The 288,358-nt window shown below is 41.2% G+C and overlaps 4 protein-coding genes across 9 annotated transcripts in view; 2 read left to right on the forward strand and 2 right to left on the reverse strand.

The window, feature by feature from the left end:
- Window positions 1-37,743: 37,743 nt before the first annotated feature.
- On the forward strand, window positions 37,744-109,982 carry TOPAZ1 (testis and ovary specific TOPAZ 1). 4 transcript variants are annotated; one of them, XM_047771446.1, is made up of 21 exons: window positions 37,744-38,102; window positions 38,713-38,774; window positions 39,660-41,179; window positions 51,532-51,593; window positions 52,571-52,695; window positions 61,129-61,193; window positions 63,122-63,267; window positions 65,389-65,474; window positions 66,187-66,312; window positions 68,402-68,465; window positions 80,387-80,538; window positions 80,744-80,836; window positions 82,928-83,043; window positions 86,274-86,340; window positions 87,490-87,664; window positions 88,610-88,710; window positions 91,323-91,488; window positions 100,553-100,717; window positions 102,294-102,497; window positions 105,827-106,010; window positions 109,716-109,982. In XM_047771446.1, exons 1-21 carry the CDS (start codon window positions 37,892-37,894, stop codon window positions 109,933-109,935), a joined length of 4,110 nt encoding a protein of 1,369 aa, XP_047627402.1. In that variant the 5' UTR covers window positions 37,744-37,891; the 3' UTR covers window positions 109,936-109,982. The 4 variants fall into 4 exon arrangements, with proteins under 4 accessions (XP_047627402.1, XP_047627376.1, XP_047627385.1 ...); XM_047771420.1 differs by having other exon boundaries at window positions 38,713-41,179; XM_047771429.1 differs by having other exon boundaries at window positions 38,713-41,179; window positions 63,125-63,267.
- Window positions 109,983-113,570: 3,588 nt separating this feature from the next.
- On the forward strand, window positions 113,571-167,327 carry TCAIM (T cell activation inhibitor, mitochondrial). Its single transcript, XM_047771457.1, is given in 12 exon segments — window positions 113,571-114,026; window positions 130,107-130,179; window positions 135,504-135,639; window positions 138,673-138,712; window positions 138,715-138,825; window positions 142,054-142,306; window positions 154,455-154,577; window positions 157,427-157,524; window positions 157,806-157,897; window positions 161,928-162,160; window positions 162,781-162,912; window positions 166,684-167,327. Coding segments are annotated over 11 exon segments (1,488 nt in total). The 5' UTR covers window positions 113,571-114,026; window positions 130,107-130,150; the 3' UTR covers window positions 166,925-167,327.
- Window positions 167,328-221,470: 54,143 nt separating this feature from the next.
- ZNF445 (zinc finger protein 445) lies at window positions 221,471-243,124 on the reverse strand. The gene is given in 10 exon segments (XM_047771467.1): window positions 221,471-222,617; window positions 222,619-223,232; window positions 223,235-224,093; window positions 224,095-224,396; window positions 225,022-225,132; window positions 227,138-227,264; window positions 227,559-227,635; window positions 227,959-228,127; window positions 230,958-231,529; window positions 242,796-243,124. Coding segments are annotated over 9 exon segments (3,081 nt in total). The 5' UTR covers window positions 231,387-231,529; window positions 242,796-243,124; the 3' UTR covers window positions 221,471-222,224.
- A 44,842-nt stretch (window positions 243,125-287,966) lies between these two features.
- LOC125122755 (zinc finger protein with KRAB and SCAN domains 7-like) overlaps window positions 287,967-288,358 on the reverse strand; it is an 8,871-nt gene continuing 8,479 nt past the window's right edge. For all 3 annotated transcript variants that reach the window (XM_047771486.1, XM_047771477.1, XM_047771496.1), the window contains exon 2: window positions 287,967-288,358. This exon is cut by the window's right edge. The gene's annotated coding sequence lies outside the window, so the exon portion shown is untranslated.

Genomic DNA, 288,358 nt, shown 5'->3' on the forward strand with positions numbered 1-288,358 from the left:
AAATCTCTTCAATCGATACTATAAAGTTCCATACTAAATAGCTAGGGAAAAAAAGTGCAAAGTAAACCCCAAAAAAGTAAAATATAAGTAAGAGAATAATTTTATGAAATTGAGAAAATTAGAGACAAGTAGAGAAAATACAAAGAGAAAATTAAGATGAAATATGGTTCTAATAAAAGATTAAGAAAATTGATATACTAATTAAGAAAATAAAAACACAAACTACCAATATCAGGAACGAAAGACATTAAAAGAATAAGCTAATATTATGATCAACTTTATGGCAAATTAAACAACTTAGATATAACGGACAAAAACTATAAATAAAACAACTTATTAGAGCAGACATGAGAGAAAATAAGAAATCAGAATACCTATATCTATTAAAGAAATTAACTATAAAGTTTCTCAAAAATAAGTCTCTAAGCCCAGATGGTTCTATTAGCATATTCTATCAAACATTTAAGAAAAAAAACTCCAGTCTTACACAAACTCTTTCAAAAATGGAATAGAAAACACTTCATCTAATTTTGTGACGTCAACATTTTCCCAATACCAATACTAGACAAAGGTAATTCAGTAGAAGAGTATTATAGTCCAGTATCTCTGATGAACATACAAGCAAAAATCCTTAGCAAAACCTTAATAAATCAGTATATTGTTAATAAACAGAATTTATGCCCAGAATGCAAAGTTGGTTTAAGATGGAAAACCATTCAATAAAGTTCCCGATATTAACATAATAAACAGGGAAAATCACATGATTATTTCAATAGATGCAGAAAAAACATTTAGCAAAATCCTATACCAATTAATGAGAAAAGAGTCAGCATACTAGAATTAGAAGGGAATTTCCTCAGTCTAAAAATGCATCAACAGGAGCTCCCATCGTGACTCAGCAGAAACAAATTTGATTAGCATGCATGAAGATGCAGGTTTGCTCCCCGGCCTAGCTCAGTGGGTTAAGAATCCAGCATTACTGTGAGCTATGGTGCAGATCACAGATGAGGCTCAGCCCTGGTGTTGCTGTGGCTGTGGCGTAGGCCAGTGGCCACAGCTCCCATTCGAGCCCTAGCCTGGGAACCCCCATATCCCATGGGTGCGGCCCTAAAAAAACAAATTTAAAAATTAAAATAAAAATGCATCAACAAAACACCTACAACTGATCACACTCAATGATGAAATGCTGGATGCTCTCTCCTTATAGTCAGTGACAAAACAAGGATGTCCACTCTTACCATTTCTATTCAACATTGTACTCAAATGTGGCCAGTGCAGTAACATAAGAAAAAGAAAAACCACCATGATCATGAAAGAAAGATCAAACTTTCTCTTTTCAAAGACAACACAATTCTACAGCAAATTTTAAAGAATCTATAAGTCAATTGCTAGAACTGTAGTCAATGTAGTTAGGTCACAAAACACAAGGTCAATGTTGAAAAAAGATCACTTGTATATCTACATACCAATTGAAAAATTGAAATGTAAAAAGCAGCACCAGGTACAATAGCTTTTCAGCCTCCCTGGCACTGGGTATACTCTGTGACTAAGTTGTGGTCAATGAAACTTAATACAGGTGATCTATACTGCTCTAGACATGGTCCAGATAACCCTCCAGGTAGAATCCTCAGTCCTCTCCCCTTCCTTATTACTAGAAAACCTGACAGGCTTGGCATTCTTGGTTTTAAGGTAACAGAGCTGTTAAAATAAGTGCTTGGATCCTCAAAGCCCTGCTTTAGAAAAGAGATGCCTGTTCTCAGGAATAATTGTTCGGGTATTCCTAATAATAAATTTATCATGTCAGGTTCATCAGCTAATATTACCTTAACTGACAGAGTGATGATCACTTGGGTTTCAGATAGGGAAATAGTCTAGAACACAATGCTTACATTGAAAGAGTCATGCACAAATACCTTATGATATCACTTATAACTGGAATCTAATATCAAGCACAAATGAACATCTCCTTAGAAAAGAAAATCATGGACTTGGAGAAGAGACTTGTGGCTGCCTGATGGGAGGGGGAGGGGGAAGGAGTGGGAGGGATCGGGAGCTTGGGCTTATCAGACACAACTTAGAATAGATTTACAAGGAGATCCTGCTGAATAGCATTGAGAACTTTGTCTAGATACTCATGTTGCAACAGAAGAAAGGGTGGGGGAAAAAATGTAATTGTAATGTATACATGTAAGGATAACCTGACCCCCTTGCTGTACAGTGGGAAAATAAAAAAAAATTTTTTTTAAATAATAAAAAAAATGAAAAAAAAAAGAAAGAGTCATGCATATATAAGAACACACTATTAAATGCATCACAAAGGTTTGGGTGGAATACGAGTGGGATTTGAATGAATTTTAGTAACAAGGGGGAGAAGACATTGACCATGAAATGATACTCAATTCAGCAACCACAAGGAGACAACAGATTAGAGGAGTCTGAAAGTAGATGCTATTAAGAGGCTATGGGTACAGGGAACTATATTCGGTATCTTCTAAAAAACTATAATGGAAAAGAATCTGAAATATATATCTATATGAATCACTTTGCTATACATATGAAACATTGTAAATCAACCATACTTCAATAAAATAATTAAATACTATTTTTTTTAAAAAAGAGGTTATGTGTGATCAGCATACAATGCTAAGTATTGTTGTTTTGTTTGGGGTTTTTTTGCCACGGCCACGGCATGGAGATGTTCCCAGGCCAGGGATCAAACCTACACCACAGCTATGACCCCAGCCAGCAGTGACAATGCCAGATCCTTAACCCACCAAGCCACCAAGGAACTTCCAAGGTTTTGTTTGTTTGTTTGCTTGCTTTTTAGGGCCGCACCCTCGGCATATGGAATTTCCAAGGCTAGGAGTCGAATCGGAGCTGCAGCTGCCAGCCTACACCACAGCCACAGCAACGCCAGATCTGAGCCATTTCTGCAACCTACACCACAGCTCATGGCAATGCCAGATCCCTGACCCACTGAGCAAGGCCAGGGATTGAACCGGCATCCTCGTAGATACTAGTCAGATTCATTTCTGCTGTGCCACAATGAGAACTCCCAAGGATTGTTTAATTGCACATTAAAGAGATTTAATGGCACAGTTTGCTTTGCAGAAATAGCAAATATAAATATACTTAGTAAGGGAAAGCACTTTGATATTCATTGCCACATTTGCAAAATGTGTATATTTTCTGATAGATGCAAAAATATCATGTCATAAAGTGCTTTTCTATGTTTTTCAAAGGAAAGTTTGTTAGAACCAGTAATATGATAGCCCAGGTACACATTAGGGAAAGCCCCTAACAGTACTGTTAGAATTGAGACCATCTTCCACTTAACCATTAACTCTACTGTGGATCTGGAGAGCAACTGCAAAGAACCCTGACTACATATCACATGCAATGATTCATACCTGGCCTTTAATTCTCTTCTAGAAACTAACTACTCAAGACTGTAGGACGTTTTCATCTGGCACATATAACAACATCTGACCCCCAAATAATCCTACTGTTTTAAATTCCTATGTAAGAGAAAAGAGGCACAGTTCCAGTTTAGCCATTTAGTATGTGAATTATATATGATTTTAGATGAGGCTTTTAGACTAGAGACTCATCTTAGTGCCTAACTGCTGGAAAGGGTGCAGTAAAAAAATACACTTAAGACCCCATGGAAATAGCAACAGCCATTAAAGTTGTACTACCACTTAAAGAAAAACTCGTAATTGAATGAGATTGCTTTGGTGTCACTGCAGTATTCTTACAGAGTTACGAAAGGGTCCACCCCTTAGTGCCACAAAATACATTTTGATCATACATCTACATCTGGGGAGGTGTCTGAAAGCTAATGATAACAGCAGGGAATACCCAAGCGAGATTTCATGTAAGAGGACAAAGTGAACAATAGAAGAAAACGTATAAAGAGTCATAATGTTCTTTGGGGGCGGGGGAGAGGAGTTCCCATTGTGGCTCCTCAGGAGAAGGACCCAGTATAGTCTGAGAATTCGGTTTTTAATCCCTGGCCTTGTTCCGTGGGTTAAGGATCTGGCATTGTCACAAGCTGTGGCATAGGTCTCAGATGTGGCTCAGATCCCACATTTCCGTGGCTGAGGCTGGCAGCTGCAGCTCCAATTCAACCCCTAGCCAAGGAAATTCCATATGCTGCAGATGTGACCATGAAAAGGAAAAAAAGAAAAAAAAAAAGACTCATAGTGTTCTTGTCTCATTACCCATTTCAGCAATAAAATGTTTCACAGGCTCTGCAATACAGTGTATCCCAAGACTTCAAAATATTAGAATCAGTGCACCCTGAGAACTATGTAAAGAAGTTAAAATAAATTGCCTTACCATCACTGTGAAACAGTTGCAACTTGCCGAGGACGAAATGATCACACTGGTTGCCAATTCTCTGAAGATGAAAACCCCGAATTAGGCCATGAGACAGAGGCAGACAGAAACACCATTTAGCCAAAAATGGGAAACCAGTCACTCTGAATTGCTCTGGGACAAGGTGGGTGGGGAGGGAGAAGAGGAGGTTAGGAGATCTCTCTATTAGGCAATTACCTCACTCTGAAAACTCTTCTTTCAAACCATCAGGCAGATGTTTAAACTCCAGAGCAATATTTAGGTGCTTTCCTGGGCACCTGGCATCCTGGTAGGCAATAGCCTTTTGTATACCACCATCTAGTGGCGTCCAGGAAGAACTCAAAGAGCTCTGTTTTTTCAATCTGTTGAAGGGGAAAGGGAATTTATGCATCCTAGGGACCCTCTTTTCTTTGCATTCTGGGCCCTCCCTGAAGCGGGGACCCTCCACTGGACTTTAATATCAGTGCAGTCTTCCCTCATTTGGATGACTCTCACCATCTTCTACCATTTCAGGTAAGAATAATAGCATTTATTTGTATCCAAGTTTACTATAAGGATAAAAATGTTCACCCATGCAGTGCTCATGCCTGGTATAGAGCTAGCACTCAAATATCCTCACTAGCCACCAGTGTCAGAACCAGTGACATTCATAGATTTAAAAACCCAACTCATTAGAGTTAAACTAAGCCATCCAGGATGGTTTAGGTTCTCCTCCACCACCATCCATGTATGCAGGTAGCCAAGAGAAGTGGTGGAGACATCAGCACTTACACTGAGCAAGGGCAAAAATTAGACATGAAAAAAGCTTCCATTCTTTCCCATATTTTTAGGACCATTATTCTTGCCATGAACTCTAAATAGAATGACGGTTCTAACCATTTTTTATTTCAAAAACACCTTGGGAATCTGGTGTTCCTGGTTCACCAGAAAAATGCACACAAAATCTTTCTTTTGATAGAGGGTGCCTAACTGACCCCCAGAGCTTAGTCCCATGGACCCCCAAGGTTATCACTACCTCATTCACAGACTGCAGGGTCATCAGGGAAGAGCTGAGGGCGCGTTTTGCCTACCAGCCCTTTTTGAGCCCCTTGCTTCAGGCAATGGCAGAAGAGTAACTGGTGAATACAGAACGGGGTCATGTGTGTTCTCAGCTCCGTCTTGGGTTTGCCACTCACTCACTGAGAAAAAGCCAACATTGTTTAAAGCAGCAATAATCATGTGGGCATTTTCTCAAGCTTTACGCTCTCCTTCCTCTCAACCAGGAAAAGGTGCTTCAAGGCTGCCCTTGGGCAGTTTAACAGCTATAAGCAGAAGATGAAAATTTTATGAAATGCATTGACATTAAGACCCCAGCCATCTGTCAGGTAATTTAGAATTTCAAACAATAAAACGAATAGTTATCTAGGCTTGCCAGCAGGCCTGGCTGCCTATGTCTTCATGAAAGCTATAGCTTCTACCAAAGACGAATGTAAGTAGGGTGACTAGAGCCATAGCCCACTGGCTACCAAGGGCTTTCTCCACCCATCATCAATCACTCCTGGACCATGGCAGCTGTCTGCTGGATCACAATATACCTTGTTCAAACTCAAAAGTGTGATCTTAGGGATATTATTTAGTATAGTTTATATAGTCCAATTGTTTGAGAGAGACATGATCTGGTCTAGATAAGGAATATGCACAAACATTCTGTCCTTTCCAGGTCAACTAAATCACACACCCAACTGGACCCCAGGATGAAGCAGAAAGAAGAAAGTGGTTTCGGTAGAGGTTTTTTTCTTTCTGTCTTTTGTATTTTTAGGGCTGCACCCTCAGCATATGGAGGTTCCCAGCCTAAGGGTCTAATCAGAGCTACCGCTGCCGGCCTACACCACAGCCAAGCAACGCGGGATCCCAGCCATGCCTGTGACCTACACCACAGCTCACCGCAATGCTGGATCCTTAACACATGAGCAAGGCCAGGGATCGAACCTGCAACCTCATGGTTCCTAGTCAGATTCATTTCCACTGTGCCACGACAGGAAATCCGCAGTGGAAGTCTTTTGATTTTCTTTCCCCTACCCCAAAGAGAAGCTAAAATTCCATTTTATAATTTTGGTCTCAATTTTCATAAGTTACATGCAAGTCAAACAATGCCTCTGTGGTCAATCACACTTTGCTAAGCCTAGCCACCTCCCTGGTTAGCCGTAGTCCCCTCTTTTCCCTTTTGTCTCCCAGACAAGAGAGCAATCTTTCATAGCTTATGTTTTCTTTACAGTTTTCTCTTCCTTTCATCTGCTCTTTTATCTCATCAATGCATTCTTTGGTTCCATTACTGTTGCTCCTACTTCTATGCTCTTTATCTGTACTTTTTTCATATTTCTACCTGGTTCTTTGACACCTTGCTCTTGCTTCATGCTGCTAACATTGTTCCTTAGCTCGAGTGTATTGATCCTCCTTATTTTAAGTCTTCGACCTGTCTGTTCCAGACATTCAGTTTCAGGGGGGTTGTGTTATTCAGTTTGTGGCATTTTATGTAATGGCACTTCTCAAGTGTCTAGTTGGAGAAATTGTGACCTGCTGCTTTGAAAGGATCTGCTACCCAGGCTGGGAATAGGTCCTAGGGATGGCTGAGTCAGCTTCTCCTGTTAGCTCTGATGAGCCTCCAGGATGAGCAGGGGAAGAACCCTAGACACCAGAGAACAAATTTGATCTTTCTATTAAGCAATTACCATCTTTAACCTAGTGTCTCAGAGGAGCTATGGAAGCCCCACTTCTGGATTTAGAGATGGAAGCTTAGACACAGGACTGCCCACTGGGAGCTGAACAGCTGTCACCTTATTTCCCTAACTCCTCACACCAGAGGGGACTTTTGTCTGTTTGCTGCCCTGGTGTTCTCTGGCCTTGACTGGGGGCTGGGTGGCTGTTCCCAGTCCCAACAGGGAAGGAGCAGACAGAGGCTGTCCCCAGACAATGAAGATAAGCGTGAACAGAACCCAGAAGCTTTCTTCCCATCAGCAGCCCCAGCCACCTCTCAGTGGGCACCACCTCTCCCCAGGGGTTTCTCGGCTATGTTCTAAGTTCCTAGATTCTGCTCTCTTTCTTACTCCTCTAGAGATGCTTTGTCTTGAGAGGTAAATAGCCCATATTATTTATCTGGATTTGGCATGAATCACCTACTTATGAAGGCAAGCCTCCTCCCCACATTTGCTACTTGTTTAACTCCTATAGACTTTTTGCTCTAGGAGACTAAACAAAGTCTTAACAAAAAGCTTTCAGCAAGAATTGAGAAAAATAAGCACCGCTGTTTCCTAAAGGTAGTGAGAATATTTTTAACCTAGAAGAGTGAGACCCTCACCATCCCACCATGACCCTGGGGTTCTTCTCCTAGAATTCAAGAATTCAACCAAGGAAGAAGCTCAGAAAAAAAGCAGACTTATTCTAATCTGGCCCCTCAGATTAGTATCCTTAAATTAGAGAAACTGAGGGCCTAGGTGATCAGCAGAGTGCAGGAGGTAAGTATCTAGACACATCCTATTTGCTGAAGAGGTGATTCATGTTATAATTTAAGAACATTAAGATCCAAAAATCCCAAGTACATAGAAACAATCTGGTGTCATCGAAGTAAAATTTCAGTCATTGATAGATTCCCAGCTATCTTTGGGCTTCTCCAAAAATGTGGTTTCATTTTCTAAAACATCTGATAAGATTTAAGGAACTCATAGGCAAACCGCCAATAATGTGACTGGCTGGCTGGCTGTGACTCTCAGCCTGCCCAATGCATAGGAAGAAGAAATATGACTTCCTGTTCATTGGCATCAGCTGTCAATCCCACTGACTGCTTCCTCCATGATGCAGTAACTGCTCTATGTGAAGACTTCCCCATAGCAAATGTCTTTCTCCGGGAGTTTACTGGGTACCAACAAAATGGTGTGGGCGTGACTGGCAGAAGAAAAGGAGGGGAGGAAAGAAGAACAAAGGAAGAGACAGGTGATTATGAAACTTACTTCTGGGTGTGCAGGGTTACAAAGTCCATCTCCCATCAAGCTATGAGAGCCTTAGGGCCAAGATGGTCTTCACTTCAATCTACAAGCTCTGCCATAAAATATACGCTCAGTATGTGCTTGAGCAAAGGAGCCAGCCAGTGCCTAATGAATTGCATCAGTACCTCAATACTTTGCTACAAATCCCAGTGGTTCCCACTTCCTAGATGGAGGATTCAAGTTTTCACCAGTTGAGAAGACTCGAAGTCTACTCAACTTACAATCCTGACAATGAAACAGAGACCCAAAAACTCATTTTCAGGACCAGCATAGGCTACAGCCAAGGGTTCTAAGTCCAGCTTTTGGTGGACTGACCTCTATTAAACTCAGCTTTAAAACCAGTGACATTAACAGTGTACCTCTTGAGTAAAAGGAAAGGAAATAAATGGAAAACTTGTTTTCTATTTTATGTGCTATGATAATAATCCAATACTGTCCCATAATCATTTTTAGAAATGCAATAACTACATGTAGATTATATATAATGTGTATATATTATATATAGTATTTAGTATATATATACACACATATAATCACCTCACTTATAAAATGCTGTTCCCAGAGGTATACAATGAAAAGACTCATGATGATTTAAACCTCTATAAGCCTTACTGAGAAGACATTTCAGACAGGGTTGTAAGGATTAAAGAAAATGTATTTAGTCTAGCACAGTTCTGGCAGAGAACAGGTATTAAACAAGGACTTCCCTTCCACCAGCTGCCTCAGTCTTCTTACTTCTGCTATTCAGAATGGCCTTCAGGAAAAAATACCAAAGAATCAATCCAACAGTAAAAGGAATGGTAGAGACTGTGTCATTAACAGTTCTGTTCCAGAAAATTAGACGGAGAAAAATCATGCATTTCACACATAGTGTTTGCCATCTTCATGGATGCATAATTCATAAGGTTATAATTAAAAGGTGATGGAGGTAGATTGAAGCCCCCTACAGAGGTGCCATTCAAAGCTCTAGCTTTAAGTGTGCCAACTGGCTCTTGGGGACCAATGCCAAGAATGTGATTGAATGCTTTCTGCCAAAAGCAATGATAATTTAATCAACAATGGAAGGGCAGACCAAGCTAGGCTTCCTCTACCAAAACAGCCTTTGGAATCACAAAGGAATCTTTTAGGGTTTTCTGAACCTGGGCCAGGTGGAGACGAGAGAGATATACGGAGCCACAGCTGGACAGTGACCAAAAGAGAATGACTGCCTCTGAAGAAGAGACTACGTGGAGCAACAAACTAGCCAGCTGGGTCTCTACCAGCGAGATCTGTTCACGACGCAGCTGATTGTTAAAGAGCACTCACACTGAGAATTGGAAATAAATCCCCAAGAGAACTGTTCCTACAGTCCAGGCTGGCAACCTTCTAAAGGAAGATGTGAAGTAGGTAAGTTTGAATTCTCCACTTCTCTTTCTGCCATAGGAAAGTGGATGAGATGGGATGGATATGTGCTCAGTATCAAGCCAGACCCCAATGCTACCCCTATTCTTAACTAATTATGGAAAAGTCTGACATCTGGGTTTCAATTGCAGGGTCTGTAAGGAGAGAAGAGTATTCTTGCCATTTTGCAAAAGAGTAATAGAGGCAGGGTAGACTATGCCACCATTCAGCCCCTCTCAGCTCAACTTCTCTAGTAGCAAAGCAATGGCACCTTAGGCCAATTTGAGTTTCCTTCCTATCAGGATCATGCATGGTCTACATGTTTGCTCTAGGGTCTTCTCACAAGCTACCTGGAATTTTCTGAAGACTCGCAAATGCCGGAGAACCTGCATCTCATTTTAATCAACACTTTGAGTAGCTAATTCACACCAAGCACTGAGTTCATGCAGTGTGAGTCATGGGGATGGATGGCCTGTTCCTACTGTCAATATGTTTGACCATCTGAAGGCAAGGAGGTAACCATAGCTTAAAAACTAAAACAAAAAAGAATTCCCTTTATAAAAAATCAAACTCAGCATTCAAGACTTTTGATCCATATCCAAAACAAACATGGGGAAAGCCCAATTCTTTGGCTGCTTTGTTTCCACCAACTTTTTCCTAAGTTGGGTACAGCCTCCAAAGCCAATCCAATACTGGGGAAGAAAAACAAGACTTACCTCTGGGGTCAAAATCAAAAGGGTCCCTCACCAAACTCCATTTTTGGAGCATTGTGGCCTGCCATGGAAGAGAATGATGAGTTGATGGAGCTGTGAGACAGGACTTCAACAAGGCACATTGTCATTCTGGTTTGGGTACTGACCCTGGCTGGGTGGCCAAGGAGAGAGGCACTCTAGGCTAATAGGCAACTTGAAGCAAGGACTAAAAACCAGTGCAAATACCCACAGAAGCACTATCTTTTATTCAATAGTGCTCACAGTTGACAGGACTCAGTCTGGGCTTGTCTCCAGATACATGACAGCCAGGAAACACAATCCAGACTCAACACCTGAACTGAGTTGAAGGAATTTACTATCAACCAAAATAGCATCCATCTGGCCTCTTCATAGCCATGACAAAAATTAAAGTGACTGGGTGGTGTTTCCATGGTGATTCTGTTGTTACTACTGCAGACTGGCCTGTCCCTTGGGTACACAATTAGGTCCCAGTGAACCCCAAATGGTCCTACGCTTTGCTTCTTTCTCCTGATAATTACAATTCAATTTCAATTTTTTTTTTTTTTGCTTTTTAGAGCCACACCTGCAGCATATGGAGGTTCCCAGGCTAGGGGGTCTAATTGGAGCCACACATGCCAGCCTACACCACAGCCATGCAGGATCCAAGTGGTGTCTGCAACCTACACCACAGCTCATGGCAATGCTAGATCCTTAACCCACTAAGCAAGGCCAGGGATCAAACCCGCAACCTCATGGTTACTAGTCAGATTCGTTTCCACTGCACCACAACAGGAACTCCCTCAAACTTCTGTTTCTAATGAAAGCCCCAAAGATCCACTAATAGATCAATAGCCAACCTCTCTTCAAGTGCCATTATCCTGGACAGGCTGCATGGCTTAAATAACATCAGGCCCTACGCTCTTCTAGGGATGATCTTAATGTTAAGCTGTGGGCGTTCCCCCTACTTAGGACTTAAAAATAAATCTACAATTCAACCTCTTAGTAATTTTAGAAGATCCGTGAATCTAAAATAGAAAAGCTTGAAACCAAAAGTTTCTCCACTACGGCAATTACAAATTACCAGTCCCTAAGGTGGGGCTCCTTAAACACCACACAAAAAACAATAACTGGCTAAGGAGTCTGCTCCTCCCCCTTGGAACTACATGAAACAAAAAAAAAAAAAAAAAAAAAAAAAACACAAACAAACATGGTCCTTCAGAGCAAGTTCAGATGGAAGGGGTTGTGGCTGGAGGCCGTATTCTCCAGAGAGCAGATTAAATGCCCAGCAGATCTCATCTCTGTGGAAACTGAGATGACCTAGGCTCTTCATCACTCCTGGAGACGCAGCTTTTCCTACAAACCCATTTTTTTCATTCTGGCTTACCCTCCAGAGGCCATAAACCTCTCATCACAGCCACCAAAACATCAGGTTTCAAACAGGACATGAGGCCACACGCCAGATTCTCCCACCACCCACAAGAGCAGAAGCTGCAGCCCAGAGAAAACTTTTATAACCTGTGGCTGAATTTTCTGATCAAGGAAACCTGAGACAGAAGGAGACTCATAATCTCACTTAGCTGCCTCACACGAGATGGGCTTCATTTGGGCAACAGTGCACTGTTTTAACTAGCAATCAACACTTCTTATGACTACAAAGAATATGCTAGGTGTGTTCTTAAGAAAACTTGGAACGGCTGCATTTTTCTGGAAGTGCAAGGTCATTCCCCAGAGTCTAATGTGCCATTGGGAGAGACTACTGCCCAAACAGCACTTGCAAGCAGAAGTTAAGTAGGTGGATCTCAGACCTCATTGTACATGGGCCACACCTGGGAAGCTTATTAAGTGTCAGTTTCTTGGGTCCTGCCCCTTGAGGTTCTGATTTGGTAGCCTATGACTCTACATTTGTATCAAGCACCCAGGTGATATCAGTGAAGTGTTCCATGGCCCACACACCTGAAGGAGCAACATGCAATTCCCAGGTCAGGGTCAAGGTCCCACTCAGTCCAGCTGGACTTTACACTTTCAGGAGCACTTCCTATGACTCCATAACACAGGTCTTTTGCCCCATGATCCCAAAGATCTGATTATTCCACTATACACTCAACTAACTAAGCCTGTGTCTGTGCTGTGAGCAGTGATGATTCCAGAACCTCTCCACAGGGCAGGGATTCAGGTGCTGGATGCAGGGACCAGGAACACCACTTGGGCTTAGATAATGTGCTTACTTGATGCAGCTTGGCTGTGGCTGATGCTGACTGTTCGGCAAAGGACCCTGGCTTTATTGTTGAAATGGCAGATGGCTGAATTATATGGTGGTTATAAGCGTCAATTTGTCTGTCTCACACTGGATTCCAAGCTCTGAAGACAAGAACTGTTTGTTACTCTTCTTAGTGCCATAGAAGAGCATTCCATGAAGTAGCTGCTCAATATCTAGGGGTTTTTTTTCTTTTTCAGCCACACCCACAGCATATGTAAGTTCCCAGGCCAGCGGTGGAATCCGAGCCAGAGCTATGACCTGTGCCACAGCTGCAACAGCACTGGATCCTTAACCCACTGTGCTGGACCAAGGATTGAATGTGTTCCTCCCAAAAGACAAGCTGGATCTCTAACCCACTGCACCATAATGGGAACTCCTAGTTCTTAAAATTAATTGCTATACCTCACACCTCCCCTGAATCTTGTTCTAATACCCGGAGGCAAGTGCAGTGCCTTGCACATTAGAAGGCACATTCCAGGTATTATAGATGAGATTTAATGCTAGGTCCTCCTAAGTCAAAGCTGCCACATGAGGTTGCACAGGTTGTGCACTGCAAAGGGATACCATATCAAGGAGGCTCTCATTTACACTGAGGCCATCAAAGTATCTGAATAGACATTTCTCAAAAAAAGATATGTAAATGGACAATAGTCACATGAAAAGATGTTTAACATGATTAGTCATTAGGGAAATGAAATCAAAATCACAATGAGATATTACTTCACACCCACTAGTATGGTTAATATCAAAAAGGCAGATACCAAATGTTGATAAGGATGTAGAAAACTTGGAACACTCCTACGCTGCTGGTGGGAATGCAGAATGGAATAGCTGCCTTATAAAACACTCTGACAGTTCCTCAAAAGCTAAATAGAAGGCTACCATATACCCCACCAACCCCACTCCTAGATAGGTACCCAAGAGAAATGAAAACATACATCCATACAAAGTCCTGTACACATATGTTCAAAGCAGAATTAGACATCAGAGCCAAAAAGTGGCCCTAACTCAAATGTCCATCAACTAATGAAGCAATAAACAAAATGTGGGATATAACAGAAAATGATTCAGCAATAAAAAGGAATAGAGTACTAACACACTGTACAACTAACACACTGGATGAATCTTGAAAACATGCTAAGTGAAAGAATCCAGACACAAAAATCACATATTGTATAATTCCAAATGAATTATGAAATGTCCAAAAATAGGCCTATCCATAGAGAGAGAAGATAGATTGGTGGTTGCCAAAGGCTGGGGATGTTGGGAGGAAATGGAGAATCAATGCTAATGAGTATGGGGCTTATTTTGGGTGTGAGGGAAAGTTCTAAAATCAATTGTGGTGATGGTTGCACAACTCTAATGTATTTTTAAAAACATTTAATTGTACATTTTCAATGGGTTAATTGTATGGCATGTGAATTAGATCTCAATAAAGCTGGGTTTTTTCATTTTTTTAAAGTCCTATTGCAATAAAACTGACAAGAAAAGGTCTAAGGGAACAAAGCTGTTCTATATTTTGAAAAGCTCTTTGGCGGATTTGTCTACAATTAGATCTACACAATAAGATTTTCCTCCAAGGAGCAGGGCCACTGTGTATGGTTGGGCAGGTGGTACACTCAACAATGTACTCAGCAGTATGTAGCCACCCTGCCCAAGCCATCTCCATCTCAGACTGAGAGCTTTCTAGCTAGAGAGAGTAGAGCAGACCTGTGCCCTTGGCCTTTCTTTGTGTCAACCCTTCATTATTCTTCATTTCTTCTTATTCTACCCCATTTCAAATGGACCAACCCACCTACATACCCTAAACAATACCCATGAAATTCATGGCACACAAAAGAAGGCCAGGGCTGAGAGCACAACAGATGTGAAACCCCAGCCCTCCTCCTGGTCGGGTTCAAAGCATTTCTGTTTACTTCCTGAGTCTGTACTGACCATCTGGGGACTCCATGTGTCTCTTCCCAGGCCCTGCAACCCTGGATTATGATTCTTGCTAACAACCGATTGCCATAATGCCATTTCAACAAAAATGATGTGGAGTTTTACCTTGAGTGTTAAAGAACTCTTAATTATCTCCTAACGGCTTAACACAGAAAAAACACCTTAACTGCTAAAGGAAGGTGAACCCTGACTTACTGAACAGTTTGGTACACTATTATTTTGAGAATAAAATGAGATGATACATGTGAAAAAACCTGGAAGGTTTACAGAGAACAAATGATTTGGTAGCTAGAAACAATTAGGGAGTTGCTAGCAAAACACTGTAAGCTGTGTGTCAACAGGCTAATTATTTTGCTTCTCTGGGCCTCAGTTTATCCATTTGTACTGTGGGCCAAATGGTAGTACCCTTTTCATAAAGTTATTGTGCGTATTAAATGAATTAATATATATGAAGGAGCTTGAGAAAGTATCTAGTTCCTCCTTTGCTACTATTATAGTGTTTGCTATTTCATTGTACATTCCAGCTTATACTTTGAACAAAATTTGGAGGGACCTGCTCCAATGTATTGGCCACAAATTTATGTTTTTTTTTTCTTTTCCTGGCTCCAATTTTTCTGAATAATAATTGAGCAGCATAATTTAGTGGTTAAGAACCTGATTCCGGAGCTCATCATGTGGATTTTAACCTGTTTCTGTCTTTTCCCTATCATCTCTCTAAGCTTCAGTCTCACCATCTGTTAAATGAGGAATATAGTAGTACCAACCTTATAGGGTTGTTGTGAAGAATAAATGAATTATTATAGGTAAAGACTTGGAACGAGCCTGGTACATAATAAGCACTGCATAAGTGTTAGCTATTATTATTAAGTTAGGTTCAAAATATGAAAATATTATTGATGGTCTCATGATCAGACTTCCTCACTCTTCTGGGTTGCTGCTAAAGTGAAAAAGAAAAAAAAAAAAAGATCTCCAATGATAATCAGGCACAAACTAGGTCCACCCTCTTATGCCAATGTAGAACTCACCACTGGAGAAGAATCCCAGGGTATCTGTCCTAAGCTTAAAGCCCAGAATTTACATTAGGTTAAGTATTTAAACAATTTAAGGAAAAGGAACCATACAAGGTGATTATTTCTTCATGCAAATTCAGATCTCAGGAACACACTAATGACTAGTGTATACAAAGGACAGTGAATACAGTTTGTGTCCTCTGCCACAGGGTAATAAGTTTTTTATGAAAGTGTAGGGAGGGCTACAGTTGACAAAACAATTAATCACACTTTTAGAATGGTTCGTGAACTGTCATTTTCCCCATTTGTACTTTTCAAGGCCTTGTTCACACTGTGGTTAAGATGAACATCACTTTGGAGTTCCCCTGTGGCTCAGCAGGTTAAGAACTAGACATATCCATGAGGAAGCAGGTTCAATCCCTGGCCTCCCTCAGTTGGTTAAGGATCCAGCATTGCCGTGAGCTATTGTGCAGGTTGCAGATGTGGCTCAGATCTGGCATTGCTGTGGCTATGCCATAAGCCAACAGCAGCAGCAGCTCTAATCCAACACCTAGCCCAGGAACTTCCATAGGCCGCAACTGTGGCCCTAAAAAGACAAAAGAAAAAGAAAAAAAAAAGATGAAGATCACTTTGATTCAAAGACATAAGGTCTAATGCTATGAGAGCAAGTACTACTGGGCTGGTCCTGACTGGTATGCCACTAGGGAGGGAGAAGAGACTATACTTGAAAGCAAGATTATTTTTTTAAAGCTTCATGGTATTATGCTAACATGTCCTGGAGATAATGACTTCTGATTGAAACAAAAAACGAACGAAAGCAGTCCATATCAAAGACCAAGCCAGAGTTGTACCCAAGTCCTATTTAAGTATGATCATGAATCCTGGACTTTAGATCCTAAAAATAGGCAGTAATCTCTTATAAACACTGGTTAGTTTGATAAGATTAGAACTGAATGATCACAGGGAATTTGACAGAATATGTACCCCCAAGGGGTTACTGTTATGGGACTCTGTCTGCTGGTGCTGAATTGAGTTTGGGGTAAAGGAGAAAAAAATAGCTTTATTGCTTTGCTTGGTAAAGGAGGGTCACAGTAGGCTAATGCCTCAAAGACTGTGCCCCCTCTTAGAAAGAATTGAAAGGAGTCTTATAGTAAAAAAGGAGAAAAACAGGTTTTCAGGTAGGAATCAGGACTGGAAAAACATGCATTCTTCTTTCTTTGGGGGAATCTTAGTCATCAAAGCTGGAGTCAGAAGATGTTCATGGTGGTGGTCTTCTGGGTTATTGCCTAGAATAACAGTACTTGCGAAAAGGGATTATTGATCAGAGATTAGAACAAACCAGGAAAGTTCCTGCAAAACATCATGTGCTAATAATCTTTAACCCACAGGCAATTTTGCTCAGGGTGCCTAATCTTTAGCTTATGGGTGATTGCGTTTAGGGTCCATTACGTCAGGCAGAAGGACAAGGAAGTACTCAAAGCTGTTTAATTTCAAAGTATTCATTTCAAATAGAAGCATAAGGAATATAACTTTTCTCTCAGATGTAGGAGGTGCCTGCATCATTACCTCTTAAGAATTTCTTACTGATTCACATAGAAATTATTTAACCATCTAAAAAATTCAGTGAATCACAGGACCAAGTGATAAATGCTAATATCAGCCAAGGATGAAGAAAAATGTATAGAAACATTAAAAAAAACCACACTGATCTTGACATACCATTATGTGTCTATAGCATGCATATGAGAATTTGGACCCCCAAATTGAAATATATGGGAATATTTAAATATACGAGAAGATTCATCCTACTTAGTAATCTCTTTATTAGCCATAAAATAGCCATTTCTCAGGAAGGGGGCCTCCTTTCTCAGATCTCTCTTTTCCTAGGACAGAGGTTCTTATTAAAACCAGGTATGGAAAGGAAAACACTGACAGGTTGAAACGTAAAAATCCAAATGTGCCCCTCCAAGAGGGGTAAATTAGCTGGAAAACACACAAGCAAATGTTTTTGGGGGGGTGATGAAAATGTTCTAGAGCTTAATTGTGGTGATGGTTTCATGGGTATTACATTTGTCAAAACCTATCAAAATACGTACTTAAAAATGGGGAAAAAATTCAAATGTTTTGTTTAACAAAGATGTAACAGACAGAATTAAAAGACAAGCTACCAATGGGAGGAAATACCAGTAATATACATAACCAGGAAAGCAGTACTATCCATAATAGAGAGAATCTACAATCCACAGAAAAAAATAACAAGACCCCTGAATTGACAAAGGACAGGAAGACAAAATTCACAGAAGAAACAATAGTAATAAACACGTGAAATATGTTGAACCTCAGTAATACTGAATGAACTGCAAATTAGAAATAGAATATGCCTTCTTTTCTAGTCACAGAGTAAAAATTAACAATAACACTGTGAATAGAATTTTATTTTTATTTTTATTTTTATTATTTTGCTTTTTAGGGCCATATTTGCAGCACATGGAAGTTCACATGCTAGAGGTTGAATCAGAGCTGTAGCTGCCTGCCTATACCACAGCCACAGCAATGACAGATCCGAGCCATGTCTGCAGTCTACACCACAGCTCAGGGCAATGCCAGATCTTTAATTCACTGGGCGAGGCCAGAAATTAAACCCACATCCTCATGAATATAAGTCGGGGACTCGTTACCGGTAGCTGAGCCACAATGGGAACTTCCTGAGAACAGGATTTTATATTGTAATTTTCATCTTCATTAAAATAAAGATAATGGGTTCCCGCCATGGCACAGTGAATCCAACTGCAGCCGTCTGGGTCACTGCAGAGGCATGGGTTCGATCCCTGGCCCAATGAAGTGAGTTAAAGGATCCAGGGTTGGTCACAGCTTCTGCTCAGATTCAATCCCTAACCCAAGAACTTCCATATACTGTAGGTGTGGTCATAAAAAAATAATAGTAACAATTTTAAAAAAGAAAGAGAATGTTAAAATCTCTTTAGGACTAACTTCATTTATTCAACCAGTATTGACTGAATGCTTCTAAAGCCGACGACAGTGCTAGACCATACACTAGTTACTAAAATGAGTGAAAAAGACACCTACGAGTAAACTGTAATTTCAAGCAATCAACTGAATACAAAGCAAAGTTGGCATGTACACGAGAGATTTGGAAGACCAAAGGATTCCCAGCAGGAGATGTCTTTAAAAAGGGCTGGCATTTGAGGAGAACCTGTAATACTGAGCTGAAATAATTTAGGCAGAAGAAGGATGAAAAATATTCAGTTAGAGTAAAAAGAATACATTTAGAATGGATGAGCAATGGGGTCCTACTGTACAGCCTAGGAAACTATGTCCAATCTCTTGGGTTAGAACATAATGGAAGATAGTGTTAAAAAAAAAGAATATATATATATTCTTTTTTTATATATAAAATATATATATAAAAAGAATATATATATATACGGCTGGGTCAATTTGCTGGTCTAATTGGAGCTACAGCTGCCAGCCACAACAACTCCAGATCCGAGTTGCCTCTGTGACCTACACCACAGATCAGGGCAACGCCAGATGCTTAACCCACTGAGCGAGGCCAGGGATTGAACCTGAAACCTCATGGTTTCTAGTCGAATTCCTTTCTGCTGTGCCACAACGGGAACTCCTGTGCTTTTGCCTTTGTGTAACATTCTCTCGTCTATAGTGAAGTGGTCATTAACAAAAGTGATACAGAATGAAATGGGGTGGGGATTTTTAAAGCCTAACCAAATTTTTGGAGGACAAGACTTGCCACACTTAGAAATGTCATAGTATTCCATATGAAAAAAATTACATTTCTTCCCAAAAAGTTTTCCTTCACAAAATTCTGCTCAAAAGGAAGCTGAAAAGCCATAACTTTTTAATTCCTTTTTTTTTTTTTTTTTTTTTTTTTTGAGAAGGCAAAGGCGATTCTTAAGAGATGTCTGTCTTGGTTTGGTGATTTCCGTGAAGAAACAAAGAGCTGTCTGAAATAACCAACTGTCTGAGCTATGCTGAATTGGAGTTTAAGAAAAACTAGCATTTCAGAACCTGGGGTGGTGGTGGGGGTGGTGGAAAGGGGAGTCAAATAGACCAATAAGCTAAAACTATTTCCCTCCTCCCCTGAGCCATATTTTTCCCTGTGAATCCTCATTGAGCCAAGCAGTCTAGGAAGCAAAATCTGTCAAGAAGGAAGAGGCACTCCTCAGGCCTTGTAAAATGAAGGGGAGATATAAATAACTGGACATCTTAAAGTTACTCCAGTTTATAAACTCCAACTCCTCGCTCTTATGGAGGTTTTAATAAAGAACCGAGGGACTAAAAGAAGGCAAATCTCTTAGGAAAGGGCAATGAGCAGGGATAGGCTGGAGGGCTGAGATGTAAAAGCTGATGTTTACTTACAGGACCAAGTGCTTAAAGCCTGGGATGTTTATGTCACAACTTTCTAGCTGCCTGTGTCTCTGCCTTTCCCCAAATTCCTACCATTCTCTCTTTGGTAAGATAATGGAGGCAATAAACATAACTTCAGGATAACTGCTTGGGAGTTGCAAGAGCTAGGAATGACACATTTTTCGACAGAGCTTTGGAGTTGCTTTCCTACTGGCTTTGCTTCCCACCTGAAGGGACCCAGAAGAAAAGTTGGTCAGGAAGAAGGCACAGCTGATGAGCTCATGGACAGTACCTAATGAAGCTCATTAAATGGGGCGTGAAGAGCATTAAGGCCAGGTGCCCCTATGTTTTCCCATGGCACTGGCCTCTCTGGCAGTAATTGAGTGGGCCCATTATTCCCCCAAATTAGAAGATTCATTGCCTCACAACTTGAGCCCAGAGACTTGGACATGTTATGCTGGGGCAGGTGGGGACATTGAGGGGAAACAGGTGAAGAGTCACTGAGGGCTGCAATTGTGGGAAAGCCGGGTCACCCTGCTTAGAAAGGGCCTCCTACCTGTGTGGGGGAGCCACGCAAAGGGGACGACCTGCTAAATGACTGAGGGTTGGTTTGTAACTTTCTAGGGTGGCTCCAGCTGACTTCAGGGTGAATCCTAGGGCAGGTAGGCAGCAGTGACAGGGCCAAGCCAATCTTAGGGCGAATCCACAGGCCCATAAAGTAGGAACGTGGCTTATCACAGTGACAGGATAGTAGATGTTAAAAACTCTGGTTTCTACACAGGTGAGTAAATGTTTCTGGAGCATGTTTAAGCCAAGCATTCTACAGGATCTTTGCTCATTTAGTCTCACAAGGTAGGCAGGAAGCAACTTCTCATCCAAGTCTGAGACCACGGTCCTCAAGAGAGAACATGCATCAGAATCCACTGTGGGGCTTGTTAAAACACACTGCAGGGCCCCAGCCCAGGGTTTCTGACTCACAAGGTCTCGAGTAGGTCCCAAGAACTTGCATTTCTAACAACTCCCCAGGTAAAATGGTGTTGGTCAGCGATGTTTCTCTCTAGCAGAAATACTGTGCATCGGAAACAGCAATAGTTTAAGTAGAGACTCAGGTAGAACTATAACCAAATTCTTCTCAAATTTCATTGTATACAAAGACAGTTACATTCCCTGAAGCCACTGATTTCATGAAGAACAGAGGGTTTCAGTTTCAACAAAGACCTAATCCTCTGAGGTAAACTGTGTGACCACATTGTGAATACACAGATGAAAGTTAGGATTGTATCTTCCTGAAATTAGATGTTTGCTATTACCTTCATCTGGAATTGCTGACCTTATAAGCACATGGTCCTTTGAGAAAGTCAAAGCAAGCACCAAAATCTCTGAAGAATGTTTACAGGAGTTCCCGTCGTGGCGCAGTGGTTAACGAATCCGACTAGGAACCATGAGGTTGCGGGTTCGGTCCCTGCCCTTGCTCAGTGGGTTAACGATCCGGCGTTGCCGTGAGCTGTGGTGTAGGTTGCAGACGTGGCTCGGATCCCGCGTTGCTGTGGCTCTGGCGTGGGCCTGTGGCTACAGCTCCGATTGGACCCCTATCCTGGGAACCTCCATATGCCGAGGGAGCAGCCCAAGAAATAACTAAAAAAAAAAAAAAAAAGACAAAAAAAAAAGAATGTTTACAAATTAGAACCCCTGAGCTGCTGTTTGCTTTGTCCGATGTGATAATGATATGAGTGAACAGCACCACAGAGCCAACTACAACTTAGATAAGTGGAGGGTTTGCAGGAGTCACTGATTTCATTTCCTGAGCCTGATTTCCTGTTTTTCTGCCACTTACACCTGCATCCCAAGTAGATCATTGAGGAGAAATTGCTGCTTTGCTTTTCTACAGGTAGAGCTTGCATTTGATGACCACATTGTACACACTACAATACACCAGTAATATCCTGACAGCTTCCACTTATGGAACATACTACTATATTTATAAAGACGTCTGAGTTGCATTTTCATGATTCCAAGGATAGCTTGTTTGTTTCTTTATCTGAAGTGACTTTGAGAATATTGGAAGTTCTTCTGGAAGTTATGATAAAAAGTAACAATCAGAACTGAAGTTTTAATTGACAATATGGAATTCCAACTTTAGGAGTCCCTCTAGGTGATGTGAGTTTGAATAATTTTCTAAAAATATATTTCTATATTGCTGGAATGCTTAACAAAAGCATGGGTTTTTTCTCCAAAAAAGACACACTTATAAACTTTGATAACAAAACATTGGGTCCTTCTTCTTAAGAATTGCCCTTCCTTTTGTAATCCTCCAAACTCTAGAAGTTTTCTGTACATCTGTTATTTCTCTGCTTTTGAACTTGAAAAGTCATGACTGTTAGTTTACTTTTACATAATTTTTTTGCTAACACATCACCTAGAGAATTAATTGCATTACCCAAGATGACAGTTAAAAGGAGGGAAGAATGCACATGTTCACAAAGATGAAAATACACCTGTATAACATACGACCTTGGTCAAGGGTACCTCCCTTTTCTTTGAAATCTTCTCTTTTAAATATGTAAGGTGCCACCACAAAGTTCTCGTGCATACCAGATGCTAAAGTGTCAATTTTAGCCTAAGAATTCCTAGATAAGCTCCTGCTTACGAAAGTTAGGATTATTTGGGGGAGAATATAAGCTGTAATATCTTCTTGCTCTAACAATATAGACAGAGAAAACCATTAAAAGCAGAGCACATGGAGAAAGCACATGGAAAAGTCAGCTGAGTTTTCAACATTCATTTTGGTGGTGGTAGTTTTGTAGCTCTGTGAATACAGTGTGTGCAATAGAGGAGGGCAAATGTGTAATCATGGAATATTCCAATCTATCATCTTCCTTGAGAATCAGGATTCTTTACAGAGGAAAGGAGATGACAGAGATAAAATGAAAGAAGTAAAATTCCTACAGTCATGAATTTGAAATAGAAGTATTAGCATGAAATAACGGTATTTTGATACAGCTTCCTAACTCTCCTGAAGAGATCTAGATTTCATGACCAGCCTATTAATAATGAGTATCTCTAGCACCCCAGACTAGGTACTTGAAACACCATTTTCTGTTAAAAGAAATCAGGATTTCTTGAAGAAATGGAGGTTCCAGGGGCAGGATAGAAAATGTACTCAGTGATTCTGGGACATCTTGTTAGAAAGTTAAAGAAGCTAACAAAGGAATTCCCATTGTGACTCAGTGGGTTAGGAACCTGACTAGCATCCATCAGGATGTAGGTTTGATCCCTGGCCTCACTCGTGGGTTAAGGATCCAACATTGCCATGAGCTGCAGTGTAGGCCAACGGCTACAACTCAGATTTGACCCCTAGCCTGGGAAGCTCCATATGTCATGGGTGCAGTCCTAAAAAGACCCCCCCCCCCCCAAAAAAAAAGTTTACTAAAAGGAAAAATTCACCTCTGGTACACGATAAAGAAAAAATTCTTTTTACAAAGTGGTAAATTAAACCAAATAATTTCCCTGTTTTTTCTATATAAATGGAAGCACTAAGTAACTAACAAGTTGATGAGGGGAAGTTTCTCTGTATAGAAATATCTACCTAGCTAATATAAAAGAATAATAGATTTAGGATATCACCATTTTGCATTCCCCAAAGAATTAATACACATAGGCACTGAGCACCAAAGGCTGATTATATCATGGAATGAGAGATGATCAGATATTATGTGCCTCCCAATGCAAAAACACATTGCCATCTATGAAATTATCTTGGAAAAAAAAAAAAGAACCTGAATAGGAGCAACTCTCAAATCAAAGGACAAAAGAATGTGACAAATTACACTATAGGGGTGTAATCACCAAAATCCAATCTATGGGAAATTTTAGAGGACGAATGATTCAGCTTCTTCAATTTGCAAAAGCAAAAAGGGAGGCTGGGGAAACCTGAAGATTAAAAGATCTCAAGAGGAGTTCCCGTCATGGCGCAGTGGTTAACGAATCCTACTAGGGAACCATGAGGTTGTGGGTTCAATCCCTGACCTTGCTCAGTGGGTTAACAATCCGGCGTTGCCGTGAGCTGTGGTGTAGGTCGAAGACGCGGCTCGGATCCTGCGTTGCTGTGGCTGTGGCATAGGCCAGCGGCTACAGCTCTGATTCGCCCCCTAGCCTGGGAACCTCCATATGCCATGGGAGCGGCCCAAGAAATGGCAAAAAGACAAAAAAAAAAAAACTCAAGGACATTTATTTTAAGAAGCAAAGCTAAATATGTAGACGCACATTTTGGGGTTAAAACTATAAGGTAAAGCAAGGAAGAGCTGTGATTGCACAGGGCACAAAAGTGCCACCAAAATGGTTGGCAAAGGTCCATTTCTTGACTAATAACTTCAACAGTATTTGTCTTATAATAATGTATTAAGCTATATTCTATGTGGGTTTTATGTTCCTTTTTTACAACAAAAAAGTAGTGGAACAAAGAGATCCACATGATCAACAGGATAGATATCCTTTGTCAGATAAAAGATCTAGAAAACAATAAGAAGAAGACAATCAACATAATAGAAAAATGAGCAGAAGACTTGAAGAAGCACTTCACAGAAAGAGAAAATCCAAACAGCCAATAAGCAAGACAAGTGCTGAGGCGAAATACAAATTAAAACCACAATTAGATACAGCTACATGCCCACCAGAATGTATTTTAAGTGTTGGCAAAGATGTAAGGGACTCTGCCATTGCTGGAGGGAATGTAAATTGGTTCAACTGCTTTGGAAAATAGTTTGGAATTAGCTGATAAATTTGCGGACACACATCCAGTGAGAGCTGCTAAATGTTGAACAGCCAGCTCTTTAGGAGGAGGAGCCCTGATTTGCAGTGTTTGCCGATTTCCATGGGGTAAAAACTGGGAAGTGATGTATCTCTTTTAGAAATATGGTTAATTGCAAGTTTATATACCAGCATGAGCTCCAGCACTTTATACAGCCACCGCCACATCCCATGACCCAGAAATCCCATGACCCTAGAGGGATGTGTTTATATATGCACACACAGAAACGTAATCATTTAGTCTATAATTCTTAAAAGTTGGAAATAATCTTATTATCCAATAATTAATAGATTAAATAATTTTGGGATGTTCATACAATGAAGTTTATTATACAGCAATGAAGAAAACCTGGAGCTACATAGAACATTTTATGGGTGAACTTTTAAACAATGTTGAGTAAAAAGTAGACACAAAGGAACACATCATTACAACTCAGTTAATACAAAGTTTAAAAACAGACAGTGCTGTAGTGTTTAGAGATATACACATAGATAATGAAACTATAAAAGTAAGTCAAGAAAATGCTATAAAACACAGGGTGGTGACCAACTTTGGGTGAAGGAGGCAGGTTGTGTTCAGGGCACATGGCTGAAATGTTGCTTCTTGAAATGGTGGTTGCTACTCAGACCTTCACTTAGGCTGAACATCTGTTCTAAATACTTTGCTGTACGTATGTTGCATTTCTAAATTATTTTCTGTATGTGTGTGGTACTTCAAAATTTTTCAAAAAGTCAATAGAAAATTGTCTCTGAGCATCACTTTCAAGGTGCAGAAAAGCTAGTATCTGACAGTCACCTCAGAGAAATGCAGGAGGCCCGGCCGAGAGCAAGAATCCAAAACTTGGCCACAGGGCCAGTGGCCATGAGCAAGACTGAGTCTCTCCAAATCATTTCCCTTTGTAAAACTAGACCTATCACCACCCATTGGTCCACTTGATGGTACGACCATTAAGACAAAATGTGCTGATGGCTGAAGTGCCAGGAAGCACTAGAGGAATACATTCAAGGGAGGCAGGTGCAGTGATGAATGCCATGGGCTAAGGAGCTGGGCCAATGCAAGTGTGACCTCCACCGTCTCCAGCTCACTGAGAGGACATCCCTCCGAGCCTTAGCGTCCTGATCAAGTATCCTGCAGTGGCAACAAGCCCTTCCTTGTAGGGCTGATGGGGGATATTAAATGCCATATCCCGCAGGTGTCTAAAATCATGATTATTTAACAAATGTAGAACCTGTACATGGAGCAAGCATTACATAGGTGTGGGACCACAACTATCCTTTTGTCTCCCTCTGTCCCTTCAGACTTTCTTCAGTGAGAAATAACATTCTCCTGAGACTAGATGCTGACTTGGGCAGGATGAGAATTTTCTGTTCACTCACAGACAGTCCTCTGTTGCTCTTAGCCATAGTCTAAGTCACAGAAATTAAATTGTCCAGTCTCATGTGATGGTCTCAGTCTTGACAACCTCGGTTGTCAGTTGGCTTAGCATGAAGTTGTCTCCCCTCTCAGCTCATTCCTGCTCCCATGCGGAAGCCTCCAGTGGGAAAAGACGTTCCCTGTTCTCCTTGCCCCACTTTTTCAGCTCACTGCTTTTCCTGCCACCCTTTGCTTTTCCTCTCTTACTAGTTGTCTCAGAGAGATGCAGTGATCAAAGCCACCTCTCATGGGCCCTTTAGAGCCACCTCTTGTCCCTCAACCTGAGTGGGTACATGTATACGCCAGGTGGTCCTTGAAACTCTTAGCCCCTGGGCACCCAGCCTCCTCCTCATAAGGACACCCCATCCTACCAGCTGGCCCTACCGGACTGGACAAGACTCCCTCAGGTCAGCGCTCTCCTGTATGGTCCACATTGGGTGCATGGTGGCCCCTGTCCAGTCCCCTGCCCTGGCTAGTTCTGGGAGTACAGACCCATCCCAACCTGATCAGCCTGCAGGCTCCACTATCACGGCAGAGAGTCAGCTCTTTCCCACTCTGCATTTTCTGGGGTAGAAGGGTATCAGGCCCCATTCATGGTTCACTTTAGTTTCGTGAGGCAGGGGTCAGGTCCCAGTTCGCATCTCTCAACGATGGAGTCCAAATCAAACTCTTCTACTGGTTTCCTGGAAGCCACTCTTGCCAGGCATCTGTCAGAAAACACCTTCTCACAAGAGGACAGGATTCAGCAGAGAGGCCACTCTCTCCCATGAATATCCACAGAGCTCTCATAAATGTTAACTATTATTTCAACAGATCGACCAGTGGCCAGGCATCATAATGGGTGCTGGGATAAAAGAGATCAGAAAGACACTCTTGGAGTTCCCGTTGTGGCTCAGCGGGTTACAAACCTGACTAGTATCCGTGAGGATGTGGGTTTGATTCCTGGCCTCATTCAGTAGACTAAGGATCCAGCGTTGCCGAGGCTGTGGTGTAGGCCAGCAGCTGCAGCTCCAATTCGACCCCCAGTCTGGGAAATTCCAAGTGCCGCAGGTGTGGCCCTAAAAAGGAAAAAAAGAAGGAAAAGAGAAAGAAGGAGAGGAAGATGACACTCTCGGCTTTCAAAGGGGGATTGTTCTTCCTCAGTGTCTTTTGAATCTGCTGCTTGCTTATCTAGGGTTTCTCTCTAACACGAGGGCTGTGGAGAGGGCCCTCTGGTTGGACGTCTCCTTCCTGAAACACAGCCCTTCCAGATCAGCCTTTCTGAGCCTCAACTCTGACAGCCGCACCATTCCACCCAGCCCTCAAAAAGGAGAATTTCAGGTCCCATGCATCCAGCTGACATGTACTAGGGACTTGCTCTGGGCGGGGCACTATTGCAGCAGGGAGGATACAGCGGGGCAGAAAAAGGCCCTGCTCCAGCTGGGGGCTGGGGAAGACATGATGAGCGTGTCACAGGGCACATGTTGAAAGAGCCAGGAGGAGAATGGCAAGTGACAGGAAAGCATGTGGGGGAATCTCCCCTCTTTAAGTGGTGCCAGTGTTGATGTTTACCCAGGTTTGTCCTGTGATCCTGTGAGACAGGGAAGGTTAAGAAACACCCCCACCCTTTGTCTTCCAGAAAACTGCTTACTACAAAAACCACCTTCTCCCTTTTAACAGATAAGACTTACAGGTGCCTCTTATTTACCCATGACAAGCCCAGACCCTCAGAACTCCCTTTCTTTGCCTCATAAATGATTAGTCAAAGTGTGTGTCCCCACTAATCAGTTGGAACAAAATGCTTGTTTACCAAACATTGGTTAAGCTTCTCCGTCCCTCCAGTTTCCTGAACTTTGGCCCACCCTCACGCTGAGCCAGCACCCAACCCGCACCAAGAACAGTCTGGCCTTAGGGGCAGACATTCTCTGATCTTCTATCTGATCACGCCACCCTGTCGTCCCACTCCCCCACACCTGCTTCCTGCTAGTGTGATTTACTCCTCTCTGTAAATAAAAACTCTTTGAATCAATCCATTGACACCAGCCAGATCCATGACGTGTTTATGTGTAATATGTGAAACACTGTACTTTCCTAGTGTGTGAACTATGATAATATATTGTTCACAAGGTTTAAAGTGAGATGTCCTCCAAAGACGGTTCTCAGTTTTAAAATTTAAATTCTATCCACGAGGATGATATAAAGATGATGGATTCTGGTGGGAAGAAACATTCCAGGCAGGGAAAGAGCAACGCAGAAGTCCCAAGACGAGAACACACTTAGCATGTTCCAGTGTCAACAAGAAGGTCAGTGAGTTAGGGCATCACAAGGAGGAAGAAAGGGGTCAAATATTAGGGCAAAGGGATGCCAGGGGTATGATTATGCAAAGCCCATGGAATATCAGAAGAACTTTCGATTTTTTTTTAAATGGGTAGGTACCCACTAGAGGGTTTGGACGCAGAAACAAGTTTCATTTTAATGAATCAACTTGACTGCTATGTGAAGAATAGTGCAGTAAATTTGGAAATAGGGAAATAAGTTAGGAGGCTGTTTACAGTGGTCTGAAAAGAAAGGATGGTGGCCTAACTAGGGGACAGAAGTGGTGGAGATGATGAGAAATGGTGAAATTTTGAATATTTTCAAGGAAAGCAGACAGTTTGCTAATGAATTGAATACAGTTAGAGGAGTGGGCCTGTTGAGAGAGAGGATTCCAGAATGAGTCTACTTTTGACCTAAGTAACAGGAATTATGGAGTTGCCCTTTACTGAGCTGAGGAACATATGGGAGGAGTGGGGGAATCCAGAGTAATATTTTGGGCATGTGAATGTAAAATGTCAATTAGATATTGTCTTAGCTCAGACAGAGCTCAAAGCAAAGACCCAGGAATAAGAAGTTTGATTTTTGGGGTTTTTTTTTTGTTTTGTTTTTTAGTCTGCAGCATACAGTATCATGATGTGGGATCCCAGTTCACAGATCATATTGAACCTGGGCCGCAGCAGTGAAATGGCCAAATCCTAACCATTAGACCACCAGGCAGCTCCCAGAAATACATTTTTTTTTAGGAGGTACAGGACCAGTGGTAAAAATAGGGAGAGAGAGGCCAGGACAGAGGAGAGGCCAATAAAAAGATGTGCTATCAAGGTTGCTGCCTGTGCAATGAGGGCTCACATCTTCAGAAATATCTGAGGAAACATACAAAATGCCTCCTGGATTATCTGTCCAAAGGGCAGGAGGCAAGAGCCTCTCCACCCCCGCCACCACCCCCAACGTACATACACAGATATACTAATGCTGCTGCACTTTCTAGTTGCCTACACCCTGAAGGAAGCCAGCTGTCTGCTGTGGGGCACTGGAGGAATCCCTGGGGCAGGAAGAAAAATGTTTGGTGAATGCTCTTGGTTAAATGAGTCGAACCCTGCAAGGAACTGTTTATCCCAGCCACTTGGCTCAAAGGCATGGACAAGGGGCTACAAAGCAGGACATGGTGCTAGAGATATAAATCTGGAAGTCACCTGTATAAACATTATGAACATTGTAACTATATATAATGTTCTCTTGAGTGGGAAGAAGACTAAATAGGGAGTTCTCCTTGTGGTGCAGTGGTTAATGAATCCAACTAGGAACCATGAGGTTTTGGGTTCGATCCCTGGCCTCGCTCAGTGGATTAACGATCCGGCATTGCCGTGAGCTGTGGTGTAGGTTGCAGACATGGCTCGGATCCCATGTTGCTGTGGCTCTGGTGTATGCCGGTGGCTACAGCTCCCGTTAGACCCCTAGCCTGGGAACCTCCATAGGCTGTGAATTCGGCCCTAGAAAAGATGAAAAGACAAAAAAAAAAAGATGACTAAATAGGAGGAAATTTGGTCTGTCACACTTCAAATCATTCTCTCTCTCCGTGGTAAGCTTGATTTTGACATAGCAGCCGCAGGTGTTCTCTCTGAGGTTATCCCATTCTAGAAAGTGAAATGGGAATTCCCTCCTCGAGACAAAATAATAGACTACAATGTTGGCTCTCATTCACTTTGAAAAATTGAGAGGCAAAAATGCAAGATCACTTACAGAGATGCTAAAACGTGAGCACCTGCACCCCAGACATCCTTAGACAGGCAACTGCACAAAGAAGCAGCAGAATGAATCTCTGCTTACTTCCCTCTCTCTCAGACGGGAGGGGATTGTCTCCTGAAGAGTGGCCATTGAAAGTGCGGGTGACTCAGCAGCAGCAGAAGAAACACTTAGGAAATTATTGATTTACAGCAGTTTTAAATTACTTAGCTCTGTGCCTCATGGTAGTAAAACAAAGGGGTTAGACTAGATGATTTCTGAGCTTCTGTTCTGCTGACAGATGCCCATTGTGTTCCATTTTGGACTTATTACATTGAGTAATTGACTTCATCTGACTCAATGACACAATCAAAACTCTTAAGATTAAGGAGCGTGGTGTTCTGGAGCCGGAGGAAAGAGTGGCGCGTCATCCTTGGCTGCTCTGGATATGGGGCCCTCTAGTGGATAGAAAGTTCATTTGCGATTTCCAAGTCTGGACTTACATATCTGAAGTAAACTATTTGGGACCAGTGGCTGATTTTGAATCCTTGACATTTCCGTCCCCTAACACTTCACCTATCCCCCTCTCAGGGAAATAAGATCATTGATCTTTGTTTAGCATTTAAAAAGTTCCATTATGTTATTCTTTACTGAGCAAGATTGGATGATGTTCCTGAACAGAAGATTCACAATCTGAAGTCAAATAAGAAGCTACTCCTGGTGAAAACACCGGAAATACTTAGGAGAAAGGAAAGTGACCATGTCTTAGCAGAAGACCACATGTATTCTTGCATTATTTAGACATTCATTTCAAGAGGGTGAAAAAACATTTCCTGATATCATGGCAGTACAGAAGTCTTTCCTTTCATCTCCTGTGTTCCTTTATCCTCACTTTGGTCAGTTGAGATGGGGTGGGGGGTGAGGGCAGTCTATTACCAAGTAAAGAAATTAAGTATCTTAAATGCAAGAATGTAATGCAGGAAACTGGATAGAAGAATTGAGAAAACAAACTGTTTGTTGAGGTTTCCAGAGATTAGTAACAACAGAAAGCCACTGCCACTCTAAGGATGGAGAGAAAAGGGATCTCAAGGCAGGTGGCTGAAGCTGCACCCCAGTAAGCCTGGCCCCCAAGGATGGAGGCCCAGAGGAGATGTAGCTGCTGTTTCATAGAAACCCTAAGTCAGAGAAAGAGCTGAGGAACTCCTCCCTTCTCCATTCTCCTCTCAGTGTCCTCCACTAGTCAAATCTCACCCATGATTCAGAAGCATGGAAAACACAGGCTGAGGTGCTGGCCCCTGTGATGCAGAGTAGGAAGAGGAAGAGTGTGGAATTTCTGTGAGGGCAAACTGACCAAGAACTGGCACAATAAAGAGAAGAAGTTATGAGGTCAAAGCTAATAAATATTAGCAATAGAAAGGTCTGTGGAAGTAAACCACAGATCTATAGGGCCAGCATCATGGGCACACAACCTGTGTAGTTGCACAGGGACCCACACTTGGTTTAATGCCCTGATGTCTCTGTCTTAAATCCTTAATCTTTTAAAAATATACATACATATATCTTTTAAAATATAGGTATATTTGATTTACAATGTTAATTTCTGCTTCAGAGCAAAGTGATTCAGTTATACATATATATATTCTCTTTTTAAAAAATTATTTTCCATTATGGTTTATCATAAGACATTGAATATAGTTCACTGTGCTGTACAGTAGGACCTTGTTTATCGCCTCTGTGTGTAATAGCTTCATCTGCTAACCCCAACCTCCCACTCCACCCCTCTCCCAACCCCCTCCACTCTGGCAAGCACAAGTATGTTCTCCTTGTCTGTGAGTCTGTTTTGTAGATAAGTTCATTTTTGTCATATTTTAGATTCCAAATATAAGGAATTCCTTACTCTTTAACAGAGAGCCTCCAAAAAGTGCATTTTCATTTTGTACTGAGCCCCCCAAATTATGTAGCCCTTCCTATGTATTAATGACCTCTAAGTTGTTAAGTTGTAGAAAGCAGACAATGTGGCTCTGCTGTCATCTTTCCAGCACAGAACTAGGACTTGCCATTCACGAGAGACATTGGAGGAGCAGTAACTCTGAAGTTGACTTCAAAGGCTAGGCAGTAGTGTCAATCAGGATCCAGGGACAAGGGGAAAAGTGTAGAAAAGAAAAGGGGGTGGGTGGGTGGGGAGAATGGAAGAGAAGGGACTCCCAGGTACCCACAAAAAGCTGACTCTCTGTGGACTGAGATGCAATCCAATGAGTGTGGAGAAATATTCTACTCCATCTTCTTGACTCCCAAGTGTGTGAAATCTGCCACTAAGAAGATGGAGTCTTTTCTGGTAAACAACTGTGCCTGCTCTTTCCAGACACTGTCAAGCACAATAATAGGATTACGATAATCATTTCACGGAAGAGGGTAGAAGAAAACTTGTATAAATACACCTAATCGCCTCAAGTTTTCTGTGAAAGCATTTGGTATGAAGAATATAAGAACTGTAATAAAGATTATAATTTTCTTATTCAGAATACTCAGTATGCTTGAATTTACAATTTCCTATGTTCCGAAGCTCTTCTCATATCTCTTTTATTCATTTCTCAACAGTTATATGTGCATAAGTCTTTAAATTCCTGGGCCGATAACTGACTTTAAGACAATCTGGGAGTTCCCGTCGTGGTGCAGTGGTTAACGAATCCGACTAGGAACCCTGAGGTTGCAGGTTCGGTCCCTGCCCTTGCTCAGTGGGTTAACGATCCGGCGTTGCCCTGAGCTGTGGTGTAGGTAGCAGACGTAGCTCGGATCCCTCATTGCTGTGGGTCTGGCGTAGGCCGGTGGCTACAGCTCCGACTCGACCCCTAGCCTGGGAACCTCCATATGCTGCGGGAGTGGCCCAAGAAATAGCAAAAAAAGACAAAAAAAAAGACAATCTGTTTTTATTCACAATAAAGAAACGAGACTCTTGTATTTTTACCTTTATTTTACCAAGATCTTAGCAGCAATGTTTATTCTGAAGGTGTTTATTTAACGTATCTAGTTAGTCTTTACAATCTGCTAGGCATTGTTCTAAGTACTTTACAAATATTAGCATATTTAATTCTCATGCAAATTCCTTAGGACTCCAACTTCTTTAGCATCTTCCACAAAGAATAAATTTGTGTATAAGACAGGAGAAAGGAAAGCAGTTTTAGGCTTCTAAGGGTGCCAAATGCCAGAAGGTAAATATATGGGAAGAAACTAATAGAGTAAGTTTTATTTGCAGATTCCTCTAGTGCCATCTCTAGACTGATAAGAGTATAGAGTCGCGAAGGGCTAAATGAAATAAGCAAGACAAAGACAAACATCATATGATATTACTTATATGTAGAATCTTAAAAAATCATACAAATGAACTTATTTACAAAACAGAAAAAGACTCACAAACTTTGAAAACAAGCATCGTTACCAAAGGAGAAAAGTCAGGGGGAGGGATAGATTGGAGGTTCGGGATTGGCATTGTTACGGCAGATACCCAGGAGCCCTGCACTGCAGCGTATCAGCTCTGGCGACAGCCCCGTGGCTGTAGTGTACCAGCTCCGGCAGCTTTGTGGCTGCAGTGGATCAGCTCTTTTACCCGGTGAGAAACCAAGCGAGCACTCAGAGAGTTGGAGAACTCAGGTTTATTACGCCGGCAGGCTCAGAGGAGATCGCTCTCCAGAGTCTGAGCCCGGAAGAAGGGTTTCACAAGGCTTTTATGGGCTACATCTTCCGGGTCCAAGCTTGGCTAGTTGGACTGGAGTGACGTCAGGCAAGGTAGTAGATGCGGAAACAAATTTACGGAAGCAGATGCATGGGGGAGGACTGGTTGGGGCAGTTGGCTAGACTTTGCTTAGTCATCATGGCTGGGGTGTCTCCTTTCTACATTTTATTGGGACATTTTCTCCTACAGTATATGCACACTATTGTATGGAATGGATGGTCAAAGGGGATCTCTGTATAGCACAGGGAATCCTACTCAGAATACTACTCAGAATTCTACACAGAATACTTTCTGTGATAACCTATGTGGAAAAAGAATCTGAAAAAGAGTGGATATGTATGTATGCATAACTGAATCATTTTATTGTATGGCAGAAATTATCACAAAATCATAGATCAACTATACTTTATTAAAAGTTTAAAAAATGAAAAAGGAAAATTGTAAATTTAAAGAATCTTTCATTCAATAAAAAAATTTTAAGAGTCTAGAGTAATCTCTAGTAAAGAAGAATTTATATCTTGTCTCTAGACAGAAAGAAGTGAGGGTACAGAGGTTTTTCTGCATTTGCTGCTGCTTAATTATCTTCAGCTCAAAATCTTTATGTCAAAGAGGCATATTTGGGGATAACATATTTCCTTCAGAAGGTTTGTATTTCAGGAGTTCCCGTCGTGGCACAGCAGAAATGAATCCAACTAGGAACCATGAGATTGCAAGTTCGATCCCTGGCCTCACTCAGTGGGTTAAGGATCCAGCATTGCCATGAGCTGCAGAGTAGGTGGCAGACACAGCTTGGATCCTGCATTGCTGTGGCCCTGGCATAGTCTGGTGGCCACAGCTCTGATGCCCTAAAAAAAATAAATAAATAAAAAGCAGCAAAAAAAGAAGGTGCTCTTGTTTCATTTTACAGATGAGGAAACTGAGGCACAAAGTGAACTTGGAATGAGCTTGTACCCTGAAATCCCTAAAATAATTTTTCTAAATTTTGCTATTCTTAAACTGGCTTACTTTTGAGGGGAGGTATTTACAAGCAGAAAGAAATAGTTTCCAGATTCTTCTTTACACTGACTTTATCTAAGTTCAATTTTCTAGAAGCTCTTAATTCTACTTATTCCACTTATCCAAACTGCCACAGTACTCACACTCTCTGCATCATACCTACCAACCTTTATTTTATTTTATTTTATTTTATTTTATTGTCTTTTTGTCTTTTCTAGAGCCACACCCATGGCATATGGAGGTTCCCAGGCTAGGGTCTAATCGGAGCTGTAGCTGCCGGCCTTTGCCAGAGCCTCGTCTGCAACCTACACCACAGCTCACGGCAACGCCAGATCCTTAACCCACTGAGCAAGGCCAGGGATCGAATCCACAACCTTATGGTTCCTAGCCAGATTTGTTAACCACTGAGCCACGACACGAACTCCCACCTACTATCCTTTAATACATCACTCAAAGTCACCAATGTCCTCATTCAACACACAAAATGCCAAAATTAAAAGAAGGTACTTGCCCTGAGGAACACATATAAATAAACAGTTGAAAGCCATGTGTTGGCCAACAGGAACACCAGATCTCTCCAAGTGTAAAGAGAAAGGCAGCCAGGAAGATTCCTTGAGGGGTGATCCTTGTCCTGACTCTTGAAGGGGAATATATACTTCACTAAGCAGACAAGCAAAGAAGGAATTTCCAGGACCAGCATGTAGGAAACAACAGGCATGACAGATCATAGGGAAGCTGGGGAGTTTCAGTTGTAGCCCAATGTGGTTTAAGTGCATACCAAGGTATGTGTGGTGTTCCCCTACTCCAAAAAAAGGTAAAATTGTTACTGAATCCAACTTGGGTCTGCATGCCTGCAGTGCAGTACTGACAATTTACTGGTACCAGATTGTGATGAAGGAAAGTAAAGTGTTTATTTGCAGAGCACCCAACAAGAAGTTCAGGCAGCTCATGCTCAAAAGATCTAGACTCCCTGATTGTCTTCAGGGAAGGGTTTTCAAAGGCAACATTTGCAGGGAAGGTCTGCACAACATATACTTTTTTTCTGATTGGTTGGCTTGAAGTAACAGGGTGATGTTTTGGGAATCTCAATTATCAGCCTCCTAGTTCAAACCAGTCTGGGTTCTATGTGCCTGTGCTCAGCCTGAAGTTATCATCCTGCTCCCAGGTGGGGGCCTTAGTTCTGTAGAAGATCTCAAAGATATGTATCAGATTGTTCTGCATATCACATGAGGAAGAACTAGGACTCTGCTTTTTGGCTACACTGGTGATCCTTGACTGCTTTCCCTTTGTTTCTGCATTCCCTCACATCCCTAATTAGTAACTGTTTGAATGTGCTCTTTGGAACTTGCAAGAAGGCTATAAAGAAGAAACAGGGACACACAAACCTTTTTGTGCCTGGGAGGGCGTGTGTGTGTGTGTGTGTGTTGGGGGGGTGCTGCTCAGTTTCGAAATCATGACTCCCATATAGATGTAAAAATTAAAATGTTAAGATTGTGTTTCTCTCATTAGGCAGATTTTATAACCACTTGCTCAAAGGATAAGTCCAAAGAACAGACACATTTCTAGAAAAGGAATATTGAAATGAATGTGCAAAAGGCAGGAACACTGGCTTCTTCAACAGGGAGTGGGAAGATAATTGAACTTCTGTAGGAGAGAATTTGTGTGTCTATAGACCATTATTTTGCATTGCTACCACTCACTTACAACTTACATAATTGCAAAATATCTCCCATAGAATCAAACAATGCAGAAGGGTGACTCTCATGCACGGATTTCCACCAAAGCACAACTTTTCCACTATAGTGACAGTAAGAGATAAAATCGAATATTCTGGGGCCATATCAGGAAAAGCCACAAATACCACACTAAAGAGTTTGAACTTTCTGTTACTTTCAGTCTTTAAGCAAAGGATGTTCATGAAAGGTCAAGGTGGAGGAGTTCCCTGTTGGCCTACTGGTTAAGGATCTGGCAGTTGTCACTGCTGTGGCTTGGGTTAGCCCTTCACCCAGGATGCAAGACACTGGGTGCAGCCAAAAAAAAAAAAAAAAAAAAAGTCAAGCTGGGAAATGCCAGGATACCAGGATAGCCTTTCATCAGAAGGGCATGCTAGGCAGCAGGTGGAAGCTGACTGAAATAACACAAGAATGGAGGCATGAATAAAATCCAGGAGGTTGATGCATTAGGTCAGTCTGAGTCTGCAAGCCAGAGCCAAGGTGAGTGGCTGACAGAAACAGAAGTTTGAATCGAGCAGATCAAATGAATGTGGATGTGACAGACAAAGTGGAAAGAAGTGTATCTCTGAAGGTTTCTAAATTTCTGACAACTGGGTAGATGGCTTATCCACCAACACAAGAGGAAAAAGCCTACGAGGAAAGATAAGGTCAATAGTTTGGGACCTAACTGGAGAGTGAGGTGCCTACAGGACGTCGAGAAGGCAGGTGGAAAGGGACCCCAGAAGACTCAGGTGGTGTTAGAAGCCACTAGCTCTTTGCTAGCAACCAGTCCTTAGAGACAATAGGTTGGAGAGGGGCCCCGAAAGGTCCCAGGAGGGCCCGCCGAATGGAAGCTTCTACCGGCCCAGTAGGGAGGCCCCACCCCAGCTCAGTGAATACCGTAGGCGCCGACCACAGAGTCTCGCGGTCCTTCAGCCGGTTGGCCCCGCCGCGCTTCCTCGCTGGGATCCTCGGGCCCCACTTCCGCTTCCGGTACCGGGGCTTAGGTGGCGGGCGGCGAGGCGCGGCGCGGGCCGGGGCGGAGTTGAGGGCAGAGGATCCCTGGCGGTAGGAGCAGACTTCGCGCGGCCGGTAGGCTCCAGCCAGGAGGTGTGGCGGGCCTCTGCGGACACTAGGCGGCCCCAGAGCGGATGCGGCGGCCGCCGCCCTCGGGCCCAGCGACGGCCCCGGGGCGTGAGGGCGACACGCGAGGTCCGAGGAAGCGAGGCCGGCGGTCCGGGCCCGAGTCAAGTGAGGTGGAAGATAGCGGTCCTGAGGCCGGGAGGCGCGAGGAGAGCAGACAAAAGAGGAGGATGGTGGCCCGGGCGTCTGAGAGAGAAGAGGTGGAAAGTGACCAGTCGGGTGAGGCGTCTGGGTCTGGAAAGGCCTTGGCGAGGCGGCGTGTGGAGGGGCCTGGGAGCCTGGTGGGCCCTTCAGACCCGTCAGAGCAGACGGGCTTAGAAGCAGCGAAGGAAGCAGAGCTCCCTTTGTAGTCGAGAGGACACAATAAGGAAGCACTCAGGGGTCACTCCCTTTCTAGCCTTTGCACCCCTTCTCCTTTATCCGTGTTTTATCACTAATGTGTCACTTGAATCTGCATTGGCTTTACAAATGGACACGGTTGACCAGGAGAGAGGAAAAAAACAGAAATTCCCTTAAAAGGTGTTTGCCCGTTAGGATCCCTTGGTCAGAAGTTCTTTTAAAAGGAATTCCTACTAGTGATCCACTTTGGCTAGTGTGAAATAATGATGATGCTAGAGGTTGTTCACCTGCCTTAGAATGTATACAGCTTTGTATATAGTTCCTTATTCGAAATCAGGTCTTTGACTTAAAAACAAATGTGTTTCCATATAGCTATTCAGGGAAATAAAAATGGATGGCTTCACAATTTAAAAAAAATTTTTTTTAAATGGCATTGCTTTTTCCTTCTCAATATAAAATCTTTTCTGGTATGTTTTGTTGTTTTGATCAGCCAGGGAAAAAAGAAAAGTTACTGAAGCCTCAAGTGATGATCCACAGCCAGGGACTGACCTGGTAAGAAAGGAATCGTTAACCAGTTCGGAATCTTTCCAAAAAGTGGAATACAGTGAATTTCAAAATATGGCTTTCTTGCAGTCTTCGGGTAAGGAAGGTTTGGTAGAAGGTATTAAAAGAAAAATTCGCATTAAAAAATGTAAAAGCTTAGAAAGCCCACCTCTCAAAATAACTGAAAATAAGTCTTCACAAAATATTAAGGTTGAATTCCAAGATGAACTGTACAAGAATACTCTGAAATATTCTTGTAACAGCTTGTCCCCTGGAGTAGAAAATAATCCCATTTTAAAATTACAGGATTACAATTATTTCCCCCATTCCAAGCATTTTAATGGTGAAAATAGCCTTGCATGTAAACCTGATGGTGGATATATGCATGTACCAGAAAATTCCTCAGAGTTAAAGAAAGAAAACCCTAGGAGTCTTGCAGATAAGAGTGACACAAATAATATTTTTCAGCTTTTACAAACTGAAGAAAACGTAATGCCAGTAAATAAGTTACTGCTTGAAGAGAATGATTTACACCAAAGTAAAAATAACAGTTTGCTTTCCTACCTTCAAAGTGAAAAAAATAAATATTCGCTAGAGGAGAGCAGTGTTGGGAAAAAACCCAAAAAAAGGATGAAGGTGTCTGAAAAAGGAGATGAAATGGTTTTTGAGGTGAAGTTCTCTAAAGTGTATAACCAGTCTGAATTGGTGTTACAAGAAAACCAAACAGGTGCTGAAAGTAAAGAAGCAGAGACTTTAGAGGCTAAAAAATGTCCTTTAAAGGCTTTGAGAAAGATAAACCATGATACACTGTCACCAGTGAATCATTTATTAAGTCTTCCTGAAACATTGGGGAAAAAAACAAGTCCTGAACATCCTGTAAATGCTATGTTTCAGAACACCCTTGAGCCACTTTTGAAAGAAGAAACAAAGATTGCTTCAGAGCCCTTAGGATCTAGAAGCATGGATCCAGAAGAGTATTTTAAGTCTATGAAAAGCTCAATAGTGAAGTCACCTAGCAGTTGCCATCCTATTGAAAAGAGATCTTCAAGGGAAGACTTGAAGAATGAAGCTGAAGAATCTAAATTAAGCTGTCGCAGAACAATACCAATGACTGGCAAGAGAACTTGGCCTTGTTACTCATGCGCTAGAATTTCTGCCCAGTGTTGGAAAAAGACTTCCTTGCCACAATCAAATAACTCTCTTCCTGGGTCTCTGGAATGTTTTAGGCAAGGTGATTTCCTTAAACAGCAAGCAAATCAAACTTACTTAACTGACTCCAGATTAATGCTACAGAGTTCCCTAACAGAAACAAACAGTGAATCTTCAAGTAAAGAAAAATTGGATTCTAATTTAAATTGTTTATCTTCAGGCTCTGCAGTAGAACCTACTTTAATGGTTAAGAAAGAACCTATAATCAATGATGATAAAAAATTGAAGTCAGAGGAACTTAGCAGAAGTGAGTCAGAGGTCATTTCTAATGCTACTGAAGATACTCCATTAACCTGTATGACTCAAAACTTAATAGGAAGTAAAAAAAAAGATAGAGGGAATTTTACAAAACTTAATTTAGCAGTGGCTTCTCAGGATGGCCAGGAAGCCAATAACTCTATAAACAAAACTATTCATCGAAAAGCATGCGTGGCTAAGCAGACACTTGTGGTTCCAGATTTGGTCAAGATACTGAACACAGGACGGCTGACTAATTTTAAAATTCCTTTACTTAAGAACAAAACAGAAAAAAGAAAAGAAATAAATGCCAGGTCATCAGAGAGAGAAGTATATAGTCCCCTAGAACTTCTTGACAATTTATCTGGGGCAGAGGTAAGACAGAATAGGACTAAAGAAGATGTTGCCACAGTAACTTCGGGACCTCAATCGTTGAGCATACAAAACAGTGTAATTCCAGTACAAGTTGGTACTGACTCATACTGCAGTAAGAGTTCCTGTATTATTTCTTCAAGCTTTCTAAAGCGTGGTAAGGGTAGTAAACCATCTAACCACATCTCTAAACCAGGCAATGTTATTTCTAATAAGGAAGCTATTTCTCTCACAGTTGAGAATACCTTTTCTCATGATCCTGGGTGTATAGAGAAAAGTCCTGCCCTCTGCTCTAATGAACAAAAAACATTCGAACCAGTTTCCTCTGAAGCTAGTGGTAGAAAAATTACTGAGAACTTCGCAGAAATTAAAGTGGGGTTTCCAGATATTCTTAAAGCATATGAAGATGATGTCCTCTTAATTGATGTAATTCAAGATGACCCAGACCTCTTTGGAGTCTCCAATGAAGGGGAGCTCTCACTTTCTTCAGAGGTTCCCATGTTAAGCCAGGAGCCCAGTGTTGCCGAAGAGCACCTATCAACAGACTCCAAGCACATGAAACTTCCAGAAAAAAAAGAACCAAGAGATGACTTGAGGTATGCATGTTCAAGTATGCCTTTTGGTGCAGATTATTGTTGGGGGTTTCAAAGGCACTTTCTGTTCGTAGGTGTCACTAACTTATTCATTGATCATTGTAGTTCCATTATTTTTTTAATCCAGTTATTTATTAAATGTAACACAGTGTACTATTACTGAGCCTTGGAAGTGTCATTATGCCAAAACTTAGAATCAAAATAAAAACAATTATAATACATTTGAAATTATAATGGAGCAGATTAGCTGTTCAGAACTTTAAATGGTTTATAGAGTGGCTTTTTAGATTACTGAGATTGCTTCTTTCAAAAGTCAAATTGGTTTTCATACTTTGTAAATTATTATTAATATACAGATATACTTCGGTTTCAGCCAAGTTACTTAAGAGCAGTGCTATATATTTTAGCCCATTTTCTGCTGTTAGATAAAAACAAGGGACTAGAGAAGGCTTGAAAAAGTTTAATTAGGAATTAAAACTTGAATCAAAAGTTAAACCAGTTTTCAGAGGGAAAAAGCATAAAATTATATTCATGATTTTACTTTTAAGGTGATTTTTAAATGATAGTTAACCCCCCAGAAGAGGGTGAGTTTGCCTGAGTCAACTTTAAATGGAGCCAAGTGATAACCTTCATGTTTAGGAAATTGATCTGATTGGCTCATGATTTATTTAATACTGTGTCATATTTTATTAAATTTTTATAATTCCTCAAGTTCTAATTTATATTTCTATGTTACAATACTTGAATATTGGAATATTTTGTGAACAGACTCAAAACATGAAAACACTTTCCACTCAGATTCATTTGTACATGACTTAAATTTCTCTGATATTTATAAATTTTAGCTACTTTTTTGAAATTATATTCTTCTTGATGTTCTTAATGTTACAAGAACTTGTAACTTAACACCGAGTAGAGTACTTTCTGTATCTCAAGGGAAGGACCAAGAGCTTTTTATTATTTTTTAAAACAGTGTAATGAGGATGGTAATCTGCCCATTTTGAGGTGGAAAAAATGAAAATGACAATTTGTCAGTTGTCCAAGTATACACTCCTAGTAACAGATTCTAGATTTGAACCCAAGTCTGTCTGTCTTTAAAATTAGTGGTTAACAACTTAACCTTTATAGTCTGACCTAGGTTTTTGAATCTTCTCATTGCCCTAATAGCCGTGTGATGTTTTAGGTAAATTGTTTTACCATGTCTGTAAAAAGGGAAGGTACTTGCCTCAGGATTATGAGGATTAAATCAGTGAAGGATGGGAAAGGTTTTGGTGTGGCACTGGTGAGTAGTAGCAGCTCAGTAAAGGTAGTTATTAAAGGTGCTTTTAGCTCTTGTTATTACCATACTTCCTTTGAGGTATATAAAGGGAAATAGAGCAAATCCTGTATTTGACAGCAGACCTCTCTGTTAGCTAACAAGATGTTGACAATGAGCTGCAGCCAGAAGTAGAAGAGAGAAATGTGAACTGGGTAAAAAGTTTGTCTTTTATTCTTTTTTTTCTTAGAATAATGGCTGATTTTTATAAAAATGATACATGTTCATTATATTAAAAGTATGAAAGGGAATCCTACCACCTAGAATCTAGAATAACATTAATTACTCATAACTTATATGCATCATTCCAGATATCTGTCTAGGCATATATATGAATATAATTTTAGAAAAATTGGATCATGCCATTTTTAGTAAAAACATTTAATTTTATTTACCCATAACTTGGGTGAGGAGGGACTGAAGTGAAACTAAAGGAATTAGTGTATCAGTATACTTCTTCACCACAAGAAATTACTTCCTAAAAGTCTCTCCCAAATTAGTAAGAAAGATTATTTATTTGAAAGTTTTAGTTTTGTTATCATGACTTCTAAAAATTGAGTTCTGGGAAGTTCCCGTCGTGGTTCAATAGTTAGCGAATCCGAGTAGGAACCATGAGGTTGTGTGTTCGATCCCAGGCCTCGCTCAGTGGATTAAAGATCCGGCGTTGCCGTGAGCTGTGGTGTAGGTCACAGACACGGCTCAGATCCCACGTTGCTGTGGCTCTGGTGTGGGCCGGCGGCTACAGCTCCAATTCGACCCCTAGCCTGGGAACCTGCATATATCGCAGGAGCAGCCCAAGAAATGGCAAAAAGACAAATAAATAAATAAATAAATATTGAGTTCTGGGAGTTCCCATCATGATGCAAGGGAAACGAATCCACCTAGGAACTATGAGGTTGCAAGTTCAATCCCTGGCCTCCTTCAGTGGGTTAGGGATCTGGTGTGGCCGTGATCTGTGGTGTGGGTTGTAGACGTGGCTCAGATCTGGCATTGCTGTGGTGTAGGCCAGCAGCTGTAGCTCTGATTAGACCCCTAGCCTAGGAACATCCATATGCCATGGGTGCAGCCCTAAAAAGCCAAAAATAAATAAATAAATATAAAAATTGTGTTCTAACTTCGGATAGCAGCATTTGCTTTTTTGATATAAAAGGCAAATATATCAGTATACATTCACTTTTTTCTTCCAATCTGGCGCTTCACATTTGTAATTTTTTTTGTTTTTTATTGTTAAGCCTTGTGCCATTTATGTTCTCTTCAATAATCTGAATTCCTAAAGACTCTTATTCTTAGTTCTGTATTTAAATTGATTCAGTCCTTACCATCGGTTCTTTTTACTTACATCAAATCTTGAGGGGTTTTTTGTTTTGTTTTGTTTTTGTCTTTTTAGGGCTGCACCCATGGCATATGGAGGTTCCCAGGCTAGAGGTCCAATCGGAGCTGTAGCCGCCAGCCTACACCAGAGCCACAGCAACACAGGATCTGAGCCACGTCTGTGACCTACACCACAGCTCACAGCAACACCAGATCCTTAACCCACTAAGTGAGGCCAGGGATCAAACCCGTGTCCTCCTGGATGCTAGTCAGATTTGTTAACTGCTGAGCCATGATGGAAACTCCAAATCTTGAGTGTTTTGATTTCATTTCCTGGAGAAATTTCAGAGCAGTTTTTTTTTTTTTTAAGTGTTCATGTTCGCCATGTTTCTTAGGATCTTGGATACATAGCAATGACTATTGTCTACAGGCAAATTGGGTATAAAATTCTTAGTTAGTATTTTTTCTCCCCACAGCTATATAGTCATTCCTCCCTGCTTTCTGGCTTTGAGTGTTGTAGTGGAAAAGTCTGAGGCCAAACTAATTCGCCACTGCCCCCCTTAAACTGACTTATTTTTCTTTACTTCCTGCTTTCTGTTTGGGGATTAGTAATTATGTGTCAGATTTTCCTAAACAAGGTAAACCATTTTGGTTTGCAGTATAAAATTTACTTTAGATAGTTTTTTTATTATTGTAACTTCACTTCCCTTCATGGCAAAAGCACTAGTTATACTTGTGTTAGTTCTTTTTCTTTCATCTCTGCTTCAAGCTTTGGTTTTTAAATAAACTTGAAATTTTTCTTAGTCATTATTTTAGTATTTTTATTTTTCTGCACAGAAATACCAGTTTTACGGTCATCCACAGTGCTAGGATAAATCTTAACAGGGAAAAATGGAGGCATGATAACCAGAGGGTTGCTCATAATTGTGCAGAAAATTGTTAATGGTTCTAGAACTAAATGAAACTTAAAAATATAATTTCATATGTCAGCTCTTTCCCTTTTGCCGATCATTGCTAATTAATAAATTCCTTTTTCCTCACTATATGACACTAAGGGGTTGACATCTATCAGGGTGAGTTTCTGTTTTACAGACATAGAAATTAAAGATGGACGGGCTAGGCCCAGAAATTGTCAGAAGCTCTGGACTGCCTCGCATTGGTAAAACAGGTAGACACCCTGGGTTAATTTCATTGTTGTGGGAAGTGTTCTCGGGCCTCATTAGGGAGAATTTGTAAGGTATTTAGGTTGTGTTAAAATACTTATTCATTGTCGATCTCCACAGTGAGGGAAGTCCATATTAAAATACAAAGTGTTAGAAGCTTATTAGAACTAATTCATTGACATGAACTGATGGCGGAGTTCCCATTGTGGCTCAGTGGTAACGAACCCGACTAGCATCCATGAATATGTGGGTTTGATCCCTGGCCTTATTCAGTGGGTTAAGTATCTGGCGTTGCTGTGAGCTGTGGTATAGGTTGCTGAAACAACTTGGATCCTGCGTTGCTGTGACATAGACTGGCAACTGCAGCTCCAATTCAACCCCTAGCCTGGGACCCTCCATGTGCCACAGATGGGGCCCTAAAAAGAAAAAAAAGAACTGATGGGTGGGAAAAATTGATAAAATTTTTGAATTAGCGTGTATATATAACTGGAGATCTGAGAATGTCTGTAATAGTCAGTGCTGGATAGTTAATCTGTACTAGAACACAGGATTATCTTTAATCACAGTTTTATTATATGCTAAAATATCAGTTGAGTGGTATCATATAACAGATCATTGAGATTTTAAGAATCTGCCAAATATTCAAAATAATTACTATATAGATGATGAGGAGGAGGCTAATGTACTTGCAACAAAAATGTTTAAAATGAGGAACTAAGAATACTAATAGTTTAGAAAAGTGTGTTGAAAGGGCATCTTGGAAAAGCCAAAATTTGAACTGATCTTTAAAGGTTGGATTGATTTAGATTAACAAAGGGGAAGAAGGAAAAGTTTGTAGGGGAAGAAAAATAATGAAGAAAATGTGGGCAAAAGGCAAAGGTAGCTATGAATATGGTTGTAGAGGGCAGATTATGAAGCCTTTCATGACTCCTTCAGACAAAGGTAGGAACCGTTCTTTTCTCCCATAACACCTTTTGCCATCTCACCTAGGCACTGATTTACATTTCTCACCTGCTAAACTGTGGGTCTTCTTGAGGGTGGGAAGTGCGCATGTCTCATTTGCCTTTGTAAATCCAGTCCCTCATACTTGAGCAAGGGGAGAGAATTAAGGTTTCAATTCCTACTATATTGTATACTATTTCTTGAGCATTGGAATATATGTAAAAGGAGACAGTGAATCCTTTATAAAGCAAAATAGATGTTTAAGAATAGTGGGGAATAAGACTTGATAGTAGGGAGATACCAGATTAAGAAAGTTGGAAAATTAGACATCAGAATTTGAACTTGACAGGATTGGTGCTGGTGGTTATTAGGATCAGTTATACCACCTTTGCAACCTGGACTTTAATACATGTAGACTTTAATACATGTAAAGCTATTGTTCATTCTACAGCCAGTAAATAATAAACTTCTAGAAGGAAAAATACCTAGCACCAACATGCAGAAAATTAAAGCCTCTTACTTTTGTCTAGGTATTTGAATCCAGTTAGACCCATGCCTAGCAGGATCTGTCCTGGGCAAATTATATCATCTCAGCAAACCAACCCCACTTAACTTTCTCAGAATTGTGGGGGAATCAGTTTGTTCTCCAAGAGACTGGCCTTCTAACACCAGTTTTACCACACCAAATGGCAACAACAACAAAAGAGTTTCCAACAAAAGTAAGGGTCATTTTCTTTCCCTCATGTGTTAGACTCCTTGGCTTGTCTTTCAAGAAGCTCACCTTGTTCCATTCTCCCTTTCCAGTAAATATCTGAGGTACTCTATCTATAATGCATAATTTTACAATTTTAATTGTAAAGACTGACATTTAGTGTCTACCCTGTACTAAATACATTACTTATATTATTTCATTAAGTGGAACAATTCTGAGATTGAAACTGGCCCTATCTTTAAAATTGAGTCAAAGTCACTAACTTTCTGAAGGACACACAGCTAATAAGTATCAGAGCTGAGATCTGGACCCAGGGCAACCTGCTCCAAAGTCCATCTCCCTGCCCTCAAATAGCATACTGGAAGAGTGGCGTTTTGGTTCTAATGGCTTCAAATATGTTATGCTATAGACTGCCACGGAGTTTTTTTTTTTTTTTTTTTTTTCCTCTTTTTACAGCTGCACCTGTGGCATATGGAAATTCCTGGAGCTGCAGCTGAGGGTTATGCCACAGCTATGGCATCACTGGATCTGAGCCTCCTCTGTGACCTACACAGCAGGATCCTTAACCCACTGAGTCACAGTGGGAACTCCAGAACAGTATTTACCTTTAACACCATTACTCTGTCATCTCTTCCTCTTTAAAATAGTAGGTGGGGCAGTATGAAGAAGCATCATAATGATTATTACTTTTTTCCCTTGGGCCACATAAGTCATTGTTTCTTTTTACTGAAATAAATGATGTTGTACTTGATGAAGTTCTCATTTGCGATAACAAAAGACCCCACATGTCACATCATGGCATAAGGCTTGAGAACCTCTGGCCCAATGCAGTGGATAATGTAAATAGTTCTCTGCTTTTGACCACTACTGTCTGCAGAATAATTGCCAAGTAAGTTTGTGGTATTCCTTTTCACAGACTTTGTGAATGTGTAAGTAAGTGAATATTGACCACATTCAGCTAGTTAGCATCTTAAGAGGAAGCAATAACATTCTCAATTTTTCTTGGGCAATGTTTCAAGCTTTTTCTGCTAATTATTCTACAGCGATCATCATCAAACTTTTTTGTCAGTTACTATACTAAAGATATATTTTACATTACAACTTGGTACATACTTATGAATATGTAAAACAATAGATTTATAAAAATATTTTCCTTACTACAAGTGATATAGTATCATGTTTTATATTTTGTTCTCTTTTATTTAAAAACTGGTAGTTTGCTGGTGGTCTAGTGGTTGGGATTTGGCACTTTGATTGCTGTATCCCAGATCTGGGAGGTAAGATACCACATCAAGCCGCTGTATACTGCAGCTAAACAAAACAAAACAAAACAAAAACTATTAAATATTGTTCACTTCCTTGAAAAATGTCCTTGTAGAGGATAAACGATGTAATCTGTGCAGTTCTTCGGAAGCCTCTCTTATTCTCTGTCCTTTTTGCTCAGGTCTTCTCTTTTGCTTGCCTGTATTCTGTATCCTCACCCAAGTTTGTTTCTCTCCTTTCCTCCTTCTACCCTTCATTTTTTATTCCCTTTATGATCCATCAAGGCAGAACTCTAACTTTCTACTCCACTAATGCGAAACTGTAAAATATTTATGGGGGTTACAATTTTGTTTATTTTTTAAAATTTAGATGAATTTAAATTTTTTGTCTGTTTCTGTCTCTCAAATTCAAAACAAAACTGAATTACTTCTAACAAGAGTAGCATATGCAATTTTACCTTCCTTGTAAGTTAGTTATTCATAGTAAAAAGCTTTTTACCCTTATAAACTATCTGAGCAATATTAAAAATACCATCGTAATACTTTGACATTAAAGCAGTACACTTGCTATACCTATTTACTTTTTTGAGTTTTTAGCGGGAATAGTCTATGTGTCTGGAGCTATGTCTGTTTATGAATGTAACTTTCAGGATAATAAGAAACCACAGAAACATCCCTCAGTTCTTGTTTGAGTTACCTAATCCTATTCATGCTACTACCTTAACACCTATTACAATTTTTCCTTCCTCTCAATTCTCACACCTATTGTCTTAATTCATAATTCTTCCAGATTATTGCAGTTAGCCCCTGGTTAATCATCCTGAACTCTCGTTGTATCCTCCTCCATAGTAATATTTTGAAACAGAAATCGATCTGCAGAGAGTGCTCCAGTGGCATTCAGCCACCTGAGGATAGAGTCTAAATTGCTTGGCATGGCTTTTTATAGCTCGTGAATGGATCTACATCCACTCTCTTTGGCAGCTATAGTGTTGGTGGGAAGGAAAATGGGGAGAGGCTAATAAAGATAAGCAGAGCAGGCAGCTTACTGTTTCTACAATATTTCATAGGTTTGAATCTTTTTGCATGTGTTTATCTGAAAGTTCCTTTCTTTTCATTCAATTGTTTTTAAAATCACATCTGAGATGTTGTTCTAGGGATTTGTTTGAATAGTTCTCTTGGCATATAGCTCAGTATATTATGTCTGCTTATATGTGCACCTCCTCCTATACCAGATGTTCCTAGACAGGAGAGACGTGTCTTCATGTGGATCTCCCTAGTGTCTGGCTAGGAGGATGTTAGGTGCTAAGTATATGGAGAACAGCTAAACATACGTGGACCTTGTTCTCACAGAGCTTTTAGTCTATCAAGGGAGGCAAATGATCAAGCAAATACAATAAAATGTGATAGAAATGCATGATGTTAAAGGCCTGATCAAAGTGGCATTTAAGGTGACCACTATCGGATGAGTAGTGAAGAAAAGTAGAGAGGGAAGTACTAGCCTATAGGAAGGCCCACAGGCATGTTACAGCTGAGAGGGAGAAGTAATATCCCATGGCTTAGTGTTCAGGTAGCAAGAAATGAAGCTGTAGGATATGCAGAAAACTCAGTTGTGCAAGATTTGTAGATAGGATGACCACAGAACTGATATGAATTGCAAAATTTTGAGAGGGAAATGGGGACCTATTAGTAATTAATAGGCCAGCATAGCAGACATAAACAAATCATCCTAAATAAACTAGAATTCATGGTGAGTTTGAACTTTATCCTACGAGCATATAGATTCACTAAAGGACATTGTAAAGAATTTGATCACATTTACATTTTAAAAATCATAACTCTGGTGAGGAGAATAAATTGGCAGAGAGCCATTGTGATAATTAGACCTGTAAAACCAGAAGCAAGAGTGAATTGTGAGAGGTTTAGTAAGTAAATTTTGCTTAATCAGGTGGGGCAAGGTCAGAGGTAGGAGTTAAGGATGATACCTGGTTTCTCTTGTTTCAAAGGACATTGCATTTCTCTGATCAAAACAGGCAGGATTGAGAAGGGATGTTGGTCATGAGGTCAAATTTAGACATACTTAGTTGGAGATACCTTTGAAATATCGAAATGGAGTTATGCTAGTAGACAGATATGAGTCAGGAGGTGTGAATCAGGGGAGGAGATTTGTATATGTATATGTCTTGTATATATGTACATGTCTTGTTTGTATTTTAATTTTCCCATTCTTACTGTATACTTATGATTAATTTGCAACCTTAGGAGCTTCCCAGGTATGATACGAAACTGCCCCCACTCCCCCCCTCATAATACGTAACTCCCTACATACACACACACACTTGAGGGGGGCAGGGGGAGACCAAAGAAAGAGGTGGACCACTCCAGATTGGTAGGTGACAAGTTTACTAAGCACAGGAATTCTCACAGGGGTCTTGTCTTGGGCAGCAGCATGATGAGTAGATCTTCCATCCAGTCCATCAGAAGTTTAAAAGTTTATGTGGAGGTCTTAACTGGGCTCAGTCATGTATACCATCTGAATGATCTCAGCAACACCTTACTATCTCAAGGCTGTGTCCTTGGGCAGCTCCCAGTGTGGGAAGGCAAGCAGAAGGAATACCTATTCCAAGTATGGGGGAGGGAATGAAGAACCTCACATTGCTTGGGTCCCGCTCATAGTCAGCCAGCAGTCCACTCAGTTACCTTCTCCAACAACTTCTGATTGTTTTTAGGGTTTTTGTTGGGGAAAAATTACTTCATGTTTTCCAAAGACTTCAAAGAATGGTGTATATAAAGTGTTTTATTTTTATTCTTTCTTGGCTAGAAAGTAATACTGAACCAATGAGCAGTTGTAGAACTGTAGGATAAATATAATCAAACCCATTTATTAAATGAATAAATGGTGGGATCATGGGTGTTTATTATATTTTATTCTATGTACTTTTATATTTTTTTTCTAAATTTTAAAAAATGGAATAGTATCTGGGCCATTTGTTTTTGACTGGCTCCTATAGATGTAGTTTTCATTCATTGAGCCTATTCCATTGGCTTTAAGAACATTTTAATTCATTTGATCCTCACAATAACCTCACGGGTAGGTGGTATTCTCATTTGCAGATATGGTTAGGTTCAAAGAAGTTAAATAATTTTGCCACTGTTGACATAGTAAGTGATAGACCAGTATTTGAATCCAGGTTGATCTAACTCTGATCTCTGTAGCTATAACCTTTATACCTTATGTTGTCTGCAGAGACTACAAAAAAAGACCAAACTACTCTCAAACTCTTCCTTTTACATTGGCAGTAAGACGTAAATACACATGCTTGAGAGTACATAAATACACATGCTTGAGAGTAGGAGTTAAATATTATCTTGCGTTTGTATGATACTTTTAAAGTTTTAAGTGGTTGGTATATGTCATCAGTTCTCTCTGAGTAACAGAGTTTGATTGGCAGCCCTCCCTAACAATTGTAGTTAAAGAAAATGTGATTAAAATCAAATGGAGAATCTGCATGTCCCAGGATAGTACTCTGACCTTGGGGGACCTGAGCTGAAGTTCACCAGCTGCTAAAGCTATATGATATATAATGTCTAGAGAAGTGGTTAGTTCTACCAGAATGTGTTATAATGTGTAAGTTCTGTTTACTTTATGATAGAGAACTCCCTGTGCTAGATCCTGGACCAGTGAAGTCAGAGATCTGTGCTTCCTTATCAGCAGGTAAAGTTTGACATTTTTAAAATGTGTAACATTGAAGTATTTTTATATCTCTATTCAGACCTAGTCAAAATGAATTCATATTCATTAACATAAGAAGCTTTTCATTTTAGAGTCTGGTTAACCATGTTTTACAGTTGGTCAGTTTCCTCAATTTTAATTGCCTGGTTGGGAGATCATATTTTGAGAAATTTTCCAGTTGATTATCTAATAAATAACTTTTTAGACTTTATCTACAAAAGATAATTGAACTTAGAAATTTTTTTCTTTTTTTTGCTTTTTAGGGCCACACCCACAGCACATGGAGTTTCCCAGGCTAGGGGTCTCATCGGAGCTACAGCTGCCGGCCTACAACACAGCAACAGCAATGCCAGATCTGAGCCCGGTCTGCGACCTACACCACAGCTCACGGCATCACCGGATCCTTAACCCACTGAGTGAGGCCAGGGATCAAACCCGAAACCTCGTGTTTCCTAGTCAGATTCATTTCCTCCACCACGACAGAAACGCCCAACCTTAGAAAGTTTTGTAGTCTTATTTTAAATTGAAATATGTATTTAAGCTTCACAGCATTTTAAATGAGTCCTTTTTAAAATTTTTTTAATTAACAGATAATTGTAAGTTTGAATAACCAAATCTTTACAGGAAATAACTTAATTTGAACATTAATTTAACTTTGACTTTCAAGCTTTAAAAATATATGGAAAGATAGCTGGACATGATTAAGAAAGATTCTTAAATTTATCTTTATGTCTCAATTTTGTCTCACTGCCAATTCTTTTTATACCATATAATGGAGTTATTTTGGTAGAGAGGGAGGAATAAATGTATAATTTGCTAAAAAGTCTATTTCATATTTGTCACATTGGACTTTAAAAGAGTCATTGAATTCTAACTCATTTTTAGAACAGTCTTTAAATGAGTTGGTTATTTTGTCATTTAAACTTTCTGTTCCACAACTGAATATTGTTTCTTTTCAGCAAATGAGATAAAACATGATTCCAAAGGTGCAAACATTTCCTTAGAAATTACTGATGAGACCTCTGCAAATGAAAAACTGGGAGACATCAGTGAACATACAAAACGTTCAGACTTGGATGAAAAGGTACTAGAGAATCTTTTGCATTTTCTTATTTCGTGGTCCAAACAGTGCTAAGTACAGAAGTTCATCTTAGCAGTGTTGTCAGGTGACAAGTATAACTCCTTCTGATGGAGTTAAAGAATGACATCATTCTGCCCATGAGATATATGGCTTGATGCTTTGTATAAGCACAGAATTAACAGCATTTCACTTGTCTGGGAAAATGGCTATACTGTTTAATTATATATTTAGCTTTTTAGTATCGCGAGGTTCTTCTCATACCTGTGTAAATCTCTCTAAATTGTTACATATCTTCCTGCCTCATTAATTAAACACAAAGTATAGAATATTATTTGATCTTTAAAATTTTAGAATATCATGGTATCTGAGTGCTATGAGTGCAGGTACCAGATGTGGAAGGTATAGGAACTGAAGCTAAATCTAACTTGATGTTGGAGCTTACCACTGGTGTATGATTTGGGGGAAATTGGAGTATAACTTTTGTGCCAGATAATGTGTATGATTGTCTTAACCTTTTGAATAATTTAATTGACTCCTAGGCAACTATTTCATACTTCATATTCCTCCTCATTTGTCCTCAGAGTTTTTGTTTTCTACTTCAAAAAAATTGAAATAGGAGTTCCCGACGTGGAGCAGTGGTTAACGAATCCAACTAGGAACCATGAGGTTGCGGGTTCAGTCCCTGCCCTTGCTCAGTGGGTTAACGATCTGGCATTGCCATGAGCTGTGGTGTAGGTTGCAGACACGGCTCAGATCCCGCGTTGCTGTGGCTCTGGCGTAGGCTGGTGGCTACAGTTCCGATTCGACCCCTAGCCTGGGAACCTCTATATGCTGCGGGAGCGGCCCAAAGAAATATCAAAAAGACAAAAAAAATTTGAAATAACTGGAAAAGAACTTCCTAAGCTCCCACCAGTACATTAGCCCACCTACCTGCATTTATTCCCCAAACTCCAGCTTCACTTCTGTTACAGTGGATGAACAGGCCAACGCTATTCTTTCCACCTGTGTGCTGGAACCCACCTCTCTCTCTCTCAAAGTATAGCTCCAGTAATTCTCCTTTCATTACGTGATGATTCTCTTCAACGTAAGCGTGCTTTTCTCCCATCTTCAAACAAAACCATAAAACCCTTTCATGGTCCCATCAGCTGTCGTGTTTCTCCAAAGCCTTGTCTAGACCTACTATCTCCAGTTTCTTGCCTCCAGTTCCACAGATAGCCACCTTCACGTCCACCAAACTACCCTTCTTAAACTGTCCAGTGACTTCCTCGTTGCTGAATCTAATGGACATAGTTCAGTGTGTGTGTGTGTGTGTGTGTGTGCGCGCGCGCGCGCTTTTTAGGGCCACACCCATGGCATATGGAGGTTCCCAGGCTAGTGGTCCAATCAGAGCTACAGCTGCCGGCCCTATACCACAGCCACAGCAACACGGGATCCTTAACCCACTGAGCAAGGCCAGGGATCAAACGCGCAACCTCATGTTTCCTAGTCTGATTCATTTCTGCTGCACCACAATGGGAACTCCAGTTCAGTCTTAATCTTACCTAACCTACCACCAGTATTTAACAGTTGATCATACTTTCCTTGAAACATTTTTTTCACGTGACTTTTAGCATAAACATACATGCCTGGTTTCCATTTGTCTGCGACTTCCCCGTTGGTTTTGCTGGTCTCTCCTGATCTCTCTGACTTCTGTATGTTGCAGTGACCCAGTGCCTAGACCATGAATCTGTTCTTTTTACCATCTAGATATGCTAATTAGGTGGTCTCATTCAACTCATTGCATTGGATGCCATCTGTGCACTAAGACTCTCAAATTGTTATCTCCAGTTTGAACTTATGTGAACTGCAGATCTTTATGTCTAGTACCTAGTTGATTTTGCCACTTGGGTGTCCAATTAGGCATCTCACACTTAACATGTTCAGAACTGAACTCCTCTTATATATCCCCTTCCCTAACATAAACCAGGCCTTCCTGTATTTTTCCCCTTCTCTATTAATGGCAACTTCATCCTTTATAAATTACTTAGGGTCAAGACCTCGGATTTCCTTTCTTCTTCTCTCACTCCATATCCATACTGTAAGGAAATCCTGCCGTCTATACCTTCAGCTGATGTTTAGAAACTGTCGACTTTTCATCCCTCCCACCCACACCACTTAGGCTAAGGCCAGCCTAGTATCATCTCCTGCTGAATTATTGCAGTATCCTCCTAATAGATCTCCAGCTTCTCATATTGTCCTCTTGTAGGTTATTCTCAACATAGTGTAAGTTAGATCATGTTATTCTCTGTTTCATACTCTCTGATGGCTGTAATATTCAGATTCATAGGCACAGTCCTACTGAGACCTACGTAGCCCTGTATCTGTTCCCTCTGCCCATTCCTCACCTGTTACCTCTCTGATCTCTTTGATTACTCTCCTTATCTATCTTAATCTGACCACATTAGCCTTCTTGCTGTTCATGGAACAGTATGGGCTTTCTCCCACTTTAAGGCCTTTGTCCTTGCCATTTATCTCCTAAAAAAATGATATAGCTGACTTTTCTTATTTCCTGCACATCTTTACTGAAATTTTATGTTCTCAGACCTCTGAGAGGTTTATGTTCTCAGAGAGACATCTGAGAGGTTTTAGGTTGGCATCCAACCTAAAATTCCAGTGTTTTTCCTTTGGCCAACATTTCATATCCCTCTTCTTGTAGTTGTCGTGATCTAACATCCTATATACATTTACTTAAGTTTATTTCAGTCTCCTCCTGCTAGAATGAAACTCTATGAAGACAAGGATTTTTGTCCATTTTGCGCACAAATGAATCTTTAGCACCGAGCAGTCACTGATTCAGAGTGATAACACAAAATGATTGTTGAGTGAATATTGAATGTGAGCTTCATTTGAAAATAGTCTGTAAGTGCTAGAAGTGTCCTATAACATGAATAAAATATCACCAGATATTTGCTTAATGGTTTGATAGTAACAGTCAGTAAGTATTGAGGCTTTGTTAAATGCCAGTCAGCCACTTCTAGAGACCTAGCACTATTTATCTTATCTGTATAATAAAAACTCTTATTCAAGAGTTCCCCAAACCACCCTCAGGTTCAGTGATTTGCTAGAAGAACTCGTAAAGCTCTTCAAAGCTTTTATAGTCAAGGTTACAGTTTATGACAGTGAAATAGTACAAATTAAAATCAGTTGAAAGTCACATAGGGCAGAGTGCAGAAGAAATTGGGCACAAGCTTCCAGTTGTTCTCTCCCAATAGAGTCATATGGATATTGCTTACTTCTCCCAAGAGTGATCTATGGTGACACACAGAATGTTGTCAGCCAGGGGGACTTGCCTAAACCCTGGTCAGGGTTCTTATTGGGGTTGGTCATAGCAGACATGGCTGACCACCTGTGTGACTGACCCTAGTCACTCAGTCTTCAGTCCCTCTAAAGGTCAAGCTGATTCCTCATGGCTCGAGGCTTCCATCACAAATCACATTGTTATCCTAGACTATCTGGAGTGGCTCAAGGCCTCTATCATAAGCTATGCTGTTAGCATACATTATCTGGTATGATCCCAGACCCCCAGGCAAACAAAGACAGACTAATCAAGCAATATATGCAAAGGGCTATTCTGCTTAAAGCTGAAGAAAACTCAGTTCTACAAGGATAGATTTTAGGAGATGTTTGCCAGAATTCATTGAGTTCTTAACGCTATAAATATTTTAAATATATAGACTATTTTCAATATTAGCTCTTCTAAAAATAGTCTATAGGAGTTCCTGCTGTGGTGCACTGGGATCAGTGGCATCTCTGCAGCGCCATTTTGCAGGTTCGATCCCCTGCCCAGCACAGTGGGTTAAAGGATCTGGCATTGGCATAGTTGCATCATAGGTTGCAACTGTGGCTCGGATCTGATCCCTGGCCTGGAAACTCCGTATGCCATGGAGAAACCAAAAAAATTTTTAAAAATCCACAAAATCATTTAGCTGCTTCCTAGCATGGTACTGTTTCTTGGATTTGTTTAAGGGAAGGGGAATGATACTTTTATTCTTCCAATACCATGGTAAGCTTCACAGTACCAACTCTAGAAAATACATGACCTTGTCAATAATATTTAAGATATCTAGCCCCCAAATCTAGGAAATAACAAACTCTCTTTCACCTTAGATTTTAGGAACTTTAGATGGTTAATAGGTTGATTTATAGGATATATGCCCAGTTTATCGCTTTCCTGCTTTTATGTAGGTTTTCTGTGAATTTTTAGAAATGCTTCCTTATACATGTATATAAAATAAATGTACATGTATATAAATACATGTATATAAAATAAATGTACATGTATATAAAATAAATGTACATGTATATAAATACATGTATATAAAGTAAATGTACATGTATATAAATACATGTATATAAAATACACATGTATGTAAATACATGTGTATAAAATACACATGTATATAAATACACATGTATATAAAATACACATGTATATAAATACACATGTATATAAAATACACATGTATATATGCATAGATAGGTAGATAATTCCTGCCTTTTCCACAGGCCTTATTTTTTCTTTCTCAAGTATCAGTTATATCCAGAATCCATATTTAACAATTTTTAGGTTTGCCGTGCTAGTGATTGCTTAATGATTCTAGTTTTGAGCCTCAAATAGTTAAAATGCTAGTGTACTTTTTAATTTTTATTTTGAAACAATTGTTAATTCACAGGAACTTGCAAAAGTAGTTCTTTCCCTATAATTACATCTTAAGGCACGATAACATAAGCAGAAATTTGATATTAGCACAATGAATGTACTAGTAGTTTGTGCATTTTATCAAGTGTGCCAGTCTTTTCTACCACTGCAATCAAGATAATTATTCCATCACTACAAAGATATTCTTTGTTCGTTCTATCCCTTAGTCACACCTCCCTTCTAGCCCCTGACATCTGTAACCTTAGCAACCATTAATATTTTTTCCATCTCTGTAATTTTGGTATTTTGAAATAAATGCCCAGGTCTACAATTATTGGGCTGTCTGGTAATTGCATGCTTAGGTTTTAACTTGGGTGGACTCACCCTCCAGATTACTCCCCTGTGGTATCAGGCAGTTGAAATATTTATTCAGTTATTTTAGTCTTTGCTGGGCTGTTTGGAGTCTGCCTTACAAAGTGTAGTTCGAGAGTCAGCTAGAGATTTGGACTGTGTTTGAGGCAGATTTGGGAGCTTGCTCTCTTAGACTTTTTCCTTTCCAGGATTCATTCCCAACCTCACTTCCCAGTTTCTGACTGCCCTAAACTCTCTCTCTTGGTTTGTTGTATCAGTAGTGCAAAATTGACCTTCCCAAGTGGTTTCACCTAAGGCCTGCCTTCAAGATTCAAGCCATTAAAACAGGATTATTACTCAGTGTTGTTCTGGCTTTCCCTCCAGATTCTGCCTACGCTTCAAATCCCTCCAGTATTTTTAGGCAGAGATTTTTTACATGTTGTCTAGGGTTTATAGTTGTTAACTACAGAAGGATTAGTCTGATAAGAGATACTTATTTGCCATTTCTCAAAGTAGACCTGTTGTGTATTCTTTTTAATTTTATGTAAGTGGTAGCATACCATTCTTTATCTTTTGTAACTTTAATACCTAATGGAGATTGTTTCCTTTCCATGAATGTAATGATGCTCTGTTTTTATAATTATACAATTATCTACTATATGGGCACACTCTATTCTACAAGTTCCGCTATTGATGGATACTTGGTTCGTTTCCATTTTTTGCTATTTTAACATTGTTGCATTATGCATCCTTGAGCATAAGGCATTTTGCATATGTGCAAGCATTTTCTGTATTAATTCTTAGAAGTAGAATTTTCAAATTGCCCTACATAGAGATTGCTTGAGATTTCAGATTGCTTTGACTTATACTTCCAACAACACTGTATGAGAGTGACAGTTTTCTCCCCCACACACTCACCAACTCAATATTAAAATTTTTTATTTTTGTCCATCTTTACATTTTTTACAAATGACTTTTAGTTTGCTTTTCTCTTATGAGTCTAGTTAAGCATCTTTTAGTATGTGTAAAAGCCATTTACATTTTCTTCTGTGAACTTTTTTATTCTTTTGCCCATTTTTCTTCTGGGATTCTTTAATTTGTAGGAACTTTTCATATATTAAAACATATTTGTTCTTTACTTTTTCTTGTTTTTCATTAGTATTTGATTTGTCTTAGGATCTTTTTACCTTGAAGGAGCTTTTATTTAGTCAAATGTATCAGTTTTATTTTGTGATATTTGAGTTAAGTATATGTAGAGAAATCTTCCCCATTTTAGGATTAAAAATTTTTGACCATATCTTTTTCTAGTACTTTTTTTGTTTATTAATTTTTTTTTATCAATGTAAGTCTAAATTTGATTTTTGGGAGAAAGAATGTAGAAAAAATGTAACCTGGAGTGGCGCAGTGGTTAACGAATCCGACTAGGAACCATTAGGTTGCGGGTTCGATCCCTGCCCTTGCTCAGTGGGTTAAGGATCCGCGTTGCCATGAGCTGTGGTGTGGGTCGCAGACGTGGCTCGGATCCCGCGTTGCTGTGGCTCTGGTGTAGGCCGGTGGCAACAGCTCCCATTAGACCCCTAGCCTGGGAACCTCCATATGCCGTGGGAACGGCTCAAGGAAAAGGCAAAAAGACAAAAAAAAAAAAGTAACCTTTCTGTTTTTATTTTGACAGATGGCTTTTGTGTATTTTGTATTCTCTTAGTATATGAAAATATTTAAAAGTTTGTGTTCAAACCAATTGATACCGAAATTCATGGTATCTTCCTTCGGTGTCATGCTTAGGCTTTCTTGACTCTCCAAATTATGTAAACACTCACCTTTATTTTATTTCTGATACTTTTAGTATTTTTAATATTTAAATCTTTAATGAACCTAAAGTATTTTGGCATATGATGATGGTACCAAACTTAGTTCCCATCCAATTAACTAAGCTATTGTTCTCCTGCTATCGAATCATTTCCTCACAAATTTCAAGCACTGTCTTTAATATTTTCTTTTTTCTTTTTTTGTCTTTTGTTGTTGTTATTGTTGTTGTTGTTGTTGTTGCTATTTCTTGGGCCGCTCCCACGGCATATGGAGGTTCCCAGGCTAGGGGTCGAATCGGAGCTGTAGCCACCGGCCTACGCCAGAGCCACAGCAACGCGGGATCCGAGCCACGTCTGCTACCTACACCACAGCTCAGGGCAACGCCGGATCGTTAACCCACTGAGCAAGGGCAGGGACCGAACCCGCAACCTCATGGTTCCTAGTCGGATTCGTTAACCACTGCACCACGACGGGAACTCCAATATTTTCAATTTTTTTGTATCAGATGATTACTTCTTTTTTGTATCATTAATTGCTCAGGTCCTGTACCAATTCCATACAGTTGATTATTTGAAAAATATAAATAGTATGGAAAGCTTGCTTTTAAAAATACTAAGATGTATTATAAATATAATATATAGTTGGCTGTTCTTATATTTTTCTAAGAAAGCTTTAAACTCACATTGTAAAATCGTTTATTTAATGTGTAAAATAATTTGGGGAGAGTTAACAGTTGTACCTTTAATATTGTCATCCAGGAACACAGTATATTGTTCTGTTTGTTAATGTTTCATGTTTCTCAGTTGATTTTTGTAGTGTTCTTCCTAAAGATTGTAATTGTCTATACAGTGTGTACCATTATTGTAAAATAAGATTATGTACTTTAAAAAGACTAGGAAGATATAAAGTAAGGCGTTAAATGGATATCTTCGCCTTCCAAATGATGGGTGATTTAGGATTTACTTTCTTGGTGTGTGTTTTTTCAAAAGTCTAGTAATTGAATGTGTATAACTTTCTTATAATTAGAAAATCACAGTTCTCAAAACGTTAATTGTAAAGTGTTATAAGTATATTGATGTTTTAAATACAAGTATTTTAATGAAAAATAAATTTATGTTCATAAATACCACCTAAAAATAAAAATTACAGCTTTTTTTTTCCTGAATGAAAAGAGAAATCACTTGAATTGTCCTTAACAATTTGAAATAATTTAAAAATAATATTGGATGCTAGGAAAATTGATTTACATTAGTTTTTCTCAACAGTGGAAACCTTAAAATTAATATTCAGTGGTTTTTTTTGTTTGTTTGTTTGTTTGTTTGTTTGTTTTTGGCCATGCCTGCAGCATATGGAAATTCCTGGGCCAAGGATCGAACCTTTGCCACAGTAGTGGCAACATCTGATCCTTAACCTGCTATACTACGAGAGAACTCTAATGTTCAGTATTTTAAAGAATATGGTGTAGAATTGTTTTCTGTGTTGGCCTTAAGCCTAGTTATTCAATTAACACCTAATACGTTGTGATCTGGTAAGCCTCAGAGCCTAATAATAGGGAATGCAGAGATATTCACTTACATTTTTTAATCATAATCTCTCTACAGTGTAGATTTTCAGACCAGGTGACTATTCAAGCCGAAAAAGAAAATATTTATGAAGTTTGCAAAAGGTCCGTAACATTTTTAATGTTAAAGTAATCATTCATGTAATTTGTATCTTGAGTATGTTTTTTATTCTCTACTGTATGTGCTTGAGCTACTATGCCATAAACAATACATGGGCATAATCTAATTAATGTGTCAGGTGTATCTAGATGTCAGGGGTATTGTAAGTACCTTAAAGCTGTCACTAAGTATTTTGAGCCATTAAAATATTTTTTGAGGAAGGAATAAGGAATAGCGATAAAAGAAAAAATGATGTGTGTGTGTGACTTATGAAGGTAAGAGTAACTGAAATCAGATGAACATTGCCATTTGCAGGTATATGTCTGCGCTCATTAGTACTAAGTGTTACAGTATACGCACTAAAACATATACAGGTACCAAATTTAGATTTGGAGGATACCTAGGAGGTCATCTGATCCACGCCCACTCCCATTTTTCTGTTGAGGCAAGTCACAGTCAGGTCAGGTAACAAATATGATCCTTGGAGAGCAGCATCCTGTGGGAACTTGTCAGAAATGTAAATTATTTGGTCCCACCACTGACCTACAGAATCAGAAACTGGGGAAATGGAGCCTGTCAATCTGTGTCTCAAAAGGTGACCAGCTAATCAAGCTCCCTGCCCAAGTTTAAGAACCATCATGTTAAAGAAAATCTTAGGTAAGAATTAGATTGGCATACAAGCACAATATGAGTCATGACCATTTGAAGATCTTAAAGAAAAGTACAAAATTAACTTTTTTTTCCCAATCAAAAGCATTTTGCTTACAGACTAAATAGTTTCAGCCTGCAGAGTTTTGTGATCACCTTGACTCTGCCATAGTGACCAGAAGTGTGATATTGGGCAAGTCAGTACGTTACCCTAGATTTCATCATCCAATCAAAATAAAGGAACTTTACTAGATAATCTTTTCCATCTACAGAAGTAATTCCTATTTCTTTGTTTTTTGTTACTTCTTGTTTTGTTTTATGTGGAGGGGGGTTATGTTCATTGCATGTATCAATGATATCATAAGTTAGGAAAGAAGCAAATATCTTTGTGTGAAATTTTTAAACTTCAGTGCTACTAAGTTCCACATGTTATAAGAGTTGACCCCTCTTGTTATGATTTTTACTTCTCTCTGGCCCTGGGAACCTCAGCTGAAAAACCTTATTAGAATTTTTTTTAAGGTAAAATAATATCTAAGTGAGGATATAAGTCTTTCTTCGAAAAAGCAAATTCATTTATATCTGTTAGCTCTGAGGTACTTTCCACCCTTCCCCTTGCTTAAGTTACTTATTTTCCTAGGTAAGCGACCTCCAGATTAAGTATTTTTTTATTTGGCTCTCTTGGATCTCATATATTAGAATATAGTCAAGACTGTTTAAATCAGCAGCCCAGAACAATGTATTTCTTTACTTTCTTCCTGAAGGAGGGTATCAAGTACATGTATAAATTTATTATATATACTTGTACTGAAGAATAACATAATTCGTTTATTTTTTGTACTATTAATAGAATCATTGGGTTATGTTTTCTGGATTTGGACCGTAGTCCAGTTCTCCATCTGGCATGATCAGAGAAAGTTTACTCTTGGAGTTCCCTGATGGCCTAATGGGTTAAGGATCTGGCATTGTAACTGATGTGTGTGGGATTGATCCCTAGCACCGGAACTTCCACATGCCATGGGCACAGCCAAAAAATAGTTTGCTCTAGTTTCAATCCCAGCACCCCAACTCCTTCCGCTACCCCAGCCATTTATCAGGTATTGGTTTTCTAGTTAAGAAGTCAGAAACAAACTATTGAAGATGTTAAAGAATCATAGTATATGATAAAGCATACAGCATAGTATATAGAATATACATATCACTAGGTTGCTTTTCTACCTACTTGATCTTATTACTTTAATGTTTTTAGAATAAATTTAAATTCTGACTGCTTTTTCTGCTCACACAGTAGCGATTCTAAAAATACAGAGCTTCTGGTTGGTGACTTTCACTTAGCAGCACTGGGTCCCAAACCTCTGTGTTTATCAGTGCCAGTGCCACCTTTGGATCTCATTGCTCGTCAGGAAGACACACTACTGAAGCCCTGGATGAATGGTACGATTTTCTTAATAAAATTTCTTGGCTTTTGATTATATAGAAATGATACAGGAGATATTTCCACAAAAATAAAAAGTTAAAAAAATTGAAACAAGTATAAAATATGTTAAGATTAGAAGGTTTGTGTACCTTTAGTTAGTACTTTCTTTTTTTTTTTTTTTTGTCTTTTTGCCATTTCTTGGGCCGCTCCCACGGCATATGGAGGTTCCCAGGCTAGGGGTCGAATTGGAGCTGTAGCCACTGGCCTCCGCCAGAGCCACAGCAATGCGGGATCCAAGCTGCGTCTGCAACCTACACCACAGCTCACGGCCACGCCAGATCCTCAACCCATTGAGCAAGGGCAGGGACCGAACCCGCAACCTCATGGTTCCTAGTCGGATTCATTAACCACTGCGCCATGACGGGAACTCCCTAGTTAGTATTTTTGATGGAACAAATTCTGAGCTATATATTGTGTGATCATGGTAGTATAGGTGGATTATAGTTTATACCTAAAATATCCATATGTTAGTTCAGTGTTTAGAAATTTAGATGTACTTTAGAATTTGTGTCAATTTTTTGATAACTCATAGTGCTGTGAATAAAACAAGCTAGATTGAAGAAGGAATTTAGAAACAATAAAATCCCCTTGTGTAGCTCACACTTAATTCTTCCCATTATTGACCCATGCCACCTGGTATAGTATACTATAGCAGCAAGTATACATATTTTATCTTAAAAAGCTTTGCAGGTTTTGTAATGAAAATTACTGCAAAGCTATGCAGAAAAAACCTCAATTTGTCCCAAATTATATCTGGATGCTGCCAAAGTGAAAAATGAAATTATTTAAGACAAAAGCATTTCCATTTGTTTTTGATTTATTTTCTTTTATCGGCCGCCCCACGGCATATGGAGTTCCCAGGCCAGGAATCAGATCAGAGCCGCAGTTGTGACCTATGCCACACTTGTGGCAATTTCAGGTCCTTAACCCACTGCACTGGGTCGAGAATTGAACCTACATTCTGGTGCTGCAGAGATGCCACCAATCCTGTTGTGCTGCAGCAGGAATTCCAGTTTTCATTTGTTTTATATTGAGGAAAAAAATCATTTTTAAATGTCCAGAGTCTCATTTTAAAAGACCAACATTAAGGGATAATGATGCCTGGTGTAGTAGTCAGCTTGGGCTGCCATAATAAAACACCACAGATGGGGTGGCTTAAATAAACAGATACTCATTTCACAGTTCTGGAGGCCAGATGCCCAAGATCAAGGTCCTGGTATGGTTCAGTTTCTGGCTCTCTTTCTGGCTTACGAAAACAGCCTTTTTGCTAAGTCTTCACATGGCTTTTTCTGGTGCATGTGCATGGAGAGAAAAAAAAAAAAACCTTTTGTAAGGATGCTAATTTTGTCAGATCAGGGCCTCATTTTTGTAACCCCATTTAACCTTAATTATTTCCATAAAAGGCCCTGACTCCAAATGTAGTCAGATTGGCTTAAAGCTTCAACATATGAATTAGGTGGGAGAGAAAACATAGTTCAATCCATAGCACCTGGGTTTGTCAGTAGTTTTCTTCCGTAAGAAAGGTTTATTGCATGTAATATTTGTCTTAGAGACAATCATTTGAATATAATACTCAGTGCTGCTATATAAGACTTTTAAGAAAGTATCTTCAGTTTATAATGAATGTAAAACGTTAAAATTCAGGAGTTCCTCCTGTGGCACAGTGAGTTAAGAATCCAACTGCAGCAGCTCAGGTTGCTGCAGAGGCACAGGTTCTATCCATAGCCCAACACAGGTAGGTTAAAGAATCTGGTGTTGCCATAGCCATGACATAGGTCACTGCAACTTGGATTTAGTCCCTGGCCTGGAAATTTTCATGTACCGTGGGTACAGCCATTTTAAAAAGCAATAATAAAAAAAATTAAAAATAAAATGTTAAATTTAGACTTAGAAATCCTTAAGGAACACCTAAGATGTAAATCACTCTGTATTTCACAGGAGCATACTGTTGCATCGGTCTGCAAATTGAGCATAAGTAGTCCAAAATGAAACTTTAAGTAGTGGTCATGTGTTTCATTGCTATGAAGGAAATAAGTTATAACAAATTAGAGTATAACGTCATTCTTAATCATTTCTAGATTTCAGATTTCCAGGAAAACATTCTCTCCTAAAGCTGCAGAATTCTGACATTTATGAACTATTTAAGAGGGAAAAAACTGTGGGGGTAAGTTCCCCCATTTAAAAAAATAGTAATGGTCTAAAAAGCATATATTTGGGGGCTTTGGTTATATTTCCCTATCATTTTTAAGCAGTTCTGGACATTTCATGGATTTTAATTGGGAATTGATGGTAAGGGGCAGAAAATGATTAGTAATTCGGAGGATATTCACAAACAAGAGATTTCAGGTGGACAGGTGGGTGGTGGGATATCCAGAACATCATGTACTGGATGAATGGTTCCCTGTGATGGAGAAAGCTAGCAATTGATGGGAAAAGCTTGTTGTAAACAGCTTTCACTCATTGCCTTTTTAAACCATTAATCAGAAAAGGTAAGGAAAACTTTGGTTCTAGTAAATGCATCTGAAACATGCATATTATAATAGAATTAACTTGTTATAAAAGTAAAAAGGACCTGAACATGAGCAGGAAGAGGGAATGTATAAACCTTTAGAAACCTACAAAGTAAAACAGTAGTAATTTTAATTGAATATAAAAGTTTTACATTAAACAAAATTTTAAACATTCAGACACTTTAAATTGATTTTTTCATTATTTTTAAAAATGCAAATTGGTTGGAGTTATTTTTACCAAGTTGGCAAGCAAATTATCTTGATACTGCTTTGAATATATAGTATTTCTGCTTCAAATGCTTTTTCACATTATTGTAGTAAGTGTTTTACAATTAATACAGAAAGGAAATCTGTCTAATTTTCTAGGTGTTCCAGAAGCCCCTTGGGTTGATGATACCCCATAGATATTGCAAATTTCATTTTAATACATTACGTGGCTGTGAGCGATCACAGTGCAAGTTTGCTCACGTGCCTGAGCAAGGGGATGAAAAGGTAAAATATGTTAAGTCTTCGAAGTAGAAATTGTTTTAATAAGCATCTCGGTCACACATTTTAATTCAGATTTTCATCATTCCTAATAGATGAGCTCTACCTGGTTTATATAAATGGAATCATACAATCAGTATTCTTTTGTTTCTGGCTTCTTTTGCTCAGTAGTATTGAGTCATCTCTGGGTTTTTTTTTTTTTTAATTAATTGTAGAAATTTCCTTCTCATATAAAATTGAATATTCTGTTGTACAAATACATCAAAATCTATTTTATTGATAAATACTACTTTTGGTGGGTGGTTTCTAAATTTGATAAATAAAATACTGAAACTCCCGGCATTCTGCATGTCATTTGTTGAACATTTGTACACATTTCAATGGGTTATACTTAAAACTGGAATTAATGGGTCAGAGGGTTTGCATGTGTTCAACTTTAGTAGATACTGCTGGACGGATTTCCAAAGTGGTTTACCAAATTGCACTCTCACCAGCAATGTCTTGAGAGTTCTGGTTACCTCACATCCTTACTAGCTCTTGGTATTAGCAGTCTTTCAATTGAAGCCATTCTGATAGGTGGGAAATGATACTCCTTCCCTGATGGTTGATGAAGTTTGAGCATCTTTTATTTATTTTATTTTATTTTTCTGCTTTTTAGGGCCATACCTGCAGCATATGGACGTTCCCAGGCTAGGGATTGAATCAGAACTACAGCTGTCGGCCTGTGCCACAGCAGCAACAACGCAGGATCTGAGCCACATCTGCAACCTACACCACAGCTCACGGCAACACTGGATCCTTAACCCACTGAGCAAGGCTGGGGATCAAATCCGCGTCCTCATGGATCCTAGTCACATTCATTACTGCTGAGCCACGACAGGAATTCCAGGAGTTGAGCATCTTTTACAACATTTATTGGATTTTTGAATATCCCCTTTCTGTAAATAGCTAAATAGTTTGCCTGTATTCTGGAGGATTGTCTTTTTCTTATCCATCCCAAGAATTCTTTGTATATTCTGGATACAGATTCTTTGTTGGATATATATTTATATTGTAAATGCCTTTTACTACTTTACAAGTTGTCTTTTAATGCTCTCAAAATTATCTTTTGATAAGAATTATTAATCTTCATATAGACCAATTTTGTCATTTTTTTCCTTTTAAAAGTGTTGACATTTTACATGCTGTTGAAGAAATCTTTGACAAGATCATGAAAATGTTGTTATGTTTTTCCTTTAAAAGTTTTGTCTTGGGGAGTTCCCATCGTGGCGCAGTGGTTAACGAATCCGACTAGGAACCATGAGGTTGCGGGTTCGGTCCCTGCCCTTGCTCAGTGGGTTAACGATCCGGTGTTGTCGTGAGCTGTGGTGTAGCTTGCAGACGCGGCTCGGATCCCGCGTTGCTGTGGCTCTGGCGGAGGCCGGTGGCTACAGCTTCGATTCAACCCCTAGCCTGGGAACCTCCATATGCCGTGGGAGCGGCCCAAGAAATAGCAACAACAACAACAATAACAACAACAACAACAACAAAAGTTTTGTCTTATCTTTTATATTGAGAACTGTAAGCCATCTAGAATTGATTTTTATTTAGGATGTGAGAGGAAGGTCAGATACATATTTTTTCCAGGTTAATCTCCACGAAACCCAACACCCTCCTTTCCCTGATTGCACTGCAGTATCACCATGTCATAAATGGGCTGATTGTGAATGAGTGGGTCTTTTTTTAGGCTCTCTGTTCTAATCCATTGGTCAATGTGTTTATCCTTGTACCAGTAAAAGATTATTTTTTCAAAGATCTAAATCAGTTTTTTTAATTATAATATTCAAAGATTTCCTTCCTCTCCCAAGATTGACCAGAGTCAAGATTGCTTGCTAATCTTGACTCTGTTGCCTTGACTGTTTCTTTGACAGAGCTTCTCTAAATAAGGTTTTTGTAATGAGTTGAGTATGCATTTAAAAGCCTAACTAACCTAACATCAGCTTCTTTATTCCATTGCTTTTAATTCATTTAAAAAATAGCAACAGATAGGACTTAAATTTGAGTAGTTTTTATAAAATATTAAATGGTAGTTTTACATTTTTTGTGACTTTTATAGGTTTGCATGGACGTGCTTAAGAAGTATATAAGTATCAACGAGTTGTGTTTGCTACAACGTGCAGGTATGGGACAGTGGAATGATTACTATAAATTCATTAATGTAAATGTTTCAAACAGTGTGCTGTTGTCTTATAGTTTGACAGTAAATCAAGAACTTTTAAGTATGAGAACTGAATGCCTTAGAGTTGCTCTGTTGGTATCAGAAAAGATTAACAGTAAGTGTGGCATTTTGGTTAATAAAAAAATTACAGTCCACCTAACACTATCTAATTCCTTTAACATACAGGAATATTTTCATGTCATAGAAATTTTATTTACAGGTGTAAGACAGAAAAAAGGATGTTGTTAATTGGTTTAAAATTCGTTCTAAAGGGATTTTTCACAAATTGGATCTTACCTACTTCTTTACTGTTCTCCTTTTACATTTATCCCTTGTAGCCGACACACCATCCATCATTCTGTGCAGGTCCCTAAACCAACCAGGCTGTGTTATAATAGAGAAGGCACTGTTCTCTCCACCCCGGATGCCTTTCTTTTATTCCCCTTTCCCACTGCAAAGACCTATTCATCTTCCAAAGCTTAGTCATAGAAAATATAATTATCTCCTCTATTAGGCCCTTATCTGACTCCACAACCTCATCCCCTTCTCTGCTCCCATCTCCCCTTACTACATTATGAACCCAAGAGGAAGTGACCAAGCTTTATATTCGTCACTCTGACACAGCCACCAAGACCACATAGTATGGTGGTAATAGAGCACTTTAGCTTCATATCCATCTGCTTAAAATCTGATTTAGCTAAAAACAAAATCTCTGACAAGCTTCTTTGGGTGATAATATCATCTCCCCAAAGGATTAGAGGGAGCATCTGAAGAAACTGGTAGTCTGGATTTAATCCAACTGTAACAAGGATGAAGTAGTTAAGGTAGAAGTAATAGCCGATATAGAGAATATACCTGTCACTTGAGGGGTTGTGATAGTCAAGGAGGAGAAGCTACAAATGGTTAGATGTGGATAAACATTTACATTCCAGAAATAATTCCATAATATGAGATGTAGAAGAAAAAAGGATGACATGGGAAAATTGCAGACTACCCAAAATGTAATTCTGGTTGTGTGACTGTGAAATATGGGAACAGGAAAAATATATGTGAATTAGTTTTTAAACAAAAAATACATAAAACAAAAATAAAAACCTGTAGTGAAGAATAAATGCTGGAACTTGGCAAGAACCTATGTAAATTATGTTTGATGTGAAAATAGAAACTTAGATCAGTGAAACAGATAGATAGCTCATAATAAAGTCAGCATTATGTATAAAGAAGTTTAGTGTTTGAAAGGACCATTGGGTTTGAGAAGGAAGACTCATTTTATGAATGATGATAGAATAACTGGATAGCAACTCAGAAAGAGAAACTCTTAATACCACTGGTATAAATGTAGATCTAACTGCTTAGACTCTACAGAGGGACCTCAGGGACCACCTAGTTCACAAGAGGAAGTACTGAGAGAATGGGACTCCCATTCATTTTTACCTGTTTTATATTTGAATTTTCACATAAAACTCTTTTTCCAGAAGTTTTATGACTAAAAACGTTGCGAAAAACTACTGCTTAGCGTACATGAAAATGAATCAATATGTATATTAGAAATTCAATAGAAAAAAACAAGATTTTCTATCAGATTTTTTTTTGAAAGTTGATCATTTTTGTGGTTTAAAGTAATCAAAGGAAGCATAAAAATATAAAAATATGAATTTGATTATGTAAATTTAAACTGAAAAAACTATTGACTTCAAGCATTTTAAATTTACCATTGGTGGACTTTCAATTGTGGCTCAGTGGAAACAAACCTGACTAATATCCATGAGGATGCGGGTTCAATCCCTGGACCCACTCAGTGGTTTAAGGATCCAGTGTTGTCATGAGCTGTGGTGTAGGTCACAGACACAGCTCAGATCTAGCATTGCTTTGGCTGTGGTGTAGACTGGCAGCTGTAGCTCCAATTTGACCGCTAGCCTGGGAACTTCCTTATGCCATGGGTGTGGCCCTAAGAAAAAAAGCAAAAAAAAAATTGTCATTGATGATATATATATACACAATGTATTAGAGTTTTTAAGAATAACAAGAGTTTAGTCTGCTATTTACAGAGGCATCAACATTATTTTCCCTGTGAGAATTAGAAATATCTAAAGAGGAAAATCCAGTGTTACTGGTTCACCAAAATTGTGTACTCCTAAATAAATAGAGGAGTAAAAGTACCCAATTCTAATAAGTTATTGAGGTGGCATTATGGATTAACAAAGCTTTTTTAAAAAACAGCATAGTAAGATGGCAGAGTAGGTGGCATCAGGAATTTGTCTCCCCACCTAGACAGCAGTTGTACCAGCAAAACCTGTCTAATATGATTACTGGAGTCTCTTGAAAGCTTGCAACTTCCAAAGGAAGACTTGAACAGTAAATTGTGATTAATTTCAGTCAGTTTCAGCTCTTAGCACAGTAGCAACTACCCAACCTTTAGTGCCGCCATGTGGCAGACAACTGTGCGTGACTTTTTAGAGCAACCTGCACACAGCTTGTGGGAGCCAGAGTGAGCAAAAAAGACCTCGTCATCTCAACATCAGGTATATGTGCTCTGATTACTGACTGCTGCTTCTGCTACTTCTGATCACAGAGGTACATCGTTGTTGCAGTTACCCTCATTGTTGCAGGCCCCTCCCTCTCTTGCTTAAGTGACTTACAGAGGACTAAAAGGGCTAGCATCGTTTTTCCCCTCCTCTTCATTTTCTCTTTTTTGCCTTTTGGGAGCCAAACATTAAAGATAAGACATTACAAAACAACTGCATATTCAGGGAATATTTTTAAGAGACCAAATGTACCAAGGAAATGCTCAGAAAAGACCTGAGAAGATCTTAAATTTATTCTTCAGGCTGATCCTCCCTATAGACAGTCTACAACAGTCAAAAAAACCAAAAGAAATAAAAAGAATAACAAAACCCAGCAAACCCTGGGAAAGGAAGAGACTCTGAGGTACAGAGTTACCACATTATTGCATTAAATGCCCACTTTTCAAACAGAAAGTCATATGATATGCAAAGGAATGAGAAAAATATGGCCCATTCAAAGAAAAAAAATAGCAGAAACTACTCTTGTAAAAAAGATCTGATGGCACCTGTATTAGACAATGATTTTAAAACAGCTGTCTTTTTTTTTTTTTTTTTGTCCTTTTAGGGCTGTACCTGCGATATATGGAAATTCCCAGGATGGGAGTCAAATCAGAGCTGTAGATGCTGGCCTACACAGCCACACCAACTGTGGATCCCAGCTGAGTCTGCAGCCTTCACCACAGCTCACGGCATCACTGGATCCCCGACCCACTGAGCAAAGCCAGGGATCAAACCTGGTTCCTCATGGATACTAGTTGGATTTGTTTCTGCTGCTCCACAAGGGGAACTCCCTTAAAACAGCTGTCTTAAAGGTCTTTAAGAACAAAGGAAGATGTGGGGAAAGTCAGGGAAACAATGTGTGAACAAAATGGAAATATCAACGTGATTAGGAAACCTAAAAAAAAAAAATTCTGGAGTTGAAAAATACAGTAACTGAAATGAAAACCTCACTAGAGGGATTCAAAGACAGATTCGAGCAGGCAAAAGAATCAGTGAATTTGAGGATAAAACAATGAAAATTATCAGGTCTGAGGAGCAGAGAGAAGAAAGTTTGAAGAAAAGTCAACACAGCTTGAGGGACCTATGGTACACCTTGAAACTGAACACATTGCAGAAGTCTCAAAGGAGAAGAGAGAAAGGGACAATATTTGAACAAATAATGACTGAAAATATCCCAAAGTTAATGAAAGTTATGAATGTAAACATCCAAGAAGCTCAACAAACTCTAAGATGAACTTGAAGAGACCCACACCAAGACACATTTTAATCAAACTGTCAAAAGCTAGAGACAAAGGGAGTATCTTGAAAGCAGCCATAGAAGAGCAAATTTTCACAAAGGATCCTTAATAAGATTATAAGCAGATCTCTCATCAGAAACTTTGGAGACTAGATGGCAGTAGGCTAATATATTCAAAGTGCTAAAAGAAAATATCTATCAACCAAGAATCCTATATCTAGCAAAACTGTCCTTCAAAACTGATGGAAAAATTAAGACATCCCCAGATAAATGAAAGCTGATAGGGTTCATTTCATTTAGACCTGCCCTTCAAGAAATGCTCAAAGGAGGCCTGCAAGGTGAAATGAAAGGACATGAGACAGTAACTTAAGATCATATGAGGAAATAAGGATCTCAATAAAGGTAAATGCTTAGGTAGTTATAAAAGCTAGTGTTATTGTAACAGTGGTTTGTAACTGCCCTTTTTGTTTTCTGCATGATTTAAGAAACTAATACCTATAAAGAAAAATATGTTAACTAGTGTAAGAACTAATACTATTATAAATTTGATTGATAACACCAGTTTTCTTTTCTATGTTAGAGACAGTAACACAACAATAGTGGGGGACTTTGATTCCCCATTTATAACAGTGGATAGACGATCCAGACAGAAATTTAACAAGGAACCACAAGCCTTAAATGATGCATTAGACCCAGATGGACTTAACAGTTTTACAGAACATTCCATCCAAAAGCAGCAGAATACACATTCTTCTCAAGTGCACATGGACCGTTTTCTAGGATAGATCATTTTCTGGGCCACAAATCAAGCATCGGTAAAGTTAAGAAAGTTGAAATCATATCAGCCATCTTTTCTGACCACATTGCTATAAGACTAGAAATCAATGACATGAAAAAAACTGCAGAAAAAAACACAAACATGTGGAGACTAAACAATATGCTACTGAAGAAGTGGATCACTGAAGAAATCAAAGAGGAAATTAAAAAATACTTAGAAACAAATAGTAACAAAGATACAACAACCCCAAACCTATGGGATACAACAAAAGCTGTTCAAGAGGGAAGTTTATATAGCAACAGAAGCCACCTCAGGAAACAAGATAAATCACAAACAACAAAATATTAGCAAACCAAATCCAGAAATACATTTAAAGGATCATACACCCTGATCAAGTGGGACTTATCCCAAGGATACAAGGATTTTTCAGTATCTGCAAATCAGTCAGTGTGATATATCACATTAACAAAAAATTGATGTAAAAAATTGATGTAATTGATGTAAAAAAATATGATCAATAGATGCAGAAAAAGCTGACAAAATCCAACAGCCATTTCTGATTTAAAAAAAAAAAAAACCTTCCAGAAAGTGGGCATAGGGGGAACCTACCACAACATAATAAAGACCATATATGACCCCCACAACTAATATAATTCTCAGTGGTGAAAAGCTGAATGAATTCCCGCAAAGATCAGGGAACAAGACAAGGATGTCCACTTTTGCCAGTTTTATTGAATGTAGTTTTGGAAATCCTAGCCACAGCAATCAGAGAAGAAAAAGAAAAGGAATCCAAATTGGAAAGGAAGAAGTAAAACTATCACTATTTGCAGATCACATGATACTGTACCTAGAAAACCCTAAAGATGCTACCAGAAAACTGTTAGAGCTCATCAACGAATTTGGTAAAATTGTAGGATACAAAATTAACACACAGAAATCAATTGCATTTCTGTATACTAACAATGAAAGATCTTCTAGAAAGAGATTAGGTAAACAGTCCCATTTACCATCACATCAAAAAGAATAAAATACCTAGGAATAAACCTACTTAAAGAGACAAAAGACCTGAACTTTGAAAACTCTAAGATGCTGATGAAAGAAATCAAAGTTGATACAAAATAGATGGAAAGGTATTCCATGTTCATGGATTGGAAGAATCAGTATTGTCACAATGACTCTACTACCCAAGGCAGTCTTCACATTCAACACAATCCTATCAAATTTCCCAGAACCAGATTAAAAATGTTTTAAATGTGTATGGAAATACAAAAGACCCCAAGTAGTCAAAGCAATACTGAGAAGGAAAAGTGGAGCTGCAGGATTCAGGCTCCTACACTTCATACTCTACTATAAATCTACAGTAATCAAAGTAGTATGGCACTGGCACAAAAACAAATATAGATCAATGGAACAGGACAGAAAACCAAGAAATAAAGCCATGCACTTATGATCAACTAATCTACAACAAAGGCAAGAATATACAATGGGGAAAGGACAGTCTCTTCAATAAGTGGTGCTGGGAAAACTGGACAGCTACATGTAAAAGAATGAAATTAGAACCCTCTCTAACACCATACACAAAAATAAATTCAGAATTGATTAAAGACCTGAATATAAGACTGGATACTATGAAACTCTTATAGGAAACCATAGGCCGAACACTGTGACATAAATCACAGCAATATCTTCTCAGCTCTTCCTCCTAGAGTATTGAAAATAAAAGCAAAAATAAGCAAATGAGATCTAATTAAACTTAAAAGTTTCTGCATAGCAAAGGAAACCCTAAACAAAATGAAAAGACAACCCACTGAATAGGAGCAAATATTTGCAAATGAAGCCACTGACAAGGGATTAATCTCCAAAATATATAAACACCTCCTGCAGCTTGATATCAAAAAAACAAACAGCCCAATCAAAAAATGGGCAGAAAATTTAAATAGACATTCTCTAAAGACATAGAGATACAAAAAATAAGAAGCATGAGAAGATGCTCAACATTGCTAATTATTAGAGAAATGCAAATCAAAACTATAATGAGGTACCACCCTACACCAGCCAGAATGACCATCATCAAAAGTCTGCAAATAATAAATGCTGGAGAGGGTGCAGAGAAAAGGGAACCTCTTACACTGTTGGTGGGAGTGTAAATTGGTGCAACCACTATGGAAAACAGCATGGAGGTACTTCAGAAAACTAAAAATAGGACTACCATATGACCCAGCAATCCCACTCCTGGGCATTTACCTGGAGAAAACCATAATTCAAAAAGATACCTACACCCCAATGTTCATTGCAATACTATTTACAATAATCAAAACATGGAATGGACCTATGTCCTCTGACAGAGGAATGGATAAAGATGTGGTACGTGTATACAATGGAATATTACTCAGCCATAAAAAAGAATGAAATGCCGTTTGCAGCAAACATGGATGGACCTAGAGATTGTCACACTAAGTAAAGTTAGTGAAAGACAGCATATGATATCTCTTATTTGTGGAATCTAGAAAAAAGATACAACAGAAACAGACTCACAGACTTTGAAAAACTTATGGTTAGCAAATGGGACAGGTAAAGGGGAGACAGGTGGCTGAGGGTTGGGATTGGCATATGCATACTGAGGTATATGGAATGATTGATCAATGGGGACCTGCTGTGTAGCATAGAGAACTCTACCCAGTATTCTGTGATACTCTCAGGGGGGAAAGAATCTGAAAGAGACTGGATGTGTATACATGTATAACTGAATTGCTTTGTTGTACAACCAAAATTATCACCATTGTAAATCAACTTTACTTCAATAAAACTTCAAAAAATGAAAAATAAATAATTGTTGGTTAATATTTGGGATCACACAATATATTAAAATGTAATTTGTGACCTCAACAACTGAAAGGAGTAGGAATGGAGATGTAAAGAAGCAAAATTTTTGTATATTATTGAAGGTAAGCTGGTATAAATTTGAATTGGACTGTTATGATTTTAGGATGTTAAATGCAACCCCATGGTAGTATCAAATAGCTATAGACAAGGAAATGAAAAAGGAGTTTAAACTTTCACTCAAAAAATCAGCTTAACACAGGAGTTCCCATTGTGGCTCAATGGATTAAGAGCCAGACATAGTGTCTGCAAGGATGTGGGTTTAAGCCCTGACCTCACTCAGTGGCTTAAGGATCTGCTGACACTGTAAGCTGTGGCATAGGTTACAGATGCAGCTCAGATCCCATGTTGCTGTGGCTATGGTGTAGGCTGGCAGCTGCAGCTCCACTTCAACCCTTAGCCAAAGAACTTCCATATGCCATAGGTGTAGCCTTGGGGTGGGGGGAGAAAAATCACCTAAACACAGAGCAAAACAGGAAATGAGAGACAAAAAACTGTAAGACATAGAAGACAAATAACAAAAACAAAAGTAACTCCTTCCTTATCAGTAATTACTTTTAAAGTAAATGGATTAAGCTCTCCATTCAAAAGACAGGTTACCAGAATGAATAAAAACACATTATAAAACTATATGATGTCTACAAAATATTCACTTTAGATCCAGAGACACAAATAGATTGAAAGTGAAAGGATGCAAAAAGATACTCTATACAAATAGTAACCAAGAGAGAACAGGAGTGTCTATACTAATATTAGACAGAATAGACTTTAAATCAAGAAAGTTTGCAAGAGATAAAGGACAAAATATATAGTAATAAAAGATTCAGTATAGCAGCATTATGAAAATTTATTACCTACTGACAGACCATCAAAATATATAAAGCAAAAACTTACAGAATTAACGAGAGAAATAAGCAGTTCATAGTTGGAGACATCAGTACCCTACTCACCATGATGGATAGAACAACCAGATAGATGTTAAGTAGAGAAATAAAGATCTCAACACAATAGTATACCCCCTAGATCTAACACAGATACACAACACTCTACCCAACAACAGAAACATACACATTCTTCTCCAGAGCACATGGGGCATCTTCCAGGATAGACAATATGTTAGGCCACAAATTAAGTCTCAATAGATTTTAAAGGACAGACATTTTACTAAGTGTCTTCTCTGATTCCAACAGGATGGAATTAGAAACCAGTAACAGAAGGAAAATAGGAAAATTAACAAAATTGTGGAAATTGAACAGCATATTTTTAAACCAGTGGATCAAAGAAGAAATAAGGGAAATCAGAAAATACTTTGAGACAAATGAAAATGAAACACAACATTCAAAAACTTATGGGATGAGTGAAAGTGGTGCTTAAGAGGGAAATTTCTTTCTATAAATGTTCATGTTAGGAGTTGCCGTGGCTGTGGCATAGGCCAGCAGCTGTAGCTCCAATTTGACCCCTATCCTGGGAACTTCCATATGCTGCAGGTGCGGCCCTAGAAAACAAAACGAAACAAAAAACCAAAAAAAAAAATGTTCTGATAAAGAGAAGCCTTGCACCTATTAGCTTCACTGGTGAGTTCTGCCAGACATTTAAAGAACTAGTATCAATCCTCAAGCTTTTCCCAAAAATTCAAGAGAAAGGAATTGTTGCTAACTCATTCTATAAGGTTGAATCTACCATTGCCCTGATACCAATGCCAAAGAGCTAGAGAAAACTACAGATCAGTATCTTTTATGAATATTGATAGAAAAATAATCAACAAAACACCAGCAGATTGAACTCTGCAGTATATAGGAAGGACCATAGACTATGACCAAATGGATTTATTCTTAGAATTCAAGGATCGTTCAACATAAAAAAGTCATTCAGAGTGATACACCACATAAACAGAATGAATGGGGAAAAAAAAACACATGATCATCTTAATTGATGCAGAAAAGTCATTTGACAAAATTGAACACCCTTTCATGATAGAAACACTTTAAAAACTAGGAGTAAAAGGAAACTACCTCAACATTTTAAAAGCCATATCTGAAAACACCACAGCAAACACCATATTAAATGGCAAAAGCTTGAAAGCTTTTCCTCTAAGATAAGGAACAAGGCAAGGATGCCCACTTTCACCACTTGTATTCAACATAGAAATGAAAGTTCTAGACAGAACAACTAGACAAAGCAAAAAGGTAAAATACGTTCATTTTGGAAAGGAAGAATTATCTGTTTGCAGATGATCTTATATGTAGAAAACCCTAAAGATTCTGAAAAAAAAAATCTCAGGTAATAAGTGAGTCAGGTAGAAGGATACAAAGTCAACATGCAAAAATCATTTACATTTCTATACACTGAACAATTTGAAAATGAAATTACAAAAATAATTTTGTAATTCCTCAAAAAGAATACAGTCATTAAGAATTAACCAAGGAACTGAAAGACTTGTACAATGAACTCTACAAAACACTGTTGTAAGTAATTAAAGAAGACAAATTAATGGAAATGCATTTCATGTTCACAGATTGGAAAACTTAATATTTTTTAAATGTCATTACTAATCAAAGTGATCTGCAGATTCAGTGCAATTCCTGTCAAAATTCCAGTAACCGAGTAGAAATGGAAAAACTCATCCTGAAATTCATGGTATATCAAGGGATCCCAAAATAATCTTGAAAATCAATCTTGAAAAAAGAAACTAGAGGATTGTCTGACTTAAAAATTTACTACAAAGCTGTAGTAACCAAAACTGTGGTAGTGGTTTGAAGTCAGACATATGAGCCAATGGATTAGAATCAAGAGCTTAGATGGGGAGTTCCCATTGTGGCTCAGCAGTAACAAACCCAACTAGTGTCCATGAGGACATGGGTTCGATCCCTGGCCTGGCTTAGTGGGTTAAGGATCTGACATTGCTGACAGCTGTGGTATAGGTCGCAGACGAAGCTTGGTTCCCATATTGCTGTGGCTGTGGTATGGGCCAGCAGCTACAGCTCTGATTCAACCCCTAGCCTGGGAACTGCATGTGCTGCAGGATGGGCCCTAAAAAACAAAATGAAAGGCCCGGATATAAACCCCCACATATATGGTCACATGATTTTTGACAAGGATACCACAGTCATTCAGTGGGGAAAGGATGGATTTTTTTTTTCAACAGTGTTGGGAAATCTGAATATCTACATGCAAAAGAATAAAAATGGGCTCTTATCTGACACTATATACAAAAATTAATTCAAAATAGATTAAAGACCTTAATGTAAGACCTACAACAATAAAACTCGAGAAGAAAGCATGAGGACAAAAGCATTACAGCATTTGGCAGTGATTTCTTAGGTATGACACTAAAGACAGGCAACAAAAAAAACAGATTGAACTTTATGAAAATTTTGAAATTTTGTATTTTAAAAATCAATATCAGCAATATAAAACAGCAGCCCACAGAACGGGAGAAAATATTTATGTTATATATCTCATAAGGGATTGATATCCAGAATATATAGAGATCCCTAAAATTCAACAATAGCAACAAAAACCTGATTCAAAATAAAGTGCTTGAAGAGATATTTTGCCAAAGAAGATACACAAATGAATAACAAGCACATATAAAGACGCCGAACATCATCAATCCTTAAGGAAATGCAAATCAAACTGCGTTGAGATAACCACCTCCCACCCTTTAGGACAACTGTTGAAAAAACAAAACAAGAAGTGTTAGAATGTAGAGAAATTGAAACCCTGTGCACTGTGGGTAGGAATGTAAAATAGTACAGACATTTTAGGAAAACAACATGACAATTCCTCAGAAAATTTAAAATAGAATTACTATATGATACAGCAATTCTTCTCAGATATATACTCAAAAGAATTGACAGCAGGGTCTCAAAAGATATTTGTACACTCATGTTTATACCAGCATTGTTCACAGTAGCTAAAAAGTGAAACAACCCAAGTGTCCATTAAAGAGCTACTTTCTCAAAGGAAATTAATCAGTGTTATAATTTTTAATAAAATGTTTGTATTATAAGCTGGAATAAAAAATATCCCAGGGAGTCATCATGTAGGTTGGGTTAAAACAGCAAGAAGGGGTATGTGCCAAAATAGTCTGTACCCACTCCTAAATAGGCCACTACCCAGAGTCTCCCTGGGAGTGTAGCTCCCTAGAGTTCATAATGAGACCCTGATGTATGAAGCAGTTTGGCCCTATTTTTTGTGGATAGAACATTAGTTAGCTCCCAGTCTAGTGCCAAACATGCTTGGTTGACATGCTGTTACCATTAACTTTTAATTTATTTTCAAGTATTTCTGATACTGGGAATGTATACCTTTTAAGAAAATGAATTTATACTATTTGATCTTTAAATATAGGAGAGTTGTCTAACTTAGGAAAGACAAATATCTTAAAAGCAGCAGATAACTTTATATTTCTTCGTTTTCAGTAAACATGTTTATGGAATACTACAGAAATTTTCCTCCGGGTATGCACTTTGATTTACAGGTGCTAAATGACCTTTTAAATTCTTTACTCAAACACTGTTTATTGAAAGAAGTATTTCAGGTAGTGAACCTCAGCATAATGATTAAAATGCTGGTAAGTAACCTGAAAATACATCTTTCTAATATCTGAAGTTAATTTCTTTGTTATATTTCTTCTTTGTATACCTTAGCAGTTAAATTTCTGTTTGTTGAATGCTTGCTAGAGAACACTTGTGTTTTTTAGAATAAACGAATTTGAGAAACTTAAGGTGTACTGAAAGAAGACATGAAAATGAGTGTAATTTTTTTGTTTTATCCAGCCTGCTCTGAAAATATTACTAAAAATATTTGAGCATGTAGCAACTATGAAATTAAGGAATGCTGTACCTGCTCTAATTGATATCTTTTGCAAGGTATGATTTTATTTTATCCCTTTTATTTTTTGATAATGAATAAACAAAACAGAAATGATTTCTGCTTACACATGCACCGCACAGCATATGGAAGTTCCTGGGCAAGGGATTGAATTTGAGCTGCAGTTGCAGCAAAGCTGGATCCTTTAACCCACTGCGCTGGGTGGGATTGAACCTATGCCTTGGCAGCAACTGGAGCCACTGGATTCAGATTCTTAACCCACTGCGCTACAAGGGGAACTCCTGCCTACACTCTCTTTTTTTTTTTTTTTTTTGTCTTTTTGCCATTTCCTGGGCTGCTCCTGCAGCATATGGAGGTTCTCAGGCTAGGGGTCCAGTCATAGCTGCAGCCACCGGCCTACGCCAGAGCCACACCAACGCGGGATCCGAGCCACGTCTGCAACCTACACCACAGCTCACAGCAACGCCGAATCCCCAACCCACTGAGCAAAGCCAGGGATCAAACCCGCAACCTCACGGTTCCAAGCCGGATTCGTCCACCACTGAACCACGACGGGAACTCCCTTACACTCTTAAATTACCTTTTATTCACATTCTTTATGCCAAGGTATTCTTTTTTCAAAAATGTTCTTTTACTCCTGAAGAAGAGTTTATGAACAGACTCCATTGACTGACAGGGCTTCCCCTTAATTAAATAGTTCTAAGCATGGCAGGTGACTTCTTTGAACTAGTCTCATCTCTACTTCTTAAGGATATTTAGAGAAAATTTTCTTTTTCAAAAAGATTTGAGGTCATCTATAAGAAATACACAAATCAGTATATAAATAAAAAATCATTACCAAAGTAGAGGTAATTTTATATTTTCTATTAAACAAAAACAAGAATTTTTATGGCATTTTAACATTATATTAAAATTTTTACCTTTGTTGAATATTTTCTAGTATTTAGTACTACCCAGCCATTCATTTCAGAATAAGCCTAATAACAGGAAAATTACCATTTCCTGCCCATTTTTTTTTTTAGGAAGCAGCATTGAGATCACTCTAGCAGATGAACAAATATTTCAGTGAATACCTCTAGTTCCATATTACAAAACTTGACAAAATTTCTTGCCTAGAAATTTTTGGATCAGAAATTACTCAAACTTGCAGTTACATAGCAAGTGAGTCACAGGAATGAAATGCATGGCATGGGACTATAGTAATAATGTACTATTTTTGTATGGTGACAGATGGTAACTAGACTTATGGTTGTCATTTTGAATATATAGAAATAAATCACCATGTTATGCACCAGAACTAACACAGTGTTGTAGGTCAATTATTCTTCAAAAAAAGCAAACAAACTCATAGTAAAAGAGGTCAGATTTGTGGTTACCAGAGGCAGGGGGGTGGGTGGGGAGTGGGAATTGGATGAAGGCAGTCAAAAGGTACAAACTTCCAGTTAGAAGATAAATAAGTACTTTATATTATGAAACATGATAATTATAATTAACTCTGCTTATGTTAGGTAGGAAAGCTGTTAAGAGAGTAAATCCTAAGAGTTTTCATCACAAGGAAAAAAATTTTTTTCTTTCATTTTGATAAATGTTCACTATAATTATTGTAGTCTTTTCATGATGTATGTTAAGTCAAATCATTATGCTGTATACCTTAAACTTACACAGTGCTTTATATCCGTTATGGCTCAAACTGGAAGATAGATAAACTTAAAAATTTTTTAAATTAGTGAACACCTATAGTAGTTGTAGAAAACCTCAATTCGATACTTCGCAGAAATTTTTCCATCAGGGATACTGTATAACCACCAGTGCTGTACTTGGAAACAAAAGAGTAAGTACCAAAGAAGAGGAACAACTGATAACTTGTTGAGATAACTTGGATTACAGGAAGAATATCCAAGTTTGAATTGAAAAGTATTATTTTCCTTTTTGCATTAAATCCCTAAAGTAAGGTGTCTTATTATAGTTCCCAAATATTTAAAAATATGCTTCAAATTTTTGAAATGAATTTTGATTCTATTTGTCTCCATGTTTCATTTCTTCCATTAGTCTCTCAGTTTTTTCACACACATTGGTCTCAATTCTTTCATATTTTTGTAAGAACAACTACTTTTTTCCTTCTGCTACAGCTTGTTGAAGCTGGGATGGTACTGGACCCAGAATACTTTAACTATATTGTTAAGCTTTTATACCAAGTACAAGCTTCCAAGCAAGAAATAACTGCAGTTCTGGAAATGAAATCCAGGTAAGAAACATCATTGTAATAAGACTGAAATACATGTAATTTGGTGTGAAGACTCAATAAAGATAAAGGTGAAGCACTTATCATTGCTCGTATGCCCAAATATCTGGATAGTTTCCCACAGTAAGCCCTTCTCCCTCTCTTGGCTGTGGCCTAGTCACATTGTCATCACCTGCCTCAAGCCAGCCCTCCTGGCCCACCTCACCAAGTCTTTTTTCAGTACCTAATTTCATCTCAGTGCCTGGCAGATCAGATGTAAAAATATGCTGCCAGCCTATACCACAGCCACAGCAATGTCCAGTCCAAGCCGCCTCTGTGACCTGTGCCACAGCTCACGGCAACGCCAGATCCTTAACCCACTGAGCAAGGCCAGGGAGGGATCAAACCTGCGTCCTCATGGATACTAACTAGTCAGATTCGTTTCTGCTGAGCCACAGCAGAGTTCCAGTTTCACAACTTTCTTAATTCTACCTAATGCACTCTTGCGTATATATACAAGTTACCGTAAATTTTCTTTCTGTTTCACTCCTTGTCATGTTAACTAAAAATATTTTATTGGGAGTTCCCGTTATGGCTCAGTGGTTAACAAACCCAACTAGCATCCATGAGGAGGCGGGTTCGATCCCTGGCCTCATTCAGTGGGTTAAGGATCTGGCGTTGCCGTGAGCTGTGGTGTAGGTTGTAGACACGGCTCGGACGCCACGTTGCTGTGGCTGTGGTGCAAGCCTGTGGCTACAGCTCCGATTCGGCCCCTTGCCTGGGAACCTCCATATGCCGCTGCCGGTGCAGCCCTAAAAAAAAGACAAAAAGACAAACAAATATATATATATTTTTTAATGCCTCTCCCTCATTCCTTCTCTCACTTGTTCACTTTCTTTTATTCTTTCATTCAGCTTATGGACCTCCAAAAGCCTTTAAAAAAAAAAAAAAACTGGGAGTTCCCGTCGTGGCGCAGTGGTTAACGAATCCGACTAGGAACCATGAGGTTGCGGGTTCGGTCCCTGCCCTTGCTCAGTGGGTTAAGGATCCAGCGTTGCCGTGAGCTGTGGTGTAGGTTGCAGACGCGGCTCGGATCCTGCATTGCTGTGGCTCTGGCGTAGGCCAGTGGCTACAGCTCCGATTCCACCCCTAGCCTGGGAACCTCCATATGCCGCAGAAGCGGCCCAAAGAAATAGCAAAAAGACAAAAAAAAAAAAAAACCTATGGTAATTGTAAGAGTAGTACCATAGTCCATGAAAATAATACTGTTTCCTTTTCAAACACCAGCCTTGAAGATACATTTGAGTTCTTTGAGTTCAAGTTCTATGATTTTTTAAATTTCTTTAAATAGTGATAATAACATTTATGTTGTCTATGAAAATTATGACAATTTATTTGGCAGCCCCTGATTTTGAAAATTGTATCCTTGTACACCCTGCCCCTCCCATGTGCCTGCTTCAAAAACTATTTCGTATTTTTTAGGAAGTATTAACACTCGTGATATATTTAATGAAGGAGAAAAATAGAAAAATAACTGTGTGTGGTTAAAGAGTGTAGATCATGGTTGGGGATGTGGACCCAACCCCAAGTCAGAAGGGAAAAAATTTAGTATTTATTATTTTATATTTGAGTTTTCCTGATATTCTTTGATACAATTACCCTTTTCTAGGGAAGGGAAATGATTTTTTTTTTTTTTTAAGTGTTGTACCCACAGCATATGGAAGTTCCCAGGCTAGGGGTTGAATTGGAGCTGTAGCTGCTAACCTATGCCACAGCCATAGCAATACCAGATCCAAGCCTCATCTGTGACCTGCACCGCAGCGTACACCAATGCCAGGTCCTTAACCCACTGTGCAGAGCCAGGGATTGAACCCAAGTCCTACTAGTTGGGCTCTTAACCCACTGAGCCACAGCCACAACAGGAACTCCAAGAAGGGAAATGCGTTTTAATGGTCATTCTTACTTTGATTTTGATTATATTTTTTAATTAGCTTATATAGTTCATTTGAAAAGCTTTCACTTTCAGTAGCTAAGACTACTACAAAGAACTCTTAACATTGTATGTAGGACATCAATGAGAATTTAAGTGTGTGTATAATTTAGTAAATTCGTTAACATACATTTAATGACTTAAAAATTGTATTTTGAAATAATCTTAGATTTACAGAAATGTTGCAGAAGTTTGTGTAGAGAAATCCCACATACCCTTCATCTAGCTTCCTCTCCTGTTAACATCCTACATAAAAATAGTGCCATTATCAAAACCAGGAAATTAATTTTGGTTTGAGGACATTAACTTGCTACATATCTCATTGCATCAGAGTAGGATATACATGGCTCAGTGTATCTTACTACTGGTTATTAGCCTTGATCACTTAGTTAAAAAGATTATCTGCCAAGTTTCTACACTGTAAAGTTGTTCTTTGTCCCATTGTAATTAGTAAATATCTTGGGGAACACCGGATCCTTAACCCACTGAGCAATGCCAGGGATTGAACCTGAGACTTCTTGGATACTAGTCAGGTTCATTTCTACCGAGCCATGGTGAGAACTTCTATAGTATTAGTTTAATTACACTCTGTTCTTTCCCCCTTTTCTTCTCCTCTTCCCAGTCACTAAAGGGTATTTCTCTCTTCATTTTTGTCTTTCTTCTTTCTCAGAAGCTTCCTATGCATTTCTTGCTTTCTTTAAATCATAGAATTTTTTAAGTCTTTCTGTGTCATTTGTGTTCTGATTTACCCAGACCCTTTTTTCTTAGCATTTTCAAACTTAGTGTGGACTTTGTCTTTGTAATGGTAATTCCTAATCAATGTTTGGTCCCTTTGGTAATTTGTCTTTCTGGTTCTCTCCTAGAACCAGGTATTTTTGTTTGCTTGCTTTGTTTTGTTTTGGTCAGTGTTCGCTTGCCACATATTCTTGTGGAGCAGTGAGGGTGGAATGGGAACAGTAGAGATCAAGTGCTGGGATGTAACATTTTTGTCTTCTTTTTATTCACAGTTACTTTAAAGTTTTGACATTCTTTGTCTGCAAGTTAGGCTGAATATGGTTTCATGTGGAATTTGCTTTTTTCTTCTTGTTGCCTATGGTTTGGGAGGAAATAGTAAAAGTTAGGTATCTGTAGTTGCCTTTTCTTCAGCACTAAAGAATTTTTGTATTACTCTTTCTTTAGTCTCCTAGGTTTAAATTATAGAACAAATAAATAAATTGACTTTTGGGGGGTGGTGAACATATTTAACCATTTTCTATTGTTAAAGGTTACAGATGAGGCAATTTAAAAAGAACTGGAAGTGTGATTTAGAGTCAGCCTTGAAAGAAATAGAGGTATGATGCTTATTTTTTAAATAAATTGCTGGAGTTTCTGAAAACCAGTAACAACAAGGAAACTTTGAACAATAACCCAATTTTAGAAAAAGTTTTAGAAATGTGACTGTTACACAGAGAAAAGAAGGAAAAGTTTTGTTTGTAAGTTAATACTTTGAAATGTGTAATTGAATAATTGGATAATTTCTGGAGTTGTGAACTATTTTAAAAATAATTCTAGAAACAGTTCAGTTTTAAATTGTTATGTTAATTAATTATTGTTAAGGTATAATAAACTGTAACTTAGCCTGTAATTTTTGTCACTGAGCAGACCCACTCAGTACACAAGTAAGTTGGCTTTCTTGTCATGTGTGACATGACAGGGTAGAGCCAAGGTCAGCCAAGGTGCAATCTCCAAGCATGTGAGGTCTGAATAAGAAATAGAGGACTTTCAGGATGATTTTACTTTTCTTTTTTGCCCATGCCTAAAGAATGGGGAAGTTCCTGGGCCAGGGATGGAACCTATGCCACAGCAGTGACAATACCTCTTAACCGTCTGTGCCACAAGGGAACTCCTGCTTTTAACTTAAGATCATTTTTTTACTCATTTTAGTAATTGTTAATCTAGTCTAAATTAGTATTTACATCCTTGAAACAATTTTTTGTTGGTGGAAAAATTTCTTAGTTTAGAATGGAAAATAATAGTTTACTGAAATTTACTTTGTAGCCCCTTTAGTAGAAGAAATGTAATGTCTAAAACGATGTGTAGGCCCTAAGTTATAAATGGCCAAATAATTGTAAAATATAGTCTCTAAAAGTAGTAAAATAATGAGTTTCATAGAGGCAACTCAAATCATGTTGCTAATCATGTTTTCGATAAAATCTATCTCCACTATCTAGTTCGGATTTGGGGGCAACATCATTAAGTACATTAGGAACTAGATAATTAAAACAAGTGTACATTGACATCTAGAACTTAAAGAGGCTTTGCTATGGTCAGAAAAGCAAAATATGCAATAGCCTGTCATTGCTATTGTAGTGATTGTCAGTAAGTTTGTAAGATTTACTTAGATTATCTTTTTAATTTCTGTATATCTAATGCTTGTGTGTGCCTACCCCATAATGTTTGCATAAATGACAGTGTGCATTTGTTTTTAATAATTTTCATAGCATTGTAAAGAAAAAGGTGACTGGACCAAATTGGGAAATTTATACGTTAATGTAAAAATGAGCTGCGAAAAATTTGTGGATTTCCAGAGATTTTGTGCTTGTATTGCTGAAACACTAACAAAAGACTGTAAAGAAGAGAGATCAGGTGTTCCATTCTGTGAATTTGCTGAAACAGGTAAATGTCACTGTTTTGGTCTGTTTTTAGGGTGATGCAGTGTTCTTTCTGATTGATTGATTGGCTGACTGATTGACTGATATGGTGTTTTTAACATTTAAGCTCCTAGTGTTCATGTTTGGAATAAGTTAATTTGCAGGTTTTAGATACCTTTTCTTCTCTCTTTAAATTTTTCCATGCATTTATTGTTAAATTGGATTATAATATATTTCATGTTATTTTTCTTTTCATTCAGACTGGTAAAACTATTGCTAGCAAATTATAGTGGAACATCTGAATTTTTGAATCATTAAGTTGTTATTCTTTTAACTATTTCAAGAAAACAAAATCATTTATATTTGAGACCTTGTTTTTTTTACATGAGGGCCTTTTTTTGCCTTTTCTTTTTTTTTTTTTTTTTTTTTCCTTTTTATGGTCACACTGCTAGCATATGGAAGTTCCTGGGCTAGGATTTGAATTGCAACTGCAGCTGCTGGTCTATGCCACAGCTACAGTAACTCCGGATCCTAGTCGCACCTGTTACCTATGCCACAGCTTCCTTAACCCACTGAGCAAAGTCAGGGATCAAACCCACATCCTCAAGGACACTACATTGGGCTCTTAACCTACTGAGCCACAACAGAAACTCCTTGAATGCGCTCTTAACTGCTGTATTCTCTATTAGGGTCGGCAAATTTTTCTGTAAAGGACCAGATAGTAAGTATTTTGGGCTTTTCACACACAATATATGATCTGTGTCACATACTTTTCATTTCAAACAACCCTTTAAAAATAAAAGAACCTTTGTGTAACTTCATAGGCTATACAAAAACAGGCCACAGGCCAGAAGTGGCCCATGGGCTGTAGTTTGCCGACACCTGATCTTTGTGGTAGTATAATTAATTCCATATTAAATTTGCCTTTTCCATTATTCACTTTCTTCCATATACCTACTTTGTATTTCAGTTAGCAAAGATCCACAAAATAGTGAAGTAGATAAAACTTTGCTGGGAAGAATTGGAATCAGTGCTATATACTTCTATCACAAGCTGTTGCAGTGGTCCAAGGTACTTGATTACATTTTTGTTTTGGCTTGGTATATAGAGTTTTAGTTTTAAATTTTTGAATAGAATATAGATAGGTTAACTTTGCATATTAAAGATTTGCTAATAATCATTACAGGTGACAAACTGAGATCCAGACAATTTGTGAATTATTATGTGGTATGTTAGGCAAATGTGGAAAAGAAGTGGCATGAGACTGGCTACTATGAAGAATCTCAGTATAGGAAACACTTAGGAAGCCGTGCTAAATATCATAAATTTTTTTTTTTTGCCTTTGTTTTTTAAGGGCTGCACCTGTAGTATATGGAAGTTCACAGGCTAGGGGTTGAATTGGAGTTGCAGCTGCTGGCCTACATCACAGCTACAGCAATGCAGGATCTGAGCCACATCTTCAAACTACACCACAGCTCACAGCAACACTGGTTCCTTAACCCACTGAGCAAGGCCAGGAATCGAACCTTTATCCTCATGGAAACTAATTGGGGTCATAACCTGCTGAGCCACAACAGGAACTCCTAAATATCATATTTGAAGCACCTTTGAATTCAGAATTTATCTTACCAGCTCCTGAGTATTGGTAGCATTATAATTTTGGAAGACCTTTCTTAAGATGAACCTGGGGAGTTCGCATCGTGGCGCAGTGGTTAATGAATCTGACTAGGAACCATGAGGTTGCAGGTTCGATCCCTGCCCTTGCTCAGTGGGTTAACGATCCAGCGTTGCCATGAGGTGTGGTGTAGGTCACAGACGCGGCTCGGATCCCATGTTGCTGTGGCTCTGGCGTAGGCTGGCAGCTACAGCTCCGATTGGACCCCTAGCCTGGGAAACCCCATATGCCTCGGGAGCGGCCCAAGAAATGTCAAAAAAAGACAAAAAAAAAAAAAGATGAACCCGGGATACTTACAATTAACAGAACTCCTTTAAAATCACTTCTTAGGATGGCCAGGGACACTGTATACCACATATCTTCATGTCTACCTGTGAGACTTAGCTCACCATAGAAACGGTGTAGCAATTCTTGACCTTACTGTACTACTATTTTTTATACTTCCCTTAGGTGGCGAGCGGAGTTATAGATTCAATAAAATTCAGTAAAGGACAGGAAAATCCGTAAAAGGGAGGGACTGCTGAAGGATGGAGTAATATGGGGAATAGAATAGTTGAGAGTGGGATTGCTATTGAATCATCTAAATGTATCTTTTATTCTTTCCTTCTTTTTATAAAGAGGTTACATCGCAATTAAAATAACACCTAAGAACGTGGTCACTCATACATATACAAAACTCATGAATTTTTTTAAAAAGAAAAGAAATTTAAATAATAGTTGTACACAAGTTCTCCACTCCAATGTCTCCAAGATGTTTAACATTTATTGTGTGATAGGCCAGGATGGGCAAAATGTACTTTGTCCTTGCTCTTCTAGCCTAGCTTGAGGTTGATCATAGGATTAATTTCTTGGATATTTAATGCTTAAGAATTTGAACACTATGTAGGAAGACCCTTTTTAAAATTTAGACTGATTTTGCCGAAATTTTAATGTATATTTTAGCTTTATTTGCTAATTTTTTATTTCTTAAGATAAAAAAGGATGCTGAATTTGTGCCTGTATTTTAACTTAAAATGTTCAACTGTCTTATTTAGAATGACTGTTTTAACAATTTATTTATTATCTTTCTTAGCATGAATTTTTTAAATGACTTCATTCCTTTTTGAACATAAAAGTAAATCCATTGGAGTTAAACTTAAAGTATCCCTTGAAAATTGCACTCACTCATTTATACAGTCAAACTGAAAGTAGTTTGACATGATATGCATCTGATTCAAAATAGCATATTATATAATATAAAAACAAGAGTCTGCAGACTAAAAGCCACATCAGACCCACAGCCTGTTTTTATACAGCTTTTGAGTTGAGAATGTTTTTTACATTTTTAAAGACTTAGAAATTTATAAACAACCAAAAAGAATAGGCTACTGACAAAATGTGACCTGCAAAGCTTAAAGTATTTGCTCTCTGTCTGTTTATAGAAAAATTTTGCTGACCTTGGGACAAAGTAATAATATATGTCTGATTTCTAATGTCCACCCTAGAGATAATCTTTATGTAGAAGGTGAAATAATTAACCTGTTGAATCAGAAAAACAATTTCCAGCCAATGGTTTTTTCCCTTTTTCTTCACTATCATTCTTTGTCTAAATTTGATATCAAATTATCTTCTTTTCACTGACTCTTTCTCCTGGATCTTAGAGTAATCAACAGAAGAAGAACAAAAACATATAATGGATCGTTTTTCACATTAAGATGTGAAATCCTTTTGCCAAATGAAATCGTCAGAGAGCACAGTGCATAAGATGGGTGAAAGGAGTACTACTGAAAGGGGACCCAGTGGTGGGTGTTGTTAGTGTGAGGCAAAGCCCTGCTTGCTCCCCTTCCCTTTCTCTCTTGGTGGCTGAGCAGGAAAGGGCTTAAGGAGAGAGTCTTAAAGCATTTTGACAACTGTCAGTCTAGAATGATGATTCACATTGCATAATTGGCTTCTATATAGTTATCAGTGACTTTATAGTACTCTAAATGATTGGTACTCAATTAGAGTTCTCTCTCTTTTTTAACTCTAGGGAAGGAAGGTCTTGGATAAACTGTATGAATTAAAAATACATTTTACAAGTTTAAAAGGACTTATAGGGCCTGAGAAGTTAGCGCCAAGATGTCAAATTGTGAATATTGCAGCAGAAATTTTCCTGAAAAGTGGAAGCCTAGATGGTGCCATTTGGGTGTTAAGGGGTAAGTTCTGATATAATTCCAGCATAAAGTAATTTGTTAAGGTCGTTATAAATTCTTGTTTTTGTACTTACCTCAAGTTGATCGTGAATTGTGGCTGATAATTTGGTCCAAATCCCTAATGACCATGTGGGTAGGAAAGGTTGTTCTGTAAAATGAAGGGAGAAGAATAACCTAACTTTAGAGAAGAAACTGTATGAATCTTTGTTTTTAAAAAGTTAGTTCTTGGAATTCCCGTTGTGGCGCAGTGGTTAACGAATCCGACTAGGAACCATGAGGTTACAGGTTCAATCCCTGCCCTTGCTCAGTGGGTTAACGATCCGGCGTTGCCATGAGCTGTGGTGTAGGTCACAGACTCGGCTCAGATCCCGCGTTGCTGTGGCTCTGGCGTAGGCTGGCAGCTACAGCTGCAATTAGACCCCTAGCCTGGGAATCTCCATATGCCACGGGAGCGGCCCAAGAAATGGCAAAAAGACAAAAAAAAAAAAAAAAAGTTCTTACTTTGGCCTAAGCACCATATAAATGCTTTGCCTGATGATCTCAATCTTCATAAAGACCCTCTGAGTTTGGAGTTATTACAATCCCCATATTATAGATAAGAAAATGTTGTCAGAGACATTAACCAGCTTGCCCAAAATGATGTAATGAGTAAGGAGTGCAGACTGGATTCAATCCCAGACACTCTAGCTTCAGAGCCCCAGCTGATTGCAGTCTGCATAAACTCTATTTTGCATTTGCAGACAAGCATGGCTTCAGACCAAGACAGTAAAGCTTATTTTCCCTAGTAAGTCAATCCATTTAACAAATTACAATGAAATTAAGCCAGCAAAAACAACTTAGGTTATTTTGGCATGAGGTAAGTAAAAATTTAGAGAGCACAGTAGTAGCATAGCATCTAATGGTAGCTTGGCTACTTGGACAAAGCAGATTTTATTTGATAAAATGGATAGATAAGAACGAATAAACCTTGAGGATCTCTGAGTTAGGTAGAAAATGGAATAAATGCACAGGTAAATAAAATAGAAAACTTATACACTAACAAAACTAGCATGCGTTTCATATTTCTATATATAGAACACCTGAATCTGTTCAGTGCTGGAATATATGGAATATAGAGATTGTGATCAAAAGCTTGTTGGAAAAGGTTTTCTTCAACTTAGCAAACATAACCAATGAAGTTTCCTAGGAGGGGAAGATTAATCAAAATAGAAGCATACAATACAAAACAGAAATACAAAATACACAAATAAAAGAGTTCCCATCGTGGCATAGCGGAAACAAATCCAACTAGGATCCATGGGGTTGGGGGTTTAATCCCTGGCCTTGCTCAGTGGGTTAAGGATCTGGCGTTGCCATGAGTTGTGGTGTAGGTTGCAGATATGGCTCAGATGTGGAGTGGCTGTGGCTGTGGCTGTGGCTTAGGCCAGCAGGTGTAGCTCTGATTAGACCCCTAGCCTGGGAACTTCCATATGCCACAGGGTGTGGCTCTAAAAAGCAAAAATGTGTGTGTGTGTGTGTGTGTATACACAGATACAGAATAGAATGTTTATAAAAATAGGAAGTGTAGTTCCTGTTGTGGCACAGCAGAAACGAACCCAACGAGTATCCATGATGTTTCGGGTTCAATTCCCGGCCTCACTCAGTGGGTTAAGGATCCAAAGTTTCTGTGAGCTGTGGTGTAAGTGGCAGGTGCAGCTTGAATCCCACATGCTGTGACTGTGGTCCAGGTCAGCAGCTGCAGTTCCGATTTGACCCCTTGACTGGGAATTTCCATATGCCTCAAGTTTAGCCCTATAAAGAAAGAAGGGGAATTCCCGTCGTGGCGCAGTGGTTAACGAATCTGACTAGGAACCATGAGGTTGCGGGTTCCATACCTGCCCTTGCTCAATGGGTTAAGGATCCGGCATTGCCGTGAGCTGTGGTGTACATCACAGATGCGGCTCGGATCCCACGTTGCTGTGGCTATGCGTAGGCCGGTGGCTACAGCTCCGATTTGACCCCTAGCCTGGGAACCTCCATATGCCATAGGAGCGGCTCAAGAAAAGGCAAAAAGACAAGAAAAAAGGGAAAAAAAGGAAGTAACAAAAGGCAAGCCAGGGAGTTTCCGTCATGGCTCAGTGGAAATGAATCTGACCAGTATCCATGAGGACACAGGTTGGATCCCTGGCACCGCTCAGTGGGTTAAGGATCCAGCATTGCAGTGAGCTGTGGTATCTCAGATGTAACTTGGATCCCATGTTGCTGTGGCTGTGGTGTAGGCCAGCAGCTGTAGCTCCAATTCGACCCCTAGCCTAGGAACCTCCATGTGCCCAGGGTTATGGCCCCAAAAAGACCCTCCCCCCCGCTGCCCACCCCCCACCAAAAAAAAAGTGCAAGCCACAGGTCACAAGCTCTATGAGAAAGAGGTGAGGCAAGAAATGGAAAATAGTTGGTTGAAAAAATGGGCTCTAGGAGTTCCCGTCATGCCTCAGTGGTTAACGAATCTCACTAAGAACCATGAGGTTGAGGGTTCGATCCCTGGCCTTGCTCAGTGGGTTAAGGATCTGGCATTGCCATGAGCTGTGTTGTAGGTCGCAGACACGACTCCGATCCCACTTTGCTGTGGCTGTGGTGTAGGCTGGCAGCTACAGCTCCAATTAGACCCCTAGCCTGGGAACCTCCATATGCCACAGGAGCAGCCCCAGAAAAGGCAAAAACACAGACAAGGGGGGGGGGGCTCTGAATCTTCCTCAAACTGGAGACTGAAGAAGAGTTTGTGTGAATGGCATGGAATATCTATGGCAATAAAAAATGTTTACAGTTTTGATGTTTCAGTTTTGAGATTATCTTTTATAACTGTTATGTGGAATTTTCTTTTGTAGTGACCGTTTCAACTGAAAGTCATTTTCATAAGTAAAATTTCATTTCTTCCAAAAAAGGGCCCACAGGAACATGTTAAGTTGTCTCTGGAATTTTTTTGTTTTTTCAAAGGGTTCTGTGGTGAACAGGCCATTCTCAAAAAAAGAAATACAAATGACTTGATCTCAGTTGTAATAAGTGAGAGTAATACTCACTTGTCTTGAGAGAAGTAAACATTAAAATCCTAACCACCTGTTAGATAAGCAAAGATTAAAGTTTTGTGATACACTTTTCATAAAGGTATAGAGAAATGAGTTTTTGTCTTTAATGGCTTTTTGACAAAATATATCAAAATTTAGTATGCATATTTCCTTTAATCTCAACACCATTTCTAGGAATGGGGCCTGTGAACACATTTATATCTGTATACAAGGGTGTGCAGTGTGAGTTATCTGATATCTTTTTTTTTTTTTTTTTGCTTTTTAGGGCTGTACCTGCAGGATATGGAAGTTCCCAGGCTAGGGGTCTAATCAGAGCTACACCTGCTGGCCTACTCCACAGCCACAGCAACATGAGATCCAAGCTGTATCTGCAGCCTACACCACAGCTCACAGCAACGCTGGATCCTTAACCCACTAAGCAAGGCCAGGGATCGAACCCAAAACCTCATGGATCCTGTCAGGTCGTTAACCGCTGAGCCTTGAAGGGAACTCCCACGGTATCTTTTTTTTAACTGTCAACAATGGTAAAGAATTCCAGGAGTTCCGTCGTGGTGCAGTAGAAACGAATCTGGCTAGGAACCATGAGGTTGCGAGTTCAATCCCTGGCCTCTCTCAGTGGGTTAAGGATCTGGTGTTGCCATGAGCTGTGGTGTGGGTCGAAGACACTGCTCAGATCCTGCGTTGCTGTGGCTGTGACGTAGGCCGGCAGCTGTAGCTCTGAATGGACCCCTAACCTGGGAACCTCCATATGCCACAAGTGCAGCCGTAAAAAGCAAAAAAAAAAAAAAAAAAAAAATTCCAGATAATTTAAATGTCCATTAAGGGTGTACCAGGCAGTGACACTGTGTGATGGCTCTATGACAGTGTAGAATGAGATAGATCTTCACACAGTCATTGGAATGAGCTCCAGGAATGTGCTAAGCCATGTATACACAGTATGCTCCTATTTGTGTAAAAAAATAAATAGATACACACACATTTGCTTTATACCCTTTGAATACTTGTAGAAGGATGCACAAGAAACTAGTAATAATGATTGCTTCTGGGAAGAGGAATTGAATGCTTGGAGGACAGGGATGAAAGGTAGATTAACTTTTTACATATATTTCAGAGTTTCTGTCATGGCTCAGCGGTTAACGAATCTGACTAGCATCCATTGCAGTGGCTCTGGTGTAGGCTGGTGGCTATAGCTCCAATTGGACCCCTAGCCTGCGAACCTCCATATGCCACGAGTGTGGCCCTAAAAAGACAAAAAAAAAAAAACTTTTACAAATTTTTCTATATTTTTTTCCTTTTAAAAAACATATGCATTTATTACCTACTAAACTTTTTAAAGGAATTTACATCGACTACTTATGTTCGAAAAATGTGGAATATTTTTATTTATTTAGTGGGTGGCAGACTTATGGTTAGAAGAAGTCTATTGGTTTGGCTTTTCTCATTTTCACTTTGACATTTTATTTATTATTTATTATTTTTTGGCCACACCCACAGCATATGGGAATTCTTGGGCCAAGGATCAAACGGGCATCACAGCAGCCACCCTAGCCACTGCAGTGACAATACCAGATCCTTAACCCACTGTGCCACAATGGGAACTCCTCACTTTGACATTTTAAATTCTTTTTTTTTTTTGTCTTTTTGCCTTTTCTGAGGCCACTCCCATGGCATATGGAGGTTCTGAGGCTAGGGTCTAATCGGAGCTGTAGCTGCTGGCCTACACCAGAGCCACAGCAGTGCAGGATCCAAGCCATGTCTTCGACCACACCACAGCTCATGGCAATGCCGGATCTTAACCCACTGAGCGAGACCAGGGATTGAACCCACAACCTCATGGTTCCTAGTCAGATTCATTAACCACTGAGCCACAACAGTAACTCCAGACATTTTAAATTCTCAGCATGGGTACATTGTATCCTGGCAAATGAGCTATAAATTCCTACTTGCCTTCTCCCCTTACCAGCATTAAAAAGACCTTAAGGAGTTCCTGTCTTGGTGCAGTGGTTAATGAATCCGACTGGGAACCATGAGGTTGCGGGTTTGATCCCTGGCCTTGCTCAGTGGGTTAAGGATCCAGTGTTGCTGTGAGCTGTGGTGTGGGTCACAGCTGCGGCTCAGATCCCGCGTTGCTGTGGCTCTGGCATAGGCCAGCAGCTGCAGCTCCGATTTGACCCCTAGCCTGGGAACCTCCATATGCTGTGAGAGCGGCCCAAGAAAAGACAAAAAAAAAAAAAAGACCTTAAAACCGTAATTTTATAATCAAGGTTTGGAGACTGAAAAACAATGTCTCAATGTTCTAGTATACAAATTTCATTAAACGTGAATCATTTATATATATATATATATCCATCATTTTCGGATTGTTTTCCCATATAGAGTTAATTTCCCTGTGCTTTGTTACTCATCCATTCCATATCGTGATGTGTATATGTCAAGCCCAACCTTCCATTTTATCCCTCACCCCAACATCATTTCCCTTTGGTTTTGAAATCACACCGCAATTAAGTATGCAACAGGAATATATGTATATATGTATATATTTTATTTATTTATTTATTTATTTTTTGCTTTGCTTTGCTTTGCTTTGCTTTGCTTTGCTTTGCTTTTTAGGGCCACATCTGCACCATATGGAAGTTCCTGGGCTAGGGATCAAATTGGAGCTACAGCCGCTGGCCACGGCCACAGTAACACCAGATCTGAGCCACATCTGTAACCTACTAAATAAAGAAGAACAATGCAGTTTTTGAGAAAAAACTACACAATCTATTTTTAATGTGTCATATACCCAGAAAATATATGATTAACAAAAAATAATTGAATTTATTTATTAAAATAGTACTCACTTGATAGGGAATGGTGACATAGCTGTTTGACTTTTAACTTTTTATGGGAATTAGGTTTAACATGATTTATGTTAATGGATGATTTATGCAGTCTCTCACGGTATTGCGTTTATTTGAATTATGTAGTAAATTTAAACAAATTTAGGGGTAAATTAATGCACTTATCTGTCTAAATGAGTTAATAATTATAAAGCACTAATATTTGTAGAATGTTGCTTCATAGGTAGTATAAATCCAGTCAACCAGTCAAGTGGGCTCTAGTGATTTAAAATCAAGCTCCTGTTTCAAAATTTTATACTCAATACTTAAGGCTTTATTTTGGCGTTGTATACATGAATTGTTAATGTTTCTTCAGTACTTTTTATATTCATTGAGCTGGGAAGGCCACAAAAGAAAAGGATTTTATGACTCCTGCGCTTAGTGCAGTTGGAAAAGACCCCGGAGATGTGATTTGAATGTTACATAGCAGTGTTCCATTATGTGTCTCACTCTGTGTCTCATAATGATTGGGGGAGCTGGGTAAATGGTAAAATACTGACCTTTCTAACACGTTAGCGCCTCAGTGTTCTGTCCTGCAGTCTCCCACTGTTTTTCTAAACATGAAAATCAGGGCAGAAACTAAGGAACTTCAGCATTATAGGTAATACTCTCTCTTTTTTTAAATTGTGTGATAAGCACCTAAGAGTTCTTTTATTGTTATGTTTTTATAACTTACATATGTTTGCTATTCTTCTGTACATAGCAAATATTCTATAATAAATTTTATTTATTTATTATTATTATTTTTTATTTTCCACTGTACAGCAAGGGGGTCAGATTATCCTTACATGTATACATTACAATTACATTTTTCCCCCAGCCTTTCTTCTGTTGCAACATGAGTATCTAGACAAAGTTCTCAATGCTATTCAGCAGGATCTCCTTGTAAATCTATTCTAAGTTGTGTCTGAAAAGCCCAAGCTCCTGATCCCTCCCACTCCCTCCCCCTCCCATCAGGCAGCCACAAGTCTCTTCTCCAAGTCCATGATTTCTTTTCTAAGGAGATGTTCATTTGTGCTGGATATTAGATTCCAGTTATAAGTGATATCATATGGTATTTGTCTTTGTCTTTCTGGCTCATTTCACTCAGTATGAGATTCTCTAGCTCCATCCATGTTGCTGCAAATGGCATTATGTCATTCTTTTTTATGGCTGAGTAGGATTCCATTGTGTATATATACCACATCTTCCGAATCCAATCCTGGGTTGTTTCCATGTCCTGGCTATTGTGAATAGTGCTGCAATGAACATGCGGGTGCACGTGTCTCTTTTAAGTAGAGTTTTTGTCCGGATAGATGCCCAAGAGTGGGATTGTGGGGTCATATGGAAGTTCTATGTATAGATTTCTAAGGTATCTCCAAACTGTTCTCCATAGTGGCTGTACCAGTTTACATTCCCACCAACAGTGTAGGAGGGTTCTCTACACTGTTACTTGTGGATTTATTAATGATGGCCATTCTGACTGGTGTGAGGTGATATCTCATGGTAGTTTTGATTTGCATTTCTCTTATAACCAGTGATGTTGAGCATTTTTTCATGTGTTTGCTGGCCATCTGTATATCTTCTTTGGAGAAATGTCTATTCAGGTCTTTTGCCCATTTTTCCATTGATTGATTGGCTTTTTTGCTGTTGGGTTGTATAAGTTGTTTATATATTCTAGAGATTAAGCCCTTGTCGGTTGCATCATTTGGAAACTGTTTTTCTCCCATTCTGTAAGTTGTCTTTTTGTTTTCTTTGGGTTTCCTTTGCTGTGCAAAAGCTTTTCAGTTTGATGAGGTCCCATGGGTTTATTTTTGCTCTTATTTCGATTGCTTTGGGAGACTGACCTGAGAAAATGTTCATGATGTTGATGTCCGAGAGTGTTTTGCCTGTGTTTTCTTCTAGGAGTTTGATGGTGTCCTGTCGTATATTTAAGTCTTTCAGCCATTTGGAGTTTATTTTTGTGCATGGTGTGAGGGTGTGTTCTAGTTTCATTGCTTTGCATGCAGCTGTCCAGGTTTCCCAGCAATGCTTGCTGAACAGACTTTCTTTTTCCCATTTTATGTTCTTGCCTCCCTTGTCAAAGATTAATTGACCATAGGTGTCAAGGTTTATTTCCGGGTTCTCTATTCTGTTCCATTGGTCTGCCTGTCTGTTTTGATCCCAGTACCACACTGTTTTGATGACTGTGGCTTGTAGTATTTCTTGAAGTCTGGGAGAGTGATGCCTCCTGCTTGGTTTTGTTTCTCAGGATTGCTTTGGCGATTCTGGGTCTTTTGTGGTTCCATATAAATGTTTGGATTGTTTGTTCTAGTTCCTGTGAAAAATGTCATGGGTAATTTGATAGGGATTGCATTGACTCTGTAGATTGCTTTGGGTAGTACGGCCATTTTTACAATATTGATTTTCCCAATTCAGGAACATGGAATATCTTTCCATTTCTTTACATCTTTCTTTGATTTCTTTGATTAAAGTTTTATACTTCTCGGCATATAGGTCCTTTACCTCCTTGGTCAGGTGTATTCCGAGGTATTTGATTTTGTGAGGTGCAATTTTAAAAGGTATTATATTTTTGTATTCCTTTTCTAATATTTCATTGCTGGTATACAGAAATGCAACTGACTTCTGAATGTTAATCTTATATCCTGCTACTTTGCTGAATTTATTAATCAGTTCAAGTAGTTTTGGGGTTGAGTCCTTATATAATAAATTTTAAATAGGCAGATACTGTGGGGGAAAGCTGTTCCCCAAGAATACCAAAACTAAGTAAATTATGTATTCTTTACTACAGAATTGTTTTTAGTTTATCTACACAAATAGTGTTTTACATCATAATGTATACTTATATAATCTGAATATTTTGTCATATAAAAATAAACATTAACTTCAGAGTCAGTAACTGATTAGTACACCTAGAAAAATGAAGAATTACTTTAAAAAATGGTCATTGGTTTTCATCTTAGGCTGATGATCATCACCATATAAATTGTTTCTAATAAACTTGAGCTATGGTTATCTTTCTAAGTACACATGCTTAAGTTTTGTCGCTTTCTCCAAAAAATATTTAAAAAGATGAATTGTGATTGATTATACTCTTAAGTGTAATTTTTATGGTATAAAGTATTTGTATTTTTTTCTTCTTATAAGAGTCAGAATGGATCATCAGTACGCCACTGTGGCCTTGTGATAGACTGGATGTGCTCAACCGGCATAATCTGCTTTGTACAATTGCACATGAAATCTTAGCAAAGAGCCTCTACAGACAGACATTTGAAGTTTTGCAAAATCTACCAGGTTTTCAAAATTCTCAAGGTATGTTTTTTCAGAAGTCTAGCTTAATTATCTCTGGCTTATCTGGTATTTAACTGTTAATGAGGAACTGTTCACCACCTGTTTTGGTTGAATTTTATATTCCAGCGTATACTTTTAATGATGTTGTTTTTTAAAAATAGGTTCTCTGCTTTCTTAACGGTGTTAAAAAATATGAGATGCTTATCTTTGGGTCATAGGTCAGCACTTCCTGAAGGAGCATTTTATAATTCCCCTTTTCCTACCTCTGTCATCAGCAAACAATATGTTTAGTGCCCCCAGCAAGCGTCATACCTTAAAAGAATTTATTGCATTAGAATAATAAAAAAATACTTTTTCTTTTATCAGTTAGCAGATATAGAACTTAGTTTCTATTACCTTGGAATATAGGAAAACGTGGAAAAAATTGAGGAAATTAAGGAGCTGACGAGTTCATAAAAAGAGGAAAAAAGAGGATACGATATCATTGTGCGCAATGGCAAGCAGTGCTCTTGAATACTTGCAGGTTATATGTGGGTGGGAAGAGAGAGTCTGCATCCAGGAAAACAGCTTTGGGTTAGAAATGAGCTGAGTGATGAATTCGGAGTGATGGGTTAATGTTTAATTAAAATGTTACCTTGAAAGCCTACCATCAGTGCTTTGTCTCTATTTTCCCATTTATGCCCCCGAGATACTGTATTGTAATTAGCATTCTTTTCTCTCTTCCTCTAAATAGTAAGAGCCTTAAAGGTAGTGATATTTTCTTTATCTTGGTGTCCCTGGTACATGACCTCTGTAGAACAGGCTTTTGATATACATTATCTTGATAATGCAACAAAAAAGTAATAGTGAGATTGAACACATAGCTGTGCCAAATTTTGGAAGACCCTGAATGACGGGCTAAAGAAATTTTTTTCTCTGTGTATAGTAAGGAGTCACTAGGGTTTTGGGGCCCAGGGGTGACATATGAAGTTGGTGTTTTAGGAAAGTTCCTCTGATGATAATGTTTAGAAGAAGACTAAAGGTAAAGAGATAGATTTCCTGATAAAGCCAAATTTCCTGATAAAAAAATCCTAAAGTGATAAAGACCTAGAGTCATAGACCCACCTGACTGAATATAGGGAATAAAAGTTGGAAGTCTCCAGTGTGAGTTCACTTTTCTAAGTGAAGAACATAAAGGAATAGACATACCCAATAAAGGAAGTGTTTTTTTTTTAACTTAAGAGTGAATATTTATGAGGATATGATTTATTTTTAGTCATGGGAAATACAAGTCTAAGGTCTGCACTCTAGATAGAATGCAAACAGAACCATGCAGATGCGTTCACATGTGAGGATCATGGAGAGAGGCGCTAAAGCAGCCTCTCAAGTCACATTCCTTTCACATTCTCCATTACAAAGTGAATGCATGGTTTTGTTTTTGTTGAATGCTTTTGTTGTTTTTTAACTTAGACAGTATGTAAGATTATTGCGTTTTAGTGACTGTGACTCCTATAGTGGGTAGGAAAGGGCCAAGGGGAACAGAGCGGAAAGGAAAAGAGAGAAGTTTGAGAGATGAAGACAGATCCATTTCATTATATCACTTATTTTTTCTTTTCAGAAACTGTGGAGGTCTCACAGTATAGCCTTCTTTTTAATAAACTTCTAGATGCCTGTATAGAAAGCAATAGTCTTGGTATGTCATCCTCTGTAGCAGAATTCATGATTTCAAAGAACATCCCTATTGATTTTTCCTTTCTTAGAAGATTAATTACTTCTTTGGGAAGGAGTTGTTTATGGCTCAAAGCCAGAGCCCACTACAAAAGTAAGTTATATCTTAAAATTTAAATTTGATATTTTGGTTTTGATTTTCTAACCCTATATCCAGGTATAATATTTATGATAAAGCATTAAATATGTTCAAAGGGCACTTGATGCATGTTCAAAGATAGTGGTCTAAAGAGATTGTGCTGCTTGAAACCTGTTAATTCTCTTGTTTCTAATGACTATATTATTTTCTCTTTGCATATTAGCTTGTCCACTGAAGGATGTGAAAAAGAATTCAAACCAGCTTGGCTTATCTTATAAATATATAGAAGTAAAAAAATTGGTAGAATGAAGTTTAAGAAATACACTTTTATCCCTGGTATATCCCTGATCTTTATGGTTAGAATATTCTATAACAGGCCACATAGGAAGTACAGAGGCTGCTATCACAGTGCAACATGATATATAATAGTTACATGGCTCCTAGTAATAGAACTTTGTACATGCTACAGCTGTTCCTGTAACAAGCCTAGAAAATTAGTGCTTTCTCTAGTCTTAACCTCCTCACTGGTATTTTAATTAGAAACAATTCTGTGTAGAATCTAGATCTAGTAAGAAATTCTCTTCTGCCTTTGTGCAGTAATTTGTCTTAAATTTCCATTTCTACCACTGTAATCTATAGAACAAACGTATGAGTACCTGCTATCTGTCCCCACTGTGCCAGATGTGTCAAACATCCCAGCATATGTGCGGATCAGTAGAGTTGTTTGTTCATAACACTTCAAGTTCGTGATTATGTTTCAACTCCTTATACTATTTCCCTGATACTGCTAGAAGTCACACCACAAACACTTTATGTACTATTTGCTATAACTTCCTGAGTAACAATTAATCTCTCTGTCTCTATGGATTTGCCTGTTTGGGGCATTTAACAAAAATGGAATCATTCAATGTCTATTTTTTTGTGATTTGCTTTGTACACTTAACGTAATATTTTCAAAGTTTACCCATATTTGTTGTAGCCTATATCAATATTTCTTTCCTTTTTTATTGCTGAATAATATTCCATTGTATGGGGTTAGTTTCCCCAGCTGTCAGTTGATGGACATTTGCATTGTTTCTATTTTTTAGCTATTATAAATATGCTTTAAACATTCACATACAAATTTTTATGTGAACATACGTTTTTCATTTCTCTTGGGAGCAGAATTGCTTGCTCATATAGTTTAGCATTTTAAGGAACTGCCAAATTGTTTTCCGAAGAAGAAGAAGCTGTACTGTTTTACATTTTTATTCCCACCGGTCATGTATGGGATTTCCAATTTCTTCACGTCCTTACAATACCTGTTACTGAGGTTTTTTTTATTTTAGCCTTCCTAGTAAATATAAAGCAATATCTCACTGAGGTTTTAATTTGCATGTTCCTAATGACTAACAATATTAAGCATCTTTTTATGTGCTTTTTGGCCGTTTGTATATCTTCATTGAGAAATGTGTATTAGATCCTTCACATATTTTTTCTTTGCACTTTTTAAAATTGAGGACTTTTTCTTATTTTTTCTTATTGAGCGTCTTAAGTATGTGGGTATATATAAATATTTAAGATGCATATATAGGGAGTTCCCGTTGTGGTGCAGTGGTTAACGAATCCGACTAGGAACCATGAGGTTGCGGGTTCGGTCCCTGCCCTTGCTCAGTGGGTTAACGAACCGGCGTTGCCGTGAGCTGTGGTGTAAGTTGCAGACGCGGCTCGGATCTGGCGTTGCTGTGGCTCTGGCGTAGGCTGGTGGCTACGGCTCTGATCAGACCCCTAGCCTGGGAACCTCCATATGCTGCGGGAGCAGCCCAAGAAATAGCAAAAAGACAAAAAAAAAGATGCATATATACACACACACTCTCTAGATACAAGTTTATTTCAGATACATGAATTCAATTTTTTTTTCCATTCCATGAGTTTCACTTTCTTGACTGCTTTGCTTTTGTTCCCTAACTAATCAGAAGGAAATTGTCCAGGGACAGCATAGTTGTCTTCCTGATGCTCCTGGTTTGCTACTAGTCCTAAAAATACTGCTTTTCTCTCAGAGCTGAAAAGTCAGAAAGGGGAGATGTTATTAGTGTGTCTTTCCATTACTTTTCCCCACAAAACCACATAGGAGTATTTTTCTTTTCATGTTTAATTTTAGGGGAAAAAGTAATGTTACTAAATTTCTACTCAGTTTGTTGACTTTTGTTTTCCTCTTCTGCTCAGAAAAGTAAAATAGCAATGCATGTAAGTTATACCTACCAATAGCTAGGAAGTTTAATGAGTCCAGTTAGTTCACCAGTCCTGGCAGTGATCTAGCGAGGTGAGACTTCCTAGTGGTTAGGATTCCAAAATCTGGAGTCAGAAGGCCAGGGCACTACCCAAAGCCCCCGAGCTATAATATAGGGGGGTGTTGTAGTTAATTTCAAAGGTAGTAAACTGTCAGGTTAAAATTATATAAAACTTATGTGTTTAGCACAGGTACCTGGCACATAGTAGGTCCTCAAAGATTAGGCATCATCTTCCACATTAGAAAGGTTTCTTGAAGAAACTTCTCTTAATAAAATATTTTAAACAATTCTTACATGCAGATTTAAATTGGTTTCAGTAAAACACAACAATATAATATTGCCTATATACAATTTGGATGTCCTAGAACTTGGGTATAGGGGATTTCCCTATATATCACTTGTAATAAGCACCTAAACAGTTTAAAAGTTGAGTCTCTCTTTGGAAAAGTTCATTTTTTAAAACATGAATTGGTGAACAACACAATGAGCACCTGTAAGGGAAAGGTATTTTATTCATCTTCATATCTAGTGTTTAGCACAATGCCAAAACCTATAGTAAGAAAAGCAAATATATATTGCACAAACTAGGAGCATTCTAAATAAGCGTACTCAAAATAAAACTGTGATGTAAAGTAAAAGCTTCAAATTACAGTCTCTGTTTTCTTTCTACATTTTGAATTCATAATTCAAGATAGGCAGTTATTATAAATATATGTAGTTGCTGTTAGACCCAGATCCCAGTAAAACAAAACCCTATTCTGATTTTTTTAGTTATTCTGAAATTATCGTCTGTTGACTGTGGCTTGAAATTAATAAGCAATTACCACACTGAGGCTCAAAGGTCATTTTTTAGGTCTGGTTTTTTTTTCTCAGTTTGTATTTAATGTTTCAAAACATTTTGCAAAGAATGATTTCATATGCACCAGGATAAGTTTACTACCATATAATTTTTTCAATAAATCTTTTTATGTGAATAGTTATTCTATAACGTAAGTTCTTATCACCTGTGGATATTTTGGAAGCCTGGACTTTTGGGGGGCTTTAGTAAAGTTTGATCTATTACTTGATTTTCAGGTGCGCTTTCACTGGGTTGCTACCCACCACTGGAGGGAAATTTGTACCGGAAACTTCTACTAATTCCTTCCTATTTGTCTGAGATTGAAATGCTTTTAGCTATTGAAATCTTCCTGGTATCTAATGCTAGTAGTATTCAGAGTCCTGGAACTTCTACACAGATGCTGCAGATAGTTTTAAAAAGGTTGGTTGAAATAACTTTTAACTGAATCCTGAAAGCAGATTGTGGCTCCCTACACCTGCCCTAGGATGTAAATGTTTTTCATAAACATGTATATATACATATAACATTTATATATTTATATACCTGTTCATGTGTGTATTGATGAACTTTGGTAACATTTATTTTGAGAAAGGATTTGACCTATTTGAGACTAAAAGCCAAATAAGTTAGTACCTTTCAATAAACACTTTAACAACTTCAAAGATCTTGTTAGATGTTCCAAGAGGTGATTCTTCAGGTATGGATCTTTTTCATGTACTGATAATTTTTAGATTAATATTTAAAAATTATTTATCTTTTCGGTCAACACAAAAGGTCTTAAGAACCAGGTCTAAAAGGGAAATATATGATAATTTGTTAGGTTCAGTCAAGAATCTTGTTGAAAATAAAGCCATCAGCCTAGTTTCAGTATTTTTATTTTCACTTTTTATTATAGTTGATTTACAGTGTTCTGTCAATTTCTGCTGTATAGCAAAGTGACCCAATTGTATATATATATTTTAGAAATATATATATATATATATATATATATATATACACACATATATATATACACACACACACATTCTTTTTCTCATATTATAGTTTCAGTATTTTTAATTCCTATTATAAATGCACAAATACTATAATGTAGCTGTTGGACCAGAGTGGCACCCCTTCAAATAATTTTGTTCAAAGTCCCAGAATTTAGGTTTATACTGCTCCAATTTCTTGTCACCTCTATCCAGGAAACTTGTAATATAAGGATCTCATGGAGGAGTTACCATTGTGGCTCAGCAGGTTAAGAACCTGACATAGTATCCATGAGATGTGGGTTTGATCTCTGGCCTCTATCAGTGGGTTAAGGATCCAGCATTGCTGCAAGCTGTGGCATTGATCACAGATGTAGCTTGAAACTGGCATTGTTGTGGCTGTGGTGCAGGCCTGCAGCTGCAGCTCCTATTTGACCCCTAGCCCTGGAACTTCCATATGCCACAGGTATGGCCCCCCCCCCCCCAAAAAAAAGACCTCATGGGACCCCTGTTTTAGAGTTTCTTGACAAGAATTTTGCTTCAGTTTATTGGTGCTACAAACCAGATCCTCAGACTGAATATTGTTATCTATTACATCGTATAAAATATCCCAAAACTTAGTGGCCTAAGAAAGCAAATATTACCTTAGTTTCTGTGGATCATGAATTTTGGAGTAGCTTGTTAGCAGGATGGTTCAGGGTCTCTCACAGAGTTGGAGTCAGGGTGTGGTCAGGACCTGAAGTTACTTGCCTGACAGTGTCACTGGGGTGGGAGAATCCGTTTTCCAGATGCCAGGCTCGCTCACATGCCTGTTGGCAGGAGGCCTCAGCTGCTTACCACGTGGGCCCCTCCATGGGTTCCTTAAGTGTCTTCACGACAGCAAACTTTTCTCAGAATGAGTGATTCAGGAGAGAGAACGCAGGGAGGAAGCTACAGTGCCTTTTATGACCTACATCAGGAACTGTGAAGGCTGAGGTTTCCCCTATTTTCAGGCTCTAAATCAGCCTGCCATAGTTACATGGATGGGAAGCATAAGATACAAGACGCCTGGGTTGGGGACAGGACTTTATTACTTGTGGCATGGCTAGCAGCATGATTATCTTAATACTTGTATCTGTTCCTCTTGCTCCTAAGTCCCACATATGGGCCCAGGTGGATACCTGCACATTCAGTGGGTTCCATTACAAGAGAGGAATCCTCAACTTAGGAACTCAGATCTTCTGTGATGGGTAATAAGCATGTCTGCCCCTTTCCCCTTCAGGGAAACTCTATCCCCACCTTGTAAATCTGTAAGCACACCTGTGTTTTGCTCTACAAGAAGAACCTATCTATGTCTTTCAGGGTCATTCACTAAATTAAATGTCCTTGAAATCTGGAACAAGGGTTAGTCAATGTCTCTGCTTTCAAAACTTTCAAGAAATGCTAGGAACCATGAAAAATTGATGTCTAACAATAGTGTCCCAAGTTGTAGACTGTCATTTATGCTTTATTTATTGGTGATAAACAAGTCATTCAGTCCAGCCCATACTCAAGGGGAGGAGAATTGGGAAATAACTTAAGCCCACCTTTTTTTTAAATCCACTAAAACTAGTTTTTTTGTTAGAGCTCTTTTCAGAGGGCCTCCTCTTTACGACTATGCACCATAGTAATGTGAGGCATTTGGGCTCCCATCATCCTAATAAGGGTTTGGTTTTCTCATAGCTTTCTATTCCCTGCACATACACAGTCTCCTTATGCATTATTAGATTAGGGGGATATTTGTAACACCAGTAACATAACTAGTGATACACCTGGATCTTTTGTCCAAACCAGTATTGGTTTTTCTATTATTATCATACTGAGCCCTGCCTTGTTACATTAACCTCTGAGAGAAAATTTTATTCATCTTCAGAAGTTCAAAAACTACACATAGTTGGCATATGCACAGTCTACCAATTCCTAAGGCAAAATGTACAAGAAGGGGCCTGACCCACCTTTCTTCTCTGTGATTACTGGTTCCTGTTCCAGATGGAAGCCCTCACTCCCACCACTCTGTGGAACACACTGTGTTGCTGATGCAGGAAGGCTTGTACTTGGGTGTTGTTGCCAGGCCCTTGGGTATTGTAGGTGCTGAGAGCAGGACACAGTGAATACAGAGAAAAAGTGGTGGCAAATAGCAGCCACATCTGTATCCTAAATACTTTCTACTCCCTATCCCATAGAAAAAATGGCCATAAGAATGAATTTTATGAAATTCGGAAACTGGTAAGAAAGTTATTATAAAGTAAATTCTAGTGCTTTAGTGAAGTACCTTAAATCAGGACTGGAAAAAAAAAATAAACCTGGAAATTTAGTAAAGACATATAACTACAGAGTTCCCATTGTGGCCCAGTGGTAACAAACCCAACTAGAATCCATGAAGATGCAGGTTCGATCCCTGACTTGGCTCAGTGGATTAAGGATCCAGTGTTGCCATGAGCTGTTGTGTAGGTTGCAGACGTGGCTCAGATCTGGCACTGCTATGGCTGTGGCATAGGCCTGCAACTGAAGCTCCTGTTAGACCCCTAGCCTGGGAACCTCCATATGCTGCAGGTGCAGCCCTAAAAAAAAGATATATAGCTATCTATAATTTGTTATCAAATGTGAGCTACATATGAAGTATACGTTTATAACGAAAAAGATCCATATCAAGGTAACACAAGTGAATGTTAGTACCTCCAAACTTGATTATATTTAATATTCTTTTATGCATTATAGAGAATAATTGTATAACTATTAATTTTGAAAATACAAAAATAGAGGTTATTAGTTGTGTTCTAGATCAGTATTTCCATATTGTGGCTTGTAGTCCATTTGTGTAGTGCAGTCAATTTAAGAGGTTACATCCATTTCATTAAAAAACAAATGAAACAATAGAAAATAGAGTACATTGTCATAAGAGTAAATCTTATTTTGTGAAACTTAATTTTTATGTATGCAGGTGTATACTGAGTCACAGTATAGAATGTCTTTATTACTGTGTGTCATGGTCAAACAAGTATGAAAACCACTGTTAGAAGAATATAATAAAAAGATTGTCATTGCTTAGAACCAGTAAATGTAAATCACTATCTCTTAAAGAAACTATATAGCTTCTTTTAAGAGTTTCTGACTTTATGAGGTGTTCACTTTGTAGATGCGAAGAAAACAAATCTCGGAGCAAGGACGATTATCAAGCTGCAGTGGAAAGATTAATTATGGCTGCTCGTATATCAGATCCAAAGCTTTTCATTAAGCACATGACCGTCAATGTTAATAAGGAACAGGTTTATAGTTTGGAACATTGTTCTGCCCTCAAATGGTTGAAAGAGAATATGAAGTGGGCTGGAAAGGTTTGGCTTTTCAATAACCGTTAGTTATTAAAGACTTTTTTTTAAGTTCAAGTAATCATTGTTGAAAATAAAAGGCAATAAAAATACAGTTTTCACCATATTCAGCTTTTGTTCTTTATTAATTCATGGTAATTTAATAGTTTTCAAACACTACAAAAAATAATTTTTTTTTTGGTCTTTTTGGGGCTGCACCTGCGGCATATAGAAGTTCCAGGTTAAGGGTCAAATCAGAGCTACAGCTGCAGGCCTACACCAGAGCCACAGCAATGTGGAACCAAGTCGTATCTCTGACCTACACCACAGTTCACAGCAACGCCGGATCCTTAATCCACTGAATGAGGCCAGGGATTGAACCTGTGTGGGATTGAACCCATGTCCTCATGGATACTAACCGCATTCCTTACCACTGAGCCACAACAGGAACTCCATGAATCTTTTTTTATTATTATTATACTTGATTTATAATGCTGTGCCAATTTCTGCTGAGTGACCCAGTCATACATATATATACATTCTTTTTCTCATTATCTTCCATCATGTTCTGTCACAAGAGATTAGATATAGTTCCCTGTGGTATACTGTAGGACCTCATTGCTTATCCATTCTAAATGTAATAGTTTGTATCTACTAACCCCAGACTTCCAGTCCATCCCACTCCCTCCCCCTCCTCTTTGGCAGCCATAAGTCTGTTCTCCATGTCTGTCTCTTTCTGTTCTGTAGATAGGTTCATTTGTGCCACATTTTAGATTCCACCTGTAACTGATAGCGTATGGTATTTGTCTTTCTGACTTAACCTCACTTGATGTGAGAATCTCCAGTTGCATCCATTTTGCTGCAAATGGCATTATTTTGTTCTTTTTTATGGTTGAGTAGTATTCCATTGTGTATATATCCCATCTTAATCCATCTGTCGATGGATATTTAGGTCACTTCCATGTCTTGGCTATTGTGAATAGTGCTGCTATGAACATAGGGGTGCATATATCTTTTTGAATGAAAGTTTTGTTCAGATATATGGCCAGGAATGGAATTGCTGGATCTTATGATAGTTCTATATTTAGTTTTCTGAGGAACCCCCAAACTGTTTTACATAGTGGTTGTTCCAGTTTACATTCCCATCAACAGTATAGGAGGGTCCCTTTTCTCCACTCCCTCTCAGCATTTGTTATTTATAGACTTATTAATGATGGCCATTCTGACCAGTGTGAGTTGGTACTTTATTGTAGTTTTGATTTTCATTTCTCTAATAATTAATGATGTGTCCGCTAGCCATCTGTATGTCTCCTTTGGAGAAATGTCTCTAGCTCTTCTGCCCATTTTTCTATTTGGTTGGGGTTGTTTCTCCCATTCTGTAGGTTGTCTTTTTGGTTTTTTGATGATTTCCTTTGTTGTGCAAAAGCCTGTTAGGTTTGATTAGGTCCCATTTGTTTATTTTGTTTTTATTTCTATTGCTTTAGAGATGGACCTAAGAAAAGTATGGTTGATGTCAGAGAATTTTTTGCCTGTGTTCTCACCTAGGAGTTTTATGATGTCTTATGTTTAAGTCTTTAAGCCATTTTTTCGAGTTTATTTTTGTGCATGGTGTGAGGGTGCAAATACTAAAAATTTTAAGTTTTACCCACACTGCAAGTGATTTTTCAAGTTTTGTTTTGTTTTGGCCGAGCCTGCAGCATATGGAAGTTTTGTGGCCAGAGATCAAAGCTGCACCACAGCAGTGACAACACCAGAGCCTTAACCCGCTGAGCCACCAGGGAACTCCAATTTTTCAAATTACTTTTTGACTTCTTTTTAAATTAGGTAAACCTATAAGTATGGTGAATCCCAATAACCCAAACAATGGGAAATCACAAACTGAGTGTCATGAAGCATTTAATAAGAAGGAGACATATAGGCAAAAATATGCAAGCAGGTGTCTGGGGCTTTCAGAAAAACCTTTAGGGTTGTGAAGTAGATTTGATGAACACTCAGTCCAATCTCTAATTGCCTATTCTACATTTGTAATCTAGAATAATAAAATAATATTGGAAATTGACTCACACAAACACTAAAATTCCAGAGTACCTTCTGAGTTATACCAAAAATCTTTAATTATTCTTTGAAGTTTTCCTTTAGTGTATCTATTTCCTTTAGTATAATACTATCTGTATCTTGAAATTTTGTAATTTATGTATGTTACCTTAGGTATGACTAAAGAAATCAGTACTTTAAATATACCAGAACTTAAATATCCAAACAAAGATTGTACCTTTCAGACCGTCTTAGGAGGTTTAAACTTCTCTGAACCCATCTTCAAAAATCTGTAGCAGTCATTCTCACGGTGATCATCCTCAGTCCTTAGCTTGATACATTAGATTTGATACTTTACACCATTATTTATTTATTTATTTAGGCCATGCCACAGCATGTGAAAGTTCCTGGGCCAAGGATCAAACTGTGCTGCAGTAGCAGCCTCTGAGCCATAGCTGCAGCAACACAGGATCCTTAACCCACTGCACCACAAGGGAAGTTCCTTTAAACCATAATTTTAAATCATTTAGAGAAAAACTCTGAATAAGATAATAAGTAGTGACTAGCAGGACTAAAAGTATTTCTTAAAGGAGTCCCAAAATATGGTAATGGCAGCATGACTGGAATGAGTATAACCTCACAAGAATAAAAAACGGTAAAGCCTAGCACTAGGCAAAATGCTTTGCTAAGATAAAATGTGGAATGGTGAATACACATGAGTGGGATAGAGAGGCAGAAGGTGATGGTCAAGACAGTTCTCTAGTATGAACAAACTGGACTGCCATTACTAAAATTCATCACCTAGGAAATAGTTTGGAGATTACCACAATCAGTTTGAGGTGACTTTGAGGACAGGTGGAGAACAGTAAGTGGGCAATTATAATCTAGTTTTTTCTATGGCTGATAAGTGAAACCCAAAGAAAAGAATTAAAGAAATATGAGACTATTCAGATGCCAGTGGCATGGATGCATTTGAAAGGATGAAAATGCAAGAGATGACAAACAAGCTTTTAAAGTAAAAATGGGGTTGAATGGAACAGACCACAGGTTGCCCAGATTGTTTCTAATGAGAGGTCAGGAACTCTGAGGGCTGGAACAAATAGAGGTTTGGGGAGGGGGTGGTGTTTGCTTTTAAACCTCGGTCGACGGTGCCAAGAGAGAAAAGGAAAAAAAGCTCTAATTGTATTTGACTTATTCTATCTGTGGCAGTTTATGCGGGTAACCAAAGTCTTAAAAGCCAAGTACATCTAATATTAAAACCCCCAAGCTGATGGAGAGTGCTTAAGGTTTCAAAATACCCAGATATGGAAGGGGCCCGAGGTTAAAAAGAAAATGCAAACCGGAAAAAAAAATTTTTTTTGAATTAGCTATATTTATGGGAAAATGCCAAAGGGAATACTTTTAAGACACTTTTTGGTCTGAAGAAAAACTAAAAGCCAAAGGACATACTTTTTAAGACCTTTAAAATCTGGAGCTTTCAAGTGAGAGTTGTAGTTAGGGCGCCAGCTCCTAACACAGTGTTCGCTGATACGCCCGGGCAGCCTCCTGCCGTCCCAGGCGGCCAGGGTTGGGGGCACCCGGATCAGAGTGGGGGTGGGGTGGGAGGGTAGCAGAGCCGGCGCATGCGTGCCCCTTCTAGCCCCCCGCTCCAATCTCCCGGCTCCGTCTCGCGTTCAATCGCACTTCTTCACACGCCCTCCGCGGAAAGACCTTCCGGCCACCTGCCGCCCAATCTTCCGACTCCCTCCCGCTTCGTCCTTCACATCTCTTAGAGCTCTCCAGTCGCACTTCTCAAAGCTTTCAGCGGAGCGCGCAGAGCGTCTTCCCGGCCCGAGGTAAGAAAACGGATCTGAGCTCCCAAGGCTGCGTGCAAGACAGGCGGTCACCTGGTTGTTGACGTCAGCGCGAGGCTGAGAGCCGCTAGGGTTTTAACCCGCGTCTCCTGCTACGCGCAGGCGCCCGACAGGAAGACTTGGCATGCTTCGGCCAATGAGAGCGCGATCTGCGACTCCTCTCTAGCGAGCCTCCGCAGCCGGCGCAGAAGGACGGGTGGAGCGGAACGCACCCAGCTGAGATTTCAAGGGCGGGAGGCCGAGAAAGCACTGCGGGTAGGAGCTTGTCAGAGTTTGTCTTCCGGCGGGTGGAGGACCAGGCCGGCAGCGCGCGCTCGTTGGTCGGTCCGGGGCCCCGGTGCGCATGCGCTCCCTCACGGCCCAGCGCGCCCCCGCACACCCCTGCGGTAGGAGCGACTGTTCCTCTTGGTATGTGGTGGGAGGTGGAGCGGGTCGAAGGAAACTCTCTGGGCAGATCCGTGCCTGAACTTTAAGGAGAAGGTGGGGAGGGACTCCGTTTGTGCCTTCAGGCTGTTGGGCGCAGGAGGGGGTGGGGGCGGCGTTGGGGGTGGGCTGCTCTTGGAGTCACCAAGTTCCAGCTTTTGAACACAGGCAGTGCCAGGGGCCAGAGTACCCGCAACGCATCTGTTTTAACTTGTTTTGAAATGAGAAACCTAAGGTGATTTAGGTTTTATTTTTCCGTCTGTCATACTTCCCCGAAGTCTTTGACTTATCATAGGAATTGTTATTCAAATCTCATGGCAGATTTAGAAAAGGAATCTTAAAAACCTAAATACTTTGCTACAATTTATTAATTTCTGTAAAGGGCTTCCTGGTTTTACTTTTGCTTTTTCTTGGTCCTTTCACCTTCTCTAACAAGTATTAAACTGAAAAGCAACGAAAAATTGCCTGTTTTTATCTCTCCTTAGAACTACTTTTTAAAACCTGACAAGATAGTTACTGAGTTTAAATGAGAGTAGCCTGAGGATATTAACTCTTTTAAAATAAGTTACTTTCAAATAAAAATGTGCCAAATGGCCACAGATCAGTTCTAGGACCTCCATTTGGTAAAAATGATTTCAGTCAAAAGTAATTTAAACAAAAGTTTTTTTTTCTGAACTACCCATAAGTTGGCTTTCCCACCAATTGTTATCTCTCTACCAAATTTGATTTGAAACCTAACAGAAAACTTGATGTCTCTCTTTTAACAGCACAGAATTTAGGTTAAAATCAGAAATGTTCATCTTATGAAATAGAAGCTAGTATCACTATTAAGTGGATTACAGCAGCCATTTCCGATGGTTTTTAAAGGAATGTGGGCCTTCTTGCCTTCCACTCTCCATCCAAAGCCTTCCAGAGCGCCATTATTCTAAATGTAGCACCTGGGAGTTTCTTCTAATACTCTGTGCAAGGCTCTGTCATTTCATTTACTGTAGTGTTTTATAATTATCTGCTTGTGTCTGTTTTTTTCACTCCTGCCCTCTTTCCTAGAGTGTAAATTTTTGGAGAGGGGGAGTGTCTTATTTTTCTGTTCCCAGTACTTGGAGAGAGCCTGGTACCTAAGTGCCTGGGTAAATGCCTGTTGATGGGTTTGGTGTCTTACCAAGTGTGGTGAGGACAGGGAACCATTTTAGTTATTTTGTAACATGCCTGAGGCCTATTCCAAGTGGAAGGATGGGTAGTGGTTATGTGGAATGTGGGCAAACTGTCCATGTAAGAAATTGAAGACCAGAATCTTGCAGTTGACCTGGGTGTCCCAGGCATTTGGATTTTGTCATTTGAAAATGGGAACACCCAACAGTGGGCCTTTTTTTTTTTTTTTTTTTTTTTTTTTGCTTTAGGGCTGCAGGTGCAGCATATGGAAGTTCCTAGTCCAGGGGTCAAATTGAGCTGCAACTGCAGCTCACAGCAACATCAGATCCTTAACCCAAAAAGGGAGGCCAGGGATCGAACTTGCATCCTCACAGATACTAGTCCGGTTGGTTTCCCCTGAAGCCACGACAAGAACTCCAGCAGTGGGTCTTAAATCTGCTAATAGTAGCTTGGTTTTCAGGGTAGCTGGTCCTATAAGGAAAAGAACTGCAGTTTTGAATCTTCTAGTCTTCTCGGCAATTATATTTCTCAATTTAAAAGTTAACATTGTAGTTATCAGTAAGGCCCCTTATGTTTCATTTTCCCAGGGCCTGTTTATTTCTGACTAAAGTGATAAAATGTGATACTTGGCCTTGCAAAGATGAGGACTCACCCAAAATCTATGCCACATGAAAAGGCAAGCAGCTGTGCCTGCCAAACTCTTGCCTTTATCCTTATTTTCACTTAGTTTTTTTTGTTTTAATCTCAAGAAGTGGGTAAACTATACAGGAAGCAAAGCAAAACTTAAAATCTTCATTTTTTTTTTTTTGTCTTTTTGCCATTTCTTGGGCCGCTCCCACGGTATATGGAGGTTCCCAGGCTAGGGGTCGAATCGGAGCTGTTGCCACTGGCCTACGCCACAGCCACACCAGATCCGAGCCATGTCTGCGACCTACACCACAGCTTAGGGCAACGCCAGATCCTTAACCCACTGAGCAAGGCCAGGGATCAAACCCACAACCTTATGGTTCCTAGTCAGATTCATTAACCACTGAGCCACAACGGAAACTCCAAAATCTTCATTTGATTTTTAGCATACAATTGAATATCTAAAGATCTCTCTTGGAAGTTGATGTTGTGGCTCAGTGGGTTAAGAACCCAACTAGTATCCATAAGGATTCAGGTTTGATACCTGGCCTTGATCAGTGGGTTAAAGAGTCTGGCATTGCCATGAGCTGCAGTGTAGGTAACATGTGGCTCCGATCTGGTGTGGCTTTGGTATAGGTCAGCAGCTCCAGCTTGGATTCAACCCATAGCCTCGGATCTACCATATGCCTCAGGTATAATTAAAAAAAGAAAAGAAAAGCTTTCCCAAAAATTGTATTGAACAAGGAAATGTAAAGAATTTAAGTTTCCTGACACCTCAGTCCTGTAAGGTTATAGAATTAGGATTCTTTAAACCAGTGGTTGTCAAACTTGAATTTTGAAAACCCAGTGCCCTACAAGGATGGTTCCTGTTTGTCTTCTCTTTCTACCCTTCTTAGCCCTCCTGTCTTTCCCAAAACCGATCTGTCACTTAGTTGTTAGAGCTCCCTCTTAAGGGAGAGCTTATGGGAAATAATTTATCCCATTAATTTGAATAGGAAACGATCATCTTAGAACAATAAGTTCGTTGAATGTGTATGAGAATTATTAAGTGAATAGCTTCTTTTTTTTTTTTTTTTTTTGGCAGCCACACCTGCGGTATATGGAAATTCCTGGGCTGGGGTCAAATCAGAGCTGCAGCTGCCAGTTCCTTAACCCACTGATTGAGGTCAGGGATCGAACCCACATCCTCATGGACACTGTTGGTTCTTAACCTGCTGAGCCACAATGGGAATGCCAAGTGAATACCTTTTAGTGTATGTAGGCATTTTCCTATAGAAATATGAATGGCCACCACTGGGAAGGGGAGGGTTGTCAGCAAAAGAAAAAGATCACATTCCCTTTCATGTTGAGAAACACTGTCGTTTTTGGTTTTTTTTTGTCTTTTTGCCATTTCTTGGGCCGCTCCCACAGCATATGGAGGTTCCCAGGCTAGGGGTCGAATTGGAGCCGTAGCCACAGGCCTATGCCAGAGCCACAGCAACGCGGGATCCGAGCCGCGTCTGCAACCTACATCACAGCTCACGGCAACGCCGGATCCATAACCCACTGAGCAAGGGCAGGGTTCCAACCCGCAACCTCACAGTTCCTAGTCGGATTCGTTAACCACTGCGCCACGACGGGAACTCCAGAGAAACACTGTCTTAAAAGGAATATTAATTTGTGAAAAAAGGCAGTTCCCACAGCACCATATACTTTATTATGCCCACTTCAGTTCTTTTACATTTTGAAGAGAGGAGTGCTACTCAAACTTAGGTTTTTATCACTAAGTGCGGACTTTCTTTGTCTTTCGGTAATAAAAATAAACAGCCATGTTTGTTTGCATAGATTGATATTACCCCTAAAGTTGGTGAAATTAAATCGTTCATTTGTACTTTCTGACCTGTATGTCATCTTGCACTGTATTATTAAATTTATTAAGTGTTGACCCCTTATTGCAATAATTCTGAAATTTCCAATTACAAAATTTTCTTACGGGGAAAATGTTTGCATTTAACTGTGTGTTCTGTATGTAGGTAAGCCCTTATTAGGAAGGAGAAAAAGGAATTCTGCAGTTTTTTTTACACTCTGAGTTGTATCATAGTAATAGTTGCCATTTTTATGAGTTTTCTGTTTGCCAGATGTTGCTAAGTCCCTTAAGTTTCACAAAAATCCTTTAGTAGCTCCTACTTTCATACTGTTGTACTCCTAAAAACATGTACAAAAGTCAGATACCGGATTCCATATCCAGAGAGCTGAAAAAATAATGATGATGTTCTAGATTGTTCCACTTATTTTCAAAATAGTCTTTAATGAATATTTTCAGCGTTTTAAATTTGTCTTTCAGCATTTTTTCTTAAATACACAGCCCCAATTACTTTAGTGAGCATTGGGTAAAGCCCAACAATGCTACATATATGTATTGTTTCATTTGTATTAAATTTGCTAGTCCTTATTGCTAGTATTAGAATTGGAATTTTTACATTTTTATAAAATAAAAACAACTTTTAATAAAATATTCAGTAACCAAATACTTTTTAAAGTAAGTATGGTTGATTTGCAATGTTGCATTAGTTTCAGGTGTACAGAGTGATTGAGTTATACATATATTCTTTTTCAGATTTTTTCCACTATAGGTTATTACAAGATACTGAATACAGTTCCCTGTGTTGTACAGTAAGACCTTGTTGTTTATATATAGTAGTGTGTTAATCCCAAACTCCAAATGTTTCCCTCTCTATCTCTTTCCCCTTTGTTAACCATAAGTTTGTTTTCTGTCCGTTAAGTCTGCTTCTGTTCTGTAAATAAGTTCATTTGTATACTTTTTTTAGATTCTACATGTAGGCCATGTCATATAGATTTGTCTTTCTCTGTGAGTAGACATTTCTAACTAAACTACTCCTGTCCAGCAGGCAATAGTATCCTGTTAGCTCAAATGATTCTCTCAGTTAACAAAATATTTAATGTATGTTAAATTAATTAAAGGGCACTTTAGGGTGACAGTACATATTTTATAGGTGTTTCTGATACGACATCTACAAATTCCTGGAAATCTTAACATTCCTGCAAGGTAATACACTAACCAAGGTTCATGGGGAAAAAATACATGCCATTCAAAATAAGACATGAAAATCTCTAGCTTTTTCACCTGCATCATCAGCTTCCCAGATTACCTGATGGAAAATGCAAAGGCACTTGAAACCAGTAAAAGGAAGATTTTCAGGTGGTTTGTTTTTGCTTTTTTTTTTTTTTTTTAAGGGCCACACCTGCAGCATATGGAGGTTCTCAGGGTAGAGGGTCTAATGGGAAGCTACAACTGCCAGCCTAGGCCACAGCAACACAGGATCCAAGCCATGTCTGCGATCTACACCACAGCTCACAGCAATGCCAGATCCTTAACGCACTGAGCAAGGCCAGGGATTGAACCTGCAACCTCATTGTTCCTAGTCGGATTCATTTCCGCTGCGCCATGATGGGAACTCCCAGGTGGTTTGTTTTTGTGTTTTGTTTTGTTTTTTAAAGGGTTTTACATATAGCTGAAGCCTTCATAATTGTAGAAAGCCAACCTCAGATCATTTCAGATCATTAACTCCTGGAGAAACAAATGTATATAATACATCTCTTCCCCTCTTGTTGAACTGCACATAAACTAAGCTCTTAAATTCACATTAAAGTAACTTTTTGTAGCAAAACACACTGCCATTGGACCATCTCTCTTATTTCCTAGATGAGGAAACAGACTCAGGAAAGAGAAACAACTTACCCTTGCTCACACAGCTTGTTAGTGATGGGGTCAAGATTTGAGTACAGATCTCAGAGACCCCAACAACCCCTAACCATTGTTCAGACTGCCTTCTCTGATGGTGTCATGGTAACTGGAATTGGCCTAGATTGGCGCCATCCAATAGAAGTACAACATAAGCCACAGAAGTAATTTAAATTTTCTGAGTAGTAAATTACAGAAAAACAAGGTTTTTACACTTAAAACAAGGTTGTGTTTTGCTTTTTAAAAAGCAGGAAGAGGAGTTCCCATTGTGGCAAAGTGGAAACGAATCCAACTAGGAACCATGAGGTTTTGGGTTCGATCCCTGCCCTTGCTCAGTGGGTTAAGGATCTGATGTTGCTGTGAGCTGTGGTGTAAGTCGCAGACTCAGCTTGGATCTGTTGTTACTGTTGTTGTGGCATAAGCCGACAGCTGTAGCTCTAATTCGATCCCAAGCCTGGGAACCTCCATGTGATGTGGGTGGGGCCCTAAAAAGAAAAAAAAAAAAAGGCAAGAAAAAACAGGTGGAATTAATTTTAATAAGCTTCATTGATATTTAATCAGTATAAAAAATTATTAATGGCATACGTTGCATTCTTCCTTTGTACTAGATCTTTAAAATCCAGTGGGTACTTTACACTTAAAACCCTTCCCAATTCATAGTAGCCATATGTGCTGGTAGCTACTTTATTAGACAACCCAAGCTTAGATTCTAATTCTCTTACTCTTCTGCACTGTGAACCTTTTTGGAAATTAGTAGACTCACCAAAAAAGCAGACAGAAACACTTAACTTTTAACCTGTACTAGGCTGATTTTTTTTTTCTTTCTAAATCTAGAAAGCATGATTTAATGTTCAGACTTACATTCCAGACCATTTTATTTTCCTTGGGAGAATTTCCTGTTGCACTTAATAATTTTCTGGACAACTGAAGACCAATACATTTAAGTATAGAAACTTTGTCTTTTTTTTTTTTTTTTGGCTTTGATTATCTTTGCCAGAAACACTTCTAAAACATGCTCCATAATTCTCTGCACAACATACTTCATGCTCCAAGTTCGGAAGTCATTAAGGATACATTCCCTGATTTTTTTTTTGTCTCTTTAATGCTAATATTTATTTATTTGCTGTTTTTCATTAGATGCACATGGGCTCAATGGAAATATCTGAAAGGCTAGAAGCCATTGGTTTTTATTCTTTTTTTATAATGATTTTTTTCCATTATAGCTGGTTTACAGCGTTCTGTCAACTTTCTCCTATGTGATGGAGCATGATAATGTGAGAAAAAAATGTACACATGTATGTGTAACTGAGTCACCTTGCTGTACAGTAGAAAATTGACAGAACATTCCCTGATTTTTGCAACTTTGCTGTGAGTGACTCTTTGGAGACTAATTCTGAAGTAACTCTTAAGACAAATCCTACTCCTACATGTCAAGATATGTACACTCCTAAACAGTGTAATTTGGCTACCTGCCTCGAAAATTCTTTGTGAATCAAATGGGAGGCAGCCTGAATTTTCTAAGTTGCTTTCAAAATGTTTTACTGTCTTTTAGTATGCTTTAACTTTCAAACTTCAAAATGACCCTTTTATTTCAAATCATGGATCATGACAGTTTCTTTTCACTGTTGTGTTTGATGTCTCCTTTTGGAAAATGTGGAATAGAGCTTGACTTTTGGATCACCTACATTGCTGCTCTCAGATGGAGACATTGTGATTTCATGAACTTCTAAATGTTGCTGCAACAGACCATTAAAACAGGTTATGTTCTTGTTGCAATGGTAGGTTTAAGTGCTTTCAGTACTTCCAACTTTTCAAGGCTTCATGGAGGATCATTTTATGCTGAGAAAAGAATGTTGGTTAGAGCTTTATGCTTAGCTGCATATTACTTTCATCTATTTACCATTCCTATTACTGAGTGATCATATGCCTCTTGAGTATTATTCCTCATTTCCTGTCCACAGTTTTAGCTCACTAGCATCTTTGCAGTTAAGTGGCACAGCTTTCCTTATTATAAAAAAGAGCTGCTTTCTTTTGGAGCTAGTTTGGGATTACAGTCCAGGCCTGTCGTTGGGCAGATTTCCCCGGGGGTGGGGGTCCATCTGAAATAATGAATGAACAACAGTCATTTCTACTATATTTGTTTTCATCATTAACTGCTAGAGGCATTGAATTTTTTTTTGTTTTTTTTTGTCTTTTTTAGGGCCACATCCATGGCATATGAAGGTTCCTGGGCTAATGGTCAAATAACTGCAGCCGCCAGCCTACACCATGGCCACAGCAACGTGGGACCCAAGCTTACTCTGCCCCCTGCAACACACAGTTCATGGCAATGTCGGATCCTTAACCCACTGAGTGAGGCCAGGGATCGAACCTGTGCCCTCATGGATCCTAGTCAGATTTGTTACCACTGAGCCACAACGGGAACTCCTAGAAGCATTGATTTTAATTTTTAAGTACACACTTCATGTGTTTGGTGTAAATAAACTAGGAAATAAAAAATAGTAAAGGCCTTCTATCCTACCACCTAGAAAGAGCCAATTCTGGCTTGGATATGTATATTCTTCTGGTCTCTTCGCAAGCTTTGAGACTGGTACCTGTGATTTCAGAGATAACGGCTAGAAGCAAGATCTTAATTTTCTGCTCAGGAATTGAACCTGGGCAGCCGGGGTGAAAACCAGAAATCCTAGCCAGAGGTGAAAAGCAAAATTGCCTTGATTCTTCCCCATGTTGAAAGCAAGACTGTTTTAAGGAGGCAAAGACTGTAAAAACAAGTACAAAGTTTACTGTCGGAAACACAAGACAACATGTGGGAGAGCACACAGAGGTAGTCTATTTATCTAAGGCAGAAGCAAAGCAATAATACCACCCAAAGGAGGAATGAGGGTGCTGGCATCCCCCTCAGTTAGGAGCGTGCCAGAGAGGTGATTTAAATCACATATATAGGACAGTTCTTTTGGGTCTTTGTCTTCCTTTGGCCAATTATTTTATTTCTCACACCTGATGGGACCCAACCCCAGCCCCCATGCATCTTTTGGCCAAGATGGATTCCAGAGCAAAGGGTTATGGGACAGTTATCAGAACTTATGGGGGCCTGCCCCCCCTTCCCTTTTTGACGCCAGGAGTCTTTCTGCACATGTGTAGTTGGGGAAATCTCCTTGACTGTAAGAGTGATTGATGTGGTCATCTTAATCTTTCTATTCCCACAGAGCTCAGCTCCTGCCATTAACTTTCTCCTTGAGGTGTCAAAGAGAAGCAAGGTGTAATTTACTCAGCCTAACAAGTCCCAGCTGTTCTCAGCCCAGGGTCTCACCTACATCCTACCTCACCTGTCCTGTTTTAACTAAGCCTAGATTGTTTAGGTGCTTTGTGATTACGCTTGGTGAGAATTCAGTCCATTATAGACAGCACTGAAACTTTAGTAAAAATGGTTCTTTCTTCCTCATTGTAACACCATTTAATCTCAGAAGTCTTACAAATGGTTGGAGTAATTCTGCTTTCTATGTTTGTCTCAAACAGAATAGGATAGTGAATGGCTACATAAAAATCACCTTTTTAAATATTTAAAAGAATAGCTATAAAAACACATTTCTATATGACATGACTGTACCAGTCAACTGGAAAATGAATGGAAGTATCTATTGTTGTTGGAAAATGCATTTTTCTAAAAGGTAATTTGATTTGTCTTTAAAATACATCTTCCTATCATTCTCTTAATGGTAGTTATCCTTCATTACATTACCCTTGGTTCAAATGTATTAACTACATTATGAAAATAATTTTTAATGCTTAAGATTTGATAGACTAGAACATGAGCCATGGGGTGATTTGTTTTGAGAGAATGCATGCACTGCTTCATAGGGCTTTGAGAATGGAATCATGGAGAAAGCTCAGAGCTTCATAAGCAGAGGAAGTAAGGATTTCCTCTCTGGTGATTATCATGTGAATAATATGGCATTTCAAAACTTTTATAAGAGGTTGCTTTGAAAATTAACCCATCAATCACATCATTTGCAAATATTTTCTCCCAGATCATCGGGTTTTGTTTTGGTTTTTTGGGGGGTTTTTTTGTTTGTTTGTTTTTATTTCCTTTGCTCTGCAAAACCTTTTAAGTTTACTAGATAAAATTTGTCTGTTTTTGCTTTTATTTCTTATGTCTTGGGAGACTGAACTAAGAAAATGCTGCTACATTTATGTTGGAAAAGTTTTGCCCATGTTCTCTTCCAGGGGTTTTTTGGTGTTATGTCATATATCTAGATCTTTCAGTCATTTTGAGTTGATTTTTGAACATGGTGTGAGGAATGTTCTAACTTCATTGACTTCATTGAAGCTTTCCCAACACCGCCTGCTGAAGAGACAGACGGTTTTCTCTACACTGGGCTCCTCCGTCCAAACGTCACCGGTCCTAGGCGTGCGGGTTTCTTTCTGGGCTCTGTCTTCTGTCCCAGTGACCCAAGAGTCCGTTTTGGTGTCAAGGCCAGGCTGTTGTGATGACTGTAGCTTGGTGGTCTTGTCTGAAGCTGGGTGGCTCATGCCCAGCCCTGGGGTAGATTCTGTCTCTCGCCTGGGCCTAGGCTGGGGAAGAGATGGAACTGGTTGGCTGAGCTGAGAACCACTGGCCTAGAGACTTTTTCCCAGCTTGGCCTCACAGCCAAACCACCAGGGGGCGCCACCCATGGGCTCTGATTGAGCAAGTGGGGAGGGACAGGGGACCAAGCATTCACATTGTTAACAGATTGTATCTGTGTGTGTATGTGTAGAGAGAGGGGGTAACACCAGCTGTGATACTCTAGGAGCCAGGCCCCTTACTCAGCATTTCCCAGTGTGCCTGGAGGCAGTAGTGTTTGACCTCACGCTGTGGGTTTTCGAGTTCTTAAGAATTTTGGGACGGGAGTTCCTGTCATGGCTCAAGTGGCTTAGAGATCTGGCATGGCTGTGGGTGTGGTGTAGGCTGGCACCTGTAGCTCCGATTAGACCCCTAGCCTGGGAACGTTCATATGCCGCTGCGCAGCCTTTAAAAAGCAAAAAAAAAAAAAAAAGAAAGAAAGAAAGAAAAAGATTTTTAGAACAGAACAAGTTAAATGGGGCCCGAATTTCTTTCCTGTGGGACTTCTCAGAGCCACAGTGACAGCTGTGACTCTCAAAGAGGGGCTGAGGGGCATTTGCAAAACTTTGGTGGTCAAGGAAGACCTTTGGCTCCTTCCAGTGCCCCTGCCCCGGGGCTGCCAACACCCACCCCCACTCCCAGAAATCAAGGTCATGTGGACTTGGAGAGCGAAGGCTTTCCTGGGATGGGGCAAATACAGTGCCAAAGCCAGAAGGTCCTGGGGAAACTGGGACCAGTTGGCCGCCTAGGAAATGCCTGTGTAGGGGCACCTCCGATCGTGGGTGTTTAAGGCGAAATAGAGGAGCAGACCCCAGGGCTCACTGGAGGCGCCACAGCGGGGGCTCACGTCCAGCCAAAGAGGGTGGGAATAAGAGGTGGGCTTTGAAGTGAGACACAAGGTGCCTTGGGTGTGTTTGAAGCAGCCTCATCCTGGAGCCAGTTGCTCAGGGTACAGCGACGCCTGCTGGCCACACAACAGCAGTGCCACACTCCCTTTTCTCTCCAGCCTGCTCCTCCCACCGTGGGGTGGAGTAAGCTGGGTGCTCAGGCGTCTATAAAAGGGACTGAAGAATGGCAACACTCTGCTACCTATAGTTTCGAGGATCCCAGGTCTGGACATGCACATGAGTCTTTGTGGTCTAGGGCCCAGGGTCCCTCTAGGTCAGCAGCACCGGGGTGGGGGAGGGGCAGGAGGTGATGGACACCCCGCAGGTCCAGGGGAGCCAGGGCCCTGTGGCTGCTGCTCTGCCAGTCTCACAGCCAGTCTCACCACAGCCAGGCGGCCGCCCCTCCACCCTGGGTGCCTCTCCCACCATGGAGAGCAGTTTCAAAAGCCCTAGACTGCAGGTCTAGGGTATCCATCTGGCTTCTACAGCTTCAATCCCTTCCCTTGTGAAATGCCAGATGGCTGTGTCAGCCTTTTCCCAAGTGCTGAAGATGCTTTCCGTACTTATTTGTGTGTATGTAAGGGCACAGGCACCAGAAGAAAAAAAGGATCAGCCTATCAAATCCATGGTCAAACAGATACTGTTGTGTTATTGCTGAATTTAGGTAAAGGAGTGTATTTTTTCAGCTAGAGTAGTTTTGTTTTGTTTTTTAATTGAAGTATAGTTGGTTTACAATGTCAGGTTAGTTTCAGAGGTACAATACAGTGACTCAGTTGTTTGTGTGTGTGCATGTGTGTATGTATATCTATATTTTCTCTTTCTCTTTTTCGAGGCATATGGAGTTCCCAGGCCATGGAGCAGATTTAAGCCACAGCTGCGGCAACACCATATTCTTAACCCACTGTGCTAGGCCAGGGATCGAACCTGCCTCCTAGTGCTCCCAAGAGGCCAACGAACCCCTTATGGCCACAGGAGGAATTCCTATATATTCTCTTTTAGATTTGTTTCCTTATAGGTTCTTAGAAAATATTGAGGTCCTGTTGGTTATCTTTTTTGTATGTAGTGGTGTGTATGTGTTAATCCCAACCTCCAAATTTATCCCTTTCTTCCCCTTTCTCCTTTGGTATCCATATGTTTGTTTTCCGTCTGTGAGTCTGTTTCTATTTGGTAAATAAGTTCATATGTATCCTATTTTAGATTCCAGATATAAGTGATATCATATAATACTTGTATTTCCCTGACTTCATTGAATATGATGATCACCAGGTCCATCCCCGTTGCTGCAAATGGCATTATTTCATTCTTTTTATAGCCAAGTAATGGTCCATTGTGTATATGTACCACATCTTCTTTATCCATTCATCTGTTGATGAACATTTAGGTTGCTTCCATGTATTGGGTGTTGTAAATGCTGCTTTGAACATAAAGGTACAAATGTCTTTTCGAATTAGAGCTTTAATTATTTCCAGATATATGCTCAGGAGTGGGATTGCTGGATTATATGGCAACTCCAGTTTTAGTTTTTTGAGGAACCTCCATACTATTCTTCATAGTGACCATACCAATTTACATTCCCACCGACAGTGTAGGAGGGTTCCCTTTTCTGCACACCCTCTCCAGCGTTTATTGCTTGTAGACATTTTGAGGATGGCCATTGTGACCAGTGTGAAGTGCTACCTCATTGTAGTTTCGCTTTGCATTTCTCTCATAGTTAGATATGATGAGCATCTTTTCATGCGCTTTTTGGCCATCTTTATTACTTCTTTGGAGAAATGTCTATTTAAATCTGTTATTTTTTAATTTGATATACACACACACACACACACACACACACGGCTGCATTAGATGTTTGTATATTTTGGAAATTAACCCCTTGTTGGTTGCTTCATTTGCAAAAAAATTTCTCCCATTCTATGTGTTGTCTTTCCATTTCATTTATGATTTCCTTTGCTGTGCAGAAACTTTAAAGTTTAATTGGGTCCCATTTGTTTATTTTTGTTTTTATTTTCATTATTCTAGGAGGTGGACCTAAAAATGTACTGCTACAATTTATGTCAAAGTTGCTCTGCCTATGTTTTTCTCTAGGATTTATATAGTACCTGGCCTTATGTTTAATTATTTGATCCATTTTGAAGTTTTTTGTGTGTGGTCTCAGAGAATGTTCTAATTCTATTTTACATATAGCTGTCCAGGTTTCCAGCACCACTTATGTAAGAAATAGTCTCTTTTCTGTTGTATATTCTTGCCTCCGTAGTCACAGATTAATTGACCATAGGTACATGGGTTTATTTCTGGGCTTTCTTTCCTGTTCCATTGATGTGTATTTCTGTTGCAACCAATGCCATACTGTTTTGGTGATGGTAGCTTTGTAGTATAGTCTGAAGTCAGGAGGCCTGATTCCTTGTTTTTCTTTCTCAATATGGCTTTGGCTCTTGAGGGTCATTTGTGTTTCCATAAAAATTTTGAATTTTTTTTTGTTCAAGTTTTGTAAAAAAAAAAATGCCATTGGTAATTTTATAGGGATTGTGTTGTATATGTAGATTGCCTTGGATAGTATAGCCATTTTGAGAATATTGATTCTTCCAGTCCAAGAACATGGTATATCTTTCCATCTGTTTGTGTTGTCTTTGATTTCTTTCATCAGCATCTTACAGGTTTCAGAATACAGGTCTTTTGCCTCCCTTGGTAGTTTTAGGCTTTTTTAGAGAAGTTTTAGGTTCATAGCAAAACTGACAGAGTTCCCACATGCCCCCTCCCTGCCACGCCTGAGTTGTGCATGTGTTACAACTGATGACAGTACATCAGCACATCATTATCACCCAAAGACCATAGTTCACATTAGGGTTAACTCTTGGCGTTGTCCATTCCTTGTTGGACAAATGTATAATCATATGTATCTACTATTGGAGTATTATTATACAAAGTAGTTTCATTGCCCTAAAAAGTCTCTGTGCTCCAACTATTCATTCCTCCCTCCCCTCCAACCTTTCCAGCCACCGATCTTTTCATTATCACCATAGTTTTGCTGTTTCCAGAATGTCATATATGTAATTGGAATCATAAGAGTATTGGCTTCTTTCACTTACTAATATGCATTTAAATTTCCTCCATGGTTTTTTGTGGCTTGATGGCTCATTTCTTTTTAGCACTGAATAATATTCAATTTGCTGACTATACTACGGTTTATCCCTGCACCTACTGAAGGATGTCTTGGTTGCTTCCAAGTTTTGGCAATTATGACTAAAGCTGCAATCATCACCTGTGTGTAGGTTTGTGTGTAGACCTAAGTTTTCAGTTCATTTGGATAAATACAAAGGAGTGTGCTTGCTGAATCGTATGGTAAAAGTGTGTGTTTAGTTTTTTAAGAAGGTCTGGAACTATCTTCCAAAGTGGCTATACCATTTTGTAGTCTCATCAGCAATGAGTGAGAGTTCCTTTTGCTCTACATCCTCACTAGCATTTGGTATCGTCAGTGTTTTTTTTTTTTTTTTAATTATGGCTGCTCTAATAAGTATGTTATAGTACCTCAGTGTTGTTTTAATTTGCATTTACCGGATGACATAAGATATGGAGTGTATTTTCATATGCTTATTGCCTTTTTTTTTTCTTTTTATGGCCACAATTGTGGCATAAGGAAGTTCCTGGGCTAGCTGTCAAATCAGAGCTGAAGCTGAGGCCTCGCCACAGCCACAGTAATGCTGCATCTGAGCCACTTTTGTGGCCTACATGACAGCTTGTGGTAAGGCTGGATCCTTAGCCCACTGAGCAAGGCCAGAGATCAAACCCATATCCTCACAGAGACTATATCAGGTTCTTAACCCACTAAGCCACAATGGAAACTCCTCTTTTTAAATTTTTATCTTCTTTCATGAGGTAGTGTCTGTTCAGGTCTTTGGCTTGTTTTTTAATCAGGTTGTCCATTTTCTCATTGTTGAGTTTTGAAGAGTTTGTGTATTTTGGATAGCAGTCCTTTGTTAGATAAGTATATCTTTTGCAAATATCTTCTCCCAGACTATGGCTTGTCCTCTTGTTACCTCTACATTGTCTTTCACAGAGCAGGAATTTTTAATTTTAATGAAATTCAGCTTATTAGTTCTTTCCTTGATGGATCCTACCTTTGGTTGGTATTGTACCTAAAAAGTAATTGACATACCTAAGCTCATCTAGGTTTTCTCCTAGGTACTCTTCTAGGAATTTTGTAGTTTTGTGTTGTACATTTAGGTCTTAGATCTGTTTTGACTTAAGTTTTGTGAAGGGTGTAAAAACAAGTGTGTGACTTGATTGTTTTTGCATGTAGATGTCCAATCATTCCAGCACCATTGATTGAAAGATTATTATTACTCCACAGTATTGACTTGCTCTTTTGTCAAAGGTCAGTTGGCTGTATTTTTGCAGGTCTGTTTCTGGGCTATTTTGTTCCATGGTTCTTTTTTTTTTTTTTTTTTTTCACCAGTCCCACATTTTCTTGATTACTGTAGCTTTATAGTAAGTCTTGAAATTGAGTAAGATCAGTCCTCCAACTTTATTCTTCTTCAATATTGAGTTGGCTGTTCTGAATCTTTTTCCTCTACATAGAAACTTTAGAATGAGTTTGTTGACATCCATAAAATAACTTGCTGGGATTTAGATTGGGATTGCATTGACTCTGTAGGTCAAGTTGGAAAGAACTGACGTCTTGACAATATTGAGTCTTCCTGTCCATCCACGTGGAATATCTCTCCATTTATTTACTTCTTAGTTTTCTTTCATCAGAGTTTTGTAGTTTTCCTCTTACAGATCTTGGACATATTTTGTTGGATTTATAACTTAAGTATTTCATTTTGGGGGGTGCTAACATAAATGGTAATGTGTTTTTAATTTCAAATTCCACTTGTTCACTACTGGTATCTGCTTAACTTTTTAAGCAATTAATGGATGCCTGGAAGTTGACCTACATATATATCCAGAAATGTTTTGCCACCTGAGACCTATGAGGAGGTAAGCTTTGTGGTTCAATCTGTAATTAGTATGGGAGGGTGGGGAGTTGGGAGAGGAAGTGGAGGGTGTAGAATCTGTTAGGCATTTAACTTATTTCAATTTATTGTAATTTACCAAATTTAAATATTTTGTGCTTATTATGGTGGAGGGTAGGAATTAAAAAAGAAAAAGAAAATTCACATGAATATCCGGCTCTTTGTCCCAAGAGTCTTTCCAGAGTAGAAGGTGAAAAGAATACCACCTTTCAAAGTAGTTTAGTGTGAAAAATTTGAGGGGAAAAAAGACAAAGTTTGTCTTTATCATGTTGCCCTCAATTCTCTTGCTGTCATATAGGAAACCACTTTACATTTAATTTGTAAAGTTATTTGACTATGATAGTTACTATTCATGTATGTTTAATCTAAATATACCTACTTCAAGAAAGGATTTAAGGAGTTCAGCAATAAAATTTAGTCACCACAGTAATAGACACATATTAGAATGATTGAAATGGAAAGCAGATGCCTTCTAAAGAAAGGAGATCGGGGAATTCCGAGAACCCAACTAGGATCCATTAGAATGCAGGTTTGATCCCTGGTCTCACTCAGTGGGTTAAAGATCCGGTGTTGTCGTGAGTTGTGGTGTAGGTCACAATTGCAACTCAGATCTCGAGTTGCTGTGGCTGTGGTGTAGGCCGGCAGGTACAGCTCTGATTCGACGACTCCTAGCCTGGAAACTTCCGCATGCCACGGGTATGGCCCTAAAAGGCAAAACAAAACAAAACAAAATTAAAAAAAAAAAGAGATTGTTTGTTAAAAAGATGGAAGTGATTAAGCAGTCACTGGGGATTTCCCATTGTGGCTCAGAGGTTAAGGATCCACTGTGGCTGTGGCTGTGGCGTAGGCCGGCAGCTGCAGCTCCACTTTGACTCCTAGCCTGGGAACTCCCATATGCCACAGGTACAAGCCGTAAAAAGAAAAATAAATAAATAAATAAGATAAAACAGTTACTCAAACATCAGATTTAGTTTTGGCTTCTTGGTAGCCAAGTCAGAAAAAAAGGTTAATAAAATGTTTATTGGGCTCAAAGTATATATCCAAATAGAATTAGATCTGTCACATAAAAATGACAGGTGATGTTTTCATTTTCTAAAATGCATTTTCTAAAATAATTAGTACATTTAAATAACAGTTATGTATGTCAATATCTCAGTAAATAGTCACTGTTAAAAGGAATGTCTTTAGGAGGAAGAGTTTTTCTACCCACTCAGTTTATGATGAAGACTATCAAAGGGAGACTTTCTCTGTTTGAATTTATAATTTTCGAAAAGAAGAAGAAAAGAGAGGGAAAAAACAAAGTGTGTGATACTGGACACTGTGCTAGAAAGTTGCTGGGCAGTCAGGTACTAGGATGTTGTTCATGTTGCAGTTCGGCTCTAGAAAACCAGGCTAAAGTGCTGTGTCCTCGTGCTGTGACCCAAAGAGAGGCCAGAGGAGACTTGGAGGGATGGGTTTTGTGAACATCTCCTGGGCCATTCCCTTCAGTAGTGCCCCCCTCCTCACTGCCACACCGCTGATGGAGTGAGTTTCGAGTCATGGTGTAAGAGACACATGCTTTTCCAGCTTTTTTGATCCCGGCCTTCAGAAAACTATATTTTAATCATAGCCCATAAAAATAAGAGTTTCCTAACAGTAGTTACCCTTGCCACACACAATATCCAGGAATATTTTTGTTCTGGGAAATACTTTCTGGGTTGTTGTTTTTAAGTTGGTCACAGTTTACTACGTTGATTTCACAATTAAGTTGATTCCATAGCCTGTTTGTGCAAATGTAGTTTTATTCAGCCCAGCCACACTCCTTTATTTCTTCACTTTACAGCAGTGAAGTTGAACAGCTGCAACACAGGCCACATGACCCAGAAAACCTAAACTATGTACTCTCTAACCCTTTAAAGAAAAGGTTTCCTGTTCTACTGATTCCTCTTTCAAAAATCTCATCCTTTTCTAACATCTTTTTATAAATCTAAATGTTTGTGTGGGTTTTTTTCTTTTTAGGGCTACTCCTGTGGCAGATGGGAGCTCCCAGGCTTGGGTGGAATTGGAGCTGCAGCTTGCTGTCCTTCGCCATGGCCACAGCAACGCAGGATCGTTAACCCATTGAGTGAGGCCAGAGATCCAACCCACATCCTCATGGGTACTAGGTGGGTTCATAACCCACTGAGGCACAACAGGAACTCCCTCGTGTGCCAAATTTGCTCCATCTAAAGCAGCACAATATTGTTTTGAGTTGAGTTTTTCTTGATTTGTTTCCTTTCATTAAATACCTATTCTCCTCTTATTTATCATACATTAGCTTCTGCTGGACTCTGGGCTCTTCTGCCCCTCTGGTCCACCATGGGGTTTGCCTCGAGGCTGTCAGTGGGTGGGCAGAGCTAATACGAAGTCAGGCTCTTTCCAGCAGGACACAGGTAGGTGACTTTGGCTCAAGGACTGCCCCTCGGCAGGGCCGGACCCTTCGTGGGGCAGGGCCACAGCCCCACTCGTCCTCCCCAGTGCTCCTCCCTTGCCTTTCTCCTGCCGGTGTCAGGCCTGAACTGTGGTCTGAAAGCTCTCCCCACCTCCTTCTCCCTTTCCCATAATAATTCTCCTGACATCTAACTCCCTCTCAGCCTCTGCTTTTCAGCAGACCCAAACCAACTTACCTGACAACAGTAAATACCTGCAAGCCTGTCTCCTGCCCTCCAGGATGCAGTGGTAGATGAGGAGGATGCATCTATATCCCTGCTACCTTATGGTACTATGTTCCACACACGTGGACCACACAGTGTTTTTTAATTAGAGCTTAGAAGAGGGAAAGGCTGTTTATGATGAGGATACAAAAGGGAAGGTCCTTGGGAATTCCCATCATGGCACAGGGGAAATGAATCCAACTAGGAACCATGAGGTTGTGGGTTCGATCCCTGGCCTCCCTGAGTGGGTTAAGGAACCGGCGTTGCCGTCAGCTGTGGTGTAGGTCGCAGACGTGGCTCAGATCTGGCGTTGCTGTAGCTCTGGTGTAGGCTGGCAGCTACAGCTCCGATTCGACCCCTGAGCCTGGGGACTTCTGTATGCTGCGGTTGCAGCCCTGAAAAGACCAAAAGACAAAAGGGAAGGTCCTGGGGGAAATAGGCATGTTGTCTCCTGGCACAGAGTAGGACTGTGTTAATTAGTCAGTACGATTTGGACAGGTGGAAGTGGGGAACAGGGAGGAGGTGGGAGGGCTTAGAAATCTCAAAGAAGAAAGGGAAGGATGGGAGTTCCCATTGTGGCCTAGTGGTAATGAAGCTGACTAGTATTCATGAGGATGTGGGTTCTATTTATGATCCCGCTCAGTGGGTTAAGGATCTGGCATTGCCGTGAGCTGGGGTGTAGGTTTACAGACATGGCTTGAATCTGGCGTTGCTGTGGCGTAAGCCAGCAGCTGTAGCTCTGATTCGACCCCTAACCTGGGAGCTTCCATAAGCCATGGGTATGCCCTAAGAAAAAAAAAAGAGAAGGATAAAGATCTCGGGTCAGGGTGGCAGGGACTGGAACTGAGGGTTTCTGTAAGGAATACTTAGAGACCAGATTGGAAAGATAGATTGGAAATAATTATAGATCCCTGGAAATGCCAGACTAAGGGGCGAGTTTTACTCTGCAGTTGAAAAACCATCAAAGTCAATTCAGTAGGGAATACAGTGATGTTGGGATTTTAGGAAAATTACCATGTATACAGCATGCTTTGGGAAAAGAAATAGGAGGGCACTGATTATGAGGCTGGGCAGCCCAATTTTGTGATGGCAGAGAAGATGGGGACAAGAGATAATTTCAAGGGACTTTGGAAGGTGAGATGAAACAAGACCTCAGGACTGAAAATGGGGTAGGGTTGGTGAGCTGGTTTGGGCAGTGGTAAAGCTGAGGTTGTGTGCACTGGAAGTGTTGAAAATAGGGGTACCTTGGTAACAGAAAGAAGGAATTTAATCGGGGATGGAACTGCCAAGCTCCCTTACCTTTTGCACCCAGGCTGAGTTTAGAAGGAAGGTGATGGCCTCTGCTCCTTTTTTGAGATGTGTAAACTTTGAGAGGCTGGCAGGATAGCCATGTCCATGAGACATTTGGCAACGAGGACTAAAGCTTAGATGGGGAGAAAATAGAGTTGTCGCTAATATTTAACTTATCCTTCCTCCTATTAAGGACCCTCATCATTTCTTTTACTGTTCAAATTCCTGTTATAATCCTGAATGCACAACCTTTATAAAAGGTTCAAGTACATATATGTTGCTGGTCTCCAGATTTGTTTAAAAAAAATCTCTGAAATGATTCTATAATCTCAATCATTTTAAAAATAGAAAACTTTTCCTAGGACTTAGTACGTCTAATGTAGGAGACGAAAACCTGCACAGCATTTAGAGACTTCCTCATAGTCTGTTCTAGTATGGAAATGGTAAATTATCATTCAAAATTAGATATCATGGAGGTGCTTCCTAAAAGTTATGAGTAAATTCATTTGGATTGAAAGGTACTTTTTTGTTTTTGTTTTGCTTTGTAGGGCCATTCCTGCAGCATAAGGAAGTTCCCAGGCTAGAGGATGAATCAGAGCTGCAGCTGCCAGCCTACACCACAGCCACAGCAACTCAGGGTCCAAGCTACACAGCAGCTCGCAGCAATGTCAGATCCTTAACCCACTGAACAAAGCCAGGGTATTGAACCTGCATCTTCATGGATACTGGTCGGGTTTGTTACTGCTGAGCCGCAAGAGGAACTGCTAAAACTACTTTTTCAAAAAACACTCCCAAATTTAAGAACGAAACATCAAGCTATCCAACTGGAATAATTTTAGTCTGCTAGTAATGAGGAAATGAACTAATAGACATCTGTGTCTCTTTTTAAGCATTACATTTCTCAAGATATTTTTCAGTATAAAGAAAAGATTACACTATTGGTTATTGGGTGTTTTTTTTTTTTAATCTAAAGAAAAAATAATGCAGAAAATTGTCATTGTCATTTCAGTGAAGCCCGTTACATTTCAAGGTAGGCTTTTGAAGGGGAAGTTTTATTATTATTATTAGTGTTAGTAGTATTAAATACTATTTTCTCATATAGTATCAGAGGAAATTATAACCACCGTTTTTAGAAACCATGTGTCACTCAGTGCTTGTGAAAACTACTGTAGATTTCAGAAAATCACCAAGTTTTGGCTTCTGTCTTGTTTCCACAGTATTTCCCATACCATTTCCATAGGCGTTTTAATGTTCCTGTCAGTTTATACATTGGGAATGTGTGTGTGTCAGTGCTCCGATGAATAATAAATCTGTATCTTTTTAAAAGGTTGTGTCTAGGGAAGATATTTCCATACTGGTTTCTCTGCTCAAGAGCTTTATCAGGAGCTGAAGCAGTAAATGCCTTAAGACCATTCTACTTTGCTGTACATCCAGATTTCTTTGGACAGCACCCAAGGGAAAGGGTAAACATTTATTTCTTTATTTATTTAGGTAATGTTCAGTCTGCATTTTTACTTAGTTAATGTTTGGTCTGTGTTTCTGTTTAGTTTATTTACCTTTGACACAATATAATACAGAGTTCTATAAATTTGAGTTTGAGGGAGTTCCCCTCGTGGCGCAGTGGTTAACGAATCCGACTAGGAACCATGAAGTTGCAGGTTCGGTCCCTGGCCTTGCTTAGTGGGTTAAGGATCCAGCGTTGCTGTGAGCTGTGGTGTAGGTCACAGATGCAGCTCGGATCCCCTGTTGCTGTGACTCTGGCGTAGGCCGGCGGCTGCAGCTCCAATTCAACCCCTAGCCTGGGAACCTCCATGTGCCATGAGAGCGGCCCAAGAAATGGCAAAAATACAAAAAAAAATTGAGTTTGAGTTTTTTTATTCTGGTGTAATCAGTGTTTTGAACTATAGATGCTAAAAATTGAAACTAAAACTATTGGGGTTTTGGGTGGGTTTTTTTGTTTTTGTTTGTTTGTTTGTTTTGGTCTCTTTATGGCCACTCCCATGGCATATGGAGGTTCCCAAGCTAGGGGTCCAATTGGAGCTGTAATGCCAGTCTACACCCCAGCCACAGCAGCACAGGTTCCGAGCCACATCTGGGACCTACACCACAGCTCACAGCAACACCAGATCCTTAACCAACTGAGTGAGGCTGGGGCTCAAACCTGTGTCCTCATGGATGCTAGTCAGATTCGTTTCTGCTAAGCCACAACAGGAACTCCAAAGCTATTTTTTTTTTTTTTTAATGAAAGCTGTCATTTTTTACTAGGCTATAAAACTATCATGAAAACTCTTTAGAGTATTGGTAACTGTGTTTTCGTACATTTGAGAGTAAAACAGGGTTTAAAAGAAAATTTAAGGCATCTATTACCGTGATCAGTCCTTTTTTTTTTTTTGAAGGTTGATACACCTTTCAGTGCCTGAATGGTTTCCTTATGTTGCATGCTGCTGGTCCACTTCCCCACGCCATCAGTTAATGTGTACTCAAGGAATGCAAACTGATGTGAAAAATAACTTAGAATAAACTCAATTAGGAAGGGCAGTGTTTTTTAACATTAGATGCTATAGTACAAAACTAGGTACATTGCAATTATTTCATTGGTTCCTTTTATCTTTCTTAACTTTGATGTTTTAACACGAAAAGGAATTTAAAACACTCGAAAATTAGAACATAATTACATTGCTTTTTTCTACTTGCCGTGGAAAATGAACCATCTAAGACAGGCTCTGAGAGTGAAGCCCAATTGTTGCTATATTATCCTCTTAATTTTTTGGGTAGGGATGGAGGGCCTTGCCCTGGCACATGGAAGTTCCTGGGCCAGGGATCAAACCTGTATCATAGCAGCAATAATGCCAGTTCCTTAACCACTAAGCCACTAGGGAACTCCTTTATCCTCTGAATTTTAATCCAGTTTTCAAATAGGCAAAACATATAGGTTTCAAAAATCAGAACTAAATACAGTTTACTCAGCAGTCTCACTCCCATCCCAATTTCCTTTACTCTGTTCTATTTAACTTCCTGTAGGCAGCCATTTTTATTTGTTTCAGGTTGTCCTGCCCATTTCTTTTTGGCAAAAATGGAAAGATGTATCAGAAAATAATTATGAAGATGTAGTTCTACACCAATAGGAAATGTCCCTCAGCTGCTCACAGTACTGCCATGGCTGAGAGCAGTGTATTATAACAAATTACGCATGGAGTTCCCCTTGTGGCACAGTGGTTAACGAATCCGACTAGGAACCATGAGGTTTCAGGTTCGATCCCTGCCCTTGCTCGGTGGGTTAAGGATCTGGTGTTGCCCTGAGCTGTGGTATAGGTTGCAGATTTGGCTCGGATCTGGCGTTGCTGTGGCTCTGGCGTAGGCCGGCAGCTACAGCTCCGATTTGACCCCTAGCCTGGGAACCTCCATATGCCAAGGGAAGCAGCCTTAGAAAAGGCAAAAAGACAAAAAAAAAACAAATTATACAAACTCTCATTTCAGATCACACTATGTATCTTATAAGAAGCATAATTATTTATGCCATTCCTTACTTTAGCACTGTTCCATTACTAAAGGACATTTCTTTTTTCCCTTAACAATACATCCTGGAAATCATTCTGTGTCAGTTTCTAAATATCATCTGTGTCACATTCTTTCCCCTTTTCTCCCCATTTGGTTGGTAGCACTCCGTTGAATAAAGACACCATAAAATTATCCAGTCTCTGGATAGGCATTTTAAGAGCCCTTTATATAGAGGAAAATTAGCTCTTTGTTGTGAAATAACTTGGAGATATTTTTCTCACACAGTCTGTTTTTGTCTGTAGACTGCTTGGGGGAGGGGTGTAGTTTTCTTTGTTTGTTTGTTTGCTTTCTAGGGCCACACCTGCAGCCTATTGAAGTTCCCAGGCTAGGGATAGAATCAGAGCTACAGCCACTGGCCTATACCACAGCCATAGCAACTCCAGATTCCAGCCGAGTCTGCTACCTACACCACAGCTCAGGGCAATGCCGGATCCTTAACCAACTGAGTGAGGCCAGGGATCGAACCCTCATCATCATGGATCCTAGTCCGGTTCATGAAACACTGAGCCATGAAGGGAACTCCCTGTAGTTTTTTTTTTTTTTTTTAATATGTTCTTTTATTTTTTTCAGTGTTTTATGTAATTAGATTTATCAGTCATTTATAACTTGGGCTATTCAGACATAGGTAGGCTTTTTCCACATCTAAGTTATACAGGAACTCAGCCATGTTTTCTTATAGTACTTATGTGGCCGTGTTTTTTGTAGTTTTGTGGGTTTTGGGGTTGTTTTTTTTTTACATCTCATCCCTATGGAGTTCATTCTGTTCCATGTTGTGAAATGTGGATTCAGTTTATCTTTCACAAAGGAGCTACGAAATCCCCACATTTTTTAATACTAAATTCTTTAATATACTCATTCATGCATGTAGAAGTTTGGAATATAATTTCTGATGTTTCTTTGTTCTACTTTGTGTAAATGCCCTTACGTATTTCTTCCAGGAAGTCAATGAAAATTCTCTTAAGAGGTTAAGTGCCTACTTAGAAATCTCCAGAAACCAGGCTCCAAGTCTTTGAAACCAACTCAGCTTATGTTTTATGTAAGAGAAACAGACCAGAATTCCTCTGAGGGCCAGGAACACTTCACCACTTCTGGTAGGTCTCTTATTTTTCCTGTGGCATATGTCCAATCTGTCTGACATTGCTGAGATGCCTTTGGATTGAAGTCTTGATAGAAAATAATGTCATTTAATTGACTGCTTTCCTCAAGTTAGATTCTATTCCTGGCTGCATGAGCCATTTTTTATTTTTAAACTTCTTTGACTAGTATACTGAAATGTTGCTGTTTGTCCCCTTCCTGTTTCAGTGCTATATGAAATATTAAACGTGTATAGAGCAATTTATATTTTTTTAAATATAGCTTACATTCTCTTAATTAGTCCTCTGTCTAATTGTCTGTAAGGTAGGTAGTATTTCCCCAGTTGTAACTTAGTAATGTTTCAGGACCCTAGAGACAAAATAGGGGTATGTCTGAACCCAGGTGTTTTTAATTCCAGCCTCATGCTGTTTCTAAAATCTGATCAGTCTTAATATCCAGCCTTCTATTTGGTCCTTTGTCATTGCTTTAGCCATGACCCAGTCATACTTAAAACTAAGGATAAATGTGGATCTGTCATTTCTTTCAACATCCATCCTTTTAGGAAATAATTGATCCTTGAGAAAATAATTTTATTTTTAGAATGAACTTTAAACCAATTTAAAAATTTACTAAGAGCTTTCTTTGTGACTTCATGCTAAAACAAATAGCTGTAGTCAGCTCTGGCTAAATAAAGAGAAAAAATCCTTTACTCTCAGTTAATGGTTAACTTTGAATGATTTATTTAAAAAACTGATTATAAAATAAATTAGAAATGGGACAAAACATTCAGTATATATGACAGAAAGATAATGTTTAAAGAGTTCCTTAGAAGTCGAAAAGAAATCAGAGTAACTCTGTTACATAAATGGGCAAACACAATGACTAGACAATTCAGGAAATGATACACATGAATAGCCAATAAGCATATAAAAATATTCAGCCTCAGTAATCAAATACAAGTTAAAATAATTAGGTAACATTTCCCAATAAAGGACATGTGCAGTCTGGTACAGGCAATTCCACACTGTATAGTAGCCCTTACAATGGATTAAATAATTAATGGAATTGATAAATTAAGACAGAAACTGAGATTTATTTCTTATTTCTTCTAAACTATTTCTTCCTAAACTCAAATTCAGGAATTGAGATTTTCCTTTCTTCTTTGAATGACTAGAACAATTCTACCAGTATTTCTCACTTTACCACCAATGATTCAGCTGAAAAAAAAGCTTTCTTAGTTTGCTTATTCTGGATTCTGTAAAGCTATGTGGCTAGCATAGTGGGTATCTCTGAGAATGATTTAGATTGTGATGTCATCAGTGACAAAGACAAGACAACACATTTCAGCCTTGTATGCAATGGTGAAAAATTAAAAGCAACTTTTGTGTCCATTGCTTTTGGAAATGTTCAGTAAACGACACTACATTGATTATATGGATTAGTATATAATATAGCTTCTAAAAAGAAAGAGGCTGACGTATACATCCAAATGTGGAAGAGTCACAAGGTGACAAAAGCAAGTTCAAAGTAACAAGATCCAGAATGGTACAGTTTATATATTAAGAAGGAACAATTCACACTATGGTTGTGTATTTGTGCAAACACATCAAACACATACACGTGTGTGTCCTCTTTAACACACACACACACAAAGCACATAGAAAAGGTCTGGAGCAGTGCTGTCCAAGAGAACTTTCTGCAATGATGTAGCTATTCTATATCTGTACCACCTGTGTTGGCAGCACCAGCTCCCGTGGCTAGTGAGCACCTGAGGTGGGGCGCCTGTGACCAGGACCTGAATTTTCAATTTTATTTGATTTCACTTAATTTTAAATAGCCACGTATGGCTAGTAGCTACTATATTAGGTAGTGCAGATGTAAATGCTTGTGTACTTAACTGTAAATAGTGTTAGGTAAAAGTGTGAGGTTGTGTACCTGTCAAGAGGAGACTTTTACTTTCTATACAGTTTTACAATAAGGGTGTACTTATTTCATGCTTACATAATTCTCAAAACCAATTTTAAGTTTTTTAAAAAAAGAAAAAAGAGCGTGTTACAATGAGAAAATACTTGTCATGGTGTCAGCTGAGTTAAACCCTCCCTCCACTCTGTTTAACCTCTTTAAGCCTATGCTTCTTCACATGTGAAAAGAAAGATAAGAATGGCCCTGGTGGGAGTGTTGACTAAAAAATTACGTGTAACTTCAACTAGTACCATGGCTAATACTCAATAAAGAAGATAAGGGGAGTTCCCGTCGTGGCGCAGTGGTTAACGAATCCGACTAGGAACCATGAGGTTGCGGGTTCAATCCCTGCCCTTGCTCAGTGGGTTAACGATCCGGCGTTGCCGTGAGCTGTGGTGTAGGTTGCAGACGAGGCTGGGATCCCGCGTTGCTGTGGCTCTGGCGTAGGCCCGTGGCTACAGCTCCGATTCGACCCCTAGCCTGGGAATCTCCATGTGCTGCGGGAGCGGCCCAAGAAATAGCAAAAAGACAAAAAAAAAAGAAGATAAGGGAGGAAACACAGTGGATTGATGACTTAATAAATTAGATTACTAGCCTGAGCCTGATGACTATGCAGTATTAAAAATCAGATTGTAAAATGCTAACTTTTTAAAAATTGGAAGTTTTAAGTCACGTCTGAAAATACTGAGTTATTAGTTATTGGATGGGGAAGTAAGAGAACACTCTCTTTCAATCATAGAGAAATTCGAGACGGGTTTCTGTGAGCACCGAGACAGGATGGGCCCCTCTCCTCAGAACCACTGTGTCAGGGCAGTCCCACCCCACCCTCCCCCTTCGCCTTTAGTGCTGGAAACTGTCTTTGCTGGACATTTGCTCATGGGAGAGCTTTTTCATTCCTTAGAGTGTAGAGACTAAATTTATGAACAGCCTTGAAAATATTCTGCATCCCCTTCTTGGGCTGGGGTGGGTTTGGTCCCTGGAGCCAAAATAGGAAAGGAAACTTGACAGTTAGCTTCATGAAGATGAAGATAGTGTGGTAATGTTTGGGTTTTGTTTTTGTTGTTTTTTTTTTTTCTTATTTTTTAATTTTAATTTTTTTGTGGTGCAATTTTGGAGAAGGGACATAATTTTCCGTTTACAGATGATTTACTAGTAGGATGAATTTTAATCGGTAATGGAGTGTTTTAAAAGATTTTGATTCTATAAATGTTTTGAAAAAAATGTTTTTAAAGTAAAGCAAGTAATCATCCATATTAATTGTTTGGGGGAATTATATTCTCTAGGATTTCGAGCAGTCAAATTTACTTTGCACACCAGAGATCTGCTAAGCACAGTATTATATATTCTCAACTCCTGCAGTTTATCTGTTGAACATATCCAAAGCTCGAATACTAATGTGCATTCCCAGCCTCTCAAGAAGGCCCAAAGGATGTCTGACAGGCCCATCAAATGGGACAAGTCCTACTACTCCTTTACTGGATTCAAAGACCCTGATGAAGACCTCGAGCAAGTCTGGAGAATGGAAACAACCCTCACGTATGTAAGAGTTTTTCTTTAAGTAAACCTATTTGTGACTCATGTTCAAATGAAAGTCTAATTTTCCAGGAAAAGGAGTGCTATAAATAGAGTTAATCCAGTGACCATTACAAAAAAGATATTTCATGTTTCTAACTTAAGATCGCCAGAATATTTCTACTGTATTTGACTTTTTTGGCCTTTTGATAGCGAACACGTGCAGCAGATTGTTTTGTTTATGCTTGAAATATCCTATTCCTCAAGGCTCTGAGCTCATGCCCTTTGCACATGGGTGCACGTTGGCTGCACAGCTGGTCAGGATGCTGAGAGCAGGGCAGGGGAGGAGAGCAAGTTCCCTGGGTTGATCAGGTTAACTGGAGACACAATGCAGAGGCGGGCAGGAGGCTGGCCTGCAGGAGTGAAGAGGCCAGCTAAAACAGGATGGTTTAAGTCTGCTACAGCCAGCTTTGGGCTATTCACATGACCCTGAAGAGCCTGTATCTTCTCAAACTGTGAAATAAAGGTTAAGAAAGTCGGCGTTGAGCAAGCCGGTATAGTAGAACTCAGCTCACTTCACCTTTGAGAAGAGGGGACCTAGTACTGTCTATCCTCTCCTACCAGTTTTCATTCCTCCCCTTACACTCCATGAGCAGCCAGGCTCCAGTACATCATTTAATTTAATAATTGAAGAGTCAGACTCTTAAAGTAGGACAGTGGATCAGCCTCATCTGAGAACCTGTTAAAAATGTAAATTATCAGATCCCACCCAGAGCTACTCAGTGAGAAACTCTGAGGATGGGGCTGTCCCTTCTATAACTTTAACATGCTCTCCAGGTGATTCTGATGGCCTGTTACATGAGACTTACTGTTGCAAGACAAAGATTTCCAACTTTGGCTGCATCCTGAAATCACCTGGAGAGCTTAATGAAGGTTTGGCATCTGAGTTAAAAAAAAAAAAATTCTACTCTTCAACTTAGCCCTGGTATATGGATAAAGGATATACCTAAGACTATAAAAATCATTAATCTTTTTCATATGTTAAGCATTTCCAGTTTCTTCAAAGAGCTCAGTAGCTTATTTTACATAATAAAATCAATATTTTAGTGTAATCCATACATAATAAAATTACCTGAAGACTGCATTGTAAAATATCACCTAGAATAGATTGAGAATTTTTTTATTATAAAAGCCATGTACAGGAGTTCCCATCATGGCTCAGTGGAAACAAATCTGACTAGTAACCATAAGGACGTAGGTTCTATCCCTGGCCCTGCTCAGTGGGTTAAGGATCCGGAGTTTCCATGAGCTGTGGTGTAGGTTGCAGACACAGCTCTGATCTGGCATTGGTGTGGCTGTGGTGTCAGCCAGTGGGAACTTCCATATGCCATGGCTGTGGCCCTACCAAAAAAACAAAAACAAAAAATGCACAGACAAATTCTCTATCATTTGTCTTGTTTGTAAAGTCACAGTTAATTTTTTTTGAGTACGTCATTGTTGGACTCCATAAAGACCAACCGTATTCTGTTCTTTTGGTTGTATCTGTGTCCAGAGAATCTGGTGTCTTCCCAGAGCATCCTCACTCATTATAGTAAGGGCAAAATGTAGTTATTCTCTGGCAGAGTATCTGCTTTGTGGATTGTCTGTACTAACTCAGGAATTCCTCCCCTTGCTATCTAGCTTGATCCCAAACAAGGAAGAGACAGGAAGGTAGCAGAATCTGAAACAGAAAGGCAGACCGGTATGTGTCTAAAGGCATGTGGTTCGTATCTGTGCCGATGATCCCTTTCTGATATGTTTGTATGTGTAACTGATGGATAAATCTCCTCCCTAAATATGTGGATTTTAATTATTCAAATTTTCTTCTGTAAACAGCACAGAGAGGAAATGTGCTCAGGAAATGATTAACTTAATGATAGGCCAGAAGTAATGAGACAGTAAGAAATAGGGATTAGAAAACCGAAGAGATGATAGAGCGTGCATTCCACGCAGAGGCTGAGTGGGAGTTAAGCAGATTGCTGAAGAGAAGGTCTCAGCCTTGAATGCACTGGGATCCAGCCCACAAAACAACTGCTTTCCCTCTTAGGGGAGATACACTCTATCTCACAGTGTGTCCAGATGAACAAAAGACTGGGAATGTCTGGCCTAAACAGTATGGGGGGAAAGTGGGATTGGATAAGTCAAGGCAAAAAAGCAAGAATGAGCATTGTAGGAGCTTAACTCAAGCCAGAGGGGCTTAAGGGTAGCATATTAAAGAAATTTAGAGAAGCAGTTAGTCCATGGTTCAGCTGATTGTTTCATAGGGTACAGTTTTGATCTGGAGCTAGGTGTGTCACCATCACGAAGGTTGTCCCAGGGACCTGGCACTCAGACTTAGCCAGCTAGCAAACTAATACGAACAGATCGGAACTGTGAAAAGCCAATTCACCAAGGTTAAGTGGTATTCCACTGGATTCCCTGACCAAGCTGAGAATTTCCTTATTTGTATGTAGTTCATCCAATAAAACTCTTCAGTCTTTAATAAAAGTAGACTCATACATTATATTACATTTTACTAAGTAGTGAGTTTTTTAAGAGAGATAATGATTTAATTAACTTTTTCTACCAATCTGCTTCATAGATTCATAAAATCCAGCCAGCATTTTTATTACACTGAATTAAAGAATTTTTGAATAAGTGTGAATATGAAGCACTGGAGGCTCAGGATGGAGAACTTGGTTTAATGTGGAGATGCAAAGTAGTCAATAAATGATGGTAGCAGCAGAAGTGACTTAGCAATGAAAGTAAAGGGCTATTTTTTAAAAAAACACTTCCTCTGTTAATGTCATTAGTGTTTACTAAAAGATACCTGCTGTTTTTAGCAAGAGATACATTGTCTTAAAGAAATTTCTGTGTTGTGTTACTAAGAATTCTTGATTTCCTTCAGAGGTATACTTTGTTTTAAATTCAGGTTCTGAGCTCTGTCACACAATAGATAGCTCATTGGACTTCTAAATTCAAGCTCTCATGTTGCCAATTTCCAGGACAAGCTCAAAGCATGTCATTTTGACTTACCTACTCTTAAAGAGGATAACAATGTAAATTAAATAGACCACTGTGTTAGAAATTGAAATCAGTGGAAGTTTGCTTTCTAATTTATTAATCATTATTATCCATATCCAGTTGTCAGTAGCTATGTATTTGTCAAACATTGAAGTCAACCCATTACTAGTTGGTTGGATCTTTCTTTTCTTAGCTTTGCCAAAATGAAATTAACAGTGACAGAGCATTACATGTTTTAGCCTTGTTTATAACAGAGGCCTTGTGTTTGCTCAAAAACTCTGATTTAAAATCAGTATTGAGGATGGTGGCTCAGTGGTTAATGGACCCAACTAGTATCCATAAGGACGTGGGTTCGATCCCTGGCCTCACTCAGTGGGTTAAGGATCTGGCGTTGGCCGTGACCTCTGGTGTAGGTCAGTCTCGGCTGGGATCCTGTGTTGCTATGGCAAAGGCCAGCAGCTACAGCTCTGATTCGACTCCTGGTTTGGGAACCTCCATAGGTGCAGCCCCCAAAAAGACAGAAGATAAAAACATTTTTTTTTTTGTCTTTTGTCTTTTTTGTTGTTGTTGTTGTTTTTGCTATTTCTTGGGCCGCTCCCGCGGCATACGGAGGTTCCCAGGCTAGGGGTCGAATCGGAGCTGTAGCCACCGGCCTACGCCAGAGCCACAGCAACTCGGGATCCGAGCCGCGTCTGCAACCTACACCACAGCTCACGGCAACGCCGGATCGTTAACCCACTGAGCAAGGGCAGGGACCGAACCCGCAACCTCATGGTTCCTAGTCGGATTCATTAACCACTGCGCTGCGACGGGAACTCCTATTTTATTTTTTAAATGTTTTTATCGGAGTTCCCGTTGTGACGCAGTGGTTAACGAATCTGACTAGGACCCATGAGGTTTCGGGTTCGGTCCCTGCCCTTGCTCAGTGGGTTAACGATCCGGCGTTGCCGTGAGCTGTGGTGTAGGTTGCAGACGCGGCTCGGATCCCGAGTTGCTGTGGCTCTGGCGTAGGCCGGTGGCTACAGCTCCGATTCGACCCCTAGCCTGGGAACCTCCGTATGCCGCGGGAGCGGCCCAAGAAATAGCAAAAAGACAAAAAAAAATAATAATAAAATAAAAATAATACTGAATTCTCCTAAATGAAACAGACAGCATTCAGAGTTGCTTACAAAAGAGCTGGAATAGGGTTGTGGCTGGTACTTGGTGTGACACTATTTTCGTATCTTTTGCTTTCATCTGTTTTTCTTGGGCTATAGACTATTGAGAGTTGCCTGGTATCACCTTAAATCTTCCTATTCAGTGCCTCTCTTCTAAATCGACCACTTTGTGTTTTGCTTAGCTTTTAAGGCTCTTCTCAGAGGTCCTTGGGTTATATTTCCTTTTTTTTTTTTTTTTTCTTTTTGTCTGTTTTTAGGGCCACACCTGCAGCATATGGAAGTTTCCAGGCTAGGGGGTCGAATCAGAGCTGTAGCTGCCAGCCTACGCCAGAGCTACAACAACGCCAGATCCGAGCTGAGTCTTTGACCTACACCACAGCTCATGGCAATGCCGCATCCTTCACCCACTGAGCAAGGCCAGGGATGGAACCTGCAACGTCATGGTTCCTAGTCGGATTCGTTGCCCCTGCGCCACAACGGGAACTCCGGGTTATATTTCTTGAGCATTAGTATCTGGTTCATGACTTACATGAACCAGATCATCACACCTTAAGCTTTACTAAGTATAATTTTAGGAAAAAAGGCTAGACTGGGTAGGATAGGAGAGGATAGCTCTGTACTGAAAACAGGCAACAAAGGGAAGATATAAACTGTTCTTTGGGCCCTTTGAGTAAATTGCAGTATAGACTAAATGCTGAAAAAAAAGAAAAAAAGAAAAAAAATCTGTTTGCATTTACCAGCATACCTTGGAGTGCTGATGTCCCAGTTATGACAGCTATACAAATTTGGAGGATTTCATATTTCTTGTTTCCATAACCTTACCCAGTCTCCTTGGTCCAGTGTGCTCACATAGGCCCTGAGCCCCTTCCAACCAACCATGACCTTTTCCCAAATGTGGACATTGCCCAGTTTTTGAAGGAACCCCTGATGAGGGTTTGTTCAACATGTTGTTTTATGTTATGTTAGTTTTTGCCAGTAAGGATTCCAGGAGCTTCTGTCATCAAAATCAGGGTAGTATCTATATCAGTTTCTTATTTTTAATTATTAGGTTTTTTTAATTTGTGATTATTTTGCAAATAATTATAAAATTATTGAAACGTTTGAGAGCTTTCAGATCATATGTATGGAGTGACTGCCCCCTAGTCAGGAGATTTAGGCTACCTGTAACTCAGCCAAAACCTGTTCGCCACCATGGTCATTTTGGCCATACAGTTTTTTTTATTTTCATTCTTGTATTGTTTAACTTATCTTTATTATATATGTAGGTTATAGACAAAGATATATAAGGACCATGCAAAGAATTATATAACTGAGAAGGAGCATAAAAATGGTAATTATGGGGAGTTCCCTAGTAGCTCAGTGGGTTAAGGATCTGGCATTGTCACTGCTGCAGTTTGGATCACTGCTGTGGCACAGGTTCTATCCCAGGCCTAGGAACTTCTGCATGCCATGGGCACAGCCCAAAAAAAAAGGGGAAAAAAAGATAGATAATTCTTCAGATTTACATCAAACTGATCTTCACCTGACTTACAAATTGCATTCACCTGATCAAAATTTATTCTTGAAAACATGATATTTCTCATATTTTAGAACATAACATTAGAAAGAGAAAATGGTTTTATTTAGTGTAAAATTTCAAATAATTTTTTTCCTTTGTTTCTGCAGGGAAGTGCAGGCTGAAATTATCTCAGTATTTTGAAATAAAACACAGAAATCATGAAAATATATCAGTTGAATTTTTTTAAAACACAACATAGAAGAATTATCGGGTCATAAAAGCTCCATTTAATCTATTTTTCATACATCCGGTAATTATATTTCAATCTACCTTTTAGGACATACTGTATAATTTTGAATTTCTCAGAAATTGTGCTTTATCTTACTACAAAATCACTTTACTAGGTACTAAATACAAAGTATAAAATGAAATGTTTAATACTTAAGGGATGTTTTTAATTGTATATTATAGCAAAAAGAATTTACCAGTCTAAAAAAAATTAGGAAATGCTACTCTGTGTTGTAGCTTTTAGTATTTCCATATTTTGCATATATTCTCTGATTATCAAGTAATACTATAACGAAATGTATTTTAATTATACAATTTATGTTCAGAAGAAACCAACAAGATCTATTTGTATCTAAATAAAATTGTCCCATATGTCATGTCTATCCCGTTGAAAAATCATGTTATTGAACTATAGAAAGATCATTGAAATGCTATTCTGTTAACTACCGAAATACCAGTAAATGTCAGACTTCCATTTTTCTCTTTGCAGTTGGCACCCATAGTTTTATTTCACTTCAGTGTCTTAAGTTCTGAATCAGTCTTAGTGTCCATGTAATGCCACATTGGAAAACTATAACATTGGCAGTAGTTCTGTAGAATATTTGGGAATTTTATAATCATGATTTAACTTATATCATGCATTTATTCACTATTCAAGTCAGTGTTTTTCAAATTTCAAGTCATAATTGGTTTAGGTGAGACTTTTGAAATTTCTAAAGATGGTTCTTTTTGCATATACAATTAAAAAACAAACAAAAAAAGCAAGCTTGAGAAAATTATTTTCAGAATTATGACCTTGAGGGAATAAGTCCTAGGAGAACTTATTTTCTCACCCTGTGCCTTGAATCTGGGTTCTTGGGAACACTTACCTTATCTAGGCCATCTCTAGTTCCTGAGACTGAAAAGAAAAGATTGGGAAAAGAAGTCTTTGCAAAGCACATTTTTAAACTAATGAGCTTTATTTGTAATATCTAACTCATGGTTAAACTTAGAAAATGAAGCCATGAGACCTCTTTGTCTTTATATGTGCATCATACATGTCAACTTTGGCATCAAAATTAAAATGTAAATGAGCACTACTTAATTGGCTTAAAGGAAATTAAGCACTTATATAAATTCTCAAAAATACAGAAGTAACTGGCCAGAATTAACTTTAAGTTGATGTGAACTGGGAAATACTCAGTATTAGAATAATATCTAGCATTAAAGCTCAAGTCTGTTGATCTAATTAATATAGGTGGTCTTTAGAGTTACCCACATTAAGTATAAAATACCTTATTGTACCTAGGTTTAATGGAAGTCATTTGAGGCACTGAGTCATCAGTTACTCAACAGAAACTAAAGTTATTTAGGACTGTTAATCAATATGTCCAGTGCCACCCTCTAATGTTCCTCTATAAGGAAAACGCGTTTTTAGAAATTGTAAAAGACAGTCCATGTTTGCTTTAGAAAAATAGGATGTGTGTTTTCAATAAGGCATGAGGAATGGAGTTGCATTTATTAAGAAAAGAAAGTATGTCTGTCTTGTAGCGTGTTGCTCTGGATGGAAAAATAAGGGACAGACTAATATGGATACAGAAAATGATACAAGATGTGTGGGAAATGGACACTGAAAAAAACAGTTTTGTGCATGGTCGGGACTAAGTTTAGAATAAATTTAACTGTAAATTACTTTTAAAGGAAAGCTGGTACAAAACTTGAATTGGGGAGTTCCCGTCGTGGCTCGGTGGTTAACGAATCCGACCAGGATTCGTCATGAGGTTGCGGGTTCGATCCCTCCCCTTGCTCAGTGGGTTAAGGATCCAGCGTTGCTGTGAGCCATGGTATAGGTTGCAGACGCGGCTCAGATCCCGTGTTGCTGTGGCTCTGGTGTAGGCCGGTGGCTACAGCTCCAAAGAGACCCCTAGCCTGGGAATCTCCACATGCCACAGGAGCGGCCCAAGAAATGGCAAAAAAAAGACCGAAAAAAAAAAAAAATTGAATTTGGCTTTTCTCTTTCTGCTAAAAGAACAAAGTCTTCTTGGAACACTACTTTTGACAACAGATTATGTGAAGTTCTTTTCCTTTAAGTGATCTGGATTTGCTTTTGAGAGCTTTTGTAACTTTGGGCAAAGTATCATCTACAGTGGCCTATTAACCCTCTAAAGGAACCAGGCCGTAATTTCTTTTTTTCTCTAAAAACAATATGACTACCCTAAATTTAGGAGTGGAGGGACTGAAACTTGTACAGAACCTCCACTGTGTCTTTAGAGGGATTTGACCAGGTATGGGATGGCCTTTTCTGGCTCACTTCTGAATTTGGGAAATTAAGTGACAAGGCACCCCTATATTGGGAATAGAGGAACCATACTGTCTGAAATGGGACAAATTCTACCTGGTTCCTCGGATGGACACCCCAGGGACAATGTCTCAATCTAATCACGCTAAAAAGTTGTGACTTGTTTGCCACTGACTGGATATGGAGACTGGAAATCTATCGGAGGGCCCCTAATGGGACCTGCTGGAGTTGAGGAACTAGCTTGTGACCCTGGCTTCCTCTAGGGTGCATTGGCAGATACACTCTCGGTTTCCCTTGGGCCCAAGGTGGACATCTTCATAATAGGTGGACTCAGTCAGTTTTCAGATGGCATGACCACTTGATCAATTTCTTTGTTCCCAACATAGGCCTGGAGAGTGTTATTCTCCGTGTAGAAGCTCTAGCTAAGTTCTTAAATGATAGCTAGAGAAGCATTACCTTGTTAAATGCTGAGGTCTCCTAATGAGAAAGGCAATCCTATAAAATAGAATGGCCCTAGACGGCCTCACTGCCTCTCAAGGAGGAACCCGCGCCATCATTCACTCAAAATGCTGTGCTTTTATACCGGATGACTGAAGATATCTCTGCTTTGCTTAATGAGATAAAAGCCCAAGTACAGAAAGTAAATGATGCAAATGCCTCTGAAGTAGTGACTGCAGTTTCAGACTGGTTTTCTGACATGCTAAGCTGGATTCCAGAGGTTATTCATTCAGTTCTTTCCGGAACAGTTAAATTCTTTGTCTCAGTCCTTCTTAATAGGAATAATTATCTATGCCTCAATTAGACTCCTTCTATGTTGTATTCCATACGAATGCAAAAAGACTACAAAAACTGTCTTTAAGCCCCCATCTGAATGGCACAATGTTTGTTCCTTCCATGAGAAGATCCCCCATTTGCTGCCCCTATTCAGCAGGCAGATGATTCTGATGCCCGTTCCCCCTTTTCCATCGAAATGGAAGGAACGAACTAGCCGTGGGGAATTAATTTGATGGAGGCACCTCACATACCTAAGAAAGAAAATTATATTCTGCATGCTTCTTTTAGAAAGGACTAGTGTAAGTTAAATAGCATCAGAATCCTTCCTTGTGCTTCTCCCTGGCCCGGTTGTAGCCCAAACACCTTTAGGCCACCCTTTCGTTCTTCTTCTCCTCTCAGTCCTGGCTTTATCCTCCCTCTGAAACTACTGACACCCAAAATATTTCTGTCTAGTACTGAAACAGTAAGGCCTTGTGGGGCCCCTGGGGACAAGCCTTTCTGTGTCCCCCATTTCTTTTTCAGGAAATAGGCCTCATTCAGCCTCCTTGACCTTCCCTGAATTCCAAAGGACAGGTTTAAACTGTTGCTAGTCAGGGAAGGGGGAGAGTTAAATTCACTAGGAAAATACATGGAGAGCTTTATCAAATGAGTGATAAGCCTCAGATTAATACAGTATGATGTCTCAACAGTAACCAGAGTTTCTTTGTCAATTGCGTTGTAATCAGATCTTAAAAATGCTTTCTTAGGACTTTTGTCATTAGAGGCAGTTAATGGCCTTACTCTGATGTCTTTGCAAAAATGCTTCCTCTTCGAGGAAACATCCACATGCATGCACGCATGTATACATACACACAGAGCTATAGAGCGAGTTTAACTGGTATCGCCTGATAATTAGAGTCAGGTTATTTATATTTGGCAGTAATACCCCCAAAAGTGATGCCTGTTGTTTTCAGTGGATTATGTAGGAGGCATATGATCTTGATTTACCCCATTAGTAGCGATATTAACTTAGGTCATTTGATTAAGGTGATGTCTCCCAGTTTTTTCCACAGTAAAGTAACTATTTTACCCTTCAATTAGTGTCTTTTGAGGAGATAATTAGAGCTTTGTAACTATCCTTGTACTCACCAATTTGTACCACTTAGCTCTAGAATTCATTGATGATTTTTGCTGAATCACGTATTATGATGGTTGCCAAATGGTAATTTCCTAATCTTATCATCCCTTCAAGCTGGCCTCTGTGTCCCCATCATTTTTTAAGAACTCTCTTGCTTTCTGATCCACCAAGGTGTTCTAGACCCATCTGGACTATCCCTGCCCCAGGGTTTGATTGAGCCATTTTGCCAAGAAGCTCTAGTTCTTTCTAGAAGGGAATGATTTTTAGAAACCAAGATCTAGTTGCCACATGTATTCAGTTGCTACTGAAGGTCTCGGTGGCCAGAGTGAGAAAATATGTATTCTTTTGTGTGTGTGTGTGTCTTTTTAGGGCTGCGCCTCCAGCACATGGATGTTCCCAGGCTAGGGGTCGAATCAGAGCTGCAGCTGCCGGCCTACATACCACAGCCACAATAACACCAGATCCAAGCCACGTCCGACTACACCACAGCTCACAGCAACGCCAGATCCTTAACCCACTGAGCAAGGCCAAGGATCGAACCTCCATCCTCATGGATACTTGTCGGGTTCATTAACTGCTGAGCCACAGCGGGAACTCTGGGACCTCCTGTATCTTTATATCTACAGATAGATTGAATAGATAGATATTAAATGCCTTCATTTTCATCTGAGTGTTTAGAAATGAAACAAAAAATCGAAACTAGACCAGTTAAATCTTATACACTAAATGTAAGAATTCCAAAATCAGATTGTGAATATGTAATCATAAGATAAATATTTCATTCTACATTTTAAGACATTTGGTCCCCAAACCAAACACGGCATGTCATTTGGTAATTCTATTAACGAATCAACCTTTCTCTTACATAAATTGATTAACATGTGTTATTTAATAAATGAGGAAAAGGTTGGGGAATTGCAGTAGCATAATACAGTATAAAGTAAAATATTTCTACTAATTTTCTTCTCTCTCATGCATCATGCGGAAATGACACAATCTTTACCAGTTTTTTTTTTTTTTTTTTGGTCTGTCTTTTTAGGGCCACACCTGCAGCACATGGAAGTTCCCAGGCTAGGGGTCTAAGCAGAGCTGTAGCCACCAGCCTACACCACAGCCACAGCAACGGGGATCGAAGCCGCGTCTATGACCTATACTACACCACAGCTTATGGCAACGCTGGATCCTTAACCCACTGAGTGAGGCCAGGGATCAAACAAACCTGCATCCTCATGGTTGCCAGTCAGGTTCGTTAACTGCTGAGCCACGACAGGAACTCCTTTACCAGTATTCTTAAAGGAGGAGTAGGTTGTACATAATTAATGAATCAAAAAAAATGCGGAACACCTTTATCTAGAGGATACGTCCCCCCTCCCCTCACTTGTGGATGACTGATGGAGCGAAGACCTAGCAGAGCTGCTCAGAGGTGCAGTAAACATAAGAGAGCTTTGAAGTATCTTTAATTCTTTAAAAATCATCCCATTTCTGGAAATACAGTAACAGATTAGGTGTAACTTTGGGGGGGGGGTGCTGTACGTGCGGCATACGGCAGTTCCCAAGCTAGGGGTCTAATCATTGCTGTAGGTGCCAGCCTACATCACAGCCACAGTAATGCAGGTTCTGAGCCGCATCTGCGACCTATATACCACAACTCGTGGCAACACTGGATCCTTAAACCACTGATCGCGGCCAAGGATCAAACCTGCGTCCTTGTGGATACTAGTCAGGGTCATTACCATTGAGCCACAATGGCAACTCCAAAATTTAACCTTTTTTGATAGACAAAGGAAGAAGTTGTAGCTAGAATAGGATTTTAATGGGTGCTGGCAGTTCTCCAAGAAGGCTTCTTTAGAAGCAGATATTTACTCTAAAAGGATAAACCTGATAGGAGTACTTATAATTTGGTAAAGGTGTGGTTGGAAGCTCAGTTAACCATGATCATGGGTAATGATCATGTCTTTCAGTAGGCGAAATGTTTGCATTATAGTTAGTTTTCCAACGTGTCTGTTTTTTCTTTCTAGATCCTGGCTAGATAACAATGGAAAGAGTGCAGTTAAAAAGCTGAAGAATAGTTTGCCACTTAGAAAAGAACTCAGTCGTTTAAAAGATGAACTGTCCCATCAACTGGAGCTCTCAGATATCAGGTAATGGAGAAAACCATTAATTTAGAGATTAAAGTAAACTTATTACCTATTAGTAAAAGTCTCTAACAGTTAAACATTTGCATCTCTATTTTGATAACTAAATATTCTTCAATTATCTTTTTATAAAAGTAATCAAATGTTTATTTGTGTAAGAAACTTAGGAATTTTCTGTTTAAGTTAGTGAAGTAAGGTTTTGATACTGACATTTTTAGCTTAATAGTTTTTGTTTTTGTTTTTTAACATTATGAGCTTGTAAGAAAAATATCCTTTTCTATGGCGTTCGCATCGTGGCTCAGTGGAAACAAACTGAGTAGCATCCATTGAGGACGCAGGTTCGATCCCTGGCCTCACTCAGTGGGTTAAGGATCCAGCATTGCTATGAGCTGTGGTGTAGGTTGCAGACGCAGCTCGTATCCCACATGGCTGTGGTTGTGGCATAGGCCAGTGGCTACAGCTCCCATTCAGCCACTAGCCTGAGAACCTCCGTATGCCGCATGTGTGGTCCTAAAAAGAAAAAACAAAAATCCTTTTCTGTATGCATATAATGTGTAAAAAATTATGATTTCCCTATCATGTAAAATTGGCATTCAAGTTTAGAAACAGAAAAGGAGAGGAACAAATGTTGTATTCTTTGGTTCTATTTTAGAGAACATGACTTTTTTTTTTCTTTTTTTAAATTAAGGTATAATTGACATAAAACATTAGTTACAGGCATATTACATAACAATTCATTATTTGTATACAGTGCAAAATGATTACAATGAGTCTAGTTAGTATCTGTTACACAAATAGTTGGAAACTATATATATGAGAACTTTTGAGATCTACTCTTAGTAACTGTCAAAAATGTTATACAGTGTTATTAACTACAGTCGCCATATGACCTGATTTTTTAATTTTTAGGTTTTCATAAACTCAAAATCACAGTTATGTAAAGATATATGCTGAAGTTTATTCTAAAAGTGACAGCTGTTACAACTCTAAGGACTGAATCATGTGATGCAAATGTGGGACTCCCCATTTGTAGAACCCTGATATGTATCATCTGGTCTGATGCTTAAACTGCTGTTGCTGGGGGGTTCCCGTCATGAGTCAGTGGAAGCGAATCTGACTAGTATCTATGAGGATGCAAGTTCAATCCCTGGCCTCGATCAGTGGGTTAGGGATCCAGCTTTGCCATGAGCTATGGTTTAGGTAACAGATGCGGCTTGGATCTGGCGTTGCTGTGGCTGTGGCGTAGGCTGGTGACTACAGCTCTAATTCGACCCCTAGCCTGGGAACCTCCATATGCCATTGGCTCGGCCCTAAAAAGAAGGCAAAAAAAGTTTAAACTGCTGTTGCCTTTGCTGTAGCTTATTGTGTTGTTTTCAGCCCTCATTATCAAGACTTTTTTCTTGACTCTTTGGGTACTGTGCTTGCAGAATACAGATAGTACTTGCATGTTCTGTTATGTATTCAAATCGTAGTTGTCTAAGATAATTCAAATTTCAAAGGAAAGCATTTACACTTGGAGCCTATGGGATATTTGGATTTGTGCTGAAAGCTGCTCTCTTATTGTCCTGTCCAAGCTTTATAGGGGGCTCCTGCAATGCCATAATCTAGTAACATAGACTTTGCTAACTAAAAACAAGAGTGAGATCCTTTTTAAAGGTCTATAAACAAATTAATATGCATGAAAATAACTTTTTCTAAATAAATTTATGAAGATCTGATGAAGCAGACTGGGATTAGGAAAATGAAAGAGTTTCTTAAACATAAGGAGAAGTATTATTTTATAGTGGAGACACTTCTCAGCTTTAATTCTTACTGTGGTAGATATCCGTAGCTATAACCTACATAACAAAAGCTCTTTGAGGTTCTCAGTGTTTAAGAGTACACAGAGGTTCTGAGACCAGAACATTTGAGAACCATGAATGAGCATGAGGGTTCTCCACTTACTGGAAAATTAACAGTAATTTTAACTACTTTTTAATTTCATTCACAAGTCTCCAACAAGAGGAAGCATTGTGACCAATGACATTGTGGGTTAAAAGAGTAATTTTTAAAGCTAATTTCACTTTATCAGGAATGACATTCACCAGAATTGGTGTCAGGATGCGGAAGGAGCCTAAGTTCTTTGAGAGCCTGTTTGAGTGCTTTACTCCTTTACGAATGTATGGTATCGCCTTTGACTTGTACCACCTGTGCTGTGGGACATGCCCTCACTTTGCTTATAGGAAAGAGAAACCTTAGGAAGACTCAAAGCAGTTTGTTCAAGGTCGCAGAACTAGTAAATCACAGAATTAGAGTTCACAGGTGGGTTTTCTGTTACCACCTACTACCCGTGCCCTTGACACTTACACAGCAGCCCCTCTGTGACATCACGTGAATATCACGTTCCATTGTGTCTTCACTGAGATTTAATGCTCACCCATAAAATGAGCAGATTACATGATGTCATAAAAATCACTTTCTCTAGAATATTTTTTTTAATCTGATAAACCTAACTGGAATTCCTAATTGGAATTTAAATCTAAGACAAAATTACCCTTGAACTGTGTGAAGAAGAAAAAATTTTTTTCCAGAGTTTTTCCCATTCCACCCTCTTATTTTAAAAGAGAAACAACATAGTGTTTTTGCTTGTTTTAAATCTTTGGATAACAGAATTTAGTGGTAATATTTTTACCATCTAGTAAACAGTTCATTTTCCATTTGGTCGCTTCTTAAAATATGAGTTAGTTTGGAAATATGTTGTGTGTCTACTTGAGAGGGAAACTCCTAGGCTTTCACAGGCTCAAGCAGGTGGGGCCGAGTGCCCGTCTCCCCCTCGGGGGCATGGGGCTAACAGCCGGTGTGCTCTGTTGGACCAGGTGGCAGAGGAGCTGGGGCATCGCCCATCGCTGCAGCCAGCTGCACAGTTTAGGCCGCTTAGCCCAGCAGAACTTGGAAACACTTAAAAATGCAAAAGGTAAATAATTTCCATTCGCTTTTGATAGACATATCCCTTTACTGCTATAAGCATCTGTAAATTCTAGAGGAAAACTGTTAAAAGCCTACATAAATGTGACTTTATCCCAGCTGAATTTTTTAATCCATTCCTTTGAAGAAAACAGTGACATAAAATAGCCTTGAAGTTTCTACTGAATTTAATCCTGCATTTATACACAAAATTTAAGTAATTATTTGCACAGTGCTAAAAGAATGAAGCCTCTCAGGACAGTGACCAAAGGGTTTGTGTTTTATCATCAGGATGTACAATAATATTTACAGACCGGTCCGGGATGAGTGCAGTGGGCCATGTGATGCTAGGAACAATGGATGTCCATCATCACTGGACAAAAGTAAGAAAAAGCTCTAAAAGCAAAACAATATCTCTGATTTGCCTTCCATATACTTTTGTTTCAAATTATGCTAATATGTCAGTGAACTAAAAAAGATTTTTAATCATCATTTCAACTGCTTGCAGATCAGATGTGTAATATTATGTAGTTAAAATTGTTAGAGAACTAATTCTGAAATCCATTGTTATTTGGAAATTTTGTGGTCTCTTCTGAAGCATAGCCTAAAGACCTACATTCTGTTGTTCTGTTTTTAACAGATTTTCTGTATAAATGACGTACAGTAAGCTGCACATAGGTAGTGTGTATAACCTAATGTGTAAATATCCATGAAACTGTTAGCATAATCAAGATATTGCACCCATCCATTACCCACAAAAGTTCATGCTCCTAACCCTAGCTTACATCCCACCACCCCCTCCCCAAGCAACTACTGGTCTGCTTTCTGTAACTTAGTTTATATTTCTAGAGTTTTATATAAGTGGAATCACAGAGTATTGTGGGGTAGATCTGATTTCTTTCACTCAGCATAGTTATCTTGAGAAGCATCCATGCTCTTGTATGCATTAAGAATTTATGGAGTTCCTGTTCTGGCTCAGCAGGTTAAAAACCCAACCTAGCGTCTCTGAGGATGCAGGTTTGATCCCTGGATTCATCAGTGGGCTAAGGATCCAGCATTGCCATGGCTGTGGCATAGGCCTGGAGCTGCAGCTGTAAATCAACCTCTTAGACCCAGAACTTCCATATGCTGCGAGTGCAGCCATAAAAAGAAAAAAGAAAGAATATATTCCTTTTTATTTCCACGTAGTATTCCATCATATGGATGTATACAGTTTGTTGTTCCTTCCACTTATTGATAGACATTGGATTCTGTCAACTTTTGGCCATTAGAAATAAAGCTGCTATGAACATTTATCTACACATATATTTCCATTTCTCTTGGATAAATACCTAAAAGAGGAATGACTGGTTAGGTTAGGGTATTTTAATCTTTTAAGAAACTTCCAGTACTGGCTGTGGCCATCTTTTTAACTTTAGACATTCTAATAAGTGTGTGGTACTATCATTATGGTACTGTCTCATTGTGTTCATTTGCATTTCTCTAATGATGAATGATGTGGAGCATCTTTTCATGTGCTTGTTTGACATCCATATATCTTCTTTGATGAACTGTTTAAATCAAATATTTGGTAGAAAATACTTGCAAACCACATATCTGACAAAATCTTATATCTAAATATATAAAGAAGTCTCAGAACTCAACAGTAAGAAAACAGTGTAATTAGAAAATGAGCAAAAGACATGAACAGATGTGTCACAGAAGAGGTCATACAGATGATGAATAGGCACATGAAAAACCAAAGAAAAATGCAAATTCAGACTGCAGTATTATTGCACACCTGTCAGAATGGCTAAAATGAAAAACAATGACACTACCAAATGCTGGCAAAGATGCAGAAAAACTAGACCACTCATCCATTTCTGCTGAGACTGTAAAATGGCACAGGTGCTCTAGAAAAGAGTCTGGCAGTTTCTATAATACTAAACAGGTGCTTACCATGTGGTTTGGTAGCTGCCCTTTGGGGCATTTATTCTAGAGAAATAAAAAATCATGTTCACACAAAAAACTGTACACACCTCTTCACGATAGCAAAAAACTAGGGAAAAACCCTAATATCCTTCAGTGTTGGAATGGTTCCACAAATCTTGGCACATCCATGCGAAAGAACATCACACAGCGATAAGAAGGAATGAACTGGTGATGTAGGCAACAACTCAGGTGGATCTCAAGGGCATTGTGCTCAGTGAAAACAGTCTCACAAGGTTATTCGGTGTACGATTCTATGTGTATAACATTTGTAAAATAATAAGACTATAGAAAAAATAGATTAGTGGTTGTCAGGGGTCGAGGGGCAGAGGTGTCCGTGGCTCTGGAAGTGTAGCAGGGATCCTTGTAGTGCAACTGTTCTGTATGGTGACTGGTTGTGTCACATGAATCTACACGTGATAAAACTGCATACAATTAGGAAGTTCCCTTGTGTCACAGCAGGTTAAGGATCCAGCGTTTGCCAAAGCTGTGGCATAGGTCACAACTGCACAGATTCAGTCCCTGGCCTGGGAACTTCCACATGCCACAGGCATGCATAAGAAAAACAAACGAAAAAATGCATACAATTAATTACACCCACACGAGTGCAAGCAAGATTGATAAAATCTGAATAAGGTCAGTGGAGTGTAGCCATGTCTACTTCCTGACTGTGACAGTATATATACTTTTGCAAGATGTCACCACTGGGGAAACTAGATGAAAGATGTATGAATCTACAGTTATCTGCAAAGTTGTTGAAAAGTAGATAACATTTACACAGGAGTAACCCATTGAGAGAAAAATTGAAAAGTATAAGCAAGATTATTTTTCACAAAGTGTTAGAAGTGTATTAACAACTTGTAGAATTTTTAAACTGCTGTTGCTTTTATTATAGCAGTTTTTAACGCCTTTCGACTCTTCTGAAAGTTGTGTAACTGTACCTTTCTATATAAAATCTTATGTCCTTAATGTAGCACACAGATCCTTCCCTGATCCAGCGCCACCTGCCTCCTTAGCCTCACCTCCTCCCACTCAGGCCACACCTGCCACACCAGACTCCTGGTTTTTGAACATGCTGTCCCTACTTGTGCTTCCAGATTTACACAGGCTTTTTTTCTTCCCCTGAAACTTTCCCACATGCATCTACCCTTCTCTACACCTTTTTTTAATTGAAATAGAGTTCATTTACAGTGTTGTGTTAGTTTCTGGTGTACAGCAAAGTGATTCATTCATGATATTCTTTTCCATTATGGTTCCTTACAGGATATTGAATATAGTTCCCCATGCTATACAGTAGGCCTTTGCTATCATCAATTTTACATATCGTGTAAGTGGTAATCCCAAACTCCTTTATCCTTCTCTCTTTCCCCATAATGATAGTACCACACATAAGCTTGTTTTCTGTGTGAGTCTGTTTCTGTTTTGTAAATAGATTCATTTGTGTCATATTTTAGATTCCATGTATAAGTGCTGTCATTTTGTATTTATCTTTTTCTTCCTGCCTTACTTCACTTAGTTTGATAATCTCTAGGTCTATCCATGTTGCTGCAAATGGAATGATTTCACTGGTTTTTATGGCTGAGTAGTATTGCATTGTATGTGTGTAACACATCTTCTTTCTCCATTCATCTGTTAACGGACATTTTGGTTGCTTCCATGACTTGGCTGTCATAAGCGCTACTGTGAACGTAAGAATGCATATGTCTTTTCAAATTGGAGTTTTCATCTTTTCCAGATATGTGCCCAGGAGTGGGATTGCTGTATCCTATGGTAACTCTAGTTTTAGTAGGAACCTCCATACTGTTTTCCATAGTGGCTGCACCAAATTACATTCCTACCAAGTGTAGGAGGGTTCCCTTCCCCCCCCCTCTGGCATTTGCTTTTTATAGACATTTTGATGATGGCCACTTTTATCAGTGTGAAGTGATACCTCATTGTAACTTTGATTGGCATTCTCTAGTTTGTTATTTTGATTGGCATTTCTCTAGTAATTAGCAAGGCATCTAACCATCTCTAAATCCTATTTATCTTTTCATATTGGTCGCCTTAGACTTCTTTAGAAAACTTTACATGCCCCTCCAGTCCCTTCACCTTGACATGGCACTTGATACGCTGAATTCAGATTTAGAATTTGTTTCCCTGCATCCTGACCATGAGCCTGTGGCTTTATTATACTGTTTAAGATTCTTAACCTGCATCCTTTTATTTGGAACATTTTTTTTCTTCAGTCTCTTCAATTCCTATCTAAAAATCTCTAAGATGTACAAGGGTTCGTTTTGAGTAGTAATATTTCCAGCATTACATCATCTTTTTCTTACCACTGACTTGAACTTTCCTTCTAGGAGAATGATTTTCAAAATGTCTCACTATCATTTATTAGGATCCTAAACTTGGGTTATTAAAGTAACAAAACTAAGTATTTCTTCCTTGTTTTAAACACTGTAGCTTTTTGAGAGATTACCGAGTTATTTTGACCTGCAGAGGAGGCTGATGCTTTTGGAAGATCAAATAAGCTATCTTCTGGGTGGCATCCAAGTTGTTTATATTGAAGAGTTACAGCCAGTGTTGACACTTGAAGAATACTACTCTCTTCTTGACGTGTTCTATAACAGACTTTCGAAAAGTCGAATACCGTTTCACCCTCGAAGTCTGCGTGGTTTACAAATGATCCTTAACAGGCAAGTATCCAAAACAGTGACTTCTACTCAGTCACTCAGATGGGTGGTGTGTGTACATGCGTTAAATTGTTTTGTATTTCCATCTGATTCTTAGGAATTAAAGAAAGCAATGCCACTACCTCTGTTGGCAACACTTTTTTTTCCACATTAGAAAAGCCAACATGAGAGGACTGAATGATCGAGTCTCTAGAACCTTCTGTAAATGTATTGCCACTTACAGGGCAGATCAGTCCTGTGGAAAACTTGAGAGGATTCAATTAATGTTACATCAATAGCTGAGCTTTTGTGTGCCTCTCAGGCACTGTGCTTGGTACTTAAATGCATTCTCTCTTTAGCTCTCACCGCCTCACCATGGAGTGGCTACTGCCCCAGTTTTACAGATAAGGAAGTTCTCAGGGCAGGAAGTGTGTGGTCATCCTGATAAAGTGTGTCTCTCGGGACAGCCAAACTTCAAGTCACTTTTGCTATACCTTTAAGGTGGATTTTCTTTTTTTTTTTCTTTTTTTTTTTTTCTTGATAAATTCCTTCTCCATTAATCAGATTAATAACACTGTTGATTTGGGTGTAGGGTGGGAGATGGAAAGTTGATGATTTTTCCTTTTCTGTGTGCTTTATTACAGTGACAGATATGCTCCAAGCCTGCATGAACTGGGCCATTTTAACATCCCGACCCTCTGCGACCTAGCCAACCTCCAGTGGTTTATTCTCACCAAAGCCCAACAGGCGAGAGAGAACATGAAGCGAAAAGAAGAGTGAGTGCTGTTAGCCCTCTTCCTGTCTTACCATTCAATCTAATCTTTAAAAAATCAGGTATTCTGAACTCATAAATATGGGACATTAAAACTATATTAGACTTAGGAAATAGACTGTATTAAACTGTATTTAACTTAGGAATTCCGTATTTATTTATCCCCCACCTTGTTCTGCCAGGGATTGGATGTGGCTGTTTTCTCAGTACAATAACCTCAATTGCGTTACTACCACGTACTTCAATTTGAGAAATAGGTCCTATTAATATAAAAGTCAAGGCAGGAACAGAATGAAAGAACAGAATATCAAAAAGAAATTCTCCTGGTGGAAAAGAGGTGGTGGCGAGGGGAAAAAAAAATAGTTACTACTAGATTAATAGGAGTCTTCACTGTTTAAAATTTTGAAGTCTGCAGGTAGAAAGCAAGCTTCATCTGCACTGTCATTAAATTTGACATAGGGCTGTCTCTGTGCTGTTTGTGTCTTTGAAGGAATCAGTCATTTTGTAGTCAGGGAGGGCGTGCCTGATAATGTCTTATATATCTGCTATGAAGAAGAGTGTTACCTTCAAAAGAGTGTTGTTGTTTTTTTAAAGATGTGGCTTAAGGAGGTTTGGTTGCCAGGATTCATTCAGACGCATTTACTGGGCCCAAAGCTGGGAAGAGCACCCCTGTTAGAAAGATGAAAGCCTGGGCCCAACCTCCAGGAGTTTGTTAAGAGGAGGCGCCAGCGCGTCAGTGTCATTTGGAGGTACCGAGGAGGGGGCTTGTGTGAGACAGGCCAGGCTGATGCCCTGGGTACAGAACAGGAGCGTCAGAAGGGAAGCTGTGGCAGACAAGGCCCAGGCAAGTGTCCAGAAGGGTGAGGAGGCCTGGGGGTGGAGGTGCTGGCCCAGGTGTGCAGGGTTACTTACTTCTCCACTGCCAGGTCCCTCCTTGGTCCCCATACATTGCTCGTTCAAAGCCAAGGATGTGGAGTTCCCTTCGTGGTGCAGTGGAAACGAATCTGACTAGGATCCATGAGGATGTGGGTTCGAAACCTGGCCTCACTTAGTAGGTTAAGGAGCTGGCATTGCTATGAGCTGTGGTGCAGGTCACAGACGTGGCTTGGATCTGGCGTTGCTGTGGCTGTGGTGCAGGCTATCGGCTTCAGTTCCAATTTGACCCCTATAGCCGGAGAACCTCCATATGCTGCGGGTGTGGCCCTAAAGCAAAAAAAAAAAAAAAAAAAAGACAAGGATGTGAAACAGAAAGGGCAGCCACAGCAGAGAGCTGTGGACAGCATCCATTTCACAGGAGATGATGGGGTCTTTTTATGTATAAAGTAAGTGGAGGAGTTGTATCTGCCTCGTGCCTGTAGAACTGGCCACAGTTCTGGGCCAGATCCTGTTGCACCAGTAGTCTGCTTACTGATTGTGGTAAGCATTTATGTGTGTTGTGTTCCTTCCAACATTGGGGCTGATAATTTTGCTACCTCCTCGCTGCTGCTGTTTCTGGTTTCGCTGTAGGCATCTTATAGCTTTGGAATAGTGCACGTAGATTTTATGGAGAGAAAATAAAGGAGGGAAAAAGAAATAAAATTCAAATAGGTTAGATAGTGAACGTTTCCAGTTGCTCAGGTAAAGCCCCTGAGTCATCTCGATTCCTGTCTTACTTCCTCACTCCCCAAATCCTGGCCACCAAGACCTCTCTCACCTTCTCTGTCTCCCCAGCACCTCACCCTGTCTCATTTCCTCTACTGCCGCACTCTGGCCTAAGCCTTGAGCCTCCTGTGATGACCTCTCTGGCACCCAGGCTTCCACACATGCCCCTGCACCCTAGGGGGCTCTCAGCAGAGCTGCAGGAGCAAGTTGCCTGCGAAGCCTCGCTGCCCGAGCTGCCTCCTGAGATTCTGCCTCATCCTGCTCCTGCCTGAGAAGCGCAGGCTCCCCTTCCTGACCCAGCCCTCCTCCCCCAGTCTTCCTGCTTCACCTTCCCGGCCTCCCCCTTCCCCTCCACTGCTTCCTCTGCCACCATCCTCTTCTCTGCTGCCTCCTCTGTACCTGCCACCATCCTCCTCTGACATCTTGTTTTCCTTCCTCATTTATTGTCAGTCCTCCCTGGACAGAATGGGAGCAGAATGACGTGCCTGTTCCGTTCCCTGGGGTCAGCCGGGCTCCTTTCACACAGCAGAAACTTCGTCATTTGTTCCCACCAGTGTCAGGGTCAGTGCCTGGCCCAGAGCCTTCAGTCAGGACCCACCCCTGAATCTGCTGACGCTGCCCTGGCCCTGGGCACCCTCACCCCAGCCTCTCCCCCATGGAGAACCTGCCCCAGACCCTGGCCCTCTGCAGACCTGACTCTGGACCAAGTATCCCTCCCTGTTGGCTGCTCTCCTGCCCTTTGCCCTGTGCTCCCTGCCCTCCCCCAGCTACCTGGGTTGCAGCCCATGCTCCTGGTAAAGATCGCCCTCTTTCCTGCAGTAAGCCATGGTTTTCAGGCACTTTATCTGCATCTCAAGTGAATTCTCAAGTGGAAACCCAATTTATAAAAAAGATAAAGGTTCACAGGTGCCCTGGTTGAAGAGAAAAGGGACTAGAGGCCACCCATATACTTGAGGGCCCTCTGAGCACCTCTGCAGGACTCTCTGTTGCTCAGCGGTTTCAAAACTACTGTTGTAAGTTAATGTCTGGGTCCTGTCCTCCTAGACACCCCCATGACCTTCTCCAGACTGCAAGAGTGGCATGTAGCCCATCTCTTACCCTTGCTGGCTGAGGGCAAAAGTGTGCCCACTGTGCAGGTGAGCAGGTGGCCTCCTCTGGTGCCTGGTCCTGTGGGTGTCTGGGAACCCCTAGAGCATCGCTGTCCCAGGCTGGGGTTGGATTGTGGAGGCTCCTGAAGCTGGGGGTCTCACTCAGCTTTCTGCTTTCCTCAGTCACCAACAGCTGCTTGGAGAAAAAGATTAAGAGCCTTTTAAATTAGGTATTCATTATTTTTACTCCATTACTGCTAAAAGGTTGAACAAGGACTTGTAGAGAATACCTGTGGAAGTGACTTTATAGGTGCTGCATGATGACTGCAGACAAGTCTTTGGGCTTTTGTGGATACCATTTTCAGTACTGAGAGTAGAAAGTTATAGCCCCAATATATACAAGTGTATTTTACCTTTTATGTCCTTTTATTTTGGGTATGGCTTGTGGCAATAATGCAGCTGAAACCCAGCCTCTGTACGCTAGCATCAGTCAAGTCTCAGATACAGGGTTTTGGGTAAAGCAGAAAGAACAGCTTTATTGCTTTGCCAGTCAAAGGAGGCCACAGCAAGTGAACACCTCAAAACTATGGCTCCGCCTGAGAGGTTTTTATAGGTTTAGCTTGGGGGGGGGGGGGGAAACAGCAGGCTGTTGATAAGGATTAGGGTGCCTGCATTCTCCTTCCATAGATCATTTCCAAGTCATCAAGGCTGGAGTTAGGTGGTCCGGTCACGGTTTCTGGTGGTCACCTTGACCTTCTCTCCACAATGAAGATTGGTTACAAAAAGAAAGGAGTGTTAGGGCCTGTTTCAAAGGAAAAGAAAACCAACCCAGGCACACAGTGTGACTCTAACTAGAAGATAAATCATTATCATTTTAACTAGTTTTTAGCTGTAATACCATATCCTAATCATTAACTCTTGAGTCAGCCTTTTGAAGACGGAGGGGAGGCCTGGGCAACTAAAGGAAAAAAGCTTTTCATTTCACAGCACCAGGACACAGGGATTTGTACATGGTTTCCATAGTATGTTTATTTTCAACCTAACAGGTTGAAGGTCATGGAACACGAACTGATGCAGGCTTCTACAAAGAAATTTTCTCTGGAGAAGTTTTATAAGGAGCCCAGTGTTTCTAGTATGCAAATGGTGGATTGTTGTCAGAGACTTCTAGAGCAATCACTGCCTTATCTGCAGGGGATGCGCCTCTGCGTTTCCCACTTTTACTCTGTTATGCAAGATGGAGACCTTTGCATTCCTTGGAATTGGAAGAGTGGAGAAGCCATTAAATAACACAGAAATCTGTATTCCTTTTTAAAGAGATAAACTTAAGAGTTTTTCTTATTTAAATCCACAATTTGATAAAACAGTATTATTTACATGTTACAAGAACAAAGTTTCTAACAGCTGCTTTAAAAGTAGGCTTGTTTTTTTTTTTTTTTTTAAGTAATTTCTGTTAGGAAACTCTTTTTAAAAAGGTTTTATCTCCCAATCTTATGGCATGTCTTATCTGATTGGCAAGACTGAGTGAAAAGATGCTACAATGAAAGAACATATTTGTAGTGGTACGAAAATGGGGGATTCTACAGGGTTCAAGACATACATTGTTTTGTTGTTTTTTTTTTTGTCTTTTTAGGGCTATACCCAAAGCATATGGAGGTTCCCAGGCTAGGGGTCGAGTCTACAGCTGCCACCCTACGCCACAGCCACAGCAACTTAGAATCGGAGCCATATCTGCAACCTGCACCACAACTCCTGGTGATGCCAGATGCTTAACCCACTGAGCAAGGTCAGGGGTCAAACCTGCATCCTCATGGATGCTAGTCAGATTTGTTTCTGCTGCGCCACGACAGGAACTCCTATATTTTTATTTTCTGTCGAGTGAATGTTGCTAAGTGTAAACAGATCTCATTCAGTATAGCTCTGAAGTCATGAAACTCATTTCCACATGGAACACAATTTCAACATGCAGCGTAACAGGTCACACATGTCAATACACGTGTATTTTACAGCCAGTTATGGACAGTTTCAGTCCAAAACAGATGATTGATGGGTAGTAAAAATTTTTTAACCAAATTTTACCTAAAGAGCAACTAAATGGGGAGAAGGCAACTGAATGAATATGAGACTAACATCACAAGCCCTCTAATAGAGTTTTTTAAAGTGTCTACAGTGACAGAAGAGTTGAAGTTTTCCTACTTATTAAGATATTTTAATTATTGGTAGCCTGTAACCAACAGACAATGAATTTTTTGTGACTCACTGAATGAGGTGAATAATTTTTCATGGACAAACGCTATCCAGGAAAATCCTTGTTCCCCGAAGAGTTCCAGCAAATGAAGTTAAGTTTAAAATGATTCAGACCACTCAGGATCTCTGACCCCCTTCTAACCTCAGTCTTCCAATCATTGGAATGCTGATTAAAGCCCCTCTGAGTCATCCCACATCCATGATTGTGTGAACTTTCCTGGAGCCCTAACACAGCCCAGCCCCAAGCTCTCTAAACACAGGGCTTCTCTCTCTACTGGTATTTCCCTTAGGATAATATTTTATTTTTATTTATTTATTTATTTTGTCTTTTTACCATTTCTTGGGCCGCTCCCTCAGCATATGGAGGTTCCCAGGCTAGGGGTCGAATTGGAGCTGTAGACGCCAGCCTAATGCCACAGCAACGCTAGATCCGAACCAAGTCTGTGATCTACACGACAACTCACGGTAATGCCAGATCCTTAACCCACTGAGCAAAGCCAGGATCGAACCCTCAATCTCGTGGTTCCTAGTCGGAATCGTTAACCACTGAGCCACGACAAGAACTCCAATATTTTAAACCATATCCAAAACTTCAGCTTGTTTCTCAAGAGGACAAGGTGAATCCAAGTTTGGGACACCATTTTTGAGGCTCTTACTGCTGAAGAAATAAGGAATTTTTTCCCTAGTGTATTAGAAAGGAGGGGAGATGTTAACCATTTTTGAAGCATGTTTTAAAAATTTATTGAAAGCTAATTATTTAAATGGTTGAAAAACAAATGTGTGTTCAATTAAGTATTGATTTGTTGTAATTATTATAGTTTTGTGAATATCATCCCTTTTAACCTGTGCCTAACACTGTATGTAATTTTTTTCTCTAATGTGAAAATGTTGCCTATAAAGATTTCCCAGAGCCAAATGCTGAGAATAAAAAATTCTTTAAAGGTTATGTAAGAAAATTTATTGGAAAATTAGATTTGGATTATTCCATTTCTAAAATCAAACTAATACAGAATCATCATAATGTTTTGAATTGGACTTTGTCTCACAATTGTTACATAATAAATATGTCGCTCAGATCATTGTTACGTCTTGTTAATCATTTGTTAGTGGTTTATAACTATTGCAACATAAAAGAATTTACCAAAAAATTGGCCTGTTTATGCCAATTTGACTTCCTCTCCTAGTCTAACATAAAAAGTTCCAGAAATTCTTTCTTGCCACTGAAAACTGGAACAGGATCAGACCCCTCTAACCTTGAAGCCTCAGTCTACTTGTCTAACATTGTGAGTGTGCGTTATGCAGCAAAAAAAAAAAAAAAAAAAAAAAAAAAAACTGTGTCCTTAACATCCTTTAAATAGAAAAAGTTATGTACATTTAATCACAATAAAGATATAAATATAGTGCTGATATATGTTACTATACAGAGAAGGACATCCAGATCATTCTCATTTCCTGTACTTTTTTTCTTTCTTTTTTTTGGTCTTTTAGGGCTGCACTCATGGCATATGGAGGTTCCCAAGCTAGGGCTCCAGCCAGAGCTGTAGCTATCAACCAAAGCCACAACCACAGTCACAGCAATGCCAGATCCTTAACCACTATACAAGACCAGGGATTGAACCTGCATCCTCCTGGATGCTAGTCAGATTCATTTCCACTGAGCCATGACAGGAACTTCTCATCTCATGTACTTTCAATTGATAAAGGTTTTGAAAAGAAAGCTGGATCAGACATTTCCCTAGAGTTGTGGCACCTGGTGAAAATTGGAGTGGGCCTATGGATGGGATCATAAACTGGGAACGATTAAGAATTTCCTCATTGGTAGATTACATGCAGATTTCCTGGAAGTGTGTTTGTCTTGCTTAAAACACACTGGAGTATTTTTGTGTGAAGTGGCAAGTCCAAGAATGCAAGGACAGTTGGGGAGTCTGAGCCTACAGATAAATAGTACTTTGTTCTGCTATTCCAGGTTTACTTTATGTTTGAAATTACTGAAAAGTAGGTAACTTTGCAAAACACCATGTCAATACCCACCAAAAAAAGCAGAGAAAACATCACACTTCCTGATAGAGGCCAAGCTTTTCCCACATCCAATTCACAAAAAGTTATGACCTTACTCTCCTTTGTAGTAGTCCACATGTAGTCTAAAGGCACTGTGGGAAGTTAATATTAGAATCCACTATCTCTTCCATGTTGTGGATGTCCTGGATATGCTACAAACAGTGGGGTTTTCAAGTTCCAATTTTCTACATCATTCCACCAAATAACTATTAGACTACATGAATTCAGTAAAGTTACAAAATCAATATCCAAAAATCAGCTGTGTTTCTAAACATTAATAACCATCAGAAAGAAAAAAGCAATCCAATTTACAGCAGCATCCAAGAGAACAAGATAACAGGAAATAAATCTAACAAAGGCCTTGAAAGACCTGCACAGTAAACACTTTAAGATACTGATGAAGAAATTTGAATGAATGGAAAGATATTCCAAGCTCAAGGAATAGAAAAATGAATATTGTTAAAATGGCTACTCTACAAAAAGCAACATGCACAGTGAATAAAATCTCTATCAAAATTTCAATGATATTTTTCAGAGAAAGAGCAAATCCTCCTAAAATTTACATGGAACCACAAAGGACCTCAAATAACCAAACCAATCCTCAGAATGGAAAACATGCTGGATACATCTTAAGTCCTAACTTCAAAGTATATTGCAAAGCTACAGTCTCCAAAACTGTGGGAATGGCACAGAAACAGGCACATGGATCAGAAGAACAGAACAGAGGGTTCAGAATTAAACCCAATTCAAAGAGTTAACACCTTTTCTTCTGAAACTTTTCCAGAAAATTGCAGAGGAAGGAATATTCCCAAGCTCATTCTATGAAGCCACCATCACCCTGATACCAAAACCAAAGATTATCACACACAAAAGAAAATTATAGGCCAATATCACTAATTAACATAGATGCAAAAATCCTCAACAAAATAGCAAACCACATAAAAATATACATTAAAAAGATTATACACCATAATCAAGTAGGATTTATTGCAGGGATGCAAGTATTCTTCAGTATCTGCAAATGTATCAGTGTGACACACTGCATCAACAAACTGAAAAATAAAAACCATACGATCCTCTCATAGATGCAGAAAAAGCTTTTGACAAAATTCAACACCCATTTCTGATAAAAACTCTCCAGAGAGTGAGCTCAGAGGGGAACTACCTCAATATAATAAAAGCCACTATGACAAACCCACAGCTAACATCATTCTCAATGGTGAAAAACTGAAAGCATTTCCACTAAGATCAGGACTAAAACAAGGATGTCCTCTTCACCAGTGTTATTCAACATGGTCTTGGAAGTCCTAATCATAGCAATCAGGGAAGAGAAAAATAAAAGGAATCCAAATTGGAAAAGAAGAAGCAAAACTATCACTGTTTGCAGATGACATGATTCTAGGCCTAGAAAATCCTTAGTTCACTACCAGAAAACTATCAGAGGTCATTAATGAATTGGGTAAAGTCGCAGGATACAAAATTAATACCCAGAAATCAACTGCATTTCTTTTCTTTTTTTTTTTTTTGTCTTTTTGCTATTTCTTGGGCCGCTCTTGCAGCATATGGAGGTTCCCAGGCTAGGGGTCAAATCGGAGCTGTAGCCACCGGCCTACGCCAGAGCCACAGCAACGCAGGATCCAAGCCGCGTCTGCAACCTACACCACAGCTCGCAGCAACGCCGGATCGTTAACCCACTGAGCAAGGGCAGGGACTGAACCCACAACCTCAAGGTTCCTAGTCGGATTCGTTAACCACTGCGCCACGACGGGAACTCCTCAACTGCATTTCTATATACTGTCAGTGAAAGATCAGAAAGAGAAATTAGGCAATCTCATTTACCATTGCATCAAAAAGAATAAAATACCTAGGAATAAAACTACCTAAAAAGACAAAAGACCTATACTCTGAAAACTGTAACACACTGATGGAAGAAATCAAAGAAGACACAAATAAATGGAAAAATATACTATGCTCTTGGACTAGAAGAATCAATATAGTCAAAATGACAATACTACCTAAAACAATCTACAGATTCAGTTCAATCCTTATCAAATTACCAATGACATTCTTTACAGAACTAGAACAAAATATTTTAAGGTTTATATGGAAACACAAAGGACCTCAATTAGCCAAAGCAATATTGAAAAGAGAAAACAGACTGGAGGAATCAGGTTCCCTGACTTCATACAATACTACAAAGCTACAATGATCAAAACAGTATGGTACTGGCACAAAAGAAAAATATAGATCAATGGAACAGGTTAGAAAGCCCAGAAATAAATCCAAATACCTATGGTCAATTAATCTATGACAAAGGAGGCAAGAACATACAGTGGAGGAAAGATAGTCTTTTCAATACATGGTACTGGGAAAATTGGACAACTGCATGTAAGAGAATGAATTTAGGACATTGTCTAACACCATACACAAAAATAAACTCAAAATGGATTAAAGACCTAAATGTAAGGCCAGACACTGTAAAACTCCTAGAGGAAAACATAGGCAGAACACTTTTTGACATAAATCACAGCAACATCATGTTTGATCCACCTCCTAGAATAAAGACAATAAAGACAAAGAAGTGGGACCTAAAAAAAAACTCAATCTTCTGCACAGCAAAGGAAACCATTAAATGAAAAGATAACCCACAGAATGGGAGAAAATTTTTGCAAATGACTCAACTGACAAAGGTTTTTTTGTTTCTGTTTTTGTCTTTTTAGGGCTACGCCCACAGCGTCTGGATGTTCCCAGGCTAGAGGTCAAATTGGAGCTGCAGCTCCTGGCCTACACCACAGCCACAGCAACACCAGATCCAAGCAACATCTGTAACCTACACCACAGCTCATGGCAATGCCAGATCCTTAACCCATTGAGCAAGGCCAGGGATCAAACTTGCATCCTTGTGGATGCTAGTCAGATTTGTTTCTGCTGAGCTACAACAGGAATATATACATATCCTGCTGTATAGCACAGGGAACTATATATCTAATCACTTGTTTGGTTTTTTTTCAAGAATAATTTTGAGCTGTATTCATTCTTGAGCAACAAAAATAAAATTATAGAATAATTTTCCCAATCAACTCCATACAGAACAAGCCTTTTTATGGAGTACAGCTGTACAAAGAACACAATAAACAACATAATTTAAAAGGATGGTGAGGCTACAAAATAATATATATGTATATATTTTACTATTTTACATGTAAAATACACTAGAGACTAGTATGTGTGTTTGTATGCTAGAGACTATTTACTTACCCATATAAATATTTGTGGAGGAGTTCCCGTGGTGGCACAGTAGTTAATGAATCGAACTAGGAACCATGAGGTTGCCAGTTCGATCCCTGACCTTGCTCAGTGGGTTAAGGATCCGGCATTGCCGTGAGCTGTGGTGTAGGTCACAGATGCGGCTTGGATCCCGCGTTGCTGTGGTGTGGCGTTAGGCCAGCAGCTACAGCTCCCAATTGGACCCCTAGCCTGGGAACCTCCATATGCCACGGGAAGCGGCCCTAGAAAAGGCAAAAAGACAAAAAAAAAAATATATATATATATATATATATTTGTGGAGAACATAACATTTACCAGCCTACTGTGCTAGGAACATCATTATCTTAGAAATCATCAGACTTAATACCAATATTTTTTTTTTGTCTTTTGTCTTTTTTGTTGTTGTTGTTGCTATTTCTTGGGCCGCTCCCGCGGCATATGGAGGTTCCCAGGCTAGGGGTTGAATCGGAGCTGTAGCCACCGGCCCACGCCAGAGCCACAGCAACGCAGGATCCGAGCCGCGTCTGCAACCTACACCACAGCTCACAGCAACGCCGGATCATTAACCCACTGAGCAAGGGCAGGGACCGAACTCGCAACCTCATGGTTCCTAGTCGGATTCATTAACCACTGCGCCACGACGGGAACTCCTAATACCAATATTTAATTCATGATCATCAATGTCTATCTGGCCTCTCCTCCAGTCCAATATTGTACTACCCTCTTCTTCAAAATGATTATCTAAATCCTAAATATTAAAACCTTGACCATCCTACTTAATTCCCCTTCCTTTTACCAACTTCAAAATAAAAACATTCATAGGGAATATCTCACCTAGTCAAGGTCTACCTACCATGCGCTCCTACTTTGCTACTTCCCTATTATTTCAATATAAACAAGGGGCACCATTCTGAAAATATCTCCTCTACTTCCTCGACTCCTCTTCCTGCTTTACCAGTGATCTCTGTCATTTACCCATCTCTCCCTGGATCTTCAACATCTCTTCCTGCTAAATCTTTCCTATCACTTCTGGAACATGTTCAAGTCTCTCCTAATTTAAAGCAACATACATACATACAAACAAACAAACAAAAAACAGCAAAATAAGCAGTAATTCATTAGTCCCTTCCCTGTCCCCTGTGAGCCAAACTTCTTGAAAGAGATACTATACTCACTCACGGCCTTGATTTCCTTACTTCACACTTAACTCCTTTCCTTGCTGCATCAGACTTCTAACCTTACTATTTGGTACCATTTTGGTCAAGGTCACTATTAACTCTCTTTTGTATATCTAATTGCTTGTAATGGAACATGTGGAGTTTAATGTGAGAAAAAATATATATATATATATGTATGACTAGGTCACTTTGCTGTACAATAGAAACTGACAGAATATTTTAAATCAATCATAATTTTAAAAAAATTTTTTTAAATCCATAGGTATGTGGTCAATTAATTAATGATAAAGGGGCCTAGAACCCACAAAGTGAATAGAAACTTCCCACAATAATTAGTGCTGGGAAAACTGGACACCACATACCACATGCTGTCTATACCACACACAAAGCTGACTAGAAAACCCAGTTTTCCACATCAAGCCCCTCCTGGGTCACCTGTAGAAGGAATCTCCCTCAGAATCAGTCACATCCAGGAAGCTTCTCCACACTTTTCCTCATTTTCTCAGTTTTCTCTCAATTTTCCCTCCCAGTATCACCTGGGTTAGCAGGAAACCCCAACATGGATGAAGCCCCATGTTGTCCTGAACCCCAAACCCCAGCAAGTCATAAGGAAACTGAGCTCCCATCAGCTTGAATCCTGACTCACAATGTCCTAACAGAAGGCCTGGTGGTGTCTGAGGAGAGAGAACTCCTTTCAGCTGCCTGAGGAGTCAAGTCCAAGGGTAGGATATGCATGCCCTGTCAGTCACACCCGCTGGGGCAGAGCTGGAAGCACAGTTTTTGTCTACCTCACAGATCCCTAGAGAGCATTCCCTTTTGGTAGAACTGCTCAATCCATTCAAGTTTGGACCTTCAAACTGAAACAGAGACTTTATCCCATAACATTTCTAAGAATAGTTAAGGCACATTTCATTCTTTTATGGCACAGCGAGTTAAGGATCTGTATTGTCACTGCAGTAGCCTGGGTCACTGCCACAGCATGAGTTTGATCCCTGATCCAGGAACTTCCACATGCTGCGGATGTGGCCAAAAAAGGGAACATTTAATTGGAGACCGTTTGGCATGAAATGAGCACAGTTGTTACTTTACAAGTTACACTAAATTTACTGACAATTATTCATAGACCAATTTTAAATGCAAAATTGTTCAAATTATAGAAGAAAATCAACATGAGCTTGGGTTTTGTTACTTAACTTAGGAGCTTCGAGTTTTAACACACAACTTTTAAAAAAGCAATCCAGAAAGAAAAACAAGAAATACCATGGATTTTATAAAATTAAATATTACTACTCTCTGAAAGACTTTATTCAGAAAAATCAAAAGTCAAGTCACAAACTATGAGAAAAACACTCAGCACACATATCTAATAAAGAATTTGTCTCAAAATATACCAAGAACTAGAATCAAGATAGTGGTATAAAGGGACATGTAGCTCACCTCCTCCCACAAGTACATCAAAAATACAGCTACATAGAGTTCCCATTGTGGCTCAGTGATTAACGAGTCTGACTAGGAACCATGAGGTTGTGGGTTTGATCCCTGGCCTTGCTCAGTGGGTTAAGGATCTGGCATTGCAGTGAGCTGCGGTGTAGGTTGCAGACATGGCTCGGATCCCGAGTTGCTGTGGCTCTGGTGTAGGCTGGCAACTATGGCTCCGATTTGACCCCTGGCCTGGGAACCTCCATATGCCACGAGAGTGGCCCAAGAAATGGCAAAAAAAAAAAAACAAAACAGTTACATGTGGAACAGTTCTCACAGAATACGGAACACTAGCAGAGGATAACAGACACTCAGAAGTGCAAGATAAATGGAACCATGTTGGTCGGGGGAAAAAAAAAAGAAGAAGAAGAAGAAATGGGACAGGACCTGTTCCCCTGGGAGGGAGCTATGAAAGACAAGATGTTCCCACAGCCTGGAAAACCCTTTCACCAGCTGGGAGATTGGCTGGCTCAGAAAGAGAGCCTTTGAGGCTCAGAGGAGAGCTCATTAGTCAGTTTGCAGGAGGTAGAACAGAGAGACCGGCACAGAGGATCCCTGCTACCTCACTGCAGTCACTCAGCCTGGTATGTGCAGGGGCTGGGTGCTGAGAAGTCAAGCTTTGGAAGATACCCAGGGAGAGGACTGGGGTTGACTGCACAGAGTCAGTCTGAAGTGGCTGGAGTGTAGCACAGGCTACAACAAAGGGTATATATCGGAGAAGCCCAGGCCTGCCATGGAAGCAAAACACCCTTGCTACAGGGCATGTGAAAAGAGGGGCATTAGGGCCTGCCAGAGGAGCCTCAACTTTGGCAAGGCTATGACCACCATTGAAATCCTAGTGTTGTTAAGGATCCGGCATTGCCATGAGCTGTGATGTAGATCATAGATGAGGCTTCGATCCTGTGTTGCTGGGGCTGTGGCATAGGTCAGCAGCTGCAGCCCCAATTTGGCTGTAGCCTGGGAACTTACATACACTACAAGAAGTGTAGCCCAAAAAAGGAAAAACAAAAAAAAAGAAAAAATCCCACTGTTAACAGGTGAGCCAAGGGAGGGGTGGTGCCCTCCACAGCAGCCTTTTCTCAATGCCACCTCTATGAACTCTCGAAGTGGGACAATGTGTGCTTCCATTGTTTGGACAGGCCTTAGCAGCTGTAGGCTTTGTGAGTGCACACACATAGAGGCTGGGCTGGGGTCTGGGCTGCTTCCATAACTGCCGCCATGGGTACAGGTACATGATTTCTATGGTTGTAGGACCCACCTTCAGTGGACTGGTGCCTAAGAATCTGCGCTGGCAATTTTTCTAGTACAGCATCCAAGGGACACTAGGGCTGATTGCCTGAATTCTCATGGTGGAGCTGGGGCCAAGGGTAGTGCTAACAGTGTACTTTGTGAAAGGTGACACTACAGTGAAAGAACACACTTCTCTGTGGTCAGCTCTGGTAAAGGGATACTCACTGACTCCCCTCCCAGCAGTGGTGCTCCAATATTACCTACCTCACACTGCAGCTCAGAAACAGATCTGAGAGCTTCTACTCCAACAACTAGGGAGCAGACTCTGCCCACGACAGGGCAGTGACAGCCAGAGAACAAAGAAGAGACTTCACCCAATATCCAGTGCAGGTTCTGGTCACCACAACACCAGTCACACCCCCTATCAAAGAATTAATAGCCAGCTGTACAGGCACAAAAAACAGAAATACAGATCAATGGAACAGGATAGAAAGCCCAGAATTAAACCCACACACCTGTGGTCAACTAATCTATGACAAAGGGGGCAAGAAAATACAATGGAGAAAAGGCAGTCCCTTCAATAGGTGATGATGGAAAAACTGGACAGCTACATGTAAAAGAATGAAATTAGAACACTCCCTAACACTGTACCCAAAAATAAACTCACAGTGGATTAAAGATTGAAATGTAATACTGGATACTATAAACCTCTTAGAGGAAAACATAGGCAGAACACTCTCTGACTTAAACTACGGCAAAATCTACTCAGAACCATCTCCTAGAATATTGACAATAAAAACAAAAATAAACAAATGGGACCTAATTAAACTTAAGTTTTTGCACAGCAAAGGAAACCCTAAACAAAATGAAAAGACAACCCACAGTATGTGAGAAAATATCTGTAAATGAAGCGACTGACAAGGGGTTAATCTCCAAAATACGTAAGCAACTCCTATAGCTCAATACCAAAAACACAAACAACCCCGTCAAAAAAATGGGCAGAAGATCGGGAGTTGCCGTTGTGGCTCAGTGGTTGACGAATCCGACTAGGAACCATGAGGTTGCAGGTTCGATCCCTGGCCTCATTCAGTGGGTTAAGGATCTGGCATTGCCGTGAGCTATGGAAAAGGCAAAAAGACAAAAAAAAAATGGGCAGAAGATCTGAACAGACAATTCTCCAAAGAATGCAGAGATGGGCAAAAAAAAAAAAAAAAAACACATGAAAAGATGTTCAACACCACTAATTAGTAGAGAAATGCAAATTAAAACCACTATGAGGAATCACCTTACACCAGTCAGAATGGCCATCATCTAAAGTCTACAAACAATAAATGCTGGAGAGGGTGTGGAGAAAAGGGAACCCTATTACGCTGTTGGTGGGAATGGAAATTGAAACTACCACTATGGAAAACAGCATGGAGATTCCTCAAAAAACTAAAAGTAGAATTACCATATGATCCAGCAATCCCACTCCTGGACATCTATCCAGAGAAAACTATTAGTCAAAAAGATACATGTACCCCAGTGTTCATTGCAGCACTATATGCAATAGCCAAGACATGGAAGCAACCTAAATGTCCATCAACAGAGCAGTGGATAAAGATGTGGTACATATGTACAATGGAATATTACTCAGCCATAAAAAGGAATGGAATAATGGCATTTACAACAACATGGGTGAACCTAGAAATTATCATGCAAAGTGAAGATAGTCAGTGAGACATAAACATCATATACTATCACTTATATGTGGAATCTTAAAAAAGGATACAATGAACTTCTTTGCAGAACAGGTACTGACTCAGACTTTGAAAAACTTATGGTTACCAAAGAATACAAGTTGGGGATAGGGGAGGGACGGGCTGGGGGTTTCAGATGGATATGCTGTAAAGTTAGATTGTGATGATGGTTGTACAACTATAAATATAATAAAATTCATAGAATTTTTAAAAGTGAAAAGCTAAAAGACTTCTCACGCTCTTGTTCCACTTGGAAAAAGACAAGAATACCCACTCTTACCACTTCTAGTCAACATATTTTTGGAAGTGCTAGCCTCTGTAATCAGACAAGAAATAAAAGGCATCTAAATTGGAAAGGAAATGGTTAAACTGTCATTATATGCAGATGACGTGATACTGTATATAGAAAATCCTAATGACTCCATGCAAAAACTACTAGACATGATAATTCAGCAATGTAGCAGGATACAAAATTAACATGCATACATCTGTTGCATTTCATTACACTAATAATGAAAGAGGATAAAGGTAAAAAAACGTTTAAAATCACATGAAAAAAACTTAGTAGGTGTTCCCATTGTAGCACAGTGGGTTAAGAATCCAATTGCGCCAGCTCAGTTTACTGCAGAGATGTGGATTCAATCCCTGGCCTGGCACAGTGGGCTAAAGGATCTGGTGTTGCCTCAGGTGCAGCATACGTCACAGCTGCAGTTCAGATTCAGTTTCTGGCCCAGGAACTTCCCATATGCCTTGGGTGTGACCATAAGAAAAAAAATAGGAATACACCTGACCAAGGAGGAAAAAACTGATACACTGATAACAATAAAACAATGATAAAGGAAATTTAAGATTATTCAAAGACATAGAAAAATATGCCATGCTCTTGGACTGGAAGGATTATTGTTAAAATAGCCATACTACACAAAGGAAGCTACAGATTTACTCTAATCCCTATTTTTTTTTTCCCAATGTACAGCAAGGGGGTCAGGTTATCCTTACATGTATACATTACAATTACATTTTTCCCCCAGCCTTTCTTCTGTTGCAACATGAGTATCTAGACAAAGTTCTCAATGCTATTCAGCAGGATCTCCTTGTAAATCTATTCTAAGTTGTGTCTGAAAAGCCCAAGCTCCCGATCCCTCCCACTCCCTCCCCCTCCCATCAGGCAGCCACAAGTCTCTTCTCCAAGTCCATGATTTTCTTTTCTGAGGAGATGTTCATTTGTGCTGGATATTAGATTCCAGTTATAAGTGATATCATATGGTATTTGTCTTTGTCTTTCTGGCTCATTTCACTCAGTATGAGATTCTCTAGCTCCATCCATGTTGCTGCAAATGGCATTATGTCATTCTTTTTTATGGCTGAGTAGGATTCCATTGTGTATATATACCACATCTTCCGAATCCAATCCTCTGTCGATGGACATTTGGGTTGTTTCCATGTCCTGGCTATTGTGAATAGTGCTGCAATGAACATGCGGGTGCACGTGTCTCTTTTAAGTAGAGTTTTGTCCGGATAGATGCCCAAGAGTGGGATTGTGGGGTCATATGGAAGTTCTATGTATAGATTTCCAAGGTATCTCCAACTGTTCTCCATAGTGGCTGTACTAGTTTACATTCCCACCAACAGTGCAGGAGGGTTCCCTTTTCTCCACAGCCCCTCCAGCACTTGTTATTTGTGGATTTATTAATGATGGCCATTCTGACTGGTGTGAGGTGATATCTCATGGTAGTTTTGATTTGCATTTCTCTTATAACCAGCGATGTTGAGCATTTTTTCATGTGTTTGCTGGCCATCTGTATATCTTCTTTGGAGAAATGTCTATTCAGGTCTTTTGCCCATTTTCCATTGATTGATTGGCTTTTTTGCTGTTGGGTTGTATAAGTTGTTTATATATTCTAGAGATTAAGCCCTTGTCGGTTGCATCATTTGAAACTGTTTTTCTCCCATTCTGTAAGTTGTCTTTTTGTTTTCTTTTGGGTTTCCTTTGCTGTGCAAAAGCTTTTCAGTTTGATGAGGTCCCATGGGTTTATTTTTGCTCTAATTTCTATTGCTTTGGGAGACTGACCTGAGAAAATATTCATGATGTTGATGTCAGAGAGTGTTTTGCCTATGTTTTCTTCTAGGAGTGTGATGGTGTCCTGTCGTATATTTAAGTCTTTCAGCCATTTGGAGTTTATTTTTGTGCATGGTGTGAGGGTGTGTTCTAGTTTCATTGCTTTGCGTGCAGCTGTCCAGGTTTCCCAGCAATGCTTGCTGAATAGCCTTTCTTTTTCCCATTTTATGTTCTTGCCTCCCTTGTCAAAGATTAATTGACCATAGGTGTCAAGGTTTATTTCCGGGTTCTCTATTCTGTTCCATTGGTCTGCCTGTCTGTTTTGATCCCAGTACCACACTGTTTTGATGACTGTGGCTTTGTAGTATTTCTTGAAGTCTGGGAGAGTGATGCCTCCTGCTTGGTTTTTGTTTCTCAGGATTGCTTTGGCGATTCTGGGTCTTTTGTGGTTCCATATAAATGTTTGGATTGTTTGTTCTAGTTCTGTGAAAAATGTCATGGGTCATTTGATAGGGATTGCATTGACTCTGTAGATTGCTTTGGGTAGTATGGCCATTTTTACAATATTGATTTTCCCAATCCAGGAACATGGAATATCTTTCCATTTCTTTACATCTTGTTTGATTTCTTTGATTAAAGTTTTATAGTTCTCGGCATATAGGTCCTTTACCTCCTTGGTCAGGTGTATTCCAAGGTATTTGATTTGTGAGGTGCAATTTTAAAAGGTGTCGTATTTTTTTATTCCTTTTCTAATATCTCATTGCTGGTATACAGAAATGCAACTGACTTCTGAATGTTAATCTTATATCCTGCTACTTTGCTGAATTTATGAATCAGTTCAAGTAGTTTTGGGGTTGAGTCCTTAGGGTTTTCTATGTATAGTATCATGTCATCTGCATACAGTGACAGTTTGATCTCTTCTCTTCCTATATGATGCCTTTTATTTCTTTTGTTTGTCTAATTGCTGTGGCTAGGACTTCTAAAACTATGTTGAAGAGCAGTGGTGAGAGTGGGCATCCCTGTCTTGTTCCAGATTTGAGTGAGAAGGCTTTCAGTTTTTCCCCATTGAGTATTATATTTGCTGTGGGTTTATCATAAATGGCTTTGATTATATTCAGGAATGTTCCCTCTATACCCACTTTGGCGAGGGTCTTGATCATGAATGGATGTTGGACTTTGTCAAATGTTTTTTCTGCATCTATTGAGATGATCATATGATTTTTGACTTTTTGTTTGTTAATGTGGTGTATGATGCTGATTGATTTGCGTATGTTGAACCATCCTTGTGAACCTGGGATGAACCCAACCTGGTCATTGTGTATAATTTTTTTTGATATGTTGTTGGATTCGGTTGGCTAAGATTTTGTTGAGAATTTTTGCATCTATATTCATCAATGATATTGGCCGATAGTTTTCTTTTTTGGTGGTATCTCTGTCTGGTTTTGGAATGAGGGTGATGGTGGCATCATAGAATGTCTTTGGGAGTATTCCTTCTTCTTCAACCTTTTGAAAGAGTTTAAGGAGGATGGGCACCAATTCCTCTTTATATGTTTGATAAAATTCACCTGTGAAGCCATCTGGTCCTGGACTTTTATTTGTAGGGAGTGATTTTATGACCTCTTCAATTTCATTTCTAGTGATCGGTCTGTTCAGTTGGTCTGTTTCTATTTGATTCAGTTTTGGCAGGCTGTAAGATTCTAGAAAATTGTCCATTTCTTCCAGATTGTCAAACTTGTTGCCATATAGTTGTTCATAGTATTCTCTTATGGTTTTTGTATTTCTGCTGTATCCATTGTGATTTCTCCTTTTTCATTTATAATTTTGGTTATTTGGGTTCTTTCTCTCCTCTTTTTAGTGAGTCTGGCCAGGGGTTTGTCAATTTTGTTTACCTTTTCAAAGAACCAGTTCTTGGTTTTATTAATTTTCTCTATTGTTTTTTGAGTCTCTATTTTATTGATTTCTTCTTTGATCTTTATAATTTCCTTCCTTCTGCTGACTTTAGGACTTTTTTGTTCTTCTTTTTCTAATTCATTTAGGTGGAGGGTTAACTTGTCAATTTGGGATCTTTCTTCTTTTTTGAGAAAGGCCTGTATTGCTATAAATTTCCCTCTGAGCACTGCTTTTGCAGCATCCCATAGATTTTGAGCGGTTGTGTCTTCATTATCATTTGTTTCAAGGTAGTTTTTAATTTCCTTCTTGAATTTCCTTCTTGATTTCCTTCTTGATTTCCTCATTGACCCATTGGTTTTTTAGTAGCATGTTGTTTAGTCTCCATGCAGTAGGTTTTTCTCTTTCCTTTTCCCATGGTTGATTTCATGGCATTGTGGTCAGAGAAGATACTTGAGATAATTTCTATGCTCCTAAATTTATTGAGATTAGCTTTGTGTCCCAATATGTGGTCAATTCTTGAGAATGTTCCATGAGCATTTGAGAAGAATGTGTATTCTGCTTTTTTTTGGATGTAGTGTCCTGAAGATATCAATTAAGTCTAACTTTTCTATTGTTTCCTTTAGGATCTCTGTTGCTTTATTGGTTTTCTGTCTAGAGGATCTGTCCATTGATGTGAGGGGGGTATTAAGGTCTCCTACTATGATTGTATTCTCATCAATATCTCCCTTTATGTCTGTTAATATTTGTATGTATCTGGGTGCTCCTGTATTTGGGGCATATATGTTGACGATAGTAACATCCTCTCCTTGGATGGATCCCTTAATCATTAAGTAGTGTCCTTCTTTGTCTTTCTTTATGTCTTTTGTTTTAAAGTCTATTTTGTCTGATATGAGCGTTGCGACTCCTGCTTTTCTGTCATGTCTATTGGCATGAAATATTTTTCCCCACCCTTTCACTTTCAACCTATATGTATCTTTTGTCCTAAGGTGAGTTTCTTGTAGGCAGCATATTGAAGGTTTTTGCCTTTTTTATCCACTCAGCCACTCTGTGTCTTTTGATTGGGGCGTTCAGTCCATTGACATTTAAGGTGATAATTGATAGATGATTATTTATTGCCATTTGAACCTTGTGTTCCAGTTGATTCTATGGTTCTCCATTCTTCCTTTTTTTTTTTTTGGTTGGATGGTCTCCTGTTATTATCTCTAATCCCTATTAATTACCTATTAATGACATTTTTCACAGAACTAGAACAAATTATCCTAAAACATATGGAAAAACCAAAGACTCAAAATTGCTAAAGCAATCCTGAAGAAAAAGAATAAAGCTGGGGATATATCACTTCCAGACATCGGACAATACTATAAAGCTACAGTCATCAGAAAAACATGGTACTGGCACAAAAGCAGACATGGATCAACAGAAGAGAATAGAGAGCCCAGAAAGAAACCCACACACATATGGTCAATTAATCTTTGACAAAGGAGGCAAGACTATACAGTGGAGAAAAGACACTCTCTTCAGCAAGTGGTGTTGGGAGAGCTGGAAAGTCACATGAAAGTCAAAGAAGTTAGAACATTCCCTTACACCATGTTTAAAATATATGAAGTTTTTCAAACCATTTTAAGTCGTGACATCATAAAACTCCATGAAGAGAACATTGGCAAAACATTTTCTGACATAAAATGTAGCAATGTGGCAATATTTTCTTAGATCATTCTCCCAAGGCAAAAGATATAAAAGCAAAACTAGACTAATGGGACCTAACCAAATGCCAAAGCTTTTGCACAGCAGAGGAAACCATAAACAAAAAGAAAAAACCACCAACAGACTGAGAAAAAATATTTACAAATGATGTGCCTGATATGAGGTTAATTTCTGAAGTATACAAACAGCTCATGCAACTCAATATCAAAAACAACAAACAACAACCAAACAAGCCAATCAAAAAATAACAAGATATAAATAGACATTTCACCAAAGAAGTCATATAAATGGTCAAAACACACATGAAAACTCTCAACATCATTAATTATTAGAGAAATGCAAATAAAAATTACGAGATATCCCCTCACACCCGTCAGAATGACCATCATCAAAAAGTCTACAAACAGTAAAAGCTAGACACAGTGTGGACAATAGGGAACCCTCCTACACTGCTGGTGGGAATATAAGTTGGTACAGACGGTAGGGAGGCTCCTTAAAAAGCTAAAACTGGGGAGTTCCCATCGTGGTGCAGTGGAAATGAATCCGACTAGGAACCATGATGTTGTGGGTTCAATCCCTGGCTTTGCTCAGTGGGTTAAGGATCTGGTGTTGCCATGAGCTGTGGTGAAGGCTGCAGACGCAACTTGAATCTGGCATTGCTGTGGCTGTGGCATAGGCCAGCAGCTGTAGCTCCATTTAGACCCCTAGCCTGGAAACCTCCATATTCCACAGGTGTGGCCCTAAAAAAGACAAAAAAAAAACAAAAACAAAAAACCACTTACCAGAGGGATCCAGCAATCCCACACCTGGGTATTTATTTGAAAAATTGGAAAACTCTAAATTTGAAAGGACACTTGAACTTTTATCTTCAGAGCAGCACTTACAACACCCAAGACATGAAAGCAAACTAAATGTCCATCAAGAGATGAAAGAATAAAGAAGATGTGCTACATATAGACATTGGAATATTACTCAGCCATACAAAATGAAAGAATGCCATTTGCACCATGGGTGGACCTAATGATTACCATACTCAATAAAATAAGTCAGAGGCAGACAAATATTATATGATATCACTCATATCTGGAATCTAGAATAGGATACAAATGAACTCATTTAAATATTTAAGTAACTTATTTACAAAACAGAAACTCACAAACTTAAGGTGACCAAAGGGGAAAGGGGTGGAGAGGGATAAATTGGGAGGTCGGGATTAACACATACACACTATTCTACAGAAAATAGATAACCAGCAAGGACCTTCTGTATAGCACAGGGAAGTACACTCAATATTATATAAAAACTTCTAATCAAAGTATGTATATATACATACAAACATGTGTGTATGCATATTTTATATATATATATATATATATATATATACATATATACACATAAACTAAATCACTGTGTTGTACACCTGAAACTGACCTGACACTGTAAATGAAATAGAGTTCAATAAAAAATAAAAAACTATTTTAAACTGAAAAAATAGACTTTTACCTGAATCGAGCAATACCACAAGAGCATCCCTTTGACCATAAATCTGATAGGCTACTCATATTTTTCTGGCGCACACACACACACACAAAGTAGTATGGAAAGCATCTTCACCCCTTGGGAAAAGGCTGCCACAGCTCTCTGGGCATTTCCCAGAAAAAGGAACTTAGGTCCTGGGCTGGGATGTGACTTGCTCGAGGCCACCCAGGTAGGGCCAACCCCAGGCTCAGAACCCAGACTAGTATCCTATCTGCAGTCTAGGGCCTTTGAAAATGCCCCCCTCGGTGGGAGAGGCAGCCATGGCAGAGGGGTGGCGGCAGTGGTGGGGTCAGGTACAGGGCCGCAGTGAGACTGGCAAAGCAGCAGCCATAGCGCCCTGTCTCTCCTGGACCTGTGGGGTGTCCATCACCTCCTATTTCCCCCCTCAACGCCACCCCCAGTGCCACTGACCTAGCGGGACCTTGGGTTCTAGGCCACAAAAACTCATGTGCTTGTCAACAACTGGGATCCTCGAAACTATGGGTAGCACAGAGTGTTCCCATTCTCCTAACCCTTTATAGCACCTGCTCGCCCCACCAACCCCTGCCCCCCCCCACTTGCCTTGATCCAGAAAGGTGGGAAGAACAGGCTTCAGAGAAAAGAAGGGAGCATGGCGCTGTGCCCAGAGCAACCCGCTCCAGGATCAGGCTGCTTTGAAGAGGCCCTGGGCACATTCTGTCTCTCCCTCACTTCCACCTCTTACTCCCACCCCTTTTGGGTGGACAAGAGCCACTCCCTGGTGCCTCCGATGGGCCCTGGGGTCTGCTCCTCATCTTCCCCTGAAACACTCACTGTTTGAGCTGCCCCTACACTGCACTTCATAGGGGACCAACTGGTTCCTATTTCCCCAGGACCTTCCCAACTTTAGCACTGAATGGCCCACGTCCAGGGAAAGCCCTCTGCATGGGGAAAACCGGGAGGCTTTGTCATGAGAACATCAATGTCCTCTTGATGTTAATAGTTGGGTCAGGGGAGAGTAGGGGAGGATCCAAAGGTGGTCCCTGACCAGGAAAGTTTTGAGAAAACTGCAGATTATAAGCCCCTCTTTGAGAATCATTGCAGACACTGTGGTGCTGTTCTGTCCAGGAATTCTTTGATCATAGACAACCCTCTGCAACGAGCAAAACTGAACACACTCCAATGCTGGGCGTAACCTGCCCAGCTTCAGACAATACCACCAAACTACAGTCATCACAACAGCATGGCCCTGGCACCAAAACAAACCTGTGTGGTTCTCAGCCCAGCTGCCTCTTCCATCACCAGGGTGCACTGAAAATACTCCAGTGAGAGACATAAGCCTCCCAGACTTCAGATAATACTACCAAGCCATATGGAGTTCCCATCATAGCTCAGTGAGTTACGAACCTGACTGGTATCCTTGAGGATACCAGCTAGATCCCTGGCCTTGCTCAGTGGGTTAAGGATCCAGTGTTGCCGTGAGCTTCAGCATAGGTCACAGATGGGGCTGGGATCTGGTGTTGCTGTTGCATAGGCCAGCAGTTACAACTCCAATTCGACCTCTGGCCTGGGAACTTCTGCGTGCTATAGGTGTAGCTGTACAAAAAAAAAACATTAATCTTTGACAAAGGAGGCAAGAATATACAGTGGAGAAAAGACAGTCTTTTCAATAAGTAGTGCTGGGGAACTTGGACAGACACACGGAAGTCAGTGAAGTTAGAGCATTCTCTTACACCATGTTTGAAAGTAAACAAAATGATTTTAAGAACTTCATGTGTCATTACATCATAAAACTCCATGAAGAGAACATAGGCAAAACATTTTCTGACATAAAATGTAGCAATATTTTCTTAGATCATTCTCCCAAGGCAAAAAAATAGAAAAGCAAAACTAAACTAACAGGACCTAGTCAAACTTCAAAGTTTTTGTACAGCGGAGGAAACCATAAACAAAAAGAAAAGACAACCTACAAACTCAGAGAAAATATTTTCAAATGATGCAGTTGATGAGGGGTTATTTTCCAAAATATACAAACAGTTCAGGCAACTACTATCAAAACATAAAAACAACAACACCAAACAAGCCAATCAAAAAATAACAGAAGATATAAATAGACATTTCTCCAAAGTCATACAGATGGCCAAGAAACACATGAAAAGAAGCTCAATGTTACTCATTATTAGATAAATGCAAATCAAAATTACAATGAGGTATCCCCTCACACCCATCAGAATGACCATCATCAAAAAGTCTACAAACAGTAAAAGCTAGACACAGTGTGGAGAAGAGGGAACCCTCCTCCACTGTTGGTGGGAATATAAGTTGGTGCAGCCACTACGGAAAACAGTATGGAGGTTCCTTTAAAAACCTAAAAGTTCCCAAAGGATCCAGCAATCCCACTCCTGGGCATCTATCCAGAGAAAACTGTGATTTGAAATGCAGTTTTCAAATATGCACCCCTATAGTCATAGCAGTATTATTCACAATAACAAAGACATGGAAACAACCTAAATGTCCATTGATAGAGGAATGGATAAACAAGATGTGGCACATATACACAATTGAATATTACTCAGCCATAAAGAAACAATGAAATTATGCGACAACATGGATGGACCTAGACATTATCATATTAAGACAAGTCAGAATGAAAAGACAAATACCATATGATATCACTTACATGTGGAATCTAAAATATGACACAAATCAACTTACCTATGTGGTTGCCAAGGGGGAGGGATGGCAGGGGAGGGATATACTGGGAGTTTGCCATTAGCAGACATATACTATTATATATAGAATGGATCAATAACAAGGTCCTACTGTGTAGCACAGGGAACTATGTTCAATATCCTATGATAAACCATAATGGAAAAGAATATGAAAAAGAATGTATATATGTATTGCTGACTCTCTTTGCTGTACAGAATAAATTAACAAAATGTTGTAACTCTACTATACTTCAATTAAAAAATCTTTAATTAGGAGTTCCCATCGTGGCTCAGTGGTAATGAGTCCAACTAGTATCCATGATGATGTGGGTTTGCTCTCTGGCCTCACTAAGTGAGTTAAGGATCCAGCATTGCTGCAAGATGTGATGTAGGTTGCAGACATGGCTCAGATCCCACATTGCTGTGCCTTTATGGTAGGCCTGCAGCTATAGCTCCAATTTCACCCCTAGCCTGGGAACTTCCATATGCTGCAGGTGCAGCCCTAGAAAGACAAAAAAATCTTTAGTTAAAAAGAGCATTATTAAAGCTCTGTAAAATGAAAGCGAAGGAGGCAAGATCAAGATGGCAGCAGAGTAAGACGTGGTGGTCACCTTCTCCCACAAACACATCAAAAAAAACACATTTACATGTAGAATGATTTTCACAGAACATCTAATGAACACTGGCAGAAGAACTTAAACCTCCAAAAAGGGCAAGAAACCCTCCACATAACTGGGTAGAACAAAAGAAAAAAAAGGGAGAGAGAAAGGGGAGTCAGAATGGGACTAATTCTCCTGAGAGGGAAGTGTGAAAAACGAAAGGAACCACACCCTGGGAAGCCACCTAACTGATGGGGAGATTGGCCAAGATGGAGAGACATCAAAGTCACAGAAAAAAGCGTGGCAGCTGAACTGAGGAAGGCAAAGCGAGCTGAGAGTCACATAGACCATCTGTACCAATTCCCCCAGACACAACAGCCTGAGATACTTGGGCGGGGGCTGGGAGCTGAGACTCAGGCTCTGGAGGTAAGTTCTGGGGAGAGGACTAGGGTTGGCTAGGGTTGACAGCCTAAGGGGCTAGGGAGCAGTGCACCAATGGTTGGGGAGCAAAGCACCATAGCCTTGGGAACCCAGGAGGAGATCTGGGCCTGCAGGAGAAGCAAGGCACCATTGTTGGGGAAGGCAAGAGGAAGAGGGGCTGACCACCATAGGAGTATCTTTCTCTATGCATGTGCGGCTTCTCCAAGAGCAGAGCTATGGGCGATGAGGCACATCTTGCATGGGCTACAGGTGGCAGTGCCTCCTGCACAGGCTAAGCATGATGGGGCACCACTTGCATGGTCTACAGGTGGTGGCGGCAAACCACTGCAGTGATCTCAGACTTCAGAGATGGGCATAACCAACCACTACTAGGGGTCAATGAACAGGCACCACCCATTGTTGCTTTCACTCACCCCGGGAATGCACATACCCTGCCACTGCCATTCTGCCAAATGCTCTGAGCACTGTCTACAGCTGCCTGAGGGTCACTGCCACTTCCCAGGTCCCTGCAACTAGGAGCATACTGTGCCACATTCCCATGGGTCCTTGCTACTGTCAAGGGCCCAGCAACAAGATACCAGCTGCTAGCCCTTCCCATTGCCTCCATCTCCCTGGAAGCATTCACAGCACCCTATCAAGGGGATAACAGCCTGCACACTCTGAGGAAAGAGACAGCAATTATCCAAACCAAAAGCAGCCCTCACACCAAAAATAAAGAGTAGGCCTTCACAAAATACGCAGGGGCACTCTCGCATATAAATAGCCCCCAAGACCACGGTAGTTGATTTCCCTAAAATCACAGAGTAAGAAAAAGAAAAGCAAAATGAGGAAGCTCAGGAAACATTTCCAGTTAAAAGAATAGAATTCCCCTGAAGGAGCAAACAATGAAACAGACTTTTGCAGTCTAAGAGACAGTTCAAAAAGGAGATAGTGAACATACTGAAGAAATTAAGAATGAATATGAAGGAATTAAGAGTGGCTATGAACAGTGATGCAGATTACATTAGAAAGGAACTAGAAAATATAAAGAGGAGCCAAGAAAAATTAGAAAATTCACTGGCAGAGATATAAGTTGAGTTAAAGGCAATGAAGAGCAGAGTGAATAATGCAGAGGAGTGAATTGGTGACTTGGAAGATAGAATAATGGAAATTACCCGATAAGGACAGCAGGCAGACCAAATGAAAAACATGAAAGCAATATAATAGATTTATGGGATAATATAAAGCAGGCCAATCTATGTATAATGGGGATTCTAGAAGGAGAAGAAAGAGAAAAGGGGACTGAAAATATATTTGAAAAAAAATATGGCTGAAACCTTTGCAAATCTAAAGGGAGCAGATATCAAGATACAGAAAGCACAAAGGATCCCAAACAAATTGAACCCAAACAGGTCCACAACAAGACATAATGAAAATGGCAGAAGTTAAAGATAAAGAGAGGATTCTAAAGCCAGCAAGACAAAAAGAGTTAAATATAAGGGAACTCCCATAAGGCTATCAGCTGATTTCTCTACTGAAACACTACAAGCCAGAAGAGAGTGGCAAAATATATTCGAAATTCTAAAAGGGAAAAATTTACAGCCTAGAATACTCTACCCAGCAAGAATATCATCTATAATAGGAGAAATAAAGGATTTCTCTAACAAACAAAAACTAAGTGTGTACAGCAATATTAAACCCATTCTCAAAGAAATACTGAAAGGGCTCCTCTAAATAAAAAATAGCTAAGAAGAAATAGGATGGAGGAAATCACAATTGGAAAGTAATCACTTAAAGAAGCCAGTATACAGAACATGAAGATGTTAAAAAAAAAAAAAAAAAAAAAGGAGTTCCCGTCATGGCACAGTGGTTAGCAAATCTGACTAGGAAACATGTGGTTGCCGGCTCAATCCCTGGCCTTGCTCAGTGGGTTAAGGACCTGGCGTTGCCATGAGCTGTGGTGTAGGTCGCAGATGCAGCTTGGATCCTGCGTTGCTGTGGCTCTGGCAAAGACTGGTGGCTACAGCTGCGATTAGACCCCTAGCCTGGGAACCTCCATATGCCATGGGAGCAGCCTTAGAAAAGGCAAAAAGACAAAAAATAAAATAAAAAATAAAATCATACAAGGAAAGGAAGGAATGAAAATCTAGACTTTTTTTTTTTTTTTAGAATGTGTTTGAGGCTATATGACTATCAGTCTAAAGTGAGGTGATATAGGAAGGGGTTAACATATTTGAAAAACAGGGAACCACTCATCAAAACTAAACAACACACTCACAAAAACTAAAAGAAGAGGACACAAGCATAAAAGGAAATTATCCAACCAAAAAAAGGGGGTGGAAATAAAAGGAGAAACATAGAAACAACTGGAAAAGAGGGTTTAAAATGGCAATAAATAAATATTTACCAATAATTACCTTAAATGTCAAAGGACTGAATGCTCCAATCAAAAGACAGTGGCATTATAATTTCTAGGCCCATCCATGTTGCTGCAAATGCCGTTATTTCTCTCCTTTCAATGGCTAAGTAATATTCCATTGTGTATATGTACCACATATTTATCCACTCCTCTGTTGATGGACATTTAGGTTGCTTCCATGTCTTGGCTATTGTATATAGTGCTGCAATCGATATTGGAGTACATGTATCTTTTCGAGTCATGGTTTTCTCTGGATAGATGCCCAGGAGTGGGATTGCTGGATCAAATGGCAATTCTATTTTTAATTTTCTGAGGAATCTCCATAATGTTTTCCACAGTGGTTGCACCAATTTATATTCCCACCAACAAAAACCAAAGTCAGCAGAATGAAGGAAATCATAAAGATCAGAGAGAAAATCATTTAAATAGTAATTCAAAAAACAATAGAAAAAAATCAATAAAACAAAGAGCTGGATCTTTCAAAAGGTAAACAAAATTGACAAACCTCTGGCCGGATTCACCAAGAAGAGGAGAGAAAGAACTCAAATAAACAGTAAGAAATGAAAAAGAAAAAAAAAAGAAATGAAAAAGGAGAAATCTCGGGAGTTCCTGTTTGGCACATCGGAAACAAATCTGACTAGTATCCATGTGGATGCAGGTTCAACCCCTGGCCTCAGTCAGTGGGTTAAGGTCCTGGCATTGCTATGAGCTGTGGTGTAGTTTGCAGACTCAGCTCAGGTCCTGCATCACTGTGGCCGTGGTATAAACTGGCAGCTGTAGTTTCAATTCAACACTTAGCCTGGAAACTTCCATATGCTCCTGGTGCAGTCATTTAAAAAAAAAAAAGAGAGAGAGAGAACTCTCAATGAATATGGCAGAAATACAAAAAACCATAAGAGAATACTATGAACAATTATATGCCAACAAATTTGACAACCTAGAAGAAATGGACTTTCTAGAGACATACAGCCACCAAAACTGAATCAAGAAGAAATAGACCAATTGAACAGACCAATCGCTGGAAATGAAACTAAGTTTTTTGTTTTTTGTGTGTTTTTTGTGGGTTTGGTTTTTTTTTTTTTTTGCCATTTCTTGGGCCACTCCCGTGGCATATGGAGGTTCCCAGGCTAGGGATCTAATCTGAGCTGCAGCTGCCGGCCTACACCACAGCCACAGCAACACGGGATCTGAGCCTCGTCTGCAACCTATACCACAGCTCATGGCAACGCTGGATCCTTAACCCACTGAGCAAGGCCAGGGATCGAACCTGCAACCTCATGGTTCCTAGTCGGGTTCGTTAACCACTGAGCCACGACAGGAACTCCCAAAACTGAGTAAGTATTAAAAACACTCCCTACAAACACAAGTCCAGGACCAGATGGCTTCACAGGCAAATTCTACCGAACATACAAAGAATACCCATCCGTCTTAAACTTTTCCAAAAGGTTAAAGAAGGAGGGACACTACTGAAGACAATCTATGAAGCCACCATTACCCTAATATCAAAACCACACAAAGATACTACCAAAAAAGCAAATTATAAGCCAGTATCTTTGATGAATATAGATGCAAAGATTCTCAACAAAATGTTAGCCAACCGAATTCAACAACACATAAAAAAGATCATACAGCATGACGAAGTGAGTTACCAAGACCAAGTGGGATTCATCTCAAGTTCACAAGGATGGTTCAACATATGCAAATCCATCAACAGCATATGCTACACTAACAAAAGAAAAGTTAATACGGTCATCTCAATAGATTCAGCAAAAAGCACTTGACAAAATCCAACATCCATTCATGGTAACAACTCTTACCAAAGTGGGTATAGAGGGAACATAACATAATAAAAGCCATTTATGACAAACCCACAGCCAATACTCAATGGAGAAAAGCTGAAAGACTTCCCACTATAATCTGGAACAAGATAAGGATGCCCACTCTTACCACATTTATTCAACACAGTATTGAAAGTCCCAGCCACAGTAATCCGACAAGCAAAACAAATAAAATGTATCCAAAATGGAAGACTAGAGGTAAAACTGTCACTCTATGCAGATGACATGATACTATAGAAAACCCTAAGGACTTCACATAAGCACTACTCAAACTGATCAATGAATTCGGCTAAGTAGCAGGATACAAGATTGACATTCAGAAATTGGTTGCATTTCTCTACACTAACAATGAAATATTAAAAAAGGAGTATAAAAATACGATACCCTTTAAAATTACACCCCCCAAAATTAAATACCTAGGAATAACCTGACCAAGGAAGTGAAAGACTTATATGCTAAGAACTATAAAACATTAACCAAGGACATTAAAGAGGATTCAAAGAAATGGAAAAATATTCCATGCTCCTCGATTGGAAGAATTCGTGTTGTAAAAATGGCCAAACCACCCAAAAATCCACAGATTATGCAATCCCTATCAAATTACCCATGGCATTTTTTGCAGAACTAGAACAAACAATCCAAAAATTTATCTGGAACCATAAAAGACCCAGAATTGCCAAAGCAATCCTGAGGAACAAAAACTAAGCAGCAGGCATAACTCTCCCAGACTTCAGACAATGTTTCAAAGCCACAGTAACCAAGACAGTGTGGTACTGGTACCAAAACAGACGTGCAGACCAATGGAACAGAATAGAGAACGCAGAAATAAACCCAGACACCTAGGGTCCATTAATCTTTGACAAAGGAAGCAAGAATAGAAAATGGGGAAAAGACAGTCTCTTCCGCAAGTGATGCTGGCCAAACTGGACAGCGGCATATAAATCAATAATACTGGAACAAACCCTCACACCATGCACAAAAGTAAACTCAAAATGGCTTAAGGACTTCAACATAAGACAAGACACCATAAAACTCCTAGAAGAGAACACAGGCAAAACATTCTCTGGCTTCAACCACACAAATGTTTTCTTAGGTCAGTCTCCCAAAGAAATAGAAATAAAAACAAAAAATAAACCAATGGGACCTAATCAAACTTACAGCTTTTGCACAGCAAAGGACACCATAAAAAAAAAAAAAGACAACTTACAGAATGGGAGAAAATAGTTTCAAACAACCCAACTGACAAGGGCTTAATCTCCGAAATATACAAACAACTCATACAACTCAACAGCAAAAAAAAAAAAAAAAAAAAAAAAACACCAAAACACCCATTTGAAAAATGGGCAGAAGACCTGAGTAGACATTTCTCCAAGGACATACAGATGGCCAACAGGCATATGAAAAAAATGCTCAGTTGTCACTAATTGTTAGAGAAATGCAAATCAAAACAACAATGAGGTACCACCTCACACCTGTCAGAATGGCCATTATTAGCAAGTCTACAAATAAATTCTGGAGAGGGGTCAAGCAAAGGGAACCCTCCTACACTATTGGTGGGAAGGTAGATTGGTACAACCACTATGGAAAACAGTATGGAGGTACCTCAGAAAACTAAATAGAGAACTACCATATGATCCAGCAGTCCCACTCCTGGGCATATATCCAGACAAAACTTCCATTCAAAGAGATACATGCACCCCTGTGTTCATGGCAGCACTATTCACAATGGCTAAGACATGGAAACAACCTAAATGTCCGATGACAGATGAATGGATTAAGAAGATGTGGTACATATACACAGTGGAATACCACTCAGCCATAAAAAGGAACAAAATAATGCCGTTTGCAGCAGCATGGATGGAACTGAGACTCTCATGCTAAGTGAAATAAGGCAGACATCGCTTATATCTGGAATCTAATATATGGCACAAAGGAACCTATCTACAGAATAGACACAGACTCACAGACATGCAGAACAGACTTGTGGTTGCCAAGGGGAAAGGGGAGGAAGTGGGATAGACTGGGAGTTTGGGGTTAGTAGATGCGAACTATTACATTTGGAGTAGATAAACAATGAGATCCTGCTGTATAGCACAGGGACTTTAGCCACTTGTGCTGAAACATGATGGAGGATAATGTGAGAAAAAGAATGCATATGTAACTGGGTTTCTTTGCTGTACAGCAGAAATTTACAGAACACTGTAAATCAATTATAATAAAAAAATTTTAATAAAGGAAACACTTTTTTTAAAAAATGAAACTGAAAATTATGTAAACTTCACCCATATTAAAGATATTATTGAAAATTATAAAATTATTCCTTTGAAGTTAAAAAAAAAAAATGCATGTGGCAGCATGAAAGCCTTCCGGGATAAGCCAGGAGAAGAATCTTCTTTGGACATCTGAAACTAAATCACATACCTTTCTATACAGGTAATATTTACATATTCCAGCAGGGATTAAGACATGATCACTTTGCGATCCACCGCACTTGGTGATAGGTTCACCATTACAAACCCTGCTTTGGCTTCATTCTACCCTTGAATGGCTTTGCAGAGAGAACCCACCAGGTGTAGGCTTCAGACCCATTCCAGCTGAGACCGTGGCATTGTTTCACATCTAGTCACCCTCCCCCCAGGTTAGAGCCTCCCACGATTCCAGGCTCTACTTAGCCTGCCCTATTCGCTGAGCACTTAGATTGGTACAAACCTCTCACTTTTCTAATTCGCCTACTGTGAGCTTTTTTGTGCACATCGCTTCTCTTTTCTTCTTGGGTGGATGGGTTCCAGGATAGAGCTGTGTTGTAGGCCTTCTGTGCCAGCTCAGCTTCCCCACACTCACACCCCCAATACACAGTGTGTAGTGATTAACAAGATTCCTTTAAGCTTCTGACCTTCAGAGTGAGCACTATGACAAGCTTTTCCAGTAGAGGACGCTAGAGGGACACTGCAGAGAGGCACCTCCTGTTGGCTCAGGAGGCTGCAAGATTGGTTGGTCAGAAGTATGGATGCGATGGAATCCAGTGCAAACCTGCCCAGCCAAGGGCCCTCACACTATAATAAGGAAGAACAACTCTGACTCCATATTGGATCTATTTCTTTTATTTAACCTTTATATTATTGCTTTTGATACAAGTGCATCACTAAAGAGATGTTGCCTCTAAGCTTAAATTATACATAATAGCCTACATCTGAGAACTCTGCCTCCCAGGCAATGAGCATTCATCTAAAATACCTTTGTTTAGCCCACAGGAAACCTCCTGACCAGGCCCACCTGTGAACGGCTGCAAGAAGGAATAAATTAACACAGCCCCTCTGTGTTTCTGACCAAAATCAGAAATTTTCTCCCTCCTCTTTTAGCATAAAAGTAGCCTGAGTTTTCTAACTTGGAGATGGTTCTTTGGGACACGAATCCACATTTTCTCAGTCTGCTGGCTTTCTGAATAAAGTCACTATTCCTTGCCCCAACAACTCATCTCTTGATTTACTGGCCTGTCATGCAGCAAACAGTAAGAGCTTGGACTTGCAAACTCCAGGCCCACTGCTAACACAGTGCCCCACCCTCTGCTCGTCCACAGGCCTGGCCATCAGCTGACCTGACTGCATCTGGTTTGTGCCCCAGAGGGTTGCTTCTTGGAGAGCCATGACCAGACAACCCAGCCCACTTCTTTGCATCCAATGAGGTATGAACACAGGACCTCAACAGGGGACCCCTTCCAAACTTTTTCTTCCTGGGGGTGGGGAGGGGCTCGCCTTCAGCCCTAGGGACCATATAGAATTTATTACACGCTGCAGTCATTATAGTCATTCTTTTATCCAAGTTGTTGGGCTGTTCTCCAAAGGCCGGCAAGGCCTCTACTTGCCAAGAAGGAATCAGCAATAGAGACATCACTGGTTGAACAGACAGGAGGTCTTACGTGTCTGAAGTGAGGTCCTGGAGCATCTCCCCATCCTGTGTGGCTAACAGCGGGAAGAAAGAGGCTGCAGGCTTTGCTCCCAGGAGGACAGGAAGATTACCAATTATAGGCAGAACTGACGTCAGATTGGCTCATTGGTTGCCAAGGAAACCAGCAGAGGAGCACGCCCCTCGTCACCCCTTCAATAAACCATCACTGTGGAGAGAGTGCTGACTGAAAGATGAGAACAATCACCAGCTGGGGCCAGAGACAAGTATGTAGGCATTTACTGAGCAGGCTCTATGATTAAGAGGGAAGGTCAGTCAGATGAGTAGGGTGTTTGTGAAGCTGGGATAGGTTGAGTGGAGGCTACACAGAGAGCGAAAGAACAGCCATCTTGGGTGGCCTAGTCACATCAAGTTTACCAATTTTTATTCTAAGCTTTCCCTGTCTAAATGTGATTTCTGCCTTCTGATTGGACCCAGACTGATGCCCTGACTCAGCAGTGACTCTAGCCTTGAGGCCAAGTTTGGCTCTTCTTGGGTGCTCCTCACCTAGAGGCTCCTGTGCAGATACTCCAGCCTTCTGAGTCCTGCTAGCATACTGCTCATTCATTAAAAAAAAAAATTACTGGAGTTCCCACTGTGGCTCAACAGTTAACAAACCCAAGTAGCATCCATGAAGACACAGGTTCAGTCCGTGGCCCTGCTCAGTGAATTAAGGATGTGGCATTGCTGTGGCTGTGGTGTAGGCTGGCAGCTGTAGCTCCGATTAGACCCCTAGCCTGGGAAGTTCCATATGCCATGGGTTCAGCCCTAAAAGGACCCCCCCAAAAAAATGTAACCAAATTTGAGAAAGGGGTCATGAAGACCTCTGATCTATAGCAGTGAAATGCTCAAGTGACAACCTGGACTTAGATTGGCATCTGCAGTGGGGTTGAGGATGGGCAGCCTTATAGAATGGAACCCTTGACCTGAGCGATCTAATGCTATTTCCAGGTTGAGAAAGAAAAATCAAAATGGGGTTGGTGTTTCCAAGAGAGCTCTCTAAAACAGGGCCAGGAGGGGCACTGAGAAAGTTAGGCTAATGCACACTTCAGCCTGGATGGAATCTGACTTTTGAACATCCAGAACATCTCCCCAATATTCCAGAAAGGATTTATCGGACCGTTACCCTAAATAATTCATGACAGTCGGTCCCTTAAGGACCAATATTTCCTTTCTGGTATTATAGTATAGCTTCATGCCTCTTACAGTTAATAGGGCCTTGACTTTCTTGTAGAGAACATGCTCAGTTTTACCTGAATCTATGTCTCTTGAATTGAATTTTTTTTTCCACACTGGGGTATGCAGAAGTTCCAAGGCCAGGGGTCGAACCCACACCACAGCAGTGACAATGTGGGGTCCTTAACCCACTAGGCCACCAGAATTGCAATTCTTAAGAACCCAAATAAATTCTTCTTATATGCAGCCTTCTGTGTTTCTTGGTCAACATTAGAGTTTGTGTCAGAATTGAGTTGAATTGCAGGACACCTTGTTGGTGCTGGATAATTTTTTGCTGTGGGGGTGGGGGGGATATCCCCCCAACATTGGACCCTTGCATGAACCCAAAAGAGGCTTATTCACTGGGAGCAAGATGCTGTTCCAAGCTGAGGATACCACTAGGGAGTCCTCAGGGGCTCCTAGCCCACTATCCTCACCCTCTTCCCCAGCCATCACCAGGTGCCTGAGCACCAGCTCCCCCAGCAAAGCCCACACCTCAGGCCACTCCCAGACCTGCGGTCCACAGGCCACACAAGAGAGGACAGACCCATGGACCTTGCTGCCTCACCATGGGCACAGGCGTGCAAGGGATAGGGACCAGAGCAGGTTCCAGCCACCCCAATACTCTCCTTGACCTGAGCCCCAGGTATTTGTCAAAGGAGCCATTGGAAGGTCTGTTAGAGAAGAGCATGGTGACAGAGGTAGAGGCAACTGTCACCACATCCAGCTCCCCACCCCTGGTCCAGGCCTCCATGTCCACCCACCCCTGCAGACCTCACTCCATCCCTCTGCCTGCTCAGACTTCCCGTCCCTGCAGACACCTGCACCACCTCAGCCCTAGACCCAACCTGCATGTTCTGCTCAAAGGCCTTCAGTGGCTCCCCAGGACCTAAGGGGCTGTTGCAGCTCCTCAGTGTTTCTCTGAGAGTCCTCCCTCCCAGCCTCACCTCTTGCCCCACAGCCTACAGCTGGGCCTGCCTTTCACCCTCCTTCTGGGCCCCTCTCCTTCCCCACACAGGCCGTCCCCATGCAGAAGGACTTGCTCGGTCCTCACTTGAAACTGGGCACACTCAGTCTGGGGCAGCCTGCATGGACTTGAGGGACTTGTCCCAGGCTCTGAGCCTGGGGTGGGGAGCTGGAGGCAGCATTTTCTGGGAAGGAAACTGTAGAAGAAGAGCCACAGAGGTGGGAAAGGGCTGGCCTGTTTGCGCCCTTGAGTTGCTTAGCACTAAAGATGAACTGGGAGCTAATGAAGTAGGGAGAAGGCAGAGGCAGGCATATATCACTGAATGCCTGGTTCTTTGGCCTTGCAGTATCAGCATGGCAGGGGCATCCCTCTGGATAGGAGGGTACTTGGCTCAGGACTTGCCCCTCTCCCCGACCCCTGACACCAAGCAGCCCCAGTGGAGAGTGAGGGTCAGTAGGTCCCTGTGGGCACCTGCGGACTGGGAGACTTCAGGTTGGCTGCTTCTAGCCCCCGTAGTAGGGCTAGCCCAGACTCTGCTTGCACACCTCCAATGATGGAGAGCTCACTGCCTTCCTAGGCAGCCCCTTATGGCGGGGTGCAGTTCTGAACAAGCAGAAACTCTTCCCAATTGGAGCTGAAATCTGCCCCTGGGTCTCCCCACTGAGCCCCACAGTGGATTTCATGGTCCCTATAAGACAGCCGGACAGAACCCATGTCGCCTCCTCCAGACCTGGGAGACCCAGCATCCTCAGCTCTTTCTTAAGAATCACTCCTTAGAGCATGACCCTCAGAAAACCTGGAGCCCCTCACCCACAGCCCTGTCTCCACCCCATCAGGCCACCCATACCCTGAGCATAGAGGGAAAACCAATCTTTGGGGTTTGGGCCAAAATAACCCCCTATGAGAGCCACAGTGCAGCAAGTTAGGCTCACCTGAGTGGGCTCGTGGAAGAGACCCCGATTGTGAGGCTACTGAATGGGCAGCCTTGGCACCCTCCGTGCCCAGGCCCAGTAGATTTTGTCCTTATGGTCTTTGATCCTCAAGTTCCCAGGATCCCCCTAACTCCCACTTCTTCAGCTATCAAGGAAGCAGAACATGAACTCCAGCAAACAGCCCCTCTTCACAGCTCTGTGGTTGTCAAGCTCCCCCACTCTGACCCTCAGGCTCCTCATCTTTGACATTATAGAGGATGAGAACCATCCACAGATCTCTTTTTATCCTTCCTCTACTTCATGCCACCACAGACACACACAGACATACAGACACTAGCCTATAGTTCGGATTTGGGTGAAATTTCTGGTTTGGTCAACAAAAGTTTAGGGCTTTTTTGTTGTCTACCTTCTTGGAAGAGGCGGGGGCGGGGGAGCGTGTGGTTTACACCCCCTGCTGGCCAGCTTTCCAGATTAGAGAGCCCATGGACGGTCAGGCCAACCTTGGCAGGAAATTCCTGCCAAGCTTTTTCCCAATGTACACTGTCAGTAGAAGTAGCCCTGCCAGGTCATGAGGCAGAGGACCAAGCCATGCTGTCCCAGAAGGGCTCTGGTGGTTTGTCCAGGGGATTTACAACAGTCACTGTCACCCTGGGGACTCTGCAGATGTAGACTGCACCCTGGTCCCTGCTAAGCTTGAATCTCTCTGGGCATCTCTGAAATACCTGTTGGCACTCTTAGGGGCTGGAAGATAGTGAAGCCAAGAGCCCAGGCAAGGTCTGGACTGGGGTCCTGGCCCCAACAACTGTGCCTGAGAAGTCAGCACCCCCAGCCATGACAATGAGAGGTCTTTGTCAAGGCCATGCAGCAGGGAGCCCAGAGTGTGTACAGCTGTCCTCCCACCCACCCTGTGGAGCTAATGGGCCCTGCCCTCTGCACTCTCAGCTGACCCTAGCCCGGACCTGATGTCCAGGCCCCTTGTGTCCCCTGAGCCTCACCCAGCCCTGGTTCCTAGGGATATAGTCACAGACTGAGCAGTTGAGCAGTTCATATCAAGATAGGTTTGCACACCTCCACCTTGTGCAGGGAGGAAAATTGAGGCTAAGAGAGGCAAGGTCCTGTCTGCGTCACAGGGACACTGGCCAGAGCATCAAGGCTGGACCCCGGCCCTTACTCCCCAGCCCAGACAGCTGGGGTTTCCCGGGGTCCTCAGGCTGGGGCAGAGTCTCAGAGCCCCCTTACTGCATCCTCTCCAGCACAACTGCATCACTAGGCATGGGTCACTCCACCCCTGGAGGGCCCAGAAGCTGCCCACTATCCCACCAAAGTGGCACCCAAATCCTATTCCACCAGGGAAGGCAGAGAGCTGGGCTGCAGTGGGGCTCTCTGTCCAAAGGCTGCCTCCACCTCAGGCTGCCTCTCCAGAACTGGCTCTAGCCCCTTTATTATCAGGCCCTAGGCTGGCCCTCAGTGCTGTCCCCAAGCCCAGGTGGTCCCAGGTTGTGCCCAGGGACACCAGATCTTCAAATCCCAGGTGCATCCCAGCTCGTAGCTATCTCAACCAAGGGGGTATCCTTCCAGCTGTGGCTGGGAACGAAACATATTATGCTGGCGCCAACATTACAACCAAATTCTTGAACTCCAAAAACAGAAAATACCAAGATGCAGGTAAAGGAAGTTCTAGAAAACTTTACATATCAAAATCTAAGTTGAGTTTATATTGAGTTTGGAAGCTTTGGGCACATTCTTATAAGAACACTGCGGAGGGTCCCGAGTGCTTCTAGGGGAAGCAGACATGTCCTTGCAGAGCGTGAAGGTGACAGGCAGCAGGCCGCTCTTGCCACAATGGCTCAGAAAAGTGCTTAGAGAATGTGGCTAGGCAAATTCTCTCAAGCTCAAAAGGAAAATCTGTTATTCCCTGTAAGGACGTTTTTCAGCTTGCAGGTGAAGGCCCAGGGGGCAGAAAAGGTGGGAGGAAAGGTAGAGGCTGCTGGCAGAGGGTCTGGACTAAGGGGGCCGAATGGTGACGGAGCACGTCCTGGCAGTGAGATGGTGACAGGAATTGCTGAAAATGGCGGGGGGCTCCTGACTCGAGCCTTGGCAAGATGGGTCGGTGTTGATGGGAGGGTGTATCTGAAGCCTGTGTCTCTCAGAGAAACCTTTGGAGGGGATGGAGAGGCAGCCTTCTGCACGGACGTGCTGGCCACGCCCACGGGACCAGGAGAAACCCTCTGCAAGCTCCTGGGCTGAGAGCCGGGCCCCTCCCGCGTCTTCTCCAGAGGAGCAGGACAAGCTGCAGGTGCATCTGCCATCAGCGGCGGGTAGGTGATTTCTCCAGTTATCTCGTTTACCCAGAAAAACATATCTAGAGGTTTCTTCCCCTGTTCAAAATGACTCTGAGACATAGCTACAAAGGAGAAATGGAGACAAGGGGAGAGTGGTTTCAGCCATCCATACAGCTAGTGTCAAAGGGAACCACCCGCCCCTGGCCTTCTATAAACAATTTGTGCTAGGACTCTGTGGTCCCAGATGCTCCAGAAATCTTCCTAGGACCAGAAGCAGGCCTGACTGGAGGCTCCAATGAATTCTAGGGTTTTTATTTCTTTATTACCTTTTCAAATCTTAAAATTGTAAACAAGTATATGAAAAAGCATGCTTTACATCTTGGTCTAGTTCAAGTGTGTGTGTGTGTGTGTGTGTGTACTTCTGTGTGAAGACTAAGAATTTTGTGGATTGTGAATGGTTATGGACAACAGTCTGATAGTTTCTATGCAGTTCGGTTCCCCTATATTCCTTAAGAAAATGTTCATTGCAATTCCTTAAACTCATTTATAAAAGGAGCATCAATGTTTAATGAACTATAGCTTCAAAAATTCTGTCTTCACTTGAGAGGAGAAGGGAGAGTGCTGAATCTTCTATGAAATAAGATCAAACAATCACTCTTGCAAATTTTACAAAAACATGACCCTGTGTAGTCAGTGGAATGGTTCTCCAAAGATATCCATGCCCTAACCCTTGGAACCCATGTGTTTTATTACATGGCCAAAGGGACTGTGCAGAGATAATTACAATTATGGACCTTAAACTAGGTGGATAGTATCCTGTATCATGTGTGTGTCCCAGTCTAAACAGCTGGGTTCTGAAAAGTAGAGAGCTTTCAATGGCTGCAGTCAGAGAGATGGGAAGAGAAGTGGGAGAGAGACCAAACCTGAGAGGGACTCTCCAGCCATTGTTGGCTTGATGATGACAGAGACCAAGTGAAGGCCGTGATGAGAAGGAAAGAAAATCTGTCAACAAAATGAATGAACCTAGAAGTGGATTTTCCCCCAGAGTTTCCAGAAAAGAGCCCAGGGTGAACAAAAGCTTGATGGTAATCTTGTGCGATCCTAAGCAGAGTATCAAGCCACACTTCCCAGGACCTACGACTCTGTGAGATAATAAATGGCTATTGTTCCACACAGCTAAATTTGTGGTCATTTGCTACATCATTGACAGGAGATTCAAGCACCATAGGAACATTTTTCCAGGACCAGTGCAGGAGAGGGGCTGTAAAGCTGAAGCTCCCTGAGCTCAGGGTAAGCTCACTTTTGGTGGGGACTCTCAGCCAGTCTGGGGATTGTTCTTACCTTTGTTCTCTCAAGTCTCAATAGATGCTTAACCTTATTTAGAATGGATAGTGACTCGCTCTTGAGAATCATCAAGTTATACTACATCGAGCATCAACCAAGTCAACTGGCTTTCAAGCTCCTGACACCTGCATACTATGTGAAGCTTTGATTTGCCCTCGGGCAGAGAAGGTGCCCTCACCATCCCTTGATGGTCCACAAAGCCAGGAGGAAGTCAGAACGTTCTGCAGGGATTCCCAGAATCAGGGAAGCTAGTAGCAAGGGCATAGTGAATTGAACAGGCAGGGGCTACCAGGAGCTAGGGGACTAAAGGGTTTGCCACTCACCTGTTGGAAGGTGCTGGGGTGGGGACTGGTGGGCAGGGAGGAGTCTGTGGAGAGAGCTTCAGAGAGGAGAAGTAGCAGTAGAAGACTGGGGGCTCCTAGCAACCAGATTTCTATTGTGTAAAGTGTTTCCTACCCAACCTAGATTCCGTCTGGTGACCTCAGATTCTCCAGCACAGCCCCGCACACCCCTCACCCCTCTTCCAGTCCTCTCTGTCATAGAGCCCGATATTCCCATCCTAGAGGTGTTCCCAGCACCCACCCTTCCCCTTCCCATAGTTTATGACTTCTGCCAGTCCCAACACATGGCTCCACAAGCAGTGTCTTTTTTCTCTAGAACATAAATTTATAGACAAGGCGGGTGTCCTCCTCTGGCAGGGTTGGTTCATTATAAAGCAGAGTGGTTGCCAAGGATTCTTGAGTCAGGAACGTCTCACAGATCCACTCCCTACTCAGCTGGGTTTGGCTCACCCTAGCCCTTACACTCTCTTCATGGCCTCATGTCCCTACAAATCAGACCCACGTCTCGTGTTGCCATCTGCTAACTGATTCTGCCCCAGCCTAGGGCCATCCTGAATCCTCACCAAGCCACCTCTGGCCTGAGGTCACCCCACGCTGCTACCCAGCAGCTGCCATATGTCACAGGGTGCTGGTGCCACGTGTCACAGGGTGTTGATTGCTAGCCACAGCAATCCCACAAACAAAATAAATAAAATGTATCCAAAATGGAAGACTAGAGGTAAAACTGTCACTCTATGCAGATGACATGATATTATAGAAAACCCTAAGGACTTCACATAAGCACTACTCAAACTGATCAATGAATTCGGCTAAGTAGCAGGATACAAGATTGACATTCAGAAATTGGTTGCATTTCTCTACACTAACAATGAAATATTAAAAAAGGAGTATAAAAATACGATACCCTTTAAAATTACACCCCCCAAAATTAAATACCTAGGAATAACCTGACCAAGGAAGTGAAAGACTTATATGCTAAGAACTATAAAACATTAACCAAGGACATTAAAGAGGATTCAAAGAAATGGAAAAATATTCCATGCTCCTCGATTGGAAGAATTCGTGTTGTAAAAATGGCCAAACCACCCAAAAATCCACAGATTATGCAATCCCTATCAAATTACCCATGGCATTTTTTGCAGAACTAGAACAAACAATCCAAAAATTTATCTGGAACCATAAAAGACCCAGAATTGCCAAAGCAATCCTGAGGAACAAAAACTAAGCAGCAGGCATAACTCTCCCAGACTTCAGACAATGTTTCAAAGCCACAGTAACCAAGACAGTGTGGTACTGGTACCAAAACAGACGTGCAGACCAATGGAACAGAATAGAGAACGCAGAAATAAACCCAGACACCTAGGGTCCATTAATCTTTGACAAAGGAAGCAAGAATAGAAAATGGGGAAAAGACAGTCTCTTCCGCAAGTGATGCTGGCCAAACTGGACAGCGGCATATAAATCAATAATACTGGAACAAACCCTCACACCATGCACAAAAGTAAACTCAAAATGGCTTAAGGACTTCAACATAAGACAAGACACCATAAAACTCCTAGAAGAGAACACAGGCAAAACATTCTCTGGCTTCAACCACACAAATGTTTTCTTAGGTCAGTCTCCCAAAGAAATAGAAATAAAAACAAAAAATAAACCAATGGGACCTAATCAAACTTACAGCTTTTGCACAGCAAAGGACACCATAAAAAAAAAAGACAACTTACAGAATGGGAGAAAATAGTTTCAAACAACCCAACTGACAAGGGCTTAATCTCCAAAATATACAAACAACTCATACAACTCAACAGCAAAAAAAAAAGAAAAAAAGAAAACACCAAACAACCCATTTGAGAAATGGGCAGAAGACCTGAGTAGACATTTCTCCAAGGACATACAGATGGCCAACAGGCACATGAAAAAAATGCTCAGTTGTCACTAATTGTTAGAGAAATGCAAATCAAAACAACAATGAGGTACCACCTCACACCTGTCAGAATGGCCATTATTAGCAAGTCTACAAATAAATTCTGGAGAGGGGTCAAGCAAAGGGAACCCTCCTACACTATTGGTGGGAAGGTAGATTGGTACAACCACTATGGAAAACAGTATGGAGGTACCTCAGAAAACTAAATAGAGAACTACCATATGATCCAGCAGTCCCACTCCTGGGCATATATCCAGACAAAACTTCCATTCAAAGAGATACATGCACCCCTGTGTTCATGGCAGCACTATTCACAATGGCTAAGACATGGAAACAACCTAAATGTCCGATGACAGATGAATGGATTAAGAAGATGTGGTACATATACACAGTGGAATACCACTCAGCCATAAAAAGGAACAAAATAATGCCATTTGCAGCAGCATGGATGGAACTGAGACTCTCATGCTAAGTGAAATAAGGCAGAAAGAGAAAGACAAATACCACATGATATCACTTATATCTGGAATCTAATATATGGCACAAAGGAACCTATCTATAGAAAAGAAACAAACGTAAAGGAGGCAGAGAACAGACTTGTGGTTGCCAAGGGGAAGGAGGAGGGAGTGGGATAGACTGGGAATTTGGGGTTAGTAGATGCGAACTATTACATTTGGAGTAGATAAACAGTGAGATCCTGCTGTGTAGCACAGGGAACTATATCTAGCCAATTGAGGTGGAACATGATGGAGGACATTGTGAAAAAAAGATTGTATATAAATGTATAACTGGGTTACTTTGCTGTATAGCAGAAATTGACAGAACACTGTAAATCAACTATAATAAAATTTTTTAAAAAAAGAATAAAATGCCCAAATTAAGAGAGGTTCCACTTTTGTCACCAAACTATTCCATTAACTCTCAGTCCTTTTGGCATGTACTTAAATCATCTTGTTAGTGATTCTCTTGGATAGCTCTGACTTAATTTTATGTGTTTATATTTTTCCGTATCACAGAAATAAATTCACCCATAAAATAAAAACAACTCCCCAAAATTCAATTCAGTTTCCCAGAAATTAAAGTTCTTGTAAAAAAATAACTGCACTTGCCCAGGCATGGCAGTTGACACAAGCAAAGAGGTACATATTGACACTGGGAGTAAAGGTGATTTCCTCCACAAATTACCTTAGAGGGCCCATTGTTACAGTGAAGGGGGGGTTGCTGTGATTGGCCAGAGACCTTGATGTCATAAAGGCCAAGTGTTGGTGCCAGAGATTAAAAGGAGAAGGCCTTGGATGGAGAAGGGACTGCCAGTCTTTGGCCACTCCTCCTCGTGGTCCTTTCCTTTGCAGCCTTCCTTCACCCAAATGCACTGACAGCTATCCAGTCCCAGGCCTGAAGTCTTTGTTCTGCTCCTCAATTGGACCCATCTCTTCCATCCAACAACTAACAGCCAAAAAGCTGCTCAGACCTGGAAACCAACTCTAAACTAGAAGGTAAGGGTTTTGGGATTTCACCAAGAAGGACCATCACTTCACACCTTCATAAGAAATGGAACTTATAAATGCATAGGGAATGGCCTTTGGCCGGCATGTGTCAGTCATACAGAACAGCAGTGAACTTGGAGACATCACACTGAAGGTCTTATCAAACCTAAAAATTAACCTAGGACAGTTTAAGACTTCTTTTGTTCCTGAAAAATTTCTGAAAAAGTGTCTGAGAAATGCTGTACTCCCTTAGGGTATGGGGTTAGTTCTTTGAAGCCCACTGACCCTGGGGCTTCTTGCCATGTGAGTAAGAACTCACGATGTGTGAGGGGTGGGTCCCTCCATTGCCCACGAGTGGAGAACTCACCTAGGTTTTCTCTCCCCTCCTTTAGATGTCTGGAAGTCAGGTGGGGTCAATGAACAGGCCTCTCCCTACATTTATGTGGGTAAATGAAGTCACAGCACAAATTACCTACCCCACGTGGAAGAAAGATTCCCCAGCACCATCTCCTGTGTCTCTGCTGAACCCGAGATGTGAACTGCTTTCTGGATGTGGGGCTGGGGATGTGGCTCCCCCCGGCCCCAGAGGCCCACCTATTGTCCCTTCACAGACATGGAGTCCTGTGGCCCCCCCTGCTGCTACCTCGCTGAGACAAAGTGGCCCACGGAGCCCTGGCTACTCTCCAGCACATGCTGACTGGGTGGCTGCAGCTGTCCACTACCCTCCACCACTTTCAGACATCAGCCTTCCGTGCTCTCCCTCCCCAGGCCCTCCCCCACTACCAAGGCCATTGGTACCACACCCTCGGCCACTGCCCTCTACACTTTCCTCCCCACAAGGCACTGTCCCAGCTCAAGGGCTTTCCTACTTTTATGATTTGTCCAGGAAGGTGACATCCTTCAGCCCCCAGAAAGTCATCCTTCAGGCTCTTAGCATTACTCACAGGAACCTGCACAGGGTCCTCAGAGGCCAGCAGCCTGACACAAATTGTGACCTGGTTTGACCTTTAAAATTCTTCAAAATCTAATATTAAAAGTTTTCTTGAATTCTTTTACATATGTGTGTGTGTGTATACTCTTTTAAATAAATTATTTTAAATAAAACTTTTCTTTTTACAGCCACATGTGTAGCATATGGAAGTACCTGGGCCAGAAGTCAAATTGGAGGTAACTACACCACAGCCACAGCCACACCAGATCTAAGCTGCATCCAAGACCTATGCCACCGCTTGTGGCAACAGTGGATCCTTAACCAACTGAGCAAGGCCAGGGATCAAACCTGCATTCTCACAGAGACAAGGTCAGGTCCTTAAGCCTGCTGAGCCAAAACAGGAACTCCCTTAAGTTATTTTAAATAAGTTTTAAAAATAATATCTAGTGTTTCATTCTTTATGCTACTCTGAGTTTTCCATTTTAAAATGAAAAAATTGGGTCATTAGGAATAAGAACTCAGTGGACAAAAATAAGATAGGACACAGATGGGAGAAGTGTTAAATGAACAAATAAGATCTGAAGTGTCATTTTCCTTAAGGAGTACAGTGATGAGGAAATTTGAAGTGACAATAATTCACAGAAAGCTCTAAGAGGACTGAAGATAGTTGGGAGAGGACACATCAAAGATCGAAAGCTGAGAATTTTCCAAAATTGATGCAAGACAGGAATTCTCAGAGCCCAAGAATTCTTGAATCTCAAGAAGGATAATTAAAAACATCCACACTTACATTGTGGCAAAACCATGGAACCATGAAGACAAATCTTGAAAGCAGCTAAAGAAAGTATATAACTTATGATATCAACAGTGATGAAATTTAGTTGAAAAATATCTTTAACATATTGAGAAAAACCAGTTACCCCAGATTTTTGTGAATCTGAGCCACAGCTGCAATAATACCTGATCATTAACCCACTGCACTGAGCTGGGGATCAAACCTGTGCCTCAGAAATGACCCAAGCGGCTACAGAAACAATGCCAGATCCTTAACCTACTGTGCCACAGTGGGAATTCCCAGCTAGTATAAACTTGACACAGAATTTAGATAGGGAAAATTAAAAATTACATCCAATGACATTCATGAACATGCATGCAAAATTATAAATATTAGCCAATCGGACCTAACAATGTATTGGTGCTTTTAAAAATACAACTCTGGATTTATCTTAAGAATTCACAAATGGGAGTTCTCTGGTGATTCAGCAGCTTAAAGATCTGGCCTTGTCACTGCTGTGGCACGGGTTTGATCCCTGGTCCAGGAACTTCCATATGCTGAGAGCATGCAAAAAACAACAACAACAAAGAGAATAGGAAAGGAAACTGTTCTCAACTTGACTCAGACCACCATCACCACCACCAAATAAAGAAGCTTCAATTACTGAATCTATGCAATGCCCTAAAATATGAACCAAGTATGTCTCTTGTCAGTATTCAGCCAATTTGAGACCAGATCATCTGAGTTACTTTTATATTCAAAATCATTTTTAAAAGATTTCCAAGTGACATCAATATCATGGTGGCATTAGATACTTCCTTTGTCTCCCCCCTTCAATACAAAACATCCATAACTCAACAAAGATTTCTCTGCCCAACACACCAGGACCAGGGAGAGAACTACACATCTGTACATCTAAGAATGGGTGGATTAGAAAACATAAAGGAAGCAGAACAGGGGAATGGTGAAAGCAGAGCCTCTGACCCTGGGGCCCTCCACCCTCACAACCCCCCACACCCCTGCACCTGAAGCAACTGAGTCCCACAACCTAGGAGCAGCAGGGGAGGCAGTGAACATCACTCTGACCTCCTGACTGCAGCAGTGCCTGTGGCGCAAGGAAGCAGGCAGCAGCAGTGTCAGGGCCAAACTGTGGTCTCTCTAGCCACGGCAGCATGCATAACTCTGCCCCCCTACTCCACCTGCTGCAGCAGCGATCACAAACCTGACAACCCCAAATTCAGTGTGGGTACCCATGATCCCAGCTCCCCCTCTCCACTGCATCAGTGGTGCCATGACCCAGGTGACCTTGGACATGGAAAGAGGCACCCTCCATCCAAGTGCTCCCACGATGACACCAGTGACAGCAGTGACACTGGCAACTGCAGGGTATTGGCATACCTCGAGGCACAAGCAGCAACAACAAAGGCACTGGCAACACCTCTGTTGAAGGCAGTGGAGGGTGTAAAGTGCAGACTCTCAAGTGTAGTCAGAGGCAACTCAGGTAAACAAATCCAAAAACTTGTGCTATAGGAAAAACTACTGAAAAACAAAAGAAACCCCCCCCTTTTTTTTTGTCTTTTTGCCATTTTCTTGGGCCGCTCCCACAGCCTATGGAGGTTCCCAGGCTAGGGGTCGAATTGGAGCCGTAGCCACCGGCCTACGCCAGAGCCACAGCAACGCAGGATCCGAGCCGCGTCTGCAACCTACACCATAGCTCATGGCAATGCCGGATCGTTAACCCACTGAGCAAGGGCAGGGACCGAACCCTCAACCTCATGGTTCCTAGTCGGATTCATTAACCACTGTGCCACGATGGGAACTCCAAGAAAGCCCTTTAATTACCAGTCTGTTCAATTGTTAGAAAGTCAACAAAGCTTTACCTAAATAAGAAAGGTGTTCACTACTTCCAATGCAATGGCAGAGGAAAAACTCATCACCATGAAAAATCACAGTATCATGGTATCACAAAAAGAAAATTACCAGAAACCAAAGTAAAAGTCATGGAAGATTGTGATCTAATGGATAGAGAATTCAAAATCACTGTCATGAAGAAATTCGGTAAACAACAAGAAAATTCAGAAAGGCAGTCCAATGAGCTCAGGAATAAAATTAATAACATAAGTAATACACTACCAAAGAGATTGGAACTCTAAAAAAGAATCAAATAGAAATTCCAAAGCTGTAGAACTCAATAAATGAGATAAAGAGTGCATTTGAAAGCATGAGAGGGAGTTCCCATTGACTCAGCGGGTTAAGAATCCAACTAATATCCATTAAGACGTGGGTTTGGTCAGTGGCCTCACTCAGTGGGTTAAAGGATCCAGCATTGCCACAAGCTGTGGTGTAGGTTGCAGACATGGCTCGGATCTGGCATTGCTGTGGCTGTGGCAAAGACTGGCAGCTGTAGCTCCAATTCGACCCCTGGCCTGGGAACCTCCATATGTCACAGGTACAGACCTAAAAAGAAAAGAAAGAAAGAGAGAGCGGAGGAAGAAAGAAAGGGAGGGAGGGAGGGCGGAAAGGAAGGAAGAAAGAATTGGAAATACAGCAGACCATATGAAAGAGAACTGGCAAGGTGAAGACAAACCTAGAAATGATTCAGATAGGAGAGAAAATTAAGATTTTTTTAAAGTGAAGAAACTCTACAAAAACTCCACAAAAACTCCAATTCTATCAGAAAAGGCAACATAAAGATAATGAGTATCCCAGAAGGAGAAGAGGGAGAAAGGAGCAGAGCTTATTTAAATAATAGCTGAGAACGTCCCAAACCTGGGGAAGGACCTGGATGTACAAAGTCTACAACCTTAATAGAATACCTAATTATCGCAACACAGAAAGGTCTCCAAGACACATGACATTAAAACTATCAAAAGTCAATGATAAAGAAAGGATTTTAAAGATAGCCAGCGGGGGGGGGGGGGGGGATGACAATAATCTACAAAGGAACCTCCATAAGGCTATCCACAGATTTCTCAGTAGAAACTCTACAGGCTGAGAGTAGAATGACAAACCTAAAATATGAAAAGATTAAAAACTCAGCTGGCTCTCTAGTCGGCAAAGTTACCCTTCAGATCTGAAGGACAAATATAGGCTTTCCCAGATGAACAGAAGCTGAAGGAGTCCATCACCCAAGACTTATCTTACTAAAAAATTGTTGAAAGGAGTTCTTCTACCCAAAACAAAAAGGCCAAAGTACACAAAATGTTAAGAAGGGTGATAAGTAGACAAACACAGTCAGAAAATTGCAACTCTATATCAGAGTAGGTTTAACATTCAACCTATTCATTCAATTACAATAGCATGTAATTATAGGATAAAAGTTAAGGGGGAAAAAAGCGTGAAAAATAACTACTTCAATTTGGTAACAAAGTCATATCATTAAAAAGGCATAATTTATGACAACGAAAATATAAAAAGGGAAGAGGAAAAAGATGGAAACTGTATAAGCAAATGAAAATAAGATGCCATCAGCAGAAAAAGATTATTTTTATCTATGAGACATTTTAGGCAAGTCTCATGGTAACTACAAAACAAAAATCTAGAGCAGAGACATGAAACATGAGCAAAGAAAAAAATGAGGAAAAAATAATAGAAAAACCACCAAACTAAAATGGCAGACAGAAACACAAGCAAAAGAAACAACGGATATATAGAGAAAACAGAAAAAAAAAAGATAAAATGGCAGTAATAAGTCCTCATATATTAATACTTACCCTAAATGTAAGTGAACTGAATTCACCAATCAAAAGACACAGAGTGGCTAGATGGATTAAAAAATAAAATCCAATTACATGATGTCTCCAAGAGACTCATCTCAGCTCTAAAGATAAACATAGCTCAATGTGACAGGATGGAAGATGACATCCCAAGCAAATGGCAGCCAAGAGAAAGAGGTAGCCACACTCATATCAGACAAAATAGACTTCAAGCCACAAAAGGTTAATAAGAGGCAACAATAATATATAGTGATAAAGGGGATAATTCATCAAGAAGACATAACATTTATTAATATTTAGGCACCTAACCTGGGAGCACCAACAAATATAAATTATTAACAGATCCATCAATAGAAGAATGGATAAAGAGAATGTGATATACATTAGAACAGCGGGGAAGGAGGCAGAGGCTGGAGCAATGAGATTGCGAGCAGAGTTTATTGACCACAGAGTGGTCGGGAGCGCTGAGCAAGCAAGACTCAGGCATCCCCCATCCCTGGTTTTTTATAGACAGTGGTTGTTTTGCTGAGCCATGTAGTCTGCAGCCTTGGGGCTATCTTTGTTCTAGGGATCTCAATCCATTACATGGGCCTGTTCGATAAGGAGTCTGCAAGTCTGGATTATGCTGATTTTTTGTCCTTTTAGGCCTTGTTTCATTTTCCACATAAGAATATAGGTACATATATACATACACATACATACACACACAATGGAATACTACTCAATCATAAAAAAGTGAAATCTTGCCATTTGCAACAATATGAATGAAACTTAAAGAGTATTATACTATGTGAAATAAGTCAGATGGAGAAAAACAAATACCATAAAATTTCACTCATATGTGGAATATAAAAAATAAAAACAAATCATAGATACAGGTGGTTATCAGTGGTTAAGGTGGCTGGGGGAGGGCAAAAAGTTAAAAGGGGTCAATGGTATGGTGATGGACGGAAACTAGATTTTGTATGTGTATGTGACTTTTTAGGGCCTCACCTGCCGGCATGTGGAGGTTCCTAGGCTAGGGGTCTAATAGGAGCTACAGCTGCCGGCCTATGCCACAGCCACAGCAACGCCAGATCTGAGCCTCACCTGCAGGCTACACCACAGCTCACGGCAATGCCAGATCCCTAACCTGAGTGAGGCCAGGGAGCGAACCTGCAACCTCATGGTTCCTAGTTGGATTCATTTCCTCTGTGCCACGACAGGAAATTTTTGTTGTTGTTGTTGCTGTTGGCTCATTTTTAAAAAAGATTTCCCTTGAATGAACGAATGAATGCACAAATGAATGCCAGCTCCAAGTAATGTGATAATAGGTGAAAAGTCATCTAAGAGTTGAAGCTTCAGAGTGTATGAAGGTCACATTTGAGGACAGGAAATCACTAGCTGTTATTGGACTCTGGATTACTCTAGTACAAGTGGCCAAGGCTTACCAATTGGAACAACATTCTTCTATAATCCATCTCATACAATTAAAATCATAAGTAGTAAGACTTTTGATGACAATGCACCACCACGTTTTCTCTCAAAACTCCAACCTTTCTCATGTGTAACTCTTACGTGTTTCTCTTTCTTAACACAAAAAATTCCCTACTTATGTTCACGTTAGACTGCACCTTGGTAGAAGGAGCTTCTCAGCTATGGATCTGATGATAGAGCCTTATAAGTATATAATTTCTTTAATTGTAATGGACCAAAAAGAAGGAAAATCTGTGGATTTTCCCAACTTTATATTTCTATATGAATAAGATTCATGCGCACAACTAGCACATGCAAATGGCTACATGAATCTAAAACTACACTTCTTTTAGGTTGCTGACTTCAATATTTAGTATCAGTTTATGCACATAATGCCTCCTTAGGGTCCCACCAAGGGAGAATCTTCCATAGCCATTTACAATAAACTTCAGGAGTTCCCATTGTGGCTCAGTGGGTTAAGAACCCAACTAGTATACACGAGGATGCAGGTTTAATCCCTCACCTCACTCAGTGGGTTCAAGAATCTGGCATTGCTGCAAGCTGTGGTGTAGGTCACAGACCCAACAGCTCGCATCTGGCATTGCTATGGCTGTGGCATAGGCTGGCAGCTGCAGTTCCAGTCCAACCTCTAGCCCGGAACGTCCTAATACTGCAGGTGCAGTCTTAAAAGAGACTAAATAAATAAATAAATAAATAAATAAATAAAATAAACCTCAATGATGTATCTGAGGGCAGTCTGTTTTCTGCTCTCCTTCATACCTAAGTTACAGAGGGAAAACTTTTGTATTTAGATCCATTTTTCTACCTCTATCCAATATATTTATTAATATAAATGCTTTGATTCACACCAATAGCAGTCATCTGTTGAAACCAAATTTATGTCCTATGAACCTTAACCAGTAGAGGTAAATGCATACATTTACCTTGCCTTACCTAGTTTAAACAGTTTTAATAGTGAAAGGCATGAACTGATGTGCTTCCAGGTCATTTGGGCAACAGAGACAGATAGCTCAATCGTGGGATGTATACAGAGGCATTCTTGCCTTTTTAATTGAAAGATTCTTTTAAAATTCAGGCTTATAGGAGTCTGCTGTCTGGTTTCCCCTGTGCTCTGTTGAGGGCTTATCCAAGTCACTGTTCCATTTGAGGTAAATCAGAGTTCTATGCTGTTTAAGTCACAAAATTGCTTTATTAAATTTATTTGTTGCAAAATATAAAGAGGAATACCTTTAACTGTGTTCTTAATTTTGAGAAGCTTTTATTAAGTTCGAGCTCATTCCAACAAGATGAGTAAAGTCACTGTCAACAGCTAATTACAAGATCAACAGATAAAATTAACTAAAATTAGGATCTTTAAGTGACCAGTTGGCTGCAGTTTAACACACAATTTTCTCAACAAATATTACTGCTCCCAAAGTTTTAAGTCAAACATTCTATGAATTTTAAAAATAAAATAATTCGGGAAAACTGTGCCATCTGTTGCTTATTATCTCTCTGCTTCAAACATGCCCTTCTATAGATGCTTTGTCATAATGGGGGTAGAATTCTGCAATCCACATCTCTACTTTGCCTACTGGTTCCATTAGGTTCCACAATCAAGGAGTATAAGAAGGAAGCTGCAATGTGAATGTGATGATCAATTTCCTATGCCAATTTAGCCACAGCACGTGCATACATCTGGTCAAACAATACTCGAGGTATTCCTGTGAGCTGTCTTTTTTGAATGAGATCAACATTTAAATTGGTAGACTGTGAGTAAAGCAGTCTATAATGTGGGTGGGCACCATCTAATCATCTGAATTCCTGAATAGAATGAAAAGACTGGCCTCTCCCAGTCAAGAAAAGAATTCTCCAGCAAACTGCCTTCTGACTTCATCTGCAACATCCAGCACCTGCTCTTCAGGTTTTACAGCAAACAGCGTTTGAACTGGAACTGGGTCTCCTGGGTTTCCAACCTGCTGGCCCACTCTGTGGATTTTAGACTTGCCAGACTTGGTAATCACCTGAGCCACTTCCTTATTCTCTCTTTCCATATCTATCCTATTGATTCTGACTCTGAGGGGGCTTGTTCCTTCTTGGTTTTTGCAGGCACTGCTTCCTATTCCCAAGTGCTTCTTGATCCCAGCAGTGGCAATTCCTTCTGGTAGCAGCGGTTGAGTTCAGCTTGCAGTTTTGTCTACATGGGGCCCGCCTTGAGTTCAGCCACTGGCACCAGCCCAGCAGTGCTCTCCTCCTCACAGCCCTGAGCTCAGTTCCACGGGGGCTCTATTCCAACATCTAACGTTTATAACAGCTCTAACCACTACTCTGTTTCCTACTTTGTAGCTGGCCCTGTGGAGGTGGGAGCAATAGATACCAACACCTCAAACTGGTTCAGATGTTGAAACTAATGACATCACACACCTAGAGGTTAAAAGTTTATTATTCACATAATAAGGCTCTCTGGGGAGAACAAGAAGGGTACCAAAGCTAGGCCATTTGCCTTGATAAAGACAGTGGCTTTCTTTGGTTTCTACAGTGGTTAGAGGTGAGAATTCCAGTGCATTATCAGGCCAGGATTTGCATAAACTTCTTCAGAGCTGAAAGGTAGTCCTGGGATTTCTTATCAACTTGCCCAGATGTGAGGTAAGACAGAGGGACAGGGCTTGAAAGCTGTTGTTGCCAAATGTCAAAAATTAGGCCACATTCTCTCACAGCTCTTTCATTCCTGGGTGGTAGCTGCTTCTCAAACTTACCACCTCCATGACAATAGCTTCAGTATTCTCTTTCTGCCTTTTCAGTTACTTAAAATCTAGTGATTCTTTATAATTGTGTTTTAAAATAACTAGTACGGTTTCTGGCTCCTAATTCAAACCTGGCTGATACTAAAGGTGTGATAGTTGGTATATAACCATTTATTCACCTACCTAAAAAAACGTAATGGATGACTTAGCATGTTCATCCACAGGACCCCATTTCTTCAATAAACAGGAGTCTACATACAGCTTCTGGCATCACTTGTTATTTTTAGGCAAGGAGGAATGAAAGGAAATGGAGCTTATAATTTCCTATAAACTACTTGTCTTGGAGATGATATGTCAATACTAGATATAGTTCCCTGTGCTATACAGCAGGATCTCATTGCTTATCCACTCCAAATGCAATAGTTTGCATCTATTAACCCCAAACTCCCAGTCCATCCCAATCCCTCCCCCTCCCCCTTGGCAACCACAAGTCTGTTCTCCAGGTCCAACAGTTTCTTTTCTGTGGAAAGGCCCCATTCTTTTAAACTGTTGCCTGGTTTTCCGTCACAGATGTATCAGACCTGTTTAACCACTTCTTTACTAACGGCCATTTGTGTTGCTCCCAATTTTTTCAGGTGAGGAACCAGAAGATTTGAGAGATGGAGTGGCTCACTCTAAGAAACATCACCCAGTGACAGAGCCAGGATTTCTATAAAAGCATAAATGACAGAACTCATGCTTAAAAATATTTTATTTTGAGATATTTTAAGCAATCAGTTAAAAAAGAACCAACCACAGATCCCATTAAATCCACATGCTGACCCCATCTACATCAACCTTTTAAAAGAAATAAAACACAACTGAAGCCTGCATGTACCCTCCCTGATTCCATCAGCAACTTCTGCTCTGGAAAGGCAGAGCACGGTTTTCACATATCATTCCAACACATGACTTCACTCTTCACTTCATATAATTTGAATCCACAGGAAATATATTATTGCATAAAACAATAACACTGTTTACTGTATGCCAACAATGCTTACATGCCAGCCACTACCTTAAGCAGTTTACATGCATTAATTCATTAACTGTCCCCCTCCCCCCATCACCCTGTGAGGTTGGCACTACTATCTCATTTTACAGAAAAAGTGAAACACAAATAAGTTTAAACAATGTGCCCACAGATACACACAGTACATTTAACTTTGTATAAATGGTATATCATATGTAGTGTCCACAACTTTCTCAGCATCATTGTTGATTTATCTGTGTTGAAAGAGCTAACTCTAGCTCTTCCATAGTCACTTCCCAAAGTAGCAAAAACAACCCATTTACCTGTGCTTCTGTTGATGGAAATTTAGGCTTTTGCCAGTCTTTCTATCTACACAGTACTGCAATGAACAGTCATATACACATTTCCTTCTTCACATGGAGTTATTCTAGGGTTTATCCAGGAGTAGAACTGCTGGATCAGAGTATACACAACTTCAAAAGATTTTGCAAAATGCTTGGCACAGTAGTTGTCACAATTTCTACTCCCACAGTATTGAGTTTCTATGTTTCATACACTCACCCACAGGAGGGCTTTTGCCAACTTCATGGGTATGAGATGGTCCATATGAATTTACATTTCCTGTGCTTGCTTCTCTGCACAAGCCTGTCTGGGCTGACAGTCTGTGTCAGCAAAGTGAGACCAACTACAGTGAACATCTGCCTATTATGACCTCCTGATACCCACTCCTCTCCAGAGTCCCAGCCCACATTGCTCCTGCCAGCCTTAACTTCAGTTCCCCCCAGGGAGTGGAGAGAAGGTGAGGCAGGGTTGGAAGAAGGGCTATGCTCTCCAGGTCAGCCTGGGGTACGAGATGAGCAAGGTGGCTGGGGTCACCAGAAACTGGGTGCCCAATGCTTAGAACCACCAATGGCTGGGCTCCCAAGGAGCGAGTGTACTTGTGGGTGGTCCCCAGTCAACATTTCACTCAAGGACCCCTTCAAAAACCTCTAATCCTGATTTAGCCAAACGAAGTTCAGTTCTACCTTCCTTAAGAGAGGAAACTTTGTGCAAAATCTACCCTGCCCAGCAGAAGGACAAATAAGCACCAAACCTGGCATCCAGAGGACTCAGTCTGGCTGCAGTGGTGGACATAACTTTTGGAAACCCTGCAACACCTAACAGAGCAATAAACAGGCACCAGGAGAGGTGTGGCCAGGGGAGAGGGCTTAGAGGGACAAGGGTCAAGGAAGGCTGGATCTTAAAGAGTAAGGACCTGGACAGGGCTGTGGCATTCTGGGTGAAGAGAGACAGCACAAGGCAAGCCAGTCCAGGGGCAATGAAGTTAAATTCAGCACTGATTACACCAAAGCGTTTAGTAGTTAGCCTCAAGTAGTCAGACTTTTCCTTCTAGCTAATCTGTATTTACTAATATTTCTATAATAATCACATATACATAATTAAAAACTCAGTCTGTTACTGAACAGACTGCATCAGTACAATCCCAAAATATTAAAGGCTCACCTCAGTGTAGAGGGATTTCTGTTGATTTTTACTTCAATTCTTTATACATTTTAAATTTGACTTAAATGTTTAAAAATAAATATATATCATTTTATAAAAATGGAAGTAAAAAACACCCTTACTGGGGCAGGAACTCTACGAAGTACCAGGTGACACAAGGAATAGGGGGATGAAAATATGGACAGAAAAGGGTTGTTTCTGTGGTGGTAGTGTCAACTGACATAGGAGCTACAGATCTGTGAGGGCTCAGGTCCTAGAGATCAGACACCTAACCCAGAGCCTTAGTAAACCAAGTCTTGTCACAAATCCTAAGAGTCAGGTAGTACAGCCAGTTACTCTAATTTTATACACAAGGAAACAGATGCTGATGTTCAGTGACTTGTTCAGGATCATCTTGCCAAGAAAAGACACACCAAGCTTTGAACGCAGAGCTGATGATTCCAAGGCCATTCCCATTATCCTAGGGCCTCAACATGTGAGACTCTGAATCTTAATTACATTTTAGAAGGGTTCAGATTCAGATCACAATACTCAACTCAAAACTGTCCAAATGCTCTCTACCTCCCTTTGAAGGCAGTGGAGCCCAGCGAGGACCCATAATGCTCACACGGCTGAGCCTACCACCTTTCTGGACCCCTCACTTCCAGCCAGCTCATTCCACTCCAGCTCAGGGGCCTACCTGCCATTCCTTAAGGAGACCAGCTAAGACCCTCCCTCCTGTGAAGGGTCCTGTGTGGGATCTAGAGACCAATAGGACTCACTCCATCATCACCTTGAGGGTCTTTGTTCAAATCTCACCTCTTCAGTTGAGGCCCTCCCAGACCAGCCTATTTAAATTCTCAACCCACCTCCCAACCCAGCACTCCCTCTCACTCCACTCTGATTCATTATTCATTTGTCCACAACACATGTCACCAGCCAAAATACTACATGTATTTCATTTGTTTATTGTTGGTCAAGGTCCAAGATGGCAGGCTTTTCTGTTCTGGTCACTGCTGGGTCTCTGGCACAGAGGACACTGCCTGGCATAAGGGAAGAGCTTGGCAGATTTCTTTGTAGAACTGTGGGGTGTAGATGACAACGGGGGCAGTGACGGAGTTCCACTCTCCAGGTAATCAAGCTGGGCATCCTGTTTCTCTGCCGCTCACAGCTAAGACAGCTCTATGCCCATGACAAGTAGCCAAAGCCAACTGTGAAGGCTGCAGCCACAGGCAGAAATCCTCAGGAGGCATCTAGGAAGACCAGGAGTTCTTGCTGCTGGTGGTGCTTTTAAGGTTCAACAGAACAGGCACCATCACAGGCCAAACTCAAAGGGAAACTCAGGATCCAATTGGCCCGTTCCCAGCAGCCACAGCCCATCACACCACAGAAATTCTGTCAAACCACAAAGGGCAATGGTCTCTCCCTTTAGAGTCGAAGGAGGAGATCTGGTTGGGGGAGCTCCAGGTCACTGCACAAAGGACACTCCGAGGGAGCCAAATCTCCTTCTGGAACATGGCTGCTCTTCGCCGGCATCTAATTTTCCAGCTGAAGGATGGGAATGCCTCGAGTTTTTGAATCCTCAGTATTCTCTGCCACTAGCTTTCAAAATAGAAAGGGCTGGGCCCTTTGTGAAGGTGTGCACCAAGCTGCCTACCATCAAGGATTCTCTCCCCACCCTCCACCCTCTGTTGTCTGGCCCCAAACTAATCTCTAACATGGCTTTTCATATGCCGAGCCAGATTTGAAGACCACCTGAAGGTCTTCCCACACTCTCTGCATTTGAAGGGCCTCTCTCGAGTATGAAATCTCTTGTGGCTAATGAGTTGTGAGCTCTTGTTAAAAGTTTTCCCACACGTGCTACATTTGTGGCACTTTCCCCCAATGGGGACGTCCTCAAGTCCAGTGAGCCCAGACCTCTGATCACAAGCTTCCTTACAATCTTCAAGGGGCTTCTCCTCCCTTGGTTTTAATTCCTGCAAACTCACCCTTGAATCCTGGCGGGAAGACAGCCCAGCCACACTGCATTCAGACTGGGCCACTGAGGTGTGTTTTCTCTGATGAACACAGAGGGTGTGTCTTCCAATGAAATCTTTCCCCACACCACTGACATTTAAAAGGTCTCTCCTTCGTGTGGATTCTCTGATGATTAACAAGGCGGTGATTTCTGTCATAAGATTTCCCACACAGGTTACATTTATAGCGCTTCTCTCCACTGTGTATCCCCTTGTGATCTATAAGGCTTCTTTTACGTGTAAAGGTTTTCCCACATTCTTGGCACCAGAAAGGTTTCTCACCAGTGAGGATCTGTGACTGCAGATTTGGAGGGTCTTCCCTTTCACGGTACATATATGGTTTTTCCAAAGAGTGAACCCTCTGGTGTTGGGAGAGGTTCGAACTCCAACGGAAAGACTTCCCACACTCCATGCACTTATACGGTTTCTCTCTGGTGTGAACTCTCTGATGAATGAGGAGAATTGAGTGGTTCCGGAAGGCTCTGCCACACTGGCTGCATGTGCAGGGTTCCTCTGTAGTGTGACTGCTCTGGGGGACTTGGAATGCTCTGTCCTGACTCAACGGTGGCGCATCCTCAGGTTCTCTTTTAAAGGTGTGCTGCTTCTTATGAACAACAAAGGTGGACCTGTGAGTAAACTCTTTTGCACATTCGCTGCACCAGTATGATTTTTCACCTGAGTGACTTCTCTGATGATCATGAGAGCTTTCTTTTGAGTAAAAGTTTTCCCACACTGCTGACACGAAAAAGAGTTCTCCACAGTGGGGGCCCTCTGAGGCTGACTGTCGTTGGGGGTCTGCCTGAAGTCTTCTCTACACTCGTCTTGATCATAGAACGTCTCTTCCTGGTGCAGTCTCATGTGACGAGTGAAGTTGGACCGCCACCTAAATGTTTTCCTACATTTGGTGCACTTATAGGGCTTCTCCTGGGTGTGAATCCTTTGATGTTCAAGAATATATGATTTACAGTGGAAGGATTTTCTGCACTGGCTGCAGTCAAAGAGTTTCTCTCCAGCTTGGTCTCCCAAATGACGCTCAAACTCTGAGCCACAGGAGAGAGCTTCTTCATACTGATTAGATTCAAGACATTTCTGCTTAGCATGAGTTTCCTGATGCAGACGGTAGGCAGACATGCGTCGGAAAGCTTTGTCACATAAATTGCATTTATAAGGCTTCAATCCAGTGTGAATTTTCTCATGTCGCGCACGGTTCGAACTCCACCTGAAGGCTTTCCCACACGCCCTACATTTAAATGGTTTCTCTTGAGTGTGAAGTCTCTGATGACATGTAAGATGGGAGCTGTGACTGAAGGTCCTCCCACAGTCACCACACTTATAGGACATCCCCACCACATGACGATTCTGTGCATGTTGGTGATGAGAGCTGAGGCTGAAGTCCTTCCCGTGAGCATCCTTTGGCTTCCCTTTCAGGCCAGCGTGAATCCTCTGATGCAGACTGAACCCGCCAAGCAAGCATCTGAGCCCTTTTCCATACTCCTTGTACTCACAGTGGTATGAACTCCCTCTGAAGTGTCTGCCACAGCCGTGTTTGAGGGACTGTTTTTCTTCTGGGCCCTCTCAAATACATAACATGTTTTAGATGAAGACTACTGCTCCTTCCCGAGTCTTCACAGTCTTTTCCTGTCCCATGGCTGGAATCAGTCTCTTCTTTCTCAACTTTCACTTGTACAGGGTTTCCACATGGTTCCTTTAATCTGCTCTTCTGTTCAGAAGGTTCTCTGAGCCCTGTTTCCTTAGAAATGTTCGCTGAACCATGACACCCTGATGGAATGGCTAAGGTGACTGCTTCTTTCAAAGGTTCATGTTTTAAGTTGAACTTGTTGGTTTTCATATGGAGCTCACCTCCTGACACAAAGAAACATAAGAGAATGTAGTCTTTTGCCATATTTGGACCTCCAGAAAGCAGATGGGCACAGCTGCCAGACATACACAGAAACCACATCCAGTTGAAAAATAAAAAGGGCTGAGAGGGGAGCATTAACCAGCAAGAGAGATAGGAGGAATAGAGACAAAAGCTTGAGATAGGAAGGCCTCCGAGAGCAGAGGGCTGCAAGGAGGGCTGCCTATAGGGGCTAGAGATCAAGCCTATCATTTGGTGGGGAAGGACCAAGCACAGAAGCGCAGTAGGAGTGGGAAGAAGGCTCTGAGGAGCATGGAAGGGAAGGCAGCGCAAGACTGAGGAAGAGGACCAATGAATGCAAAAGAGAGGGATAGTCAATCTCTACAGTGGGTAAGAACTTTTACTGGGAGAGCTGCTATGGAAGGGGCAGGGCCAGGAAACAAGGTCTCACAGGCCAGTCTGGAGGGGAGGAGCCCAGGTACCCAGCACTCCTGGGCAACACTGTTAAGGATCTTCCTTCCAGCAAACAACTGAGTTAAGTCCGCCATGATTTATTTGGTATAAAAAACCTAAAGAAAGAGAAGAGTAGATGCGGGAGGAGCATGACCTGGTCAATACTCTGGAACTCACCTGCAACGTCAGCACCTGGATTCCCCTCAGGCTGAGCTCCCTGAACATTCAGGACCCATGGCTCCCTTGTCTCTAACCAGGAGATCAGGGCAGGTTTGGTGAATGGCCCCCCTGCAGAAGAGAGAAGAGGATGCAATGTGAAGGTAGATGCAGCATAGAGAACTACTCTCCAGGACCCTCTCAGGCCTCAGCTCCTGGTAGAGGAAGAAAAGCCAGGGAGGCAGGTGGAAGAAGCTGGGACAGGAGGCCCAAATTTCTGACAGCTCTGAGAAAAGACAAGAAAAGCTGAGAGAAGCCACAGCAAAAGGATTTGTAGGATTCTCCAGAACCACATGACAACTTAATTGGTAAAATAGCCAACTTTTTTTGGATGCCGAAATGGACTAGGAACTTGACACATGTGACTTTTTTTTTTTTTTTTTTTTGAGGGCTGCACTTGTGGCACATGGAGGTTCCCAGGCTAGGGGTTAAATCAGAGCTACAGCTGTTGGCCTACACCACAGCCACAGCAATACAAGATCTGAGCCAAGTCTGTGATCTACACCATAGCTCACGGCAATGCCAGATCCTTAACTCACTGAGAGAGGTCAGGGATCGAACCCAAAACCTTGTGGTTCTTAGTCAGATTTGGTTTTACTGCGCCACAATGGGAACTCTGATACGTGACTTTTAATCTTTATAATAATCCAGCATAACAGGCATTATTATCCCTATTTTTAAGAGAGGAGGCTGATATTTACAAGAGCCAAGACATGGAAGCCATCTAAATGTCCACTGACAGAGGAATAGATAAAGATGTGGTACACACAGAGTTCCCACTGTGGCACAATAGGATCACTACTGTATTGGGAGTGCTGGGATACAGGTTTGATCCCCAGCCCAGAAGAGTGGCCTGGGGATCCAGTGTTGCCACAGCTTGTGGCTAGGGTCAAAAATGCAGCTTGGGTCTGATTCCTGGCCTGGGAACTCCAAGTATTGTGGAGCAGCCAAAAAAAAAAAAAAAAGATGTGGTACATGTATACAATAGAATATTACTCAGCCACAAAAAAGAGTGAAAAATGCCATTTGCAGCAACATGGATAGACCTAGAGAGTATCATACTAAGTAAAGTAAGTTAGATGGAGAAAGACAAATATATCATATCACTTACATATGGAATCTTTAAAAATTACTTATTTAAACATCATTTATAAAACAGTAACAGTCTCACAGACCTCCGAAACAAACCTATGGTTACCAAAGGGGCAGTGGGTGGGGGCAGAAGGATTGGGAGCTTGGGATGGCATCTGCACACTATGGTATACAGAATGGATAGTTAATGGGGACCTGCTGCATAGCAAAGGGAAATCTCAATATTTTATGATAACCTATATGGGAATGGATATGTGTATATGTACAGCCAAATCATTTTGCTGTATAGCAGAAATTAATATAACATTGTAACTCAACTATACCTCAACTTTTTGCTTTTTAGGGCTGCACCTGCAGCATATGGAAGTTCCCAGGCTAAGGGTTGAATTGGAGCTGCAGCTGTCAGCCAGCGCCACAGCCACAGCCACAGCAATGTAGGATCCCACAGTTCACAGCAAGGCAGAATCCTTAACCCACTGGGCAAGACCAGAGATCAAACCTGCATCTTCACAGATACTAGTCAGGTTCGTAACCTGCAGAGCCACAATGTGAACTCCTTATATGTCAATAAAACTTTTTTTAAAACATTAAAAAAAGAGAGAGAGAGGAAGCTGAGGTACCATATTAAGTGGTTTGGTTAGTAGTTAGAAAGACAGGACCAGAGTTCCCATTGCAGCGCAGCAGAGGCGAATCTGACTAGGAACCATGAGGTTAAGGGGTGGATCCCTGGCCTCGCTCAGTGGGTTAAGGATCCTGCGTTGCTGTGGCTATGGTGTAGGCCGGCAGCTGTAGCTCCAATTTGACCCCTAGCCTAGGAAGCTCCATACACCACAGGTGTGCCCCTAAAAAGCAAAAGCAAAAGCAAAAAAAAAAAAAAAAAAAGACAGGACCTAAACCCAGGTCAGACCCCTTTCTATGCACCATAATGAAAATTAAGAAGGCAGGAGCAGAGGTAGGGAAAAGTATGGGGATATCGATGCCTTACTCAGAGAGGCTATGTTCCCGTAGTTCTCAAGCATCACATCCCTGTACAGGTTCCTCTGAGAAGCGTCTAGCCATCCCCACTCATCCTGGGAGAAAGTCACCTCCACATCCTTGAATGTCAAAGCCTCCTGAAAAGACATGGTCCCACACTTTAGAGTCAGTCCACAGTTTCCAGCTTTTAGGAGGGGGCAGGGAAATGGGGCTGGCTCTCAGTGAGTACAGGATGGATCTAATAAGGGTGAAAAAGAAGATCATCACCCAGCAAAAGAGCTCTGGCTTCAGGGGGATAATCTGGTCTCCAGGACATGGGTCTTGGGATGTGAGGTCACTGGACAGAAAGACCCAGGACAAGGGGGAGCTGCAGCTACCCCATTAGGCAGCAACACTGGGACATCAGGAAGAACCAAAGTCCTGTGGCTCACCTGAGGCTGGGCTGTCACCTGGTCTCCTGGGCATCCTTCTCTCTGGGAAAGGGTAGGCACCTGTGCAGCAGGAGAATCTGAAGGAGAAAGAGCCATGAGAGAGGGCAGCCCAGTTCTCAGCATCCCACTGAGAAGCCCACTCTTCCCCCCACATGGAGGACTCCTGGGCCACAAGCAGGTATGGACTGTTGTTTAACACCCATTTCCCCAGTGTCTGCCAGGGGCCAGGGAGTGGAGGGGTGCAATGGGAGAAGGAGCCAGGCAGACAAGGGTCACAGACAGATAGAAATGACAGAGCTCAAAGCCAGGACAGAAGGGATTCTCATGAGGACAGAGGGTGAAAAGAGGAAATTCAGGAAGTATGGCATAGGCTGGGGTCTTAGGGCCAGGGGGCGAGTACCGGGTTGCCCAGCCAGGAAGTCACGCACTCCTATTTCACAGGGAGGCTGCAGGTGGTCCCCCAGAGCCGAGCCGCTCCTGAGAGGTGAAGCAGGGGGCCATATCTGTGTGGCCTGCAGGGCACCTGTGCCCATCCAATGCACATCTGGGCTCTGGGCAGGGGCCGGGTCCTGGCAAAAGAAAAGGAAAAGAGAAAATGCTGTGAGAGGATCCCCATGGGAATCAGAAAGCAAATTCACAGAACAGGCCATGTGGCCAACCTCTAAAACGCAGAGGCCCAGGGAACAGTGAGCTGGGCCCTTTATTACCTACAGGCAGAGGGGAAAGGAAGAGAAGAAAGCCCAGAGTGGACCCCTCACTCTTCCGCCTCCATGGGCTCTAATGTGGACCACGGGGAGACAGGTGGAGCCAGATTTCTGCTCGACACAGGAAAGCCTCTGGCAAGTCAGTAACATCACTGGTGTCAGGCTTCGGGTGCTGCAGTGACACCACGCCACTAGCTCTCAGCCCCCACTCTCGGCCTACAACTTCAAAATCAGAGAAGAAATTTATCCTTGAGAGTTAAACTGAAAATGGTTCACAGTAGGGATGAAGTCTGATAATGTCTACCAAGGGTTAGCACTGCTCTAGGTAATGACATGCAAAGGGACAGCAAAGAGGCAAGAGGGCTCCCAGACTATACACCTGACTGAAACAGGAGCACTACTAGAGAGGCAATGCTCATTGTGAGGGTCAGCTATGGAATCACAGAAGGAAAAGACGCAGGTGCAAACAAAGGCAGTGCCCATCCAAGCAGAGACCTGGAGAGAGGCAGCCTTGGTCCTGGGATCTCAACAGTCCTGGTCTCTTGAGGCAGGGCTATCCCTGATGCAGAGATGAGTACAGGAGGGTACAGCCAATGAACTTCAGGCTTCTCTGGCCCTGTGGCCAAGACATTTTCTATGCTGATATGGACGAACCTCAGCCTGAGGCCACTAAATATTCAATATTGAGCTATAGAAGAGCTATAGACTAAAGATGGTAAAAGCCATCACAGTCCATTATCTCCTATTCCTCCTAAATCCTACCAAAAGGAGAGTAAACAATAAGAACATGGAGGTACTTGGAGTTCCTGTCGTGACGCAGTGGTTAACGAATCCGACTAGGAACCATGAGGTTGCGGGTTTGATCCCTGGTCTTGCTCAGTGGGATAAGGATCCGGTGTTGCCAAGAGCTGTGGTGTAGGTTGCAGACGTGGCTCGGATCCCGCGTTATGGCTCTGGCATAGGCTGGTGGCTACAGCTCCGATTGGACCCCTAGCCTGGGAACCTCCATATGCCGTGGGAGCGGCCCAAGAAAATGGCAAAAAGACAAAAAAAAAAGAATATGGAAGCACAGCCAAATGAGTGAAAGGACAAACTTTCTTAGGCCCCAGTTTCCCACACTGTGGTACTTTTGACAAACTACAGGGTGATTCTGTAATTTTATATGCATCTTGAGCATTTCTGTTCATTTTCCAGAACTTGTGAGGCTTTTTTTTTTTTTTTACAGCCTGTTTTTTTGTTTTCCAAATTCTAACTAGCTTACTAACAGGTAGGCCCTTTCTGCTCATTTGGCAATGCTTTCATGTATTTTCAAACTACACATCTGACTCTAACAGACCTGAATATAACCAAGCCACAACTGTGTATCTACTGTGTAACCTTATTTGGTTTAATAAGTTATTTTTAAGTCCTTTTGAACATCTCATTAATTAATGAGATGGTAAAAATGATAAATGTTCTTTTAGGTTTTAAAAAATAGTACCCAATGTTGAGAAAAAGAGGTTTTCTTTTTTGGTGGTCATACCTTTTGTTGATTTGTTACCATTTACTGTTGGTAGGCCATGTTCAGATGTTTTAATAGATTGGCTTAATTTTTATATTAAACTTAGGGGTAAAGTATATCAAATATGTTTCAGAAATCCTAAAAGTAACCTTCCTTTATGTATGAATCATATATGTAGAATTACACAAATTTTTACAGAATTTTAAATAAGCCTACAAAAATGATTAAAAAAAACAAAAACAAAAACTCCAGGAGTTCCCACTGTAGCACAGTGGGTTAAGGATCTGGCATTGCCACAGCTGTGGCATAAGTCTCAGCTGTGGCTCAGATTCGATTCCTGACCCAGGAACTTCCATATGCCATGGGTGCAGCCAAAAAAGGAAAAAACAAAAACAAAAAACTCAAAAGGTAGAAGAAGCATTGAGAAGCACTGAGAAGCCTTTGTCAGGCAGAGGGGCAGACAGAGTTCACTTTAACTGACCCTCCTGCATGGGGACCACTGGTTCTGTTTCCCAATACCAAGGCCAGGGCTGGGCACACAGCAGGCACTCAAACATGTACTGAACTCACTCTCATTGTTAGATCAGTTTTCCATCTTGTTTTCAATAAACTGAGGCTCTGAGAGGTACCACAAGGTGGGCAAGAAAACTGAGATTGTGGAATGCAGTCTCAAACTGAGGTCTTCCCCCTCACAACTCTTCTTTTCTATCTCCCACACACAGAATAAATCCTCAAAAGCTTACTGAGAAAGAAGTGCAACAGTACATGGAGAATGCTCTTCCAGGTCTCAACATGTACTCAGAAGTCAAGGATCCTGACACTAACTTCCCCACCTATGAGCAAGAGCTACAACTCCCAATTTACAAGTCAGCAACAAGTCAAGATAGATATGTAGAGAGGTCCTTTGTGTCCTCTAAGTCACTGGGTCCAGAAACTCATTCCTGTTATTTCTGGATACCTGCAGACCCTCTTCTTCCTGAGTAGATATTCCTCCGGGAAGGAGGGAGGGGGTGCCTGCTAAAGGGTCCTTGGCTTAGGGTGCAGTTCCTAGCTGCTCAGGTGCCAGGGATAAGAGAAGGGAAGACATCCCCTGAACTCCTTCACACTGAGGGTTTAGCAAACACCTCACCCCCATACAAGCTGGCTCACTGGCAGGCAGAGTTCACTGGGCACTGCACACTTGCTCACACTCACCCTCCATAGTGACCCATCGAAGTCCCTCTGTAGCTCTTCCAGCAAGGCCACAGCCTCCCCACCACTCTCAGGATGATGCAGCTGCACCCAGGTCCGGAGTTCCCCTGGAAGGATGCTCAAGAACTGCTCCAGCACCAGGAGCTCTAGGATCTGGGCCTTCGAGAGAACGTCTGGCCTCAGCCACCAGCGGCAGAGCTCCCGGAGCCGGCTCAGAGTCTCTAGGGGCCCGGAAGACTCATGGTAGCGAAGCTGCCTGAAGAGCTGGCGGAACAGCTCCTGGCCAGGACGATTAAGTGTCTGCGGCCTGGTAGCCGGCACTGAAGTGTAGCCTTCATCCTCTTCTTCCTTCTTTACCATCTGAAGGCGTCCTCGCTCCCTTGAAGCCTTGGCCTGAGCTGGATGGACAGCATACCACCTGCCTGGAGGCATCACTCCTTTTCAAGGTCTACCCAGCAGAGTGCAACCCAGTCTGCATTAGCTGTATATATCACTGCTGGATCCTCAGGATTATCTTCTCAGCACTGCTGGAGACAATGCCATTTGCTGGGACATCAGATGTAACTGGCAAGAGACTGAAATAACCAACATTACTGTTCAAGAAGGATGTGAGGAGACTGGTGCAACTTGATGCTGTTAGTTGAGATCATGTTTGGATTTATGAGAAAAGGGCACATGAACATTTGCACGGTGGGGTCTGTCAGGATCAAGCAGACCAGAAAAAGGGATCGGATTTGTGATTACCAGAGATGGGGGGGGGGGTAATATCAGATGAAAGCAAAGGTACAAACTTCCAGTTATAAGTAAGTACTAGGGAGGAATGTACAACATGATAATTATAATTAAGACTGTTGTATGTCAAAAGTTGTTAAGAGTAAAGTCTAGGAATTTTCATCACAAGAAAAAAATTTTTTTCTCTTTAATTTTGTATCTAAATGAGATGATGGAGGTTCACTAAACTTACTGTGATAATCATTTCATGATCTCTGTAAGTCTAATCATTATGCTGTCCACATCAAGTTTATATAGTGCTGTATGCCAATTATACCTCAATACAACTGGAAGAATAAATTTTTTTAATTAAAAAAAAAATCAGTGGTTTTTCTACATAGTAGGAATGAACAAACCAAAATTAAAATTAAAACAATTGCATTTACAATCACACAAAAAAGAAGAAAATACTCTGGAATGAATTCAACCAAAAAGAGAAAAACTTATACCCTGAAAACTACAAAACTTGGAGTTTCCCCTGTGGCACAAGAGGATCGGCAGCATCTTGGGAGCACTGGGACGCAGGTTCCATCCCCACCCTGGTGCAATGAGTTAAGGATCCAACATTGCCACAGCTGTGGCTTAGGTTACAACTGCAGCTTCGATCTAACCCCTGGCCCAGGAACTCCATGTGCCACAGGGCAGCCAAAAAAGAGAAAAAAAAGAAAACTACAAAACTTTGTTAGAAGAAATTAAAAGTTCAAATAAATAAAAACACATTCTGTATTCATAAGTCAGAAGATAAAACACTGTTAAGATGACAATACTGTTGAAATTTATCTCTAGATTCAAAAAAATCCCTATCAGAATCCCAGCTAGCTTCTTAGTAGAAATTCAAATGTTGATTCTAACAGAGAGAAATGCAAGAGACCCACACAATACACAATACAGTCTTGAAAAAAAGTAAGTTGTTAGCAGATTAAATCTATGGCATTTGGAGTGGATAAGCAATGAGATCCTGCTAATAGCACATGGAACTGTATCTAGCCACTTTTGATGGAAAATGATAGAGGATAATGTGAGAAAAAGAATGTATGACTGGGTCACTTTGCTGTACAGCAGAAACTGACAGAACATTGTAAATCAAGTATAATAGAAAAAATTTAAATCTTTTAATAAAATTAAATGGGGAAAAAAAAGTAAGTTGCAGGAGAGGCAGGAGATCAAGACAGTGGAGGTAGAAGACAACTGAGCTCGCCTCCCCCACAAACATATCAAAAATACATCTACATGTGGAGCAAATCTCACTAAAACAAACTGGGGACTGGCAGAAAGACTCTTCTACAACCAAGGCTATAAAGAAAGGTCCACGAGGAATCAGGCAGGCAGGGAAGAGAAGCAGTTAGGTTGGGATCTAAGTCCACAGGAAGAGACACAGAAGAGTGGGATATCATAGGCTCAGGGATCCTTCCTGGGGAATGAGGGCTTCAAACCACATATTGGGCACTCCCAGTCTGGTATCTGACACCAGGAAGACGACTCCCCCTGGGGGTTTGAAAACCAGTGGGACTTTCAGTAGGAGGGCTGTAAGAAACCTAGACTCTGCTCGCATAGAGCACGCACACATTTCCTTACTCCTGGAAACAAGGCAGAGAAAGTGAACTGAAACTACCTGGGGCACTGGCTGGTTTCCGGTGACAATCCCAGCATGGGACCCAGCCCCCGGCAAGTACAAGCACCACCCTCCTCACCCCCACCCTGGCCCCTCTAACTCTGGTGCAGCTCCCCACTAGGGTGAGGCTGACTATTGCTGAGGAGAGAGCACACTTGCATGACAGACCTGGCACTGCATCTGAATGGGGCAGCTACTGCTAGAGTTGTGGAGGTAGTGGATTGGGAGCACTCTGGAACCCTGACCAGTGCCACACCATCCCGTGACCCTTGTCAAGTGCCCACTCTGGCCCCTCTTGTTCCAGGCCTGCTCCCTTCTGTGGTGAGGGTGCCAGTCCTTGGAGGGAGGAGAGCACACACCTAGAGGGAACAGAAGTGGCTTGAACCCAACCCTCAGGGCTTTTGCCCACGCAACTTGGGACCTCCAGCAACTGCAACAGAGTGGTACTGGCTACTGAACACAGGAGAAGCTCTAACTCCTCCATCTTCAGCCCCACCCCTCACCAAAATGATAGCTGCAAGCACACCCTAAGGGAAGATGTGACTCATGGCTCACTTCAGATCCTTTCTCCCACCAAAGTCATTAGGCACATGCAGTGTATAGGAACACTCTCACACAAGGACACTCTTTCAAGATCAAGAAAGGTAACTGTTTCACTTAATTTCATAGAGCAGAGAAAGTTATGTAAAATGAGAGGACAGAAGAATTTCTTTCAAGTGAAAGAACAAGAGAAATCCCCTGAAAAAACAATTAATGAAACAGAAATATACATTTTACCAAATAAAAAGTTCAAAGCACCAGTAATAAGAATGCTAACTAAAATCAGGGAAAAGAATAAACACGGTGAGAATTTTAAAAGGAACTAGAAATTTTACAAAAGAACCAATTACAACTGAAGAAGACAATAACTGAAATAAAAAACACAGTAGAAGGAATTAACAGCAGACTAGGTGATACAGAAGAATGCATAAGTGACAGAGTAATAGAAATCACCCAATCAGAACAGCAAAAAGAAAAACAAATTTTAAAAGAGAGAGAACAGTTTAAGGGTGTTCCCTGGTGGCCTAGCAGTTGAGGATCTGGCATTCTCATTGCTGTGGCTTGGGTCACTGCTGTGGCACAGGTCTGATCTCTGACCTGGGAACTTCCACACACCCCCAGTGTGAACGAAAAAAAAAAAAAAAAGAGAGAGAGCGAGAACAGCCTAAAAGAACTCTGAAAGAAATATCAAGCATATCAACATTTGTATTATAGGGGTTCTAGAAAGAGAAGAGAGAAAAGGATCAAATCTTTTTGATTAAGTTATGGCTAAAAACTTCCCAAATCTGAAGGAGAGATATCCTGGTATAGAAAGCACTGAGTCCCAAACATTAACCATTAACAAAACAAAAATCCAATCTACTGAATGGGAGAAAATATTTGCAAATGTTATGGTTAACATCTGAAATAGGAGTTCCCGTCATGGCTCAGTGGTTAACAAATCCGACTAGGAACCAAGAGGTTACAGGTTCAATCCCTGGCCTCACTCAGTGGGTTAAGGATCTGGCGTTGCCCTGAGCTGTGGAGTAGGTTGCAGATGCAGCTCAGATCCCCCGTTGCTGTGGCTATGGCATAGGCCGGCAGCTATAGCTCTGATATGACCCCTAGCCTGGGAACCTCCATACGCCACGGGTGCAGCCCTAAAAGGACAAAAAAAAAAAAAAAAAATCCAAAAATGTAAACATCTAATATAAGTCAGTATCAAAAAACTAATAACCCGTTAAAAAGAACCAGAAATCCTGAACAGGCATTTTTCCAAAGAGCACATGTAAAGTAAGAGCTTTAACTAAAGAGCCTCCCCCCTGCCCCACCGGCTGAGGAGGCAGCTACCAGCCTGACAGCAGCTCAGCTGGCGGCCCTGCAAATCAGGCTCCAAGCATTGCTTATCAGTTTCGCTTTTGTAACCTTGCTTGCTCAGCTTCTTAGGCAGGAACTCTGCTTGGGGGAAGGGGGAGGGCTAGGACTGCTTGCCCAGGAAACTTTAAGACCTGCAAGCCTGTATTTTTACACAAAAAAGTTACCCAGAACAAAGACCTGGTGCTCAGACTCTGGAGGCGACTCCTCCAAGCAGGCACTGGTACTGAATAAATCTTGCTATTCCGCATCTCTGAGTGCCATTTGCCTCTTTCTGCTGCCACAGTTTCTGCACCATTTTCTGGGGCATTGGCTGGGAAGCCAACAACTGAGCTGGCCCCCTGTGCCACCATTGTCTGGGAACTGGGGAAGGCCGTGGTCACTGGCCCAGTGACAGGCAGATAGCACGCACCCAGCCGTTTTGCCAGATCCTAACTCTCACTTGGGCAGTGCTGGCTTCAGCTCATGCAGCTTCCCAAACGTACTCAGAAGGAGAGCAGAAATGGGTTCCAGGACGAGACGTCAGACTGGTGAGTGCCCTGGGGACATCTGCCCAAGTCAGGACCTGCCATACAGCAGGAGAGACTGATCAGCTCTCAGTGACCAGAGGGTGACTCAGGATAGGATTTGTTCCCTCGGGATAGTGACTGGAGAGAACAAGAGCCCATGCTCCACCGTCTTCAGACTCTGGAGCCTGAGTGGTCCTAACCTGCAGTTCCATGGTGACCTCATATGGCTTTAAAGCTTCCCCAGGCTCTGAGGCTTCTCTTTCTTCCCTGCGAAACTGGTCCAGGTACAGGGTTTATACAGACCAGTCACAAGCTAAGAGGCCCCCAAAACCCCCAAGAGTAGGGGTGGTCAGGCAGACGAAAGTGAGTGCTCCTCCTACTGTTTGTCTTGTGACATTGTCACAGGGTGAGAATTCACACAATGGGTGAATTCACACAAAGCTTCAAAACAGTCTTAGAATGTATGGTTAAAAATTTTGAGAAAGGATTCTCTGGAGATTATGGTGTAAAACTGAGTTCTGGAAAACTGCACACTCTCTGTACTCTAAGTGGCCCTCCTCCAGGATCGGATGGCCCTCAGAAGGGACCTTAGATGTGCCCACATTCAAGCAGTATATAACGTTATAACAGGAGACCCTGGGCACCCAGACCAATTTCCATACCAATTTCCATTGATCAATGGTTAGAAGTTGCCCAGTTAAAGCCCTCTTGGGTTTCGTTCTGTGTCACAGGTCAGGGACAATGCAAGGTCCTAGTAGCTCAGTCCAAGAAGAAAAATCTGCCTTGAGAAAAGGAGCCACCTATTTTTCAAGGAGAGGCTGGTAGCATATCTATCTAAGCAAACTGACGCAGTTGCAGCTGGATGGCCTCCCTGCCTCTGAGTGCTGGCAGCTACCACCCTGTTAGTAAGGGAGGCTGACAAGTTGACTCTGGGACAGAACCTCAATGTAAAATTCCCACATTCAGTTGTAACCCTGATGGACAATAGGGGCCACCATTGGCTCACACATGCATGAATGACCCAATATCAAGGGTTACTATGTAAAAATCCATGCGTAAAGCTGGAAGTTGTATGAACTCTGAACCCAGCCACCTATCTACCAGATGAAGTGGGGCCCCTAGACCATAACTGCTTAGAAGCACTAGATGAAGTATTTTCCAGCAGGCCTGACTTAACTGATATACCGCTCCAAAATCCAGACCTGATTCTATAAACTGATGGCAGTAGCTTTATGGAAGATGGAAAAAGGATGGCAGGATATGCAATGGTATTTGACTCAGAAGTGATAGAAGCAGAAGCGCTTCCTCAAGACTGGTCAGTGCAGAGAGCAGAATAACAGGTATTAATCAGAGCACTAAAGCTCAGCCAAGACCAGTGAGTTAATATCTATACTGACTCATGACATGCCTTTGCAACTCTACATGTCCATGGAGCCTTATATAAGGCGAAAGGACTCCTTACTGCTTAAGGAAAAGGGATCAAAAACCAGACTGAAATCTTAAAGCTCCTAGAAGCAGTATGGGAGCCTAAAGAAGTGGCAGTTATTCACTGCAAAGGCCACCAAAAGGGAGGCAACTCAGTGGCAAAAGAAAACTGTAGTGCTGATGCAGCCACCAGGCAAGCAGCCCAGGAGCAACCATCAGACAAACTCAAAGTCCTGCTAGACCCAGAAATGCTGGCTGTCCCCAAGCACTCTCTAGAAGGGGAAAAATGGATAAAAGGGGAAGGAGGAACCAAAGCTAAGATGAAATGGTGGGTCACACAAGACCGCCGGGTTTATATTCCAGAACAGCTGGCCTACAAACTAGTCCACCAGCAACATGAACTGACCCACATGGGCAAAACTGCCTTAGAGACCTTACTGGATCAATACTATCTCATTGCACATCTTCCCACACTCTGCTCCTCCATCTCCCAACAGTGCATAACTTGTTTGCAAGATAATGCCCGCCAGGGGCCTAGCAGACCAGCAGGGACACAACACTGTGGACTGTCCCCATTTGAAGATATGGAAGTGGAATTCACTGAAGTCACCCCAAGCAGGGGATACAAATACTTTCTAGTTTTTGCCTGCACCTTTTCAGGGTAGGTAGAAGCCTTTCCAACCCGAACTGAAAAGGCAAGAGAAGTAACCAAGGCACTCCTGAGAGACATCATTCCCAGATACAGAATGCCTCTGACCATTGGGTCAGACAATGGACCGGCATTTGTGGCCGAGACAGTGCAGCAGGTGGCGAAGCCTTACAGATCTGGTGGGAGCTACATTCTGCCTATCGCCCTCAAAGCTCAGAGAAAGTAGAATGCATAAACCGAACCCTTAAGCAGACCCTAGCAAAGTTATGTCAGGAGACCAGCTTGCCCTGGGTAGATATGCTGCCGGTGGCCCTCCTAAAAGTGAGATGCTCACCCCGAGTGAGGATAGGATACTCACCATTTGAAATCTTATATGGAAGGCCACCTCTGCTGATCAGTTTGAGAGGCAATACCAGAGAATTGGAGACTTGGATTTACATAAACAACTGCAAAGACTGGGGCTCACTATCTCACAGATACACAAATGGGTCACAGAGAGAATACCTCTATCTTTAGGCATAAAAGTGCACCCCCACAAACTGGGGGACCAAGTATGGATGAAGGACTGGAAAAAGGAGCCTTTGAAGCCAGGATGGAAAGGGCCATATACTGTAAATCTTCATCACCCCACTTCTCTCAAAGCAACACAGATAGACACCTGGATCCATCACTCCAGAGTTAAACCAGCTGGGCCAATGACTGTGGGGAATGGAAAGATGTACTTGATCCAAAGAAACTTCTGTGCCTGACAATACAGAGGAGGAGACAACGATCTCAAAGCCCTGCTCTGACCACACAGAAAACTGGTCAGTCAACACATGGCTGAAGCTTGAGGAATCAACTGCCTCAAGAAATAGACTACCTTGGAGTTCCCATTGTGGCGCAGTGGTTAACAAATCTGACTAGGAACCATGAGGTTGCGGGTTCGCTCCCTGGCCTTGTTCAGTGGGTTAAACGACCTGATGTTGCCGTGAGCTGTGGTGTAGGTCGCAGACGCGGCTTGGATCTGGCATAGCTGTGGCTGTGGCGTAGGCCAGTGGCTACAGCTCCGATTAGACCCCTAGCCTGGGAACCTCCATATGCCGCAGGAGCGGCCCTAGAAAAGGCAAAAAGACAAAAAGACAAAAAAAAAAAAGAAAAGAAAAGAAAAGAAAAAGAAAGAAATAGACTGCCTTATTCTCTATAGAGACTTTCTTATTGTCATATACTGTTATCCTATGCCCAACATGTATGATTGTTGTTTGCTATTATTAATCTGATCCCCGTGGCCCTGCCAGTATCCATTTCCTCATGCAACCCATGCATTCGAATAACCTGATCAGATCAGGGGGTTACATGGACTTTACTATTTCTCCTGTTCGGGAGAAATTCAAAGAAGTACTCACAACAAAACCACTTATTCTGTCAATATGAGGGCCAATATACTTGCTTTGATCCACAATACTCACCAACTGAGGAATGGTTAGAGGTCCAATGTTCTCATCAGGCAGGGGACCTGATTAATCTGACCCAAATCACCAACTCCAAATTGCCAGTATCAGTACTTTTTGATGCCTGTGAAGCTATGGATGGATCACAGACTTCCACCATACCATGTGAGAGCCTGTCATAGGAAAGAGATTACAGGCTCCAAGATAAATTTATGTGTGATTCCTCAACTACAACTGCCTGGAACAGTTGCCAAGGTGACATAAGCTTCTATTGCCCCTACTGGGGCTCTTAGTCCTGGAAAACTTGGGATAGAGGAGACAAAAGAGCTGTCCTTCAAAAGGGCACAGCCCCTCCAAATTGTCAGACTAGGACTTGTAACCCAGTTAATTTCACTATTTACAATTCCAATGAGCCCAAATGGAAGGAGGGTCTCATAACTGGCATAAGCATTAATGGAAGAGGCAATGACCCTGGAGCCCTTTTACACTTCCAGAGAGTCACACTTTTGCTCCAAGCTGCCTCTCACAGGGTCTTCCATTCTTTTTATGAGAAAATAAAGAAAGCCCCGCCTCCCATTTCAGCCACGCCTAAAAACTTATTTTCGGCCCTGGCAGAGACCGTAGCACAAACCCTCAAAATCTCCTCTTGCTGTGTATGTGGAGGAAAGAACACAGGAGACGATGGGCCTTGGCAGGCTAGGGAACTGGACCTGTTGGAGTTTCATAATGAAACTACATACCCCCAACCCACCAATGGGGTATGGCTCCTCAAAACTGCTATTATAGGGAAAAACTGCCTTGTGAGGCAGGGAGGACGGTTCAGTGTCTCAGTTGGGAGCCTAACATGTTTTGGCAAGCGCCAAAGGGACTGTATTGGATCTGTGGGAAAATGGCATATTCCATAATCCCCCCGAGTTGGGCAGGGGCCTGTGTGCTGGGAACGATCAGACCATCCTTCTTCCTGCTCCCGTTGTCACCAGGGGCACCCAGAGAGACCAGAGGGATCTCCAGATTGGAGACTGGAAGGATGATGAATGGCCCCCAGAATGGATAATTCAATATTATGGGCCTGCCACTTGGACAGAGGATGGCTCCTGGGGATACCACACCCCTATCTATATGCTGAACCGCATCATCAGACTACAGGTGGTATTAGAACTTATAACAAGTGACACTGCATGGGCCCCTGACTATATTAGCCCAACAGCAAGCTAAAATGCATGTAATGCCATCTACCAAAACCATTTGGCCTTGGATTATTTGCTTGCTGCTGAAGGAAGGGTTTGTAGAAAGTTTAACTTGAGTAACTGTTGCCTACAAATAGATGATACAGGGAAGGTGATACAAGAAATTGCCGACTGCATGACTAAAATTGCCCATGTGCCTGTACAGACTTGGAGGGGATGGGACACAGTCTCTTCGGTGGATGATTCTCCTGGATGGGAGGAATTAAGATAATGGGCTGAATAATCATAGTCATACCTGCAGGGTGCCTCCTTACTCCCTGCCTTGTACCCCTCCTGACCAATACTGTAAAAAGTTTCACAGAAACCATGGTTGAAAGAAAAACAGCCTCCCACTTGCTACGCATCAAAGGTTACCAACAGGTAATGACTGATGATGATCTCTGACACAAGCAGATGCACCCTGAACATCAAGAGGGGGGAATGAAGTAAGAGTTTTAACTAGAAAAACAACCCTCAGCTGAAAAGGCAGCTAGGTGCCTGTCAGCAGCTCTGATCCCAACATATCACCCTTCTTGTAATCTTGCAGTAACTACGTGCCTTATGTCTTTGCTAGCAGCCCTGCAAACCGGATTCCAAGCACTGCTTATCAGTTTCACTTTTGTAACCTTGCTTGCTCAACTTCTCAGGCAGGAATTCTGTCTGCTTGGTGGAAGAGGGAGGGCTGGGACTGCTTGCCCAGGAAAACTTTAAGACCTGCAAGTCTGTACTGTATAAAAGTTACCCAGAACAAAGATCTGGTGCTCAGACTCTGGAGGCAACTCCTCTGAGCCTGCACCAGTGCTGGCCTTGCTATTCTGCATCTCTGAGTGCCGTTTGTCTCTTTCCACTGCCAAGGTTTCTGCAACAGTACTTCAAAGGTCACAGGAAGAAAATGAGAAGACAACCCACAGAGAGGGAAAAAACTTGTGGCTAGAAAATATAAATAACTTACAATTCAGCAATAAAAAGATAACACAATTAAACCTGGACAAAACCTCTCAACAGTTCTCCAAAGAAAATATAAAGATGGCTGAATAACAGCTAAGATACTCAACCTTAGTCATCAGGGAAAAACAAATCAACGCCACAAGATGTGTCTTCACACCCACTAGGATGGCTAGAATCAAAGAGTCAGAAAACAACTGTGTTGCTAAAAATGTGGAGATACTGAAATGGTCAAACATTGCTGGTGGGAATGTAAATTGTGAAGTCACACAGGAAAACAGGCAGTTCTTCATTAAGTTAAACATAAAGTTACTCCTTGCAACCCCACTCCTAGACAGCTAAATACAGTCCTCCCCTTCAGTACCCACAGGAGATTACACATAAAATGAATCTGAGCTAAAGATTTAAGTTAAAAAAAAAAAAAAGAACAAACTCTGGGTAAGTGATGGTTTCTTAAGAATATAAAAGGGGAAAAGTGACATACATATGCATGATTATGTCAGTAGTTTAAAACCTCTTGTTGGAGTTCCCTTGGCCTAGCAGTTAAAGGATCTGACACTGTCACTGCTATGGCACAGGTTCGATTCCTGGCCTGGAAACTTCCACATGTTGCAGGTGAAGCCAAAACAAACAAACAAAAATTAATAAAATAAAACCTCTTGTCCAAAACAAAAACAAAACAAGCACAAAAACAAAAGTACAAACCACTGTATAGAAGTGAAAATGTTAATAGCCACCAGGAAGTTTGAAAGTATGCAGTAAACTAAGAAGTCACATTATTTATACCCCTGAAATTTCACTTCTAGGAAGCTCCCTGGAAAAAAACTTGGACAGATCTTCAGGCATTTACACAGGTGTTCACCAGAGTGCTCTCTGTAATAAACAGCATTGGAAATAACCTATTTGTCCATAAGCACAATTAAATAAAAGTGTAGCACTTTATAGAATGAAATACTGCAATCTAAAAGATTGTTCTAGACCCTTAAGGAACAATATGATCGTTTCACTGTTTACTGGGTGGTCAGGCTGCAAAGCCCAGATTAAAATAGCAGGGAAGTGCCGCCCACAGAAGAGAACAGAACATAATTCTAAGTTGCTGAGAACAAATAATACACACACTAGTCTCAAGCGGTACAGTCTTCACTCAGAGCAAGAGAAGAAAACAGGGTATACAAGATTCAACCCCTTGTAACTCCTTGGTCTTCCATGACCAGTGGATCCACTTCGCAGCCCAAGCCGTGCGGGTGGAATACATACAAGGAGGACCTTAGCACCCTGTCCATTCAGAAAGCAGGAATGTGTCCAGGGGCCACTGAAACAAGCATGTAAGCAGAAAAACGGGGTATACATTACATACTGAACAAGGAAAAACAGCTCTCACCAGGCTGTAAGCCCAGCACACACTGTGAAGGCTCTTGGTTTCTTTGCAAGAAAATGTCCTCGGGAGTTCTCTTGTGGCACAGCAGATTAAGGATCTGGCATTGTCACTGCAGTGGTTTGGGTTGCTGCTGTGGTATGCTTAAGATCCCAGGAACTTCGACAGGCACAACTTAAAAGAGAAAAAAAAAAAAAAAACTCCTGGGCTCAGGGCTACTCTTTTGGTACTAGGCAAGAGAGAAGTTGTGCCTGACTGCCTTTTAGATGTAGCTGGAGAAAAAGCCTAAAATCACAAATATGTGTTTAAGTGTGTGTGGGTATGATGTACATATGTCTACCCAAAAGATTTTTTTTTAATGGTACAAAAGATTTTTTTTTTCTTTTTAGGGCCACACCTGCGGCACATTGAGGTTCCCAGGCTAGGGGTCTAATCAGAGCTACAGCTGCCAGCCTGCGCCACAGCCACAGCAATGTAGGATCTGAGCCGCATCTGCGACCCATGCCACAGCTCACAGCAACGTCAGATCCTTAACCCATTGAGCAAGGCCAGGGATCGAACCCTCAATCTCATGGTTCCTAGTCGGATTTGTTTCTGCTGCACCAAAACAGGAACTTCAGATTTTTTTTTTTTTTTTAATCCTTTAAGGGCCACATGTGCGGCATATGGAAGTTCCCGGGCTAGGGGTTGAACAGGGGCTGCAGCTGCGAGCCACAGCCACAGCAACACCAGATCCAAGCCACATCTGTGACCTATGCTGCAGCTTGTGGCAACATCGGATCCTTAACCCACTGCGTGAGACCAGGGATCAAACCCAAATCCTCATCCATACTAGTCAGATTTATTACTGCTGAGCCACAACAGGAATTCCCTCAAAAGATTTTTAAATGGCCTAGGAGGAGTCATAAAAACTCTTAATAGATTTTAGGGGTGAAGACGTGGGAATAACAGTTAAAGAAGACTTTAGTTTATTGTAGTGACAAGATTTTTTTTTTCCTTTTTATGGCTACAACTGCGGCATATGAAAGTTCCCAGGCTATGAGGTGAATCGAAGCTGCAGCTGCCGGCCTACACCACAGCCACAGTAAAGCTGAAAATGAGCTACATATGCAACCTATGCCTCAGCTATAGGCAACGCCAGATCCTTAACCCGACTGAGGGCAGGGATCAAACCCGAATCCTCACAGAAACTATGTCAGGTCGTTAACCTGCTGACCCACATTGGGAACTCCAAGGGTTTTCTAACACAATATTAATGTACAAAATCTCTTTCTTCTTTTTAGTATTACACATCTAAAATGATGATTGCAAAATGTTCTAGTAGTTGGAACAATATGCCTGCCTATTATTTTCTCTATTTTTTTTGTCTTTTTTTTTTTTTTTTTTTGCTATTTCTTTGGGCTGCTCCTGCGGCACATGGAGGTTCCCAGGCTAGAGGTCGAATCGGAGCTATAGCCACCAGCCTACGCCAGAGCCACAGCAACGCGGGATCCGAGCCGCATCTGCAACTTACACCACAGCTCTCGGCAACGCTGGATCGTTAACCCACTGAGCAAGGGCAGGGACCGAACCCGCAACCTCACGGTTCCTAGTCGGATTCGTTAACCACTGCGCCACGACGGGAACTCCTCTCTACATTTTTTGTCTTTTCTCAGTGTCCCACAATAAGAAGTAAATTAATAGGCAAGTTTTAGAAATTATAGTTATGAATTCACTTATATCTTAAACAAAATACAAATAAAGCACAGTATGCATATGCATAAAAAAGCTCCTAAGCCTTGCCACCAAAGTGTGTTCAACTGTCATCTCTTCTGGCAAGTGGGATTAGAGAGCTTTCACTTCCTATTTTACTATGTTCCCTGAACTATACAACACTATTTTTATAATTAGCAGAGTGATCCATAATTCTGCTTAAAAAACAAAGCTAGTAACATTGAGAACTATGTCTAGATACTCATGTTGCAACAGAACAAAGGGTGGGGAAAAAAAAAGTAATGTATACATGTAAGGATAACTTGATCCCCTTGCTGTACAGTGAGAAAATATAAAAAAAAAAAAAAAAGCTACTGGAGTTCCTGTTGTGGTTCAGTGGGTTAAGAATCCGACTAGTATCCATAAGGAAGCAGGTCAGATCCCTGGCCTTGCTCAATGGATTAAAGGATCTGGCATTGCAACATCACAGATCTGACTTGGTTCTGGCATTGCTGTGGCTGCAGCACAGGCTGGCAGCTGCAGCTCTGATTTAACCCCTGACCTGGAAAGTTTCAGATGCCACAGGTGTAGATCTTAAAAAAAATTAAAAAAAAAAAATCTTAAAAAAAAATTAAAAAAAAAAAAAGGCTACTGAGTATCATCTCCTGAACTGAAGAGGGAGGCACTGGCACTGAATAGAAGAGATTGCACATCCTTGAAGAGGATTTGTATGAAGATGGTAGCTGCAGCTCAAGCAACTGCAAAAGGAAACCCAAGTGACCTTAGTTCTATTTTAGCCACTGAGTCAACAACCAAACTAAAGAAGGCTGGTTGAACTAAGAGAACAATTTAAGACAAAACCACAACATGCAAAAGAAAAAAGAAAGACACAGCATGTTAAAGCAAAACAAAACCAAAAAAGAGTTTGCCAAGAAGTATGTATGGCTGGTGGCATAACTGACACTATCTTGGGCCTATTCAACTCCTCCTGTCCCTTCACTGACCCTACCTGTGACTTGTACTATGCAGTAAATCACTTTTATGTCATCAAAGGCTTTGTACTTAATAGCTATTGTTTCATGATCATTACAGGTATCCTCTATGCTATTAGCCTGCAAACAATGATGAAGATCTTCGCTGCCAACTGCCATCCCCCACGAGACTAGTTACCCATTCATAAAACCTGACTTAGGAATGCACTTCTTGTTTCCAAGCACCTATCCCCACACCCCAAGTTAACTATAAAACTGTCCCAGGGGCCAATCAGTGGTTCAGAGTACAGCTGCAAATGCTTCCAGATCATCCACTGATCCCACCATGTGAGTAAATCACCCTAAATACTGATCCATTGATGATATGGAGATGCCTACCTTGTTTTTCAGTCTTAAGGTATCGTCTCAGTTCAATGGACACCTTCCATCCCCTCCATCCTCCAACAGAAGTATGACACAGACAGCAGGCTTTCGTACCTGTTGTAAAGTGGACCCGTTACTCAGTGCGCCAAGTCACACATAACAACCATGTCCCTGAAGGGGAGGAACCCTCCACCTCCCACCACTTTAAGAAAATTTAAAGACGTCGTTATTTAACCCAGAAGCCATCATCTCCTACATTGCCTACAAACATCTCCTACACTCAGCAAGTACTGCTAGGACTGTCAAAAAAAAAAAAAAAAAAAGACTGTAAACTAAGATGGGATGAAAAAAGCATGACATCCTTGTGGCTGGACTAGAGTGACTCCATTCTGTCAGCTCCGTCTTAGACCTGCAGTCCCTTTTCTGTGTGACTGAGCTTTAACCTACTCACAAAGAATGCACCCAAGCCAGATAAGTATCAACTCTTGCCTTCATCTGTTATGAAAACTAGAAGAACGCATTTTCAGAATGCACAGATGGTTAACGAACCATGAGGAATAACATTCATGAGACCTCAGAGAGGAAGAGAAACCTCCCCATTCCCATTGGCATGAATGTCCTCCCTTAGTGGTCGGATTCTATCATTGGCTTTGGTCCCTTTAAATATTCTCATGCCCTTTCAAGCATCGAGGAGTTCAGATGTGAATGCCTCTGGATGGTTGTCTGCCCATTCTGCCCGAATGTAAGTACCCAAAATAAACTTAATTACTCTTCACGCAGTTGCCTGCTTTGCTTTTCAGTCTCAAAGTTTCTTCTCAGTTGGAAGGATATTTTTCAACATCCCCACTGTACAACACCATCACCCAGAAAAAGAAGCTGCAGTGCTGCCACTAGGGCATGGACAGTCAACTGAAGAACTACTCTGGGATCATGAGTGCTTAGCCGGCTGCTGAAATTTTGCCACAGAAATGAAACTGGGCTGTCAAAGAAGAGGGCAGGGCAAGGAAAGTAAGTCTACAGAGGAAGCAAAGGCAAAGAGAGAAGTGACAAGGTACACACCTGAAGGCCTGTAAGAAAAGACCTGAAGACCCAAGAACAAGACGAGGCTGAAGAGGGAAGGGAGCTTCCAGACTGGGAGGGCCAGGCTCCAGCTCTGCTGAGCTCCAGCAGCACCAAAGGAGCAGAAAAGGAGCAAAAGGAGCTGCTCAGGAGGAAGCTGAGGGTCAGGGAAAGAGGGAGAGACTTTCCCAGCCAAACTGCCAGAACAGACTGGAGAAGAGAAAGACACTCAGGTATGAAAGGACTAGAATACTGCTCAGGGGCAGAGGGAACTGAAAGCCAGAGGGAAACATTTGGAAGAGACGCACCCCGCAGGAAATATAAATGGCGCTGACTTTTCTCAAGAAATTGAGACCCAAAGTGAAATCAGCACCAAAGATAAGCCTCCAAGTTGGCCTGTTCTGAAGCAGCTGCTGCAGAAATGTCCAAACAGGCCCGTGAAGTATTGGCAAAGAGGGGATGAGGAGACAGGCCCTCAGAAAAATGAGGGCAACTGCCTGGGAATTTGGCAGGTGATTCTGGCCCTTCGAGCCCAACCAGAAGCATGGACAGAAGCTGATGCCCTCCTGGTCCTTTCAAACTCTGAAGGATGGCTCCACAGCAAAGAGATGGGGACCACTGAGCCGAAACCGCTCAATTAAAGGCAGGCATCCTAAGGTCTCAGGGCTCCTCCCATGTCCCACCCAGATTCTGGGCACAGAAGAAAAGCTTCATTCATCAATTTGTTAAGGTTGTACTACAAATGGGAGCCCCAGGCCTGGGGAGCAGCCTAAGTTGGATCAGGCCTCTTCTCTCCCGGAGTTTCTTCCCTTCACCCAGTTTCATTCCCAAATGAAAATGGCTTTAAAAAGAACAGAGAAAACCCCCCCAAGCAATCCTGTGTACATTTTTCAGGGACACTTTCTTCTTTCTGTCATTTTGCTTCATCATCTCATATGCAACGTGACCTTCCTTTTAAAATCCTTATTAAGCAGTCTTGTATTCTCACATTTTTCCTGACAGTGAGAGAGTACATAAGGTGAATTTATACACTGATAACAAGCCAACAAGTTTCTAAGATAATCATCGTTAAAGAAAGGTTGGTTCCAGTACATATTTAAAATGTTAAGGAGTTCTCTGGTGGCCTAGCAGTTAAGGATTCACTGTTGTCACTGCTGTGGCTCAGGTTCGATCCCTGCCCCAGGAACTTACACATGCCATGGACACAGCCCCCCCCCAAAAGAGTTAAAGTAGTATAATAAATTATATAAAATCATATAAATTATATATATAAAGTTAAAGGATAAATACCAACTTGTCAATTAAGAAATGAGCTCAACCTAGGGCCCAAAATTTGGCTTCTAAATACCATTCTATGGAGGATGGGAATACACACGCACTACTGTATAAAACAGATAATTAACAAGAACCTACTGTATAGCATAAGGAAATGTACTTGATAGTTTATAATAACTGATATAAAGAAAAAAAGAATGGAGATATATTTAGCTCCAATTCAAACCCCAGCCTGGGAACCTCCAGTGCAGCCCTAAAAAGACAAAACAAAAAACAAAAAAACAATTCCCCTCGTGGCTCAGAAGTTAATGAACCCGACTAGGATCCATGAGCATGCGGGTTCCATCTCTGGCCTCCTACTGTGGGTCCAGCGTTGCCCTGAGCTGTGATGTAGGGAGCAGACTCGGCTGGGATCCCACATTGCTGTGGCTGTGGTGTAGGCTGGCAGCTATAGCTCCGATTAGACCCCTACCCTAAGAACCTCCATATGCCACTAGAATAGCAAAAAAAAAAAAAAAAAAAAAAAAAGCAAGAGCAGCTTCACTCCTCAGTCTCTAACTATACACACAACATAACATATGTAACAGGGAACAGTCCCTCAAAACAAATTATTGCTAAAACCCACTCTGGCACATCCTTGCAAAATAACCCACTTGATACAGAGTTTTCTGTTTTGAAATGCAAACAGTTTTAAACAGTTTTCTGTTTTTTTGCGGGGTTTTTTTTGTCTTTTTCTAGGGCTGCACCTGTGGCATACGGAGGTTCCCAGGCTAGGGGTCCAACCAGAGCTGTAGCTGCCGGCCTGCGCCAGAGCCACAGCAACAAAGATCAGAGCCACATCTTTGACCAACACCACAGCTCACACCAACGCTGGGTCCTCAACCCACTGAGCAAGACCAGGGATCCAAACCACAACCTCATGGTTCCTAGTCGGATTCATTAACCACTGAGTCACGACGGGAACTCCAGTTTTCTGTTTTGAAATGTAAACAGCTTTTTTTTTTTTTTTTTTTTGTCCTTGTGCCTTTTCTAGGGCTGCTTTCCACAGCATATGGAGATTTCCAGGCTAGGGGTCCAACGAGAGCTGTAGCCGCCAGCCTACGCCAGAGCCCCAGCAACGTGGGATCCAAGCCACGTCTGAAACCTACACCACAGCTCATGGCAACGCCAGATCCTTAACCCACTGAACAAGGCCAGGGATCAAACCCTCAACCTCATGGTTCCTAGTCGGATTTGTTAACCACTGAGCCACAAGATGAACTCCGAAATGCAAACAGTTTTAAAGAAGACTGGCCACTACTTTAGCTTAGGAAGGTAAACATTCTCTGATTTCTTAGGCCTGTATAAATGAGAAGACAGTAGAGTGGTTTTAGGTTACAGCTGTACCTTGTTTTTTAAAATGGCATTTTATATGCCACGCTTTCATTCTGAAAACAGAGACAATCACCCTAATACATATCATTCATTGAGCATGAAGGGAAGCCCAGGTCACCCAGGAGGAGATAGAGTAACATCTGCTGACTCCAGGCACCAGGCAAGAACAGTTCCTGACGGCACCAGACACACAATCACTCCCCGGTCAACTCATCACATTTGCTAAACTGTAACTGATAAAAATAACCTTGACAAAAAACAGGCCTTCTAAACTCCCCTACATATTCTGGAAGCCCTAAGACCCTGGCCAACAGTTTGGCCTCAAACCCGACTGTTGCCCCTCCTTGCTGATTAAAGGCAAACTGGTTCTGTTGAGACAGTCTCATTTCTTTCTGTAACCACCTCTCTTTTCCTTATGAGCATGTCCAGCTTCATGTACTAGGGAAAATAAGCTACAAACAAAATGTTTTCTTTTCATTATACTTGCAAAAATATGTCTCATTGGTGTCATAATGCTGGCAACAATTTTAACCAATATACGAATAAACGCATTCCACAAGTTGAAGATAAAACAGTATGAATGTACTTAATGCCACTGAATTATACATTTTAAAATGGCTTAAATGATCAATTTTCACGTATCGTGTGATAAATGTTACGTTTTACCACAATACTAAAAAAAGGCCTTTTAAAAGCAATAATATACAAATATGAAACCACGTTATACACCTGAAACTAATATGTGGATGACGTCTTAATTTTTTAAAATTAAAATAAAATATACGGATTACTTATTTTTAAAGCAGTAAATTAATTCCATTTCTTTAAAACTGTATATGTAATGTATTGAGTTTGCATAATCATGCACAAAATTTAAAAGGTCAGGAAGCCCCGAGGAAAAAAAAATCAACGAACTGCACTTACTTTTACTTTCTTACGCTCATTGGCGTCACCTAATAGCAAAGAGTGCGCTTTGTTTGCATAATTGGGAGGTGTGGTAAAACACAGAAACGATTACTCCAAATTCTCGCCCCTGGCGGCAAAACGCAGGCGAATAAGCCCTCACCGCGGCGGGTCGGGTTCCCAGGCCAGACCCCCGCCCCGGGCGCGGCCTCCAGGCCGAGCCTCAACCCACCGCCCCTGGGAACCCCGCACAGCAGCCCCCACAGGACCCTCGCCCCACCGAGCCGCTCACCGACTTCTGCGGCCGAAAGACGCTGGGTCCCCAGACCGGACGGCCCAGCCCGCGCCAGCCTCCCCGCTCCCGGAGCTTTGCTGGCTCATATCGCGCACGCGCGTCGCCGCGGCACGGGCCTCCTGGCCTCTCTAGGAAGCTGGGAGGGCCGTAGTCTCGACTTCTCTGGGTGGGCCCCAGTGGTCCTCTGTGCTTCCTCTGAGCCCAGCCCAGAGGGTTGTCAACACACCCTCCACCTAACACGCTGGACGCCTGCTTAGTTATATTCATGACTTAGAGCTCTGTATTGCAGTCGCCGGAGACCAGGCAGGTTCACTCTAGATTCAGGCAACCTAAAAAAGAGCCGAGGCGCAGTAGAGCATACATCGCTTTATTGGCATCAAAAGCAGCATAGAAAGTCCCGTTTGCCTTTTATATTGGTATACACAAAGCCGGCTATTTGCCAAGACATTAGTTACGTAAGGGGTAGTCGTCATCACATTCTATTCCACAAGCATATACATAGTCTTTTTTTTTTTTTTTCTTTCTTTTTAGGGCCACTCACGTGGCATTTCGAGGCTAGGGGACGAATAGGAGCTGCAGCTGCTGGCCTACACCACATCCACAGCACCGCCAGGAGGAAAGGCCTTCAGCGTGTGCATCGGCCGGTCCAACTGGCCAGTGAGTACGCCCACCGATGTTGACCATAGACCCAGAGGTTACCGCAGGGGACAGGGGAAGCAGGGATGTTCATGCAAAGGGCTTTGGGAAACCATCCCATTATTGTTCCCATGCCTTCCTTGCTTTTTAACACAGTAAAGGCTTTTTAGTTAACTCAACATTTGCCTTGCTTTTTAACACAATGAGGGCTTTTTACAGTTAACTGGACATTTTCTAGGGTAAGCCACCCCAGCCCATCCCATACAGAATAGCTGTCGACTAAAAAATTACACAACCTGAAAGTTGAGAGTTAAGTTTTATTTGGGGTGAAATTAAGTCTTAAGCCCAGGAGACAGCATCTCAGGTAGCCCTGAGAAACTGCTCCACTCTGAGGCATGAGGGAGGAGCTAGGATATATGGGGGGGGGGGGTGCAACAAAGGATAGGCAGCAGGAACAAAAGAGGCCTGGGCTCACTGAAATCATTCCTTTGATATGCACCTCCACTATCTGGGCCAGTATCCTGAGTTTTCATAGCCTGCAGAACTCAGTGGTTCTCACCGTTGGAAGAGACTGCATTTACAGATGACTATGACATTCTTCATCATTAACTACAGACCAGGCAGAAATACCACCCAGGATAGGATAAAGGTGAGGAGGAGGTGCATGCAGCACACACACATTTTATAAAAGTTTGTTGCTAATCTCTTGAAGGTTACTACTAGTCCCAAGGAACAGACATCACCATGAAGGATTTTAGTGTTTTTCTAGATATGAGAATCTGCAAGAATTGGGTACATAAAATCTTCTCATAAAAATATCTATCTGAAGGCCTGTTCTTTCAGTTTTCCTAGAGCACAGACCGCTGCACTCTGGGACTCCATCCTGAGCTCCACTTGGGGTGCTGCGGGTCTACGGCTGCAGTGGCTCATGTTTTACTCTATGTAGAGGCTGACGACAAGTGCCAAACTTAAGTTCACATACCCAGCCCAAGGGCGCTAATGATTTACTTGTTCACACACCAGAGCAAACACCTTGGCCTTCTTATTATTCCATTGTGGATTGTCATTGCCACTGTTCAAGTCCTGTAACTGGGTCCAGTTCTTTGCTGTGACTGGTCTGACCTTCCATGGTAGCCCCAAGATGCACTGGTGGGTAACAGTGCACACCCAACAGGGTGAGCAACTTACAACACATGCGTACATGTGAGCCCAATCTATTAATGTGTTGGCACATATCAACCTAAGAGCAGAAAGACAAAGAGGTTAGTGGTACAAATGTCAGCAAATCTCACCCTTCTGGCAAGATACATGCTATTTTTTTTGTCTGAAGACAGGACCATGGCAGGCAGAGGAGGCTGTCCTGGCCTAGAATACCATACCCTCTTTGCTAACAGGGAAGCATCACTTGGCTCTATATGTAACAATAACAAAGAACTCATTATTGGCCATAAGGATAACACAAATGCCCCCTTCAGTATCCCCTGCAGGGATATGTGACCTGTATTTGAGGAGGCGATTGCCCCATCACCCATGGAACAATTTGTAGCTCAGCCTCCAGGCCATGTCCCCATGGTGCAAGCAAGGCCACCCATCTGGTAAGAGTTAATGTTGTAGAGGTTTCTCAAAATCCTTGTTTCAAAAGGCCTTTGTACCATTTAGTCATCCCTGCCACCTTGGGATTATAGGGCACATGGAAAATCCATCGCACACCCCATGTTCTTTGTCCACTGTTGCACCTGTGGGCCTGTAAAATGAGTGCCTTGGTCACTTACTATCACTAAAAGATGATAGACTTTATGTTGCACACAGATGGGCCAAGGTGGCCAGAATACTCTTGATCTGGTGTGGGGCAGGGTACATATCTAGCAAACCTGAGGCAGTGACCCGAGGCAGTGTCCACATGTCACTACATAATGCTGGCATGGCATCAGAGCATGGTAAAGGTCCAATTACGTCCAGTTGCCAATGGGTAAGGGGCACTAGTCCTCTCACTATTTGCCCATTAGGTATAGAAGGCCGCCAAGGATGCTCCTCAGAGCATTCTACACATTGCTCACAGGCCTCCTGATCCTCTTCTGTTGTTACCAGTAAGCCCCTCACTCATATGGTGGCCCACATAGTACCTTTGCCCGGCATGTAAAAGGTGCCAGTGTATCCAATGGGCTACATCCTACCCTGGGGCTGCTTCCATCCATCAAACTCACACCAAGGTGTCTGCTTCATCATTCCCCAACGAAGCTAAGGGGAAATGTTCTGTAGCATGGTAGACAGCTGTTTTTGGTGGCTCAGCACCCACAGATTTTTCCATAACAGTTGACCCCACAAAAGCTGATCCATAACAGTCCAATCATTAAGTTTCCAAGTAGCAATCCATAGAGTCTGTCCTCCATAAACCAACTGTTGGTACAGATCATCAATGGGGATAGTTTGTGGGTCACTATGATCTATACAGCATGTAGTTCAGCCCATTGACTGCTTTGTCCCATTCTAGTTTTAAACCAGATGGTGTTAGCCTCTGGTTGCATGGCGACTGCTGTCCCAAGAGGCTGGCTGACCCGACTGAATCCATCCATGTACCATGCATTCTTTTTTCTTTTTTTTTCCTTTGTTTGTCTTTTTGTCTTTTTAGGGCCACACCCATGGCATGTGGAGGTTCCCAGGCTAGGGGTCTAATCAGAGCTGTAGCTGCCAGCCCACACCACAACCACAGCAACACCAGATCTGAGCCACATCTGCAAACTACACCACAGATCATGGTATAGTGCAGACCACTTACCCTATAGCTGGATGGGTAAAGGGTTAGGGTTACAGGCAACACCAGATCCTTAGCCCACTGAGCGAGGCCAGGGATCGAACCCACTAACTCATGATTCCTAGTTGGATTCGTTTCCGCTGCACCATGATGGGAATTCCATACCAGGCATTCTTTAGAATCAGTGATCACCCCTCCACACAGGGGCTAGCCTCAGGCTCTGTCTCCAGGTGCACTGCCATTGGCTACTTTACATCAGTAAAGGTTATGGGACCAAAAATTTCCTGAAGTTCTGCCCTCAAGGGGCTGGTGGACAAAGTACTCCGCTATTGCAGATATGTTCCCCATTAGCTAGTGTTGGGGTTTGGGCCACACCACTGCATGGTTAGAGTTAGGGTTAGGGATTAGGGGTTAGGGTTAGGGTCTGCACTACAACAGGAATGTGGCCGTTATGCTCAGTCGCCAGCAAGTCTGCATACATGGCCACCAATTGTTTTTCAACTAGTGAGTACCCCACCTCAGCTCCCTTTGATAATTGAGACCAAAACCCTATCATCTGTCACAATCGTTCTGACCTTTGCCATAAGCCTCACCCAAACCCATCTTGGGTGACACGTACATCTCGTTCACATGGGCATGCAAGGTCAAATACCTGTAGGGCTGTGGCCACCTTGACAACGTTTGGCAGCCATAAAGGCAGTCTCTGCTTCTATAGTCCAATCCCATGTTGCCCTCTTTCATATAAGGGCATATAATGGTTGCAACAACTGGGCTATATGAGAAATAAGTGCCCTCCAATACACTATGAGTCCCCCAAACATTTGTAATTGCTTCACTGAAGTCGAGGCCAGGTACACCTGTATCTTATCTATACCAGCCTCAGGGATAACCTTTGTCTTACCTGACCAGACAATCCCCAAGAACTTGACCAACAATCCAGGCCCCTGTGACCTGGTTTCATTGATTGCCCAAACACATGACTACAGATGTGTCAACAAAATGGGCACCACTTTTTCCAAATCTGGAAGAGAATCACTAGGTAACAAAATGTCATCAATGGGAGTTCCCGTCATGGCGCAGTGGTTAACGAACCCTACAAGGAACCATGAGGTTGTGGGTTTGGTCCCTGCCCTTGCTCAGTGGGTTAAGGATCCGGCGTTGCCGTGAGCTGTGGTGTAGGTTGCAGACATGGCTCGGATCCTGCGTTGCTGTGGCTCTGGTGTAGGCCAGTGGCTACAGCTCTGACTTAACCCCTAGCCTGGGAACCTCCATATGCCGCGGGAGTGGCCCAAAGAAATAGGAAAAAAAAGACCAAAAAAAATGTCATCAATATAATGATATAATGATGATATATCATATATATAATGATGATATAATGATAGCCATTGGTCTATCCCATTTGGCCAAGTCTGCAGCCACCAGGCCATGACACAGCATGGGACTTTGCAGATATCCCTGTGGTAATAGAGTGAATGTCCATTGCCTGCCTTCCCAGGTGAATGCAAACTGATCTTTACTCTCAGAGGCTATGTCAACTGAAAAAAAAAGCATTGGCTAAATCTGTACAAAATGATAGGTACCTAGTTCATGACTTAAATGATCCATCAATTTAGCTGCTGAGAGCACAGCAGCATGCAAAGTAGGGATAACCTTATTTAGCTCACAATAGTCCACTGACATTCACCAGGTGCCATCCAGTTTCCATATCAGTCATTCAGGTGAGTTATAGGGGCTCTGAGCCACCCAGTACCCACCTTTTCTAGTTCATCTATGGTCCCTGTAATTTTCTCATGGCCTCCCAGGAAATGGGATGGTTTTGTGGTAGTAACCCTCATGGAACAGGTAGCTGCACAGGGGGATGCTTAGCACATCTTCTTACACTGCCTTCACTACACACACCCAGAGGTAAAATTCCCCACTGTAGTTTGCAACCATAGCCCCTGGAGCACATCTACCCCTAGGATGTACTTTGGGATTGGAGACACGTAAACCCTATATTCCCTTGATGGCAATTGTCCAATTTCTAAAGGTAACTTTAAAGCACAGACCTTAAAACTATGGTCACCATATCCATGTATATATGACATGGGACCCTGGAATTTCTCAGGATTGCCAAATGTACACTCAGCTCCAGTATCTACCAGTGCCAACACTCACTGCATATTTGTCGAGGACCAATGTATACTTAACTCCACATACGGTCTCTGGTCCCCATTTGTCCCCTGCAAGTGGGTACCTCAGCCCTCATTCTATTTAAAGATAAAAAGGGCATCCTATTGTGATGATCATTGTACAACTATAAATGTAATAAAATTCACTGAGTAATAAAAAAGCAAAAACAAAACAAAGCAAAACAAAAAAAAAAAAAAAGGGCACCCTATCCCTGTGGGGCTGTTGACACCAAATGGTCCTCGAGGCACATGACTCTCACCTATGCTTTTGATTGCTTAATTCCCTCTTTAGGTGTGGCCCCACACCTGGTGAACTTCTGATCTTCCTGGCTGCCATAATTCTAGCAAATATGTATTAGGCTTGTCATTTATCTTGGCTGGATCTGCCCTGGCCCCCAAAAGATTTATCCACATTTGGGTGTGAGTAACTCTCACAGCCTTGTTTGTCTTCTTTAAGGAGGTCCCAGCCTGTCTAGAATCCCTTTCCCTAGGCAACTAATCTCTGCCTTGCCTAAACTCACCACAACTGTGGTTACTTTATTAATCCTTTGCCCCACATATGAAGCCAAAATGGCCATTAAAGACCCAAAGGATGCTGAGGGACATTCTGCAGCACAAGATCCCTCATTCCTTCTGTAAAATGCTCCTCTTCAGACCTGTGTAGTAATATTAAACATAATTTATCACATCCCCAGTTCTCATAACACCTGCACCAAATCGGCACATGTTTGCCACTTACAGCTTCAGGTACATCTCCCACATTGGCCCATACAGTCCGCTTGGCCACCATTACCCAGTCCAGCAGGAAGCAGTTACCTTGGCTGTGCCAGTGACTGTTCCGTGGCTGCTGCTGCAATGAGGGATGCATGGACCCTGAAGCTAATTTTTCAATTTCCTAGGCAAAACAAATAATACCATCCATTCCTAAATCCCATAATCTCAATAACCAAGCAGCCAGTGATTCACAGGGCCATTGCCAAAACTGCATATGTCCACAAGCTCAGCCTGAGTGTAAGTGGTGAACTCTGTCATCTAAGGGGGCCCAGCAGCCTGCCTGGAGCCATCTCTGAGTCACTACTGGACATGCCAGTTAGGGTGGGGTGGGATCTTCCTCTTCCTCATCCAAAAGGTCTCTCATCTCAGCAGGGGTACCAGTTTTCTTGGGATTGGCATCCCTCCTGTTGAGTTTCCAAACTCGCAGACAGCCGCCACTTTCTCCCACAATATTTGTGCTTTGGTCAGTTCACACAGAGTAGCCTCTGACTCTGCCCACAGGGCTGTAAGGAACACCCAATCCACAGCCCCGGCTGCTGAACTGGCACTACGCTTTTTGAAAGCCTCCCCTACCACATGCAGGGCTTTCTCTGTCTATACAGGGAACCCATCTACCTCAGGCCATTTCTGGGGGCAGGGAGTAGGGAGCAGGAAGCCAGACAGAGAGGAAGCTGGCGACTAAGTACCACATGCCCTTGGCCAGCCACCCCTCAATTCCTCCCAAGGGACCAAAGACTCCATACCAGGTTGTGGTGAATCCTGCCAACAACACCAATTGTATTGCAGCTGCTTGAGACCAGGCAGGTTCACTCTAGATTCCCACAATCTAAAAAAGAACCAAGGCACACTGTAAGTAGGTCAGACATCCCTTTATTGGCATCAAAAGCAGCAGTACAGCATGTAAAGTCTGTCTACTTTTTATACTGGTGTGCACAAAGCTGACTATTTGCCAAGACATTACATAAAGGGCAGTCATCATCACATTCTACTGAGCATGCGTGTGCATAAGTCATTCTTATGTAACATTTGCCCCATCATTCCTCACTGGAACAATATGGCAGCTAGGAGGGAAGGGCCTGATTCACTCCATTTTCCCCACACACTCTATTGGCTTTTTTCCAGTTTTCCTACATCCCTCCCAATGTGTATGCAAGTCTTCCTTCAGGGCTTCCTCCCCCTGAGTATGAATGGGATCAAAACCAGGGCTCAAATCAGGGACCAGCAGGATCTAACCGACCAGGCTGGCCAGTCAAGGGAGCGGTTCATTACCTTCTGGGGCTCCCTTCAAGGAGGAGAACAGGATCCTAAGGGAGGCTCTGTTCCAGGACAATCTCTTCCCCTAGCTCAATTACACTCAGGTACTTGCTCATTCCCAAACTATAGGCTCACAAAGCTTTCCTGCCCACAGCTTCCAGCTATTTTCTCCTGTTATCAAATTCAACTGAGTAAATTTTAAAGATCTTAATTGGCTTTAATCAGCAGTGCATGAATCAGAGAGCATCCCACTTGGAAGATAGAAAGGAGCTCTAAAGAGCCATAAAAAGCAAGAGATTATAGGCAGAAGGGAACAGAAATGAGAAAGTTATAGTAGGCAAAAAGGCAGATTTGTTATTGCAAGGTCGCTTTCCTTATAAGGGATGGCAAGAGTTTATCAACCAATTTACTAGCTAATGCTGATCCGGTGATTACTGATTTGGCTAAGATTCCATTTCTGAGGAGTTACCTCATGGCCTAGCACTTAAGGATCTGGCCTTGTCACTGCTGTGGTGTTTTGGGTTCAATCTCTGGCCAAGGAACTTATGCCTGCTGGGGGTCCAGCCAAAAAAAAAAAAAAGACAATTTCTGATCATAGGCTCCTTTGCACTGAGTCTTAGGGAAATAATCTGGCAAAAGAAACAAATTTTGAGTTATGAATCACTCCTAGTAGTTTCATTTGGTTCAGTAATGCAAATTGACTAATGAGATGTCTTGGTTTTATTGTGGGCAATTGGGAGTACAGTTACATAACTCAAAAGTCATGATCAGGCTAAGTGCCAGCCATCAGAACTTTCATAAGCCCAAGAAGTATGTTGTTGTTGTGTGTGTGTGTGTGTGTGTGTGTGTGTGTGTTTTCTTAAAACCACAGCAGACAAAAATAAATCCAGTAAGACACATACTACTCCCGCTAAAGCACTATTAGAAATGGATTCAGGGAGTTCCCGTCGTGGCGCAGTGGTTAACGAATCCGACTAGGAACCATAAGGTTGCAGGTTCGGTCCCTGCGCTTGCTCAGTGGGTTAACGATCCGGCGTTGCCGAGAGCTGTGGTGTAGGTTGCAGACGCAGCTCGGATCCTGCGTTGCTGTGGCTCTGGCGTAGGCCGGTGGCTAAAGCTCCGATTCAACCCCTAGCCTGGGAATCTCCATATGCTGCGGGAGCGGCCCAAGAAATAGCAACAACAACAACAATAATAACAACAACAACAACAAAAAGACAAAAAAAAAGAAAGAAATGGATTCAGGAGTTCCCATAGTGGCTCAGTGGTTAACGAACCCAACTAGTAACCATGAGGTTGCGGGTTCGATCCCTGGCCTTGCTCAGTGGGTTAAGGATCTGGCATTGCGGTGAGCTGTGGTGTAGGCCTCAGACATGGCTCAGATCCTACGTTGCTATGGCTGTGGCGTAGGCTGGCAGCAACAGCTCCGATTAGACCCCTAGCCTGGGAACCTCCATATGCCGTGGGAGCGGCCCTAAAAAGACAAAAGACAAAAAAAAAGAAAAAAAAGAAATGGACTCATTTACTGGGATTTTTCATTGGCCACTTAAGCCATGGATCAGTTCATTTTTCATCACACTTAGGAAGATAATTTCTTATTTTAAAATAAAAGGTAGTTCTGTACAGCTGTAATTAACCAGCAAGGTACCAGATGTTCTGGCCATAAAAATCAGACTCTGTAAGTGACTCTAAATAGAGTTAGTTTAGTTCACGGTGACTCTGGGAATGGAAGAAAAATTGGCACAGGGAGGCCCAGGGGTCTCTGGCATCACGGACAGATGAGGGTTTTTGATGGAAAAAATCCATCAGTCTGAAAGGTTGTTCCTCTTAGCAATGGCCTGGTAGATACAGAAGATGACATTATCTTTCCAGGCCATAGCTTTCCAGGTCAATGCCAAAGTGAAAGGGAAAGAAGGAAGGAAAGAAGGAAGGGAGGGAAGGAGGGAGAAAGAAGGGAAGGAAGGAAGGAAGGAAGTTAGTTTCATGTGTGAGGTTAGTTAAAGAGTAAAGCCTTGAGGAGTTCCCGTCATGACACAGTGGTTAACAAATCCAACTAGGAACCGTGACGTTTCGGGTTCGATCCCTGGCCTTGCTCAGTGGGTTAAGGATCCAACGTTGCTGTGAGCTGTGGTGTGGGTTGCAGACGTGGCTCGGATCTGGCATTGCTGTGGCTGTGGCGTAGGCCAGCGGCTACAGCTCTGATTAGACCCCTAGCCTGGGAACCTCCATATGCCGAGGGAAGCAGCCCTAGAAAAGGCAAAAAGACAAAGAATAATAATAGCAATAATAATAATAATAAAAAGAGTAAAGCCTTGATCTGGCATCTGGGTGGAGGCTATCTACAACTTGAAGTGATCGGCTTCCTGTCAACTTGATTTTAAGGTCACCAGTGCAAGAGGAGGACCAAGTGTCAGGAGAATCCTTTTTCATCTGGCCAGAATATCTGGTGCCTTGCTTTAACCTTTCCCCTGACATAAATGCCAGGTTCAGTGCCTTCTAGTTTCACAGCAGTGTCAGTGGTCAGGAGCACTTGCTAAGATCCCTTCCTATGAGTTAGGGCTGTCTTCTGCTAGAGGCATTTCCAAAATACATAGTTGCCACACTCCAAACCATGACCAACAGGATTTTAAAACTGGGATGTGGAAGAGCTTCTTTAACCTCCTGATGATAGGTTTTAGCAAAAGACAGCAAAGATTTAAAGTAGTTGGTCATATTAATGTGAATTAACAAGGGATCAGCAGAAAGATGTATACCAAGATATACGGTTCTACCAGTGACCGTCTCATGCCAAGTGAGTTTATGCTTCCAAAGGGGTTACTGCAAGCAGTCAGCAAGGCCTGAGGCAATACCATAGGCCAAGTGAGTCCACTAACTTCAGAAAATTTAGAGATTTTTGAGATTGAGGATTCTATTAATTCTTTTAACCATGCTTGATGGTCAAGAGTGATAGGGATAGTGAAAATACCAAGAAATTTGCAGTTTTTGTTTTTGTTTGTTTGTTTTGCCTTTTCTAGGGCCACACCCACGGCATATGGAGATTCCAGACTAGGGGTCTAATCGGAGCTGTAGCTGCCAGCCTAAGCCAGAGCCACAGCAACGCCAGATCTGAGCTGCGTCTGCGACCTACACCACAATTCACGGCAACGCCGGAACCTTAACCCACTGAACGAGGCCAGGGATCAAACCCTCAACCTCATGGTTACTAGTTGGGTTCGTTAACCACTGAGCCATGACGGGAACTCCAGAAGTTTGCACAGTTTTAAAGCTCATATGATTTTCCCTGTGAAGTGGGTTCTCAATTGTGGAGGGAAACACATTTTCCAACAGTTTCTTTGCCACTGTGGGGGCATCAGCCTCACAGCAAGGGAAAGCTTTGACCCAGCAAACATACATACAATTACAAGAACATATTGACAACCCATACTAGGTGTCGTTAGAATAAAGTTCAGTTGCAGGTACTCAAATGGTCCAGAGGGAGGAGGTTTGAGGTCTCTGGGAATTAAAACCATTTTTTCAGGATTATGGGCCTGACAGGTCAAATCAGACATTGGTGATAAATGGTTTTTACAACTTTGTAGAAGTTATCCCATCAATATTTATTTGTAATTTGAGTTATCTGTATCATGATGGGTGGATGAGTGCAAGAACCAGAAGATAGGTTTGCCAGGGAACTGGGAAGAATCAAGTGGCCGTCCTGAGTCTCCCATAGTTCTGACTTCATTGAGTTTATGGCCATTGTTTGCCCATTGTGTTTTCTCTGCTCCACGAGCAGAGTGTTGCCATGTAACAAGGACCTTGAGATGATGAAAGGAAAAGTCCTGCAATGACGGGTCATTTTCGGCCGAAGCAAAATGGACTTCATCCACATTGGCCACAACCTTTGTAGTTTCTATTGCTGCTGCCTTTGCAAGAAAGTCAGCTAAGACATTTTTCTGATATGGTATGAGCCTCGTGGTATGAGCCTCAATTTTGTTGAAAGTCATTTCGGAAAAGAAGAGAATGGCAACAAGGTCATTTACTTACCGTCCATTTTCTTATTGGAGTCCCGGTGGGCGTGAGAAAACCCCTTTGTTCCATAGCATCCAAAAATCATGGCTGACTTCAAAGGCATACTGGTTGTCACTATAAATATTAACAAGTTATCCTTCTGATAATTGGCATGCTCTGTTAAGGCACAGAACTCTGCTTATTCGGCTAAGTCGCCTTGCAGGAGGTTTCCCATCATTTTGGGTACTAACAGCATAGCCCACTTGGAAATTCTCTTTCCCATGTTTACAGTACGACTCTTTCCCATGTTTACAGTATGACCTATCAACAAACAAAATTAGGTCAGGATTAGTCAATGGAGCATCTCATAAATACGGAGGTGGTGTCACAAAAGGGGTTTTATTCCTCTTGGTCATGGGGTTCACCAACATTAAGCAAGGGTAGCAACATAGCAGGATTAAGAATGCTGCAAAGTTTATGGAGTGCCCTGTGGCACAGCAGGTTAAGGATCCAGAGTTGTCACTGCAGCAGCTCATGTCACTTCGATCCCTGGCCTGGGAACTTCCTTATGTTGAAGTCATGGCCAAAGAAACAAACAAGAATGTTGCCAAGTTCAAGATGCAGGTTAGGAGCTGAAAGCAGAAGGACCTCAGAGGAGGTTAATCCACCCACAAATAAGTACTGAGTTAATTCAGAATTAAGAAGACTTTGCAAAGCATGTGGACTTTTGCAATAAATTTTGTTTCTTAGGGTTAAATCCTCTGCGGTTTCTATTAACTGTGCAGCTGCATCTATATCCTTAAGGAAATTGAGATGGCACAAGGAACTGAATTATGTTGTATGCTATAAAAGGCAATAGGCCTGCTTATCCCCATGTTCTTATGTGAGCACTCCTAGGGTTGCCTGTCTTTTACACACAAGTAAAGTGAAGGGCTTTGAACAGTTAGGTAGCCTCAAAGCAGGAATGTCTTGCAGTGCTTATTTGTTTTAATCTTTTTTTCCTTCTTTTCTTTAGGGCCACACCTACAGCATATGGAGTTTGGGCTAGGGGTCAAATCAGAACTGCAGCTGCCAGCCTACACCACAGCCACAGCAATTAGGGATCTGAGCCATGTCTGTGACCTACATCACAGCTCATAGCAATGTTGGCTCCTTAACCCACTAAGCAAGGCCAGGGATCGAACCTGTGTCCTCACGGATACTAGTCAGGTTTGTTACTGATGTTGCTGCAAAGGGAACTCCTGTTTTGTTTATTTATTTTATTTTATTTTATTTTATTTTATTTTTCGTCTTTTTGCCTTTTCTAGGGCTGCACCCACAGCATATGGAGGTTCCCAGGCTAGGGGTCTAATCGGAGCTGTGGCCACCGGCCTACACCACAGCCACAGCCATGTGGGATCCAAGCCATGTCTGCGACCTACACCACAGCTCACGGCAATGCCAGATCCTTAACCCACTGAGTGAGGCCAGGGATCAAACCCGTAACCTCATGGTTCCTAGTCAGATTCGTTAACCACTGAGCCACGACGGGAACTCCAAGGATCTCCTGTTTTAATTTGATATCGACCTGCTCATGTTTATCTTCCCAAAGAAGGGGTTCAAGGAATGAATTTTTAGTAATTTCCTAGGGTGGAGAAGTTGATAGAGAAAAATCAGAAACCCATAGACTACAATATCCAGCTAGGTCTAGGAATCCATGAATTATTGCTTAGTAATAGGTCTAGGGAATTCTTGAGTAAGCTTAAAATTCATTTTGGAGATAGCTGGATTCCTATAGCATTTAGATTATGACCTAGGTAATGAACAATGTCTAAAGATAATTGTCATTTCTCCTTAGAGAATTTATGTCTTTTCTTTTTTTTTTTTTGTCTTTTTTCTATTTCTTTGGGCCGCTCCCACGGCATATGGAGGTTCCCAGGCTAGGGGTCGAATCGGAGCTGTAGCTGCTGGCCTACACCAGGGCCACAGCAACGCTGGATCTGAGCCGCGTCTGCAACCTACACCACAGCTCACGGCAACCCCAGATCCTTAACCCACTGAGCAAGGGCAGCGACCGAACCCGCAACCTCATGGTTCCTAGTCGGATTCGTTAACCACTGCACCATGATGGGAACTCCAATTTATGTCTTTTCTCAGCTAACTGTTGCAGCAGATAAAAGGAATCTGGACACTGTTTTGGTAACTGAGCACATCAAGAGCTGGTCTACATTCTGAAGAAGGGTCGATTTCCTGGGACACTGGAGAAAGATACTTAAATCTTGGCGAAGCACTTGGGAGACTTAAGAAGGTGCCTTAGTGAACCCTTGAAGCATGACTGTCCAAGCATATTGTTGATTTTTTTAAGTAAAGGCAAACGGGTATTAACTGTTGGGGTCAACAGGGATGCTGGAGGAGGCTGAGCATAGGTCTACAACAGTGAACCATTTTGAGTGTAGTGGAACTTGAGACAAAAAGGGGGCTGGATTTGGAACCCTTGGGAAATGAGAAATAACTATCTGGTTAATAGCTCTCAAGTCTTGAACCAATTGCCATTCCTGCCTGTTAGGTTTCCAGACTGGCAAGACTGATGTGCTACACGACATTGGAGGATCCAGAGGGAATGAAAAGGCACTAAACTGAGAAGGTATCTTGAGGTTGAATTACAAGGTGGGCAGCGCCATATAATCAATGGATAAGTTTATTGTAGGGCAACTTACTCACAGAATGGGATCTGGAGCAGGAGGACAACAATCTAGAAGCATTTGCACCTACACGTCACACCTTTGAGGTGGCAACTGGGACAATTTTATAGTTAACCTAGGATATGGGGGTAGGTCTATGGAAACAGGACATGCATTCATATGTTAAGATTTATGAATGGGAGTTCCCGTCATGGCACAGCGGAAATGAATCCAACTAGGAACCATGAGGTTAAGGATCTGGCCTTGTTAAGTGGGTTAAGGATCTGGCATTGCTGTGAGCTGTGGTGTAGGTTGCAGACGCTCCTCGGATCTGGCATTGCTGTGCCTGTGGCATAGGCTGGCAGCAACAGCTCTGATTAGACCCCTAGCCTGGGAATCTCCATATGCTGCAGGTGCAGCCCTAAAAGGACAAAAGACAAAAAAAAAAAAAAAAGATTTCTGAATGGGTAACTAGTCTCCTGGGCACTGGGAATATGTTAGGGAAGGTTTTCATCATTTTCTGGGGACTAACAGAGCATAGAGGCTACTTGGATCTAACAATTATTAAACAATATCTATTAACTACAAAGCCCTTGATGACAGAGAAGTGATTCACTGCACAGTGAAGCCCAGGGTAGGGTCATCAAAAAACAGGAGAAACTATAAGGGCCAAAGATGGCATCAGTTATACACAGGATCTGGTACAGGGAATGGTTAGCCCCTGAGCAATTAGGTCTTCTGCTATTAGCGTGAGGCCTCGTTTGGCCCCGGATTTTAATGGATACCAAGATAATTTTGGAAGAGTTTTAGTTATGTCTATCTGATTATTTATAGGTTCTCCCCTTTTTATTCTTCCAATGTCAGTATTAGAGGCAGCCCACAGATGCTAGGTTTACTTGATGAAGTTAGGGGTCTTTGGCTAGAATTCTATTCTATATCAAAATGGATTGTAAGAAACATAAAAATATGTCCTTTCAAAATGCTCAGCTAATAAATGGGACCTAATCAAACTTAAAGGTTTGTGTACAGCAAAGGAAACATAAACAAAGTGAAAAGACAGCCTACAAACTAGGAGAAAATATTTGCGAACCATGAGAACTTCAAGGGCTCAATTTCCAAAATATACAAGCAGCTCAAAGTGCTCGGCTATGGTTTGAGTTTGGTCAGACCTGTGGCTGCCAATCCTATTTTCTGCCTTTTAATCAATCTACTTATCTCATGAAAAAATCCGTTTACCCATAAAGCAGTTAGAGCAGATTGGGTAGTATCATCAATTGTATGGAAACCAGAATGCCATAGGAAGAGAACTACCAGATGGGCTGGCTGGCTTTCTTTCTTTCTCTTTCTTTCCTTCTTCCTTCCTTCCTTCCTTCCTTCCTTCCTTCCTTCCTTCCTTCCTTCCTTCCTCTTCCTTCTTCTTCTTTCTTTCTTTCTTCTTTTCTTTCTTTCTTTCTTTCTTTCTTTCTTTCTTTCTTTCTGTCTTTCTTTCTTTCTTTCTTTCTTTCTTTTCTTTCTTTCGAGGGCTGTACCCACAGCATACAGAAGTTCCCAGGCTAGGATTCAAATTAGAGCTGCAGCTGCTGGCCTACACCACAGCCACAGAAACATGAGATCTGAGACAATTCTGTGACTAACACCACAGCTCATAGCAATGCAGGATTCTTACCCACTGAGCAAGGCCAGGGATCAAATCTGCATCCTCATGGATATTAGTCAGGTTCCTTACCCTGTTGACACAATGAGAACTCCCCCAGATGGGCTTTAAAGTCCTCTATATAGTCATCTTTCTTTTGTTTGAGGTGTTAAACAAAGTGATAAACCTATTACTGCAGGCATGGAAGACATTAGGAAGAGCTTTTAAAATATACATTGCTATTTTTTGAGTTTTTCTGGTCCATAAGGGCACAAGGGGACCATGTTGTAGATGGAGAATCATTTTTTTTCATGATTTTGTTTGTATTTTTAAAATTTTATTTTATTTATTTTATTGTATAATTGATTTACAATGCTGTTAATATCTACCTTACAGCAAAGTGACTCAGTTATAATACTTATGTTCTTTTTCATATTCTTTTACAATATGATTTATCCCAGGAGATTGGATATATTTCCCTGTGCTATACAGTAGGACCTTTCTGTTTATCTGTTTTTTTATATAGTAGTTTTATTTGCTAATCACAACTCCCAATTCTTCCCTTTCCCATCCCCCTCCCCCTTGGCAACAACTGGTCTAGTCTCTGTATTTCTCTGTTTGTCTTGCAGATATGTTGATTTGTGTCTTTTTTTTTTTTTTTTTTTTTTTTTTGCTTTTTAAGGCCACTGGTATGGCATGTGGAAGTTCCCAGGCTAGGGGCTGAATTGGAACTACAGCTGCTGGCCACAGTCACAGCCACAGCCACAGCCACACAAAGTCCAAGCCACGTCTGCAACCCTACACCACAGCTCACAGCAATGCCGGATCCCACTGAGAGACGCCAGGGATTGAACCCACAACCTCACGGTTCCTAGTCAGATTCGTTTCTGCTGCACCACGATGGGAACTCCAGGAGCCTTGGGTAGTCTTAAAGATATCTTTGGTTTGGAGTTCTCCTGTGGCCACAGCAGGTTAAGGACCCAGCATCGTCACTGCAGCGGCTGGGGTCACTGCTGTAGTGAGGGTTCCATCCCTGGCATGAGAACTTCCACATGCCATTGGCATGGCCAAAGTGTGTGTGTGGGGGGGTATCTGTTTAATAGTCTCTTCAGAGTGGAAAGATGATTCAGATAGAGGATTAGTAGACTGAGCACTCAGCTAATGTGAGATAGATGGGAGTGATAGGAGTCATATCAGTCTTACAGTCTTTGGTTTGAGTACCTCTTGTGTCTTTAATTTTTTATTAGCCTTTTGCAATGAATCTTTCAATGAAGCTATTTTGGAATCTTGAAGGCTTTTGGAGGCTTTGGGATAGCAATTAAAACAATAGGTATCCCATCCTGTTGATTTTATTTGAGAAATCTTGACTTCAATTGTACTTAGCAAATGAATGACCTTGTCTAACTGGAGTGCTTCCCTCATGGCCATTGTAAATCTAGGTTTGTCTTTAGCAAGATTTTAATATTTTTGTAGGTATCTACAACTTCTAGGACCACAGTTCTTAGACATAAAATAAGCTGGTGTGCAGAAGGTAGAGCACACAATTCTTTTGAACTTGAGTACCCTATTTCTTTTTTCTTTTTCTTTTTTAGCCATGCCAGCAGCATGTGGAAGTTACCAGGCCAGGGATCAAACCCACGCCACAGCAGTGACCAGAGTCGCTACAGTGACCACACTAGATCCTTAACCCGATATGCCACAAGAGAACTCTGGGGACCCTATTTCTATAGTGATGTCTTGGGTGTCTTGGAACCAAATTAATACCTAACAGGGATGTGCCAATGGGTTGGGGATTTTGTGGTGTTTTATGTTTTACAGGGCACCTCATTGCACAAAAATTTTCTTGGGGTTGGTGGGTGATCTAGTGCTGATCTAAACCATTCCTTAACCAATTTATTCTAGCATGGGGTCTGGTCTTAGATCTAGATAGTGAGCTCAGAGCTCAAACAGCTTTTAGGTATACCCATATTTTGTATGTTTGCTTTTGAGGATTCCCATTAACAATAGATCTATCATTTTTTTACCTATGTGTATAATGGCAGAAACCAAACAATAACTGAAAATGAAACAGAACTGTGGATGCCAGCAGTAACCAAAGAAATGTACTGGGGAATGACTGACCAAGAGCTAAGGACTGGTGCTCTGTTAAAGCCTCCTGTCAGTTCAGACTGCCCTGTTAGCACTGAACTGGAAAACCAATGAGAGCAGCAAGCTCTGATGCAAAAGGAACAGAGCTGAGATCCAAGAGAAACTTAACTATGGTTTTCAAAAGCAGTGAAAAACACAGAAAACTAAAGGCTTCAGCATGGGAGTTTCCATTGTGGCGCAGCAGAAACGAATCCGACTATTATCCATGAGGATGCAGGTTTGATCTCTGGCCTCGCTCAGAGCGTCAGGGATCTGGTTGTGGTGTCGCTGTGAACTGTGGTGTAGGTTGCAGACATGGCTCAGATCTGGTGTTGCTGTGGTTGTGACGTAAGCCAGCAGCTGTAGCTCCATTTTGACCCCTAGCCTGGGAACTTAACATATGCTGTGGATGTGGCCATAAAAAGACAAAAATAAAGAATAAATTTTAAATATAAAACTCCAGTTGGTGGAGTTCCCATTGTGGCTTAGCAGTTTAAGAACTTGACATAGTGTCCATGAGGATGCAGGTTCAGTCCCTGGCCTCACTCAGTGGGTTAAGTGAGCATCTATGTCACAGATGCAGCTCAAATCTAGCATTGCTGTGGCTGTGGCATAGGCCTTCAGCTGCAAATTCAATTCAACTCCTAGCCTGGAAGTTCCCATCATGGCTCAGTGGAAATGAATCTGACTAGCATCCAAGAGGATGCAGGTCCTATCCCTGTCCTTGTGCAGTGGGTAAAGGATCTGGTGTTGCCTTAAGCTGTGGTGTAGGTCACAGATGCAGCTCAGATCTGGTGTTGCTATGGCTGTGGTGTAGGCCAGCAGCTGCAGCTCCAATTTAACCCCTAGCCTGGGAACTTCCATATGCCGCGGGTGTGGCCCTAAAAAAAAAAAAAAAAAATTTTACCCCTAGCCCAAGAACTTCCATATGCCATGAGTGTGGCCCTAAAAATACAAAAACAAACAAAAAAACATAACAAAATTCCTATAGGTGAGTCTTAACAAGGCTCACCTAGTGGGTGAAGAACAGAATATTTGCTAGCATGTACAATCCTGAAGGAGTAGGTTTAGGGGTTAGAGCTGCGGCTTCAAGAGCTAAAATCACATCAGGAGTCTGCCATGCCCCTGTAGGAGCCAATGTCTTCTATGAACAGCACCAGAGAACCTGGAGGGTGTGGAGCCAATGCCATAAAGACCACCTGCTGCCATTGGAGGGCATGCAGCAAGCAGCTGTGCCAAGGGCAGATAGTTGTCCTGGTTGTCCTCTGCTACATGCCTCACAGTACTAGGCCTCAGCATGTCACCAACTGGTCTTTCAGTAGGAAGGATGCTTATCTGTTCCCTGAGGCTCTGCTCCATTTGAAGCACCCTAGGTTCTTTTTCAATGCCACAGTCACCAAGGATGGAACAGAGAATGGAACCTTGCACCAGGGAATGTTCATGAAGTGGAAGAGAAACCAATGGCATAGTAAAACAGCATTACTGAGGAGAGTTCAAGGGGTGATATATAAAAAGCATAATTGCTAAGGAAACAGGACATGGGATGGTATAAAATCCCAGGGCTAGCAATGCTTGACATGTTAAAAACAAACAATGATAGGTTCATTGGATTCTGACAGACCTGCCCCCCAGAATGTGGCTATTTACCTTGGAGACCTAAGGCCAGCTGGTGGGAGATTTACCCTCTCCCAGAATGTGGATGTTCAAGTTGGGCAGCAAAAACAATAGCCTGCAGAAAATACCTGCCTGCAAATATTAACAACCTACGAGGATTAACTGCCCTCAGTACCTCAATTCCTGATGCAACAATCGCTCAGCCATGGGACTCAACCCCCTACCCCTTTCCTGGATTTTGCTACCTTCACCCTCTCCTGCCACAAGTTCCTGCCATAAACTCCAGCCACAAATTCCCTCCATAGATCCTTTATAAGTCTACCATCTCCTCACAGTTGGGGATGGCACCATTTTGAGCTCAGCCCATCTGTTTCAGATGTCCCAGTAAATTTCTCTTGCTTTACCAACTTGGCCTAGTGTATTCCTCCTTCAGCAAACTTAACAAACAACAGGCCCAAATAGGAGTCACTTATGCTAAGCCCTATTTCACCAAATCAAAACTTAATTATAGTTTCACCTCTCCCAGAAACGGAATTGTTGCCAAAATTTGGCCTCTCTACCAGTGCTGAATTGAAATGCAGAGATGGAATTTGGGGTAAAGGAGAAAAAGATAGCCTTTATTGCTTTGCCAGGCAAAGGAAGCCACATCAGGCTAATGCCTTAAAGACTGCGTCCTCCAATGGAAAGAACTGTGAGGAGTTTTATAGTAAAAAGGAGAAAAACAGGTTTTTAGATAGGAACAAACATGCATTCTTCTTTCTTTGGGAGAATTTTAGTCTTCAAAACTGGAGTAAGGAGATCTCGGCACAAGCATGATGATGGTCTTTTGGTTATTGCCTGGAATAACAGTACTTGAGGAAAAGGGCGCATTGATTAGAGATTAGGACAAACTAGGAAATTTCCCGAAAAACATGTGCTAATAATATTTAACCCACAGGCAATTGTGCTCAGGGTACCTAATCTTTAGCTTATGGGTGATTGTGTTTAGGGTGCAATTAAGCCAGCGAGAAGGACAAGGAAGGACTCTAAGCTGTTCAATTTTAAAGTATTCATTTCTAAAAGAAACATAAGGAATATAACTTTTATGTGTATAAAATGCCTATATTATTATGCTTATCCCTTGGGAAGGAACCAGGATCCTGCCCCAAGGCTGGACTATTGTGTCTTGAATGTTTCTCCCTTGTCTTTGCATCACCTTCCTTCTCTGATCAGCAACTGTCTAAACCTGCCCCTTGGAACTCAGGGAAGATCATGGAGGCTGAATGAGTCCCATTTCCTAAAAACAAGAAATGGGGGGCACAGAAAGGCTTTTGTGCCCAGGAGCCCAACAGGGCCCTGCTTGGTTACAGAATCTTAAGCAGTCAATCAGGAACACCCTGATCAGCACTAGCTAGGTAATCCACTGGGTAGACAGGCCCCTGCTATTCCCGAAAGGAAAGTGAGGCCAGAGTAATGAATAATGATTTAGATATTAGTGTAGGAACATGGGCTTCAATATATTCCCTGACTAATATCCATGGTATAACATTTGTAAAACTAATCAAGACAAACAGGCCTTGTTTTTTGGAAGATTAATTACTGAGAGTACGTTTGTTTTATGTCAAGATGGAGATTAACCCCTAACCTATACATTTGACTGTTAGCAAAAGAATGTAGAATGACAACTCTAAATCTAGGGAAAAAGAAGAGCAAAAGGACTGTAAAACTTATGGAGCATCCCCTAACTCTAAAGTCCCTATTGGACAAGGCATGATATAGGTAAACTGGGCAAGGGCCAATGGGAAAAAGTACTGGTATCTGGACCCCATATTGGTACTCCTGACTTACGAGATTAAAAACCTCCAAAGAATAATAGAAAAGGGAGAACTCTCCCTCCCCCTTCCAGTTGTCTGTGCTGGGGGCTATTTGCTTTCCTATAATACTTTTGCTTGCTTGCTGCCTGTGTGTTCCTAAAGTTCATTCTTCAGCTCCATGAACAAGCACCTGGATTCCGGTAACATTTTTCCAGTAACAAAAATAACCTTATGATCAATCCACTTTTTGACCTTGTATAATTTCCTTATTCCTGTTTCTGCTTATAAAAATCTTCATTTTGGACAGCTCCTCAGAGCTCCTTTCTGTCTGCCAGGTTGAATGTTGCCTAAATTATGGATTGTTGTTGTTTTTCTTTTTTGGCTGCCCTGTGGCATATGGATTTCCCAGGCCAGGGATCAGATCCAAGCCATGGTTGTGACCTAAGCCACAGCTGCAGTAGCATCAGATCCTTAACCCACTGGGCTGGGGATCGGAACCCAAGGTGCCACCAATCCCATTGTGCCACAGTGGGAACTCCTCAACTCATGAATTCTTGGATAAAGCCAATAAGATCTTTTAATTTGTTCAGCTGAATTTGTTTTGACACGAAGCTATTATCACCTCTAGAAGCAAGATACCTGACAGAAGCTGTGGCCTTTAGTTTAGGGACACACCCAACCCACAGTCCAGCATAGAGTGAGCTGGGGGAATAAGTGCCTGAAACAGACTCTTTCCTCACCTCCTGCCAGTGTGTACCACTGGCCTGACCCAACTGGAAGCTGGAGGACAATCCAAGAAGGTCAGCCTTCCCAAGCTTAAGGTAGGCCTAAGAAGAACCAAGAGAGAATATTGTAGGGGGCAGGGGACAACTGGAATATATCTAACATACCCAAAAAGGAAAATAGGAATGCTCATCTACAGGTAAGTTGCCCATTAACTTCCTTTTGAAATATGTGGAAGGAAAATTAAAATGGAGTCAGTAGTGCTAAGAGAGTTCTCTCAGGGAGTTCTTGTTGTGGCTAAGCAGTAAGGAACCCTACTGGTATCCATGAGGATACAGGTTTGAGCCCTGGCCTTCCTCAGTGGCATTGCCATTATGAGAATTAACATATGTTTTTTCTATCAAAGGAAGCCTTGGTTACTCCATTTTGTTCTTGCTTTGCCTGAACAAATTAGCCAACTGAGAAGAATATGCACTCTGCCCTGACCAATGGGAAGGGGACAGAGGTACTACCTGCATTAGGGATAAATAGTCAGTTCTTCCTTCTTCACACGTGCTTCTTTGCTTGCCTGCTCATCACCAACAGGGAGCACTCGCCCTTCTGCAGAAGTAAAGAGCTTGTTTGAGATCTCCCATGTTCATGTGTCTTACTTTCTGACACTGACAATTGATCAGAGCTGGGAGTCATTTTTCCCCAACACCATGAGCTGTGGTGTAGGTCACAGACACAGCTCAGATCCCATGTGGCTGTGGCTGTGGTGTAGGCCAGCAGCTGCAGCTCCAATTTGACTCTAGCCTGGGAACTTCCATTTGTTGCACCTGCAGCCCTAAAATATAAAAAAGAAAAAGAGAGAGAGAGCTCTCTCCAATGGAGCCAGGATCCCACTGAGGAGTGACATATGCATGTCTCAGCCAGGATGGAATCTGAACTTTGGACCACTTACTGACTTAAGGCGTGCATCCAGAATATCTGCACAGTGTTCCAGACATTGAAGATATTATCAGACCTTAATCTAAATCACTCATGACAGCCTATCCCTTCAGGGCAAATCATTCCTTTTGCATTAGAGCCAATCATAATTCTTGGGAGACAACTTTGACAACCTTATGGCCTTTGCCTTTAGAAGCCTCTGATACTTTCTTTTCCCCAGAATGCTCTTTGGTTTACTAAAATCTGTTATCTTCCAAATGGCAATTCCCAAGACCTCAAATAAAGCTCCTTGTTCTACAGATACAGAAAAATGAGGATAACTAAGACAAAGAGTGCTGCTTACCACCCAACTCTACAAAGGTTAAGTCATAACCCACTGCATTCACTGACCAACAGATGCAGTCTTAGAGGAATTTAAAGGCAAAAACAGGGTGAGGCACTATGTACTTTGGATGCGTATAAATAGGCAGGCCTCATAGATAGTTAGATGTATATCTCAGGAAGAATCGTAATGGCCACGGATTTTTTTCAAAAATTTCCCCTTACATAGAAAAGCATTAAAATTATTAACTTCAGACATCTGTTATTTACCATTAGCAGTATCTTTCTTTTGATGCCTGCAGTTGAAATTATGTACCAAGATACATGTTTGTGAGGCAGAATAATTATTCAGGTAGTTAGTTGTAAGAACATGGACTTTGATATATTCCCTGATTAATGTCCATGGTTTAAAATTTGTAAAAACAAATTTGGACAAACAGGCCTCGCTTGTTGGAAAATTACTATTGAAAGTACATTTGTTTATGCCAAGGTGGACATTAACCCCTGACCTATACATTTGACTGTTAGCAAAAGAATGTAAAGAGTGGCAAATCCTAGTCTAGGGGAAAGAAGAACAAAGTAGCCATAAAATAAATGGGGCATATATCTCTAAGACTCCTATTGGATAAGGCCTGATATGGGTGACTGGACAAGGCCAATGGGAAAAAGGAATGATGTCTGGACCCCATGTTGGTATCCCATCTTTAAGAACTAAAAACCTCCATAGAACAAAAGGAAGTAGGGACACTTCCTCCCCCTCCCAATGTCTGTGCTGGGAGCTATTTGCTTTCCTGAAATAAGGTCTTTTGGGTGCTGTCTGTGCAAGTGTGTTCGTGAAGTTCATTCCTCTCTCCGTGAACAGGAACCAGGATTCTGGTAACACTTGGCTCCGTGTATTTCCTAGCCAAAAATCATGTATAAACTGGCTCCTCTCCTACTTCTTCAGAGCAGTCCTAAGGGATAACTGAGTGGCTCTCTCAGGAGGCTTCAGTCCTCAATGAGACCCCTTAAGAAAATTTAAACTCACAACTTTTATGCGTGTGTCTTAAGTCAACCATTCTTTGCAGCTACTAATTATTCAACAAATAATTTTTTTTTCCTTTTTAGGGTCACACTCGAGGCATATGAAGGTTCCCAGGCTAGGGACTGAATCAGAGCTATGCTGATGGCCTACACCACAACCACAGCAATGCCAGATCCAAGCCATGTCTGTGACCTACCCCACAGCTCATGGCAATGCCAGATCCTTAATCCACCAAGCAAGGCCAAGAATTGAACCTGAAACCTCATGGTTCCTAGTCGGATTTGTTTCTGCTGTGCCACTATGGGAACTCTGACAAATCATGTTCTTGATAACTTGTCTCCATAGGAGTGGGGTTGTGGGGTGAGTGGGACTGAACATTCATAACCACCCACAGAAGAGTTGAGTTTTGTCTGTTTGAGAACAAAAATTTCCCATCACAGAGGAACTTGAGCCAGTTGTGTTTGGGGTGTGCTTATGCAACACAACAGGAAGCTAATGTGGACAGCACCCAGATTGGTGTACTCAATAGATCCATCAGATTGGCCCTCAAGTGTATGCAAAGCTGCAGGAGCAGTCTCTGCTCCATTTACTCTGCTCAGAGAGTAGCTCTGTTTTGAAGTCCTGCCCAGCTAGCTGAGGTTCTCCCTCCACCATCACGGCTCCTTAAAAAGGAGATCTCTTCCCTCCTGGGATGGGAGGCCTATTCTTGAGAGCTCTCTCTATTTCCTGAGAGTGTTTTATCTCCTTTCATCCTAGGCCAGTTGCTTGGCAGGAGCCCTAGGCAGAACCTCTCCAATTTGTATGTGCATATGAATACAAATCACTTGGGCTTAACTGGTTAAACTGCAGATTCCAATTCTGGAGGTCTGGGAATAGTTCTGACAAACTCACAGGTGTGCCCATGTTGTGTTCCTGTGCCAGGCTTTGAGTAGCAAAGAATGGTAAATGTAAATCATTGGCTCTTAATTTTGCAGCACAGAATAATCCTCTGGAGTACTTTTAGAGTCCACAACCCGTACCAATTAAATGCAAATCTTGATGGATGGGAACCATGTTTCCTATTTCTTTAATTCCTCAGGTGGTTCCAATGTGTAGCCTAAAGTTGAAAACCTAGGAGTACAGGAGCCTTCCTTTCACCCTGATTGCCTGTAGCATGCAAAAGTCAGGAGCTGAAGGGTTTTGTTCACTTGTTATTAAATTTGTTGTTGTTGTTGTTGTTGCTGTTGTTTTGGCTGCAGCCATGGCATATGGAAGTTCCCAGGCCATGGATCAAATCAGCCACAGCTGCAACCTATGCCACAGCTGTGGCAACATTGGATCCTTAACGCACTGTGCCAGGCCGGAAATTGTACCCATGACACTGCACATCTCATGGTTTTATTTGTGGTTTTATAGTTAAGCAAACCTGCTTCATTCTGATGGCTTTCTTGAGTGAATATTAACTTACAGTGATCTCCCAAATTTTCCTAGGTTTCCCTCTCCATCTATGGTCCCCTACTGGGACTTCTACAACTACCTGTGTAACTATCCTACTCCATCCTTATGACTTTAATTTAAAATCCTTATTTAGTACTTAAATTATGGAGTTGATTGGTGGCTCGATGGGTTAAAATCCAATGTTGTCATTGCTGTGGTGTAGTGACCCCAGAACAAAGGGAAGGCAACATGCACAGTTCTATAACACATGCACAGTTCTACACAATGTAGCATAACCTGTATCCATGAGCACAGGTGTATCTATAACTGATCAAAATTTATAGAACACCTTATAAGGGGGACAAAGAAATTTAGATGTAGTGGGAAAATTAACAGGGTATATAAGGTGATGTCTTGCTGCATTCAGGTCTCGGCCTTTGGATATGAATCCACTGAGCCAGTGCTGGCATGAATAAACACTGCTTCCTGACAAAAAGACTTCAGTGTCTTGTCTCTCTGTAGGAGAATCCTACATTTCTTGGGGGCTCATCCAGGATTTGGAGATGGTGATTTCACTTCCTTTGTTGCTGGGGTGCAACCCCTGGGATGCCAGAAAAAGTGACCTCTCCTGGTGCCAGCAGACCAATTGATCCATAGGGGACTAGCCCTCCTGGTGTGTCATGGCAAGGACCCCGGGAGCACAACGGAACTGGTGAGGCCCAGGAACCAGCCAAGGGAGCACCACCCATTGGACTGGTAAGAACCCAGGTTCAATTTGGTGGCCTGTCCCTAAAAGGCAGAAGGGGAGACTGATCACCTCCCAGAGTTGCCCTAGTAGTCTCACAGAAGTTCTCATAGAGGAGACAGGAGACAAAACTGCAAATCTAAGGCGCTGGGTGGTGGGTTGGAGATGTATAAATGCGAGTGAATGAGATGGACGACAGGAAAGTTGACTGTCATCTTTTAGGGGGAGGAAATGGGTGGAAAAGAGAGTAAACCTACCCCTTAGAGTGTATGGCAAAAAAAAATTTTTTTTTCAAGAGGAGATAGTCAGGAGATATGGTAAAGTTGACTCCCAGGAAACTCTGGATGGTCTGTGAAATAGATTGGCCTTTGTTCAGGGTGGGCTGGCCTTATGAGGGGTCACTAGATAAAAAACTAGTTAACAAAGTGTTTAGAGTCATCACAGGCAACCCAGAACCCAGAAATTCCCTTACATTGACTGCTGGCAAGACATGGTCCTTTCTTGGCCACCTTGGCTAAGAGGCTGTCGAAGAAAATCATAAAATCATAATGGCTCAAATAACAGCTCCTTCAGAATGCCGACAGGATCCCAAAAAGCCTGTTTTATCTGAGGACCCAGAGGAAATTCCCCCACCTTATGCACCATTGTACCCTCCAATGTGCCCACATTCCCAGCAGCTGGCTGGCTGTACCAGGGGTGGATGCCTCCTCCTAGAGCAGCCCCTCTGCTGACATCCCCTCCCTGACTCACCCATAACTTTATCAGTAGCTGCCTCTTCCAAGCTGCCAGTTTTAACCCCATATACACTGGTCAGAAGGCAACCAAAAAGTTGGGCCAGCAGGGACAGTAAATGTGCATGCTTATGCCCAGAGCCAGTCCCCCGAAAAGAGGAAAAAAGAAAAAAGTTAAATACCTTGGTTTTCACATAATCCCAGGGACAACGTCAGCTCGACCCTGAGAAAAGGCAGGCTGTCTGCTCAGTCCTGGTTCCCCTTCACCCGACACCAGGTTCAAAAATTTCTCAGGGTGTCACAGGTTACTGCAGGATCTAGATATCAAACTTCTTCATTCTAACAAAACCCCTTTATGAGGCTGCAAAGGGGGGCAGAAATGGGAACCTCTTGTGGGAACGAATACAACAAAAGGCTTTTGAAAAAAAAATTAAGTGGGCCCTCATCAATGCGCCAGCCTGGGACTCCCAGACATCTCCAAGCCTTTCTTCTAGTATGTACACGAGTGCACCAGGTTGAATGCTGGGGTCATGACATCATCCAGTGGCATATCTTTCTAAACAACTTAACTCTGTTGCCCACAGGTGACCACCCTGCCTGCGGGCACTTGTAGCCACAGCATTCTTAGTGTCAGAAGCTAATAAATTAGCTATGGGTCAAGACCTAACAGTCTGTGTGCCACATTCAGTACTGATATTAATGGGATATAAGGGACAATACTGGCTGACTAATGCCTGGATGGTCAAATATCAGGGAATGTTATGTAAAAATCCACACATATACCTGGAGGTGGTGAGGACTCTAAACCCTACAACCCTACACCAGTTGGGCCAGGTCAATAAGATCATGATTGTATTAAAGTCATGGATAAAATATTCTCCAGTCAACCAGATTTAACAGACCAGCATTTGTGGCAAAAGCAGTACAATTAGTGACAAAGGTGTTAAAAATAGTACAATCGGTGACAAAGTTGCACACAGCCTATAGGCCCCAGAGCTCCGGAAAGATGGAACAAATAAATTGGACTCTGAAACTGCAATTAAACAAACTGGATCAGGAGACACACTACATTGGGACCAGCTCTTGCCAGTAGCCTTGCTAAAAATTAGGTCCAGCCCTACGAAACAGACTGGGTTTTCTCTTTGTGGGCATCCCCCCCCCCTTTCATCAAGGGTATAAGGGGGGACTTAAAGGAACTAGGAAACCCCACCGAGACAACAGATACAGGGGCTAGGTTCCACTCTGGCCACCCTCCATCAGTGGGTTAGGGAGTGGCCACCTGTAAGCCTAACCACAGACAACACCCACCCCTTCAAACCAGGAGATGCTATATGGGTAAAAGAGTGGAATGTCCAGCCATTTAAACCTCTTTGGAGGGGCCCATTTACTGTCATTTTATCCACACCTACTGCAGTAAAGGTAACAGAAGTGGCTCCTTGGATCCAACATAGCAGAGTAAAACCAGCAGCGTGAGACTGGGAGTGATCCCTGATCCCTTGACACCATGCAATCTGACCATCCAAAAGAAGCAAGCTACAGCTTCAGAGAACCACAAAGACAATAGCCCGCTCTAGTCACTCTGGAGGCTGACTAGTCTATGCACGGCAGAAGCTTTAGGAATCAGCCACCAGATGAGATAAATAGACTGTGTCTGTTCCTCATTTTGGTCCCCTTATTGTGATGTACTGCCACCCTGGTACCTGTTATTGTGGTCATTGTCCTAATCTTTGCCATAGGGCTGGTGGAAACTGCTCCGGCCAATTGGAAATGTGGCAAAAGGTTCCTGCTAGCGCTCTGCTTCATCTTCTGGGTAGGATGTTTTGTTGTTTTTGGTTGCTTCTGGTCTGGGCCCTTTTGGTCCTTTTGTAGACTTAAATTCCACCCTTTGTGATAAGCATATGGGGAAGATTTGGTATCGAGGGAAGGTACAGCCAGCTGGTTGTTATCGAGGTACCACTCCCACCCTTTGCACATGTAATGGTAAAAAGTATTGGATGGGCTGGATAAGGACAAAATACCCAGAGGGGCACATTTGCCAGGGACAAAAGAGAAAGGAAACAGGGGCTTGGGCACTGGGACATGTCCAATGGAGGAAAAATTCAAGATCACACCCAGGCCCAGCTATTCAGAGAAACTACACAAAAAATAAAACGACAGGCAGGTTAAGGCTCCCAAGTTCGGGGTCCAGCCCAGTCTATGACCAATCCAAGAAAGACCTGGGTCCAGACCAGGACTTCCCCACCCTAGGGAAAAACCTTTTCATTGACCTAGCTGAAAGGACTGCCCATGAGTTCAATGTCACTGACTGTTGGGTCACCTTATGGGTGAAAAATGGCCTTGGAGGGGTACCAGCCTAAATGCATTCCACTTACTCCAATGGAATCATTCCATAATGGAGAGAGAAAATAACCGGCCCCAAATTTGGGGTTTGGCCTCAGAGGTAATTGGAGAAGAGTGCATTAGTAGAACAGGTCCCGATTATACATAATGGGTAGGAGAAACTCCATGTAAAAAGAAGGCTTTCTTGGAACTCTACAAGTTTGGGGTGGTGGCCAAACTCTCCTACCTGGTATTAGGCCCTGGCTTCCACAGTTAGCACCTCCCAGTGCCAATCCTCTCCCTATCAAGCCATAGTCAATTGTACTATACATACTGAGGAGGAGACCAATCCATTCTGTGGCATACCTGAAATTAGTAAAACACTAGGACAGCTCACTCTTAGTGACACCAAACACTGGAGGGCACCTGATGGGCTGTTTTGGATATGTAGAAGAAGAGCATATACACAACTCCTCCCTCATTGGAAAGGGAGTTGCACCATTGGAAATAATCCAATGAGGATTTTTCCTCCTGCCAAACCAGGAGGGAGAAAAATTAGGGGTTCCCCTTTATCAGAGCCTAAAGGTTAAAACCAAAAGAAGTCTTGTGATAGGGGGACAACAAAGATGGGGGGAAATGAGTGGCCACCCAGAGAATTATTGAGACATATGGTCCAGCCACTTGGGCACAAGATGGGATTTGGGGCTACCGGACTCCTATATATATGCTCAAAGGAATTATCAGGTTACAGGCGGTCCTGAAAATGAATACTAATCCAACAGCCATGGCCCTGGAACTCATGGCAAAACAACAATCACAAAAGTGCACAGCTATTTACCAGAACCACCTAGCCTTATATCACCTATTAGCAAAAGAGGGAGGGGTATGTGAAAAATTTAATCAATCCGACTGCTACCTCCAGATAGATGACAATGGCCAGGCTAACATCACCACAAACATCAAAAAAGTGGCACATGTCCCCATACAAACTTGAAAGGGCTAAAACCCTGGAGAGCTATTCGAGGGATGGTTTTCAACCTTCAGGGGATTCAAAACCCTCATAGGTATTGGGCTCATGATCTTGAGAGGCTGCCTGATCTTTCCCTGTCTGGCTCCTCTAGTTATAAAATCTGTCTCTGGCCTCATTGAGGCCATGGTTGAAAAGAAAATGACCACATATGTGATGATGCTATGGAAATATAAACCTCTAGCCCAAGGTGATGCTCTTTGACCCTAAGAAAGGGATCAGAGCATCAAAGGGGGGAATGTAGTGGGGAGGGGAAAGGGGCCTCCCAGAACAAAGGGAAGGCAACATGCAACACCAACATCTGTGCTCACATGCACAGTTCTACAACAATGTAGCATAACCTGTATCCATGAGTGCAGGCCTATCTATAACTATCTGCTCAAAATTTATAGAACACCTTATAAGGGGGACAAAGGAATTTAGATGTAGCAGGAAAACTAATGGGGTATATATGGTGATGCCCTGCTGGGTTCAGGGCTCAGCCTTTGGATATGAATCCACTGAGCCAGTGCTGGCACAAATAAAGGCTGCTTCCTAACAAAAAGGCCTTGGTGTCTTAGTCTCCCTGTACAAGAATCCTACAACAGTGGTATGGGTCACTGCTGTGGCACAGGTTAGATCCCAGGCCTGGGAACTTCTTCTTGCCCTGGGTATGGCCAAAAGAAAAGAAAGAAAAAGAAATACAGGAATAAATAAATAAGACCAAATGAAATTCAGCCCCTCCTCCTCCTCAAGGAATTCACATCCCCAACCCCACCACCCCTCCCCACTCCCATCTTCCTCCAAAGTGAGAATTATATGCCTCAAAATGCAAGGGGTAGAGACAGGATCAGGAAGACTCTCAGGGAGAGGTGAAATTCTATTGGTAATGGCTGGGAGATCTATCTTTGGGTTAGGCCATAGGCATGGGGAAAACAGATTATGGAATCTGGTTTTGTTTACTGCTATATCCCAAGGGTTGGATGGCAGGGATGTTGAATGATAACCTCCAAACTTTGAGAAGGAACTTTGAGACCAAAAACCAAAGGCAACTCCATAGAGTGCAATTATGAAGTATATTGTGGGTAACTCACACACAGAAAGGATTGTGTAGATGACCATTCAGAGGCATTTGCAGCTGCACTTAGCACCACTCGAAGATATACGAGGGATTCAAAGTGTCACCAAATTGATCAATTAGACTCGAACCAGGGTCCTAGCCTTGAGCTGACCTTTTGTCTCAGTGAGGGAGTTTCTTTTTCCAATCAGATTCTGGCAGCCAATAACTAAACCTATGCTGACATTGGAATAGAACAAGCTTTATTCAATGGCCAAAGAATGGAGAAGCAGGAACCTAGTTCATAAATCAACTTCTCAAAACAATGTGGGCAGAGACAGCAAATATACTAGTTGAGGTAAAAGGGAAGGAACTGGAAAGACTGGGAGGAATATCTATGACTTCTCTGAGAACAGGGCCATGGCTTGGACCCAGAACTGACAAAACACTCCTTTTCAGTCCCTGTATGGGCTTTTCTGGTTGTAGTCACAACAACTGTTAACAGTCCTGGGGCTGGTGGGTGTGTTGTTCAGCATGCTAATGCATTATAGTAACTGTATAATGAGGCTCAAGGTCTACTGGAAGTCAAATCTTCTGCCAACTTGTGCTTAGTTGGCTCTAACCAGTCCTTGTTTTTTTCTCTTTGCAGCATCCTCCTGAAACTTAGGAACGTTTAATTGGTTTCTATTCAAGGGAGGGGCAGGGGTATGATTCTGAGGCAACAGCCTTGGGAACACATCTGGACAATGCCAAAGATAGAATCTGACCACTTACAGAGAAGCACATCCATACCAGCAGGAACCAGAGGTTTCTTCTCCCCCTGGGGGGTCTTGTTATTCCTCATACACTTTTAACCATTACAACAGCAAAGGCATTCTTCCAGTCCTTATATCAGATGCAGATAAGGGTAAGAACTGATGGAGCTTATCTGGACTGGGTGCATTCCTTATGAGTAAGCTAAAGCTCAGTTAAAAAGGAAGGGGACTGTGGGCCTAAAATGGAGCTGACATAATGGTGTCTGTGCTTCAGCCACACACCAACTAATTAAAACAGCACTTGGAACATGGCAACTGCTCAGTAAATGCTGTTGGACTGCAAAGGCCTCTTCAAGAAGATAGAACTCAAAGCCTCTGGGCAAAACAAGAATTACCAGACCCTTATCATTGCCCCACCCATCTCACTGTAATGCCCCTCCCCACCTCCAGCAATCAGGCTTACTAGTTCCTATCCACTATTAGGAAAGGTATGTGACCCACTCCTCACCCCACCCCTGTAGGGGAATATATGCCTCCAACCAACCAGCAAGTGTACCCTAAGACCCCTTTCCCCAAACAATCAGCAGGTCAACAGATGTATTCATAAGACCTCTCCTCTCTCTGGCCTATAAAAACAAACACGACCACAAGCCTGTGGTTGGCTCTCCCTGTTTATTGAGTGGCCATCCACAGCAAGTGCAGAGTCTCTTATCTCAATTAACTCTTCTTTCTCTTCACCTAACCATGTCAGAAATTGTTCTTCTTACCCAAGTGCAAAGACCACGACAAATACTTTTTTAAAAATTAATGAATATTCTCTAAACCTAAGCCAGGTCATTAGGTCTCTTGTGAATATATCTCACATTCAGCCTATTGCCATAGTTATTTATGTGTTTTTTGTCTGTTTTTCTTTCTTTTTAGGGCCATATCTGTGGCATAGAGGTTCCCAGGCTAGGGGTTGAATCAGAGCTGCAGCCGCTGGCCTACACCATAGCCATAGAAACACCAGATTCGAGCCATGTCTGCAACCTACACCACAGCTCATGGCAATGTAGGATCCTTAACCCACTGAGCAGGGCCAGGGAGCAAACCTGCATCCTCATGGATACTAGTAGGGTTTGTTACCAATGTGCCACAATGGGAACTCCAAAACTTCTTTTAATATTTGTGCTCATGAACAACATAAGTAGCATATAGACTGGAAATTAAGAGAACACTAATGGCTATTTATTGAAAAATGAGAAAAGTTGGGAAATAAAAACAAAAGAAAAACTCTTAAAAGGAGTTCCTGTTGTGGCTCAGGGAGTTAAGAACCCAGCAGAGTATCCATGAGGATGTGGGTTCAATCCCTGGCCTTGCTAAGTGGATTAAAGACCCGGCATTGCTGCAGGCTGTGGCATGGGTCACAGATGTGGCTCAGATCTGGCATTGTTGTGGCTGTGATGTAGGACAGCAGCTCCAAGTTACAGCTTCAATTCGTCCCTTAGCCTGGGAACTTCCATGTGCCATGGATGTGGCCCTTGGGGAAAAAAAAACTACCACCACAAAAACTCTTAAAAATAATTTAGCATGGTAATCAGAACCAGACAAAAAACCTTTTAAAGGCATTCCCATCATGGCTCAGCAGAAACCGACTAGCATTCAAGAAGACATAGGTTCAATCCCTGGCCTTGCTCAGTGGGTTAAGGATCTATGTTGCCCTGAGCTGGGGCATAGGTCCCAGATGCTGCTTGGATCCAGTGTTGCTGTGGCTATGGCATAGGACTGCAGCTACAGCTCCAATTCAACCCCTAGCCTGGGAACCTCCATATGCTGCAGGTGTGGCCCTAAAAAGAAAAACAAACAAACGAACAAACAAACAAAAAACAATCTTTTAAAGAGTTCCACTGTGGTGCAGAGGGTTGAAGATCCAGTGTTGTCTCTGTGTCAGCGTTGGTTCAATCCCAAGCCCAGCACAGTGGTTTACAGATTTGATGTTGCCACAGTTGTGGTGTAGGTTGCAGCTGTGGCTCGGATTTGATCGCTGGCCTGTGAACTTTCATATGCCATAGGTGCAGCTGTTAAGAAAAAATTTAAATATAGTAATAACCAGTAGAAATTGAGGTGTGGCTTTCAAATGTAGCCATTTTTCTCCCAACCAAGAGCCTGAGTGCTTTTCTAGGAAGTGAGTACATTCATTTCTACTGAACACTGAGCCCAGACTAGTGGTGGGGGTCAGGTAAGAGAGTTACAGTGTTGGATGCCTTCCTCCAGAGACTTCGGGGGGGAGGGTATAAGAAGAACTAGAAGATAAAATTACAATATTCAACAGACAGGGGGTCTACTGAAGGGATGACCACTCATGTTCAAACACAGGTAGAGGGATGGACCCATGTTCTCAGATGGGGTCAAGCTCTTCCCTGAAATCTGGGAGCTCCCAAAGTAAAACACTTAAAGAAAGAAAAGTCCTACTGGCATATCTTGTTTTATCTTATTTTATTTTTGCTTTTCAGGGCCGCACCTGAGGCATATGGAGGTTTCCCAGGTTAGGGGTCGAATCAGAGCTACAGCTGCTGGCCTACACCACAGCCACAGCAATGCCAGATCCAAGTGGTGTCTGTGACCTATACCACAGCTCAGGACAATGCCAGATCCTTAACCCACTGAGCAAGGCCAGGGATCGAACCCATAGCCTCATAGTTCCTAGTTGGATTCATTTCCAATGTGCCAAAACAGGAACTCCAGGCATATCTTGTTTTTAAAAAATGAAAATAAACACCAAATATATAGCTATAACAGAAACTTATAATATATGCTCACATATGGAAAGTTCCTAATCCTGTCCTCAGTTCAGTAATTTTTTAGGCCCCTAGTAAACATCCTTTCTAATCTTACCTGAGATGCCTCAGCAAGAATCATTTCTAATTCTTACTTTCTTGAGGCACAACTCTCTTCTTTTCTTCCCCACTGTCTCAGACATAAATCACAGCTTGTAAAAACCTCTCCCCTCCAGGTTATATACCTGATATACCCCTCTAATCTCCTCCATCCATGCTGCACTATCAATTCTCTCATATTGCTCAAAGGAAGAGGGCAGATAACAGAAGCTAAGGGCTAAGGCCCCTAGCACTGAGATCCTACTGCAAGGGTGGAAAGAAAAAACTTAAATCTGATATATGACTGTAAAAGAAGAGGAAATCCCCTGAAAAGATCTTCTGTTTCTTATGACTTATGAAAATTGGCCTAGAAGATAATCACAATAATTAAAGGTAAACCTCTCATCTTGAAATCAGATGACAGCTGCAGGCAGACAGAACTAATTGATAAGGAAATAGTGTGACTCTATTATCTTGTCAAAAACTTCATTACTATTAATTCCAATCACCCAAGACTGCTAGTAATTGAAATTTTCAATCACCTTTGTCACAAAAGTGGAGTCGTCTTTGCAGTAAATTTTGATGCTGTTCTTGTTTACTTAGGTAGCAGGGTGGATAAATCTTGTTCAGAACCAGAATCAGTGTGCAAGGGCAAAGTACATATCAGTGGAACACCACAGCTGCCTCCAATGCTTAGATACACACACACAAACACAGACACACACTTGCACATTAGCTCTTTGAGGCTGAAGAAACAGTAGCAAGACTCTCAAGGACACATATAGAAGATATGAACAAGGCCTTTTTTTTATTTTTTTATTTTTATTTTTTTTTTGTCTTTTTGCCTTTTCTTGAGCCGCTCCCGCGGCATACGGAGGTTCCCAGGCTAGGTCTAATTGAAGCTGTAGCCACCGGCCTACGCCAGAGCCATAGCAAAGCGGGATCCGAGCCACGTCTGCAACCTACACCACAGCTCAAGGCAACGCCGAACCCTTAACCCGCTGAGCAAGGCCAGGGACCAAACCCGCAACCTCATGGTTCCTAGTCAGATTTGTTAACCACTGCACCACCACGGGAACTACTGAATGAGGTCTTTGTATGTGATATCCTATGATATCAATCTTCAGAAGATTTAGGTCTGGTGGGGGGGGGAGTTCAATTGTTCAGCATAGTTTAATTAGACAGGTGAGGTTTTTTTGGTTTTAGGGGTTTTTTGTTTGTTTTTTGGCTGCACCCAAGACATTTGAAAGTTACTGGGCCAGGGATCAAACCTGTGCCACAGAAGCAACCCAAAGTTGGTGCACTGACAACACTGGATCCTTAACCTGCTGCACCACAAAAGAACGCCTGGAGAGGTGAGTTTCAAAAGCTATTTAACAACGAGTATGTACAAAGTGTTATCCACATGCCAAAAGAAATAGATACCATACCCAACCTCAAAGTCTTCTTTAAGTTAGAATAAAAGTATATACATACACATTAGGATAAGAATTGACAAGGCAATTTAATAAAAACTGCAAATTATAGCAAGGGCTAATTCAAAGCACTGAAGTCCAATCAACAGAAGGTTTGAAGGAAAAAAAGATTGAAGAAAATCTTTCGGAGAGACCTGGATCTAAAAGTTTCAAGGGACAATGATTATTAGCAAGCAGGAAGAAGAAAAGATTTTCTAAGTAGAGAACACAAGTGATAAGGCTCTACATTAGAGTAGGTCTTAAAAGGGCCACATTCAAGAGTTCCCATTATGGCTAGGTGGTTAAGAACCCAACTAATATCCATGAGAATGCAGGTTCGATCCCTGGCCTCATTCAGTGGGTTAAGGACCCAGAGTTGCCATGAGCCGTGGTGTAGGTCACAGATGTGGCTTGGATCTGGCATTGCTGTGGCTATGGTGTAGGCTGGGAGCTACAGCTCTGATTTGACCCTTACCTTGGGAATTTCCATATGCTGCAGGTGCAGCTCTAAAAATAATGTAAAATACAATAAAAAGGCCACGTTCAAGAGTTAGCAAAGAATGAATCAAAGTTTTAAAGAAAGACTTTATGTAAAAGACAAAACAGAGAAGGTGGAAGAGAATAGGGAAATACCTGTTCCTAACCTGACTATGAGATGCATAACTAAGAAATGAGATAGATTTTAAATTTTTAAAAAAGTGAAAGAAAGATACCCACGAGCACATGAAACAGGTAGTCCTTACTTCCTCAAAAGTGGAGGACACCTACACTGTTACTCCCACTTTCCCACCTTCGTGATCCAGCAGAAAGCACTTAGGGATGGTCGACTTTGATTAGTGGTTCCAAGCAGAGACCAAGGTGAGCACAGTTCTTATAAAG

Source organism: Phacochoerus africanus, chromosome 1, assembly GCF_016906955.1.
Source record: "Phacochoerus africanus isolate WHEZ1 chromosome 1, ROS_Pafr_v1, whole genome shotgun sequence".
NCBI classification, from domain to species: Eukaryota; Metazoa; Chordata; class Mammalia; order Artiodactyla; family Suidae; genus Phacochoerus; species Phacochoerus africanus.

Bases quoted from the DNA above. Each gene is read 5' to 3' on its own strand.
- TOPAZ1 (XM_047771420.1), top strand. From the start codon at position 37,892: ATGCGGCGGCCGCCGCCCTCGGGCCCAGCGACGGCCCCGGGGCGTGAG. The intron at 80,539-80,743 runs GTAAGTAACCTG...TGTTTTATCCAG, and splicing joins GCATAATGATTAAAATGCTG to CCTGCTCTGAAAATATTACT. The intron at 87,665-88,609 runs GTAAATGTCACT...TTTGTATTTCAG, and splicing joins CTGTGAATTTGCTGAAACAG to TTAGCAAAGATCCACAAAAT.